Source organism: Vulpes vulpes, chromosome 9, assembly GCF_048418805.1.
Source record: "Vulpes vulpes isolate BD-2025 chromosome 9, VulVul3, whole genome shotgun sequence".
NCBI lineage: Eukaryota > Metazoa > Chordata > Mammalia > Carnivora > Canidae > Vulpes > Vulpes vulpes.
This window is the reverse complement of record NC_132788.1, coordinates 8,406,669-8,621,513: the sequence shown is the minus strand read 5'-3', so window position 1 is coordinate 8,621,513 and position 214,845 is coordinate 8,406,669. Positions and strand designations below refer to the sequence as shown.

Below are 214,845 nucleotides of genomic sequence, written 5' to 3'. Positions count from 1 at the left end.
CCTTAATCCTTATACTTTTTAATTTAGTCTATAGCCTTCTGAGTCTGTGGGGGAAGAACTATCGTTAAAGGAAACCAGCGCCCAGATAGATTAGCCCTACTATAATCATCCACCACAACTTTTTTGCTAGGTTCAGGTCCAAAGGTTACTGATGCCAAAAGGTGGTTCCATTCATTGGTTAATTTCATTGTATCCCCTCCTTTGCAAATTCCTGTTTCCTCAGTATCAGATGATTCTATAAAAGAGATTATCTCATTTCCTAGCTTCTCATTAGCTATGTCCTTCCTGTTCAAGCTCTTAACATTGCTTGCATTTCAGACAGTTATCTCTAACATTTCCCTTAATATATGAAATGTTGATAAAACAGAAGTCTCTCAATGATGTCACTGTCCAAAATTGAGCAGTTCAGGAGAGGTGGTACATTCACTGGCCTCTGGCCAAAGTGGTTAAATTCCTTCCAAACTAGCAGATTGAACTTCAGGGAGCAGTCGGCCCTAGTTCCTGGTAAGCAGTGCAGTTTAGGATTTGTAAATGGGTCTGAAATACTGAGGTTGTAACTCTAAAAAAAATGTAAGCTATGAAGTAAAATGGCCACTTGGATCAGATTATGATGAGACCATAAATTGAAAAAATAGTTAATTTGAGCATTTCTCCATGAAGGGATTCTTGGGTTTTTGGCAGGTCCCACTCCCTCTGACTGCTTTGGAGCTTCAGCCTTCCTCAGAATTGGGTCTCTGGTCTTCTCAGTCAGCCCACTCTTCAAGCAGCCCTATCCATCCCACACCTTCATCCACTTGATGCACACGACTCCCTGATCCACATCCTTTCATCTGAGCTCCTGGCAGGCAGGCACATCCAGCCACTCCCTGGGCATCCCCATTCGGGTGCCTCACAGGTGCTTGAAACAGTATATCCAACGTACATCCAGCCTCCTCTACTTGGAGCTAATGACAATCCCTCCATCTGATAATTTACACCAGAAACTCACGCTTCACCCTTGACTGGATGTTTAGCCTCAAGTATCTCCAGTTCATCTACCCTCCCTTACCCGAACAGGACTGGTTCCTTCTGCTTCCCCAGTGCCCTGCTTTGCCCCCTGCTGTCCTCCTCACACTAATCTTACACTGCCAAGTTGACTTATTTTCCCCCTCATTCATACTGCTTACTTTTATAACCTTAGCACATAGAGCATGATCATAGATTCATTGACTGCCTGTGTTGGGAATGGTGAGAGCCACAACTGAGCACTAACAACAATTGGGACAGAGTCCATGAGCACATCAGAGGTGATTAATTCATTGGAGTGATTGGGGATTATCTGTCTCAGAGCTGCTTTCTCCAGGGATCTATAATTGTCTCTTCTCATTCCTCTTCTGCAGTGACAAAGCATTTCTACTAAGGACCATTTTTCAATCGTTTTATTCTTGGAAAACCCAGGCTTTTCTTTGGGTGTGTAGGGAAGATCGTGTCTGAAATCTATCATTGCCATGAGACAAGAAGAAATGAGCCTGGGCGGGCAGCCCTGGTGGCACAGCGGTTTAGCGCCGCCTGCAGCCCAGGGTGTGATCCTGGAGACCCAGGATCGAGTCCCACATCGGGCTTCCTGCATGGAGCCTGCTTCTCCCTCTGCCTGTGTCTCTGCCTCTTCTCTCTTCGCTCTTTCTGAATGAATGGATAAATAAATCTTTAAAAAAAGAAAGAAATGAGCCTGGGCTCATGAGCCAGGGCAAAGAAGCTTTTGTAGCTTTGTCCCAAACCACTCCCCAACCTCCTTATCTTTATCACAAATGAGACAACACTTCCACTGTCCACAGAAAATTCTTTAGAAGGTGCTTAGCATGATATTTTCTAAAGTTCAAATTCCTTTTCTATTCTCTCCTTTATTACAATTAAAAGCCATAGGGGCCCTTCCAAGCCAAACTGCGTAACAGGAAGATCTTGGGCTCTGGCTTCAGACTGGTTCGTATCCTGATCTTATCCCTTAGTGGTTTTCTTATCTGTACAGAAGAAATAACGTTCACCTCAAGGTTGTTACAGGGATTAAATGATAACGGCTAACTATTACATCCTTACTAGGCACCAGACACTGCTAAGAATCACAACTATTGTACTCATTCCTCACCATCACCCTCGGAGATAGATGCTATTATCTATATTAAACATAGATCTTAAATGTAGATCTATATTAAAGAGCCTAGCACTTTTTTTTTTTAAATTTGATTTGTTCATGAGAGAGAGAGAGAGAGAGAGAGAGAGAGAGAGGCAGAGATACAAGCAGAGGGAGAAGCAGGCTCCATGCAGGGAGCCTGATGTGAGACTCGATCCTGGGACTCCAGGATCACGCCCTGGGCTGAAGGCAGGCGCTAAACTGCTGAGCCACCCAGGGATCCCCTAGAGCCTACTTAAGTAGGCCTTAACTAAATTTTAGTTGAATTAGAACAGTATGGCCTAACCCTTCATTTCACACATGAGGACACTTGTTAACAGTGACATGACCTGTTCAACATCAAGACCCATTTGTATAGTTATGTCTCCAGTTCACCTTTCCACTAAGCTAGTCTCCAGCCTATTAATTTTCTGGCCTTACCTTATTTGATCCAAAGGGGCAACAGACAGATGGCAAATAGCCTTTTTTTTTTTCTTCTGCCTATCCTATACTCAGATTCTGTTCCTAGTTTGTGTCCTCCACATTCTTAAGCTAGTACACCTTTTCAGAAAGGTTGTTTTACTGGCTGGTGTACTTTTGTCAACAAAAGCAATATTTTCTACTTTTAAGTTTTTATTTAAGTGCCAGTTAACATATAGTGTAATATTAGTTTCACGTGTATAATATAGTGATTCAGCATTTCCATACAACACCCAGTTATCAAACAAGATCATTTTTAAATCCGATCACCTCTTTCCCCCCCATTTCCCCACCCAATTCCCCCCTGGTAACCATCAGATTGTTCTTTATAACTAAGAGCCGGTTTCTTGGTTTGTCTTTCTCTTTTCTCCCTTTGTTCATTTGTTTTGTTTCTTAAAATCCACATATAAGTGAGATCATATAGTATTTGTCTTTCTCTGACTTATCTCACTTAGCATAATACTGTAGCTCCATCCATGTCAGTGCAAATAGCAAGATTTTGTTTTTTTATGGCTAAGTAATATTCTATTGTGTGTATACACCACATCTACTTTATGCCTTCATCAGTTGATAGACACTTGGGCTTCCATAATTTGACTGTTGTAGATAGTGCTAGAATGTATGAACATCAAGGTGCTGGTATCCCTTTGAATTCATGTTTTCATTTCTCTGGTTATATACCTAGCAGTGCAATTTCTGGGCCATAGGATACTTCTGTTTTTAACTTTTTGAGGAAACTCCATACTGTTTTCCAGAGTGGCTGCACCAGTTTGCAGTCCCACAAACAGTGCTAGAGGGTTCTTCTTTCTTCACATCCTCACCAACATTTGTTGTTTCCTGTGTTATTAATTTTAGCTATTCTGATAAGTGGGAAGTGATAATTCATTGTAGTTTTTATTTGTATTTCCCTGATGATGAGTGATGTTAAGCATCTTTTCATGTGTCTGTTGGCCATTTGGATGTCTTCCAAAAGCAGTATTTTCTAATACCCAGAGAATCTACCACACAGCCCATTATTGATGGACATTTTCCATCCATTTGCTTGGATCCAGGCAGCAGCTTTGGTGCATGCATTCAGTGTTTTCCAAATCAGTAGGCTATGTATTTATAATAAAATTGCATCCAGGAGATAATTACCTTCAAAGATCTCAGGCATTAACATAGAGCTGGGACTTGGCCAAAAGTTGAACAGAGATAGTTTCCCATCAAGTCACATTCCCATGACCTGGAGTGAGCAGCCTCTGACTCTTGTGCCATTCTCTCGGAAGCCTTGATTCATGTTCTAAAGATTTAAGAGGTTTACAAGCATCAAAAGCTTTCTGCTTATGTTGAGTATAAACCAGCCTGTCTGAAATAAGGGCTGCTGATGCATCCCTAAGCAAAGTCCTTTCTTTGTTCTTGGATTAGAAGATTGTGGGGTGGGAGGAGAGGTTATTCACTTACACCTCACTGCCAGTCCCAGTAATCAGTCTCTCTTCCAGTCAGCTCTCGGGCATGTACACCACAGGGTTAGCAAGGCGATTTGTTTTTCAGTGGTTTGTAGGATGTTTGTTTCCCAGCCAGTCTATAAATAAGCCCCTTCAGGGCAAGCCTCAAAGTATCTCCCAAGGTCCCTGTTACAGTGTTTGATAAATAAAGCGTATTTGTTTCTGATTGAATAATTCTTTCATTATAGGGCGCCTGGGTGGCTCAGTGGTTGAGCATCTGCCTTTGGCTCAGGTCATGATCCTGGGGTCCTGGATCGAGTTCTGCATTGGGTTCCCTACAGGGAGCCTGCTTCTCCCTCCGCCCATGTCTCTGTGTCTCTCATGAATAAATAAAATCTTTAAAAATAATAATTCTTCAATTATAATTGCTTTAGCTTGGGGAGTCTGGTGATTCTAATTTTTCTCCATGGCACTTACACGATTACATGTAAACTTGATGAGGACAAGGGGCTTATTTTTTCTGATTGCTGTATTCTTGCTGCCGAGAGCAGTTCCTAGTTCATTGAAGGCACTCCGTAAGTATTGGATGATTGGATAGACGGACAGATGGTGGCAAACCTGTATTTTTCTCCTATGGGCTAGGCACTATATTCAGCACTTTATTCACCTTGCCATTTTTTAATCCTCACTGCTATATTGTGAGGTAAATATATTACTATCCCCAGGGAATGGGGCCTAGAGAGGATAAGGATACATCATACATTATGAGATGGAACTCAAACCCAGATCTGGGTGACAACAGAGTTTGTCTTTTGTTTTGCTTTTGCTTTTGCTTATATTTTCATCACTATGGCAATGATTCAGTAGATCTGGAGTCCAACTTAGAATCCATCAAGTTTAGCTCAGACTCAGATGACTGTGATACAGGTGGATATGGGACCACATTGAGAAACATTGTCCTGTACAAAGCTGCCCCCCAAGGGGAAGACCAGCATCCCCTTGCCATTTCAAAGGAGTTGGGATATGTGTCCCAGCAGCATAGCCATCAGCAAAAGCCATCCTGAGGAGATGGAAGTCTCCAAGGGTAACGCAGGACCTTGTTATCAATAGAGTGTGAATATACCTAGAGACAGAATGTACTCCCCAAAGGAAAAGTCCTCAGAAACCAAACCAATGGACCAAGTGGCAGAAAGCAGTAATGCTGTCCTGCAATGGTCCCTTGGATGGGTCTCTCTTTGTAGTACAAGTGCTATATAGTACCAGGCCCACTGGCTTCCTATCTCCAGCTCTCCTACACGCACTATTGCAATTGCTATTCACCATCAAAAACGACTTGGGATTTGTCTAACTGGCAGTAGTCCATTTTTATGAGATGCTTCTTGGGGGATCCCTGGGTGGCTCAGAGGTTTGGTGCCTGCCTTCAGCCCAGGGCATGATCCTGGAGCCCCGGGATCGAGTCCCACATCAGGCTCCCTGCATGGAGCCTGCTTCTCCCTCTGCCTGTGTCTCTGCCTCTCTCTCTCTCTGTCTCTCATGAATAAATAAATAAAACCTTAAAAAAAAAGAAAAGAAAAGAAAACGGGAGAAAAAAAAAAAAAAGAGATGCTTCTTGCTCTCTTTCCTAGAGACTTTTGAGATGAGCATATTGAGGAGCCAAGAGGCCACTTACCCTGGGAAATACCCCACTGTGGCCCCCAGCCTGAGACAGTGGCTTGTGGTGACATCGCATGACCTGACAGTATCTAAACAGACAGTGCCTATGAGTAGATGCCATCCAGGCGATCCTGACCCTGGATTCTCCAGGCTGCAGGCCGGACCCACAGTGGCCTGAACACAGGTACCCCAGCCTCTCCTCTCTCGAGTGCTCTCAGGGGCCCTGTGATCATTCAGTGCTCTAGCACCTCAACCAGTGGCCAGGGGGAAAGCAAGAGGATCATGCTCCAGGGTCAGGGGAGGCCGGCAGCACCAGATTTCCCATCACATGCTAGAGCCAGCCTAGCAGAGGCCCAGGACAAAATAATTCCATTTTTCTTAAAATAATTCGATCAACATGTAGTTGAAGCAGTCTCACGGGAAAAATTAGTAAGTTGTTAAACTTCCTTCCATTTATTTTGTGGCTTAGAAATGTTTTTTATTTTTAATGAGGGCAAGGAAAGTGGTGGGTGGAAGCACCACCACCTTTTTAGCGCTTGGAGTCTGTAAAGGTCTAATCCAGGGCCAAATGGGAGCATGTACTTTGTGCTTGGTCCCTTCATATTCTCAAGCCTCTGCTTCAAAATTGTCATGCTCTAGTGGTGGAGCTGATACTAATAAGGAATACAGAGAAGCACTGCATTTGAGAGGAGGCCAGTGTGACCAAACCAAACTGTGGAAATTAAATCTGTAAATAACCAGATTTAGCTCATACTTCTACACCACATGAGAGAAGATCGGAGAAGCCCATTCACTCATTTATCACCCATCTCTAGAGAAGTTCTATAAACTTTGCAGCCCAGCCACCACTTGCATTCCTTCTGGTAACTGGTGCCTTTGTCTTCATTTCTCCTTGAGGCTAGGGCTCAGCCCAGACACCAGGCAGCACCCTCCACCCATGGCCATGGTGACTGGGTCAGGGAAAAAGCCATGACTCACGTCCGGCCAATCGCAGCCAATAAGACCCAGTTCTGGGACATTTGCTCCAGCTACTGGGAACTGCTCTCGCTTCCACTCCTCATGTGACCTGAAGATGATGTAAACCCAGAGAAAGCCAAGCTAAGAAGCGGCTCCAGACTTTGAAGTTCCATGAGCAACAAGTTTTCTTCTTGTGTGTAAGCAAAAAGCAAGCCACTTGGAGTTGAATTTGGGGCATATGACACCAAAAGAGTACTTCAAGAGGAGATATGTTCTTGTCACAGCAGGTTTTAGCTCCTGGGACTGGACTTGGTCAATTCACATTCATATGCTGTCTACTTCCATGGCCTAGAGCCATGGTTTTCAGAGTAGGGGCACAATTGCCCCAAGGAAGGAGGCATTTCACACATTGCTGGGGGCATCTGGGGTTTCCATAATGGTTGGGGAACCCAAGAGGCATTCCTGGTGGGACCATGCCACACTGGATGTCCTGCAGTGTGTGTCTGGGATAAGACTGGTCTTGGTCCAGTTCAGAACTTGACCAAAAACTTCTCATCATTTTGAAAACTCACATCAAAGATGGCCCCACCACCACCAGCAATACTAAGCTGCTAGCGTGGCACACCTGGGCCAGTCACAGTGGCTGCCTTAAGGCCACACCCATCCAACTTTTAATGTCTCCCGGTGTAGCCAACCCAAGTGCTTACATATGGAAATAGATTTTTTATGAATTTCTTCCCTTTGATCTCTTCTTTTTATTACAGTAAGGGCATTATAACAATTATTTTAAAATCATGTGGGTAAGTAGGTTATATTATCTGGAAATTTCATTTTAGGATAGAAAAGAAAGTATTAAAAAAAGCGGGGGGGGGGGAATCCCTGGGTGGTGCAGCAGTTTGGCGCCTGCCTTTGGCCCAGGGCGCGATCCTGGAGACCCGGGATTGAATCCCACGTCGGGCTCCCGGTGCATGGAGCCTGCTTCTCCCTCTGCCTGTGTCTCTGCCTCTCTCTCTCTCTGTGTGTGTGACTATCGTAGAGAAATAAAAATTTAAAAAAAATAAAAAAGGAAAGAAGGTATTACAAAACATGTGATTAAAGAGGGAGTCTGGGAAGATGGAGACTCATCACCCAGGGCAGCTGGGCACCCTCAGCAGGGAACCCCTCTGAGGCCTCCCTGTCTGTTACTCCCAGCAGCCTGGCCTCCGCCGCTGGCTGCATTGGCTGCAGCCTCTACCCTATAAGGACATGTGAGGGCTGAGCAGGCAGAGAAAATGAATGGGCCCTTCTGGCTGGCGCCTGCAGCTCTCACAGCTTCCCAGAAGGAGGGAGTGGGGGCTATGGAGGTTGAGGGGCCATGCAGCCTCCCAAGAGAAGGCCCCTCCCAGAGCTTGGGCTCCACTGTGCCCCTGGCTCTGGGAGCCTCTAATTAGAGGATCCAGAACAAACCAGACTTCAAGTGCAAATAAAGAACACTGCGTGTCTACAGCCCCTGTTACTTACCTCCAGACAGATGCACACACATTTCCAGGACACAGATGGTTCTAGGAAATATGAGTTAGGACAGACCAGAGCCCTAAGGGCTCTTGGGGCCAAGATGGTGGAATGGGGTGGGGGGTTGGGGCAAGGAGGGAAGTCTATCCCTGTCTTGGCTCCTTCCCAAGACCTGTGTTTTGGGTTTGGCGCCATGGTGGACATGCAGAAGTCCTGCTTAGGAAGTTGTGTGGCCGCAGCTGGCCTGGCCTGAGACCTGGCCTTCCAAAGACCTGAACAGCTTAGACTCGAGGGGTTTTGGGGTCCAGACAAAGGCACGCTGCAGAGCAGGGCTGCCATAGTGCACCATCATCCAGGAGCACCCCTGGATTCAGTGGTGGGTTACCCAGCACCCCTACCTTCCCAGAGGGAGGCCACTCCCCAGGCCCCAGCATTCTATTGGGGCACTTCTGAGCTAGCTACAGGGAGAAGGCTGAGAAGGAGCTGCCCCTGCACCTTTTTCTCCAGCTGTTCTCAGAACCAAAAATGCTTATTTCCCAGCCTTTTGGTAGTTCCTCCAAGGAGGGGTCTTCATGGGCAGGCTAAAGGGGAAATAGAGGCACAGGACAGGGTGGTGATTCGTCACAGGTCATCCTGCACCTCCTTACCCAGTCCGACCACGTGTGGAAGCCCAGGTCCAGATCATGTCAAAGTGAGCCTCACTTCCAGAAGTCAGTTGGGCCCTGCTCACTCTCCACCCCCTGCTAAGCACCTCTGAAGATGCTGCTCTTGCAGCTACCAGAGAACTAGGGATCTAGGAGTCTTTGCTGGACCACCTCTAGATATGCCTTGACCTTGGTCAAGACTGACAGGACAGGCAAGGTCAGACTTCCAATTCCATCCTTACAGCTCAGATGCAGAGCTGCCCCCGGACAACGCTCTAGCACCTGCTGTAGGTAGAGTGCAGTGGACAGGCTGTGTGGGCCCACTCACCTCTAGGTGAGCTGGTCTGTGTGACTAGACAGGCAGGGCACACACTGCTGCCCACTGGGCTCCCTGAGAGCCTGGGATGAGGACAGAGACCTTGAACCTATGTCTCCCCCAGAGTCATGCATGGAGAAGGTCAAAGAACATTGTGGGGCCATGTGGACTGGAGTGGGCAGCAGAGACAGAGCTAAGAGACCCCAGAGCCCCACCATCTCCAGGGCAGCCAGGTCCCTGAGCAGCACCAGCCTCTTGATGCTCCCAGCTCCCAGGACAACCCCTCCCCAGATGCCACCCCTGGCACTCGCCCCCTGGATGCTTGACTCCTCCGCTAGTCCTCTCACACCAGAGCGCTCAGCGTAGGAAGTGCTGCTCAGCACATATGTCATCCCGGCAAGTGTCAGCGCTCCTCCTCCTCAGGCTCCAGCAACCAGGCTCTCTCAGTTTTTCACCTTGTCCCTGATTGTAAGGAGAACTCAACGTCCCTTCAAGTCCCCCACCCATGGATCCCCCCTCAGAGAGATGTGTAGATGGCACAAGGGGTTCTGAGGGGCTCCCTCAGAATTAGAGGGAATTAGATTTGAATTAGCATGAATTAGATTTGACCACAGATCTCTGAATGATCAAAGTGACAGTGGCTTCAATAAGGAGAAGGCTCTTTCCCTCAGTTCACCATGTCTGTAGCTAGTTAGTGCAGGGCCGGCCTGGGACACCGCGGCATCAGGGCCCCGAGCTCCTTCTATCTTGTTGCGCCCTGTATTGGGCTGAAGGGTGTCCCCACAACATTCACGCCCACCCAGAACCTCAGAATGTAACCTTAGTTGGAAATAGGATCCTTGCAGTTGTAACTAGTTAAGACAAGATCAAAGTGGAGTATTGGGAGGCCTCAAACCCAGCGGTGTCCCTATAAGAGGAGGAGAGGGCACACAGAGACACAGCCACAGAGGAAGACATGTGATGACGGAGGCAGAGGTGGAGTGAGGGAAGCTTCTACAAGCTGAGGTGCACCAGGGATGGCCGGCAACCACCAGAAGCTAGGAGGAAGGTTCCAGAAGGAACCAGTCAGACTTCTGGCTTCCGGAACTTCCTGAGAGAATGCGCTTCTGAGAGAGAGAATACGTTTCTGTTGTGTTAAGCTGTCCAGTGCGTGCTAATGTGTTATGGTGGCTCCACCAAACTACTACGGCTTCGACGGCTGGACTCCTTTCCCAAGGTCACCTCTGGGTCTCACGTGGTGCCTGCGCTTCAGACGATCCATCTGCATTCCCGCCACAAAGAAGGAGGAAGGAAGAAGAAAACAAAGACACAACTTTCCCCTGACTGACACATCCCAGATGTCAGGCCATCGTTTCTGCCCTCATCCTCTTGGGCTGTAGCTGAAATACCGAGGAGCGTGCGGCCAGCTAAAAATGCTTTTATTGCTGTGGGAAAAGACGAGAAGGGTAATCGGGCACAACACTGCTCATTCCACGACAAACAATCTGCCTCCCTTTGCCTCCAGTGCATGTTTCTGGCCCCCAGATGCCCTGTTGATGAAGCCAGACCACCGTCCTTTCCCGGAGCAGCACCCTGCCCCGCTGGCTCCCTTCCTCCCCGGCTCCAAATGCCCTTCTCTGCCAGGGCACTTCAGGTCAGCCGCAGCTCCCCCTTGACCAGCACAGCCCACACCCACCTCGGTACTCAGACGCAAAGGCCCTGGGGCCAGCCCCCAGATTCCTGGGAAGGTGCACACTGAGACCGGGGGCTCCTGTCTGCTCCTCACCCCACCAGTGTGCTGAAGGACTTATCCAAGTATTTCTTCCAAACCAGTCCAGTGCTCAGCCTACCAGAAAACCTACAGAAAGAAATTTCCTTCGTCTCCGTACAAAGGAGACTGTGTCATCTTTCCAGCCTGGCTGTGGTTCGTTGGATGTCACCACACATGGCCCAGGTGGAAAACCTCCAAATTCAGAACATCTACCCCTCCAGGCCACTAGCCAATAGGCCTGGTGTCCAGAGGGGGTGGATTGAAGGGTCCCTTGGCAGCAGGAGGTCCCCCTCTCACTCTCCATGTGTTTTTCATGTGGTTTCGTTGACTCCTGAGCCAGTCTCCAGGACTACTCAGCAGTCCTGGAGAGCTCTGGCTCCAAGACTTGGACTCTGCCATTAAAAGCCCCTCTCGGAGCTGGGGCCTGCTGTATTCTGTAGGTTGCCAAGTGTCACCTGCAAAATGGAGAGCACAATCTTGACGTGTTAGTCTCGGCTGCTGGGATACGGAGGGGAGCAGCTCCAGAGAGCAGCTGTCCAGGCCCCTACTGTGTGCACCCAGTGTCCTGGCCTCAGCTTCCTAGAGCTACCACTGCCAGCTCTGCCCTGACTCCTTGTTTGGGCCATATTTGCCTGAGCCCAGGGGATGGACAAGGTTCATGTCACTTTTCCTGGACAGCTTTTCAGCCTCTAGGCGCTGCAAATACTCAGGCGGAGGGGTGACTTAACTCTATTTACCAGAAACTTCTGAGCCCAGACAAGATACGTACACACTACACCATACTCCACATCTCTGCCTACTTTGACACCTTCCCCCAGGATCTTGGAAGGCCGTCCTGGGACCTGGCCCAGGGAGTCAGAGACCCAGGCCATTCCCCTGACTTGCTGAATGAGGGAAGAGGAGGGTCACAGAGCCAGAAGCTGGGGCACGTATCTGTGCCCCTCCACCTCTCCTCCTTGCTGGAGAGTTCTCTCTCATGGCCAGGCCCGGAGGCCTGGGATTGAGCCCCCACTCACTGTCCAGCGAGCCTGTGTGAGCCCAGACTCTTCCATGCTAGTAAAGCAACCAGCGTGCACATGCTCAGCAAAGAAGGAGCCTTTACTCTATACTCGCAGAGGTATTTTAGAAAGCCCAGGGCAGCGTGAAGCCACCCTGGGAGGACTGGAATCAGACCCTCAGGGGGCACCCTGCCCTGGGGCTTAGCTCTCTGCAGGCCACCCATTCCAGGCCTGGCCACTGAGGGAACTGACTTCCAGTCGCTCCCACTCAGAGCCACAGGCAGAGCCCAGAGGAGAAGAGCCCCAAGTGCGGAGCTGAAGGTTTTCATCGCTGGAGTCCTGCAGTCCTGCAGTCCTGAAGCCGGCTCCTCCTCTGCCTTGACCTGTGATGTGAGCCAACGAAGTCCCTTTGCCTTAAACTGTTTAATATTTCACTTTTTTTTTTTTTTTGAGTAATTGCTCCACCCTACGTGGGGCTCAAACTCAGGACCCAGAGAGGCGCACGCTGCACCGACCCCGCGGCCCGGCGCCCCCTGGGTAAGCTATTTTGAGAGGTTCCCGGCACCGGATTGGAAGGCGGGTCCCGCCCGCCTTCGGACGGAGGGAGGGAGCCGAGGCAGGAGGGAAAAGTTTGCAAGGGGAGCCGGGCAGCTCGCAGCGAGGCCGGCCTGGCGCGGTGCAGAGGCAGTTCCAGCTTTGCCCCACTCCTTCTCGGGCTGCGCGGGCGGGCGCCCCCCCCCCCCCCCCCCCCCGAGCGCGGGCGATTTCTGGGAACCTCCGCGGCGCTGGCACCGCCGGACTCCGGGGGCCTGGAAGTGACCGCCCGCGGGCGGGGCGGCGGCGGCCCGGCGGGAGCCAGCTTTCCGCCCCGCCCGGCGCAGGTCGGGGGTGGAGGGGACCGCTGCACCCCGCATGCCCCGCCTCGCACCCGCGGGCGCTCTTCGCTCCGCCCCGCCCCCTGCGCCCCCTGCTGGCCACCCCGGGGCGCCCCTCGCCCAGTTCCGCAGGGCAGGACCTCGCGCCGCCCCCTACCCGCAGCTCATTCAGCAAGTGGGGGGGGGGGGGTTCTGAGAATGTGCATTTCTTTTTTTTTTTAATTTTATTTATTCATGAGATATACAGATTGAGAGAGAGAGAGAGAGGCAGAGACACAGGCAGAGGGAGAAGCAGGCTCCATGCAGGGAGCCTGATGCGGGACTCGATCCTGGGACTCCAGGATCACACCCTGAGCTCAAGGCAGGTGCTTAACCACTAAGCCACCCAGGCATCCCTCAATTATATTTTTATTTTTTTTTAAAGATTTTATTTATTTATTCATGAGATATACAGAGAGAGAGAGAGAGAGAGAGAGGCAGAGACACAGGCAGAGGGAGAAGCAGGCCCCATGCCGGGAGCCTGACGTGGGACTCGATCCGGGACTCCAGGATCACACCCTGGGCCGAAGGCAGGCACTAAGCCACTGAGCCACCCAGGGATCCCCTCAATGTGCATTTTTAAGCTTGCTTAGAAGCTGGTTATATTCCTCACTAAAAACCTTAAGTGTCTGTATATCTCTGTATCTATGAACATGACCAGTGGAGAGTCCCACCAGTCTCTTGCAGAAGTATACTTGGTTTGGAAAGATCTCAGGTCCATGAAGCACCTGGCTGGCTCAGTTGGTAGAGTACATGAATTTTGATCTTGGGGTTGTGAATTCAAGCCTCATGTTGGGTACAGAACCTAATTAAAAAAAAAAAAAAAAAAGATTTTTAGTTCCAAATGTGCTCTTCTGGAAGTCCATTTTAAGGCCTGGGTCTTTTTTGGCAACTTCATCCAGGCCACAGAACAATTGGGGGCTGTGATGTGACTCACATCTCCAGGATAAGGTAAAGAAGGATGGCACTTGAGGCCAAGATGGACTCTGAGACTCTGGCCTCCCCCATTTTCAGGCCTCCCCTGCTTTCCTGCTCAATGATAGTTCCCCTGGGGAATGTGTCTTCCCACCCAGGTATGCTCTCTTTTCATGAAATCAAGCAGCCCCTGGGAGACCAAAAGCCAGTGCTTCTACCTCTGCATGGACTCTGAATTGGGAAAACAGATGGATCTGAATCCCTCACACAACATGAGATTTGGACAGTGACCAGAACCCACCTTTCCTGGTAGGACTTTTTTTTTTTTTTTTTTTTTTTTGTCTAGGCAGCATCTTGCAGCAGTCCTTCTTTTGATTTGTGCCTAGTATTCCAGTATGTTCCTCCTCCTACCTGCTGATTAGATCCAGGCCCTGTGCTTCCTCAGAGACATGCTCTTGGTCTGAACTCCTGTAGGAGCTCTAGCGATAAGCTCAGTCCAGCTGGCTGCCAGCTTTGTCTGAGTGGGTCGGCCTTAAGGGCTTTACCCTCTCATCCAACTCATTCTTCTGCGGGATTTTTACAGTGTTCTTTCTGTGTGGTCTCAGCTCTTTGTCCTTCAGTAGAGATAGTGGCCAGACAGTTGCCTGCTACGGCGGCAAGGATGACTTCATTTGAGAGCTGTTTCCCTTTTGGATCTGTTTCTCCAGGCAAGGGCAACAAAAGCAAGAATAAACAGATGGTACTGTGTAAAACTAAAAAGCTTCTGCACAGCAAAGGAAACCATTAACAAGACAAAATGGCAACCTATGGAATGGGAGAAGATACTTACAAACTTGACAAGGGGTGGATATCCAAAATATATAAAGAACTTTTACAAATCAATAACAAAAAGGCAAACAACCCTATTAAAAAATAGGCAGAGAGGTCCGTGGGTGACTCAGTCGGTTAAGTATATGACTCTTGATTTCAGCTCAGGTCATGATCTCAGAGTGGTGAGATCAGGCCCATGTCAGGCTCCACTCTCAGCAGAATCTGCTTGAGGTTCTCTCTCTCTCTCTGTCTCCCTCTGCCTCCACCTCCCGTCCCCACTCATGCTCTCTCTCTCTTTCAAATAAATAAATTTTAAAAATATTTTTAAAAAATGGGCAGAGGACCTGAATAGGATTTTTCCAAAGAAGACATACAGGTGGTTAATAGGCACAGGAAAAGATGTTCAACATCACTCATCATCAGGGAAATGCAAATCAAAGTTATGATGAGATGAGATACTGCCTCATATGTCAAAATGGTTATTATAAAAAAAAACACAAGAAATATCAAGTATTGGCAGGGAGAAAAGGGAACCCAGGTGCATCATTGGTGGGAATGTAAGTTAGTGCAGCCACTGCGGAAAACTCTATGTTGGAGGTTCCCTCCAAAGTTGAAAAAAGAACTGTCATATGACCCAGCAAGTCTACTTTTGTGTATTTATCTGAAGAAAATGCAAACACTAATTTAAAAAGACATATGTACCCCTATGTTTATTGCAGCATTTTTTATAGAAGCAAACTAAGTTTTCATTGACAGATGAAAGGATAAGGAAGTGATAAGGAAGTTATATATAACTTATATATAAGGAAGTTTATATATATATATATATATATAATGGAACATTACTCAGCCATAAAAAGAATGAAATCTTGCTATTTGTGACAACATTGATGGACCTGGAGGGTATTATGCAAAATAAATAACTCAAAGACAAATATTCATGATTTATGATTTCACTCATATGTGGAGTCTAAAAAACAAAATAAATGAAGAAACAAAACAAAACAGAAACAGACTCATAGATACAGAGAACAAACTGGTGGTGGCCAGAGGGGAGGCAGGTGGGGAGATGGGCCAAACAGGTGAAGCATTAAGAGGTACAAAATTCCAGTTATGAAGTAAGTAAGAGGGATATATTGTATAGCACAAAGAATATAGTCAATAATAGTGTAGTAACTTTGGGGCTGCTGGCTGGCTCAGTCAGTAGGGCATGTGACTCTTGATCTCAGGGTCATGAGTTTGAACACATTGGGTGTAGAGATTACTTAAAATTATTTATTTATTTAGTTTTTAGATTTTATTTATTTGCTCATGAGAGACAGAGAGAAAGGCAGAGACACAGGCAGAGGGAGAAGCAAGCTCCCTAAGGGGACCCTGATGTGGGACTCAATCGTACCTAAAATTAAAAAAAAAGTATAATGTAATAACTTTGTATGAGTAACTAGACTTACTGTGGTGAGCATTTTGTAATGTATAAAAATACCAAATCACTATCTTGTATATCAATTATAAATCAATAAAAAATAAAATGTTTGAAACTGAAAAAGAGAGAGAGAGAGAGAGAGAGAGAGAGAACTACATAGCATGCCACAGAGATGCATGGCCTCCCACCACCAAGGTGCTCAAGGACTGAGGCCCAGAGAGGGCTGTTGGCTTCATAAGATTCAGATTTGTCCCTTGAACCTGGAACTCAGCCAGTCCCTTTTATTTCCAGGGAAAGCCTGGTTAGATCCTCTGAAGTATTGTGCATATTCCAAAAATTGAATTTGAGGTTGAGTTTTCCCCAGCAGCAAGATTTTCATAATCCTAAAATCTGAGTGATGGGTTTATGGAGATTTGTGTTTGAAATTTTCATGCTTAAACGTTTTAGAAAGTCATTTTGGGTCCATCTTGTCTCTGGGAAAACTGGACTTGCCAAGCAAAAACCAAAGGGGTGCTTTGGTAAGCCTAAGAGATGGGAAGGTGAGGCAGCTGGTTCAGTGTGCTGCTCTGAACTTATGAATCTACAGAGCAGAGTCAGCTAGGTAGGGCCAAGATGAAGCTTCAGATAGAAGCAGTTTGCGTTTGTGACAAAAGTAATCTTTGTACCTATCATGACATATCAAATGGGTTAAATATACTGAATCTGATATAGAGATTTTTTTTCCAGTTTAATGCTTGTATCCCACAAATGTTCAAGGATTTGAAGGAATGTTTACACTATAACTAAATGATGGCAGTTTATTTACTAACTTTATCTAGAAATATCTACTTGTCCCAGCATCAGCCACAATCACAAAGATGTTACATGTCAGAAACCAACCTAAGTGTTTGACAACTTAAAGTACTGGTAAGAAGCTACCTCTGGATTATAAAATTAACGTAACATTTTAAATTAATAATAAACTCCATTTTTAAAAAAGGTTTTGTTTATTTATTCATGAGACACACACAGAGAGGCACAGACACAGGCAGAGAGAGAAGCAGGCTCCATGCAGGGAGCCCGATGTGGGACTTGATCCCAGGACTCCAGGATCATGCCCTGTGCTGAAGGCAGGCCCTCAACCGCTGAGCCACCCGGGCTGCCCTAAACTCCATTGTTGAAGCTACTTTTAGTTGATATGACATATATTGAAATTATGTCTGCAATAATTCTCTGGGGTGCAAGTGACAGAATCCCAATGTGAATCAACTTAGATAAAAAAAGATGGTTGATTGGAGGGAGGTATGGTTTACACAAAGGACAGAGCTGCTGCAGAAATGAGAGCAGCTCCATGGAACTCAGAATCTGGGCCCAAGGATTTGATACCCCTAACAGGCTCTCTTTGCATCTCTCTGAGTGACCGCTTCATTTTCTTAGGCTTTTTTTAGGTGATAAAGGACATGGTTACAAGGCTGCCCTGGAGTTTCATTTTACAATAATCTGAACATACTTCAACAGAACAATCCCATAAGACTCACTGGCTCAGCCTGAATCACATGCCCATCCTGGGCCAATCACTGTGGTGAGAGAGATAGGGTAAGATTAGTCCATTCTGGGCTGGGTGCCTAGCCCTGTGGTCAGGTTTATCACCAGGAGGCAGAGAGGTGATGGGCAAAGATAATCACCAGCACAATGACCATAATCCTGGCAGTCAGGCAAATGCCCTCAGAAGGCAAAGCAGAGCAGGAACGGTTTTTTTTTTTTTTTTTTTTTTTAGAGAGACGGAACAACTGGGAGGGGCAGAGGAAGGGGGAAGAGGGAGAATCTCAAGCACTGTGCTGAGTGTGGAGCCCAATGTGGGACTTAATATCACCACCTTGAGATCATGCATGACCTAAGCTAAAACCAAGAGTCTGATGCTTAAACGACTGAGCCACCCAGGTGCCCCAGTTGTGGTTTTTATCATAGCTAAGAGCCCAGAGCCCAAAGGCACAAGGGCCTAGATTCAAATCTGGTGCCATGACCACTCCCCAGCTGTGTGAACTCTGAGTTCTTAACCTTGCTGTACTTCATATTATTTACCTTGTCAAAGACAAAACCTGGACAGGTAAGGAGATTGATTTCATTCAGGTTATAGCAATAGGGAGAGCATCCCAGATCAGACATCAACGTGTACATTACCTCAGGTAAAGCACAACATTGTTAATCTATAAAATGCTGAAAATACCCATCTCATAGATGTGATGTGAGTTAAATAATCTATGTAATCACTTAGCACAGTGCTAGGCACATACAGGGTTGTCATATTCAGCAAATAAAAATACAGGACAATATAATGTTCTGTATTTGCCATACAATAAGGTAATATTTGGAATGTCCTTATATTAAAAACTTATGTGAAATTCAAATTTAAATATTCTAGGGACGCCTGGGTGGCTCAGCGGTTGAGCATCTGCTTTCAGCTCAGGGCATGATCTCAGAGTTCTGGAATCGAGTCCCACATGGGGCTCCCTGCATGGAGCCTGCTTCTCCCTCTGCCTATGCCTCTGCCTGTCTCTCTCTCTGTGCCTCTCATGAATAAATAAAATCTTTAAAAAGTAAAAAACACACAAATTTAAACGTTCTATATTTTGTCTGGCAACTTTTGGCACACAGTGAGGTCACAAATGTTAACTTATTATTGGAATCACGGAGATTCATTTTCAATATATATCACAAAGACAGGATTTCTCTTCCTGCTCAATGGCAGCTTTTTTTTTTTTTTTTTTTTGAAGACAATCTCAAGTTCCAGAAGAGTACTGGCAGGGCTAGGAGCTACGGAGATGGTGGCCACAGACCATCTTAGGGCTTCTTCAGGGTAAAGCTCACCTACTTTCTCCATGCCCTCTTCCCTGACTCTGGCCTCGGGTCATCTTTTTGGAAGCACGAAGTGGAAACACAGAGGTTGCCACTCAAGAGCCTCGGTCTCTAAGGTACCGCCTCGAGGTAAGGTGTGGTCTCTAACCACCTCCCCGACCTCCCGCTGAGTTGGGGGGAGGACGGGCAAGTGCTCTTTGAGTTTGACTTGAGCTCCCAAGCACCGCGTGCAAGGAGAGGGAGGATCTGCATTCCTGAATTATTTTTGAAAACCAAAATCTCGGGTGTTTCGGAGAACGAAATTTCTGTAAAATTCCAGGAAACTGCCGAGCTGCACCAGGGTGGACGTCTGAGGCCTTCGGGCAGATTCTGGGCGACATCGCTCGTCCTAAAGTAGCTCTGGGTCGCTCCTGTGAAATGAGAATAACAAAAAAATTAAAATAAATAAATAAATCAATCAATCAATCAATCAATCAATCAATCGAGAATAACAACCGCTAGGCGTGTTTCCACGACCACCAGCCTGTACGCTGGTCTTTTGCCGCCCTCGGCTCATCCCCAGAGCCGGGCACGGCGCCAGGCGCGTCGTTCGGGGAATGAACGAGTGGGAAGTCGCGGCGAGGAAGCCAGGGTCGCCTCCCCCGCCCAGGACGCCGCCCGCAGCCGCCACCGAACCGCAAACCGCAGCTTCACTTCCGCGCGCAGGAAGCGCCGCGGCCCCAGCGCCCGGAGCGCCCGCCTTTCCTCCCAGCATGCTCCGCGCCGGCGCGTCCCGCGATTGGCTGCGCCGCCCCCACGTGACGCTGAGCCGGCGGCGGCGGTTGCCGGGGCGACGGCCCGAGAGGTGGCGGCCGAGCGGGTTCGGCGCGGATGCCCGCGGCGGTGCAGCAGGTAAGCGCGGCGGCAGAAGCGGTCGGGTGGCCCCAGAATCCGCAGCTCCGGGCGGGAAGCAGCAGTGTGGGGGGCCCGAGGGCCGCAGGAAAGCCAGCTTGGCAGCCGCCCCCCGACACCCCCGTGTCTGGTCCGCCGCCCTGGGCCCGAGGCCGCCTCCTGGACCGACGGAAGAGCGGCCCGCGGCTTCCCGCAAGCGGACCCTGATCTGTGCCTCAGTGGGCCAACGTGAGGGGCCGCGTCTCCCCGCGGGGTTACCCGCATCAGCGCCGCCTCCCCAGACTTCATCCCACCTGAGCAAAAGTAGGATGCCAGCGTGCATGCTCGTCCTCCAGGCAAATCCCATAGCCTTCCCCTTCCCCGCCAGCTCGTCGGTCCTAGAGCCCCTCATGTAGAAACGAAGCCGCCACACTGCAACCCCCTAAGAGTGGCTGAAGTTTTCTCTAGTTCCTGCATCAAGTAGTAGAGCAGTGCTTCGCAAACTTGAGTGTGCATAGAAATCATCCCCGGGGGGGCACCTGGGTGGCTCAGTGCTTGAGCATCTGCCTTTGGCCCAGGTCGTGACCCCCGGAGTCCTGGGATCGAGTCCCACGTCGGGCTCCCCGCATGGAGCCTGCTTCTCCCTCTACCTGTGTCTCTGCCTCTCTCATGAATAAAGAAGTATTATCTTAAAAAAAAAAAAATCAGCCGAGCAGCTTGTTTAAAACAGTTTCTGGGCATCATGCCACCCTGGCGTTGAGTAAGATCACGGTGGTTCTAGGAATTTCATTTGCACAAGCATCCCGGGTGATTCCGATTGAGGTGGTGCCCGCATTTGGAGTAATGGTGTGTAGTGGTTATAATTTTTTTTAAAATTTTTTAATTATTTATTTATGATAGTCATATATATAGAGAGAGAGGCAGAGACAAGGCAGAGATAAAGGCAGAGGGAGAAGCAGGCTCCATGCACCGGGAGCCCGACATGGGATTCGATCCTCGGTCTCCAGGATCGCGCCCTGGGCCAAAGGCAGGCGCCAAACCGCTGCGCCACCCAGGGATCCCTGGTCTGTAGTGGTTAATAGCGGTCTGGGTTTAAATTCCGGCTTTGCCCCTTACTGGCTGGATTATTGGGAGCACCAAGGTCTTCTTGAGCCTAAGTTACCTCATCTATAAAAGAATATAAATCATATTCACCTCTCAAGTTTATTGTGAAAATTATATGTGAAGCATTTTGCACGTTGCCTGGCATACAATAAATTCTTAATAAACGGGGCAGCCCGAGTGGCTCAGTGGTTTAGCGCCGCCTTCAGCCCAGGGTGTGACCCTGGAGACCCAGGATCGAGTCTCCCGTTGGGCTCCCTGCGTGGAGCCCGCTTCTCCCTCTGCCTGTGTCTCTGCCCCCCCCCCCCCGCCCCCGTCTCTCATGAATAAATAAATAAAATCTTTAAAAAATCTTAATAAATGAACTTTTATGATATAAAGGTTTAGAGAGAATTCTGATTTCTGAGAATGTCAGAGTAATGGAATACCCAACAGTGGCTCACATTCACTGATAAGGGCAGACTCTTATTCAAATGAAGGTCTTGAAGAACTTCTCCGAGGAAGTGATGTTTATTAAGCACCAGGGTTAGCCACGTGAAAAAAAGAGGAGGAAAATGGTGCAAGCAGAGAGAAGAGTATGTGCAAAGGCCCTGAGGTAGGAAGGAGCTTGAGTTCTCAAAAAACAACAAAGTTTTCTTGTTCTAGGGTCTTCAGAAATGCTGTTCTTTCTGCTTGGACTTGATCTATTTGTAAATATCTTGGGTGTCTATCATGCCTTCCAGGTGGTTAGTTAAATAAACTTACTTATTTATTTAATTGTATTTATTTTAGAGAGAGTGCATGAGTAGGGGGGTGCTTGGGGAGGGGAAGAGGGAGAGGGAGAGTCGAATCTTAAGCACATGCCACAACCAGTGTGGAGCCCGAGGAAGGGCTCAGTTTCACAACCCTCATATCATGACCTGAGCCAAAATCACGTCGGCTTAATCAACTGAACCACTCAGGTACCCCTGGAGGGATCAAATTTAAATCTACCTCCCTGCATTTGTAAACAGCGTAATAAGTGTAGCAGTAGAAGTAAATTTAGAGTTCAGAGAAGAGGAGGAGAATTGCCTTGATAGGGAAGGAAGGGAAGGGGTTCGTGGAAGACCTGAAGGAGGTCAGTTCTGGGTTAAGTTAGCACAATGAGTGAAGTTTGTGGTGGGGCGAGTACATCAAACAGAAGTTTTGGGATTTGTGAAAGAGCATGCTGTAGAGAGGAATGCTGGGGGTTTACCACTGGTGGGCCTCATGTGGGGAAGGGGTAAGGGCAGCAGTGAGAGGGGCAGGGGTGGTGTGGATCCAGAGAAGGGCTGCAGAGATGGTGGTCCTTAACAGCAGGCGGCCTTTCTCCTTCTGTATCTGGCAGGTCTGCAGGTGCCAGAAGGGTAGGTGTCCTCCCTGCTACTTGCAGATCACTGCCTTCCTTCTTCAAAACTCCCAGCTCCACTGAAGTGCATACCCCAGTCTTGACCACTTGCTGCCCCACCTTGAGGCCGACACCTCCTGGGAGTGCAGTTGTCACCCCGCGAAGGCTGTAGCGCCTGGCTGCCTGGCTTGCTGTCTACCTCTCCACCTCCTCTACTTCATTTTTAGGGATTTCACCATCCTGGCTGCTCGCTCCAGTTTCTTCATCTATTAGGCATCTTTTTTGTCCCATTCTCTTTACTCACTCCCACGATCATGAATGTTTTATTACTGGATCACCCCCTAAATCAAGCACCCATTCTACTCTGATCATGCTTTTTATCTTTCAAGCGCCCGTGGATGTGCCTCTGAAGCAGATCTTAGGCCCAGTGCCCTCTTAGGCAGGAGTTTGACCCTGTTGCTTTTTCACTGCCCAACAACCCCCCTGTGCTTCCCCTCCTCTCCCTTTGCTGCTCTATAACTGTTGCACTTGTCTTCTCTTTCCCCTGTCTTCTGGAAAAACCTCACCCTGGCTAGCCTAACTCAGACAGCTGAGAGTGGCTGGAGAGAGTCTACAAAATCATGCAGACTGGTTCCGTTTTGGATTTTAGTCCATGAGTCTTAAGCAGACTCTCAATACCAGAAATCCTGCCACGTGTCCGTAGGCACTTTGGTTCCCGCCTTCTCTTCTTTTTCGGCTGTCACATGCTTCTGACTGTCAGCTCATGACATTGTTTCTTGTTTTCCTCATCTCTGAGTTTGTCTGTTTCTTTGGTCAGTACCCATGTCCTCTGCCCTCCCTCTGTATTTGGGGGGTGGACCATCCCTGCCCTATCTAGGGCCCGGCCCTCCAGTGGGACACTGGATGCGGCAAGGACCTAGCTTCCTTACCCATCTCCCCTCTCTGCCACAATTTTTCCTTCTCTAACTGGGTCATTCCCATCACTTTACAAACCTGCTGCTGTAACATCCTCCACCTTAAAAAACCTCCCATCTCTTTCCAGCCACCACTCCCCCTCCTTTCCTCTCCTTTTTGTGACAGATCTCCCTGTCTGTCCTTTGTTACTTCTCTTGCTCTCTTTAGTCCTTTCGAGGCAGGCACCTCTCATCACTGCTCGTACTTCTGTGTTGCCAAATCCGGACTTCAGTCTTCTGCCTTCGTGTTACTTGACCACAAGTAGTCGCAGTTGATGTGGGGACCACCTTCCTTGGCTTCCAGGTGCTACAGTCTCCTAGTTGTGTCCCACCAACAGGTCACTGCTCTTGCTTCGTCTCTTGCTGGCTGCTTCTCTTTGGTCCCTGAATGGTCCAATGCTCAGGCCTAGGCCTTCTCCTTAGGAGTCCTGTTTGGGATCCTTGTCTCCTGAAATGCCATCTTTATGCTGACAGTTCCCAAATGCTTGCCTCCAGCTCCTGCCTTTCCCTTTACTCTGGACTCACATGCCCCGACCTTCTCAGTACCTAGCTCAGATGCCTCATGGGCCTGGGACACTTGTGACTGGCCCAGCACTCTTGCGCTGGCCTCTCAGATGCATCCCCCCCCCCACCACCACATTTTTCCCACTTCAGCAAACGGCACCTGTCTCAGCCCTAGCATCGCCCTTCACTTTTCCCCCTCACATAATCCACCTCTGGTCCATCAGTGGGTCACACCACCTCCCTTTTGCATTTGGAACCCTAACCCTTCACAGAGTTCCTGTTGCTCGTCCGAACTTCCCTCATCACCAGCTTGGGCTTTGCAGTGGCCTCCCTACCACCGTGTCCCCTCAGGCTCCCCCATGAAGCGGACCCTGCTGTTAAGAACTGTAGATCCGATGGTGGCAGGCCCCTCCTAGTCCCCTCTCCAGGCTTCCTGTCACACTGAAGCTGCTAGCTCACAAAAGGCCTGTCTGACCTGCTCTGGGCCCTCATGGCCTCCATGCCTGGCTTCCCTCACCACACCTCTGTCCCTCAGCACTCCACCGCCTGAGTACTTGCAGCTCCCTCTCCCCCAGACCCAGAAGTGCTCAGGTCCTCGTGTCTCTGCCCATGTGGTCTCAAGGAGGCCTTCACCCATGTCATCTAAAGTGGCCCTATGCCATTCTTCTCCAAACTGTCCCCTTCCTTGCTTTATTTTCCCTGTATCTGATGTTACTTCCAACAGTAAGTTTTTTTTTTTTTTTCCAGTAAGTATTTTTGAGCAACTATAGCATGCCAGGCACTGGCCATGCCAGGGAAATGGAGGTTCCTCCTAAATCTACAGGGAGCACTACTTAATGTAGGGATGTTCAGGCAGGTAGTGGTTAGTGCTGTTGAGAAAAATAATGCTGGACAAAAGACTAGGAGGTGATGGGGCTGACCCCTTACAAAGGGTAGTCAGGGCAAGTCTCTCTGAGGAGGTGACATTTAAGTGACCTGAATGAGATGAGGGTGTCAGGAGGGTGTCTGTAGTAAGTGCAAAGTCCTCGAGAGAGAGAGGACAGGCATGTGCTGTGGACATCCAGTGAGTGCAGCCACATGGCAGCCGCTGTGGCTCAAGTTAACAGAGCAGAGGAGAAAGTGTGGAAGGGAAGGATCACTAGGTAATAGGATAGAAATTCAAGTGGAGACAGAAGGGATGGAAGACTGTGTCCCTGTACCTTGGGGGAGATGAAGCCACAAATGATAGTGAGACAAAGAGAATGAAAAGGAGGAAATTACTACGTTTAATCTCCCTGACTTGTGCTCAAATAAGTCAATGGACTCTAATGGGCAGATCAAATGTAATGTTACAGAATCATGTTCCTGTAACTATAAGAGATCTGATAATTCTCCACTTTTTGCATGTGAAGGAGGCCCCAAGTTTTAGTGACTTGCCCCAGACCAGGTGCCAGTGAATGGGACGGTTAGTATTAGTGCCCAGACCTTTTCATTCCTCTGGTGTGATGGGCAGCCAGTGTGGGTGAAGAGCCTGGGAGTGGGGCACCGGGAGTAGCAGCTTTGGGCACACCTGGGGACAGAAAAAGTAAAAAGTGCTTTTTAAAAAGGTTCGCGAGGGATCCCTGGGTGGCTCAGTGGTTTAGCGCCTGCCTTTGGCCCAGGGCACGATCCTGGAGTCCCAGAATCAAGTCCCACGTCGGGCTCCCTGCATGGAGCCTGCTTCTCCCTCCTCCTGTGTCTCTGCCTCTCTCTCTATCATGAATAAATAAAAAAATAATAAAAAAATAAAAAGGTTCGCGACATATTTTTTTAAGATTTTATTTATTTATTCATGAGAGACACAGAGAGAGGGGCAGAGACACAGGCAGAGGGAGAAGCAGGCTCCATGCAGGGAGCCCGACGTGGGACTCCATCCCGGGATCCCAGGACCACACCCTGGGCCGAAGGCAGGTGGTAAACTGCTGAGCCACCCGGGATCTCCGGTTCGTGATATTTTATCTATTTAAATGTTTGGAAATGTATATAGATGTTGTCCATCCATAAATATAACTTTAAAAAACCTGACTGTGGGGCTCCCGGGTGGCTCAGTCGATTAAGCATCCTACTCTAAGTTTTCGGTCAGGTCATGGTCTCAGGGTCATGAGATTGAATGCCCAGTGTGGAGCCTGCTTGAGATTCTCTCTGTCCCCCTGCCCTCCCCCACTGCCCTCTCTCCGCGCCCCGCCCCCGCACAGCTTGTGTGCACGTGCTCTCTCTCTAAACAAAAAACAAAAACTGACATAATGCATTCTGTTGCATGACCGTATGTATGTTAACACTTGTGTAAATGGACACCACTTCCTCCCCCATTATTGTGAGGGTAAATGATTGTGATCTTTGGAAAACATTAAAGATTTCTTGCAAAAAAGTAGTATCTCATCTTTTTGTGAATGGTTATTATTTTTTTACTTGGAGGTTCTGTTCATTTCTATCAGATTAATTTTAATGCATATCCTTCTTTAAGGTAAACGATTGAACCCTATCAAATTCTGTTTTGTTCTAAAATGCACTTTGTGGTCTTGACTGTTTGAATTACGCATAACATGTTATGGCACATTAGAAAACCAAATAAGAAGAATAATCTTTCCCAGTCTCACTACAATCCTCGATTCTCATTGACACCACCTTCTAGCCATGTTCATATTCATTTTTTTTTTCATATTCATTTTAAGTAGTTGTCAAGGAAGAAGGAATTACTTCGGACATTAGCCTCCATCTTTCCTAGTGCTGCTGTGATAAATTACCATCAGATAAGTGACCTAAAACAACACAAATTTTTTTTTTTAAAGATTTTTATCTATTTATTCATGAGAGACACGGAGAGAGGCAGAGACATAGGCAGAGGGAGAAGCAGCTCCCTCTGGGGAGCCTGATGCAGGACTTGAGCCCAGGATCCCGGGATCATGCCCTGAGCCAAAGGCAGAAGCTCAACCACTGAGCCACCCAGGTGCCCCAAAACAACACAGATTTATTATCTTATAGTTCTGGAGGTCAGAAGTCCAAAATGGGTCTCTCTGAGCTAAAAATCAAGGTGTTCACAGGGCTTGTTCATTTGGGAAGGCTCCAGAGGAGAATCTGTTCCTTGTCTTTCTGAGCTTCTAGAGGCTGTCTGCATTCATTTCTTGGCTTGGGACCCTTCCTCTACCTTTAGGGCAAGCAGTGCAGCCACTCAGATAGTGACCCTCTCGCCTCCTTATAAGGATCCCCGTGATTATGCTGGGTCCACCAGATAATCCTAGATACTCACTCTCCCTATTTTAAGGTCAGCTGATTAGCAACCTTAATTCCACGTGCAACATTAATCCCCTCTTGCCATTCAACTTAACATATTCACAGGTTCTGGGGATTAGGATAGCGGCCATTCAGCCCACCACAGCCACCTTTTTATGATTTCACAGATGGTTGAAATGAAAGCTTTTCTCTTATACTTTTGCCTTGTTCAGATTTCTGCTGTGAGAATTAACAGTAACAGTTCAATATGGGGGATATCCTGGCTCATGAATCAGAATTACTTGGACTTGTGAAAGAGGTATGTTCTACAAAACACAGGTTGCAGAAAAAGAGATCTTGAAAACTTGTGTTTTAAAATACAACAAATTTTATAGTGCCTTATAACGTGTTTTCTATCCTTATCATATAGCATGATACTTTTTAAAAAATTTTCTTAACTCAACTGAAATCTTAAAGCCCCTTGTAAAAATTTCTTTAGAGAAAATTGTAATAGTAACATATGCTCATGGTAAAGATTCAAACAGTGTGGAAGTATGAAAAGTTCATTTCCCTGTTCCACTCCTGCAGTGACCACCATTAGTGGGTTAATCTATTTTTCCAGACTTTTTTTTCCCATGAATATTTAAAATATATTTACACATCTATAGTTTGTTTTACAAAATGGAACAATGCTGCACACATTGTTCCAAAACTTGGCTTTTCTCTATCAATAGTATAGTGTGAATATCTTCCTGTGATCTGCCTCATACTCTTCATGCTTTAGAATTTTCATTGAGTGGCCGTATCTACTTAACTTGTTGCCTGGTGGACATTTAGGTTTCCTACGCTGAAAGCTTTTAAAGGACAGGGCCCACACCTTATGCTTGTTTATATTCTCTACGTAGTTTTTAGCACATAGTTGGTGCTAAAGAAACTGCTGCTGCTGTTTTTTTTAGTCTGTGACTAGACCATTCACGAGGCACTGCGAGCCGTGGCAGTGGAGTGAGGCATCTACCCTGGAAACGCAGCTTTGGAGTTCATTGGTGTGATCGTGAATAAATTCTTAAAGCCATCACTGCAAAGGGTTGGGGACAGGGCCTGGGGACATAGGCCACTCAGAGGAGGTGGAAACCAAAAGATGGGCCTACCACAAACAGAAGGAGGGCGGGAGAGCCTAAGTAGAGTGCATGGTAGGGAAAGCCAGGGAGAGGGTCATCCCGGGATAGGTGGTGAGCATGAGTGCTGTGCTTAAGGATCACCAATGATGGTACCTGTCTCTTAATGTGGCGTGGCTTCTGTCCTTAAGGACAGGAATTCTTTCCAGTGCCTGTTTCAGCAGCAAATTCCCAGAGACCTAGCAGACCCAAAGCCGGCCTTCTGAGGATCACTTCTGCCTTTTCCAGACTGCTGAAAACATCAGTTTATTTCCATTGATAATGAGTCATGCAGCTCACATTTTCTTTCTTTTCTTTTTTTTTTTTCACATTTTCTTTCTGAAAACAAATTTATTTTCTGTAAATAAGCATTTTCTGTGATTGCCTTTCTAGGCTTTTGGTATGTGTGTCAATTAAGTAAATTATAAGCTGGATCCTAAGTTCTCCCAAAGATGACAGTTCATTAACCCCATTATAAATCGGTGATAACACTGAGCCTGTACAATTCCATCAAAGACAGTTGCTTTGTTGATGTTAAAATAGAGAAATGTATATACATTTATGTTCTTTTTTTATAGTACTTAGATTTTGCCGAATTTGAAGACACCTTGAAAACATTTTCAAAAGAATGCAAAATGAAAGGAAAGCCATTATCTAAAACAGCAGGTGGCTCTTTAAAGGACTCCAAATCATTGATCATCCAGGTAACATTTTGCTTTTTTTGATCTCTGTCAATAATCGAGATGTTCCCAACTTGTAAGAAATGCTATTACAGAATATTGGAATTGTTTCTGGTAACTTGGTCAGAGTGACTTTTATTTTATTTGTTTTATTTATTTATTTTTAAAGACTTTATTTATTTATTCATGTGCAACACAGAGAGAGAGACAGAGAGAGAGGCAGAGACAGAGGCAGAGGGAGAAGCAGGCTCCATGCAGGGAGCCCGACGTGGGACTCGATCCCGGGTCTCCAGGAGCACGCCCTGGGCTGCAGGTGGCGCTAAACCGCTGAGCCACCGGGGCTGCCCTTATTTGTTTTATTAATTGATTTATTTTTAAAGTAAGCTCTATGCCCAATGTGGGGCTAGAACTCACAACTCTGAGATCAAGAGTCACATGCTCTACCAACTGTGAGCCAGCCAGGCACCCTCCCAGGCACCCCCAGAGTGACTTTTAGATACTCAGGTGTTTTTGTGTGACTTGGTAATGTCATCCTTTTTTTTTTTTTTTTTAAAGATTTATTTATTTACATTAGAGAGAGGGAGAGTGTGCAAGCAGGGGGAGGGGCAGAGGAAGAGGGAGAGGCAGACTCCCTACTGACCAAGGAGTCTGCCCAGGGGCTCTATCTCACGACCCTGAGACCATGGCCTGAGTTGAAATCAAGAGTCAGATTCAGGGCCGCCCCCGTGGTGCAGAGGTTTAGCGCCGCCTGCAGCCCAGGGTATGATCCTGGAGACCCTGGATCGGGTCCCATGTCGGGCTCTCTGTATGATGCCTGCTTCTCCCTCTGCCTGTGTCTCTGCCTCTCTCTCTCTCTCTCTCTCTCTCTCTCTCTGTCTCTATGAATAAATAAATAAAATCTTAAAAAAAAAAAAAAAAGAGTCAGATTCAACCAACTGAACCACCTAGGTGCCCCAGTAATGTCATCTTTAATCTGAGTACCTTCCCTAGGAAATGTGTTGTGACATAGTATCTTTAACATACATGCATTTCTGTTTATTTTACTTATTTTAATTTTTTATTTTATTTATTTTTCAAGATTTTATTTATTTTTTAAAAAAGATTTTACTTATTTATTTATGAGAGACACACAGAGAGAGAGCGAGGCAGAGACACAGGCAGAGGGAGAAGCAGGCTCTATGCAGGGAGCTTGACATGGGACTCGATTCCAGGTCTCTAGGATCAGGCCCTGGATTGAAGGCGGCACTAAACCACTGAGCCACCCGGGCTACCCAAGATTTTATTTATTTATTCATGAGAGACACAGAGAGAGAGAGGCAGAGACATAGGCAGAGGGAGAAGTAGACTCCCTGCAGGGAGCCTGATACAGGACTTGATCCTGGGACTCCAGGATCAGGACCTGAGCCAAAGGCAGATGCTTAACCAATTGAGCCATCCAGGCATCCCTATTTTATTTATTTTTAAAATTTTTTATTTAAATTCAATTTAGTTAGCATACAGTGTATTATTAGTTTCAAATGTATATACTCTGCATATAACACCCAGGGCTCGTTACATCAAGTGCCCTATTTAAGGTCATTTCTTGGAAAGAAGAAAAAGAGGAAATCATGCAATGCTTAGGAACTGAAACAAATGTGATTTCCATCCTGAGGAGTTTTAGGTTATGAATTCTAGGCACTGGGGACACGGTGGTGAACCAAACCAAAGCTCACCCCTCTAGGCACTTGCATTCTAGTTGGGGGAGGCTGGAGGGGACAGGGAGCAAGAATCTTACTGACAAGGCAGTTTCCAGAAGAGAGAGCCTGAGCAGCTCCAGGAATGCCAGGGGCTGCAGAGGACAGGCATTATACAGTCTTCAACTCTCAGGATTAGAAAGGACCTTAAAAGTCCTCGTTCTATCCATTGTTTGATGCCTCCATCTCATTTGTAACATTCCATGTAAATGACTGATTGAGCTCAACTCCTTCAGTGACAAGAGAGCATACTGCTTCCTGATCAGCGTAGTTGATCACATTCAGCTGTGAGGCAGCGTAGTTCAGCTTTGCGTGATTTTGTTATTTTAATAACTTTATTAGTTTCAATATCTCTATTTCCAAGAAAAATTTGACACTTGCTTTGAGAGTCCGATTGATGAGCTGGGGGTCAGGCTGCAGCCACCATCCATTTGTTCCTGGTCCCCAGCTCCCCTGGCACGGGGCACCATTGAGTGGGGCACTGTTAGAGTGGCCCTTGGGGCTGCATCTCTGCTCAGTGTCCCTCCAGGCCTTGGGCACCTGGACACTGAACTGCCACTGTGTCAGACACAGACTCCTCTGTGGATGCAACAGTGGGCAGCCTGACAGAGCACCTCTGACCCCAGAGCAAATTTTTTAGAACATGAAACCAGAATATAGCCATTATTAGACATGGACACAGAGCTGCTCTTAATCAGAGTAATGCTTGTTCTTCAGCATCTCAGCCTTGCTCCTGGGCACTCAGCACCTAGTTTCTCCTTCAAAATGAAGGAGGGCCACCCGCCTTTACCCTGCAAGGTGGAAGAATATGTGAGCATCTCTTAATTAAAGGTAACATTGAGAGGGATCTAGCAAATTCTCAATAGCTAACTAGCAAAATAGAATCTTCCATGAAACTTCCACATAACCAGGATAAGTTCTGTATCCTGAAACTTCTTTGTGTAGCTATCACTTCCAGAAGTGGCTGCTGTATACTTTTTGCATCAGGTTTGACCACATTTTAGCCCCAGCTGAATGTGAGAATACTTAAATGCCTCTTCAGGTACTTTTTTTTTCTTTTTTTAATTATGATTTAGGGGCACCTGGATGGCTCAGTCTGTTAAGTACCAACTCTTTTTTTTTTTTTTTTTAAGTACCAACTCCTGATTTCAGTCCAGGTCATGGTTTTGGGGTCGTGGGATCAAGCCCTGTGATGGGCTATGTGCTCAGCATGGAATTTGCTTGAGATTCTCTCACTCCCTCTCTTTCTATCCCTCCCCCTGCTTGAACACTCTCTTTCTAAATAAATAAATGAAATCTTTTAAAAAATAGTGATTTAAAAAGCACGTAACAGGGATGCTTTGGTGGCCCAGTCGGTTAAACATCTGTCTTCAGCTCAGGTCATGATCTCAGGGTCCTGGGATTGAGTCCTGGAATGGGCTCCCTGCTCAGCAGGGAGCCGGCTTCTCCCTCTCCCTCTGCCACTCCCCCTGCTTGTGTTCTCTCTCTCTCTCTCTCTCTCTCCTTCTCTCTCAAATAAATAAGTAAATAAATAAAATCTTTAAAAAACTAAAAAACACATAACAAATTTACCATCTTAACTCTATTTAAGTGTGCAATTCAGTAGTGCTAAATATATTTATGTTGTTATGAAACAGATCTCCAGAACTTTTTCATCTTGCAAATCTGAAACTATACCCATTCAACAATACTACCCCTGTATCCCCTCAATCCTAGCTCTTTTTTTTTTTTTAATTTATTTATTCATGAGAGACACAGAGAGAGAGGCAGAGACACAGGGAGAGGGAGAAGCAGGCTCCATGCAGGAAGCCTGATACAGGACTTGATCCTGGGACTCCGGGATCACGCCCTGAGCCAAAGGTGGCACTAAACCGCTAAGCCACCCGGGCTGCCCTCAACCCTAACTCTTAATGATCATCATTCTACCTCTGTTTCTGTGAATTTGACTACTTAAGATACTTCATATTAAGTGGGATCATACAGTATTTTTCTTTTTGTGACTGGCTTATTTTATTTAACATAATGTCCTCAAGGTTTATCCATGTTGTTGCATGTGACAGTGTTTCTTTTTAAAGCTGAAGGATATTTCATTATCTGTCTATACCACATTATGTTTATCCATTCCTCCACCAATGGACATTTGAGTTGCTTCCACCTCTGGCTATTATGAATAGTGCTGCTGTGAATGTAGGTGTACAAATGCCTCTTTGAGATTCTGCTTTCAGTTATTTTGGATATATATTCAGAAGTGCATTACTGGATCATATGGTACTTCTATTTTTAATTTTCTGAGGAAACTTCATACTATTTTCCACAGTGATTGCATTTTACATTTCCTTCAACAATGCACAGGGATTATAAGTTCTCCACATCCTTACCAATACTTGTTGTTTTCTGTTTTGTTTTGTTTTGATAGTAGTCATCCTAATGGATGTGAAGTGATATCTTGTGGCTTGGGTTTGCATTTCTCAGATGTATTCAGGTCTGTTTTTCTATAACTTGAAAGACCTCGAAACTTTCTGATTGCCACAAGCATATGTTTTCTGCTCATTCAATAAGTAGCTGTGCCTACTATGATAGCTCTTCTGAACAAAATACCTGAAACAGCAGCTTAGCAAAATATCGTGTCAGTGGCACTCAACAAATGGAGAATTTCCCTAAGCACAGTTCTGTAAGATGTGTGTGTGTGTGTGTGTGTGTGTTTATAAGTTATTTTTGATAGTGTGTAAATATTCTAATCTTGGTGACTCTGGCTGGGATCATGGTTTATATTAGAGATCACTAATATTTCTGACTATATGAGTTATAACACTGGATTGCTTTGTATGTCGATATTATTTTAAATGCAGTGACTGTTTTCAGGTACAGAATATGAATCATAAGTTAAGATGATTTTTAATTTTTTAATTTTTAATTTTTAAAAAAGATTTTATTTATTCACGAGAGACACACACAGAGAGAGAGAGAGAGAGGCAGAGACACAGGCAGAGGGAGAAGCAGGCTCCATGCAGGGAGCCTGACGTGGGACTCGATCCTGGGTCTCCAGGATCATGCCCTGGGCTGCAGGCGGCACTAAAACGCTGAGCCACCCGGGCTGCCCGTAGGATGGCTTTTAGATGTGATTATAATGATACAGGGAAGGTTTGTGGTCCCAGGTCTACAAATGAAGAATTCAGAACAAACTCTACATGGTCCATTTGAACATGTGGACCCTGCCAAGCCACATAAGAAAATACCTTGACTCGAAGCCTTAAAATACTTAAGACTCTGCACTCAACTCATTCACACAAAGAGCTCTTGGTCACTAGCTTTCTCTGGGGAGAGTGGCTTGCAGGGATGGCAGGGTTTGCTTAGAGTTCAGCAGAGGTGAGCCTGGAGTGGGGTCAGGCCCCAGCAGCACTGCCACTTGGGAAGATCCCCTTCACCTTTGTATCAGTCGGTAATGGGGTTTCTCCTAGTTCTTCCAGAAGTGGCAGTGCTTGACTGTTTGTACTTTATTTGGGCACCTCCCTTCCCATGGTTGTTGACAGGCTGTCCTTTACTTCTTCCAAGGCTGAGGAGCGAAGACCTTCCAGAGTAGGGTAATATTTAGTTGTTCTTGATCACATGGTAGAAAAAATTTCTGTAATAATCACAGTTAAAGATTCTTGACTCCGAGATCATGACCCAAGCCAAAACCAAGAGTTGGTTGACAACTGACTGTGCCACCCAGGCACCTTGAAGATTTTTTTTTTAAGATTTTATGTATTTATTCATGAGAGACACAGAGAGAGAGAGAGAGAGAGGCAGAGACAGAGGCAGAGGGAGAAGCAGGCTCCATGCAGGAAGCCTGATGTGGGACTTGATTCTGGCACCCTGGATCACGACCTGAGTTGAAGGCAGACACTCAACTGCTGAACCACCCAGGCGTTCCCCTGAAGATTCTTTATTAATGAATGTCTTTAAGCATAACCAGACACTACAACTTTGTGCAGTACGTTCCCATTTTATAATATTAACAAGCTTATTTCTAAATAACCTAAAAAAAAGGAGGAAAACTATAAAGACATCTAAAAAAAGTATAAAAGAACAATGACCAATTAGTGGTGATGCATAATGGCGTTGTGTGTGTGTGGGGGGGGGTGTGGATTGGAGGTTCTACAGAAAATCCAGTCCAAGAAAAACTTTTGCAAATGAGCACAAAATATAAGTCTTAGAATCTTGAGCATATGATACAGTAAGGAAAATAATATGGATCACATGGTTTGGGATTGTTAGGATGTTCTGTCCATTTTGCCTTAACACCTAAATCTGCAAAATTTTGCAGCAGGTATTTTCAGTGGGTCACTTATCATTCTTGTTGTGAGGCTGGTGGCATGACAGTTGCCCCCTCCTTTCCCAAGAATTCTCTATTTCAGCGTTTGCATAGTAGGTTTGGAAACTGCCCTGCATAGTCAGGCTCACAGAGCCCTGAGGTTGGAAGAGTACCAGGCCTTTTTGCTCCTTCCTCCATCTCCAGCCTATGTGTCCCTGTTTCTGTAATTGGTGGACATAGACAGTCCTGTATGGGTGTGTTGGGATCTGTAGTCATTTCCCAAGTGCCATCTTGATGGGACATGCTTTAACGACAGGGAGCAAATGGCAGCACCCAACACCCAGGCCTGGGATTGACTGGAGCTGTCACTCCAGGACTCAGCTGGGCGTCAGCAAGCTTCTGTATGTGAGGTAAGTTCTGCTGAGGCCTGGCTGTGCTTTGGGTCTGGCCTGGTTTTTATCGATCACAGGCTGTGGATCAGCAAGTCTACAGGGGGACTTCAGTGTGTTTATGTGCCTTTGAGTTTTCTGGCCTCAAGTCCTTGGCCTATGCTTGGCGCCTTCCACTTCAGAGACTTAAATGTTTTATCTCTTCCTTGTAAAGTCGAGACTTGTTTTTGCCACCAGGGTTGGTTTGCGGGAATCTCAGCCTAAGATACTTGAAGCCATTGAGCTCTATGTTTTTCTGTCTCTTGTCTTGAGAAGGAGACTGAGTTTTCATCACACTGGAACCATGCATGGAGTGTGTGGGGTATGCAGGGTATTGGGTAGACTGTGAGAATTTGGGGTGTTGGGAGAACGGGCATTTATTATGACTGGGGCTCAGGCTGATATCTTCTCCACAGAAGAACCTCATTACTGCATTTGACAATGGAGACCAGAAGGTGTTCTTCAGTTTGTGGGAGGAGCACGTTCCCAGTTCCATCCGAGATCATGACTCCCTTGCCCAGAAGTTGGAATTCTATCTTCATATCCATTTTGCCATCTATCTTCTGAAACACTCCATAGGGAGACCTGTAGGTTCCCTTTGTGATTTGGGTGGGTCTGAATGGTGTGTTCAAGGGGAATGTTAGCTTTGTTTTGTAAATGAGCATTAATTTAGTTTTGTGGCCATTTTATCATATTGTATCCAAGGAGTCTTGTGTTCTGTGCATGATTTTCTGTCTCATTCCCAGAAGTTTATTTTCTCATTTATATGGAAAGTTAATAATTTCTGTACTGAAAGCTATATGGTTTTCCTCAATGCCTCAAATTTTTGAAAACCCAGCAAAATAGTTTCCTTATTTGGCAACTTAACATAAATATATGTACATGTATTAACATAAATACATGTCTAAGAGAACACCCACTGAGACCACATATTAGTCTGTTAGAAGAGAAGTGTAGGCTTAAGCTGTGGAGATGTGCCTGTTTGTGAAGGTCTGTCTGACGGTGGGCTGAACGTAGCCTCTGCAGTCCTTCCACAGAGGTGCAGCAGGCACAGCTGAGAGCACCTGCCGCTGTGGCCGCTGAGCCTCCAGGTGCAGAGCAAATGAGAGAAGGGAACAGGGCCATGTTGACATTTGACCACGTACGTTTCTTTAGTGGCTTCTACTGGCATTAGCTACTGCCCCCAAGCACCGGTTTTCACTTAGTAAGATGTTGGGAGGTGGTGCCTCAGAATAGGTCAGTGGTGGACAGAGCAGCTTCACAGTATGTCATGGTAGCCATTCCTGTTCTTCAAGACAGTGGTCATGAGGAGTGAGATCATGGGGGATTTTCACTTTCTTTTTATTTATTTCTGTTTTCTAATTATTTTATTTTGATGTAAGATTAAAAAAAGTCAATGAACATCATGTATTTTTTAAGCCTGGTGTCCAGAAGAGGGCTTCACATTGTAGATGGGGTGAGATGTGTTGATTAGAAGAGCATACATACACAGGGTGCCCATATCTGGTGCGGCCAGGTAGGGAGGGAGAGTGCCTGATTCCAGGCTGAGCAGCTCAAGTCCTCCGACCTCACTGAGGCACAAGAGGCAATCAAAACCTGAGAGGGGTTGAGTGGCCTCAGATCACACGTGGAACCAGTGAAGCCTGCAAGATCAGTCCTTAGTTAGCTTTGCAAAGAAAGGAGGAATGCTATGGAAGCTTCTGTTTCAAAAAACTGTAAAGGTCCACCTGTTCACCTGTAGACGCTTCTCCTGAGGGAGTCCTGGGAATGCAGGCTCATGTTCATGATCTGTGCCAAGTGGAAACAATGTACATGTCTAGTACTGGGGGAGTTGGTTAAGTGAATTGTGATAGACCCACAGGTGAGATTTTGTCCTGCCAGTAGAAATGATGTTTATGAAGAACTTTAAGGACATGAGGCCATGCCAATTATAAAGTAAAAGGACACAGATCAAACAATTTATCTAGTTCTCTGAAATTCCTGACAAAATTTGGGGTGAAATCAGGGGCGGTGTTAGAATGACTGGAGATAGCGTGCTTGCTCAGCCAGGTGGGGAGGATACCAGGCACGTGGTTGAACTGAAGGAGCCTCGGAGAGAGGGTGGATAGACGGGGGACTGGGCATCCAGCAGGAGACCCCAAGTGAGCATCTTTCCTTCTTTGCAGGACAAAGAGGACCTGGATGAGAGGATTTCTTATTTCAGAACCTACCTGGAGACCAAAGGGGCAGCGTTGAGCCAGACCACAGAGTTTCTCCCTTTCTATGCTCTGCCTTTTGTTCCCAATCCCATGGTACACCCCTCATTTAAAGAGCTCTTCCAGGTGAGTGATGGCCTCTGAATCTTGGATCGGACCCTGGGCGGCATTGCGGTTTCACCTTGTCAATGCTAGTCGTTTCTGAATGATGCTGTGAAAAAAAATGAAAAATTGCTTCTGTTTTCAGATAATTTTCTTTGACTAACTTTGCTTGTGCCATAAAATGTGATTTTTTTGGGTTGTATTAAGACTTGTTAATCCAGGGGCACCTGGGTGGCTCAGTGGTTGAGCATCTACCTTTGGCTCAGGTCATGATCCTGGGGTCCCGGGATCAAATCCTGCATCAGGCTTCCCGCATGGAGCCTGCTTCTCCCTCTGCCTGTGCCTCTGCCTCTCTCTCTCTCTGTCTCTCATGAATAAATAAATAAAGTCTTTTTTTAAAAAAAAAAGACTTGTTAATCCAGACTAATGTAACTATTTTTAAATGTCCTTACTTCTTAAAACCATTCCATGCATACTTTTTCATTATCGAAAGGATAATTTTTATTCAGTTTCATTGAAAATTGGTAGCCTGGGGGCACCTGGGTGGCTCAGTTGGTTATAGGCATCTACCTTTGGCTCAGGTCATGATCTTGGGGTCCTAGGATCAAGCCTGCGTTGGGTTCCCTGATCAGCAGGAAGCCTTGCTTCTCCCTCTGCCTCCCACTCATGTGCGCTTTCTCTCTCTCTCTCTCAAATAAATAAATAAATAAATAAATAAATAAATAAAATCTTATAAACAAAAAAATGGAAGAAAATTGGTAGCCTGAAAAAAAGAAACTAGATTATTTTACAGACTTGCTGGCCATGCACATTTTAATTTGTATTCAGAATCTCACTTGGCATATGTCTGATGATCTGGTTGTGTACTATTATTACTTCTTTCAGACTGCTTGCCTGGAGCTCCTTTAATTGTTACATTTCACCATCATTGACATTTCAGCATACTATTTGTTATCAGTGTTTATCCATTCTGGTAATTTTTGTGGACTTAATAAAATTAAGATGTCCCCTGAGAAGTTTATGAAAATGTGTTTAAAAGACTTAAATAATTGTGATGCAGTGGCTTTTTCTAAAGAAAGATCTCACACTGTTTCCGAGCATGTTTGGAGAGTACTCCTGTGCCACTGAACAACAGATGCACTTCTCTTTCCAGACCCGGTATATCTCTGTCCCCTATTCTGTTATAATTTAGTCAAACACCTGTCAGCACTCCCGAATAGTAGCCACTAAATTGAAGTCTAGGGAGTTGGCTGATTTCATCACAGCAGGTTTGTTGTAGATTAGCCTAAGTTGAATTCTTTTTTTTTTTTTTTTTTTGAAGATTTTATTTATTTATTCATGAGAGACACAGAGAGAGAGAGGCAGAGACACAGGCAGAGGGAGAAGCAGGCTCCATGCAGGGAGCCCGACATGAGACTCGATCCTGGGTCTCCAGGATCATGCCCTGGGCCAAAGGCAGACACTCAGCCGCTGAGCCACCTAGGCATCCCGCCTAAGTTGAATTCTAGGCTTGATTTTTTTTTGTCCATCCAAATTTAGTTTTGCTCCCTTCCTCTCTGAGAAGGTTGAAAATACATCATGGTTAAGGAAGGCGGTGAAACTTGAAAAGAAATGTTGGATTTTCTCATCGTGATGGCTTCTGTTTATGAAGATGATGGCACAGCAGTGTGGCTGCAGCTGAAGTCAGGTGGGGTGCAGATGCCAGGGATGGTCCGACCCAGGTTGCAGCAGGTGACTCACCTGCTCTGGCTTGGCATTCCAAGTCTGCAGAGCTCAGTATTCATGGGGAGTCCTTTTATTCCATTTTTCCCCCTTTTTGCTACTCTACATTATGTCCTTTCAGTGGACATGATAGATACTTGAGTATGTGTGCAAAATAAGATCTAAAGTTCGTGTCTTCCTCCTCTTCCTGACCGTCACAAGGACCATAGAATGCATTCACCTCCTTCATCCCCTTCCCAGCTCACCTGCTGTTCTTGTCAAGTATTCAGTGATATACTGTAATCCCACATGTTATAGATTCTTACTATTTTATGCAATCTGTGTATGTATGGATTTACTCTTCTATGTACCCATAACTGTGCTTGCTGTTCTATCTTGCATTAAGGACCTTCCATCTGTAATCATTTTCTCTTCTGCTTCACATACATCCTTTAGAGCCTCCTGTAGCTGAAGATCTCTTCTTTCTGTCCTCACCCGTCTGAAATGTGTCTGTTGCTTTCTCAGACGGGTCCAAAGTGATAGATTTATACCCATTTTCTTTTCTTTTCTTTTTTTTCTTTTCTTTTCTTTTCTTTTCTTTTCTTTTCTTTTCTTCTTTTCTTTCTTTCTTTCTTTCTTTCTTTCTTTCTTTTTCTTTCTTTCTGTTTCTTTCTCTTTCCTTCTTTCTTTTTAAAGATTTATTTATTTATTTTGAGAGAGCGATCGAGCATACATGCGTGTGTGGGGAGGGGCAGAGGACAGGGAGAGAGAGAGCATCTCAAGGAGACTCCATGCTGAGCTCGGACCCCACAATATGGGCTGGATCTCACAACCCTGAGATCCTGACCTGAGCTGAAACCAAGTTTTGGACGCTCAACCGACTGAGCTGTCCAGGCGTCCCAGACAGCTATTTTGTTTTATGACATTGAAGGTGATGTTATCACCTTACTCCCATTGTTGTTGTTGGAGGTCAGCCATGCGTCTAACCACCGTTCCCATGTAGGTGATCTGTCTTGTTTCTCTGACCTTTGAGGTTGTGTCATTTCACTCTGGTGTGTCTAGGGATAGATTTCTTTTCCTTCCTTTTCTTTTTAAAAAATATTTGATTTATTTATTCATGAGCGACACAGAGAGGCAGAGACATAGACAGAGGGAGAAGCAGCTCCCTGCAGGGAGCCTGATAAGGACTCCATCCAGGACCCAGGGATCACAACCTGAGTCAAAGGCAGACGTTCAACCACTGAGCCACCCAGGTGCCCCTAGATTTCTGTTTATACTAGAGATTTGTTGGGCTTCTGACTGTGACTTCTTGTGTCTTTCAACAACTCTGGAAGATTCTGTTTTCTCTTCATATATTGCCTCTCCCCCATCCTCTTTATTATCTTTTTCTAAATGTCTGATTAAATCTACATTTAATCTACATATCTGATTAAATCTACTTTAGATTTGTTTCTTCTATCTTGTCCATTTTTTTTTAATTTAAAAAATTTGTGATAAAATAAAATTTACCATCTTAACCATCATGAACTATACAGTTAGGTAGAGTCAGGAATGTTCAGTGTTGTGCCCTCCATGTCTCTTGCCATCCTGTATTTTCCATCTTGTGATCTCTGCCTCAGCTGTATTCTGAGTGATTTATTCATACTTATTTTCTAGTTCTCAAGTTCACCTGTCAAACTATGTCTAATCTGTTTTTTAATCTCCTCATTGAATTTATAATTTCATTTATTAGCTTTTGTTAAGGGAAGTTCTTTTTGTTTTTTCATTCAAATTTACTGGGTCAGGGGGATCCCTAGGTGGCTCAGTGGTTTAGCGCTGCCTTCGGCCCAGGGCATGATCCTGGAGACCCGGGATCGAGTCCCATGTTGGGCTCCCTGCATGGAGCCTGCTTTTCCCTCTGCCTGTGTCTCTGCCTCTCTCTCTCTCTCTCTCTCTCTCTCTCTGTGTCCCTCATGAATAAAGAAATAAAATCTTTAAAAAAAAACAAAAACAAATTTACTGGGTCATTTTTATAGTTTCTTATTCTTTGCTCATATTTTCAAGCCTCTTTTAAAATTTCTTTACCATACATTTGTGTTATATTCTTTATCTATTAATTTTAATATCAGGGCCTTTGTAGATTTGATCCTGCTGTGTTTTACTTCTGCTGGTTCTCATTCACGGTGCCTTATACCTTTATTTTTAATTTGTTACTTTGAGTTTTGACAATGAGTTTATTTTTCTTGGGACTTGTGAGAGTTTTTTGAGGCCTGAGTGGAGTTTAGTTCTTTCAGAGAAGATCTGCATTTGCATCTCTCTAGGGCATTACCAGCCCACGATAATTTTAAATTAAATATCTTTGCTCAAGGCTTTGGGAAGCACACAGATAGTGTCAGTTTCAGCTACAGTCTTTAATGGGACTAGTTTGGGTTATGAAGTTTTTATTTTTTAAGATTTTATTTATTTATTCATGAGACAGAGAGAGAGAGAGGCAGAGACACAGGCAGAGGGAGAAGCAGGCTCCATGCAGGGAGCCCGATGTGGGACTCGATCTCAGGACTCCAGTATCACGCCCTGGACTGAAGGCAGGTGCTAAATACGCTAAGCCAGCCTGGGATCCCCGGGTTATGAAGTTTTAAATGAGGTTTTTCCTCTCCTCTACCTAATGTTAAGGTCAAGACAGGTCAGTTTCCTTGCTGTCACCTTCTAGGCAGTGAATTGGTTTGTCTTTGACTTTTCCTGATAGTATAGCCCTTAGGGCTCCCAGTTCTGTGCTAAGGTCTCCTATTAGACTGTTCACTGTGATTAGATCCTGTTGCCTTCTGTCGTCTGCACCACAACAACTCTTAGAGCTTAGGAGGTGTGAGGTCTTCTAGTCTCCAACTTGTCCTTAGAGGAAAAACTGTCATTTTTAGTCTCTGCTTTTCCTTTCTTGGGGATGTGTTTTAAAAGATGGTTAACTTATCCAGCTTTTTTAGTTGTTTTCATTGCTCTTTCAGGTTATCTTTTCTGCTGAGGTGTCAGAAAAGGAAATTTCTTTGTAGAGATAGTAATGAGCTCTTTTCAGCAAAGTGTTTGTCAGTGAATATCTTCTTGCAGAAATGTTTAGATACTTCTCTAGTTGATTACTTCCAGAAAAACTTTTGGGTTCTTAGGTGCCAAGGACCAAGCCAAGCTTAATTAGTGAAAATTGAAAGAAGGAATTCTCGTGGGCTCTGCAAGAGAGAGAGAGGAGGCAGGGGAGTCAAGCATGGAGCTCTCCCCTTCCTCCACAAGAATACCCTGCTTTTTTTTTTCATTTTTAAAAGATTTTATTTATTCATGAGAAACACAGAGAGAGAGGCAGAGACATAGGCAGAGGGAGAAGCAGGCTAATACAGGACTCAATCCCAGGACCCTGGGACTTGACCTGAGCCAAAGACAGATGCCTAACCACTACATTTTTAATGATTATAAACTTAACAAAAGTTTCCAGATAATACCAACTCAATACACAAAAATGATTATATTCTGTATGGCAGCACCATTTACTAAATGTTATCGCTGTGTATACATACATATATACCACATAACAAGAATACCCTGCTTTTATTCATTTCATGTATTAGGGTTCTGGGCAAGGTTTTGCTGTTGGAAAAAAAAGTCAGACAATCACTCATGGAAAGTCCATGTTCCACAAGTGGAGAGACTGTGAGATAAAGAGGGTGAGTGACTTCATGCAGGCAGTACAGCAGGACCAGCCCAGTGCTTCCCCTATCCCATGGGATCTGGGCAGTCATGTGTCTTTCAGACTTGGGAAATGTTCTTGTTCTAAAGCTGAAAGCACAGAAAAATAAGAGCAGTCAAGAAAAATATAAGGGATTCATTGCCCAGAGAGGTTTTATCCCAGTCTTATTCTTGTTATTAGCAGAACATCATAAGGTAAACAGTTAAATTGAAAAATAAATACTTGCTGGTTATACAAAATAGTAATCAGCAACAGCAATTTAACTGGAAGTCTACATGTCCCAAATATTTTGGTTTGTTTTTTAAGATGTCTTCCTTTATATTGGCCAACATAGTAGTCCTTCCCTGCAATTTTTTTTTTTAATATGGCTGAGCGTAGAATCCTTGAGCTGTAGTGTCTCCCAGGGCTGCTGCTAACAAAGGGCCACAGACCAGGTGGCTTAAATAAGAGGAACTTACTGTCTCGTTTAGCTCATGAGCCCAGAGGTCTGAAATCAAGGTGTTGGCAGGGCCATGCTTCCTGCCAAGCCTCTAGGGGAGGATCCTTCCTTGCCTCTTCTGGCTTCTGGTAGCCTCAGGTGTACCTTGGCTTGTGGCAGCATCACTCTAATTCCCCGTCTTTACAGGCCCACCTTCTCTCTGTGTCTGTGTCTAAATTTTGTTTCTTGTAAGGACACCAGTCATGTTGGTTAAGGATCCGCCTTTCTCCAGTATGACCTCATCTTAACTAATTACATCTATAGCAACCCTGTTCCGATGACCTCACATTTCAAGGAGGCTAGGACTTAAGCATATCTTTTTAGGGGACACAATTCAACCCATAACACACACATTATAACTAAAGCTGTCATGCCATGTCAGGGAATTACACATTTATATATTTATATTTATATTTATATTTATATTTTAAAAATATAAGACAGTATTTTTTCCAAAAGCCAGATGATGCACTGAATAGAATGGGTGGAGTGGGAGGTGTGGATAAGGACACAGAACTGGGGAGGGGAATCAGGGAAGAACAGGGGAAGGATGGGGGCCTGTTGGGGTGGGGCAGGACCTAAGAGGTAAGTAGGCAGGAATATTAGAGATCTTGCTGATCTTGCTGATCTTGTTGAGAGACTGCTTGGTTTGGGTGGTAGATATTTTTATATGAAGTCTATGAGGAAAATTGTCCTGTGAAAGATAATTGCTTGTTACTTTTTTTTTTTTTTTTTTTTTTTACTATTGAAGTCTTATTTTTTCCTTTCAATAAGCATTATTTGAGATAAGTAATGTTTTATTAAGGGACAAATCAAACTGAAAGTATATCATAATTCTTGACATGATGGAGTTTTTAAAGCAGATAACAGCTTCTGTCTTTTTTTTTTTTTTCTTATCTAGATGAGGATTATGGAAATGAGTCTTTCTCTTTGGGAAACTTTCAGTAACTTAGTGATAACTATGTATGCCTGCCAGTACCATGTATGCTTCAACGCTGCTGAATTCTTTTTGGCATTCAACCTAATAAGGTTATTTGTTATGCTTGTGTTTAAATCACATGAAATATTCAAATCATGTACAAGATTCTTTTTTCCTTGTTTATGAAAGAACTCTGTTCTTTCCTCCTGCTGTGGTTATTTGAATCTTTTATAAATGAATTGGTCAGATGTCCTAAAACCTATTTTTCACAGCATCACACCACAGGCAAGGCATCTTGCTTTTGATTTCAATAACTGTGTCAGGGTTATTTAAACCAAAGACCACAATTTGACAATGCTGTTGGCATTTAATGATCTAGGGCTTTTATTACTTTTCTTTTTTTATTTCAGGATTCTTGGACTCCAGAATTAAAGTTGAAGTTGGAAAAGTTTCTGGCTTTAATTTTTAAAGCTAGTAACACGCCAAAGCTTTTAACATTATACGTATCCTTTTGAAGCAGATGGAGACCACCTGTGGTGCTGGAGTAGCACCCTGGCTTAGGCTGCCTCATGGATAGAGGATGATTGTTAGTGTTGCCTTCATATTGATGAGATAAATTAAGCATTAATAGGAGGGTGTGTCAAGGTCCAAAAAGAGAATTCCAGGTAGAGGGGACAGGTCATGCAAAAGGACTGAGACAGTATATTTGGGAATTCAGTATTGCTGGAACAGAAGAATAGAGAGAGTCAGAGACTAGGCAAGGCCTGGACAAAAGGGTTTGCGTGAGGTCTTGTAAGTCAGGAGCAGCCTGTGACACATTTTAAGCATTTTAAGCACATTTTAAGCATTTTAATACCGTGCTCTTTACATTAAAAAAAAATCACTCCTTTTTATTTGTGATTTTAAAATTGATCATATTCCTCATAGAAAATTTGGAAAGCACAGAAATGCACTTTCTGTGTATGTATACATACATACACCCAAAAGTATGTAATGTTTAAACAGATACCTGTACATTGTGTATTTTTAAATATTTTTTATCAAATGGAGGGAGCATTTCCCATACCATTAAATATGCTTCAAAAACAATTTTTTGAACTCAAAAGTTTAAACATAGAGTTACCATATGACCCAGGATTCCACTCCTAGCTATATACCCAAGGGAACTGGAACTATATGTCCACACAACAACTTGTACATGAACATTCACAACAGCATTATTCAAAACATCCAGAAAGTGAAAACAACCCAAATGTCCACCAAGAGTTGAATGGAGAGAGATAGGATGCAGCATATCCATAAAATAGGATATTACTTGGGCATGTTAAGGAATGAAGTCCTAACACATGCTGTAACGTGGATGAATGTTGAAGATGTCATGCTGAGTGAAAGAAGCCAGACATGACAGGTTGCTTATGATATCATTTTATTTGAATGAAAGGTCTAGAATGGGCAAATCAGTAGAGATTAATCAGTGGATTAGTTGTTGCCTAGGCCCAGGGAGAGTAGGGAAAATGAGGATGACTCCTAATGGGTATAGAGTTTCTTTTTTGGGGTGACAAGAATGTTCTAGAATTGATTGTAGTGATGGTTGCACAACTCTGAATATACTGAAAACCACTGAAATATAAGATTGAGATGAGTGAGTTATATGTGAATTATATCTCAGTAAGGCTGTTACCAAAAAAAAAAAAAAAAATTAAGAAAACCCAAATCAACCAAGTTAAGTATTTTGCCTTTAGTCATGTGGCCAGATGTGTAGGAGCTGAGATTTAAACTCAGGCAGTCTGGCTCCAGAGTCTATGGTCTGAGCTACTGTGCTTTGCTGTCACCATTCCAACCTCAATTTCCTTAGGATAGAGATTTAAAATTGAGGTGACAATTCACTTCAATGAATACCTTCAATGAAAGGTATGAGTTCAGTTTCCATTTTTAGTAGAACATTTGGCAGCAGTGGAGAAGGTCTTTGGAAGGGGGTCAGGAGGCCACATAGAGGCCTGTTGAAATAGTGTAAGAGTTGCACACATGCCGCAGTAATTGAGCTGGAGAGGAGAGGATTCACTTGAGAGTGAACCATCCAACTACTGAGAAGTCAGTAGTAGTCTCAGCTCTTGATAGCAACATTAAGAAGAGGCTTTTATTGCCCTGAGAAGTCTCTTTTGTACCTTTCTCAGATTGGTCCCACAATGTGAGGGACCCTGAGGGCTTTATCCTCAATGCCTGTTTTCCTCAACTTCTTTCTCATCCCAGAAGGAGAATGGACAAAGTAACAAAGGTAAATCATCCAGATTAACATATTTTTTTTATTTAAAAAAAAAAGGATTTATTTATTTCAGTGGGACTAGGAGGAGGAGGAGAGAGCAAGCAGGTGGAAAGGACAGAAGGAGAGGGAGAGAGAGAAGATCTCCAAGCAGATTCCGACGAGCTAAACGCGGAGCTTGGTGTGGGGCTCAATCTCATAGACCCTGAGATCACAACCTGAGCCGAAACCAAGAGTCAGTCATTTAACGAACTACGCCACCCAGGCACCCCTAGATTAACATTTTTTTTTAAAGATTTTATTTTTTTCTTCATGAGAGACAGAGAGAGAGAGGCAGAGACACAGGCAGAGACAGAAGCAGGCTCCCTGCTGGGAACCTGACGTGGGACTCGATCGCTGGTCTCCAGGATCACGCCCTGGGCTGAAGGCGGCACTAAACCGCCAAGCCACCCAGGCTGCCCTAAATTAACATTTTTTATTTATTTATTTTTTAAAAGGTCTTATTTGTTTATTCATGAGAGACATGGAGAGAGAGGCAGAGACACAGGCAGAGGGAGAAGCAGGCTCCACTCAGGGAGCCTGATGCGGGACTCGATCCCAAGACCCCGGGATCATGCCCTGAGCCAAAGGCAGACGCTCAACAGCTGAGCCACTCAGGCATCCCTAGATTAACATTTTTTAAAGAACAATTTTGCCAACTCAAGTTTTGAGTAGTGAGATAGAGATAGAGGGGATGCCTGGGTGGCTCAGTGGTTTAGCACCTGCCTTCGGCCCAGGGCGTGATCCTAGAGTCCCGGGATCGAGTCTCACGTTGGGCTCCCTGCATGGAGCCTGCTTCTCCCTCTGCCTGTGTCTCTGCCTCTCTCTCTCTCTGTGTCTCTCATGAATAAATAAATAAAATCTTAAAAAAAAAAGAAAGAAACAGAAACAGATGGAGAGAATTGGTGCACTTAGTGAATGAAGGCTCTAAAAGTCTAAATGTTTTTTTTCAAAAATTAAAAACCAAAATAAGTATTTATGAAGCACTTTGCAATCAGATTTGTGACTCCTTGAGGCCCACCCTGAAGAAGGGCTGGCGTTAGCTTTGTCTTGCAGATCAGGTAACCAGCCTGTGGAGCGATGATGGGAATCGAAGCCATGTCCCAAGGGGATGTAACTGCAGCAGCACAGCCAGGGGACACCGTCAGGGTGGGTGGGGCAAGAAGCATTTTAGTATCTTTCACTTTTACCCTGCACTAGTCTATGGTGGTCTAATTTCCGTAGCAATATGGAGCACCCATCTTAGAAGCATTTCTGTTTTTTTTGCATTCAAAGCAGGAATCCCAACATTAAGTTTTTAGAATAAAATTATGGTTTTCCATTATTAACCATTTTCTACCAGAACTGTTCATTTTTCAGTCAGGTGAGAAAAACTTTAGTTACCGTCAAGTCAATTGTGATTCTTTGTCTGAGTTTTGGCTTTGATGCTCTGTTATGAAACCTCTGAAGTGTTAGCCTTCTGTAGATGCTGGTGGCGTAATCCTCAGTCCCCAGCAGGTGGAGTTTTATCACATGAAACAGCGCATTTGCCCTTCCCATGGCAGGGTACTGTTAGAGAGGATCTCAAAAGTTCCTGCCATTGTTTTTCTGTTTTGTTTTGTTTTGTTTTTTTAAGATTTATTTATTTATTCATGAGAGACACACAGAGAGAGAGGCAGAGACACAGACAGAGGGAGAAGCAGGCTCCATGCAGGGAACCCGACGCGGGACTCCAGGATCACACCCTGGGCCGAAGGCAGGCGCTAAACCGCTGAGCCACCCAGGGATCCCCTGTTTTTTGGGGGTGTTTGGTTTTTTTTTTTTAAGAGAGTTAAAGTTTTGTAAAGAATGGAAGCATAAGTAAATTCTTTAGCTCTTTGCTTTCCAGGATGTTGCCAGAGGAGCGATGCTTTAGATTTGACACGCAAGGACAGAGGCAATAGCTTCAGATGCAGAAAGTCTGAATGTTTCTGCCTTGTATAACCTTGCATTTCCCCAGCCCGGCAGTTCTAAGTGTGTGAATGGCTCTGCTGGCTGTCCCACCCCCGTAGCTCAGAGGGACCGGCCCCACTGAGCCTTCATGGGGAAGTATCAGTCCTTGCCTGAACGTGGAGGAGCTGGGCCATAGGTGTGGTTTCATGGGGTCCACGTGGAATGCTCCAAGGGTCACCAGGCTATAGCCTTGGAGCTTGCTGAGGCTACTCTGCCCCCACTATAGTTATGTCTGAGGATAAGTCTGAGCAGATTTCTTCAGCTCCTCAAGTATAATTCTTGGGCCTTGGCTGGGGTAGGTCCTGTGCCAGTGTTCTCATATTCAGAACAGTGGCAATTCTTTTTTTTTTTTTAAAGCAATTTATTTATCCATTTTGAGAGAGAAAGAGCACAGCAGGGGGAAGGATAGAGGCAGAGGGAGAGAATCCTCAAGCAGACCCTGCACTGAGCACCGAGCCCAACATGGGGCTTAATCCCAGCCCCCTGAGATCATGACCTGAGCTGAAACCAAGAGTCATCGCTTGCCCGAATGAGCCATCCAGGCACTCCAGAATTCCCCAATGGGAATTCATAAATTGTGCTAGGCATTTGGGTCCTGCACTGCAATTCCTGGAAATGCACCTTTGTGCTACTATTTCTATTTCTTTTACAGCCTAGTCTAGTGTCTCAGCTCAGTGGCATAAAGCAATAATGTCCACTTATTATTCTTGCCATCATCTTGCATGGTGTGGGGATCATGTGCTCAGGCAGTTCTCCCTCGGTGTCTCGTGGAGGCACATGGAGCCTGGTGGAGCCATCTTCAAGGCTTCCTTGCCCACCTGCACAAGTCTGGTGGCCAGTGCTGAGGCCCTTGACAGGAACACTTATGTGGCCTGGGCTTCCTCATGGCTGGGTTCCAAGGGTGAATGTCCCCACATAGAGCCAGTGGAAGCTGTGTCACCTTTCCTAAGCCAGCCTCTTAAGTAACTCAGTGTCATTTTTGCTACATTGTCTTCATTAGAAGTGATTCTTAAGGCCAACTTACATTCAAAGGAAGGAGAGTGACCTTCTACCTCTTGATAGGAAGGAGTGTCAAAGACGAGGCAGTCATTTTAAAACCACTACCCCACCTGCATCCTTTGAGTCTCAGAAAATCACCTTAGTTTTTGACTGAATCTGTGTAGTCCCTGTTCAGATTCGCTTTTTGAACTTGGTGCTAGCAGAGAGAAAGTGGTGGAAACCTCCCTGATTCTTGAGTCTCAGCCAGCCCTTGTCACCCCAACATACCCTGTGGCTTTTAAGGATAACTTTCTGCTAGGATCCAGTCATGTCTCTGAGAAGTGGCCCAACTTTACAGATAAAATAAATCTAGGAGGGGTAGTACAAAGGGAAGAGCCTGTGTGTTTTTATATATCTTTCCTTTGGATTTCACCAAGGAGACCAAGGAGACCACAGTGTTTGAGCCTTCTGTAGGTTTGATTTTAATTGAGTTTTCTGAGGAAGCCAAGCAGAATGTCTGTGGAACTGAGGCTGGCAGGCACAGCATGTGTCTGTGGCTGAATAAACAACCCTTCCCCCCCTCACCCCCCCGCCCCCCCCCCCGCCCCCAGCAATGCAGAATTGCCATGGAGACCAGAGATTAGCACTGCGGGGCACACTGGTACCAAGGGCTTGGGCCCAGGCCCCGTGTCCTGACAGCCCGATGTCAGCGCTTTGTCCCCTCCTCCCACACTTATGGCTGCAGTGATTACAAAGCACAGACACGCCCCCAATTTAAGTTGATTCTAGACTTAGGTGTTGTTTTGTACATTGAATGTTTGGGCAAATCGTTATTCTGTGTATCTTGATAGGAAGATTTCGTGGATAAGCTAAGATTTCTGTGAGCTTTTAAAGAAGGCAAGAAAAGTGATTGGAGTAAAAAATTCTCTCAAAGGGAATTATATTTTAAAATGGAGTTTAGAAGAAAATTTCAGGTTGAATATACAGTATGTTATTATTTTACCTAGTCATCTAAAAATGGTGTAGAGATAGTATCTTTTAGCATCTCTGTCATTAATTGATTTGACTCCTTCAGAAAATGAGCAACTGACCGTTTTTCTAGAATTCAAAGCCCTAAATGGTATTTTTTAAATGATGACTTATATTCGTAGTTATGCATCATAACTTTCTTCATCCAGTGCTTGTGGATTAGCAAAATAGCAAAGAGCTGATTTATATCTGAATACAAAGAAGAAAGAGTATATTATATTATAAAGTTAAAGAGCTTGATTTTAGATTTTTAGATGTTAGAAAAAGAGTTTTGTATTTTAAAATCTATCATTTTGTCTTGAGCAACAAAGGGGTCTCTAAAATTAAATCTCATCTACTTAAAAAAAAAAAAAAGCAACATACTTAAGGTAGAAATGTGAAGAGAAAGCTTGCGGGCTTGGCCACAGGGAGATCTCTATCACTTTTGTTACCATTTCAATGTATGCTGGAGTGATGGGCAAACTTTCTGTGACCTTCACTGACATTCTTTTAGTTGTATATATCTCTTTGTTTAAAATTTGGGATGTTGGGATGCCTGGGTGGCTCTGCGGTTGAGTGTCTGCCTTTGGCTCAGGGCATGATCCTGTAGTCCTGGGATCGAGTCCCACATTGGGCTCACTGCACGGAGCCTGCTTCTCCCTCTGTCTATGTCTCTGCTTCTGTGTCTCTCAGGAATAAATAAATAAAATCTTTAAAAACAAACAAACAAACTTGAGATGTAGTTCTTTGGATTTTGGTACAAATTATATCAGTTTTGACATATGAAGAGTCAATAAATCATGTCATGTCCCCAGCATGACTGAGACAGTTTCATTAATATAACATGGAATTTCTAATGAGACCTCTCCACTAAAAGTTGAGCTCTTAGGGGGCCTGGGTGGCTCAGTCAATTAAGATTAAGCGGCTGCCTTCCGCTCACGTCATGATCCCAGGGTCCTGGGATGGGGCTCTCTGCTCAGCAGGGAGTCTACTTCTCCCTCTGCTTCTGCCCCTCCCCATGCTCTCTCAAATAAATAAATAAACTCTTTTAAAAATATAAGGAAAGAAAGGTTGAGCTCTTGCACAGCAAGGGATTTTGGCTCAGTTGTCCTTGTCTCATAAAATGTTTGAGAAGGAAAGAAGAGTCAAAATCCTTTTTAACGCTCAGAAATAAAGTTGAGATCTTGGAGCTGAGACCCCAAAAGCTTCCAGTAATGGTCAAGTCCTGTTTGTAGCCAGCTGAGGTGTTTACAAGGTGTGTCTTTATACAGCAGGCTGTTCTGCTAAATGGTGTATTTGAACTGGTGGCAAGTATTCCACCCCAACTGCCCACTTCTCTCCTTCCTGTGGCTGCTGGCAATGAAGCCTCTTTTCCCTCAGGTGTACCATACTTCGAAATTGTCATAAATTCCAATTCTGGGTTCCTGAGGCCGAGGTGCCACCAGTAGTCCCTTACATTTAGTTAATTGTACAGTGAGTTTCTGAGGGGATATGTTCCTTGGTGCAGTCTCCTTTCAAGAGGGACTACTTTGGTGACTTTTATATTGATGATTTCTGAGGTCATTTGCCCCAGTTAATGGGTTTCGGTACTTCATTCATCATCTGGCACTCGATACACATTGAGAAAGTCCATACAGATGCTCTTTAATATTCATTACCACGAAATGAAATTATGAACCATGCTGTAGAATTTTCATCATTGGAATTTCTAGCTATGTAATTTAGAGTTTTGTACATATAAAAAGCTTTAATATTTAGCATGGGGAGCACCCTATGGGGCTCAGTGGTTGAGCTTCTGCCTTTGGCTCAGGTCATGATCCCAGGGTTCTGGGATCGAGTCCTGCATTGACCTCCCTGCTTCTTCCTCTGCCTATGCCTCTGCCTGTTTCTCTGTGGCTCTCATGGATAATAAATAAATAAAATCTTAAAAAAATAATATTTAACATAGGAATATGGTAGTGACTCCTTCTCTCTAATAATATTTAAGAAAAAATTCAATAAATGATTTCCAGAGATGTTCTCCAAAGCTTTAAGTACTGGATATAAGTTCATGCCAGAAGAGTTTTTATTTTATTTATTTATTTTTTAAAGATTATTTATTTATTCATGAGAGACACACAGAGAGAGAGGCAGAGACACAGGCAGAGGGAGAAGCAGGCTCCATGCAGGGAGCCCGATGTGGGACTCCATCCTGGGATTCCAGGATCACGCTCTGGGCCGAAGGCGGTGCCAAACCGCCACCCGAGCTGCCCCCATGCCAGAAGAGTTTTTAAAGTTAACTTTCAATACTGAAATTTGAAGGATGCTAACCAATAATATTAGTTCATTATTATGTGATATTTGGGGTCTTAATAATTAAAATATTTTACTTTTCTACACATAATCATGAAACAGAGGTTTTGAAATCTAATTTGTGCATGATCTTCATGAGGAACTGTCCTGCCGGTACTTAGAGTTCCCCAGATAACTTCACAGGACAAAAAAAAAAAACAAAAAACAAAAACAAAAAAAACAGGAAAAGATGCAAGTGTGGTTCATCCAGTCTGTGGGCTGACTGTAGAAACACTGAGTTTGTTTGTTGTACATAGAACAAACTGAAAGAAATTGTGTGTAGCTCAGTCAAGAAAATAGATTGTGTGAGGAAAACCAATGATGGTTCAGTTGAACTACCAGAGACAAGAAACTGAAAATCAGTGGTCATTAAGCACTTGGTAATTAAATGTGTCAAGTTCAAAAAGGGTGTTGCCTGTGTTCTCCTCTAGGATTTTGATTGATTCTTATCTCACATTTAGATCTTTCATCCATTTTGAGTTTATCTTTGTGTATGGTGCAAGAGAGTGGTCTAGTTTCATTCTTCTGCATGTGGCTGTCCAATTTTCCCAGCACCATTTATTACATGAGACTCCTGGGAAACAAACAAGGGGTAGTGAAAGGGGAGGTGGGGGGGATGGGGTGACTGGGTGACAGGCACTGAGGGAGGCACTTGATAGGATGAGCACTGGGTGTTATGCTATATGTTGGCAAATCAAACTTCTATATATATATATATATATATATTTAAAAAATTAAATGTGTCAAGAAATAGCAGCCAAGTGTTAAACACAAATAATGTCAAGTTCATCATCATAGCAAAATCTTCTGAGAGGAGACAATGATCCTTGCTTGGGAAGAACATCATTTTTTTTTTTAATTTTTATTTATTTATGATAGTCACACACAGAGAGAGAGAGAGAGAGAGAGAGAGAGAGAGAGAGAGAGGCAGAGACCTAGGCAGAGGGAGAAGCAGGCTCCATGCACCGGGAGCCCGACGTGGGACTCGATCCCAGGTCTCCAGGATCGCGCCCTGGGCCAAAGGCAGGCGCCAAACCACTGCGCCACCCAGGGATCCCCGAACATCATTATTTTTTTATGGGGTTTTCTTACTGTTGTTTTGTTTTAATATAAATTGTCTTCCTAGAAACGTCACAGCAGCTCCACCAGCAGCTGGTAGAAGCCGAGCGAAGGTCAATGACATACCTGAAGCGGTACAATAAGATCCAGGCGGACTACCACAATCTCATTGGGGTCACAGCAGAGCTGGTGGATTCTCTGGAGGCCACAGTCAGTGGCAAGATGGTAAGGAAGATTCCCCAGTTGCCTGTGCGTCTGGAGCTAAAGAAGTGTTAAGAGCATGGGGTTTGTTGATAATGGGATTCCTGGCTGCTCCCAGCTAGTGACACCTGCCCCTGTACTTCGCAAAGCCAAGTGCAGAAAGAAGACCACACTGACATTCCACCCCAGTTATGGTGCTGCTTACAGTATTTTATCCATTTTTCCTGACATACTATTGACCACATCTTTATTTCTCTACCTTATTCTTAACATTAGCGAAGAATAAATTGTCTGGCAACGGGAAAAAATAATATGAAGTGGCATAAAAATGAGGGGGAAATAAGCTACTGGTATAAAGGAAGTTACAGATTTTCACATATTGATACAACTACTCTTCTGAACTCTTAATCTGATAGATTCTTTTGATTGATTCTCCTGTATTCTAGATTGGCAGTCATAATATCCTCAAATAATGATATTTTTGTTTTGTTTCATTATTTATAATGACTTTTCTTTTTTTCTTAGCATACTGGCTAAGACTGTGGAACATTGTTGAAAAATATGGTCATGGGCCTCCTTGACTTATTCCTGACTTTAATGAGAATGACTCTAGTGTTTCACTTACTAAAAAATTAGAAATTATAATAAAATTTCTCTGTGGAAATATACATTTTCTTTAAAAATGGGATAATTATAGGTTGACATGCAATTCTAAGAAATAATGCAAAGAGTCTTTGCACACCTTGCACAGTTTCCCCGAATAGTAACATTTTGCATAACTATATAGTACAATATCACACAACCAGAACATTGACATTGACCCAGTCTATTGATCTTATTCTGATTTCTCCAGTTCTTTACTCATGTACATATATTAAGTTCTGTATTATCACAAATGAGAGGTAGTGTATTTAAAATTGTTTTTAGTGGGGTTCCTAGCTGGCTCAGGGGGTAGAGTACATGACTCTTGATCTCAGGGTCGTGGGCTTGAGCCTCATGTTTGGCATAGAGATCGCTTAAATAAAATAATTTTTTTAAATGACTTAAAATATGATTATGAAATAATATGTATTATAGAAAATTTTAGAAATAGAGAACTATGCAAAAATAAAATTACCTGTAATTGTGTTACCTAGTAATAACACTTGTTAACATTCTGTGTTTTTTTCAGTGCTTGAATATACCTGTTTTACAAAAATTGACTCTATTTCACCCAAAATTTTCTAATTTTTTTTCCTTAATATTGAATCGTATATTCTTTTTTTTTTTTTTAAGATTTTGTTTATTTATTCATGAGAGACAGAGAGAGACACACACACACACACACACACACACACACAGGCAGAGGGAGAAGCAGCTCCTCTCAGGGAGCCTGATACAGGACTCGATCCCAGGACTCCAGAATCACAACCTGAGCCGAAGACACTCAGCCACTGAGCCACCCAGGTGCCCCTAACTGGCTTGTTTTTAATGTAAAAAAATACATATTTGTGGTAACAAATTAGAACAAGTCTGAGTAATGTATAGTGAAGAGCAAAAGCCCCTTCCTATACAGTTTGTTAGTGTCCCTTCTTTAATAGCATTCAAGATTAACTTTTCTTGCATATTATTTCCAAACATTTCTATGCATATGCATGTGTCTGCATGCAGCCTACATATACTTGGGATCCTATGACCCACTATTCTTCTGAAACTTGCTATTTTACTCTCAGTATATCTTGGAAATCTTTCCACATGACCATACTACCCTCGTTCTTTTCTAGGCTTATACATTATGCCATTCTAAGGGTGAACCATAATTTTTTAGATCTCTGATGGTGAACATTTAGATTTTTTGTTTGCTAGAACAAAAAAAATGTTGCAATGAACATTCTTGTATATAGTGTATACTTTTGAAAACAAGTAAGGTAAGATCCTAAGAGTGGACTTGCTAGGTCAGAGGTTATAGGCATTAACATTTTGATAGATGTTGACAAATCATTTCTCCCAAGATTTCAAAATTGTTTATCCAAACCCCCCAGGAGTTTACCCATATCAAGGTGTTTATTTCTCCACACACTTGCCAACATCAGACACTATTATATTTTGAACTAATTATACTTTGAACCCTTTCCTGGCTTGGTAAGTAAAACTTGGTGTTCTAAATGTTTCAATTTGCATTTCTTTAATTATGTATGAGGCTGAATATGTTTTCATGTTTGTTGGCCATTTATATTTTGCTTTTTAGTCTACTGATTATGTGTGTCCTTTCCTCTCATTCACCTGTTTGTTTGTTTTTTTCTCATTCACCTGTTTTAAGCAAGAAAGTGACATAATCAAATATGCTTGTTAAAGATATGGTTCTGGTAGCAGTTCCAGAAGTCAAAGGAGGAAACAGTTTGAGGAATAAGAGGTTGATGTAGAGTCTCAGAAGCCACAGAAAACTTTAAAATGCTAGAACTGAACAGTGTCCAATGATTTTTGACATTGAGGTCAGTGGTGGTGGCCTTTGCCATGGGAACTATGGAGTGATGCAGCTGGAAGCCTAACTGTAGCAGGTAGAAAGATCCAGGAAAGGTGAGACAGCAAACAGAGGCAGTTCTCTCAAGGACTTTGGCTGTGACAGAAGAATCCTGAATGGGTGGTCGAAAGGTGAGGACCTAGGGTAGAGGAAGGGGAAGGTGCTTTTTTAATATGAACTATAATTGTGTTTTTATGTTATAGACAATGAAAAGATGTAAAGAAAGGTTAAAAATACAGGATGAGAAAGGAATGTTTACATTTTGATACTATCACAATTCAGAGGAAGCGGATGCAGAATCATGTGAGAAGTGCAGCTCTGAGATGGGGCACTTCTTTGTCTGAGTCACTTCACATAGAGCTGAGTGTCAAGGGATGAGCACAGACATCTGCCATGGATGCACAGCCTTTCACATGTCTGAAGCAGACCAGAAATTTCCAGTGGGTTGATGGAGTCCTCCAAGGAGAGGAAATGGTGCATCTCTTTCTAACTTATTAATCAGTTGAGTAGTCTTCGCATGGGGACAACTGAGTAAGGATGCGGAGAGGGGCCGGTTATATGACCATGTGGGAGTTCACCACATGGAATCATGAGGCTGGGGAAAAGGAGGTTCTCCTCCAGCAATCAGGCATAGAAAAAAAAAAAAAAGGTTGGGTGGGTGAAGAATGGTTAATAGTTACCTCCAGAGATTGATGTATGGGAAAGATGGGACTGGAGAGAGGTTGGGGCACTTGTAAAATTTAAATGTTCATTCTTTGTAGAAAAAGAAAAGATGTAAAATGAAAAGACAACATTCAGAGATTACCACCTGAGATGCTATATACCAGTCCTGAGTTACAGTTGCTTAACAAGAGGGTGAGAAGGCACTAAAAAAAGGCAAGAATTGAACAGCTTTGGTGGGCACAGCAATGCAGCCTCACGCTGGCAGGCATGCAATAAAAAATGCCTCCATCATTCATTCTGTAATGAGCTGGGCTGTGCCAGGCATATGTGTGATCTCATTCACTCTGTCACTGTGAACCACAGAGGCAGACATTGTTTATTTCATTCAGCAGGTCAGAAGGCAAGGGACAAAGCTGTTGGTTTTCTTGAGTCCAGGGCTTGAGGTTAGATTTTCAGATTTTTAAGCCCACTATTCTTTCCACCACACATTGGCTACCCAATTGACTTTATTGCTTGAATTCACACATGCACACACACACACACACACACACAACACAAATGGTTTAAAATCAGTTTATTTTATATGACTGGGAGTATATCTAGTGGAATTACATAATTTAAAACATGAGTCCCCACTATCATACCTGCAGTATGTTAGCAGTTTTTTTTCTGTCAGACTCAATGCTTTAGCTCCCAAAGGTCCTATGTTAAAGCAAAATTCCATCTGCATACCTCCCAGAAAAACTGGTGAGAGCTCTGATAATTTCTGGGGCCCTAATGTCACAGGGGGCATTTTGTGCCTTGCACCAGCCATCCTCGTGTCCTCTTTGCAGATCACCCCGGAGTACCTCCAGAGTGTGTGTGTCCGCCTCTTCAGTGACCAGATGCGGCAGAGCCTGGCGCACAGTGTGGACTTCACGAGACCTGGGACGGTGAGGCTCTGTGCCCTAGGGCTGGGGCTGCCCCCCAAATTTAAAAGTAGCCTAACAAAAAAAAATAAAAGAGCATGGGCAAATAACATTCAGAAGTCTGCATTTCAGCTGGCTTCAGAAGTCTGTAAAGTCCCAGAAGGAAAAGAAAGCTGTTTTTGAACAGTGAGCAGCTGGGAACTGGCATCCTGGGGGTGGTGGGAGAGAGGCGCCAGTTGGAGCTGTTTGGTGCCAAGAGCTGGTAACAATTAGCAAATCAGTAGGAAAGGAAGGAAACTTCATTCTCTTCTTTAAAATAACTGCCATATTGGAAGCTGTACAGTCAAAGGCAGGTGCTCTCTTTTTTCTTTTTTTAACTTTTTACTCAGAATAATTGCAAACTTACAAAGAAATCATAAAAATAGCACAAAGGACACTTGTATACCCTTTATCCAGATTCAGTGACTATTGGCATTTTACTCATGTGTTTACTTTCTCTACACACACACAGACACACACAAACACACACATACACGTCTGTTTTCTGAGCCATTTGAGAATAAATTACATATGTTATGGCCTTTTACTCCAGTGTAGAGTTCATTTCTTAATAGGAGTATTCTCTTATGTAACCATACAGTGATCAACTTCAGTAAGTTTAATATCTTTATGATATTCTTATCTAATTTGGGCATTTTCCAATTTGTCAGTTGAGCCATGTCCTTTATAGTTGTTCCTTCATTTAAAAAAACAGAGCATTTCTCTGTTTGTCTTTCTTACGTTCTCATGATTAGATTCAGGGTTTGCATCCCAGGGCAAAATATTATGTAGGTGATACTGCGTCCTTCTAAGGATAGCTCATCCAAAGGGATGTGGTGTTGAGTTGGGGTTCTTTTTTTTTTTTTAAGATTTTATTTATTTAAAAAAATAAAAAGATTTTATTTATTTGTTCATGAAAGACACACAGAGAGAGGCAGAGACATAGGCAGAGGGAGAAGCAGGCTCCATGTGGGGGAGCCCGATGCAGGACTTGATCCCAGGACCCCGGGATCATGCCCTGAGCTGAAAGCAGACACTCAGCCATTGAGCCACCCAGGTGCCCCTGAGTTGGGGTTCTTAACCAGGGGAGCAAATACACCAGTGTCTCCTAAGGACATTTTCAAAGTTCTTGAACCCATGTCCCTGGAGCTCACCCCAATGTACCACCTGGGTGACAGGCTAAATGGTAGAGCCAAGCATGTTCAGCTCAGAAGGAAGCACCAGGGGATCCTGAGGTACCCCCATAGATCAGAGCCATGGCTTTGATTAAGGGGGAGGGTCTACACATTAATATTAGGATCTTCATCAACAGAGGCCTTTTTTAATATGCAAAAATTTATACCCTACTTCATTCTCAAGTAGGTTTGAAGCAGCTTATGAGAAAACACAAAATATGAGATAAAAATAGAAAATGGAAAGAACAAAATTGTGGTTAGAACTCATAGAAACAGAAAGTAGAGTGTTGGTTCCCTGGGGCTGGGAGGTGGGGGAAGTGGAGATGGTGAAAGGGTGTAATTTCTGGTTATAAGATAAATAAGTTCTGGGGATCGGGGATCTAAGGCATAGCGTGGTGGCTAATATTAACAATATTATATACTTGAAGGTTACTCAGATCTTAAATGCTTTCACCTACCCCCCAAAGGAACTGTGAGGTGATGGACGTGTTAACTAACCTTATTAGGCTATGATCATTTCACAATATATACGTGTGTTAATGCAGCACTTCATACACCTTAAATGTACACAGTGTCCTGTGTCAAGAACATCTCAGTAATGCTGGGGAGAGGGGAAGAAATTGTAGTTAAAGGAAAATGAAGGTAGGACAATACAAGGAAGGCATGGCTAAGCTAGTACCAAACATGCATGTCAGAGCTGCTGTACGTACACCTAAAGAAGGAGGCAGGGACCCGGTTCTGATCTTCATCAGAGCCTATGCTACAGGGACAAGTGAGCAGGTGCATGAATTGCTTCCAGGGAAAGAGAGATGGTTGCATAATGTTTATTATCTAAGTTTTGCTGCGTCTGTCTGAAACATCATGCTACACACACAGCCTAGGAAGCACAGCAGTGAGATAAATGCCCCAGTGCCCACCACACATTCCCCAGACAGACCATTCCTGGGCCACGGACACTCTCTCTGGGCCGTTTAGACTTCCAGTTTCTTTTGTGGATCTTCACAGAAAGGACATAGCAATGTGACGGAAAGCAAATGTCCTTGACCCCATCACCCAGCTGCTCGCAGAAGCATTATAGAGCTGTTGATGGTGGTGGCCTTGCCGCACATGGACACGTGGATAATAGAAGCTGTAGGGTCTGTGCTTTAGAATGTGGCCACCAGGGGATCCCTGGGTGGCGCAGCAGTTTGGCGCCTGCCTTTGGCCCAGGGCGCGATCCTGGAGACCCGGGATCGAATCCCACGTCGGGCTTCCGGTGCATGGAGCCTGCTTCTCCCTCTGCCTGTGTCTCTGCCTCTCTCTCTCTCAATCTCTCTGTGACTATCATAAATAAATTAAAAAAAAAATTAAAAAAAAAAATTAGAATGTGGCCACCATAGTTTTAGCGTGCAGAAATCTTAGGGAATCACCATCCCTAAGGGAAACCCCATCCTATATTGTATATATAAGCATCCTTATATTTCCACTTTCTATTGGCAGAGTGATGCATCCAGCTTATTTACAATGGATATCATGTTAATAAGGAGCAGTTTAAAAGGGAGGGGGGCACAACATATCTGGTATTTTGTCCCATTAGACATTAATGTTTTTTGTTAAGAGGCTAGTGCTACCATCTTTCCCTATTATGGTGGCATTAAGGTACATATTCTAGGCCTTAGAAACCAGAGGAGAGAGGATGAGCTCTGTTTATCTTAGTTCCTAACCATTTTTTTTTCTTGTGAGTCACTGACTTAGGAACAGGCAATAAAAGCTGCGTTAGTCCCATAGATTTCTCTGTAAGAGATAAAAAGTGGATATGAGTTACTGTAACACCGTTGTAAAACTATAACAGAACGTAGTTGATTGGGCATGCCTACGGTCAATGTATGACATTGGATTTATGATGTGTGAAGAGGAAATTAGGGTATAATTTAGTTGGGATATCTAGTGGTTGAACAGTAGGATTTAGGATTTAGAAGGAGAGGAGGGCCGCTTTCCTATTTGCCAGGGGTTTAAAGTCAATGCTAGGTCCAGTTTCCATCAGTTTGAACGCCATCCATCTTGAACGCCATCAGTTTCAAGATAAAAAAATGGGCATAGACCAGTTTCGTTTTCAGTGTGATCCTTTGATCAGCAACTTTCTATTTGGTTGACCTTGAGTGTTTCCATTCATTGTACCCTATAAAGTTGCTGGGCCGGGCCCATCAAAATGCTGCTGGTATCCATAAAGTTTGTATGTTTGATACTGGTTTTTAAAACTGGCTGATAAGAAGAATCTGGCCTTCTGCACCCTCACTGTTGAAAGTTCAGAAGAACTCAGTAAATAACACACTTCTGAGTTCTGAGCCAATTGAAAAATAGGACAAAAGAATAAAGGAAAAAGGAGCTGACAATATTGCCATCAGCTCTGTTGAAACTTATATTGAGGTATGGATTTCATTTGTAGACGAGTGGGTTTCCTACATTTAAATCCTGGGATTAAAGAAATGTGGCCACCCAGTCACGGCCAGCTCTGGCCAAACCCCTCCCCTGACCAGCACCACTAGCAGCCAGGGATGAAGGGCTGCATGCAGGACTGATTCTGCTCCCTGGGAGCACTCGTTCCCTCCCAGGAAACAGGGAGCAGGGCTATGTGTGTCCCGATCTCTCCCAAACCTACAAATTCAGGAATTTACTATCTGGAGCAGGGGAATTATGCTGATACAGGGCCCTGCAGAAGAGATGCCATGAGTGGGGCCTAGTTCATTCCCAGGTAACTGTGTCCAAAACTCCACTCCTCTTAGCAGAGCTGATGATCAAATTTGGATGTTCCCAGAAGGATTAATGGAGATGGGATTGATTTTTTTGAAAAGAGAACTCTTTCAGGTAGACTCTTACAGTTTGATTGCCTGTTGCCACCCTAACCCCTGGTTTGTCATTCTTTAGTCCTTACCAACTCAAGTTCCAAACCATGGGATTTAGTATTTACTGGGATACAAGATAAATCTGATTTTATATTATTGGCAATCGGATAATTGTAAGAAGAGAGGCTTCTCCCTCAGGGCAGAAGAGGTGGGGATTTTTTTGTTTTCTAAGATTGTACAAGTAATACACAAATATTTTCTCACTGGAAAATATGTAAGAGACTAATGGTAAACACAAATCCCTTCTCTCCCTCACATTTACCCCATCTCCTCTCCCTCCAAAGGTAACCCTGTTGACTATTTCACATTCATCCCTCCAGACTTTAAAGATCAGGTAGAATTAAGGTTTTTATTATACACATCACCCTGCAAACTGTCTCTTTGAACTTAGTACATTTTAAAGAGTTTTCTGTGTCCTTCTGGATTTATTCATATTTTCCTTATCTTTTAGAATTTTTTTTAAGATTTTATTTATTTATTCATGAGAGACACAGAGAGGCAGAGACACAGGCAGAGGGAGAAGCAGGCTCTGTGCAGGGAGTCAGACGTGGGACTCCATCTCCGGTCCCCAGGATCACACTCTGGGCCGAAGGCGGCGCTAAACCACTGAGCCATCGGGCTGCCCTATCCTTTAGAATTTTAAGTTAAGAGCAGTATGGTACATTTAACCATTCCTCTAGCAAACCTTTAGGTTGCTTTTCAGTATTTTGCTGTTTCTAATAATCATGCAGCACACATATTTGTATGCTGCAGATAGCATGTGAAAGCACCATGGTCTGTCTGTCTTCTTAGCTCTCTGTTTGTACTGGGCAAGCACAAATGCAGAGAAACCCCAGGAAAGGAGAGCCTGATGGAGGAGAGTGACCATTTTTACCCATGGAGAGCGTCCATCCTAGGGCAGGAGTGGGGAGGAGGCGGGCTGACTGTGATACAAAGTCCAGTGCTGGGACACCTGGGTGGCTCAGTGGTTGAGCATCTGCTTTTGGCTCAGGTCATGATCCCGGAGTCCTGGGATCAAGTCCTGCTTCGGGCTCACCACAGGGAGCCTGCTTCTTGCTCTGCCTGTGTCTCTGCCTGTCTCTCTATGTCTCTCAAGAAAAAAATTAATAAATAAAACCTTAAAAACAAAAAAACAGAGTCCAGTGCTGACTCTAAAAGTGGAAACCCAAACATAGCTCCTTAGGTGATTCCCAAGTCCCACCTAGTGGTACCTGTGGTTTGGGGGTTCATTGGCTGGGGAAGTTTCCATTTAAATGCATCCTTATTTGGGAAAATAATCCATTTGGGAATTAACTCTTTTCAGCAACTCCCAAGTAGACCTCATTGGGAATAAGTTAAAATACTGCCAGGTGTGATTGCATTATATATATTTAAGGCTCAGAACATGTGAACCTTAGAAAGCGTTTACTTCAAAATCAGCCATCTTCCTTAGCAGTAAAAACCTGCAGTGGGCTGGGGCTGATGGTGGCAGCCCTTTCTCGGGATGGCTTCATGCAGTTGCTCAAGAGACTACTGCCGTGGCATTGTTCTGCTGAGGAGGATTCTTCCTAGAGCTTGCTGTTGTGTGGACGGACCATGGCTTTGGCTTGACGTTCAATGCCTTCAGTCCTTACATTGTCCATTATGTCACTTTCTTAAGTCTCGGCAAGAGGCCTACTCTTTGTCTGCCTTGCCACTACATCTCAAGGCAGCCTTTTTGGGCCTCATGCTCCATGTACTGAGGAGGAGTTGCACACCTAGCTTGTCTCTCCCTGTTACACCTGCTACCCCTGCACCCATCATATACCTGAACTTACACTGAGATTTGAGGCTTGACTACCTTTGATCTCAACCAGTTGGTGAGACCATGACTGGCAGAGAGTGACTGTACCGTTAGTTCAGATTTCTCTGCTGACTTCCAGACCCAGACTTATAAGCCTTCTCCCTGTGAATGTCTGATATGCACATCATTTCTATGTCCCAAAACAGGCTACTCTCCTCCTCCAAACAGGTGGTCTCCCATCCTGTACTTCCTGTCTTGGTGAATGATCCTCCAGAGAACACCTGCAAGTCATTTGAGCCTCTTCCCTCCTTGGGGCCCTACATTCAGGCAGCCCTAGGGATCTGAGTGGCTTCCTCCCTCTTGCCCCATGTCTTTGTTCCTTTGTGTTTGTTCAGGCTCTTCCTCTTTCTGTCCTGGCTAAAGCAACATTTTCTAATCGATCTCAGTCTCAAAGCTCTTACCTGTCTGATTTTTCATGCCCATGGGGGAGCAGTGGTGACTTTTCTGGTTGGGTCATGTTCATTTATGCCCTCGAGTTTGGGGAGGGATGGAGGTACATACAGGCATCGGCTACATTATTGTCTTGCTTAATACCTGTCATTACTCTAGGTCTGGAGTACTCAGCTTGAAGTCCACAGCCTTTTGTGATCTAATGCCCATCTGTCTCTCTACGCTCAGCTCTGGTCACAGAAAGCCCAGGAGGCCTCAGCACTTCCCCAGGTGGCCATGTTGTTGTGTACCTTGCCAAGCCCCAGGCTCTCAGGTGCCCACAGGCTACAGGGTGGAGGCAGGGCCACGAGTGGTGCCCTTGGTGGCCCAGGAAGCCCGAGAAGCACATTCAGGAACTCGGTATTCCCCCTCCACTTAACTTAGCTTCAGTTCCAAATGCCATGTGCCCAGGGTTCTATTTCCACCCTCCCCTCCTGAATTTACCCCTGCAGTCTGTGCTATGCAACTACCCCTCCCTGTTACAGACTTGGCTGTAGCAACGTCCCTTCTCTATGTGGTGGGGCTGTTCCTCTGGTTCCCAGTTGCTGTGGCCTCTTCTGTCCCATGGCTAAGGCACATTTCCTCCCACTGTGGTTATTTAACCTCTTCTAGGTCATCTCTCCCCTTGAGCTCGCTTGCCAAGGGGGCCTGCCTTCACTGTTCATCTCTTCTACACAGCACAGGTGGCCACAGAGGTTCAACATTAGTCCCAAGGCCAGGGAGGGAGGCTGATAACAAGTAGGCCTGGTCCTAGGTTTCCAGCCCCAAACAGCACCTTCCATGACCTCAGGATGTGACAGCTGCTGCTCTCTGACCCTCCTGGGCTGCACACACCTGCTGCCTTCCTCTATAGCAGCTTTTTTCCAAATGCAGTGCCTACGGACACTAATCCTAGAGGGGTTCCCCATCTCCAAAACCAACCGCTGATGTATGAAGTTTGAGACATGTCATATTCTGAGATTCACAATACTCAGCAGTGCTAAAGACTCTTGAAGAGTCCAACCCGGTACATCTGCAGATACTTTTGGTCAGGGATACTTTGTCACATGACACCTTAGACCAATTTCTCAAAACACTTTCTGATGTTTCACATATCATAGGCAAAGTTCCTCATTTTGCTATTGGCCCACTCATGTGGACCCTGTTCATCCTTGTCCCCACCCCATGACTACTGGCTTTGGGGAGCAGTAACAGCTGAGGGCCAAGCTCAGGTTTCTTGCCTGTAGCTGAGCAGTGATGGAGGCATTATGCTTCCATTTCACTCTCTGCTCAGGTAGAAATTCACTTCTTGGTATCCAAGCGGTCCAGAGAGCCTTGCCCTGAGCCCAGCACCGTGTAGGTGCTCAATGAATAATTGATGGGTCACTATGTTCATTGTTCTGTCTTCTACTGGCACTTTGAAAGGTTGCCCTGCATTCACTGTGCCTCTCAGGAAAGCACTTGTCCATTTACATGTCCACAGTGAAGCACGTGGCTTCCATAGAGACCTTTGCCTGAGCTCCCAGCATAAAATCTGGGAATCACTCAGTGCTCTATGGGGCCATAGTCAGGGCCTCTTTGGCGGCTCCTTAGCAAGGGGATCCAGTCTGGGGCTGGTCCATCCATGTTCAAAATTCATTGTTAGCTCATGAGAGAAATTTATTTTTATTTATTTATATTTATTTATTTATTTATATTTATTTATTATTTATGCGGGGGAATTATTATTCTGACTGTGACTGATGATTTTGGAACTTCTCCCATCTTTCTCCTCTTGAGTTACTGTTTGCCAGCATGTTGTAGCTCTGTCCACTTTCCCGTACACAGAACAGCACCTGCAGCTGGTAGCAATGACCTTTAGAAGTCTAGTCCAAAGTTGGATGGCTGGGTGACTTAGTCGGTTGAGTGTCTGCCTTGGGTTCAGGCTGTGGTCTTGGGATCCTGGGATTAAGCCCCTTGTCCTGTTCCCTGCTCAGTGGGAAGCCTGCTCCTCCCTCTCCCTCTGCTGCTCCCTGTTTGTGCTTTCTCACTCTTTTTCAAATAAAATCTTAAAAAATAAATAAATAAATAAATAAATAAATAAATAAATAAATAAATAAATAAATCTAGTCCAAAGTAAAGTTTGGCCAAAAGATCGGAGCAACCCTCTGAGTGTTCATATGTTACTATCAACGTTTGACTATTAGTTTGACTACTATTAACTGCCTTCATGCAGTGGGTAGGAAGTGCCTGTTGTGAGTTCTCTATTCTCTGAGCAAATTTATACTCAAGAATCAGGGTTAAAGTCAACATCAAATTCATAACTTAGATTGGAGTTCGGGACTTTTCAGCTCTAGCAGCCCCATCAGGGGAGGGGAGCTCAGCGTGGATAGGCAGAAAAGAAGGGGAAGCGTGCTGACTTTCTGGGTGCTCTCAGAGGGGTCCATACCCCTGGTACTGCTATTGCCACCATTTGCAGATGAGGCACAGAGAGTTATCTGATTACTGATTCTCCCCCACTGAGTTGTAAGCTCTTTGAGAAAGGGGCTTTGCATTGGTCACTCTGGTATCACTGTGCCTCACAGAGACCTGGCAGATAGGAGACAATCAGTAGGTACGTACTGAATGAATGAAAGAGCACACGCTCCTCTCTTTTGAGCATGCTGGCCCATTCTTCCCACAGCTCAGCTCTAGTGTTGTTTTGTTTTTTTTACTTGATTGGATAATAAAAGCTCAGTAATGTTTAATACGCTGCCTCTTCTTATAAAAGGGTTAGTTTTTAGTGTTTTTTAATTAATTTCTTACAGAGTAGATAGAATGATACAAAGTTTAGCAAAACAGAGGCAGTGTTTTAAAAGATCGAAAGGGGCATCTGGCTGGCTCAGTTGGTGGAGCATGGACTTTGGTCTCGGGATTGTAAGTTTGAGCTCCACGTTGGGTGTGGAGATTATTCAGGGTCATGGGATCGAGCCCTGCATTGAGCTTTGAGCTGAGCCGGAAGTCAGCTTGAGATTCTCTCTCTCCATCTGCGCCCCCCCCCCCCCGACCCCCATGCTCTAAAATAAATAAACCTTTTTAAAAAAGATATAATCTTAAAAATAAATAAAATTTTAAAAATAAGTAAATGATAGGAAAAGTTTTTTTAATTGAAAAAAAGGAAGGTGTTGATGAATTTTATTTGTGGATATATGAAGTAGCCAATAACACTAATTTAAAAATATTTTTATTTTATGTTTATATTAGGCTAATATTTTAATATGACTAATACCCTTATTTGACTCATTTGACTTACTATCTTGTAAGTGTTAGATGAGTAATTTAGATACATTTCAAATTTATTTTCTGAACTTCTTGCTATTTAAGCCAATAACAGGAATGGGCATTTCCTCTAATTTTAAAAAAAAGTCAAGGATTAAAAAATATAAGAACATACATGATCATGAGCCATTTAAAAGTACGGTTTGCTGTCTCCAAGGTGGGAATCTGTGTGACCCATAAATACTGCAGATGGAAGCAGTAGAGAATGGAATCATCAACTAGGATCAGTCAAGGATTCTGGAGAGCCCATCTTGGGAAGTCAATCCTCATTCATTCATTCATTCATTCATTAAGTGTTGATCACATGTCTCTGCCCAGGCACTGTACCAGGTGCTGGGTGCATATATTGAGGGTACTACATCTCCACTCATTATGGAACTCAATGTCTGGTGAAGGAGAAAGGCACAGAAATAATTGCAAAATAATCACAATCAATGTGATAATGTGTGGATAATAGCAATCAATGTGTGGATAATGACCATTCAAGAGCTGTGGTGACACACAGCAGACTGAGAACCACTGCCTGCCCCTCCAGGAAGGGTTCCACAGAGGGCTGAGATCTCTTCCTTCTCCTCTCCTTACTTTATTTTCCTGGAGTTCCTTAAAACCTATCCCAAACATATCACTTTACCTGTAAGTAATTCACTATATTTATCTAACAGATAAAGGCTTTACAGAACAGTAACCAAACATAACCACAATGCCAAATACAAGTGACACAGATTCTTAGTATCATATAGTACCAGTGCCGTCCATACTTAGATTTTGCTTATCTTCTCAAGATATTTTTTACAGTTGGTTTGAGTTGGTCTAACCAAGTGTTACAGCATTTGGTTTTTTGTTTCTCAAGTCTATTTTAATACATGTTTAATATGGCATTGTTTGTAGTGACAAAAACAAAACAAACAATAAGTGGAACATTGAATATCCCTAAAGTTGGCAGTGATTTGACCTGTAAGTAGGATTAAAAGCCTCTAAGTGAGGTTAAAAGAGAGTGGGATTGGAGGCGGATTTTTCTATAAACACCACTATAGTGTTTGGCTTGGTACAAAGTGCATATTATTTTTATATTCAAAGAGAAAATCTTAAAAAAGAAAAAAATCAGGATAATAAAGTGATTTTCATTGCTTTTGTTCTCTTGTAACATCTGACTAGGCAGCTTTAAGCGCCCCTGGGAGTTTGGGGAGAGCCCACTCATTTTTTCATGGAGTATTCCTTGGAGCAGAGTTGCAATGAACCAAGAAGGGTGGTGGACAGCTTGGGAAATACTTGAGTAGTGTGTTGCTTAACTTCAGTTTGGACTAATTTTTATTTTATTTTATTTTTATTTTAAATTTTATTTATGTATTTGTTTTAGAGAGAGTGTGCCTTTGAGCCTGGGGTGGGGAGAGGATAGAGCAGAGGGAGAGGGACAAGCAGACTTCACACAGAGCCCAGCACAGGGCTCATCTCAGGACCCTGAGATCAGGGACTGAGCTGAAATCAAGAGTTGGATGCTTAACCAACTGAGCCATGCAGGCAACCCTATTTGGGCTAATTTTTACTTGTTTATTTATTTTAATTTTTTAATTTTTTTTAAAAAAATTATTTGTTTGAGAGAGAGCATGAATGGGGAGAGGGGTAGGAGGGAGAGGGACAGGGAGCCTGATGTGGGGCTCGATACCAGGACCCAGGATCATGACCTGAGCTGAAAGTAGATGCTTAACTGACTGAGCCACCCAGGCACCCCTGTTTGAACTAAATTTTAAATCATATATGATTATGATAAGAGAATACTGCTGGATAAAAAACTTTACAAATCTGTTGATTTTGTGTGAGTACAGTGATTTAAGATTAATGCACTGCTTTTACTGTTTAACACGGTGTCTCTTCTTCTGTTCCCCTCCTCCATCTCCAGGCTTCAACCATGTTAAGAGCCTCCTTGGCACCTGGGTAAGTACTTGCTCTTAGGATTTGTTATGGAGAACAGCTCTAGGTAAAACTAGAATTCAAAGTAACTTTCATAAACACTTAACAGCCTAGCTTAGAGTAGTACCTTTGATTTACTGGAGCTCCACGTGGATATTAAAGGAAAGACCAGTCATTATAAGTGACACTGTTAAACTAGAAGTATCTTTTAGTATTAATTCTATTTATTTTGGAGAGATAGCATCAAAAGGAAAAAAATGTTAAATTGTACCTGTGTGTTCTATTCTCTAGAGATTAATCTTTCATCGTAGGGCAGTCAACAGAGTGTTGCAGTGTCTAAATGTTATGTTCTCTGCTGGCTCACATGTGAGCAGGGCCACAGGGTAGCTTTGTGCATGCCTGAGCATTCCTATCCTAATCAATGAGGTTGTCACCTTTGTGGATGTCTGATGTTCAGGAACTTCATCAGGTAAATATGTTGCAATAACAAGGAAGCTGAGGACCTTCGGCAGAGGCATGAGGACAGGGTGAATTCTGGTGACCCTCTGTGGGGTTCACTGGATGCTGTTAGATTACTCATGGCCTACTTCCTTCCTCAGTCCTGCCGGAGTCTGACACTGACCCATGAGCACAGACTGCCTGGGTTAAAATCCCACCTCTGCTGCCAGCTCTGTGACCTGGGCCACTTATGTAACTTCTCTGTCTCAGCTCCTTCACTTATAAAGACAATAATAACTTTCTTATAGGATTGTTTTGAGGATAAAAATGAGTTAATGTGTCCAAAGCACTTAGGGCAGTGCTGGGGACTTGATAAACTCTCTGAATGTTTGCTAATGTTATTCCCAGGGGTATAAGAGGCAAGGTCCCCTGCCAAGAGTGAGGGGGTGGGTAGTCAGTGAAGGGGCTTCAGAGGACAAAGGAGAAGGTATGACTCAGTCTTTTTGGAAAATGGGAGAGTGGCTGGGCCACAGAAATGTGGGGCTGCTCAGCAGCTCAGCTGGCAGTAAGGTTAGCTGCTCATGTTGCCATTATGGACAAGAAACTATGGCCCACGTTTGATAGCTTTTCTTTCCTCCAGAAGAAGCATCCCAGCTATAGAACAATTTCAGACTTGGCTTTCCAAATGGAGCTCTTTTTTTTTTTTTTTTAAAGATTTTATTTATTTATTCATGAGAGACCCAGAGAGAGAGGCAGAGGCACAGGCAGAGGGAGAAGCAGGCTCCATGCAGGGAGCCCAATGTGGGACTCGATCCCAGGACTCCAGGATCATGCCCTGGGCCAAAGGCAGGCGCCAAACCACTGAGCCACCCAGGCGTCCCAGAACTTTCTTATTTAGAATAAGACCTGGTTTAAATTTTAAATTGAAATAGATTATCTCTCGGGCAGCCCGCATGGCTCAGCGGTTTAGCACCACCTTCAGCCCGGGATGTGATCCCGGGGTTCTGGGATCGAATCCCACATTGGGCTCCCTGCATGGAGCCTGCTTCTTCCTCTGCCTGTGTCTCTGCCTCTCTCTATCTCTCATGAATAAATAAAATCTTAAAAAAATAAATTATTAAATTTTAAATTGAAAAATCTTTTTTTTATTGAAATAATTTCAGAGCTGCAAATATTGTACACAGGATTCCCCTATGCCCTTCACCCAGATGCCTGGTGTTGATATTTTGTGTAAGCCTGGTACAGTTATCAAAATCAGAAAATCAGTGCTGATATCATATCACATAATGTACAGGCCTTCCTCACATTTTCCCAGTTGTTCCATTGTGTCCTTTATCTGGTCCAGCATTCAGTGCAGGATCACATGTTGACATGGTTGTCGTGTCTATGTTTCCTTTTATGTGAAATCATTCTTCAGTCTCTGTCTTTCATGGCCTTGATGCTTTTGAAGAATATTGGCCAGTTATTTGGAATTGGAATTTTTAAGGTATCTGTGTTCGTTTTCAAAAACAGTAGTATCTACTTCAGGGAAATAAGTGTCAAAATAATCAGTGTGCACATGTTTGAGGCACTGCTGTTTAATGTACAGGACAGGTGAACCGCCTCCCAGTAGTGTTTACTGAGATCTCATCTGATGCCCTGTCTCTAGCCTTTTTCCCTGGGCCTTCTGAGAAGATCTCATTTTGTCTTTTAAAAACTAACATTAAGAAAACTAGCATGTAATATTTCTTTATAATGTAAAACATGCTTATTACAGAAAAGTTGAACGCTATAGGCACATATGAAGAAAATTTTCAGTATCCTCACTGCTGCCCCCCAGAGGTCTCACCTCCATCTCTCTTCCGCCCTTTAAAACTAATGACATAAGTGAAATGAGTGAAGGAGACTGGGAGGTACAAATTTCCACTTGTAAAATAAAAACTCCTGGGATGCAGTGGACAGCATGGGAGCTATAGTCAATAGCACTGTATTACAAATTTAAAAGTTGCTGGGAAAGTAAATCTTAAATTGTCCTCCCAAGAAAGAAAACGTGGAAACTTTGTATGGTGACAGAGGGTAAAGAGACTCAGTGCAGTGACCACTTCGCACTGCATACAGGTGTCAAGTCATTATGCTGTACACCTGTGACTAATGTAATATATCTCAGTTACACGTCAATGAAAAACAAAAGAACCTTTCATCATTTTTTTTAAGATTTTATTTTTTAAGGTAATCTGTACCTCCAATATGGGCCTCGAACTCAGAACCCTGAGATCAAGAGTCAAATGCTCTACCCACTGAATCACCTGGGTGCCCCAGGAACCCTTTATCTTGCATCATTTCACCCATGTCCTCGTGAGCCTATTTAGTATTGTACCAGGAGTATTGATCTTAACATTAATATTCCCTGCAGAGTGTCAAAAAAACCAGATTGTTGTTTTGCTTTTGTTTTTCACTTGTTTTATGCTGAAATGACTATAGATTCACAGGAAGTTAAACCCCCAGCACATCAGCGGTGACATCTTCCATGACGAAGAAGTTAACATGGGGACAGCGCTGTTAACTAGACCACAGGCCTTGCTCCCTTTTCATTGATTCTTCCGTGCACTCCAGTTCCCTCCTGTTGAACAAAACAAACTGTGAAGACCAGGCAGTTCAGTGCTGCCCCATGAGGGAGCAGTCCAGTCCACAAACCTGCAATTCCAAACATGAAAGCAAGTCTTCAGTCACTAATCATAACCATATCCCAAACACATACACCACACCACAGTTGTGGGAATACATGTGTGGGGTAGATGCATGAGTGTGGTATGTGTGTGTGTGATGTGAGGTATATATGTGAGGCTGCGTGTGTGTGTGTGTGTGTGAGTTACTAGTTATGTAAGGCATCCCTGGAGGGCTCCACTCAAGTCCTCTTGAGGAGGTTTGTTGTTTTTTTTTTTTTTTTTTTTTTTTTTTTTTTTGTTGTTGTTGTTTTTTTTTTTTAAAGTATTTATTTATTCATGAGAGATACAGAGAGAAAGAGAGAGGCAGAGACACAGGCAGAGGGAGAACCAGGCTCCATGCAGGGAGCCTGATGTGGGACTCGATCCCGGGTCTCCAGGATGACATCCTGAGCTGAAGGCACTAAACCACTGAGCCACTCCCTCTTGAGGAGTGTTTGCAAATTTTCTTCTTGCTACTCTCTCCAGAGTTTGAACCCTCCCTACTTCCTGATACATCCTTTACTGCCCTTGGGGGGATCAACTGTGTACCTCCTCTTCATGGTTTCCTAACCCTGGTCTGCCCTTAGCGTCCCCTCAGTTGGTTCCTCGGACTTAAGAGGGCCAGCAGCTTCAGGTTTTGGGGAAGAGCTCTTGCTGCCTGCTGGTCTTCGGGCTTTGCTCCAGGTTCTAAATAGGACTTTGGCCATGTGGCAAGTTCTGGTGCCTCCAAGGTGATTCCATTCCCGTTGGATGGAGCCCTGGCCCAATGTGAGCACAGTGCTTTCTAAACCTGGTTAGGCATGGGCTCCTGCTTTTGGGAAAGGTGTTAAACAAAATCCCAGTACCTCCAGAAGGAAAGGCACAGCGGAGCTCACTAACACTAGGGGGTGGGCAGCCTGGAAAGCCCTCTCTGTGGAAGCCTGTACTTAGTTCTAGGAGTAGAGAAAACAGCGGAGCTGCTGCTGGTGTCCCAGGACTCAGGAGGTCTAATGGATGTGCCCTTTTGCCCTTTCTCTCTCTTTGAACTTGTGTTGCTGAATAGGAAACTGAAGGATGTCCCATTGCTGCCTTCCTTGGATTATGAGAAGCTGAAGAAGGATTTGATTTTGGGGAGTGACCGCTTGAAAGCCTTCTTGTTGCAGGCTCTGCGCTGGGTACGTACCTTTCCCTTGAAGTTAAGGGAAAAAAAAGGCCATGTTGGTCTTTTTGGCTGGCTACCTTGCTTGTATCTTGTAACCTATCTACAAAATCCTTCTTCGTGCTGCCTGCCAACACCAAGAGCTAAAGTTAAAAAAAAAAGCTTCTAAAGACAGCCCTGGCCTCTTTATAAAAACCCCTGTGTTGCCACTGCCTTCCCTTGGTCGTTTGATATTGTGCCATTTCAAGCCCATCCCTGTGGTCAGTTGTGAGCCACACTCCCAGCCAGCAGGGCTGGTGTGTGATAGCCCAGAGTCATCCCCACATGACAGCTTCATGAAGACATCTGCATTCAGTTGTGACCACGGGGCCACTTGAGCAGATAGCAAGGGTGGGCATGACAAACCAGTCTTTGAGGGAAATCAAACCTCATCTGAATTATTGCTTTTCTTCCAACTCTTCAGACTGGTCCCAGTTAAGCCAGTGGTTCTCAAGATTTTTAGTTCTCAGACCTGTTTACACTCAGAAATTACTGAGAACCATAGAGGCTTTAGTTTATGTGAATTTTATCTACCAATATTTATCTACCAGTATTAGAAATGAAAACTGAGAACATTTTAAATATTAATTCATGTGAGGTATTCATGAAGCTAGAACATACATACCATAAATATATATTTTTTAAGATATAAAAAATAACTATTTTCCAAACAAACTTAGTAAGAAAAGCAACATTGTTTTACATATTGGCAAATTTCTTTAATGTCTGGCCTGATGGAGGACAGCTGGATTCTCATATCTGTTTCCCCATTTGATTTGTCACAGTGTAACACTTTGTATAGCCTCAGGGAAGTTGACCATGGAAAAGATAAACATGGAAAAGATAAATCAGGGCCCCCTGGCTGACTCAATCGATGGAGCATACAACTCTTGATCTCAGGGTCATGAGCTTGAGCCCCATGCTGGGCATAGAGATTACTTAAAAAAAAATAAAATCTTAAAAAACAAGATAAATCATATCTTAGTATTATTATGAAAATAATCATGATCTTGCAGACTCCCTGAAAAGGAGTTGGGGACCCCTAGAATTCCCCAGACTACACTTTGTGATCTGCAGCACTAGGCCAACACTAGTTGGCTCTTTTACTGGATGATCCATTCCAACGTAGCTTGTAATAGTGTCAGAGCCCTTCACGGATCCCTGAATTTCAGGGTATGTTGGCGTCAAAATGCCTTTGAGCAATTTCCCCATCTCTGTAGAAAAAGGTCTCCTTGCTTGCATTTCTGATGGTTGATAGGCTTCCTGGAATATGGTCCCAAGGAATACCCTGGGGATACGTCTCACATCAGCAGAAAGAGTCCTGGGGTCAGTTGGTGATGCCTGCCTCAGTTAACTAGGCTGGGTGGGCAGCATGAGTCATCTCGGGGGACCATCCCAGCCCCGCACCTGGCCTGTCTCTGCTCAGGTTAGCCGACTCATTCTCTGGCTCCCAGTTTGTCCACCCAGCACTTCCTCTCAGCCCATGCTACTGAGCATCTTGGTGAGACAGGCTATTCCTTTGCTGAGTGAATCATGTTGTCACAGAATCACCAGAAAAAATAAACAGGTGTCCAAAAATCTTGTCTGTGTCCCCCTCCAGCTTCTCACGCCTCCACCTCATTCCAGCATCTGGGCCCCAGCTTCAGTGAACTGGACAGAAGGACGGCAGCCCCCACATGTGGCACTTCTTGACACACCCTCTCCCCTCAGGGCTCCTGGCTTAGCCGCTGGGGATCCAGTCTGTCAGCGACACCTTGCCTCTGGAGGCCACCACCTTTCACTCTGGGGGTGGTCTGCTGCTCTTGTCTTCTTGCCATGTTGTTCTTTACACCTCCAGCTCCTCCTCGGCCAGAAGTGGGGCCTGCCATCTCAGGCATCGTTAGTAGGATTTTCCTGGAAAAGCAAGGACATTTGCTCACTTTAGTTATGTCACTTTCTCATAATTCACACCTGTGCATGCTCATATGCACACACACATTTTACACACTTCCCATACAAAATTTTTTTTCTAGCTCTAGGGACATTAAGTAAATTCTTCCTTAACACAAGAGACTTAGGACTTTCAAAATCTATAAAATACAACTTCACCTACTCCTTACACATACACACACACACACACACACACACACACAGTATTGCTGCATCAGGCCCTATCGTATAAAGTCTAATTTTTTTTTAAATTTTTTTTTAATTTTTATTTATTTATGATAGTCACACAGAGAGAGAGAGAGGCAGAGACACAGGCAGAGGGAGAAGCAGGCTCCATGCACCGGGAGCCCGACGTGGGATTCGATCCCGGGTCTCCAGGATCACGCCCCGGGCCAAAGGCAGGCGCCAAACCGCTGCGCCACCCAGGGATCCCCATAAAGTCTAATTTATTGGCAGTGCATTTGCTTCAAGTCTTCCACAACCTGCCTTGTGTCCACGCCCCATTGAGCTCCACCACATGCACCATGTATTTTCATGCCTTCCTGACCCATAACACACTGCTGCTCCCGCCCCCCCACCCCCCACTCCCCACTATGCTCGTATTCCCCTATGCTGGCTAATAGTCTGCTCATCCTTCAGGGGCCAGCTCTTGAGCCCTTTCCTGTGAGAAAACCTCACTAGATGTTGGTGACCGGCCTCTCCCTTATTTGTACACTTACAGTCTGGGCATTTTACCACTTCTCTGGAGATTTCATGTGTGTAAGTTGACTCCTACATCACCCAGTAGGCAGTATGACATCGTAATTTTTTGTTAGTTGACTGGTTGCCTGGGTAACCATTTCCTCCCAACCCCCCACCGCCCAATGGTATATTATTTACTTTGGTTAAATGTGTAGTTACTGCTACTGTCATTTAAAAGATAGTGCTATATGAACATTTTTCTCCATATTAAGATGTGGGTCTATTACTTTTCTTTTTCTTCATTTTAGCGCTTGACCACATCCCATCCTGGAGAGCAGAGGGAGACCGTTCTGGAAGCCTACATTGGCAACGACCTCCTGGATTGTCACAGCCACAGCCAGGTCCGTGAGAAATGGGCCAGAGCCCAGCCACGGCCTTCATGTCAAGGGGATGATCTTATATGGTATTTTCAGCCTAGCAACCGTATATCAGCCTTGACCTTCTGTTAGCTGGTGAGATCTGCTATTTGCCCCAGACATTGGCCCCCTTTTCACCTCTAATAGAGTCCGAAAACAGATTAGAACTGCTTGATTGAACTCTGGCGCTCTTTGCTGTCATCTTTCCTTTTCCCCAAATCCCAACTCTTTCCCTCACTCCACTGCTTAACCATGAGTCCTATAAGTTCAGCATGACTTAATGACAGGCAAGGCAGGTGAGCTAATTCAATTATTTTTCATCTTGGCTCTATTTTTCATCTGATTTAAGATATGTTAACACTATATTTATATACAGCTTTGGACCAGATAGGTGGGAAAAGTATGAGATTTGGAATGAGATTAAGTTTTCAAAACTCAACGCTACTGCCTATGAGCCAGATAACCTTAAGTAAGTTACTGGGTCTCAGGGTGCTTCCCATCTCTGAGAAGGAGCCATTACGTACCTCCTGAGGTTGTGGGGATGATTGTGTTTGGTCACATGTGGGAAGTACTTAACCCAGTGCCCAGCACAGAGTAGCCAATACCTGGTGGTTCCCCTCCCCACTCCTCCCCCGCCTTACCTGTTATCAGTACCAGGCTTTGCTAGACAGGAGGAGCAAGATCTTGAACGTGGCATATATATAGACACTGCATTTCATTATCTCCACTCAATATTTATCTAAAATGATCTTATTTAGATCATTTGCTTCCCTATTCTTAAGCTTCACAGTGTGTACATCGGGTGAAATATCAATACCCCTTAGGATCGCTGATGAAACAGCACCCAGCAGTGACTAATCACATGTTAACTTATCATGCACATAAGCAGTAATGTTCAAGAATTTGGGGTTGCCTGTTTATTCTTTGAAAGTAGTCTTACTGTCCCCATGAGACAGTTGTGTGTTAAGTTTGTAAAATGGTCTCTCAAATTTTTTGCTTATTTCCTTTTACTTTTGTTTCTGCTTATATTTGTCATGGCACAGAAACCGACTTATCAGGCATGAAGCAGCTGAAAAATATATTGTGACTTTGCAAACTCAAATTCAAAGAGTAAATTCTATATTGAATCTTTCTGAAACTATCTTATTTCATTTAATCTGAGATGCATTTTTCTCCCCTATTTTAGGATTCTGGGAAATTGGAGCATATGTAATAGTTGATGGCCTGTTGTAGTTTATTTGGCTTCTTTTCTTTCTTGGTTGTATATATAAAAAATAACGTGTCCTCTAATGAAAGACATCTTCGGTTTTGTGATTTGTCACAATGCTGTGATCTCTGTAGCCACTGAAGACATGTTATTTCTTCCCCATGTCATTATATTTAATTGATGTGATTTATTTTAAGTAAGGAATGAGCTGGAGCTATCTTAAGATGTCAGAGAATCTGAGACTCCTGGGTGGCTCAGTGGTTGAGTGTCTGCCTTGGGCTCAGGGTGTGATCCTGGGGTCCTGGATCGAGTCCTGCATCAGGCTCCCCATAGGGAGTCTGCTTCTCCCTCTGCCTGTGTCTCTGCCTCCCTCTCTATGTCTCTTATGAATAAATATATTAAATCTTTAAAAAAAAAAAAAAAAGGTCAGAGAACCTGCAGAGCAGGAAATCTCCTCGTCCAACATGGATGCCCTGTCACCATGATACCAAGATAAAATGGCTCTTTCAGCCAAGAAATTGAACTGGTTGTTTAGTGAGTTCTCCTAGCTGAGCTGTTCTCAGAGTTTAGCGTGCAACAGTCTTATCACTTGGAAAGCTCATTAAAACACAGATTACTGGGCCCTTGTGCTTTCTGTTTAGTAAATCTGGAATGGGGCCTGAGAATTTGCATTTGCAACAAGTTTTCATGTGATGCTACTGCTGATGGTCCAGAACCACACTTTTGAGCATTACTGTTTTTCCTTCTCTTGTTGGTGGAACATGTCTTGTAGTTAATAGCTTTCAGAGAAAGGATGGGTGAGAAGTAGATTTTTTGAAATTATGTATGTCTGAAAATATCCTTATTTTTTGTACATAATTCTGGGTTGTACATAATTTTCCTTTATTATTTGGAAGACCTTGCTCCATTGCCTTTTAGGTTCCAGAGTTGCTGTTGAGAAGTCCAAACCCATTCTAATTCCTGATCTTTTGTATATGGCCTGGTGTTCTCTCCCTAGAAGCCTGTTGAGTCTTTTCTTTTCTTTTTAATATTTTATTTATTTATTTGAGAGAAAGAGCATGCACAAGCAGGGGGAGGGGGAGAGGGAGAGAGAGAAGCTGACTCCCCACTGAGCAGACAGCCTGACTTTGGAGCTCCATCCCAGGACCTCGAAATCATGACATGAGCTGAGGGCAGGCTCCTAACCCACTGATCCACCTGGGTGCCCCTTGATTCACCATTTTGAGTGCATTGTGAGCCCTTTCCGTCTGACAAGTGCAGTTCTGGGAACTTTCCTTGATTTTATTTTGTTGATAATTTCCTCTCTGTATTCTCGTTTCTCTCTGAATGTCAGACATCTTGAACTGGTTCTCCAATTCTGTCTTTTCTCTCATATTTTCCATATTTTTCTTCTTGCTCTACTTTCTGGGAGATCTCCTTATCTTTATTTTCCAACCTTCCTGTCCAGTTTTTCACTCCCCCTTTTTATGGTAACCTGGTATTTCATGGATACAGTACAGCCTCTTGAGTCTCTGAGCTGCTATGAATGACATGTTTTTGCTTATCTCTGGTCTTCTTCTCCCTGCACAGGCCCGTTTCCTTCAGGTTGCCCTCCCTCCCCCACATTTGTTTTGAACTTATCTCCCATATTGGGAACTTGCCTCAGGTTTCCGGTAGACCATGGTTATCTCATAATGTTCTAAGGGGGCGGGAATGAAAGCTAGTTAGAAATTCTGAGTATGAGGGTAGGGCCTGTCCACGCAGAGCTCCACTGAGGGTGATCCAAGTAGGCTCTTTATTAGGAACCTCTGATGTAGAGGACTCTGGTTCTTTTCTCTTGGGTTGGTCATTTTCCTTTGAGAAGAGTCTTATCTCCTCCCTAGAGGATGAGGATCTGGGAGCCAAGTAGGAGAAGAGGAAGGGGTACTCTCTGTGCAGCGTTCATTCTACCTTCAGGCACTGCTCCCTTTCCCCATTTGGGCGTGGAAGCCCTGCTCACTTGTGCCAGGTATCCCCTCTGTTACAGGATCTGTGTCCCCTTAGCGCCCGTAGTTCTTGGTCACGCCACTTCAAAGAATGGAGAGGTAGATCAGACCAAGAGTAGTGGGCAGCAAAGTCTATTGAGCAGGAGTATAAACCTCCCAGAGAGGGGAGGAGGGCCCAAGTGGGTTGCCCCCAGAGTTTCTAAATTTAAAGGATTTTATGAGCTCTTTTACAGAACTCTCTTAAGCAATCAGGGTGTGCTGAGTCACACCAGTCAGAGCTTTGATCATGTATCTGTCTGCCTATTAGGGTTAATGCCTCTGTGCTGATGGTCTTTTTTTTTGCTGACACTTGGGGGCTTATGTCTTCGCTGCCCCTTGCCCAGGATAGAGACAAATGGTTTGTGGTTAATCGTCTTATTTTAGGACATTTTGCAGAAGTCATTTTTGCAAAGGCTGCAAAACAGAATGCAAGTGTGGTCCTATCTAAGCTGTAAAACAGGATGTTAGTGCTGTTTTAGCCATCCTGCTTCCATATTTTCTTGTTGGGGACCCTGGCCCTGACCACCTACCTGTCCAACTACTAACACATCCAGAGACCTTTTGTGTTACCCTCGCAAGGAAACACCCCCAGACCGATGGTGGGAATACGCAGGAGGACAGTTGTGGAGGAACAACAAGAGTGGAATCCAGCTGCTGCTTTAACAGCTTGTATTCATTCTTTATTTTTTTTTTCCTTTTGAGGATTAAGTGCCGCAAATTGGGTAATTCCTCATTGCCTGTTGCTGCCTTCGAGACTTGGCATTCTTGGTTCTGCTAAGTCTTTTACCACCCTATATTCCTGATTCCAAAATTATGTTGTTACATTTCTTCTGCTGTCTTTCTGTCCTTCAGAATTTAAATCTTTTTTTAAAAAAATCCATTCACTGTAGTTTTACTGTGGTTTGCAGGGAGCAAAATTAGATGCGTCTATTGGACCTATCATTAATCTGGAAAAACATGCGCAACAATAATAGCAAACAGCATTGCCTCCCTTGTGCCAGCCACTGGCTAGGTGCTCAGTATAATTCAGTCTTTCAGTTTAGAAGTCTGAATAACTGATTTTTGTTAACTCTCATAAAAAATCCGTTGGAAATTGAGACTTCCAAATGAAGTGTTGACTTTAGTCTGTTTATTTCACCTCTAATAAATTCGCACAGAGGCAGGGAACAGCAGACCCATAGAGGAGATATATGTTTGGCTGTTTTCTTTAACCTCATCATTTTCCTCTTTGGATGTGTCTCCCCAGAGGACTGTGCTCCAGCTGCTGCATTCAAAGAGCGAGGTAGTACGGCAGTACATGGCCCGGCTCATCAATGCTTTTGCATCCCTGGCAGGAGGTAAATCATTAGCTTTTCTTCAAAGAGAACAGCTAGGTCTTATTTAAGGCATTTTGTTCCTCTGAAAGCAGACATTCTTCTTCAGGTTTCTTAAAGACACTGTATATTTCCTCAAGAGATCCCTGAGCAGTGCATCGAAGGGGTCTTTTGCAAATTGGTTGTTGTCATACTGCTTAGTTTATGTCAGAGCAAATTTTGATGGTTTTAGAGTTTATTCCATAAGCCTTCTTATTTTATTTTAAAGCTTTCTGGTTTTGTTAACAGTACTAGTTAGCTTGTTTTCAAGTATATAACAGGTGATGCATTTTCTATAATTTTTGGCTTAAGGCAAGATAAGGTTAGTGAAATAATCAAAGCTGGTCCCCAAAGCACTGCACCATTTCCTTCAAAAGAGTACAACCTCTTGGGACACTTGGCTGGCCAGGTCGGTGGAATGTGTGACTCTTGATCTCTTGGGATTGTGAGTTTAAGCCCCACAGTGGGTATAGAAATTACTTAAAAATAAAATCTCAAACAAAAAAAAAAGTAGATAACCAAGAAGATCTGAATTCCAAAGATAATACATATCAAAGCTGAATTCAAAATGATTTTATGGAGTATCATTATCTTCTATAAGTTCTACTTTGTTTCAGCTTTTTAAATGTAAATAAAGGGAGTTTTCAAATTATGAATATACGATACTCCAAAAGTTGGTTCACTCATTCATGTGCTTATTCTTCCATCCATTTAGCAGACATTTATTATGAGTGAGGGTGCATGCATTAACATTATCAAGACACACGTCCACAACAGGCTAGTGATAACTCAGGGCTTCTTGTAGGGTCGCAGCTATGGTTCCCAACTCCTCCAAGCCACAGGGTGTGTCTAGAAGGAGCAAGGAGTGTGGCCAGAAAGTACTACTGCTTGGCTGCCTCTATTATAAAGACTAAGGGACCCAAAACATTAGAGATTCCTTATTCTCTTTCTCCTGGTAGATCTGACAAGGCTCCCCACAAAAGCATAGTGATGAATTAGTTTAAATATTTTTTGTTTATTTATTTATTTTAGAGCGAGTGTGTATATATGTGAGCAGGGATGGGGCATAGGGCGAGAGAGAGAGAGAAGCAGACTCTCTCCTAAGTGCAGGGCCCAACTCTGGGCTCGATCTCACAACTTTGAGATCATGACCTGCACTGAAATCAAGAGCCAGAGACGTAACCAGCTGAACCACCCCGGTGCCCCATGATGAATTATGTTTTTATTATAAGTAGAGTGGTTTTCTCTTCATTAGATAGTTGATTGAATAAAACCAACTTTGCAGAAGAAATATGTTTTAAGTTTTTTAGAACCTAAAATTACCCAAGCTCTACATGTGTTACATGCACAGTTTTCCTAGAAAATGGTTTTGGGCAGACCGGGTGGCTCAGCGGTTTAGCGCTGCCTTCAGCCCAGGGCGTGATTCTGGAGACCCGGGATTGAGTCCCACGTCGGGCTCCTTGCATGGAGCCTGCTTCTCCCTCTGCCTGTGTCTCTGCCTCTCTCTCTCTCTCTCTCTCTGTGTCTCTCATGATTAAATAAATAAAATATTAAAAAAAAAAAGAAAGTGGTTTTGGAACATACACTTAACAAGATAAATTCTTTCACTTGTGCATCTCTGGTTATATTACTAGGTCGCCTCTACCTGGCCCAGAGCACAAAGGTGCTGCGGATGCTGGAGGAAAGGCTGAAGGAGGAGGATGAGGACATCGTCACCCGTGAGAACGTTCTCGGGGCCTTGCAGAAGTTCAGCCTCAGGTGCTGACCAGGCAGGAGGTCACAGTGGCTCCTGTGAAACCAAATAGGGCTTCTGTGAGAACCGCTTAGTCCCTGTGGCAGTCCAAGATCCAGATGACATTTTCTGTTAATGTTTTGGAGAGGTTAGGTGATTTTCCAAGATAGAACTAGAAAGCTTATCTTGAATCCTCAACACCCTCCTGCTCCAGCTGCTGCGGAAGGAGGAAGCTCTGTCATGGTCTTCTCATGAACATAGCTGGTGCTGGCCAGAAGCTGGATTGTGTTTCAGGCCACGTGCATGGTATAGAGACGAGCGCATGAATAAAACCTGATAGAGCTCACTGCCTGCAATTGGCTCACTGCCTGTAAATAAATGGCCACAGTGGGTGTGGTGGGTAGCTCTGTGGAAAACAGGGTGGGGGACTCCTGCTTCTTTGTCCACCCTGTGGTTCGTGGTCTCCATCTGGACCATGTCAGGACTTGGATCTTGTATCCACCTAGAGCTTTGTTTTCATTAATAGCTTTATTGAAGTGTATGCTCATAGCACAAAATGCACCCCTTTTAAGTGTGCCGTTCAGTGATTTTTTTAGTAGATTTACAGAGTTGTACAACCATCACCACAAGCTAATTTTAGAACATTTCCATCCCCACACAAAGAAGCCTCATGCCCATTTCCTGTCCTCATTCCAGTCCCAAGTAACCACGGATTTGCTTTTCGTAGTGTGGACATTTTTAGATAAATGGACATTTTTAGATAAATGCAATCATATAATATGTGTTCTGTTGTGACTGGCTTCTCTCGCCCAGCATAGTGTTTCTGAGGTTCATTCAAGTTGTAGCCTGTGTCAGGACTTTGTTCCTTCGTAATGCTGAAGAATGCACCGTTCTATGGATAGACCATGTTTGGTTTATCTGTTCATCAGTTGATGGACATCTGGATTGTTTCTACTTTGGGGCTGTCACAGATAATTGTGTTCTGAACATTTGCCTACAAGTCTTTGTGTGGACCTGGAGTCGGTCCGTGTCTAGGAGTAGAATAGCTGAGTCATATGACATTCTTCCAGCATGTGGGTTCCTTCTGGAGCACCTCACTTTCTCTTTGCCTTACTAAGAATTCTAGTACCTTGAGTCCTCAGCTTTTTCTGACCATCAGTCCTCTTCTGGACATACTTTTCTTCCTGTCCAATGTGGTTAACATTCGATTGACTCTCGATAACCCAAAGCCTGCAAAGTGACTTACTCTAAATGTGCACTTTTAGTGAAGGAAAGTGGTAGGTGTTTGTTTCCTGTTTTTTGCTGAGTCCCTGCCAATGAAAAGTTCTTGTTCTAACTATGTGAACTGTAAATAGTAAATTCCAGAGTTATTTTTCCTCAGATCATATGAACACTTGGTTTCTGTTTATAATTTACCTTGATGTTGACCATATTTGGAAAATTTTTGGAAACTTGGTAACTATAGTAAGATATAATGAAGACATGCTTCCTCCTGGTAATACAGATATTTACTGCCAGTTTTTTCTGTGCTTCAAATAGTAATAAGCTATTCTGTTCTGGAAATATGCTTAATGTTTTCACCATTTGCTAGGGTCTGTGCAATGAATGTAGAAAATAGTTAGGATTACCAAGAGAATGTAGCCTTCATTGTATTTAGTAAATTTAACTGATGAGGTGAGTGTGGTGTTTCAGAAAAGCACAAACTAGCACTTGGCTGGCTTGGTGGGTGGAGCATATGATTCTTGATCTCAGGTTGTGTGAGTCTGAGCCCCATGATGTGTGTAGAGATTACTTAAAAATATAAAATCTTAAAACATATATATATATATATATATATATATATATATATATATATATAGCATAAACAGATACTGTTCTGGGTGGGAGTCCTACCATAACCTGTTGATTAGGAGATGTGAGTGATGGTTCCCCCATGGTCTTTTGATGTTCAAAGAATTCTTCTCTGGTGATATCATCATGCCTAATCTTATCAATTCTTGCAGGGCAGGGAGGAGCAGATAGAGAAGGAGAGAGAATCTTAAATAGACTCCACGCTGTGTGTAGAGCCAGACATGAGGCTTGATCTCACAATCCCGAGATCACGACCTGAGCTGAAATCAAGAGTCAGACACTGCACTGAACTGAGCCACCCAAATCCTCCTAATCTCATCAATTCTTAAAGCTGGCATGAAGACATTCACCATAACACATTTTGATGAGTGTTAGATTTTGTAAGAATTATACCTGGACTTTGATGGAATATAATTCTGTGTAAATTGTATTGCCCACATCATTGAACTATTCGTACTTTACAGAGACCTGAATCAAAATGAAATTGAGCTGGTTTTTGGCTTTTCTTCGTTTTTACACAGCTCAAAAGTGCCTAGCCAGACTAGAGTTTACTAAAAATCTATTTGTCGATGAACGATTTCTATGGCTATCTCCTGGGTGAAGTGAACCAAAAGCTATCAGTAAATATTTATTAAATATTTGAAGTAATTCTCTGCTAACTTTAAATATTGAAAAAGAAACTTTCAAAGTAGAAGGCCTCCTGACTGCCTTATCTCCCTCTAAATCCTTAGGGATACCCGCAAAAGGTAAAGAATTTGTTATTTCAATTGTGTGAGTCTAACAACAAAATATTCTTCAGAGTCTATACCTTCTGCAGTTTGTCTTGTCTTTTTTTCTTAAGATTTATTTATTTATTTGAGAGAGAGCAGAAGGAGAGGGAGAGAGTCCTCAAGCAGACTCCCCACTGAGCACAGAGCCCGATGGGGGTGCTCGATCCCAGGACCCTGAGATCATGGTCTAAGCCTAAATCCAAGAGTTGTATGCTCATCCGACTGAGCCACCCAAGCACCCTATCAATTTGTCTTTTCTGATCAGCATGCACATCACCATGTACTCTTACAGGGAAGGTTTCTTGCCAGATTTGTTAACCTGTAGGCTTTTGCCTCCTAGGCGCCCGCTGCAGACGGCAATGATTCGAGATGGCCTCATCTTCTGGCTGATTGATATTCTGAAGGAACCTGACTGCCTGTCAGACTATACGCTGGAGTACTCGGTGGCTTTGCTCATGAACCTCTGCCTCAGGAGCGCAGGTCTCAGAATCCCCTGTCCCCGTGCCCTCAGGCTTTGGTGTGGGGCAGGGGAAGAAAGCCTGGTCCTCAAGCCTTGATGACCACCCAGCCTGACATGGTTTGCCTTTAGTCTTTCTCATAGAAAACTGAAACAGGGGCAGCCCCGGTGGCACAGCGGTTTGGTGCTGCCTGCAGCCCGGGGTGTGGTCCTGGAGACCTGGAATCGAGTCCCACGTCGGGCTCCCTGTGTGGAGCCTGCTTCTCTCTCTGCCTCTCTCTCTCTCTCTCTGTGTCTCTATGAATAAATAAATAAAATCTTTAACAAAAAAAAAAAAGAAAGAAAGAAAACTGAAACAGAAGTAGAGTGTAAAACATTTCCAACTAGTAATACAGTTGTTGAATCCCTGAAGCCAGATACCATTCTGGCCTTGGAAAGAGCATTTTATATGTATGCAGTGTCTGAATTAAGAGGAAATTAAAACAGTTTACATTTTTCTTCATCTTCATCTTCGAAGTTAGGAAGAATTATGATCCATTCTGTCCAAAGACAGAGAAATATGTTTCCAAAATTCTACAAGGATAAGTAAGTTGGTGGCAGAGCAAAGATGTTAGACTGTGCTCCCTTCTCCTAACCACAGCAGTCTCTCCCACTTCACTCCCTGGAGATGAGATACTCTTGTGCACATCTCATTTGATCAATAAAGGTAGTGATAGCAGCTTTTCTACAGATTTCATCCCATTTAATTGATCTGTTACCTAGACTGGAAGAAGTGTCTTTATTTTATTTATTTTTTTAAGATTATTTATTTATTTATTTCTGAGAATACACAGAGAGGAGAGAGAGAAGCAGAGACACAGGCAGAGGGAGAAGCAGGCGCCATGCAAGGAGCCTGACGTGGGACTCGATCCCGGGTCTCTAGGATCAGGCCCTGGGCCAAAGGTGGCGCTAAACTCCTTGAGCCACCAGGGCTGCCCAAGAAGTGTCTTTAGAAGAGGTGCCAAGTGCAGCCTGTGGCTGATACCAGTCTGAGCAGCCCCAGTTTTGGGAGAAGGTTATATGAATAAATAGCTCAGGGGTATATGTTAGAAGCTTTTTTGCCCTTGGATGCTTTGTAATCTGAACCACTCATGTGCTGTTTACTGAGCAAATGTGATTCTAGTCTTCTCTTAAAAAATAGCATATGCAAAGCAAATATCCTAACTTTAAAACATTTATCAGATTCTAATCAGCTTTTTTTTAATATCATCAATTTATTTGCTGTGATTGTTATGATGTTTGGATTGGCGAAACATCTGTATGATTTTAATGATGATGGTCTGCACACCTGGGAGGCAGAACATAGCTCTCTAATCTATTGTGTTTTTGCTGTCATGAATAGCTCTCTGTTCTCTGCACCATCATTTACTGAGTACCTGGAGTGCACAACCTATACTGAGTTACTTCATTCTGCATCACCTTTTGAAATAGGTATTAATAGTCCTTAAGGAACCCCAGGAGGAGGAAACTGGGGCCCAGATTGGTTAAGTGACTCACCCAGGGTCATGCAGTTCATAAGCAGAGGAGCCAAGATTTGCATTCAGGTCTGCCCGACTTGAAACTGTGTGCTTCAGAGTTTAAACATGTCACATTTTGTTTCGTTGTTTTTTCTCAAGGGAAGAACATGTGTGCCAAGGTGGCAGGCCTGGTGTTGAAAGTTCTTTCGGACCTACTTGGCCATGAGAACCATGAGGTACTGGGCCAGCGCTGCTAGCCTTGGGCTTGGGGGAGGGCTTGTGAGTGAAGTTCATTCCTCCAAATACTGGAACTGGGAAGCTGGAGTTGATCCCCGACTCCTCATTTCCTACTGCCCTGCCTCCACGGGTCTGTGCCAGCTCCCTCCCAGGCCTTCTCCTCCTGTCACCCACCCTTCTTCATTCTTTCCCCACGTCCACTCTCACCATGGTGGTACGTGGCCTGAAAATTTAGTTAACATTTTGTGTTGCATGTATAAATGTATAATTGTGTAAATTGTATTGCACTCTAGATCTTATTCTTTTCTTGCCTTTTCACTATCCTTTTAGAACTTTTCTGTGTTGCTTTGTATACATCTCATTCCTTAACTCTCGCTACTGCAGAACAGCCCATGTTTGCAGCCCTCCCACCCAGATCCCCAGGCCTGTCCACCTCAGTGCCTCCAGCTCTCAGTCGCCACAGCAGGCCTCAGGACACCACCATACTGGCCCCCTAATGGTCCCTGGGGTACAGACATACTCGTCACTGCTGGCTCACCCCGTGTTTCAGTCTCAGGTCGGAGTCCTGCCACTCTGTCCTACAGCATGGCTGTACCCGCTCCTACTCTCCTCCATGGCCTCCCCAACACTGGTGTGATTTTCTGTCATCTAACCTTTGGGCTGTAAGCCCTTTTAAAATAAAGTAGAGGTCTTGATAAACTAACAGAAACTTCTAAACAGTGTATCCTTTCACCGGTTTTCTACAGATGCTTACACAGAAACCATGGCATCACTTTGCACCTGAAGCCAAAGCCCCAACCAAAACCTGATCTCGTTAGCCAGATCAGGTGCAGGGGTATCTTAGCAGGACAGCACTGAGTACTGCTGGGTCAGATTGAGGCACTTAGTATTCCTGCATCCGGTCCCATTTCAAGCAGCTCCCCTTCTGTTCATTTCTCTCACATCTTCCATCCCTCTGGCCCCACCAGCTGAGTGCCCCGGGCTGCTTCAGCAAGTGAAGAGTTGGTGGTTAGTACAGTGTGTGCCATGCTTTTTATATTTTAAAATCAAGAGCTCTTAACTTCTTCTAGACTCTGTTCTCCATTTTATTCAATTAAGGCAGTTGAAGCCTGTGGGAAATATATTCTGTCTCTAATAGTAAATGTTGGTTTCAAGTGTTGGAACCAGTATGTTACAGACTAGACCAGAGGACTTAAATCTTGTTATAATTGTTACAAATATATTTGCCTTGAAGGTGAGCTAGAAAATCTACCTGTACACATGTTAGAACCTAGAAATGCATTCACTACATAAATAAATGCTACATACATCAGTCTTGTGTGAGATAATCATGATCTTGAAGGATGAAACCCAGGAGCCATAAACGGAAAGATGCACATATTTGACTCTGTGAACATTAAATTTCTTTTTATGTAGAAAGAGGAATAAGAGTCAGTGGACAAATGATACCCTGAGAAAAAATTTGCATCACAGGATAAAGGTGTAATACTCTTTATATATGAAGAGCTCCTATTAATTAATAAGTGAAAGAAGAAAAGGATAAAGTACACGTGGGCAGTTTACAGAACAGTAAATCCTGATGACCTGTAGACAAAGGCAAGATGTTTAGTTTTGCCAGTAGTCCAGAAAATTAAAGTAAGAACAACAATAAGATGACTTTTTCTTTACCCATCAGATTGGCAAAAATTAAAGGGTAATAAAGTCCAGTGCTGGGAAAGAACGGTGGGAATGGTCTCTCCTCCATTGCCATGGAAAGTGGAGCATAAAGTGTGCTCCAAAGGGAGCTCTCATTTATCAAGTACCTGCCATATACCATGTCCTGGGTGGCTTGATGTTGGGGTTACCTATGTACATAAAACATGGGCCCAGTTCTTGAAGAGCTCACAACAGGGGAGACTTAAGTATAAATAAAAAATATATACTGAATCCAATGTGGTAGTGGAGGGATATACAGGGAGCAGAGCAGAGTGTGGTGTGTGACAAGGGGCCCCATAAGTACTGTGGGATTGATCTGTACAGTGTAGCCTACATGGTGGCAGGCAGGAAGGAGCAGGGGGACATGATAGTGAGGCCAAACCTTGAAGGGCCATGTGTGCTGTTCCAAGGAGTTAGGACTTTCCAGGTAGACTCTAGAGAAGATTTCCAAGGTAGGAAGAGGGATGATTTGGCCCATGTTGCAGAATTTTGGCAATGATATGATTATTGAACTAAAGAGTGAACATCAAAGACAGAGACCCTTTTGGAGATTCAGTGTCACCCAGGTCACAGACCATATCTGAACAAGGACAGTGACGGTGTGTGTGGGAAAGAAGAGTTCCTATCAAAAGCAGCTTAGCAGCTCATCACTAGAAAGCAAAAGCAAGAGCATTCAATAACGACTCCAGTGGTTCTAGTCTGATGATCAGCATGATATTAGTTAAGCAGTGAAACACAGGAGTGAGCTTTAGGAGCCAATAATGAATTTGGCTTTGAACTCTTAGTTATAGCTGTCACTAGGACATGTGAATGGAGATATCTGTCACACGCATCCTGGAGCTCAGGAAGATGGCACTCACTCTCCTCTATGCCAGGTTATTCTTGAGTAGGGTGTTTGATCGTTGAGTTGTACAGTATTTGAGAACTTGCACATGACTGTTCTTTCTCCCCTTAAAGATACAGCCGTATGTGAATGGAGCTCTGTACAGCATCCTCTCTATTCCATCCATTCGTGAGGAAGCAAGAGCAATGGTAAGAAAATGTGCTTGAGAAATTTATAAGCTTCCATCAGTGCCACGGTTCAGAAGCTATTAGAGCAAGGAGTTCTCAGACTATGCTCTGTGCACCTTGGGCTCCATGGCTTGCACATGTGAACTCCCTGAAATTGTATGCCAAGCACACATTTGCATTTTTCTGGGGAGAGAATCTGTAGCTTTTATCAGATTCTCAAAGGATCCCTAACTCCTAAATCTTAAGAACTTCAGTGTTAGAGGGATACCCGAGTGGCTCAGGCAGTTGAGCATCTGACTCTTGATGTCGGCTCAGGTCATGATCTCAGGGTTGTGAGACTGAGCTCCACATTGGGCTCCACTCTGGGTGTGGGGATTCTCTCTCCCCTCTCCCCTTCGCTCATGCTGTCTCTCTCTCTAACAACAAAAAGAAAAAAACTAATGTTAGAAAGTTCCCAGCAGGCTTATTTTTAGAAAGTTAGAAATATTTTTTAAGATTTTATTTATTTATGAGAGACAGAGACAGAGAGAGGCAGAGACACAGGCAGAGGGAGGAGCAGGCTCCATGCAGGGAGCCCAATGTGGAACTCCATACCGGGACTCCAGGATCATGCCCTGGGCCAAAGGCAGAAGCTAAACCACTGAGACACCCAGGGATCCCCTAGAGACATTTTTTTTAATGGCTTATTTTAATTTGGAAGCTTTTGGGAAAGCCTATGGATTTCATAGTAGAGGGAGCTTAAATGGCGAAATGGAAAAAGCCACCACTGAAATGCACTCCCAGGATTCCCAGAGGGCCTGTGGTACAGTGAGAACTGATGCAGACCAGACACAGCCTGCAGGTGCTCAGCAGCCAAAGGAGGCAGAATCCCTCCTAAAGATGACAAAACTGGTACCTGGTTTGGCTGGCAAAGAGTAAATGCAATATTTAATGTGTTTAGTGTTTGTATTGGGAGTGTAAAACAAGCTCCAGGTGATTAGCATCTTTTGAGACAAGTGTTTCTAGATCTAATCAGCAAAAGCACTGAAGTTTTGTCCTTTTTCCTGTAACATGAAACTAGGTTAACAGTGTACATATTAAATGCTATGATGAAGAGATTAAATATTTCCAGTCAAAAACTGGCCAAGTTCAGTTTGAGACCAATGAAACATGTTTCTCCACTTAATTTTGCTTCCTTAAAAGAATTGCTAAATCTCCTATTAATCATCTAAAATTGTATCAGCAGTTATGCCAGAGATAAAAACTTAATTAGGAGCCCCTCTGTGTGGTCATAGTAAACAATGGAACTTAATTGCCTATTTCTTTAAAAAATAAAATAAAATCTGCTATTTTAATACAGAATGCCAAGGAACTAAACTTGATTAACCTCTGCATTATGGTCATTCCAGTGAGAGGAATTGTCAACCAAAGCAGAAACAAGGAAAAAGACATGTAGGCTGAAGAGAAAGAATGAGCAGAGGTGGTATGGATCAAGTAGCATGAAAGGCAGCATGGAGGAAGGACACCCAGGGCAACGGGCGGAAAAGAGAGGAGGGAACAGCAGTAAAGGGACAGAGCATGGGTGGGGAGGAAAGACTCACAGTTGTAGGATGTGAGAGTGTGACCCTTAGAGATCATCCAGGCCATAGAGAAAAAATATGGAGGAAAGGGACCGTGCCTCAGAGACCTGGGGGAACGATACCCAGAGGTCTCACACTTACGTACCTGGAGTTCAAGGAAAGGAGAATATGGCATAATAAGAACTCTGTGTTTGCAACTGTGTGAAACATTGGTGTGCTTGTGGAAGATGACAAAAATACATACATATATCAGTACCGAATGCTATTGTGGTGGTCTTAAATAATAGTTCCCAAAGTGGAGGAAATAATAAATGAGTGCACTGAGCCTCATTTGAACTTGAAGAGACTGCCAAGGTCTGGGGCAGGGGAGCAGTTCGGTCAGTAGGGCTGCCCTCAGGCCTCCTCCAAAGCCTCCTGCATCTAGGGCTGGAGCAGTTGTCGGCCACAAAGCTCTTTCTTAAAAATTTAAACCCCAGCCAAACACTCTGCCCTGAGCTAGAGCAGACTGCGGCCCTCTTGGCACCCTCTTCCTTGATCCGAGGACCATCCAGAGCTGCCCTTCAGGTTCTCTGTGCGCTTACCTAGCTCTGCCTATCAGTTAATGCTCCTGTTCTCCAATATGCCGTCCTAAGCCTCTCACTCTTCTGAATATTGTTTACTCCCTTGGCTTCAGCTACCAGATCTCTTCTGAGCCACCAAATTCTTCTGAGAATAGCAAGCACAATCTTAACCATTTATTGAGCATGTGTTATGTGCCAGCAGCTAGACTAGATATGACTTTTTTAGGTATAATTTATGAGCAGTGAAATGCACAGGCCTTACGTATACAATTCAGTGCATCTAACAAACATGCATCAACATAACCGGTACCCAATTTACATTCTTTATCTTTTAAAAATTTCCTGTTAACTCGAGTTGCCATCTTTATTTTAGAGTTGAAGTCACAGGCTGGGAGGAACTAAGCAGTTTGACCAAGGTCACACAGTTTCCTGAGGGAGCTCGGATGCAATCCAAACTTAACCCTCTAGGAGGTAATGCTCTGTTCTAGACGATAGGAATTCACCATGTTCAAAACTGCACTTGGCCTGTCTTTGATTCAGATTCAGCTATTGATTCCAAACAAGCCTACATTAAAAGGGAAATATTGGCTCACTCCACTGAAAAGTTCAGGCATAAGATTCAGGCAGAGCTCCATCAGGGTTCACATCACTAGATCCATTTCTCTCTGCTTCCTCTGTTTTGGATTCATTGTGGTGGCAAGAAGCCTCATCAGCTCCTGCCATCCATGCTCATCCACATCTCTCTCCCGCAAAGAGGGAAGAGGGGAAACAGACATCTGTGCTTGAGTCGGTATCTTACCTCTCCATTTCCTTGTCCTTCTGTTAGTCAGTACTGAAAGTTCTGATGCTAGTTGTTTGTAACAAAATAAATAATGCACAGTGTAGTAACTTTGTAATTCTTTTGATAGAAAAAGAATGATAGCTGTTTAAAAAGAGGTTCCACTTACTAACTTCTCTACAGATATGGTTTCACTCTTCATTTTGTGCTTAAATCCGGAAGGAAGAGTATAAAGAAATCAAAAGAAAGAAGTCACCTCCCAAAACAACATACTGCCCAAACTGAAGGGAATACTTACGTATGGAGTAAAATTTTACAATAGTTTCTTTTTCACTTATTATCAGAGTGTAGTTGACATACAGTGTTGTGTTAGTTTCAGATGTACAATATAGTGATTCAGCAAATCTGTACAGGAGCCAGTGCTCATCAAGATAAGTACAGTCACCATCTGTCACCATACAACATTATCACAGCATTATTGACTATATTCCCAAGGCTGTACTTTTTATCTCCATGCTGCTTATTTATTTTCTAACTGGAAGTTCATGCCCCTTCATTTCCCTTCACCTATTTCACCCATCCCCCCTCCACCACCCTCTGGCAATTCCCAGTTCTCTGTACAATAGGTTTTTTTGTTTGCTAAATGTTTTATAATTAGGTCAGATACTCAACCAAGAGTAAAATAATTTAACTGTGAATTGTAAAAAGAACAAACAGAATATGTAGTACTTGGGATGCCTGGGTGGTGCAGTGGTTGAGCATCTATCTGCCTTTGACTCAGGTCATGATCCTGGGGTCCCGGGATCAAGTCCCACATTGGGCTCCCCACAGGGAGCCTGCTTCCCCCTCTGCCTGTGTCTCTGCCTCTCTCTCTCTTTCTTTCATTCATTCATTCACTCACTCACTCATGAATGAATAAATAAATAAATAAATTTAAAAAAATATTTAGAACTGAGCAGAGGAATTTTTATTGTGTATACCCCACCCCCCCAAAAAAAGGTTTTTTTGTGTTCTTTCAGTGAAAGTATTCCACTGGAAACTAATTTCTCTTGTAAACAAACAAACAAAATAACCCTGAAATATTGACTTTTACTCTTTCCAATGCCCCTAGGGAATGGAGGACATCCTTCGCTGCTTCATCAAAGAAGGCAATGCTGAAATGGTCCGCCAGATTGAATTTATCATCAAGCAACTTAATTCAGGTTCGTTCATCTATAATCTATCTTTTGCATCTTTCACATGTGCCAGAAAGATACATGGGCTTGTCATGCCTTGGAATTCATTCAAGAGGTTTTAAGGGAGGCGGGAGATCCAAGTGAACCCACCAACCAAAGTTTGACCAAGTAGTCAAGACCAGTCTGTCCCAAGACCAGCTATCTCTCATCACACGTTAGGCTTATAGTCAACAAAAATAATTCAAAAGCAATCACAAACACCCTGCTCTAACCTTATATTCTCTTTATGTGGGCCTTCCCCTCCTAATTCTTTCACCTCATAAGGCTTCCCTGGGGTCCTAGGGTCGGATAAGGAAAACAAATGCCAGTCTCCCTAGTACCACTACATAAAACATCATTCTCCTGCATGTGTTCATTCCTTCAAGAAAAATTTATATTGCCTACTGGCTCCACAGGAGAATATGATCCTCTTTCTCTCTGGCTTTGTCCATCACATTGGTAATCTACATCCCATAGTAAGCAGGAAAAGAAGGTGCAGGAAACCTTGGATGGGACCAGGATGGATGGGGAGCTCTGGCTCTTCTGTGGACTCCTGACATCTTGGTCCTGATTTATACACATGTCAGAGGCATGAGCACTGCCAGCATCCAGGGCTAAGGTTGTCACTTCTGTCTTTCTACATGCCCTTTCTCGACACTCTGCAGTCCACATCACTATAAGTCCAGGTGCACAGGTCCCACTCAGCACATGAGCAAAGGTGAAAAATGAATCTCCTGATCTCTACTCCCAAGTCAGCAGCTTAAGCAAGGCCAAGAAATAGGTAGTGGCCAGAAGCCATTCACTCAAAGAAGCCTGAGCCACATGTAGCAGTCACCTGAGGAGATTTTTAAATCCCCAGGGCAGCACCCCATGCTAGTAAAACTGGATTCTCTGGGGGAACTCCAGGTGTGAATAGTGTTTAAAACTCCCAGATAATCCCCACATGCAGCCAAAGTGGCATATCCCTGCCTCTGACCTGCGCAGAAATGGAGAGGCAGAGAGAGGACATCAGAGGTTCCTGCTCAACTGGAAGCAGCTGGGAGAGCAGCCAGTGAGGTGGGAAACCCGGCTTCCTTCAGCCTGGGGCCAGTTTCCATATGAGCATCTTCTCCCTTGGCTCTTACAGAGCAAAAATGATTCATCCCAAACTCAGGGGAGCAAGGAATAGAACTTTATTTTCTGCAACATTTTCATTTTTCTTTCTTTCTTTCTTTTTCTTTCTTTCTTTCTTTCTTTCTTTCTTTCTTTCTTTCTTTTCTCTTTCTTTCTTTCTTTCTTTCTTTCTTTCTTTCTTTCTTTCTTTCAAGATTTATTTATTTGAGAGAGAGAGGGAGAGAGAAAGCACATGAGTGGAGGGAGGGAGGGAGAGAGAGAGAGAGAATCTCAAATAGACCCCACCCTTCCACTGAACACAGAGCCTGACACAGGGCTTCATCTCAGGACCCCAAGATCGTGACCTGAGCAGAGATCAAGGGACAGATGCTTAACTGACTGAGCCTATGCAACAGCTTCATTTCTTTTTTCTTTTCTTTATAGATTTTAATTAATTTATTTATTTATTTATTTATTTATTTATTTATAGAGACAGCATGCATGCAGTAAAGAGAAAGAGCAGGTGTTGGGGGGGTGCAGAGGCAGAGGGAGAAGTGGGGCAGTTCTAGACCCACAGGGCTTGGTCCTAGAACCCTGGGGTCATGACCTGGGCCCAACTCTGGGGTCATGATCTGGGCCCAAGGCAGACGCTTGACTGACAGCCACCCAGGTGCCCCTGCAACAGCTTCATTTCTGACTTTGAGCCCAATTGCCCAGCAATTCTGCTGGGCAAGCATATTTACAAAATAACACTAAATAAATACTTAGCCTCAGTTGGGGCTGAGCTTGCTCCTTAACCTTTTTTGAGTAGGCAACAGTTTGGGAAGAGGGGGAATGCAGGACCATTGGTCCCTATCTGTTCCATGCTCATCAGCCATGCTGAGACCTCCCTCTCAGGCCAGGGGTCCTCTACAGCTTTAGGGGCACATTTGGACTGTGAATCTTCTTCAGAGCTAACTCTGTGTTTCAGTCTATTGAGACACACCCACCTCCATTTCCTTGTCAGTCTTCCCTCCTTTATGGGAGCCAAGACACAGAGGGAGGTTCCGTCTTGCATTCTGTCCAAAACCATCTTTCTCTTATTTAAAACTGGTCCTTGAGCCAGCATGCTGAAGAATGTGAAGAGGGAGGGTCAGTTGACATTTACGTGAGGGATATGCTTGCCAAGAAGTTATCATGGGCAGAGCTCAAGCTTTATAACCTTGTGTATCCAGGAAAGGCTTCAGATATACCTGCCTCTCTCAGTACGTTCCTGTTTAAATAAAGAGTGTCAAAAGCATTTCTTTTTTCATCTCAAGCACTTAAGTTATTCTGGATCCATGGGAAAGTGGCAGGTCCCCAGAGCCGATTCCTTAGGAGTCTGCTACTTTGAAACAAAATTAGAAAGTCATTGAATGTTTGGATGGAGGACCAGACATACACACACAAATACCTAAGGATATGTGTCATGAGCATGGACTCAGAATGAATGAATGTACCAGCATGGTGATGAAAGCCAGAGAGGAGAGAGCTGGAGTTTCCACCCAGTCCAGGCTTCATCCTCAAATGGATATTAACAGGAGAGTCTGAATTAGTAGCAGTTTACTGGTTTAAGAGACAAAAATGGCATTGCCACAGTCTTTATTGATTGACTTTCTTGTTTTAGTATATACTTAAAACATGTATATGGGCTTCCATACATTCAAACATATCAGTTCTCTAGCACTATTTTTCTTATAAAGTTTTAAGGTTTCCAAATGGAAAAATTCTAGTATTTTGGGAACCTAACCCCACAGGTGGGGAAGAACTACTCTGGGAAACTTAAGGGAAAGCTGGTGACATGACAAGCAGAGACAACTGGCAACAATAGGGAGGTATGTCCACGATGGTGGCCCCCAGCGAGGGGGGACCAGCAGATCCTAGCCAGGCACTGAAGAGAGGATAGGAGCAGGGCAGAGCCAGCTTCACCAGCTGAGTCCTCAGGGAAGGAAGGGTACTGGCAGCTCCAGGACTAGGTGCTGTCAGTTACTGGAGTGAGGGTGGCTGGTTGTGCTGCAACCCAGGGATCTATGGGAAACAGGGCTGATGGCCCCATCATGCTCTAGAGGAGAAGCTGAGGTTTTTTTGTTTTGGTTTGTTTTGGGGTTTGGTTTTTGTTTTTGTTTTTGTTTGGAGCTGAGGTTTATAAGGTATGTCAGTTCACAGGACTGGATTGTTCGGGGAAGAGGATGAATCCAAGCCAGTGGGCTCGGGGGAAAGGATGTGGCTGGACCAGCCTGGGGCCTCACAAAACATATAAGATTTATTTTTATTTTTATTTTTTAAATATTTTTATTTTTTATTTTATTTTTTTTAAGATTTTTTTTTTAAAAAGTGAGAGAGGGCATTCCATATTTGAAAAAGAAATGCTTGTAATTGATGAATATAGCAGCTACCTCATTCTGAAAGCCACTTGTTTGATAGGCATTTGCTGCAGGTGGCATGGAGTAGTGCTTCTCGTGTGCCAAGAAGCGATAGAAGCCAGGTAACAGAGCTTCAGCTCAAATGCAGGATGACATCATTTCCCCCTGCCTGCAGTGTAGTTTTCTTGACAGCAGTGGGGCCATGATGTGCACGGAAGCGTGCAGGCCCCTCTGAGGTGGGGCCAGATGGTGGTGTCCTACTGGCCTTGATCCAGCCAAGTCAATGGAGTCCTTTCCTTTAAAATGACGGTCGTATCAAGGATGATGGGTGTCCTGGGGTTTCTATTTACTACAGTGCTATCTAGTACCTCTGTCTATAGTACTATCTAGTACTACCATCTACTGTAGTGCCTGTCTAGTACTATTATCTACTACAGTGCTGTCTAGTACTACTCTAGTACAGTGCTAACTAGAGAAAATGCTGAGTATGTTCAGTGGAGAGAGAGGTAACTGTTCAGTAAGGGATCAGGGAAGGCTTCATAGAGGAGAAAGTAAACAAACCTTCTATGTCCCTGGCCCTGGGCCAGGTGGTTTAGTTTTGGTGTGTTGTAAAAATCCCCTCAACCACCCTAGGAAGTAGTTGCTCTGATACCCCTTTCACTGATGAAGAAACAGAGGCTCATTCTTTCTCTGATTCCATTTTGCTATTATCCCTCCTTTATGAACTCTTTTACAATCTAACGGTGCACCACAGGAGCCTTCAGGAACCCAACCTGCCATGGCCCCTACCTCAGTCTCTGTGGAAAAATCATGAGATTTAGAAATAGACTTGAGTTGAATCTCAACTCTGTCACTTATGGGAGTGTGAACATGAACAAGTCCCTTATGCCTCCATTTGCTATTTGCTATAGAATGGGGATAAGAGTCAACAAAATCGTGGTAAGGAATAAATAAATAACATGTGGGACAGTATTCATCATGGTGCCCAGCAATACTCTCTTTCCTCTAAATTCCTCTAAAATTGTATGGTGACTTTTAACTTTTCCCATGCCACTAACACTGCATTCTGGTAAAAACAGGGAAAGAGGTTTAAACTGCTTAGGATGATGTCAGTCTGTGGCTGCACGGGCACCAGAAACCTGAATGTTCTGGTGCCACCTAATCCTCATTAGCCTGTTCACATGTCTCTGCAGCAGCTGAAGGATTTTGTTGGCCAAGTTTCCCTGCTGTATTCGCAGTTATTCATTTATTTTTTTCTTTATAGAAGAGCTACTGGATGGTGTTCTTGAGTCTGACGATGATGAAGATGAAGATGATGAAGTAAGTTGGAGGCTCTTGACACCACATAAAAAACTTGCGTGAAACTATTGCGTCTCTTCCCTGCCTTGAAGAGGTAGTCCAGAAATGGAGATTTCAATCCCTGCTGCCTTATTTCACACAGTTCTGAGAGTTGGCTAGAGCTCAGCTGGGTGGGTGTCTGCTGGTCTCACATGGGATGTCATGTGGCTGCCTTCTGTGTCCAAGTTGGCCTCACATCCTCCATGGCCTCTCCATGTGGCCTCTAATCACTCAGCCGTCTAGCCTACACTTCCTTACCAGTTGGTGGCAAAGCTTCCAGTCTTCTTTTCCAGTCTCAGAAGTATCAGGGCATGTCTTCTGCTGGGTTCTGCTCAGGGCACATCACAAGACTAGCCCAGACTGTGGGGGTGGCAGTTAGACTCCATCAACAGGAGGGCTCCAGGTGGGAGGACTTGTGGGTGGCCACCTCTGAAGACCACCAGCCACACCATGGGTGGATTTGCTACAGCCAGCACACAGGTGCCACGTTTCACAGCACCTGGATTTTATGGGAGGTTCAAAGACAGCAGTTCTTCAACATGAATCTTCTGCTTTGAAGGGGCACGAGCCTCCCCTGGTTGGGAAGATTGGGCACCAAGGCTCCCTGTGAGAATCTCTAAAGTGAAAGGCTTGCTTCAGGACAGACAGAAGCAACTGCTTGACTCCTTTATTTGCATTGTTTTCATACGGGTTTCCTCAGATGTGAAAAATCTGCTTACCTGATATTTTTAAAGCGTGAAGGTTCAGAATGAATGTGGGTGAGTCTCATGAAGTAGTATAGAGAATGGTGACTCACTGGCTGTAGAGGGATTTCTCAGGTGATAAGCTTTTTCCTTGTTTTTCCTTCAGACCTAGAAAAAACATACACATTACCCTCTTCAGTTCTCTGTAGTAATAATTGGTTTGTGTGCCTTCTGGGTTGTGGGGAACAATGACTCCCGAAATGAATGTGGAGGATAGGTTTCCACTTGGAGCTGTGGCCTCTGGGTTTCAAAGGTGTGTAGAAATCAGGATCTTGTCCACTGATGGCACCAGTTGGGGGAGATAGGTCATTCATGAGCCCTCTACAGAAGCCGCCCCCTCTACCCCTGCCCCCACCCACCCATAGCCCTGAGGTCTGCCGGTGACTGTCCCTCCCACAGACAGCCTTCCGCCTGCCACCTTCTTCCTGAGCTGTAGGTGGCACCAGCGGGTGCTCTTGCTGCGTCCACCTTCTCAGGCAAGTGCAGTTCTGGACCTCTGCTGGGGAGCCTGGCCAGCACCTTCTCTAGGCCCCTTCCTTTGGGAAAGTGGGTCCAGAGAGGGGAGGAGACCAGCCTAAGGTCACACAAAGTCGATGGCAGTAAAATCTGCTTTAGAACAGAGATTGGCAGACTTTTCTGTAAAGAGGAAAGTAGTAAATATTGTAGGCCACCCCATCTCTGTTTCAGCCACTCAGATCTGCCACTGTAACGCAAAGGAGCTGCCAGCAATACGTAAATGGATGAATGTGGCTGTGTTCTTGTAAAATTTATTTATGAACACTAAAATTTGAATTTCATTTGATTTCTGTGGGTCACTAAACTTTTTTTTTTTCAAATGTTTAAAGATGTAAAACTTACTCTCAGCTTGCTGGCCTTTCAAAAGCAAGCATCTTGGCCTCTGGGCCATTATTTGCCAGCTGCCAGAGGGAACCCAGCTCCCTGACTCTGTCTTCTCAGGACTGTGGTAAGACACTTGCTCTGTGCCTGGCCCTTCAGTTCTGTTTTAAATTATATTTTAAGTTAATATCTTATTTGATTCCAGTGAGTTTTTGTCATCATGTCCACAAGTTCCCCTCTTGAGATCTATCTTTCCTCCCCTTGTATGTTACCTCTTTAGCCTTTTGTTTGCTTTGGATTTTTTGTTTTGTTCTGTTGCTGTCAACCCCTTTGTATCACAGGGGGAAATTCATTTGATTCAACTGTTCTGTTAACAATGGGAATTCCAACTTTGTGAACTATACCTGTGGAAGCAATTATAGTCTGCTAAAAATGAAGGACGATCAAGATCTTTTATTTATTTATGTACTTTAAGATTTTATTTTTAAGTAGTCTCTATACCCAGTGTGGAGCTCAAACTCACAACCCAGAGATCAAGAGTGACACGCTCCACTAGCTGAGCCAGCCAGGCGCCCCTATAAAGATCTTTTAATTTTCTGGACTTTTGGCTATCTTGTGCAGATTTTTATTTTAAAAGGGTAGTGTTTGAAGATATTGGTTGTGATCATTAGAATTTTCAGAGGATTCTTAGATGGTGTTTAATTGGGAAATTGTAAGGAAAGGACCCGGCATTTGAGGCCAGAACAGGACTTTTTGGGCTGAACTCTGGTGAGCAGGTCCTGGACTCTCCCTCCCTCGTGACCCTGATGGCCTACCACACTGTTAGCAAGGGCAACATGGGAAAGGCTAAGCTGTCTGTGTTATACTCACCCTTCTCCAAGGGCACATATGACTTTTTAAATTGGAGAGAAAAAGGAAAGTGAAAGATGCCTAGACTTGGACTAAAAGAAACTTCCAGAGATCATCTGAGTAAGTCCATCCAAGATGTTGGAATGTGGCTACCACCTCCCAAGTAAAATTATTTTATATGATCATATAAAATGATCATATGTCATTTTGCTTAGCAATGTAAAATATTTTCTTAATTTAATATTTAAACCCAAAACACAGGTGACAGAGCCAGTGTTTTCAGTGACCTGCTCCGTTCTTCTAAAGATAAAATGGCTCTATCAGGGTGTGGCCAGAAGCCAAGGGAAATTATGTTCATTTTGCCCTAAATCAAGTTAATATCTGTGCATTTGTGATTGTGGCCTCTGGTCCTAGTCCCCTGGAAACTCAAGAGAACTCCAGATGCAAAATCTTATTTTTCTAATTTCTAAAAGTATGACAACTTGTCCTGATGTGCTGGACATGTGTGACATATATACATTTACCTACAAAAATTTAAAAATTGCTTTTTTGACTTCCAAGACTGTCTAGGGTACAAAGTCAAATAGGAAAAGGAACTCGCAAAGTTCTGTGAACACTACAATTCAATTTCAGAAAAAAACAAACATAAATACGCATCCTGATGAATAATGTATATGCTTCTATGTACAGGTAGCAGAAAGGCATGGAAAGTTACGCCCTCTTTTTTGACACTAAAAGCTACCTGGAGGTCAGGGGGAGGAAGTGGGGTGGGGGTGCCGTGGAGAGGCCTTGGTCAGCCGTAGAGAGCTGCAGAGTGGCCCGTGAAATGAGAAGTGAGAGGGTGCTGGGCAGAGGGCAGGTGCTGAGCCCTTCTGAAGACTAATGGGGCGAAAGCCAAACTGAGTAGTTGGGGAGCAGGTGGGAAGTGGGATAACAGAGCTGGCGAGTATATGCAGCCCTTCCTACAAATCTGATGTGAGCAAGAGCAAGAGTGCAGATAGATAGCAGCTAAGCAGGGCATTCTCGTTCTCCTGTATTCTGATGGGGGAGAAGCCTAAGCATGTTACAATGCTGCTGGGAAGAATCCAACCGAGAGGCAGAGAGAAAGGGCGGCATCAGAAGGACCAGCATTTTCATTATTTTCACAATTTCTTCCTCTGCTCTCCTGGCCCACAAGCCCTTAGACCCATTTAAACCTCCAAAGACATACAAGCATCATTAGATAAGCTTGGCCAGTACAGACACAAGAACAGGGAGATGACCACTGCAGTGTAAGCATTTGAATGCATCCCACCAGGGACTTGAAACAAATGTATCATCTAATACAATTTATTTTTGTATTAAGCATATGTCATATGTTCCCAAAGAGCTGCCAGTAAATCACAGGCCCCAGGAAACCCTGAGGCCTGGGTTTCTACCGCAAATGGCTTATTTCCTTATGACAGTTTAAGGTGAGGTGTGCAGCTCGTAAGTGGAGAAGAAAGGCCTTCCTGTGCTGTTTGAGAAGACGGGTTTGAAGACAAATATTCTCTCCTCTTAACAAAACAGACTTAAGTGCTAGGTGAGATCAGCCACAGACATTTACTTGCTGGTTGCCACGTAAGTGACAATCAAATGCTCAGCAATTTCCTTCTATAGAGATTTCTCAAATATGAGTCCTTCATTTATTTATTCAACAAATATTTGAGCGCTTTGAAATAACATTTATTCTAGGAAAGAATGACGAAGGGATACAAAAGAAATCTAAAAGAGTTTCTGTGGCTTAAGATACCTCTCAGAGTTTAAAATTTGGATAGGTGAGATAATTGTGATTCTGGTAACAGCGGCTCCCAGTTGTAGCACCACCACGTGCCAGGTACTGTTCTAGTGTTCTAGGTGCCGTACATGTGCTCACTCATTTGCTCATACCAGGCCTGTGAAAGGTACTGTTATTAGTCCTATTTCACAGATGGGGTAACTGAGAAAATACAGCACTTGCTGAGTTCACACAGTTAAGAACCAAGTAAGAAATAACCTTGGAATCAAACCCAGTGGTCTGATTCCCCAGTCCACGCCATTAACCACTGCACGATTTTGTCTCTCATGAGACAGATGTAGACAAACATACAGTTAACCAATAATAGAAAACAAATAATATGATTATAGATTCATGGGTATGATAGAAACGGCAAGTGCTTATATGAATTCCAAGTACAGCAAGAATATTGGAACATACCTGTCTTGACAGGACTTCCCTAGCCTAGGCGAGAGGTAAGAGGACTGGCTTGATGAAGAGAAAGGTGTGGTCAGGAAAGCAGGAGAGATGTCTTCCAGGGGAGAGAGCATAAGCTTATAAGCTTATCCTTTGCTGCTCCCCTGACCCACATCAGTATGTGTATGTGCTTTCATATTTTTCTTGTAAGATACATACACACAATACACACATATGTACACATACCCACGTATGTTTTAATCAATACTGGTTTTACAAAATGAGATAGCATAGATATAGATATAGACACACACATATACATTGTTGCCTTTTTTTCTTGTTAATTTCTGGAAAGCCCTCTAGGTCAGCCAGGGGCCAAATGGATTCTTTTTTAATGCCATACATAGATGTACAGTTTTCCAGATTTTTGCTTTGTCAAACAATGCTGCAGTAAATATCTTTGTAAGTAGATCCTTATTTACTGGTACTTTTATTTAATGGGCTTTTGTTGCTAGGTTGCAAGAAAAGTGTATGTGTGTTTTTAATTGTAATAGGTTTTTTCAGATTGCTCTTCAAAAAGGCTGTACAATTCAGATTGCACTAGCAGAGCAGGGGAGGAAACTTTTCCCTCCATCTCCACAGCCATAGGTGCAACCACTCTTTGTTTTTGCCAATCTCTTGATAAAGTGCTATCTCATTGTTATCTTAATTTTCATCTCCATTGCCTAGTATGAGTGTCTTTTATGTTTCTTTTATTGGATATTTGAATTTGATATGTTGTAATTTCCTATTCATGGCCTTTCCCCATTTTTAAAATTGTGTTTGTCTTTCCATGTCACTTCATTGAATTCTCTGTACATTACAGATATAGACCATTTTTCACCTTCATTGCAAAAAACTGAAAGATGTCTTTTATTCATTTACTTATTTTAATATCTTTTGCCAAAAATCCTAAAAAATTTTTAAAAGCTAAACAAATTGACTCTTTCACAGTTTCTGGGTTTCTATCCTGATTAAGGTTTCCCTGAACATTAAATTTGACGTGTAGTCTCCTAGATTTACTCCTAAGACTTTTTTTTTTATTTAAATTTTAATTGTTAAATATATATTTTTTGTTTTTGTTTGGTTTTTTAAAAGATTTTATTTAGAGAGAGAGAGAGCAAGCACGAGCAGGGGGAGGGTTGGAGGGAGAGAGAGAGAGAGAGTCTCCAGTCTCCAGAAGACTCTTCACTGAGCGCAGAGCCTGACAACAGCACAGGGCTCCATCCATGATCCTGAGATCGTGACCTGAGCCAAGATCAAGCAAGGGTCAGATGCTTAGCCAACTGCACCCCTGTTGTTGGTTTTTTGTTTTTTGTTTTTTTTTCTTAAAGATTTTATTTATTTAATCATGAGAGACAGAGAGAGAGAGAGAGAGAGAGAGAGAGAGAGGCACAGGCACAGGCAGAGGGAGAAGTAGGCTCCATGCAGGGAGCCCGAAATGGGACTCAATCCCAGGTCTCCGGGATCATGCCCTGGGCCAAAGGTGGCGCTAAACCCCTGAGCCACGGGGACTGCCCTGTTTTGTTTTGTTTTATTTTGTTTTTCTTTTTTTTTTTTTTAAATAATAAATTTATTTTTTATTGGTGTTCAATTTGCCAACATACAGAATAACACCCAGTGCTCATCCCATCAAGTGCCCTGAGCCCTCAGTGCCTGCCACCCAGTCACCCCCACCCCCCGCCCTCCTCCCCTTCCACCACCCCTAGTTCGCCTCCCAGAGTTAGGAGTCTTCATGTCCTGTTTTGTTTTAAGTAAACTAACTATACTTCCAGTGTAGGGCTCAAACTCATGACACTGAGATCAAGAGTTTCATGCCCCTCTGAGCCAATTATTAAATATTTTATACATAGAAAAATATATATAATATTTACATAAGGTTTGAAGTTAACTTGGTTTCAGAACATTTTTACACTCTTAAAAATTACTGAAGATTCTAAAGAGCTTTTGCTTATGTGTATTTTGCCTATCAACATTTACTAAATTAGAAAGAACAAAACTGATGAAATGTATTTATTACTTTTTAAAAGACAATAAGCAACCCATTATTTGTTAATACAAGATATTTTTTATAAAAAAAATAATTACTTTCCTAAAAAAAAGTGTTAAGAAGAGTATAGCATTGTATTTTTTATTTGCAGATCTCTTTTATGTCTGAATTAGAAAATAGTTGGATTCTCAAATCCTCTTCTGGATTCCATCTGTTGTAATACATTGTAGTTGAAAGGGGTGGAGTATTTTAATAGCCTTTTTTGGATAGAGATTTTTTTTCTTTGATACTACTTCAAAATTGGACAAGTGATCGTTTATTAAAGGTTAGTTGCAACATAAACACCATATCAACAAATCTTTTTTTATTCTGTTAAAATCTGTTAGTCTCTTTTGTATTTTGTTAATCATATTTTCTGATTGTTCATTGCTACTGCATAGAAATACAATTGATTTTAGTATTTCAATCTTGTATCCCAAAACCTTACTGAACTCATTTATTAACTCTGGAGAGTTTTTGTTTCTTTTGTTTTGTAATGGGTTCCTTAGGATTTTCTGTACACAATGCCATGTTATCTGTGAATACAGATAATTTTATTTCTTCCTTTCCAATCTAGATGTCTTTTATATCCTTTTCTTGCTTAATTACTCTGGCTACAATTTCTAGTACAGTGTTGAATACAAGTGGTTAAGAGTGAACACCTTTGTCATTTTCCTGATTGTAGAGGGAAAGATTTCTGTCTTTTACCATCCAGTGTGATGTTAGCTGTGGGTTCCTCAGAGGCTCATTATCAGGCTGAGACACTGCCATTCTTTCAGAGTTTAAGTATTGGATTTTGCCAGATGTTTTTCCACATTAGTTGAGATGATCGTGTGAGATTTTTTTACTTTCATTCTGTTAATAAAGTGTATGACATTGATTTTCATATTTTAAACCACCCTTGAGTTTCTGAGAAAAATCTTGCTTTATCATGATTTATAATTTTATATGTTACTGGATTTGATTTGCTAGTATTTTGTTGAGAATTTTTGTATGTGTACTCATAATAGACATCAGACTGCAGTGTGACTTCTCTTATGAAATCTTTAGTTTTTTTATTTTCACTTGAAATATAGTTGACATACAATATTATATTAGTTTTAGGTGTATAGCATAGTGATCAACAATTATATACATCTGCTCTAGTTCTATATCAGTATAATACTGTCCTCATAATGTGAGTTAGAACGTGTTCTCCTATTTTTTGGAAGAGTTTGTGAAGGATTTATGTTAATTCTTCTTTAAACATATGTTAGACTTCACCAGTACAACCTTCTGGACCTGGGCTTCTCTTTGCAGGAAGTTTTTTAAATTACTGACTTGATCTCTTCACTTGTTATAAGTCTATCCAAATTTTTAAAATTTCTTCTTGGGTCAGTTTCTATAATCTGTGTCTTTCTGGGAATTTGTCCATTCTATCCAAGACATCTAATTTGTTGATTTGTATACAGTTGTTCATAGTATTACCTTATGGTCCTTTTTCTTTCTGTAAGATCGGAAGCATTCTGCCTTTCATTCCTGATTTTAGTAATTTGAGTCTTGTCTCTTTTGCTTGGTCAGCTCTGTGGACTGAATGGTGTCCTCTCATATTCTTATACTAAAGCCCTTACCTGCAGTGTGGGTGAATTTGGAAACAGGACCTCCAAGGAAGTACTTCAGATTAAAGGAAGCCATAGGGGTGGGCCTCTGATCAGATGGGAATAGTTCCCTTATGAGAAGAGACACAACAGAACATTTTCACCACTATGTGAGAACACAGAGAACATGGCTGCAAGCCAGGAAGAGAGTTATGCTCTTATCAAGAAGCAAAACAGCCCACACTCTGATCTTGAACTTCCCAGCCTCCAGAGCTGTGAGAAATACATTGCTATTGGTTAAGCCACTCAATCTGTGATATTTTGTTATTGCAGCCCAACCTGACTAAGACAGCCAGTCTGACTGAAGGTTTATCCATTTTGTTGATCTTTACAAGAACCAACTTTTCATATTGTTGTTTTGATTTTCTCTGTTGTTTTTCTATTCTCTGCTCTAATCTTTATTATTTCCTTCCTTTTGCTTTTCTTTTCCTGGTTCCTTAAGGTGTAAAGTTAGGTTATTGCCTTGAACGCCTTCTATTTTTCTAATGTAGGCATTAAATACATGCATTAAATATATATACTATAGTGGGCAAGGATGTGGTAGGTTTGCACTGTTGGTAGGAATGCAACATGGTGCAACCAGTGTGGAGAACAGTATGGAGGTTCCTCAAAATCTTAAAAATAGAACTACCATATGATCCAGTAATCACAGTACTGGTTATTTACCCGAAGAATATAGAAACACTAATTTGAAGGGATATATGCACTCCTATGTTTATTGCAGCATTATTCACAATAGCCAAGATATGGAAGCAGCCCAACTGTCCATCAATTGATGAATGGATAAAGAAGATAATGAAATATTACTCAGCCATAAAAAAGAATGGAATCTTGCCATTTACAATGACATGGATGGAGCTAGAAAATGTCATACTAAGTGAAATAAGCCAAAGACAAATACCTTATGATTTCACTCATTATTTGGGATTGAAGAAACAAAACAAATGAGCAAAGAAGAAAAAAAAAAAAAGATAAACCAAGAAACAGACTCTTTTTTTTTTTTTTTTAAAGTTTTAACCCATTTATTCATGAGAGAGACAGAGGGGAAGAGACACAGAGGGAGAAGCAGGCTCCATGCAGGAAGCCTGATGCAGAACTCAATCCTGGGACTCCGAGATCACAGCCTGAGTCAAAGGCAGATAGTCAACCATTGAGCCACCGAGGGATCCCCCAGACTCTTAACTAGAGAGAACAAAGTGATGATTATTAGAAGGGGGTGGGATGGGGGACACGGGTGATGGGAATTAAGGAGTGCACTTGCTGTGATGAGCACTGGGTTATATATGGAATTGTTGAATCAATATATTGTACACCTGAAACTAATATTACAGTGTATGTTAACTAACTGGAATTTAAATAAAAACAAAAGGAGACCTACCTGACAGAGGTGTGTGCCAGGCTCACCTAACATGGACTGTCATAGCCTCAACCAACCCTATAAATTTCCCTTGGAGTCATGATTTTGCAGCATCCCATAGGTTTTGGAAAGTTGCGTTTTAATTTTCATTTATCTCAAAATATTTTCTGCATTTCTTTGTGATTTCTTCTTTAGCCCATTGGCTTATTATGTGTGCTTTCAATAAGCCTTTGAGGACAAGGCTGTTGACAACTGAGCAAGCTCTCAGATCAAATAAATAGAGAAGCCCTGTAAGAGGGGTGTATCCCAGGGTCTTGACAGATAGGTTAAATAATGACAGTTCTCTCAGAATGGGGTTTGGGGAGAGCTCAAAGCCCATCTGCTCCCTTCAGTGACTGCTTGGCTGCTGGTTTTCACTTTGATTGCAGGGCTGGTAATTTTCAATGAGCTAGGGACAGAGAGGAATAGGGAAGTTTAAATGCCACAACATTTGCTGTTCATACTGACAATTAGCCTTATTTTTTCTTGAATAAGTACCCTTCAGATTGTCACAGGCCATTGGTTAATTTCCAGAGTTCTGGAAAATTTGATTTGGACAATTTTTGCCAGTATTTTCCTTGCTTTTATGGAGGAATGGATTTTCAGAAGTCACTTCACCATTCTTGCTGACATCCTATTTTATGCTTTCAGTAGCTCTTTTACCCATGCATGATTTTGTATTTTTGTGCATAAATCATTTGAGAAATAATGGTTTTTCAGCTTTGCAGTTCTTCCATGTATTGCCATATTTCATTATAAAACATCCAAATATTGCATTAGTTAATATCCCCACTGATCTCATCAGAAGAGTCTTTAAGTATTTAAGTATTGGAAAGCTATTAAGCTCACAGAGGCAGGAACAAATTTTTTTTTTTAATTTTTGTTTTCTCTTGAGAGTTCAAATTTTATTATTGATAATAGATACTATCAGTTGTTTTCTTTGACATGACAAGCTCACCTCATTAATTTTTGAGAAAATACCTACTAAACACCCAAGTCTGAAAAACCATAGTTTATCATTCTTTCAATTAAAAATGGTGCTCCTTGAAAAAATTGCCGACTTAGACTTGCAACTCAGATTATCTCACAAATGTTTTTCAAGATGATCATCATGTATATCCCACTTTGTTACACAGAATGGTAAAAAGGCAGACCACAAGAGTCAAGACTTAATCAAATTCCTGCTGCTTCAACAGGACATTTTTTTTTCTTTAGATAGAGTACATGCATACATGAGCTGGGGATGGGGTGGGGGGACAGAGGGAGAGGGAGAGAATCTTAAGCAGGCTCCATGCTCAGCACAGAGCTCAACACGAGGCTCAGTTCCACAACCCTGAGATCATGACCTGAGCTGAACTCAAGAGTTGGATGCTTAGCCTACTAATCCATTCAAGGCGGTCATCATCAAAGACATTCTTAAATGAAACTCTATGCAGCATCTTTCTATCATTGATTTATCTGTCATTTTTTTTTGTCTGTCCATCTATTTATCATCTGCCTATCTATCCATCTACCTATCTGTCTACCTGTAGTGGCAATGGAGAATACAATGACTGCTACTTATGTTTGTTAGCACTGCCTGATTGACACTAGAACACCAGTGGTTTTACCCTTTGTTGCATCTGTACCATCAGTGTAAATATCAGTATAGTTATCACAGGACAAACCATGAAAGTCAATACATTAATATTTCATCTAGCAGCACTTATGTTTTGTTGCCAAGCAACAAAAAAGATCTCTATGCAAACAATCTTTAATGAGTAGTTAACTGTTGATACTGGATGAATACAAGTCAAATAGCAAGTCCAGGTATACTTCTGCAGATGAGATATTAATTAATTCAGGCTTCATGTTTGCAACTTAATCTTTGCTTCAACAAGCTACTGTTTCATTGGAATGTAGCATGCTATAATTTCTTTTGTTAACTTTCCATTCAGCAGGCATTCAGCAGTGTAACCTCTACAAGGCTATTGTGTATGTTTCTTCAACCAAGACAATAATTACCCTTCAGGGTTCCTCAGTGGCTCTGTTTTTCTTAATAATTTGGGTGGGGTGATAATTTTAGACTTACAGAAAAAAATAATACAGAGTCCCCATATACTCATCACACAGCTGCAGAGGCTTTTTAATTCTAATTTGAAAAAAAGTCAAAACAAATGTTCAGTTTTTGACTTTTAAAGAATCATAGCAGGGTGCCTGGGTGGCTCAGGTGGTTAAGCATCTGCCTTTGATTCAGGTAATAATCTCCAGGTCCTGGGATTGAGCCCTACATCAGGCTTCCTACTCAACAGGGAGTCTGCTCTCTCTCTCTTTCTCTCTCTCTCTTTCTCTCTCTCTCTCCCTTTCCCTCTCTCCCTCTGCCCGTCCCCACCACTTACTCTCTTTCTCTCAAATAAATAAAATCTTAAAAAACAACTCATCGCATCTATGTTTAAAATTTTCAAATCCTTTTTCAATTCTCATTGATTAGTCTCAAAATTATACCTCAGCTTAAGTGGCATAATAATATTATCCAAAAAAGTTTTGTTCCATAAAATACAATAAGGCAAACTGTTGACATCTATAAAACTGTGGGAAAGATAGCTTCCTTGTAATTCCGTTTATTTGCAGTCTGCTCAGCTTTTTTGGAATACATCCTTCCCTTCCATGAGTCAGAGAACTTCCTGATAAGTCAGTTTCATTTTTCTCAGCATCTTTTCATCTAAATGGTACAGCTTTGAGCTGAGAAAGGGGATCCTCTGATCTCCCTTTTTAAGCCAATCATCCATCCTTACAAATATAAGAAAGAAATACTATAAACAAGTTATCTTTTATTTTAGAATAAGTGATTTTTATTTATTTGAGAGAGTGCACAAACAAGGAGGAGGGGCAGAGACAGAAGCAGGCTCTCCACTAAACAGGGAGCTCGATGAAGGGCTTGATCCCAGGACCCTGGGATCATGACCTGAACCAAAGGCAGACATTCAACTGACTGAGCCACCCAGACACCCCTAAGGTAACAATTTTAGAGAAAATCTTAGAAAAGTTCTTGAAAAATTATAAAAATACTATTCCAAAATAAAACAGTAAGTGTACTCATAGACTATTTCCACATAGGAGCAAGGAAAGATCTGATTTCAAAATAATGATATATTGAGTGATAATGAAGTTATTGATATAACTTATATCAATGTATATTATGTTATAATAGATGCAACTAAGACAGCTAGCAAAAGCACAAGAGAACAGAGAACACATATTTATACCCTAAGCCTTAGAAGTTTCTAGAAAATCCAAGAATACTCAAATATACATTATATTAGCTATCAGAGTGATGCCATCGCATATCATGTGGCCTCTAGAAAGCTTCACTGTATCATAAGAGAATGAGAGTAAAAAAGGCAAGTATTATTACTATTAAAATAATTATATATTATTTATATTTTATGTATTTTGATGTAGAAGTATATTGTAGTTGTGAATATGGTTTAGACTTAATAGACCCTCTGAGGTCTTAAGGCTTCCAAAGTTTCCCCAGATTACACTTTTAGAACCACTGGTTTACAGGTTTTGTACAGTCTTTATGACTTTAAGTATTACAATTTACTCTGACTTCATAAAATCAGTAAGAGGGTTTTTTCATCTTTTCCTAAGGACTGGAGTTAATTCTGTTTTATTTTATCTTATCAGTTCTTCTGCCCCAACACATTCCTTGTGGCCCAGTGACATATGCACATACTCTCCTGAGGAAATGAAGCTGGTCAGGTACAGGAAGGAAGATGGCTGGTGGGCGGGTCTGCGGTTGACCTCTCCCACCCCCAGATAGCTGCAGTCAACTCAGACCCAGTGATCTCATGTGGTTGACTGTGACACAGAAGAGCTAGACTTTTTCTGTTGTTGTTTTTTTTTCTTTTTCTGTTTTTGAAACCATATTTCTGCAGCATCAATGCAGAAAGCAGAAAATCAGGTCTTGTTCCTTTAAAATAAAAATTCATATAATTTTCAACATAGACCTCAATATGATACTCTCTTTAGATGCATTTTACCAAAACAAGGCCCTGGGTAGAAACATGAGTATCCAAAGAAAGGTGGCAGGCAGTAAAACTGAATCAGTAGCTTTTATAACATCCCTGTATGTTCTGGCATCACTAAGGAATAATTAACATCAAATCACTTTTCAGTTTCTGCAACATTCTACGCGTTTGATAAATGTTAGCTCTCATTATTATTGGCGTGATAATTATGTTCAACAACATCAATATCACCTCAGCCCTCAGCATAACCCCAGGGCCCACCACACCTGGCTATAGAGAACCACATATACTGGTATTTCTTTTTTTTTTTTAATATTTTATTTTTTTATTCATGAGAGAGAGAGAGAGGCAGAAACACAGGCAGAAGGAGAAGCAGGCTCCATGCAGAGAGCCTGATGTGGGACTCGATCCCAGGTCTCCAGGATTGCGCTCTGGCTTGAAGGCGGCGCTAAACCGCTGAGCCACCCATCTGCCCTATATTGGTATTTCTGCACCTGGCATTCCGTCTCTGACTCTGGTGGCAGATGGATGCCATAGAGGAATCCTAGATAAGGATATAGCTTCAGGTGTTTTATTTTTTTGTTTGTTTGTTTTTAAAGATTTTAGTTTTTATTTATTCATGAGAGACCCATAGAGAGAGGCTGAGACACAGGCAGAAGGAGACGGAGGCTCCCTGCGGGGAGCCCGATATGGGACTCAATCCCGGAACCCCAGGATCATGCCCTGAGTCAAAGGCAGATGCTCAACCACTGAGCCACCCAGGTGCCCCTAGCCTCAGGTGTTTTAAAATATAGTGTATTAGTAGAAAATTTGAGGTTCAGTAAGGCTAACAGAAGACAAGTGTCTTTGAAAAGATAGCTTGTAATGTCCACAATAGCCAAACTATGGAAGGAGCCCAGATGTCCATTGATAGAAGAACGGATAAAAAAAGATGCGGTATACACACACACACACACACTGGAATACTATTCAGCTATCAAAAAATGAAATCTTGCCATTTGCAATGACATGGATAAAACTAGAGGATATTATGCTAAGCAAAATAAGTCAATCAGAAAGAATTATCATATGATCTCATTCATATGTGGAATTTACAAAACAAAGCAGAGGATCATAGGGGAAGGGAGGGAAAAATAAGACAAAATCAGAGGGAGACAAACCATAAGAGACTCTAGGAAACATGGTTGATGGATAGGAAGGGGATGCGGGATGGAATAACTGGGTGACTGGCATTAAGGAGGGTGCATGATGATCAATCACTCGACTCTGCCTCTGGAACTAATAATACACTATATGTTAATTGAATTTAAATTTTAAAAAACTAAATTAAAAAAAAAAAAGAAAGTTAACTTTAACAAAGTTACTCACAGTTCCCAAGAGGCAAGGGCAGCTGCAACCTGGGGAGCTATACAAGGGAGCACCAGAGTCAGTCAGGAGGCAGAGGAAGAGAAAGGAAATGTGGCCAAGAACATTTATTATGGTTTCCGCAGGAAGGATCCAGTGAGGCAGGGTAAGCAGGTTTAGGATTGGCTGGTTTGAATAGTTTCACTGGGCTCTGGGGCCTAGGGGCTGTCCCTGGTTGTCTGGCACCTGGTCCTGGGGTGATGAGGGTAGGTGGATTATGGCCCTGAGCATGACAGTCTGATTCAGGAGGTGGTTGGGGTGTGGGCTCTGGATTGGTTAGCTTGCCTTTGAAAGGTGTGCTCGTAAGGGAGCTGTTCACTGTCTCTAGGAATTGGCTAGCCCTGGGAGAGGCAGTCCTCCGAGGGCCAGCAAGGCCCCAGATGTCAGAGCATGCGATAGAGAAACCAGGAGATGTGGTTGATACAGGAGGCTTCCACAGGCCGGCTCCTCTGAACTTCTGGCCCCATCTCCCTGTTCTCCCTGAAATGGGTTCTTTAAGTACAGGAGCTCCAGGGACCTAACATGGTCTCAAACCTTACCCCTTAACCTTTCCCATTTCCATCAACCCACCATTGCTGCCACCCAGGTTCCAGGCTAGGGACAGTTACCACCATCATCATATCTGGTTGTCAGATTCACACTGACCCCCTTAGTATTCACCCCAACTGATAAAGGCCAGAGTCTTTCAAAAAGAATTTTTATTTAAAACCAGAGGAAGAAACTTAGCAAATAAGAGAGGTATGAGAGCCATTAGGGTGCAGAGCTCCATTGCAGAGATGTGGACATCAGGCTGAGGAGTGGTGTAAGCCCAGAACCCAGGCCTGACCCAGCCAAGGATGGGTCACTTTGGGTTGGTATGGGCAGTGCAAGCAGGAGCGTGGGAGACTAAGCTGCAATGGTGCTCTGCGGCCAGGCTACGGGAAATGGAGGACCACTGAATTGTCATATGCCCAGGAGGGGTATGAACAGAGCTGTGCTCCAAGAAGATTCATCTGGCCTCAGTGTTCAAGTTAACTGAAGATCCAGAAAGCTTAGAATTACTTAACAGGCAGTATCTTCTGAGTGGAGCTCACTACCAGGGTGTGTCATCAGGAACTGAAGACTGAGGTGACTTTGGGAGGATGGTGATGCCTTTAACAAAAATGGGACACACAGGCTTGGGGAGGCATATCAATGCAGGGTAAAACTTGACTTCAAACGGAGAGGTACATACCATGATGTAGCTACAACAGAAAGTGATGGGACCTAGAACCACTCAATTTCTACACAGGTTTCCCTCAAGTGACCTTGTATTCCACAGACAAAGGCATACTGTTGAGTGCTTGGGCCATGACCTCCTTTCTCTTCTGCCGCCTTCATATATAATATGTGAGATGGCCAACCCAACTGAAGCCGTATGCATCCAAAGAGCCAAGAGCAAGCCACTCTCCACAAATCACCTCTGATGGCTCACCCGCTGTGGTCAGCTTGCTGGGCATGGTGCAGATACGCTTTTAATTCCTTGTTACCTAATTAGCAGAGAAATGTCTATGTCTGTATTAGTGGCAGGGTCTTTCCATTATTTAACCAAGTCAAGAAAGAAACCAGTGTTTCCCAATTAAGGATTTTGCTTTTTTCTGGTTCTAAATTCGTTTATTTCTATACCACGCCTCCTGTGCGCTCAGACTTTGGCCAGGATGAACCACCCAACAGGCTGACTCATGGCTCCTGCCCTCATTTCCACTCTGGTTTCTATGGAAATAGACATCAGAAGGCTCAAAACAAGGTGAGGGCTCGGAGACACCTCATGATTCTTGGGCTTTCACAAACCCTATTTGTCCAATGTTGTTTCCATGGAAACAGATGCAGAGACGATCAACCAGTGCTCCACAATAGACTTTTTCCTCCTCTTATCTATTTTTTTCAAATAATGAAACCCGTGCATGGCTTTTTCCTATTATCACAGAGTTTTGGAATAGCAGTACATTATCCATAATGAGGCCTGTGTATCTCTAATCGTGACCTATTGGATAAATCCTTGTGCTGAAATACTGCTCCACATTATTCCATTTTATAATTTTTATTCAGTAAATGAACTTGTTTCTACTTACCCCATCAAATCACTATCACTCGACATTCAAGAAACACAAGTGTTTTAGGTCTGGGAATGTGACCAAAGAAGAAATAGTGGCTGATCCTGCCGTTGCTTCTAGCTTCACAATTCTAGGCATCTGTGGCCCAAGTGGTAATTGAGGCCTCTGCTTGCATCACTGTGGCTTGGTCGTAAGGGCTCAGGATCTGTTTGATTCCAGTTGAGTCAGTTGGTATCTAAATTCTATGCTATGTACCACAAATGTTACATAAAATATTGACAATGGTGCTCTGTAAAACATAGAGGCAATTTTCTGGTATAGTGAGTAAAATGAGCAGTGCACCATACTCAATTTCGTAGAATGACAAGAGTTACAGAACTGACAGTCATTATGTGGTTGCTGGGCATGGTGTATTAATGATGTGCTGCTAAGAGGAGTCAAGCAGATGTCAGTCAAATCTTTAAAAGGAAAAGGCAGGCAAGTTCACCTGCAATAGAAAAAAACAGAAACAAAGTGAAAGTCTGTTCTGTGGAAGCCACACTACAGAGAATTAGTTATGCAGTTCATTTAGCAGCCAACCGTGTGCTACTTTTTCTTTTTTAAGATTTTTAAGAAATCTTACACCTGACATGGGGCTCAGACTCACAACCCTGAGATCAAGCGTCACATGCTCCATTGACTGAGCTAGCCAGGCGCCCCTATGTGCTATTTTTTGGCATTTATTTTGATGTTATCTTTCGTGCTTAAGTCATCTTTTTTTTTTTTTTTTTAATCATCTTTTTTTTAACTGCTATTTATTTGCACTGCCTTTTATTCTCCGGTAATAAACTGTAAGTGCTACCAGGGCAGGGACAGTGTCAGCTTGGTTCTCAGGACACCCCCCACCCCTTACCACAATACATGGCACATGCAGGTTCCTGGACAGGGATTCACTGAGTGAGTAAGTGCTCACAGCAGAGATAATTGTGCAAGAGTGCTGATAGTCTCTGGCTGCCGAGGATCCTCCAGAGGAATGTAACCAGGCACCTGCTCCAGGCCCTGGAGAATTTTCACAGAGTACACAAGCCTGTCAGAACCACCCAGCTCATTAGAACCCACATCCCATAGGCCCCCTCAGCATCTGGCTCAATTTTTGAAATCTATCTAAATGGAATCATACAGTATGACACACACTGAGTCTGGCTCCTTTGCTCAATGTTATATGTGTGGGTGCACCAGTTAGGCTTTGCTACCTGATACAAAGCACCCCAAACCTGAGTGGCCTAAAAAAGCCACAGTCTTTTGCTCATAATACTTTGTTGGCTGGGCAGGTCCTCAGCTGGTTTCACTTGGGCTCACTCCCATGGCTGTGTCTGGCTGGAGGTAGTCCCACAGTCTGACAGTTGGTGCTGGCAGAGGGGCCTGTCCTTTACCATGTGGCCTCCCATCCAGTGAGCCTGCCCGGCATCTTCCCAGCCTGCTGTTGCCAAATTCCCAGAGGTCGAAGGCAGACGCCACCAGAGACACACACCCCACCTGCAAGAGGCAGGGTTCGCAAAGCACGTTGCAAAGGGGTGCTTGCTGGAGGGGAGAGCTTCTGTGTGTTGAACAATCCACCATAGTGAGATTCATCTCAGAACAAAGCATTTTAAGATAGCCTTTGTGTACTAAACAAAATAACCTTTTGTGGTTTCACAAAACAACCCTAAAACAAAAGACAATAAACCAAGAAGTTCTTTCCAGATAAGGTTAAGAGTTTTAACTAAATAAATTGACATTTATTACCATTAAAACCTTAACCCCACATGGGAAAATCCAGCCGCCTATAACAGTCTGAATCTCACACTTTTCCAGTCTTGCTGGGGTTCACCTTCGGCTTTTAATTTCAGAAACTTAATTTTTTTCTAACAACCAGAGTGCCATGAGGAGTAAATGAGTATCTGTGTGTAGTCTGGCCAAGTGCCTGGCCCATACCATCTGTGGTCAGGGAGTGGTAGCTCTTCTGTTTTCTCCTGCGTCATCCCAGTTGTTCATGCTCTGGAAACCACACAGAGACGGACTCAGCAAGGCAGATACCCAACCGACTGAGCCACTCATTGTCATCTATTTGAGATCTTTTGTTTTAAGCATATTTATGTGTACCTGTTGTATCATCCCATAGCCTTAACCCTTTTATCATTATGAAATATCCTCCTTATCTCTCTTAGCATTCCTAAACTGTTTTGTCTAATATTAATGTAGCCACTCCAGTTCTCTTATGCATGGTTTACTGGTATATAGCTTTTTCCATTCTTCTACTGCAACCTAGCTGTGTCTTTGAACTTAAAGGGCTTCTCATAGGTCACAGGGATGAAAAGTACAGCATACGGAATGCAGTCACTAATACTGTAATATAGTTATCATGGTGGGCATTTCATAAGGTGTCTAATTGTTGAATCACTGTGTTGTACACCTGAAACTAATATGACATTCTATGTCAACTATACTTCAATCAAAACAATTTTTTCAGGAGTGCCTGACTAGCAGGCAGCTCTTGATCTCGAGGTTGTGAGTTTGAGCTCCATGTTAGATATAGAGATTACTTAAATAAACTTAAGAAAAACTTTTTTGATAATAAAGGACTTCTCAGGGTGCCTGGGTGGCTCCATCAGTCAAGCATCTGCCTTAGGCTCAGATCATGATCCCAGGGTCCTGGGATTGAGCCCCACACTGAGCTCTTTGCTCAGTGAGGAGCCTGCTTCTCCCTCTCCCTCTCCTCTTCTGCTCCTCCCCCTGCTTGTGCATTGCAGTCTCTCTCTGTGTCAAATAAATAAAATTAAAAAAAAATAATAAAATACTTCTCTGTAGACAGGATAGAGCTGGATTCTGCTTCTTTATCCAGTCTGACAATCTCTGCCTTTGATTAGATTGTTGCATCCTTAAACACTTGAACAGTTTTATTGAGGTGTAATTTACAAATCATAAGATTCATCTTTTCTAAGTGTGCAACTCAATGATTTTTAATAAATTTACAGAGTTGCACTACTATCCCCACAATTCAGTTTTAGAACATTTCCATCATCCCCAAGTGTGGAATTTCTCTCCACCTTCCTCCTCCCCCCTAGCCCAAAGCAACTACCAAGTCTTCCTGTGTGTATAGATTTGCCTTTTTGGATCTTTCCCTTTCTTTCTCTTCTAATTATTAATATTATTATTATTAGTAGTAGTAGTAGTAGTAGGTTTTTTGTTTGTTTTTTAGAGAGAGCTGAAGGGAGAGGCAGAGGGTGAGGGAAAGAGAGAGAATCTCAAGCAGGCTCCACACCCAGCAGGCTTGATCTCATGACCCTGAAATCATGATCTGAGCCAAAATCAAGAGTCGGATGCTTAACCAATTGAGCCACCCAGGCGCCCCGGACGTTTCTTATGGTATATAGTCTTGCATCTGGTGGCTTTCATTTAGTATGCTTCTGAGGTTTAACCCTATTATAGAAGGCAGCAGTAATTCATTCCTTTCTGTGGCTGACTAGTATTGAGCTGTATAGAAATACTTCTTTTTAGCCTGTTCACTGGTTGCTTTGCTAGATGTTTTCATTGTTTCCATTTTTTTTTTAGCTATTATAAATAAATGTTCATAGCTGCTATGAACATTTGTGAACAAGTCTTTGTGTTGTCTTATGTTTCCTGGGTCATCTGACAAATTTATGTTGATTTTTTTTTTTTTAAGATTTTATTTATTCATGAGATACACAGAGAGAGAAGAGAGGCAGAGACACAGGCAGCGGGAGAAGCAGGCTTCATGCAGGGAGCCTGACGTGGGACTCGATCCTGGGACTCCAGGATCAGGCCCTGGGCTGAAGGCAGCGCTAAACCACTGAGCCACCCAGGCTGCCTTATGTTGACCTTTTGATGGACTGAACAAACTTCTTCAACACCAAGTGGCTCTGCCCATGTTCATATTCCCACCAGCAGCGTACAAGTGTTTGATTTCTCCACATCAGCCCCAGTATTTGTTATCGTCTGTTATTTTACTTAGAGCCACACTAGTGGCTGTGAACTGATACTACACTGTGTTTTTTAATTTGTATTTTCCAAATAAGTAATGATGTTGAGCATCTTTTCATGTCTCTGCCAGCTGTATCAGCCGGCCAAGGCTGCTGTGACAAAAGTACCACAAACTAGGTGGCTTCAAACAACAGAAATGTGTTGCCTCACAGTTCTGGAGGCTAGGAGTCCAGAGCTAAGGGGTCAGCAGGGCTGTACTCCCCCAGGGCTCTAGGGGAGAATCTATTCAAGGCCTTTCTTTCAGTTCCTGGTTTGGCTGGAAGTCCTGGGCAGTCCTGGCTTGTAGCCGCGTGCCTCCAGGCTCTGCCTCCCCTGTCCTACGGCACTCACACCTACCCTATCTCCACATCGTCCTCTTAAAAGAACACCGGTCATATTGAGTCAAGGACCCCGTCCTACTCCAGGATGACCTCACCTTAACTAATGAAATCTACAACCACCCTATTTCAAATGAAGGTCACCCTCTGAATGTGGTAAGAAGCTGGAACTGGTGTCTTGAATGAAGAATATGCATATTATAGCCTGCTGAATGAAGGGACACGAGCCGCACACAGGCAATCCCTCAGCATCCAAACTCCCACTTTGGGGAGGTGAACCCCACAAGGTTGTTTTGATTGAAGGCACTGTTTTAAGGCACACATACCAAGGAAGTAGAGTCACAAGATTTATTGTTTACAGATTCCATACATTGTTGAGGGGGGAGAGGTGGGAGGGTGGGGTTAGGTTGGACAGTGAGCTGGGGAAGGGCAGTTCTATGTCCCAGGTCATGAGAGGGCAGGGGTAGAGGGCAGGGTGATAAACACCTATTACTTGTAAGGTAGTTGGAGCAGAGGTCACTAACTTTTCTCAGACTTAATTCTAAGTGGTTATTTTTAAAGGTGTCTAGGAAAAGCAAAGCAGGAATTTATTGCAGTAGTCCTAAACTTGCGTCCTTATCTAAATCTCCACACTCTGGGTGTGAGTAGGGCTATTATACTATAAGATGCTTAGGCAGCAATTCAGAAAAACAAACGTTTTTCTCATCACATTGGGGTATTAGGGGTTAAGAACACCACATATCTTTTAGAGATACACAATTCAGCCCATAACACTAGCCATTCGTATGTGATCTTTGGTGAGATATCTGTTGAAACATTTTGCCCATTTTTAAAACCCGATTGTTTCTCTTATTACTGAGTTCTGAGAATTCTTTATATATTCTGGATACAAGTCCTTTTTTTAATACATGATTTGCAAGTATCTTCTCCCAATGTGTGGCTTCTCTTTTCATTTTATTTTTATTTTATTTTTTTATTTTAATTCCAGTATTGTTAACATACAGTGTTAAATTAGTTTCAGGTGTCCTGTCTTTTCCTTTCCTTAATGTCATCTTTAGAAGCACAGAAGTTTTTTACCCTGATAAGGTCAAATTTACCTTTCTTTTTTTAAAAGATTTTGTCTACTTATTTGAGAAAGAGAACACAAAGCAGGGGTGAGGGGCAGAAGGAGAGGGAGAAGCGGACTCCCCACTGAACAGGGGATCCATCTAAGACCCTGGGATCATGACCTGAGCCAAAGGCAGACACTTCACTGAGCCACCCAGGCACCCTGCCTTTCGTTTTGTTTTTGTTTTTTTTTTTTTTCTGTGTTTTTATTGTTGCCCCTAAAGAGTCTTGGCCCTACTCAGAGTTTATCAACTTTGGCGCTGTAGACATTTTGGGAAAGCTAACACTTTGTTGTGGGGCTGTACTGTGTGTTACAAGATGTTGCACAGCATCCTTGGCCTCTCTTCCTTAGATGCTAATAGTATCTACCCCACTCCAGAGTTGTCACAACTAAAAATGTTTCCAAACATTCTAAATGTCCCTTGGGAGGGGACAAAATGACCCTGGTTGAAAACCAGTGGCCTAAACCAACATTGCAAAGATTTTCTCCCGTGTTTCCCTCTATGAGTTTTCTAACTTTGGCTCTTACACTTAGATCTAGGACCATTTTTAGTTCATTTTTATGTTTGGTAAAGATCTAAATTTATCGTTTTGCATATGAATATCCAGTTGGCCCAGTATCATTTGTTTAAAAGATGATGCTTTGACCCATTGAATTACTTTATTAAATTGTACCTCTGTTAAGAAAAAAAAAAAAAAAATCAATTGACCTAAACATGGGCATTTATTTCTGGACTCTCATTTCTGTTCACTTGATGTCTGTCTGTCTTTGTGCCGACACCACATGATTTTAGTTACTGTGGTTCTATAGTAGATTTTGAAATGGGAGTCCTCCAGCTTTGCTCTTTTTCAAAAGTTTTTTAATGTGTTTAATATTCATTCACATTTAATGTAATTACCAATCTACTTGGGTTTAATTCTGCTACTTGCTGTTTTCTATTTACATCATCTTTTTATTCCTCTGTTCTTCTCGCCCTCTTTATGTGTGTTGCCTTTTGTATTAAAGTAATTTTTAGTGTACCGTCTTAGTGACTATTAGCTTTTTTGCTGTAATTGCCTTTTTCCTTTTAAGTTGGTTCTAGGGATTACAATATGCATGTTTTACTTAACACAATCTACTTCTGGTCAATACAGGTCTGTTTCTGGTAAAATAGGAGAACTTTGCACCAGTATGGCTCCATTTCTGTTCCTCTTTTGTGCTCTGTTGCCATATATACTACATCTATATTTATTATCAACACAGTGGTGTAACTCTTTGCTTTAAATAGTCACACATCTTTGAAAGAAATTCCAGGAAAGAATCTATCTGTGTCTCCACCCACATGTTTACCATTTCCAGAGCTCTTCATTCCTTCCTGCTGGTGAAGTTACCATCTAACAGGTTTCCTTTCATCTGACGCTCTGCCTTTAGCATTTCTGGTAGTTCAGGTCTATTAACAAATTCTCTCTGTTTTTAATACCTGGAATTGCCTTTTTTTCACCTTCATTCTAAAGGCTCCATTCATTGGATGTGCATGTCTTGGCCAGCAGGCTTTTCTCTATCACTTTGAATTCGTCATTCTTTGTCTTCTGGCTTCCATGGTTTCTGATGAAAAACCAGCTCTTGATTGTTTTATTGATCATGGTTTCCCTATCCAGAGGGGTTCTTCTTCCCTTGCTACTTGAGATTTTCTCTTTGATTTTGGCTCTAAGCAATTTGATTGTGATGTGTCTGGGTGTGATTTTCTTTGTGTGTCTCTTTGTTAGGGTCCATTGGGTTTCTTGGGTCTATAAGTTACAGTTTTTCATCAAATTTGGGGAGTGTTCAGCCATTATTTATTCAAGTATTCTCTGCCCCTTTCTCTCCTCCCCTCCTAGAAATCCAATGACACATGTATAGGAATTCTTGATATTATCTGACAGATCCCTGAGGCTTTCCTCATTCTTCTTCATTGTTCTTATTTCCTCTCTTTGAGCCAGATGTCTCTGTTGCTCCATCTTCTAGTTAAGTGATTCTTCTGCCATCTTGTATCTGATCTTGAGGCCTTGCACTGTGTTTTCCATTTCAGTTATTATGCTTTTCAGTTCTAGAATTCCATTTGTTTCTTTTTTATAATGCCCATTTCCCAAATTTCCTGGGTTTTTAAACTCATTTTCCCTTTAACTCTTAACCATGCTTTTCTTTAACTCTTTAAGCATTTTTATAAGAGCCGCTTTGGGTTCTTTGTCTGCTAAGTCCAACATCTGAGCCTACTCAAAGATCCTTCTACTGGTGACTTTATTTTTCCTGAGCACTGGCCAGGCTTTTTTCTTTATTTGCCATGTCTAGTAATACCTTTGGTTGAAAACTATGAATTGTATGTAGTATGTTGTGGTGATTCTGGATTATGTTTTGTTCTCCTGATTGTTGTTGTTTTGTTTGTCTTAGTAAATAGTTAACCTGCCTGGTCTCTGGCTACAATCTCTCTCCCCTGTGGTATACAGCCAGTGGTGCCTCTGCTTATTATTACCCCTCCTGGAGGCCTCCCTGCATAGTTTGACTGCCAGTCAGAGATTATGTTTACATACCTCAGTTCAGTAAGATTTCCACCTGCTGCCACTTGAACCGTGTGTAGGTTGAGAAATACATTTAAAAGTATAAAAAAATGTGCAAGTTCCACCTCAAACTTTCCATTTTCTCTGGGCCCCCTGGGGTTTTCTGTCTGGATCTACAGTTTAGCAGGCGGTCAGAGATGCATGGAGATTCTATTACCTCAGTCTTTTTGTGGCTCCCTTATTTCCCGATATCCCCCCTTCCGCTCCTGGCTGCTCTCCTGTGTGCTACCAGGTCCACCTTTAGCTGGTAAAGCTGTGGGTTTTCACTGCCTGAAAATAGATGGGAACTCCCCCAGGCAAGTGGACCATAAATGTGCCATTCTTGCCCAGCTGCAGGAGGGCCTCCCCAGTGAGCAAACACTTCTCGAGTTGTTGCCTGCCATTGGTCACTCTCCAGTGTTCTGAAATGATTGTTTTTAATAAATGTGTCACATTTTGTACTTGATTTTTATAGAAGGGAATTGCCTGACTAACTTGTGTTCCTATTACCAGACATCACCAGGCACTATTCTAGGCCTTGGGGGTAGAACAGTAAGTAAAATAGACACTGTATTGGGAGAAATCAGACCTTAAACAAATAAGCAACTTGAACTATAATATGTCAAATGATGGTGAGTGCCTTGAAGAGCAGGCAAGTGGGACAAGCGCAAGGGAGTGAGCCCCATGACAGTGGGGACAGCAGATGTCTTGTCCCTGAGGTAGAAGCATACTTGGGTGTTCTGGGAGCAAGGAGAAATGGGGAGGGATGTTCAGATCACCCAGGGCTTTGAGAAGAACATTAGCTTTTATTCTGGGAAAAAAGGAAGCTATCAGAAGGGATTTTATGAAAAGGGACACTATCACTCCTCTTGCATTAAGTGCAAAGAGTGCCCACTTAACAGCTTCCCAATGAGAAAGAAAACTGCCCCAGGAATTCAGTCAGTCATTGATGGGACTTGACATTCCTGTACTTGAACTAAGACCAGATAGCCCGTGGGCCTCATGAATTCTGGGCTGAGGAGGCATTTGGCCTTAAAAAACCATCACCCAGCTTAGAACCAGGGGCCCTTGTTGGGGTCCTGACTGTGCCGCATACAAGAGTCGGTTTCTCTAAATGGGCCAATTGCTAAGTGCCCTGAATGAGAGCAGTACTCAACCCAGTGTCTCACTCATGTGATACATAGTAAGTAAATCTGAGTCGCATATAGGCACCAACAAACCCTGAGGTTTGCAAAGTGCCTGCTTGTCCAGGCACACCCCCCCCCGCCGTGCTTTTTAAACTGCTAAGTGACCTGTGATCATTCCTTACCACTCATACTTTGTCATCATCTTCCAGAAACTGTGGCTCATCCTTCTGAAAGTCACTTTCATCTTCCTGTTCATTTCCTTTTCTGCTCCACATCCTCACTTAAGGCTTGTCTCCATGCCCTGCCGATTGCCTGGTCTCTTTCCTTCCCAGCCTGTCTTGCATGTGGCCACCAGACCATCCTCCCCCAGCAGGGCTTGGGGCACGCAGGGACATGAGCACTTAATTTCAAATTGGGGAACATTTTAATCTTTCCAGAAAGTACAGAAAATAATATAACAGCTGTGGCTCTATCCCTTCAGCCTCCATTCCTCCCCACTTCCTCCTTAGAATCAACCGCTGTCCTGTAGCTGGTGTGTAAAGTTTCATAGAAGATTCTATACTTTTATAATACCATTATGTTTCCATAAACAAATACACGATTGTTTTACAGCTTTTAATTTTATTTAAATGGCATAGCACTCTCTGAATCATTTACCAACTTGCTTTTTCCATTTAACATTATGTGTTAAGAGGTTTATTCACACCAGTGCATGCTGCCCTAGCTCATCCATTTAACTGCTATATGGCATTCCACTGTATGCTGTTATCCATTCTCACTCAAGGGACAGCAGGTTGGTCCTATATTTTCCACATTGCAGGGAGGAGCTTCCTCGCATGTGTAAATGATTCAGGTACCCACCTAGACCTGGGCTTGCTGTATCACAGAGTGCACAGAAGGGTCTTATCCTTACTCTAGATCCTGTCCTGCTGCTCTTCAGAGTGGCTGGATTAATTCACAGTTTCCCTTTTATTTTTTAAATTTTTTAAATTCACGATAGACATAGAGAGAGAGAGAGGGACACAGGCAGAGGGAGAAGCAGGCTCCATGCCAGGAGCCCGAAGCAGGACTTGATCCTGGGACTCCAGGATCATGCCCTGGGCCAAAGGCAGGCGCTGAACCGCTGAGCCACCCAAGGATCCTCATACACTTTCCCTTTAAAAAAAAATTGCTGTGCTTTCCATCACCTAATAAAATTAAGTGATTAATGACATTCAAAGCCCCACTCAGTGAGACCCCAATCTACCTTTATCTTTTTTTAAAGATTTTATTTACTTATGTATTTGAGAGGGAGAATGTGTGTAAGTGAGGGAAGGGACAGAGGGAGAGAGAATCTGAAACAGACTCTGTGCTGAGCATGGAGGCTGACCCAGGGCTCAATCTCACAATGGCAAGGTCACAACCTGAATCGAAACCAAGGGTTGGAGCTCACATTGTTAGCTTTATTTCTTCATCCATAAAAATAAGGATAAAATATCATTACGGAACCATTGTCAGATTAGGGAGTCAATGTATGGCACATAATGGACACACACAAAAATGATCATTCCTTTCCTTCCTTTTGTCCAGTTAGTATCTGCTTGCTCCTCCTTCTAAAGAAGGATGCATGTAGAGTAAATCTAATCTAGAAATGCTGGGGAAGGGTTGGGTGTTAAAGCCAAGGCTAGGATGCTATCTTGCTCCCCAATAGACATCTTCTTGGCAAGTCGGTTTATTGTTGCACTGGGGTCTTGGATCAAATTCTTGTCTCATGTCATGTGTGCTGCCCATATCCTCATTCCAAGCCCAAGGTGACATGGGGTTAAGCACAGAAGCCTCTCTCTACTCCTGCAGAGGCCCTGAAAATTGACAACACCTGCTGATTATTGGATAGTGATTGGCTGAACCTAAACCCCAAGAAAGGAGTTCAGGAATCAGACTGCTTGGGTTTGAGTCCTGCCCCACACTTAACCAGCTGTGTGGCCTTGGCTAAGTTGGTTAACCTCTCTAGGCCTCAGTGTCCTTATCTTAAAAAAGTAAGAATATAAATACCCATTTCATCAGGTGGTTGCAAGGATCGAATGACATAATACCTATAAAATGCTAGCACAGATTCAATACATGTTAGCTGCATTGGGAGGGGGGGTTGTTTTGTTTTGTATAAGGTTTTATTTATTTATTTGGGAGAGAGAGAGAGTGTGCACAGGCCCACGCACACACAAGCATTCACGAGCAATAGGGAGAGGCACAGGGAGAGGGTGGAGTAAACTCTCCACTGAGCAGGGATCCCAACATGGGGCTCAATCCCAGGACCCTGAGATCATGACCCGAGCTGAAGGCAAACGCTTAACTGACTGAGTCACCCAGGCACCTGCCTGTTAGCTGGTTTTAATATCATCGTAATCCAGAGTCAGCCTAGACTGGAGCAATCCAGAGTCTTCTAGAGTAGAGGTACATCCCATGTTGTCTGGCTAGAGCTAGAACTGAGACCAGTAAGTGGGTGGCCAGGGTGGGGTTGGGGGTAGAGAGCAAGGAGAAGAGAAGTTGGACACCCTTAGCGGGTAAAGGAAGGGAAGGAAGCTATTGCCAGTGCAAATTCCAGTAACAACAGGCCTATGAGAGTTTCCCTGAAAAACCCAATGAATTCAGATTCCTGCCCTCCTTGAGACTTGACTTTAACTTGAGAAACACAGAGTTTTATTTGTCTTTTTTTTCTTTTAAGATTTATTTATTTACTTATTCAAGAGAGAGAGAGAGAAAGAGGCAACAAGTGGGGAGGAGAGGGAGAAGCAGGCTCCCTGCTGAGCAGATAGCCCAATGCGGGGCTCAATCCCAAAACCCTGGGATTGCAACCCAAGCCAAAGGCAGACACTTAACCAGCTGAGCCACCGAGGTGCCCCAAGTCTTACTTTTCGAATCTTTATCTAGATTCTGTGAGAACATTGAGGTTCCTCTAAGTGTTTAGAGCATTTGTGCTTTATTGAATAATAGTTTTCCCTTATGATATTCTTGCTGACACGTAAGAAAATAACCTTCATTATGTCAGGGGCATGGCTCCCACTTCTCAGGTGGTGGTTTCTTGTTAGCTAGCCCTAATTCTGCTCATTCCCGGTTGAGCCTCACATCCAGGTTTGGTCCCAGGGTCTGTTTGGTCCCCTGAGGCACCCCCACTGTCTCCTGAGCATACTCATAGGAACCCCTATTTAGAAGGAACCACGATTTGGGTTACCGGAGTCCTCTTGTCTGTGTAAGGCATGGTCTCTGGACCCTGCTGTGCTGTTGGCTACTGTCTTTGACTTCTGGTCCTATAAAGCCTCCAAGTCTCTTCTGGTGCTATGTATTCCGTGTTGTAGTAAGCTCACTTTCGACAGAGCAACTGTGCCACCTTCTCCATATTCACTTAGATGTCAGAAAAAGTTGAAGCAAACAGGTTGAGTGGCTAAAGCAATGAATTAAAAGAATTGAGGAAGTAAAGGTTATAAGAGTTTTTTCTGGTTTCTATCATGTGGTTAGTTATGAACCGGGTTGGTTAGACCAGCTGTCATTACCCCTGGACGCATTCTGTGAATGAGGAAGTTGCTGTCTAGAACAACTCAGCATCACGATGAATCCTCCAGGATCCAGGACCTGTCTGCATCCACAGTCCTGGGCACACACTCAGAGCTACAGAAGTGGAAAGGATCCATTCTACTAGCGGGAAATCTGTTGATTATACTGCCTGCCTGGTCACCTCGGTCCACCCTTTCTCTCCCATGTGGAGTGTTTTTCCCTTATTTTTACAAAGAGTGAGTTTTACAATTCAGTGTTCTGAGAATGTGTCTCAAATTTAAACTGCTGGTAGAAGTCTTGTAATTATTTCAAGTGGAAAACACATTTGATACTTTCACTTGTCGTATGTAAAACCACTCGAATACATTCTGCTCTCCACATTATATCTGGAAGAATCTGAGTTTTCAAATGCATTTAGTGGTCAACCTTAGTTTTGTTTTCAGGCCAATTGCTTCGAATCTGGTTTGTCTGGAGTATTATGTATCTAAAGCCTCCAGTTAAGAATCTTGTAGTGTCATAAGATCACCGAGCTGCTGTGGGGAAGCTTCGTACTAGAACATCTAAATTCATCTCAGCTCAAGTGCCTTTTTCAGGAGGCATTCTTAATTTCTGGAAGTAATCAGTTATCACCGAGCTGTTCCTTTAGTAATTTGATACATTCTGCTCAAGCACATAAAGACCAGTAATTTTAGTAAAATTCCTCCCAACAATGGTATTTAAAACCCACCCTTATGAGGCATTTATTGTTGAACCATTTTCTTATCCATCACCTCCCTGCTTCACAAAGTAGATTTCAAAATATGTTTCATTTGGAATTCAGAAGCAGCTGGGGAAAGTTAGCAGGGTGGCTGGTGCTGTTTTCACACGGTGCCTTCTGGCCCCAGGGCGCCACTGTGCTCAGCCACTTGCACTTGAGCGGGGCAAGTAAAATTCTTCCCATCTAAACTGGGGGAAAGTAAGGAAAAGTAGATGCCTCTCTCCCCAATCGACGGCATCAACTCTGATTGTCGCGGAATGCCTCCCACATTCATCCATTTCAGAAAGTTCTTATACGTCCTCAGTTGTTTTAATCCACTTGGCCCCAACTGAAAAAGTAGAGCAAGTGCCCCGCTATCAGCAAGCATCATTTCTGGTAGGCTCTCTGCTTACATTTCCCACCGCATCTAGTGCTTTCCTCTGCCTTCCCAGTCCTCTCTCTGCACATAGTTTCCCAAGTGCTGCTGGAAGCGGATTGAATAGTATTGAATTAAGCTCTCGCTCCTCTTTGTTACATTGCATTTTCCAACTCAACTAGTACAGCTCATTTTACTTTTGCTCTTTACATTTCAGAAGTCCCAACATGCCTCCATTTCCTTTCCACTGATGCTAGTGTTTCTTAGGAAAACCATGACTATGACTTGTCTATGTCTCTCCAGCATATGGCTTTTCAAAATCAGAGAACTTAAGAAATTTCCTGTGTCGGTAAGTCATGATTTCCAACGAGGAAGCAAGAGGATCCCGTCTGCTGGCTGGAGAAACTGAGACCTACTGGCAAGAGTCCTGTTTTTCCAAATTACAGCCTCAGTTCAAAACTTGCTTAACCAAGAACTATCAATTTAATAATGATTTTTCACGTCCATTTTCCTGCCTTTGTGCATTTACACTAACATAATATCCTGAAAGCACCGAGAGTGTCTGTCCACATGCTGCCAGTAGAGAAGCAATGACAGAGGAAGCAAATTCTCCAGGTGGCGGGTAGATGGGGCATAGTTCCCTGGTTCTTTCTCTGGCCCCACATTCCCATACTACACTGCAATTCAAGTTATCTTTCATTAACAGTTGTATATGTTAGAGACCAAATGCAGGAAGTGTCCTGTGTTTTTGGAGGTTAGGGAGGGCCTATCCATTACCAACGAATTTAACTATAAAGTAGTTGTAATAAAAAGGAAAAAAAAATCTTCAACTTGTTTTAACTAAAAAAGAATATTGGGTAAATATTTCAGTGAATCCCTTACTAGTTTTGGAACAAATTAAATCAAGCTTTAACTTGCAGTGAAAAGTATTTGCTAGCGTGTGTACAGGTTGATTTGTGAGTGTCTTACAGAGGTGCTTGTTGTCCAGGGTAAAGAAATATTCTGGCTAGCACTGGCTGAGGTTAGCCATGGACCATTTATTTTTCATCGAAATGGAATGTGGACGTTTGTTTAGTTTCTTAACGTTTTATATTCCACCCTGGCAGGGACGTGGTGTATCACCAATCCCTCCGTGAAACTGTGATTCATAAGCCCATTTCCCGCCTGTGCCTCCAAGGCTTCGGCCCCTGGAAAAGAGTTGAAATACTACCCCGTTGCCCAGAGCTCCCTGCCACTCACTCTTACCACAGAGCCTGCTGCTTTTGTTCACGGAACAGTTGTTTTCCTAAAATAATCCATAATGTACACACTATACTTGATCACTAAGATGTTGGGCTTTAAGTAAACTAAACTCTAAGCCATGGAGGCACTGTAACTCCTCCTAGCTGTCCCAGAGCTGACCTCAGGTAGCTGACCTCAGGTAGGGCCTTGCAGATAGCATTACCTTTAAGGAGCCCCGAGTGAAATTTCAGGATGGTGGGTACACTAGCCCTTGGCCAGCCGAGCTACAGCCTCCGGTGAACAGCAGGAGAAGGCAGCTGCCCTGACTGTGGCGATGAGTCAGGACTAGGGGTTAGATTGCCTTTGAACCTGGTGCACCAGCAGCACAAGAGTGGATCCTCTGTTTGGAATTAGATGGGATGGGAAGGAGAAAGATGAGACGGAGAGTTCTGGAATGCTGCTGCACCCCTGCTCTTCCCTCTTTGGCCTGTTGAGCTCTACCTTAGCCAGATGTGGGGATCCTTGGGCCTCGAAGACAGTCAGTTCAGCCCCAGCCTCCTCAGAAATAGGTTCTCTGCAGGTCCCAAGTGGCTGAATCACAAAGATTTGGGCAGAAGAGGGCTGCTTCCAGCTTTAAGTCTGGACTCCTGGCCTCCAGACCCACCTGTCACTGTGGGCTGGCCACTTCTCTCGGGCTCAGTCCACACCAGACACAATAGGTAAAGTAAAGGGAACCCCCAGCTAAGACACAAAGTGCCATGGAAATCCACGTAAGGTGGGTTCCTCAGTGATCCTGTGATCAGAAGGCACCATGTGATGCTCTTACATGTAAGCTGGCAGAGGAGGATCTGCTCAGCTGCCCGTGCCCCGAAGAAGACAGTCCTGATGGTTAGAGAAGGCTCTGTGCTGGTCTGGGACCTGCCTCTTAGTCTGCCTTTGGAGACCACCTTAAGACAGGTAAATCAGACCCCCTTAAGACATCCCGTCCTGGGTGGCACTGTCTAGTGATGGCAGATGGCATTACCCATCTGTGTGCTAAAGAGAGCTTAGACGGCCTGTCCTCCCTGAAACAGCCCTGCCCAGACGTGGGCCCCACAGGAATGTGAGCCCTCAGATCCCTTGGACACTGACTCATAAATCAAATTCACAGAAGACTGGGGCACCCAGAATGAATAGGGGCAGGGAACACCTATTTGCAGAATAGGGCCTCTCTTCCTGTTGGGAGGTTTAGAGGAGGCAAATGACAGGTTGTTGAGTGGGCAAGGAATCAGGGTAAGGATTGGTTAGGTGATCTCAGGGACCATTGTCACCAGGCCTGAGGCACCCCTACACCCTGAGGGCTGGACCAGCACTTGAACTGCCAGCTTCCTCAGGCCCCTGTCCTCCCCCTTTCTCACTCCCATAGCCAGCCAGCTCCCATCATAGACACAGTCTTTATTTAGTACCTGTCAGGTGAAGGTCTGCTCTGTTTTGGTGTTATCTTTATAATTTAAACCGCAAAGGACAACATATCTCTGAAGTCTTGGCAGGGAGTGGGAAAGAGTACTGCAGGACACCCCCCCACCCCCCGCCATTACCCAGTTCCATCCAGTGATGACATCTTGCAAAACTATAGTATAATATCACAGTCAGGATATTAACATTGAGGATTTCCATTACCACTGGGATATCTTTAATAGCCACACCCACTTCCCCTCCCCCCCATTTCCTCCATAACCCCTGGCAACCACTAATCTGTTCTCCATTTCCACCGTTTTGTCACTTCAAGAATGTCATGTAAATAGAATTGTACAGTTTATAACCATGAGAAATGACCTGTTTCGCACAGCATAATTCACTGGGGAGTCATCCAGGTTTGTGTATCAGTAGTTCCTGGTATGGATGTAGCATGGTTTGTTGAATGGTTCCCCTGTGGAAGGACAGCCGGCATTCCGGGTGTTGAGTTGTGACAAGTAAAGCTGCTGTAAGCATTCATGTACAGATTTTTATATGACGATAAGTTTCCCTCTCTCTGGGATAAATGCCCAAGAGTGTAATCGCTGAGCCACATGTAGTTGTAGGTTTAGCTTTTGAAGAAACTGCCAGACTGTTTTCCACAGTGGCTGTACCAGTTTTGTGTTCTCAGTGTGGGAGTGATCCAGTTACTCTGTTTGTGTACATCTGTTTTGAGGTTCTCAATTCTGGCCCTCTGAAATCCTACCCAGTCTTGAAACCTGTTGCTATATAGTAATTCCTGAAATTGGGTGTATTAATTCTTCCCACCGTATTCTTTTTCAAAATATTCTTAGCTCTTCTAGTCCCTTTGCCCTTTCTACATTTTAGAATAATCTTGTATGTATTTACAGAAAAATCTTGCTGGTATTTGATAGAAATTACATTAAATTCATCTAGCAGTTTGAATAGAATTGACATCTTAACTATGTTGAGTCTTCCAATTCATGAGCAAGATATATCTTTCCATTTATATGATCTTCAGTTTCTTTCATTAGCATTTCATAGCTCTCAGCATGCAAGTCCCATACATGTCTTCCTAGATTGACACCTAAGTATTTTTCATTTTTATTTTTTCTGACCAATTATAAATGATGTATTTTTATTTCAGTGTCTTAATTTAAGCTCATCACTAGTATATAGAAATTGATTTTCATGAATTTACCTTGTATCTCATGTACTCTCTGAACTTTCTTAGTTCTAGGATTTTCGAGGGGTTGATTCCTTGGGATTTTCTATATAGACAATCACGGCAGCTGCAAACAGAGATAGTTCTGTTTCTTCCTCTCTGATCTATATGCTTTTTACTTCCTTTTTTTTTTTCCTCTTGCTTTATTGCTCTGCCTAGAATTTCTAGCACTATGTTGAAAAGAATGGTGAAAGCAGGAATCCTTGCCTTGTTCCCAGTCTTAGGGGGAAAGCATCCAGTCTTTCATCATTAAGTGCAATATTAGCTATTGGTTCTTTATCAAGTACCTCTCTGTTTCTTTTTTTTTTTTTTTTTTTTTTTTTTTTTAGAGTTTTTATCATGAATGTTGTTGAGTTTGGTCTTTTTTTTTTTCATCCATTTATATGATCATGTGACTTTTTTCTTCACAAACCTGTTAATCTTGTAGACTACAATGTTTAAATTTTAGATATTGAACCAGACTTGCATTGACAGAACAAACCCCACTTGCCATGGCATATAATTCTTTTAACATATTGATCTATTGCTCTATTCTATTTGTTAAGATTTTGTTAAGGATTTTTTTTCCCTTTTCTTTTGACTTGATAAGGATTTTTGCATCTTTATTCATGAAGGACTTTGTTTTGTTTTGTTTTTTTGTGGTACTGTCTTTATCTGGTTTTGGTAACATAAAAGCTTTATAAAATGAATTAAGAAGTGTTTCTTCCTGTTTTCTTTCTTTCTTTCTTTTTTTAAAAGATTTCATTTATTTATTAATGAAAGATACAGAGAGAGAGAGAGAGAGAGGCAGAGACACAGGCAGAGAGAGAAGCAGGCTCCATGCAGGGAGCCTGACATGGGACTCTATCCTGGGACTCCAGGATCATGCCCTGGGCCAAAGGCAGGTGCTTAACCACTGAGCCACACAGGCATCCCCTGTTTTGTTTTCTTGAAGACAGAATTGGTGTTACTTTTTTAAAAGCCTGATAGAAATCTTCAGGGAGACCATGTAGGCCTGAAGATTTCTTTTCAGGGAACTTTTAAATTATGAAGCAGGGGATCCCTAGGTGGCTCAGCGGTTTAGCGCCTGTCTTTGGCGATCCTGGAGTCCTGGGATCGAGTCCCGCGTCGGGCTCCCAGCATGGAGCCTGCTTCTCCCTCTGCCTGTGTCTCTGCCTCTCTCTCTCTCTCTCTATGTCTATCATGAATAAATAAATAAATCTTTAAAAATTAAAATAAAATAAATTATGAAGCAATTTCCCTCATAGTCATAATTCTAAGGTTACTTGAATAGTCTTATATCACAGTTTCATATTGACAGGCTTGCGATGATTTGTGGGGTTTTTTTTAAGATTTTATTTATTTAGGGATCCCTGGGTGGCACAGCGGTTTGGCGCCTGCCTTTGGCCCAGGGCGCGATCCTGGAGACCCGGGATCGAATCCCACGTCGGGCTCCCGGTGCATGGAGCCTGCTTCTCCCTCTGCCTGTGTCTCTGCCTCTCTCTCGCTCTCTCGCTCTCTCTGTGACTATCATAAATAAATAAAAAAAAAAATTTAAAAAAAAAAAAAAAAAAAAAAAAAAAGATTTTATTTATTTAACAGAGAGAGAGCTCAAGCAAGGGGAGCAGCAGGCAGAGGGAGAAGAAGCAGGCCCCCCAGTGAGCAAGGAGCCCAATACAAGGCTCAGTCCCAGGACCCCAGAATCATAACCTGAACTGAACGCAGACACTTAGCCAATTGAACCACCCAGGCGCCCCATGATTTGTGTTTTTATCTAAGTTGTCAAACCTATATGTGTAGAGTTATTCATAATAATCCCTTATCTTTTTTTATCTGTAGGATCTGTAGTAATACCTTCTGTTTCATTCCCAACACTGGTAATTTCTGTCTTCTATCTTTTTCTTTGTTGGTCTTGCTTGAGACTTGGCATTTTTATTAATCTTTTCAAAGAATCAGCTTTTTGTTTGACTAATTTTCTCTACTGTTTTCTACTTTCCTTTTCATTGATATCTGCTCTTTATTATTTCCTTCCTTTTGCTTGCTTTCGGTTTGTCTAGTCTTTTTTGTGTTCTGGAGACTTTCTTTTTTTTTTTTTTTTTTCATTTGTTTCAAGAATGTGCATTGCTCATGGAAGCCTTTTTGTGATGACTGCTTTAAAAATCAATGGCAGATAATTCTAGCAACTCTGTTATCTTGATATTGGCATCTACTGATTGTCTCTTTTTGTTTGGTTTGAGAGCTCCCTGACTCCTGGTATGATGAGTGATTTTTTTAAAAGATTTTATTTATTGGGACGCCTGAGTGGCTCAGTGGTTGAGCATCTGGCTTTGGCTCAGGGCGTGATCCTGGAGTCCTGGGATTGAGTCCCACATTGGGCTCCTTACATGGAGCCTGCTTCTCTCTCTACCTATGTCTCTGCCTCTCTCTCTCTGTGTCTCTCATGAATAAAAAAAAAAAAATTTTTTTAATCTTTAAAAAAAAAAGATTTTGTTTATTTGACACAGAGAGAGAGCATACAAGTAGGCAGAGCAGCAAACAGAGGGAGAGGGAGAAGCAGGTTCCTTGCTGAGTAGAGAGCCCAATGTGGGCTCCATTTCAGGTCACCCAGGTGCCCCTGATGAGTGATTTTTTTTTTATTTAAACCCAGATATTTTGAGTATTATAAGACTTTTTATCTAATTTAAACCTGTTTTAGCCAGCTGCTCCTGACCCTGCTCTGGCTGAGGGAGCAGGGGCTCCTTATTACTGCCAGGTGTGAATAAAAGTTCAGGATTTACACTCAGCCTCTGTTGACACCTATTGGTGGGGGTTGAGGAGGAGGAGACTCCTTGTTACTGCAGGGTAGGGATGGGAATTCCCCAGATACCTTCTAGGCCTCCACTAGTATCTCCCTAACCAGAACAGGTAGGAGCACCTCATTAGTGTTGCCCACATTGCCTCCCCTGATGCCACAGGGACATGGTGGGTAGTGGTGAAGCCCTTGATTCTCTCTCTACCAGGCTCCTCTGACACCCTCAGAGCATGGAGAGGGGGATATCTTATTACTGCCAAGTGGAGGCTAGGCTCTCCACATGGTCTCCGCTCTCACCTGGGGATGAGGACCTCATTACTGCCCAGCAGGGATGAAGCTCCCCCTCTCTACTTGCTCTTTTCTCATGCACCCCAGCTGGGGATATAGGGGTGCCTGATGATACCTAATGAGTAGAAGTCTGGCCCCCTCCCTGAGGCCCTTGCTGGTGTGGTTGGGACAGGGCCATGATATTTTCTGTAGTGTTTGGTTATTTTCTAAAACTTCTGTCATGCTAGGCTATCCCTTTCCTGGTCCTTTGACTAGAGGCTTTGGGGGGCGATTTTTTGCCTTCACCATTCACATTGCCAGGTTGCTGGCTTCTTCTGCTCCAAGTGTGGAATCTATAAGAACAAAGGAAACCCAGGGAACTCAGCACCTTTCATTCCTTGCATCTTCAGAGACCTAGCCAGTCTGCCTCCTTCTCTCCATCTTTCAGGGTCTCTTATGTTTATTTTATACATAACATCCAGTGTTTGGGTTGTATTTAGTGGGAGGAATAGTGAAAATTATATCTACTCCATCTTCCCAAAAGCAAAACAGCTCTTCTCTTTTTGAGGAGTCTCCTTACTTACTGGCTGTAAACTACTAGAGAGAACAAGTTTTGTGTGCCCTGGAAGGCATACGTGCATATGAAGATGCTTAATAGGTGTTGGTAGACTGACTTGGCTGTTCACATGGCACCTGGAACTCACAGAGGGAAATTCAGAGAACTAAGAGAGACTGCTGGGTGTCCTGTTGAACCTCTTCACTCTGTGGCCGTGGAAGTGCTCCCTAGGTGCCCAGCTTCCGAAAGAGGAGGCTGGCATCTTCCCTTCCATCTTCATGAAGAGGTTATAAGCAGAGGACAGACTGCCCCCAAAGCCCTTTGACATGCAAACCCACCAGTTGTCAGGGTTGGGCACAGACCTTGTCATTATATGGTAGGTGCCCACTTAGGGAACAGCAGCCTCTTTGAGAATGCATGGCTGGGGGTTCACAGCACTCATCCCATGTGTCCTTTGAAACAGGAGGACCATGACACTATGGAAGCTGATCTGGACAAAGATGAGCTGATCCAGCCCCAGCTTGGAGAGCTCTCAGGCGAGAAGCTTCTGACCACGGAGTACTTGGGAGTAAGTACCACATGAGGGTGCAGGGGAAAAGGGGAAAGGAGAGATGCGCCATTGATGCATTGAGCCTTTGCAGTGACACATAATGGTTTGGTTTGGTCTGCTACAATACCGTGTTTGTGAGAAGCTCTTTGCTGGCCTGTTTGCCTGCAATGGCCCTTAAGTGCACTGTGGTCCCAGCTACCTGCCCCAGGGCTGTGGGTGAACAGGAAAAGATTAGAATATAACCAGAGGGCACATGCCAGGAGCCTTCCTAATGTCTAATGTTGTGCCCATCTTTAGTAGTAATCATCTACATGCCCAGCTTCTGAATTTTTGTGCACCTTATCTAGTAGAGGGGAAGAGGGCAGTCACTACACACAGGTGATGGCTGAAACCATCAAAGCAGGTGTGATTGCTCACTGAAGTGGAGGGCCGGGGGGAGAGGGTGAGGGGCTGAGGCCAGAGGGGAAGACCAGATGTGTCAGGACGGGAAGCAAGAAGAGGAGCCTCTGATAAAGGCAGAAAAGTGGACAATCAGGATTGCAGAGAACCAGGAGATTGTAGCATGCTGACGAACTGAAGGGAGGAGTGGTTCAGAATGGACTGAGTGGTCAGTCCAAGCATCCAAGAGGCCTGTGGAGTCACACGTCCTAGATCAGGCCATAATCTAAGCCCTAAAAACTCCCTGCTGACTCTGATGCCCGGCCAGCTCTGGGCGCCCATGCTTAGCTCCTCTAGCTAAACAGGGAAGGGTATTAGCCAGGAGGGAGCTGCCGATTGGCCAGGAGAGGGTGGCAGTGCCACGGACCCACAGGTTTCTCATGAAACCATGAGCAGAAGGCACGTCAGTGGACAGGGGGAGTGGTGGTATGTGAGGTTTCCGAAGGGAGGAGCAACTGCAAGGGTTTGGGAGCCAGTAGGGACTGGAGCTCCAAGACGGACAGCAGAGTGCACAGCAGCAATGGCCATGGCATCAAGAGGAGCTCCTGGAATTTTGAAGCTGATGGTTGACTGAGTCGGTCACACAGAGTCTGACCTCTCCTCAAATGAGTCAGGTTATTGTTGGAGCAGAAAGCCGGGAGCCAGTCTCTCAACAGTCGGCCAGCAGGGACAGTGACTTTAGAAGGAGAAGGATGTGGATGCAGGTGACATGAGCCGTGTAGGAGTGGCTAGAAGCAGAAAGTGCCTTTCCAGCGCCACCCCCATCCCGGTCCTTCTCATCTCATCCTAGGCACTGGTCTCCCCAGTCACCTGCCCCGGTCATCCTCACTTTTTGAGGAATTTCCAGGGCCCCAGGCCAGAGTACAGAATCTGCTGGTGGAACTTGAGGTTAGAGGCAGCCAGCTGTGGGAGCTTCCTAGGCAAGGATTTGGGATTTTATCCTACATGAGCTGGGAGCATCCTGGAGTTGGGGAGTGACTCTGTTTGACTTGTTTTAATTTATTATTTTTAAAAGATTTTATTTATTTATTCATGAGAGACACAGAGAGAGAGGCAGAGACACAGGCAGAGAGAGAAGCAGGCCCCTCACAGGGAGCCTGACCTGGGACTTGATCCCCAGATCGGGGTCATGCCCTGAGCCAAAGGTGGATGCTCAACCACTGAGCCACCCGGGCATCCCTTGACTTGTTTTAATATACGACCTTCTATTTTCATTCTGGCTGCATAATGGAGAAAAGACTGTAAGGAGGAAAAGTGACAGAAGGGATGACCCAAGGAGGCTGGGCCAGGGTGCCACCTTTACACCCCCCCCCCCTTGCATCTGGCCACCATCAAGGCCAATAGCCTGCCACGGTCCTTAGAATGTCTCAAGGATCAAAGGAGTCTGACTGTGGAGGCTCTGTTTATATTAGGTCAAGTAAGGTTGGAAGTGAGGGAGCCAGGTTCCAAGTTGTTGACGGGAATCTGGAGCCCTGACGAGGCTCTGTTTCCCTTTGGAAGAGTGCTGGCTTTGTCAGGGAAGGACAGGGCTCCATTTGATAGGCTGTGCATTGTTTAAAAGCAAGACTCTCCTGCTTCAGGGGTGGGAGATGAGGAGGACAGAAGAGGCAGTCGGTGGGGCTTCTTTGGAGGATGGAAGCACCAGCCATCAGGCACACAGCCCACAGACACAACCACGCAGGCACATGAGCGTCAGCAAGGATGTCACGCAGCTTGGTGAATAAGAAACCTAAATGCAGCCCCCAGCTGAATGACTCGCGGTACCACGACACAGTCCAATGGTGTGGGTGAAATCTTATGTTGATAGTGGTGAAGATTTCTAACAACACCAAAAAAAAGTCCCAGATGCAGAACATCTGGGACTCCCAGCTTCCTCATGCAGCTTCACTGAGGCACAAAATGGCAGAGCTTGCAGATCGACGGGTCACCGAGTGTCATGGCATCTGGAAATGGTGTCATTTTCTCATAGCATGCAGTTCTAAATCTCCTGAATGTCTATGTACTATCCTAGGATGTACATACTATCCTATGTACTAGGAGAGATTTTGAATCCAACAGGAAAGTTCCCTGCACGTTTGCTTGGTGGAGACATGAGTAATACAAATGACATCCAGAAAGAATTCATTATATAAATGTGAAGACCAAGCGTATTAGCTTCCTAGGGCCAGAGTAATAAATGAGCATAAACCGAATGGCTTAAAACACCAGAAATTTATTCTCTCACAGTTCTGGAGGCCAGAGGTCCAACATCAAGATGTCCACAAAGCCACGTCCCCTCCAAAGGCCCTGCAGGGGAAGCTTTCATGCTCCCCAGCTTCTGAAGGTTCCATGTGTTCCTCAGCTTGTGGCTGCGTCCCTCCTGAACTCTGCCTCCATCTCCATGAGGTCTTCTCCCCCTTTTCTTTCTTTCGTCTCATATAAGGACACTTATCATTGGATCTAAGATAATCTAGAATGATCTTTTCATCTCAGGATCCATAACTTAATCACATTTGCAAAGACTGCTTTTCCAAATGTCACATTCACAGGTTCTTGAGGTTAGAACATGGACATGTCTATCTGGGGCCACTGCCCCTCAGCCCACTGCAACAGGTCACTGTAGGATCTCATAATAGAAGGGATTTTACAGTCTCACTAGAAAACGGTATGTGGAGCAGTAGTCACTGAGGTGGTGTGCACACTCCCAGCATTCCTGTCTTTGTCCGTCATCCATGCTAAAGCTGCCCTCCATCCCCTGGTCTTGATTTGAAGTTGACAGCCAGCCAGCCCCTGTGTTAGGGTCATTGACTTCAACAAGGAGTCTTACTTGCTGTGCTTTGGCTCCAGTGCGAGCAGGGGCTTTCAGTTCACATTGTCGCAACAGTTTATGGCAGACGAGGGAACCTGCTACAGGTAGAAGATTTTTCTCACTGGGGAGTGTGTGCTCAAAAGTCAGGATTCCTACATCCTATTCTGACATCCTCCATAGGTTGTAGGTTTTTCAAAATCCCTTGAAGATACTGACTTTTTGAAACGTTGGATTAGATCATGCAAAATGCTTTTCTTGAACTCGGGGCATTTGCCTAACACATAGCAGAATGCCAAAAAGTTTAAGACCTAGCTGTCACCTTCGAGAAGTTTACAAAAGAAGACACAGAGCAGACAAAGTGTGTCATTGGTGAGGGCTGCAGATAACAGCGAGGGGTGGTGAGTGGGTTGGCAGAGACTGTCCTGCACATCCTGCACAACAGAGCTGCCCAGGGTCTCTCAAAGCCCCAGAACATGGAATGTGGCTTAAAGATAGAATCTGGGACCCACGCCAGACCTCCTTACCATAATCCCAGGAATCGGTTCTTTCTTTCTTTTTTTTTTTTTTAAGGAATCGGTTCTTATACACACCAATGATCTGGAAACTACTGGCTTGGGGTGAGGGTGGAGGTACAGTAGGGGCAGCCCACCAAGGTGTTCGGGGATGGAAGGAAGCCATTACCAGGATTCCTGGACACATAGCACCACCACCCCCAAGCTCGCCTCCAGCTGGGCATTTGTAGCCACACCCACACGAGGCCCCCTTGCTGGTCCTCTTCCTCCCAACTGCAAGCATACAGACCCCGTGCACTGCAGAGCCCTGGCCGCAAGAAATGCTGCAGACCACAGAGAACTCAGAAAGCTGGTGACAAGAGAACAAGTCACTTTTCCTAAGCTTGCATGAGAGTGGTCACATGAAATGTGTTGCTTACTCGTAATTCTGGTAGAAAGCAGCATGCTTCGTTTCTTCCTTAGGCCGTGACCGTCAGCATGTCAAGACGGATGATTTGCCAACTTCTCCTTGCTTGGTTATTTCTGAATTTGTTTGTGTCATCCGTACTATGCTGAATAATCACTTAATTCTTCCTAAAAAGAATGCCCGGATTTAAATAGCTTTGTCACCTTGGTTAAAGGGGTATAGATATTTACCATAGGATCTCAGTTTTTTGTTTTTATTTCACAGTTTAAATGTATCATTAGTTACCCTCAACAACAGCAAGAGGCACGTCTTAAATGAGTTCAGCACATGTCACGGGCCAAGCTTTGTGCTGAGGGCTTCACACACCTGACTCCAGTAAATTTGGTCCTCCCAACAAGCTATGGGGGAAATTCTGATAGTATAGCATTTTCTAGACAGGAGAGCTGAGACTAAGGAAGGTAAGGAATATTCTCAAGTGTATTTGAGCCTGCTTGCCTTTGTTCTTTCCCACTAAGCTGTGCCACCTTCTGGAAAAGCTGTCAGTTTTCCAGTGAATTGCATGCTGTATTTGCAAATTGAGAGAAGTCCCACTGAGTGGCATATTCACAATTTCCATATGGTCTGTGTTAAGCACAGACTCAGTTTGGGGGGCAGGGGGGAGGCTGATTGTAAAAGCTAATTACTCACTTTCCACACTTTCTTCCCCCTGTCCGACAAAGACCCAAATTCACTCAGTTTTCTGGAGATCGCCTGAAGGACTGGTCAGCCCTGCCTCCAGAGAATGTGTGTATGGAGGTGCAAGGGGAGATCTGCATCTTTATTACACACACACACACACACACACACGCACACGCCCTGTGGTCCTGAAACCAGAGTCTGGACCATGGAAACTTTGCCACTTGGGTGGTGGGCACAGCTGGCCAGGGTGCCAAGCTGAGCCCCTTGGAGAAAGACAGAGCTCTGGGCCCCCACCATCCCACTGCCCTGGTGGGAGTATGAGGCACTTGCAGCTGGCTGTGCTTTACTTGCAACAAAAACCAAAATCAGAGAAGGAAGAGCCTTGGTTTACAATTTTTGCTTTAAATTTTTTTTTTTAATGTGTCTCCACTTTGGACCTTTTTATAATCACTTTTCAACCAGTTATCCCTGCTCTGCCTAGTGGTTGAAGGCTCAGTGCCTTCTACAGAGTGAGGAATTGGGTTGGAGTTAAAAATCCATATCCTTGTGTGAAAACAACTGAACAAGCAGGGGGAGTGGGAATCCCAGACTCCTAAATATTCCAAATGCTTTTTCTTTTTTTTTTTTTCAAAGATTTTATTTATTTATTCATGAGAGACACAGAGAGAGAAGCAGAGACACAGGCAGAGGGAGAAGCAGGCTCCATGCAAGGAACCCAATGTGGGACTTGATCCCGGGACTCCAGGATCACGCCCTGGGCCAGGCAGACGTTTAACTGCTGAGCTACCCAGGTGTCCCTCCAAATGCATTTCTTTTTCAATTTGTTTCTTGTATTCTTTTTTTTTTAATGTGTATTTGTTTTTAAGTAATGTCTACACCAAACTTGGTGCTCGAACTCACAATCCCGAGATCAAGCATTACACACTCTACCGACTGAGTCAGTGAGGCACCCCGTGTATTCTTCTTTCTAATTACAAAAGAAATACATGTGTATTACTCGAAAGTCAAAAGAAAACAGCACAAACAACCATAATAACCACGGTTCCCTCTGTTACTCTTCCATTTATCTCTGCGTCGTGTCTTTGCTTTATTAACAGCTAATAGCGGAGAGTCCTGACTTATCAGTCCTGCTGATGATGCTGTGGGACATCAGACCCCAGGCTCTGTCCATTTTTTTTTTTTTTGTCCATGTCTTTCTACACTCTGCCCGTCAATACGAAGGAAAGACCCAGGTTGCATGGGTCCTCTGGCTTATGGGGTTTAGGAGGTCTTTAAATAAAGGAATACAAAGTTAGTTATGGAAGTGAACACCTGATTTAGAATGAGAATGAGAAATCACAATGAAATTCACATTTTAAGAGTTGACAGCGAATCCCTAGGTGGCTCAGGGGAATCCCTGGGTGGCTCAGTGGTTTAACACCTGCCTTCGGCCCGGGGTGATCCTGGAGTCCCAGGATCGAGTCCCACGTCGGGCTCCCTGCTTGGAGGCTGCTTCTCCCTCTGCCTGTGTCTCTGCCTCTGTGTGTGTGTGTGTGTGTGTGTGTGTGTGTGTCTTTCATGAATAAATAAATAAAATCTTAAAAAAAAAAAGAATTGACAGATATCACAAAGAGAAAAATAATGTTTTTATTAGTTAGCTGCTTTGCACACCCCATGGGGGCTTTTTTGTCTACTTTTGTTTCATGCCTTTGATTGCCTCTACATATATGACAATGAGTTCCTAATATTTTCTACAGAGAGAAATGGAAATTAGTCCTTCTTATAACATATTTGATCAAATTTAATCAGATTTTATCAAGATTAGAAAACTTTTTGGCCTCACATTTAGTTTTTGGTGATGCTGGCTACTTTTTTAGGATAGTCACTAAATTTGAGAACACCTTCCTCAAGTTTCTTCCACAAATAAGCCACAAAATTTGGGGATATTTCAAGTTTTCTTGCATATGGATTATTCATAAATACTCCAACAACATAGGGAATTCCTAGAAGCCGTTCCTGCCCCAGAATGGCCAGCAATTGTTTGGCTGTGCACCCAGGTGATTGGGAATCATATGAATACATCCCAGGAAACCCAAATTAAATGTCACCTGGACTCAGCATCCCCTTACCTAAATCCCAAATTGCTTTTGGCTGTTCCAGCATCATGTCACCAACATGAAGGGAAGTGTGACAAGGGAAGTCAGAGTAGGAAGAAACAGCAGAAGGGAAGTCAGAGTGGAAAGAAACAGCAGTATAAAGTGCTTGCAATTAAAATATCTTACTTTTGCAAATGTTACAAAAAATATGCCCACATGAACACATTGCTTGGGCCCCTTCTGGGGCCTTGAAGCTCCGGTTTCGTCAGCTCAATGGTAGTCCTGCCTTGCCTCCATACATCAGTCCTTCATTCCCAGGCATGTTGCCTCGTGGTAATGAGGTGACCCATGCAGCTCCTGGCACAAATCCATGATAAAGTCAGGAGGAAGGCCAAACTGGCAGACCAGCCAAATCTACCTGTCTACAGTGCTTTTCCCCAAAGCTCCAGCTAGCGACCTCCACTCCATTCTTACTGGTCAGGACCAGGTCACAGAACTACTAGTTGCAAGAGAATCTGGGAAAGGGAGTATTCTTAAGTAGAAACATTTCTTTCTTTCTTTTTTTTTAAAGATTGTATTTATTCATGTGAGACACAGAAAGAGAGAGGCAGAGACATAGGCAGAGGGAGAAGCAGGCTCCATGCAGGGAACCCAATATGGGACTCGATCCCAGGACCCCGGGATCATGCCCTGAGCCAAAGGTGGACACTCAACCACTGAGCCACCTAGGGGTCCCAAAGTAGAAACATTTATGTGCCAACAAAATTAGAGCACCATTGGTCAAGAGAGAATGAATATTGGGTAACCAGCAAACAGTATCTGCTCTAGCTTGCATGTAATTTTCTATATGGATGGATGGATGGATGGATGGATGGATGGATGGATGGATGGATGAGTAGCTAGATGGATGGATAGGTGGATGGATCGATGGATGGGTAGGTGGATGGGTGAGTGGGTAGATGGATGGATAGATGGGTAGATAAATGGGTGGACCGATAGAAGATAGTAAGAATACCTATATTTTCTTATAAAAACTCATCCTGCTTTATTAACATGTCATAATTTCTTTATGTGATTCACCAGTCCTTGAAAACTAGTCAATGGGAAATAACATTTTTTTTACCTAAATTGACATGTGTTGACCATCTTTTACTACTGAATAAATTATATTCTGCTAAATCATCCACTGCATTTTTTTAGTAGCAGAACCTTCTTTCAAACCAAACCCCCATCTGTCACACAGATGAAGGCTGAGTCCCTCTGGTTGAGTAAGGTGGCTGCCAGGAACCCTTTCTCTGCTCTCTCCCAGTAGCCCCTGAGGCATTTCTGTGGAACTCAGTATAGTCAGCAGGACTAGATAACCTTTTAGATCTTTCTAGCCTAAAAAGGCTGCTTTGAAACTGAGGGGCCCAGAGAGGAGCCTGGAGACCTCATGGACTCCCATGTGGCTCACCCACAAGCACAGCAGGTTGTAAGATGAGCAGGAAGTGGGCCCTAGGGAAAGCAGCTGCTCTGAGACGCTGGGTGTACCCAGAACAGTGCTGGGTCCTGCACTTTCCCTCCACCAAGGACCTTTCCTCAGGCCTTTGGGTAACAGACCAGACACTTCCAGCCCGCAGGCCAGACTCCGTTTCTTCATCCACTGGAGAGGATGAATACCACCCACCTTAAGTTATTTCTTAAGTCTATAAGGTGTTAAGAAGATGGTACGGCAGGGGCGCCTGGCTGGCTCAGTTGGTAGAATGTGCAACTCTTAATCTCAGGGTTGTAAGTTCGAGCCCCATGTTGGTTGTAGAGATTACTTAAAATCTTTTTTGGGGGATAAAAGGGAAATGGTATGGTTGACAGGGTTTTCCAAAATCTGAAACACTCTCACACGTAAGTGAAGTGTTCTCTGTCTTCTAGGAAGGAGTTGGGAGGGTGAGTGGAGGAGGAGGAGGCAAGAAGCCATATATTCACCTTCTCTCCTTTTCTAGTACCTTAAGACCCCACCTTCTAGGCCTTTTTTGGCAAGACTCAGGTGTTCTGACTGGAATAATGGAGGCAGAAAGAGCAGCATGGGTGTTCCTGGGGTGGGCAAAAGGGGCCTGCTCCCCTGATGAGTAGCACAGCCAATAAATTTGAGTCTCAATACTGGACTGGACGGGGCAACGTGACCACAGGGGAGTCCTAGTAAAAGCAGCAGGTGTGAGAATTGACTGCAGTTAAAACAGACCTTTTTTGCACATCACACAAGAGATATAAAGGGAGTTGGAACTGCATTTTAGTTCTTACCTAGAAGTTTGTGCCATTTCCTCCCCATGCTGAAGGCCTCACACCTTCTTTCTCCTCCCACCCCGCTCCCCTTCACACTGCCTCCCCTCCACCCCCACCTTTACCAGCCTGGGTTTGGGCCCACCCTGTCCACTCACCCAGCTGGCAGCTGTCCCCACAACACAATGGGGCCCCTTTTTTCTTTTCTCTACCTCAAACGCTAGATAAACCCAAATAACCTCTCAGCAAAAATCAAGAAATCAAAGATGTAATTCCAATTTTTAAAAAATTTCTAGTTTGTTTTTGCTGCTGTACATGCCAATTTTTTTAATTTTTATTTCCAAATAACTCTAGATTCATGGGAATTTGGAAGAGTAGCCTAGAGAGTTCCTGTGCACCCTTCCCCCAGTCTCCATAATAGCCCTGTTTCAAATGATTGCAGTGCCCTGTCATATGGGCAGTCCGTCCTGACACAATCCAAACTCCATTCAGATTGCACCAGTTTTACAGTAATTTATTTTTTAAACTGTTTTTCTTAATTGTTAACATAATCTAACCATATTACACAACACTTGGAAAATAAAGGGGAGAAAAAAATCCCCCTTGGTTCTACTATACTGCTTACCACTGTATGCATTGTAGTGTTCATTTCCTTCTGGTCTTTTGTGTACTTCTAGCATAATGGAAAGCATCATTTATATGTAGTATTATAAGCTTTTATTAAATGTTTTAAAGAAACATTTTTCTTCATAACCCAAGTCTTTATCATTGTAAATGACCAGTTAATATTTCAAATGAACATGCCATATCTCACTTAATTATTCCTCTATTACCAGACACTCAGATTATTCCAGTTTTACTGTATAACAATTTTGTAACAAACAACTTTGTTTATTTAATATTTTCCATATTTGGAGTACTTTCACTAGGATTTACACCCAAGGATGTGAACATTTTTATGACTCCTGATATAAAACACCAGATTACTTCCCAGAGTAATTAGAAATGACTTGGCTTCCTGTGGCACTAACATTTTTGACTCCTGCTGGCAGTGGGTGGATCATTGCTTTAATGGTCATGTAATAGTTGAAAGATACCTGTTTTGTGAAGTTGTAGTTTCCAATAACTTGTAAAGTTGATCATTTTTTTCATCATTTATTAACTGGTGATCTTTTCTGTTTATGACTTAGCTATTTGACTTCTTTGCTCAACACAATCTACTGTTTTACTTTTTGATTTGTAAGAGCTGCTTATCTAATGAAAACCTCAACGTTTCATCTGTTAAATAGGTGCAAATATTTCTTCCCGGCTTGTTGTTTACCTGTAGTTTGGGTTTATCTCTAATACATAAGTGGAAATGTTACTTTTTTATGAAACCAAATCTGCTAATTTTTTTTCCTTCTCACTTTCAAAACTCAGTCTTCCCAGAGATGTGATTATTACTGTATTCAACTGTTTTCTTCTCTTTTCCATAGTCTGATTTATTTTTTTACTTTATACTGTCAAATGGTATAATATGCAAGCCCACGGGAAATTTTCCCCCAATTTCTGTTTATGTGAATAATCTGTGTCATGATCCTTACTCATTTATTTGCAAAGCCTTTGATTATGACAGATTAATTTATTACACGCAGGAACTTCTACTTCTAGATCAGCTCACAAGTACACAGTGTCTCCAGCCCTTTCTCCTCTTTCTTTCCACCAGATTATGACGAACACGGGGAAGACGAGGCGGAAGGGCCTGGTCGGTGTGCAGCAGAGTGCCCACGAGCCCCTGCGCCGGCCTGTCACCCCCGGCGGCCACAGGACCGCAGTGTAAGTCCGGGCTAACGGAGGCGGGGATATCTATGCTTAAGCTTTGTTTTAACTGCAGTGTAAGATGCGTGTATTTAAAAACTCAAAATAAAACATTCACACTGGAAAGCATTTACCTCTTCATTGTTTATCTCTTGGGGATTTTTTTGCCGGGAAAGAAGTTGTCTTCTTCACCCTGGCTTTCTTCTTCCGAAAAAAAGAAGTGGTTGGCCTTCAGGATCTCTAGGCATTTCCAGCCTTCGCCCAGGAGAAGCCAACTATTGGCCAATGTAATTTCAAAGGAAAGGACCAGAAGGAGCAGTTGGGCCCACTCAGACAGGACTCTGGTTGCTTTTGTTCTGTGCCCCCGCCCCACCATTGCACCAGGACTTATGTTGGAGTGGGGGGGTCACAGGTCAAGGCACCAAATCAACTTACTTTTAAAAGCAAGTCTGTGCATGTTTAGCAGCCTAGCTTTCTTCATAGCCTTGCTCCTACCCCACTTACAGGAACAAAACTTTAGTGTGGTTACCCAGAAACTCTGATCGACCTGGGGGGCTGGCGGCCTATACCCCTGTGGGCTCTCAGGGGCCCCAGGCCAGGCAGCCCAGCTGTCAAGAGAAAATTGCAGAGAGAAACAGGTACGAGCCAGAGGTTTATAGAAAGCAGGAGAAAAACCTATGTTTATTCATTCAACAAATATTGGCCATAAAATACTTGAAATGAGCGGGACGTATTTTATTTAGTTAACCCACATAGCTGAGCAGTTTGCTTGTTTCCAGTTTTACTCTATAGCAATTTGTAATGAATAACCAGGTGCCTGGGATACAGCCATAAACCAAACACGGAAACGCCTGCCCTCGCGTTGCTCCATGTGTGGCTGTTGGGGATGCTGAGCCAGCACTTGGCACCCAGATCCTGCCAAGTGCTCTTGCCCATGTGGGACTTGACCTATGAGGATTTCCAGGTCCACACCACGGATTGGTGTTCTCTTAGATTTTATTTCAAAATGAGATACCACGTGCTTCATATTTCAAGGTTCTTAATTTAAATTACCAATACGCATTTTTAAAAAGATTTTATTTATTTTTTCATGAGAGACACAGAGAGAGGCAGAGACACAGGCAGAGGGAGAAGCAGGCTCCATGCAGGGAGCCCAGTGTGAGACTTGATCCCAGAACTCTGGGATCACGCCCTGAGCCAAAGGCAGATGCTCAATGGCTGAGCCACCCAGACGTCCCACCAATAAGTATTTATTGCTTAAACTCACTACTGGTATTTTTTTGTAAAGATTTTATTTATTTATTTGTTTGTGAAAGACACAAGACATAGGCAGAGGGAGAAGCAGTTTCCCTGCGGGGAGCCTGATGCCGGACTCAATCCTAGGATCCCAGGATCACTACCAGAGCCAAAGACAGACGCCAACCACTGGGCCACCCAGATGCCCCTCACTACCAGTATTTTTAACTTAGCTTCCAGCTATTAACATTTTGCCACCGTTGCCTCCTCTCTCGGTCTCCTTCTATGTGCATAATATATGATTTACACACATGTACTTTGTTTTGTTGGACTGTTTGAAAGAAGGTTGCAGGCTTGCAACAGGTATCCCCTGCGTAAGAACATCCTGTACTTAACCACATTATCACACCTCAGAAAGTTAACATTCACGTAATATTATAAAGTATATCAGTATTCCCATAATTGCCCCCAAAATGTCATTTATATCAGGTTTTGTGTTTACTTGTTTGATCTAGAATATAGCCAAGTGTTAACTACTAGTAATTCTAGTTTATAAATACATCTTTTTAGGGGCACCTGGGTGGCTTAGTCGGTTGAGCGTCTGCTTCTGGCTCAGCTCATGATCTAGGGGTCCTGGGATGGAGTCCTGCATCAGGCTCCCTGCTCAGCAGGGGGCCTGCTTATCTCTCTCTCTCTCTCTCTAATAAATAAATAAATAAAATGTTTTAAAAAACAAGATTATCTTTTAAAGTTATTGAAACCCAGAGAGGCAACAATGGCATAAGGATATTTAGTTATAAATAATAAAAGGAATCTTTTTTTTAATTATATATTTTTTTAAGATTTATTTATTTACTCATGAGAGATACAGAGAGAAGCAGAGAAGCAGGCTCCATGCAGGGAGCCCGACGTGGGACTCGATCCTGGGTCTCCAGGATTACATCCTGGGCCAAAGACGGTGCTAAACCGCTGAGCCACCCAGGCTGCCCTGGATAAAGGGAATCTAATAAATATAAGATCTAACCACTTGACTCCGTTAATTCTGGGGTCAGGTGTTCTACCTTGTGGAGAGGAAGAAGAGGACATCTTTCCATGCCTGGGGAGCATGGTGACAGTCCCCTGACTCGTGGGACCAGCCCCTGCAAGGAGTGGGAGGATTTCACTGTCCTGACTATGGACCGTCCCACACTGGTGAAACAATTGCTCATCACCAACTGCCTCCCCTGGGCCAATTCTACAAACATATCACTCCTGGGTGCCAGATGGTGTGCTAATTGCCAGGGAAACCAGAATAAATGAGATGTGATTCCTGTCCCCGGCCACCTTGTGGGGGAGAGAAATGATTGATGGACTGTGGTCAATGGACTGTGGTGGATGCAGCATGCTCCCCACGGTTGGCAGAAAGGTAACTTTCAGGATCTTTATTTAGCTTCTTTAAAAAGTTTCTGTGACACCATGAAGCCAACTGGCACTGATAACCTAGCGTCACCAGGAGTGCGAATCAAGAATCCCGGTGATCTTGGAGACACTGACAATATGCACTGCACGCATTCGAGGTACCAGTACTCCTGGAGTCAGTAATCACATTTCTGGGGTTATATGCTGAGAAGTAATCAGATATTCACAGATACATGTACAAGGGTATTTATTGCAGTATTCATTAGAAATAATCTAAATTGGGGCACCTGGGTGACTCAGTTGGTTAAGCATCTTACTCTTGATTTCAGTGTAGGTCATGATCTCAGGGTCGTGAGATCGAGCCCTGTGTCAGGCTCTGCACTTAGCAAGGAGTCTGCTTTACATTCTCTTTCTCTCTCTCTCTCCCTCTGCCCCTCTCTCAAAAAATAAAGAAAAAGTTATTCATTTAAAAAAAGAAAGAATCTAAATGCCCAAAGTAGGAGACTGTTGACATAATTATACATTCACACAAAACAGAACTGAAAGTGATGTTTTAGAATATATATAAGACTAGGGGAGAGCCTCTATATATTAAGTGAAAAGGCAAATTATAAAACAGGATAGATCTAGCCTGCTGGCCACTCACAGTGATCCCAAGTTTATTTATTTATTTTTTAAAGATTTTATTTATTTATTCATGAGAGATGAATAAATCTCAGAGAGAGAGAGAGAGGCAGAGACACAGGCAGAGAGAGAAGCAGGCTCCATAGAGGGAGCCCGACATGGGACTCGATCCTGGGACCCCGGGATCACACCCTGGGCTGAAGGCAGATGCTAAACCGCTAAGCCACCTGGGCTGCCCCCAAGTTTATTTTTTAAAGTATATATTTGCATTTTTCAAAAGTAAAAAGATATCAGACGTTAATGATGGTCGTCGTATCTAGGCATTGGGAGGGCAGGACATTCTTTATAGTCTGTATTTTCCTACTTTTTCATGATAAACACTGGTTTTTTTTAATCAAGAAAAGAAAGGTTGAAAATAAAATGATAGTCACCCTGCACAACTCTGGGTTGTGCCCTCTGTCACCCCAGCCTCCCTCGGCCTGTTTCCTCCGCATCCCTCCCAGCCTCACCCCTCTGTGGCTTCCGGATCCCTCCCCTGCACTCACTGGCCGCACTTGGCACCATCATTTAACACCCCTTTACCCTGTCGTGCTCCACCTTCGCCACCACCACCCACCCCGACTCCACTGCTCTCCTTTCCCCGGCCTCCCGACAGGCCCCCAGATCCCCAGGCCGTCTCCCCAGCTGCCCGGCCCCGGCCCCATCCTCCGCGGCCCCCATGGTCCAGCCATGACTTTGGGTCACCCATGACCTCGCAGTTTCCAACCCTAGAGCACCCTCAGCGTCTTGCGGTTGCCCCTGCTAACCACCCTCCTGGTCACCCCGCCCCCACGTCCTGCTGCCATGTGGGCTTGGTCCCCAACACGCCCCTCTTCCTTCTCAAATGCCCCCATCTCTTGTCCCCCCCCATCCTGCATGTCCTCGGGCTTCCCTACACACTGCAGACACCCAAATCTCAGCCCCAAGCATGAGGGGCTCCCCGCAGCACCCCGTGTCAGCGCTTCCTAGGTGAGCACCAGTGTCTCCCGAGCCCCCGGCCTCGGGAAGTGGCATTGACACCCCCCAAGGCCAGAGCCAGAATCCCACCTCGTGGCCGAGCCCCCTCCTCCCTCTGCTCTCCCCACCCCGGGCCTGCCCTCTGCCCCCCAAGCCATCTCTTCTCCCCACGGTCCCCCTGCCACAGTCCACCCTCCACCACCCTAGAAGGATGTTTCTAGCACATCATCACAGAATGTCATTTCTGCAGCTATTTCCCTTAGGGGTCAAATCTAATCAAACCCTGGCTGACAAGGTCCTTCTCCGTGGACCGCCCCCCACCACCACCTCGAGTCTCGAAGCTCCCCTGGACACCCTGTCCCCTTCCCTTCCAGTCCACAATTTTTGTGACGCCTTAAATCTTTCTGTGATGCATGCAGCATAAGTATATACCTTTTTTTTCCCCTTTGCCTCTCCATCTGCCTTGCTGTTACCTCTGTTGGAAAATTCTCCCTCTTGGCCCAGGCAGGCCTAGTTCAGGGTTCAGGACTAGCCGGATGCCCCCCACACACACACACAGCCTTCCCGGCCCTTCAGGGAGGCTCAGTGTCTCTGTCTTTGCCCCTGGCCCGACCCTCAAGAACAGCCATCTCACAGGCCCCCGCGAGTGCCACATCCTCGCGTGGCGTGTCCCACCAAGCCCTTGCTGGGCAGGCGGCGGGTCTCCTTGGCGAAGGGAAGCAAGTGCTGTGTTGCCGGGCCGCCTGGAGACCCTTCCTCGGGGCCTGTCGTCCGGCCTGAACCGCCTCCATCCGGCCTTCTCCCGGTGCCTTGCTGCCCGGAGCCCCTGTGTCCGGCGCCTGCCCGGGGCTCTGACACCTTGGGGTGCCCAGTGCGAGTCTGCTGGGCCATTGGGGCCCACCAGCCCCTCCTCGGCCCGCACCCGCCTGGCTCTTGCCACCGCCCTGATGGCACGACTGCATTCACCCCTCCGTTAATCTGCTTCACCCTCTGAGGGGAAGGCCAGGAGATGGGTCCCTTAAATTTAATATTTGGTTGAAATGTCATGCTTCCCTGTCCCCCGAGGCCCAGAAGACATCACCGTGTGTTAGAAGGCTGCGAAGCCATGCATCACTGTGAATCTGTAGCAGCTAACAGAGTACGTTCTAGTTTCTGCCAACACCCTTAAAAAGGTTTAATATCTGCAAATACCAGCTTAACAAAAGAATTTCAGGTACTTCCGCTTCCCGTATTTGTGATGCTACGTGGTTGTCAGCAAATACCTCCTGGCCATCTGCATTTATTGCTGTTTTGGGTTTTTTCCTCCAGCCTGGAAGACCACCCCATCTCTCCCCAGATGGCCCAACATGCCAGGAAGGGCAGCGTCCCGTTGCTGACGAGCACCCACCCTCCCGGGTACAAGGGCGGGGAGCCCAGCACCTCAGAGCCTTGCGCCTCCTGTTCAGGTAAGAAGGCTGGCCTCACGGGGGCCAGAGGCCCTGGCGCTGGTGATGCCTAGAATCTAAGGAAGCCGCAGCATGAGAGCCCCAGAAAGGCCTCGGCCTCACCCCTGAGCCCCACCACGGCCCTGCGTCACAGAGGCGCACAGGCCTGCAGCCACAGGGCCGCACCTGAGCACAGGCTTCTCCTCTAAGGCTCCTCCCGGAGCACCGCGTGCACCACTCACGTCCACAAGCCAGTCGGGCAAGATTTCTCCTGGCAGAAATCTGCGTTTATTGGGCAATTTCAAAGTAGTAGTCTCAGAAGGATGTAAATTTGTGACCAAGACTTTGGCGCCCCAAATTCTGGTGCCGAGGCAGTCGACCACCTGTTCGAAGGCTGGTCTGAGCCAGAAATGTGCCGATAGAAGCAGAAAGGGCCACCAGAGCCAAGGCATTCGGAAACATCTAGTCGGGTTCACCGGAGACGGACGGGGGAGAAAAGGATTTTTTAGATGCCAGAAAAAATATATATATGCTTTGAATCAGAAATGTCCAAAGTTGTTTTCTTTTTTTTAATTTGCAAGAGGAAATTAAAAGGATATGAGCAAGCCAGATAAGACTGTAATATCCATTCAGAGAAGAAAAACAACAGAGGAGCAGGTCAGATTCCAGTATGAGAAACATCTGAGAACTTTTATAATCTGTTCACAATTGGATGCCAATGTTTCCAAGCCCCGGTTTCAAAGCAGTAGGCTGGTCACGGAGCCAGAGGAAAGCCAGGTTGTTTGAGAGTCTGGGGGAGGGTCTCCTGGTGATGCACAGCTTTAGGGGTCCTGCCAGCTGGGATCGTGTGTTATTTTACATGTGTTATTGGAGCTGTAAACATGAATATGCCTTCACTAAACGGTGATTAGCACCAGCATTTGTCCAGAGATTTTTGCTGCCAGGGTGGAGGTTGTAGGTGGTCTGACCAGTTTTGCCAATTTGACCTAATGCCATTGAGTTAAAAATTATTTCAAGCTCTAGAGGCCTGGACCTCCAAAACGTGGCATTTAGGGTAATTTATTTATCAGGAACAACCTTGCTTGGCCAAAGTGCCCACCAGGGTGGCCCTCTGTCTTGTGCTGGTTATCAGTACGGTCCTCCTCTAGTTTGGAAAGATTGAGCATGTGTCACGTCTAGGATGGAGGCATTTGAGGTTGCTATTGATGGAGTAGCTGCATGCAGCTGATATTCCTAGAGATGTTGATGTCCCTGTGATTTTTGAGAACAAAGTCAAGGCCCTGGCAAATCCTGGATCCTCACATGACAACAGCGGGCAGCCACCAGGGGACCCAGGGTGGGTGAGCAGTAGAAGTCCCTAAATGCAGTCCCTGGAGCCAGGGCAGCCGCTTGGCCTGGGCCATACTGCCAGGTGTACCCCCTTAGCCCTCAACACTGAGACCATGTTCCACATGTCCCCTCCTCTGACCTGCCCCTCTCAGCTTAGGCCTGCCTGGAGCCCAGGACCCCCACCTCGCCCATCAACTCCCCATCTGCCTCACTGGGCTCCAGAACTAACTGCTCTCACTCCACAGGCCAGAAACCAGCCATAGGAACGACTCTCCCCTGCCCTGCCCTGCCCAGCCTGCTCTCAGCCTCAGGGCAGCACTCCTACTTCTCCCTTGTAATCCTTGACTAAGGGCCTCCTATTGGAGAAGCCAACCCTCTGGGTTAGTGGCTCCCCCTCCATCACTCAGGGAGACTGTAGGGAACATTCCTGGTACAGATTCTGTTCTTCCTTCTACCCTCTTTTAGGCTTGCCCAGCTGCAGCCACCCCAGGACCCATGTCTCTGGACCAGTGTCAGCTCCCCCAGCTGGTCTCATCGCCGCCATCAATCCCTCTTCTGACCCAGCCCCTGCATGAGGATGGATAGCAAGTAGGCTTGGGCTTATGTGCTCAGAATGCACATAACCAGTGTTGAGGCTAGTTCTGAGGCTGCATCTGGGCTTGGCAGGTATAAGAGGGCCCGAGAGGAAGAGGACAGTGGTGGGCCAGGTAGTCAGTCTCCTTGTCTTTTTTTTTTTTTTAAAGATTTTATTTATTTACTTGACAGAGAGCACACACAAGAAGGGGGGAGCAGCAGAGGAAGAGGGAGAAGCAAGCTCCCTGCTGAGCAGGGAGCCCAATGTGGGGCTTCTGGGATCCTGACCTGAGTCGAAGGCAGATACTTAACCAACTGAGCCACCCAGGCACCTGGCCTCGTGGTCTTCTGTGTTTTTCCTTCCCTTCCAGAAGCCTGACCTTACTTCCTCTGGACCCCTCTGTCCGTACAGTCCTGCTTCTGCAGCCCCCTCTCCTGCCTCTGTGCTCCTGCCCACCTGGCCCCCATCCCAGGCCGGCCTCACGAAGCTACTCCTCTGAGGCCCCTCATGCGTGATTTTCGGCTGAGTCTGGCCTCCTGGCCTCACTCATGCCAGGAACTCATGCCCACTACAGACCCAGTGGGAACCCACCACTGCAGCCCCAGCGTCTTTGCTCAGAAAGCTCTTCACACCTCCGCATTCGGTCAAGAGCAAAGGTGAAATCTTGTGGTGAGGAAGCTGGGATCCTCCAACTGCTTGATCAGTTGACCGCAGGCCCAGATGGTACATTCTTCTTAAGCAGAGGGCCTGGGCCCCACAGAGCCAAAAGGAAATAGTTCCCAAAGGAAAAAGCCAAGAATGTGCCTTAGAATTTTGTAAGACACGGGCCTAAGGAAAGTTATTCCCATTCCCCCATCAAACCAGGGCTATCTCGGACATCAAAGTCATGTACTTTGTCAGTGGCCTGGAGTGCAAATGCCTGGTCCTGTCAGAAATGGATCCACAGGGGCACCTGGGTGGCTCAGAGGTTAGGTGTCTGCTTTCGACTCAGGTCATGATCCTGGGGTCCCGGGATCGAATCCCGCATCGGGCTCCCTGCATGGAGCCTGCTTCTCCCTCTGCCTGTGTCTCTGCCTCTCTCTCCATGTCTCTTGAGTAAATAAATTAAAAAAATTTTTTTTTTAATAAAAATTTTTTTAAAAAAAGAAACGGATCCACAAGCAAGGAAACAGTCCTTGGGCTCAGGGAGCACCTGGAGTGTGCACTGTTCTCAGCTTTCAGTGGGCCTGTCTTTCTGTGGTGGGAGCTCAGAAAACCTGCACTGTGACGTTCAGCGGAGGAAGTGGGAAGGGGCATGGGGAGGGGGCTGCTACTTGGTGACAGGACCAGAAAGTCTCAGAGGGTCTCAGGAGAGCACAGCAGAGTTCCTCCCCTCCGGCCAGGGGGCTTTCCCACCACCCCCGACCTGTCCCTTCACCACCCCCCCCCACCTCCCACCCCGGAGGAAGCTCCTGATCTGGAAGGATTGCCTTCCCCTGGGCACCATTCACTGGAATGGGGCTTTCTCTGTGTGTAGCCCAGCACACAACTGTTATTTGCATCATGCACCTACATTCTATCTCCTGGGCCTTACAAGAAGCCTGTTGAGCGGAGAGCACAGACAAGCAGGCCAGTCGTCCACCAGAGAACGGGTCAGAGGAGACTGAATTTTCAGGTCTAGTCCCAGCACCACATGGAGACCATCTGGTGTGGACCATAAATAAAGGCGTCCGTTGGGTTCCATGCCAGAAACAGATTCCCTGTTTGGGTCAAAAGAAGTCAGAGGAAGTCAAAGCTGCAGCCCTCGCTGTGGGTTTGAAGACACGGGCAAAGAAGAACGTTTATATTTAAGATAAAGCAGAGGGCACGTTGCAAAGGCAACAGGGAGGTTTTTAAATGTTGCTGGAAGGAGGGGCGCCTGGGTGGCTGGGTGGTTGGGCGTCTGCCTTTGACCCAGGGTGTGATCCTGGGGTCCTGGGATCAAGTCCCATGTTGGGCTCCCTGCATGGAGCCTGTTTCTCCCTCTGCCTGTGTCTCTGCCTCTCTCTCTGTGTCTCTCAGGAATAAATAAATAAAATCTTAAAGAAAAAAAGAGCTGGAAGGAGCTTGGCTTAATAAAGCAGCAGATCCTGACTCTGTCACAGGATTGCTTTGACGGTGGCATGGACCTCTTGGCTGTAAAACAGGAAGAGAAGTGGGGTCAGAGAAGGAGGGGGTCATGTCATTTGAAGCACAGAATAGGCTGTCAGGAGAGCTCACTGGCAGTGTCATTGGAACTGTCACTTCTCTTTGAAGGTCCTCGGGATGACGCAGGTGTCCTGGGCCTTGACCACGATGTCCGCACAAGTACTGCTGGTTGGGAGCTAGGGCAGCGCTACCCCCGTGGGTGGATTGACAGATTCAGGTCTGAAGGGTCTGGGGCAGCTCAGTGGGGAGAGAGCCCCACCTCTGGGGTTGCTGGATTTGACAAGTAAAAATACAGGACACTCAGGGGCACCTGGGTGGCTCAGTCAGTTAAGCATCCAACTCTTGATCTCAGCTCAGGTCTTGATCTCAGGGTTGTGAGTTCGAGCCCCACGTTGGACATAGAAATGACTTAAATAAATAGAACTTTAAAATTTTTTTTCTTTAAAAAATACAGGACACCCAGCTGAATTTGAATTTCAGATGAACAACTAGTAGTTTCAGTGTGCCTCGTGCTCCTGATCAGTGGTGCCAGGCAGTAGCCCAGGGAGACAATTCCACATTTGCTGGCTTTTCCTTGAGAGGCAGGGGGAGGCCAGAAGCAACAGGACTGAAGGTCTGTGCTTCTCTGTGCTGCGTGTGTTCTGGCCAGAGTGCTCACGCTGCGGCCGCGGGTTCTAAGTACACCAAGCAGCCGCCTGGAACGTTCTCGGGCTGCTCACGTAAACAGGTCCTCATCCAAAGGCTCCAGGGGGCTGTTGGGGGTGACCCTGGGCTTGTGCTCTCCTTGGCTTTCTGGCCCAGCTCAGTAAGGAGCATCCTCAGAGAGGTTCCGGAGCCAGAGGTGACTGAACTGTCTCTCCTCCCCAGCCACCGCGGACATCAAGCCAGGAGAATGGTGGCCAGCAGGACATCAGGGAGAAGCTCGCCTGCCCTCTGCGGGGGTCCCCAGCCAGGCCCCAGGCAGTGGAGAGCCCGGCAGGTAGGGATGGGGAGGTGTCCTGGGAGGGCCCCTCTCGGTCCAGCCTCTGACTGTGATAGCAGAGGAGCGTGTCACCTGGGCCTGAAGCAGCCCACGAGATCCCCGGGGGAATGTGGCCATGGCACTTGTTAACCTCAGAGCCCAAGGGGAGGGACCTGCCACCTGGGAACCCTCAGTTGTCAGACCGGAAGGAGAAGAAACTTCTAAACATACCCAGGGGACTCATTTCGAGAACTGCGAGTTGAGCACGTTTGTGAGCCTGGGTGGTTTGGAGTGACCTGTGAGCAGTCTTAGCTGCTCCTGTCTCCTGTCTTAGCTGTTTGCTTTTGGACAAGATGGGATGGAGGGCAGAAGGATGGAGAACGAGATGAGTGGCATGGCTTGGCTCAGATGTCACCTTCCTGAAATAGAAACTGGATCCTGCACAGAAAGAAAGGTCCTTTCTCTTCCTCTGCACCGAATGCGTACAGACGGGCCTCCCATAGGTCACTCAGGGTCCTTTAGAGTCTAGAAAGTCTGGGTGTCTAGGCCCCTTCTTTCAGATCCGAGGAAGTCTGCTCCGGGAGAGGAGCCTAGCCCTGGTCTCAGCCCCGACCTGACGGCGGGGCACCCCGGCTCCTCCTGGCCACGCAGGGCCCTGCAGCCTGAGTCACTTCAAGACGGAGAAGCCAGCCTCCTGGGCTCCCACACTGGCCTAGAGCCGTGTTTAACGTGACCACACCTTTGGAGTCGCTGAACTGGAGGGATTTTGCTATGGTGACTGCTCAGGCCCCCTGTGTCTCCACCTGTATATAGAATTTTCTATAGACTTGGGAAGTATTGCCACCAACGTGTCTGCGGTGAGCAGGCCGGGACCCCAGCCGTGGGGATGGCTGACCTTGGCCCCCTCAGGAGCTCTTTGAGCAGCAGGGTCTTGCAGAGCTGGGGCGGGAGGGGGGCTACATTCAGACCCCTGAGACCTGAAGCCTCTGCCTCCCTACAGACGTTACCCCTCACGGTGCAGAGGGAGCAGAGGATCCAGCCCATGGCCCCCCCTCCCCTGGCTCAGGCCGGGCTGCCCTCCCACAGGTGGAAGCCACAGAAACGGGAGTTCCTGCTGAGCCCCATGGGCCGAAGGCCTAGCAGAGCCGGCTCCCACAGCGCGAGCAGCAAGGCTGAGAGGGTGCTGCAGCCCCCCCACCCCCACTGGGCAGCACCCCGCCACCTTCCTCACCTGCACCACTAGGCAGAGATTGTGGTAGGCACGCGGTAAAAAGACAGTTGGGGCTCCCAGGGGCAGCGGCACTGTGTGGGGTTGAGCCGAGGACTTGGGGCCTGGACTGGGGTGGGGAGGCCGAGCTTCTGGTCTCCTCCGGCTGAGCCCCTGGCCCGCTGGGGACCCAGGGACCCACCTCCCCCTCCTGGCTGAAGGTGTGGCCCGGGTCAGAAGTGCCCGAGGCCCACAAGCTGGTCCAGGGGCTAGGGGATCCCTCGCTCTCGGGACCCTCCTGAAGCAGGGACACGACATGAGAGGGCTGGGCCCTGGGATCCTGGGGTGCTGCTCCCCGGGCCGGGCCCAGGCACAGCGCACGTCTCAGCCAGGCCACACCGGCCCTCCAGGGCTGGGACCGTTCCTTCTTCCTTCCCGGGAAGGCAGAATTCATTTCTGAGGCTTGCCACCAGGAACAATCGTCTCTCCCCAGGATAAGTGTGTTCATAGTAGGCAGGGGACCCCACTGGCTCTCCTTAGGAACATCCCCCCGGTTACGCCAAGTGGGGCGAGCCAGGGACTCCCCCCAAGCTCCTGTAGGGCACAAATGCCCCCTTGGGGTTAAGTTCAGGGGACTGTCACCTTAATGTCAGTCATGTGCATTCATCTCGTAAATCTGGGAGAAACAGGGGTGAGGGCTGGGGGGGGTTCTGTTTGAGGAAGAGGAGGAAGAAAAGAGGGAGAAGTAGACAGTTGGTTCCCCCCCCACCCGGCTCTTGGCTCCCCCACTGGCTGTGTGACCGCTGCCAGTGACACTGTCCCCCTTCCCCCGGGCTGCTCTTCACGGCTGCCCCACGTCTCAGCCAAGCACCCCTTCCCCCGCCCCCGACCCCAAGGGCCCATTGCACGGGGGCGCAGAGCACCGGGGTCCCTGGGTCTGGGCCCGGCTCCCACTATCCTGAGGGACCAGGGCCAGCGGTGTCCGTGTCCCTCCCTGGCCCCGCGCAGGCTCTCGAAGTCGCTGGTGGATGAGCCGGGAGAAGGGGAGAGACTCCGTGATGACTCAGGCCTGGGGAACATTCGTCCCTCGGCTCGCCCCAGCTCCTCTCTCTCCCTCTCCCTCTGTCTCCGTCCCTAGAGGACAGCCCCCTGCCCCAGAAGACTGCCGGGTGGGCGCCGCCTGACTGCCGGCTTCCCATGGAAGGCTCTGGAGCGGCGGGTCTGGGGAAACGGTAGACCCAGCGATACTCTCATCGCTTGACCCCAGCTAGGAGGTGCCTCAAAGATAGCGAGGCCCCAGCGCAGCTGCACCCACTTCCAGCCGCCGCCTGGCCGTGCAGCTGCCTCCCCGGAAGCCACGAGAAAAAGCTTCAGACCCCGAAGTCCCCCCCGCACCCCCAAGTGTTCCTGTTCTCTTTTCTCTCTGCTCCTTAGAGTCCTTGGCTTTGGGAGCGGGAGTCGGGGGGCGGGGGGAGCACACCGTTAACCCGCCGGCGCATCTGCTGGACGGTGCCCCCCGGGCCAAGGACCCCGGGGAGTGGGCTCCTGGGGTCAGCGCCTTGCCCCTGCGCACACCCGCCGGGCCCAGGCCAGATCAGATCGGAAGCAGTGTCGGGGCGCCTGTCCCGCCGCAGACAGGGTATGACTCTTTGGCAAGTCTCATGGCTTTTAGAAAGTGAAGAAGAGAGAACGTTTACATCCGTCTCCACGGGCGCTTTATCCCCCTCACATCTGTCCCGAAGGGACACGTGGCAGCGCCTGATGACACATAGGTGCCTCCATCTCAAAGTAACTAGACACTAAGAACAAGGACGTCAGGGGAATGAGGCCAGGAGCCCTGCGTGTCCCTGTGCGCACGAGCACACGCACACACACACACTCGCGTGCACGGTTGACAATCTGTGCATTTGCCTGCGTCTGGTGTGTGGTCACCCCACGCCTTGCCCCCTCTGCGCTGTTAGGGCGCAGGTGCAACCTCCGTGGCGGGCCCTGAGGAGCGGAGACCGCTGAGGGGGATCGGACCTTCGTGCCCACAGCGACGCGGGGTCCTCCAACCCGGGAAGGCGCCGCTGTGAGATTATGACTCAGCAGCATTCCAAACGCGAGCAAAGATTAAATATCGCCAGGAGCCTTTGCTGGCTCTTCCCTCCCGCACAATGCTCCCATTGATGAGCCCGGATCACCTCCGTGGGCAGGCCCCGGGAATGGATAATTGTCCATCTCGCGGGCCACCCCCCACTCTCCACGTAGAGTGAAGTTTGCCCAGGGCTCGGCACCACGCTGCCCGTGGCGATTTACGCTCCCGCAGTCACAGGTCGCTGTGTCCTGACTCTCCTGCCCACGCGCTTCTCCTGCCCTGCCCTAATCTGGCCTCATCACCATTTCTTGGCCCCGGCTCCCCGCTGCTCAGACTGCTGGGCTCCCCACTCGAGGGTCCTGGAGGCCGTGCTGAGCCTCCACCTCTGCCTCCCACAGTGTCCCTCCCCCGCAGGGCCTTGAAGCCATCCCCCCCGCAGAGGTCAGTGACAGCGGCCAGCATCCTCAGTCAACACCACCACCTCCCGCAGCAGCGCCCAGTGTGGTTGGCGCCCGGCCAAGCCAAGCGATGGCTCTTTGGTGCCCTGCCAAGGGCGGCCTTCTCCAGTGCCGGAGGAGGGGCCGGAGGGGCCCCCTTGTCTGAGGATGCTCTTCTCACCAGCAACCATACTACTGGGGGCAAACAAGTGCCCTTTGCCCTCGTGCCCTGGGGCAAAGAGGAGGCTAGTGTAAGGCCTGTTAGGGTTCTCCAGAGAAAGAGAACCAACGGGAGGGGAGGTGGGGATGGGCAGGAGGGGTTATTTTAAGGATTTGGCTCACGTGATTGCAGAGGCTGGGCGAGGGTACCCCTACAGGGTAGCCCAGCAGGCCAGAGCCCCAGGGGAGAGTTGCGGTTGGAGTCCAAAGGCCGGGGAGTGGGCTCACAGTTCCTTCCTGCTCAGAGATCAGTCTTTGTCTGCTTGTGCCTTCAACTGACTGGACGCAGCCCACCCAGGCTATAGAGGGCAATCTACTTTGCTCAAAATCCACCTATTTAAGTGTTAATCTCATCCAAAAAAAACACCACAGAAATATCCAGAATAATGTTTGACCAAATATTTAGGCATCCAGCAAAGTTGATACATAAAATGAACGCACACCTAAGAGTTTCCATACCCATTAACAAATTGCTCTCCCAAAGGACGGGGCCCTTTTCTGGTTGCACTGGGGTTGGGGGATTACAGATTCCTGGCCCTGGGACACAGACCTTTTCTCCCTTCACTCCTCGCCAACTCACCTCAGGGTCCCCCATCCCTGAAACCTCATCTTGCTGCCTGGGCTTTAAGGTCCCCTGCAGCAAAGCTGGCCTGCCATCCTGGCCTCCCTGTCCTGCGACCGCGTGATGGACATCCCCGGGTAACCCAGGAAGAGCTGCCAGTGTTCTCCGAGTAGTTTGCACTAATTTCTCTTGGTTGTGCCTTCTTAAAATGTGGTAGGGCTACATTTTAAATGGTCAAGATGATAACTTTTTCTATTGGAATTACTTTTTAAAATTTAAATTCAATTAATTAACATACAATGTATTATTAGTTTCAGAGGTAGAGGTCAGTGGTTCATCAGTCTTATATAACACCCAGTGCTCATGGCATCGCGTGCCCTCCTTTATGTCCATCCCCCAGTAATCCCATCCCCCCACCCACCTCCCCTCCAGTGACCCTCAGTTCATTTCTATGGTTAAGAGTCTCTTGTGGTTTGTCTCCATCTCTGATTTTCTCTTGTTTTACTTCTCCCTCCCTTCCCCTAGGTTCCTCTGTTTTGTCTCATAAATTCCACATATGAGTGAGATCATATGATAATTGTCTTCCTCTAACTTATTTCACTTAGCATAATACCCTCTAGTTCCATCCACGTCATTGCAAATGGCAAGACTTCATTTTTTGATGCTAAGTGGTATTCCATTGTGTGTGTGTATATATATATATATATATATATATATATATATATATATATATCACAGATGGTCATTTTTATATCTATTTTACCACAATTTAAAAATAATCAACGCTATAACAATAATCAAGCAATCCATCAAAGATTTCTTGCCTAAAGTATGGGTAGTTTTTATGTCAGTCTTCTCCTAAATTTGAATTTGAAATTTTTTCCGGTGTTTTTTATTTTTCTAAAGATTAAAGTATTCTCACTGTAAAAAAAGAAAGAAAAAGAAAGAGGGGCCTATGGGAATATAGAAGTGAATCAAATAAATTCTAGTTTCCTCCCAAGTCCCACTCCCCAGAACCAGAACCCCCGTTTATGGGGCCCACAGTTGGCCTCAGGGCACAGCCTCCCTGCAGAATCATCACAGCTGTCCTGTAGATATTTCTCAGGTGGGGAAACTGAGGTTCCTCCATTGTCAGCAAACTTGCTTACATTCAATCACCAGATAAAGAGCAGCAGGGCAGGACGGAGGGTCTGGGCCCTTCCAGGGAGCATACCCCCCTGGCCTCCCCAACCCCTCCCTGCCTATGCTCCCACCCCCGTGTGCACACGTACATGCACACTCTCCCCATTGTTCATCGAGGGGAGCCTCACTCTCCAGGCTCACACAGTGTTTGCTGTGCACCGACCATGTGAAGCCCACAGGCTAAGATACCCACTCAGGAAAGGGAAGACAGATCTGCCACGTACAGAGCATCTGCCAGGCAGGTAGCTGAGCTGATCTGTACGTTAGCTCATTCAGTGATGATGACAGTCTGGGACTCTGGTCTTCAGAGTTATGGTCAGGAAAATGGGTACATAGGTAGCAAGGACCCCAGAAGTCAAGGTAGGAGCAAAGTGTGTACGTGTACACAGCTCTATGATAGCCAGACAGCAAAGGGCTGGGTGGTTTACAGGGGGATCCCCAAACCCAGCAGGGTGGCTGGGAGGTCACAGAGCCAGGGGCCCCCTCCCAGGATTTTTTTTCTAAGAGTTTATTTATTTATTCATGAGAGACACGGAGAGAGAGGCAGAGTCATAGGCAGAGGGAGAAGCAGGCTGCCTGCGGGGAGCCCGATGCAGGACTCCATCCCAGGACTCCGGGATCACGCCCTGAGCAGAAGGCAGAAACTCAACTGAGCCACTCAGGTGCCCCCCACTCCCAGGACTTCTTGTCCAACAGCCCCGAGCTGAGGGTGCTGGCTCCGGGACTCCTCCACCACCTCTCTGTGAGCTCCCTGGGGCTGTGGTCCAGATGGCATCTGGAGGATGTCTGGCTGTAAGATTCCCCTGGGCTCAAATCTTGGCCTCACAACCTGTTTGTCATGTGTGTGACCATGGCAAAGTTCACAAACTTGGGGCCTTAGTTTCTACATCTGAGAAATGGGATTGTGATGCCTGCCAGACTCTCTGGGCCTTCCCTGGCCACTGCACTTAAAACTAGTGTCCTCTCGCTGCTGCAACCGATTACCGCACATGGAGTGACCCGAACACGACAGATGTGTTAGAACCTTACGGTCCTGTAGGTTAGAAGTCCCACACAGCTCTCACCGGGCTGGAGTCCCAGGGTCCCGGGATCAATCCCCGCGTCGGGCTCCCTGCTCAGTGGAGAGCCTGCTTCTCCCTCTGCCCTCCACCTAGTCATGCTCGCTCTCTCTCTCTCTCTCTCTCTCTTGCTCACTCACTCTCAAATAAATAAATAAAATCTTTTACAAAAATAAAAGGTGCCAGGGAGTAGGATGTGGACAGAATGGGGGACCATTCCTCTGCCAGCCACACCTCCCTGGGTTATCCTAACACTTCAATATTCCCCCAAGCTCCCTGTCTCCCTTCGCTTCAGCTCCTCCTTAGCATTTATTTCTTTTTTAATTCTCTTCCTCCTCCCCTGGAGTGTGAGCTCCGAGGGGGCAGGGATGCATGCCTCCAGGCACCGGGCTCTACCCCAGCCCCACCCGAGCCCAGGAAGGACAGGGCCTGCCAGGCACCTTTGCGCTCAGAGGGAAATTCTTTCCTTCCTCCTGCGACTCCTAACCATGCAGTAGCTGTGACCCTAGGTTGCACGTCTTGTTCCAGGGAATTTACATCGGCCTTCACCTGCAAGGCCCGGACCCCCAGCACCCCGGAGATCCTGGACCTGAACCTTCCCAAGGCCAGGGCATCAGCCCTGACCCCTCAGCTCTCTTCCTGTGGCCCCCAGCAGGCCAGCCGCCCCAGCTCCATGATGTCCTCCACGAGGGGCCCACAGAGTAAGTCAGACCAGAGGGAAGAGCATCGTGCTCTCTGCGCCCAGCGGGCTGCAGGGAAATAGGGAAAAGGCCGCGTCCCCTCCCTGCAGGACCAGAGCCGTGGCCGGTGTCCCCTTCTGCCCTAGAGACCAGTTCTTCCCTAATCTTTCTATCTGTGCAACTGCCATGGGCCTCAGAGGCTCAGGCACAACCTGGCAGACAGACTAGCCAGGCAGTGCTCAGAGTTAAGATCCCCCCACTTCTGTGGGACTTGTGTGGTGGGCCCTGAAACCTGGCCCTGGTTCCTGGTGGGAGGCAGCGACGCAGGCAGCCTGGAAATCAAGCAGAAGCACATGCCTTGGAGGGGGTGCCACTAGAGGGACCGAGGCTGGGGTGGGCCCAAGGTGCCCCCCTCCTGCCATTGTGGTTACTGTAAAGACCACTTCCTCCCTCAATCCCCTGCTAGGCTTGGCCAGTTGGCCACGCCCCTCCCCTCCCCAGCTGAGCCTGGACCTTTCTAAGGCGCCTTAACTAAAACTAAGGGAGGGACACCTGGCTGGCAAAGTCAGCGGAGCCCGTGACTCTTGATCTCAAGGCTGTAGGTGGGAGCCCCATGTTGGGTGCAGAGATTGCTTAAAAAATAAGATCTTTAAAAATAAGTAAATGAAAAATAAAGGGAAGCAGGACAAAAGGATGTCAAGCAACAGAAAACCCGTCCCCTACCAGGATGTATGCGTTTCTGCGACTCCTGCCCCCTCGCTTCCTGCCCGAGCCCTGGGCGCTCCGGCCAGCCAAGGCCCCGGGGCTGGCATGTGGCTAATGGGCCGAGGCTGGAAGGCGCCCCGGGCCCCGTCACCTCCAGGGCCCATCTGCCGGGTGCGGAGCCCCAGCCCCGTGTCCCCCCAGCAGCGCAGGTCTAGCAGCTTCCTCAGCCGGGCCCACAGGAAAGCCCGGCTAACCCCGGGAAGGCCTGGCCGAGGGGGGGGGCGGCCCTGCGCCCCCCGCGCCCCCCGCGCCCGCGCGGAGAGAGTTCAGCCTGCAGCAGCCTCGTGTCCTGTGGCCTCGACAAACAACAAAGCTGTTGCCAGCAAAGCTCACGGAGGGCCCCGCGCCGAGCGGCCTGCTTCCTGTGAGGAAAGAGCACGGCCACGTGAGCCGTGCCCCGGCCCGGGGCAGGGGACCCGGGAGGGAAGGTCCTCTGTGTTCTGTTCGCAGGAGCCAATTGAAAGAAGAGCTTGTGTGGGACAGAGGGGACTCTGTGCGGGCGCCGCCGCGGGGCTGGCAGCGCGCTCTGGCTTTTTCTTCTCCAGGCAGCCAGTCGCACAGAAAGTGAGGGTGGCTTCGTCGCCAGTGTCCCCATCCCGTGGCCCGAGGACCCGCCAGCTTCCCCGTCTCGGCCCGCCGGCGGCTGCAGGTGACAGATGTGGAGAGACGTGGTCTGCGAGCCGCCAAGTGGCTTCAGGAACCGAGGCGAGGCCCGGGAGCAGGCCCAGCGCGGCCCCCGCGACGCAGGCCCCTGTCCCCGCGCCTCCGTCCCTGCCCCTCGCACAGGGGACCGCAGCCGAGTGGACGGGGCGAGCCCAGGCCGCGGGCCCCTCGTCTCGGGAGCCCGTGCGAAGGGGCGGGGGCCCTGGCCTCGCTGGAAACCAGCGCTCGTCTCCGTCCAGTTGGGAGAAAACTGAAGGGATTTAGAATAGCAAGGGAGACTCATTCTCCAGCCATATTCCCGAGCAACAAATTTGATATTTTTGTCCTCTTTTGAAATCTGGTAAGAATATGATATAGTCCCGTATATAGCTTGGGACATATGGCCGTTCCTAATCTTCTGCACACGTGTTTTCTTTAAAACCTCATAGCGTTGACCAGTGTGACACCCCCTGCCCCCACCCCCGCCTTTAGACTATACCCACAGTGGTGTCCCTGGCAAAATGACTGGACCCTGCCGGGGAGGACTGTGCTGGCCCCTTGCGGAGGGGTGACACCAGAGCTCATGCCTTAGGACAAAGGTGAGAACTTTGCCTGCAGAGCCAGCAAATGTCACCCAAGCTAGGAGCAAGATCTGACCTCTCCTAAAATATGACTGTTCAAATAAAAGTAATCAATTTTTTTTAATTTTTATTTATTTATTTATTCATGAGAGACACAGAGAGAGAGAGAGAGAGAGAGAGAGAGAGGCAGAGACACAGAGAAGCAGGCTCCATGCAGGGAGTCTGACGTGGGACTCGATCCTGGGACTCCAGGATCAGGCCCTGGACTGAAGGCGGCGCTAAACCGCTGAGCGACTGGGGCTGCCCAGTAATCAATATAGATAGTACGTGGGGGGGGGGGGGGGGGGTATAAAATCACGCAGTATCCCCCAGGCACTCCATCTGCCCTGGCTATGCCCTTAGTGAAGACGTTTCTGGGGTCCAGCTGGACCTACACAGAGGATAAGCATCGGCCTCCTCACTCCTAAGAGAGCAAGCAGAGGAGGCAAACAGAAGGTCAGAGCAGGCAAGTCCCAGGTTATCCCCGAGTTCCCCATAAACTCGTCACCGGCTGGGGTCCTGGCTTCATTTTGCGAGTTCTTGGCAGTGGCTGGAGACCGGGCACGTTAGAGCTCTGCGATTGCGTGACTGGTCCAGAGGCCACATCCAGACTCTGGTGATGTGCGCGCCCTCGGCGCTGCTCGGGAGAAAGCTGTGGAGAGCAAGGCTCTACCCGCCTCTTGGGAATGTCCACCTCAGGGACTGTCCAGCTCCCCCGTGGAGGCATTAAGAGGAAACCCCGCCGTTAATCACGAGTACTATAGGTGAGGACAGACACGGAAAGCAGAGCCTGGGTCCCTGAAATGGGATCGCTGCGCGGTGAGACTTCGGAAAGTGGCTGCGGATGAGCGGCAGGGCAGCGCAATGGAAAAATCCCTCCCGTTCTCCCCAGTAAATCCACTCCCCTTAGATTCCTCAGATGCCACTGACTGGCACGGCCTTTCCCCTGCCTTGGTGTGGGAGCAGCCCCATCTCCAGAAATCCAGAAGAGTCATCGGGATCCCCCCCCCCCCCGGCCTTCTCCACGGTGTAAAGGCAACTGCTGTTTCTCCCTCAGACCCACAGATGAGCTAAAGTCTGGTTTGTAAACGTCTGACAATTTGGGAAAAGAAAAGACAGTCTTTGAGAGATTTGGCATGTACCCAAGTCCGGGAGAAACTACACTGAAGTCAGCAGGTGCAGCCAGGGCGGGTCTCTGGGGAAAGTAAACACCGTCCGGCCTGGGCACCACGCCCTGGGAGACTCCTCTCACCCCCACACACGTCCACAACCCGAGCTGCTGGCTGGCAGGAGCCTTGGTGAGATCCCAGCAACTCCTTCATAAATATCCCAGCCGTCTGCTGGCCTCCCCCGGGCGGCTGGGGTCGGACTCGAACACGACCTGTGAGGGAAAGAATCCAGAATCCAGGACACGAATAAAGCCAGACGGTCTCAAAGGTCACCTGGACGTGTGGTCACACAACTGGCTCCTGGGATGTGCCCCCTGTGTCCCCAGGGAGCCACGGTGGAGACGCTGAGGACATCCTGAGGCTGGTAGGCCTTCAGGAAGATGACCCCAGCGCTCTGGCTGCCCGGCCCCCAAATTTCTCCTGAGTCAAACTGGATCTTGTTCCGGTCCATTCACAGTGCGGTGTAAATGTCTGACAACAGCTTAAATCATGACCCTTGGTGGGAATATAATAGACACAGAGGTTTGGGATCTAATCAGATACCGGGGCTCAATCACTCAGTAGTTTGGGAAGGATTTAGCCCACATCAAAAGCACTAAAATAAAAAACAAATGCACAAATAAGATTAATGCAAAAATTCCGTGATAAAAAAATCAGACTTCTTAATAAAAACAAGCTCTGACCCTGGGGTTCTGTGATCATACCCTTGCTTGCTACATCCTGATCCCAGCTCCAATTCCAACAAAACTTTTTTTTACGGAAAAGGGCAGCCAGGGTGTAAGCCATAGTTTTCTGATTTTTTTTTTAATATTGCATTAAAATATTGTTTATCTTGGTTGCTGAGTTTTGGGGTGCCACCTTACGTTTTGTGTGCAAGGCGAACGCCTCACTTGCCTTACCCTTATCCCTGCCCAGGACCTGGGGCATCCTCCTGGGCCCTCCCCGGTGCCGGTAGCACAGCCTCGTGGCTGGACGGTGGGCCTTCCTGCCCGCCGGACCACCTTCATCTCTCCAGCTACTTTGCGTGGTGCGTTGGGCTAAGGGGTGGTTCACTTTGCACATAACAAACTACCCCCAAACATAGCGACTTGAAACAAGTATTTATTAGCTTTAAAAAATATATATTTATTAGCTTTACAGTTAGCAGCTCGGCGATGGGGCTGGGCTCAGACGGGCAGTTCTGTTGGGTTTGGCTGGACCCTGATGCGTGTCTGCGGTCAGAGGGCAGTAAGGGCCTGGCTCATGCCTGGCAGCCAGCGGCTCGCGGGTCCGAGTTCTGCCCCAGGAGGCCTCTCATCCTGCACCAAGCTCGCCTGGGCTCCTTCCCTGGTGGTCTCCAGGCCCCAACTGCTCTAAGAGACATGAAGCCCAGGCGCTGCTCGAGTTTCTAGCTGCACCGTGTTTCCTCTACTCCCGTCAGCCAAAGCAGGTCACACCACCGAAGCCAAAGTCTGCGTGCAGAGGTGAGGCAGCAGGGAAAGCCAACCAACCCGGGGCACGACCCAGACAACGTGCCACATAGGAGGCATCCAGAACTTACCTCGCGGCTCGGGCCCAGATCTTCCGGGGCTGTTTTTTCCATCTTGATTCAGTTCGGCAAACATCCTGTGGGACTGCTCTGTGTTGGGATGTGGGGTGTTGTGATTCTGTTGAATTTACATTTGTTCCGGGGGGGCCTCCCACAGTGGAGCAGGTGAAGTAGGGAAGGCCGCCACTCACGGGCCCTCACGCCTCGAGAGGCCGCAAGGGGAGCCACGGCAGGCGGCGTGTGAGCAGCAGCTCCCGGGCCGTCTGCCTTTGGTAGGGCCGGTGGGCGGAGTGTTTCTAGGGTCCCTGGGTGAAGGCCGGGCTGGTCAGTCCAAACCAAAAAGAGGAGGGGGCGGTGAGTGGGAGATGAACAGGGGTCCTCTCTAAGGGCCGTACCAGGTGCCCGAGTGAAGCGAGGGGCAGACGTCCAGGAGGAAGGTCGTGAGGTTGAGAAGAAGTCAGGCCTCACACAACCCACATAGAGTGGCCCCTGGTGAAGGCGACAGTGAGGACCAAGGATCTGGCTGGGATCTCAGAGGAGAGGACTTGAGAAGTAAGAACCTGTGGGCAGAATGAGGGGTGAGAGAAAGAAGAGGGGCTGGTGCAGGGGACCCTCTGGGAGGAGGACAGGCGACACGGGCTCCGGGACCCAGGGAGGAAAGGAGGGCGTGCGGGCGGTCACTGCTGTCAGAGCTGGAGGACACGGGGGAGAGGCTGGCTGCTGAGGCCGCCATCCAGAGAGCTGTACCCCGCAGGTGAGGACTGGAGGTCAGCCTGGTGCAGGGGGAGGCCATGAAGACCCCGGGGGCCCGTGGGGAACAACCTGGAGGGGGAAGTGGGGGCAAGATGACAGCCCAAGCTCCCAGAGGGGAGACCGCCACCAAGGCCACGGGGCAGCGATCTTGAGGGGTGCTGGGGAGCAGGGGTTCATCTGGGCAGGAGGCGGTGGTGTTCCGGAGCCAGCATGTGCCCGCTCACAAGAGCTGATAGCTAAGTTAAACATAACCATTAACAAATCTTAAATTTATATATAAACGTACAATTAATAAATTCTATTTTTAAAGGGTAATAAATACTCAAAACATCCCTTCTGAGTTATTTTACTGCGTTGACTATTGCCTATGTCGTAGAGGCTATTTACATGTTGTAGCTCGGTGGGGGAAATAGGACAAAATCCTGGCTCCTGGGCCTCTGTTCCCAACTCTATCTTCAGTGATATCATTCTGATCGCTGGGGACTGGCCGTGCTGGGAATACCTACACCCCAGAAACCAGAAACAGCGCCTCCCAGGGCTTCTCCCCTCCCCCTACCCAGAGAGCTGGTGGTTAAGCATTTGCCAGCACACCAATGGCAGGAGCGTGCAGAGAAGTGCAGCCTGAGGTCGAGATGGAGGGACGCCTGGGTGGCTCAGCGGTTGAGCATCTGCCTTTGGCCCAAGGCGTGATCCTGGAGTCTCAGGATCGAGTCCCACATCGGGCTCCCTGCGTCCCCCTCTGCCTGTGTCTCTGCCTCTCTCTCTCTCTGTGTCTCTCATGAATAAATAAATAAAATCTTAGAAAAAAAAAAAGAATGTTGGATGAACCCAGGACTGTACAGGTAACTGGGAAACAACAGGGTAGGGGGTGCCCCCAAAGGGTGGCATGTGTGCGGGGCAAGTGGCAGCTGCTCCAGAAGCCTCCGTCCACACCTGTTTCGACAGCCTGGGATCCCTGGTGTTGGCCCAACGTGCATCACTTCACTTCCAGGCCCTCACCTCACCTGAAGCAGCCTGGACAGAGCCTTTGCTCCTGGGTGAGGTGATCAGGGAGGGTGGCATCTGGTTACCCTGCGGTGTGCCGCTCAGTATCCTGCCACTCACACTTCCACTACCTGCGCTACCCAGAAGTGAGCCCACCCACCTGCTTAGACACGGCGCGGCTCTGTCTACCAGCCACCAGTGGCCGTCACCACTCCCGGGGAGTGAGACCTCACCGAGGAGACAGCTAGACTCCTAGAACTTTGTGTTCTGGTCAGGGTGGGAGCACTGACAACGCGGAAAAGAGATAAGCAGGGGGCCCTCCTCACACTGGCAGGTCCCTGGGCAGGGCCCGGGCTGGCCTTGAACTCAGGCTTTTCTAGGGAAAAGCCAGGCAGAGAGCCCCAGCGACTTAATAGGTCCAGAAGGGCAGAGCCTTGGGTTTATTGGGAACACTGGGCTTACGAGCAGAAGGCAGGGCATCGAGCCTGGATTCAGTGCCTGAGTCTAAGGCAGGAAGAGCAAAGGCAACAGTGGCTGGGGTGTGAGGTGAGGGACACCAGCACCATTCCCAAAAGCCAGTCTTCGGAGGGCCCACCGGGGGAGCACCGTGATCATAGGGCTTGCAGGGCCTCAGAGGAGCTCCCGGGCCCTGTGGCCTGAGGATCCATTCATGGCCTGGTAGGGGGGTCCCAGCTGGAGCTGGCATTGGGAGTCTCCTGGTGGGTCACTTCGGGGGGAAGCCTGCCCAGAGCATCACCAACAGGCTTACGGGCGGCCCAAGGCAGAGGGGCCAGAGGCAAGGGGAGTACTAGCAATGGGCTCAGGGGACAGTGGGGACAAACCCTGGACAGGGAATCAGTGGCCACAGGCCTCCTGCGAACGGCATGGAGTGGCCAGCAGGTGGAAAAACACAAAAGCCAGGCAAAAGAGGAGTGGGTTTCTGAGCTTCTGTGGGACCGTCCCGAGGGAACACCTGGAAACAGTGAGGGAGGCAGGGACCTGGCTGTCCCTGGCCTGTCCTGGAACCCCAAGGACACCAGCTCCCCCTTCACAGCGAAGGAGGCTGAGCCAGGCTGGGCCAGCCCCTCCTCTGAGGCAGCACCTGGGCAACCAGATGACTGGGTGTTGTCAGGTGGCTGCAGGGGAGGAGGTGAGTGGTGGGGTGGTGCTTTCATCACCCCGACTTCAGGGACAATTTATTACTAGGAAAGGTGTGGAGCTGCAGCAGGTCGGAGGGCCCAGCCCCGAGGCTGCAGAGGCCACATCCTAGGACGCCCGCCACCCCGCCACCCCGCCACCCCGCCACCCAGAGATGGGCTTTAAGGCGCCACCACACCCTGCGGGCCCCATCCATGAGGACCACTGTGCAGGGCCTGGGACTCTGCGACAATCAGCAGGAGTGCTGACCTGGGAGCCCCAGCTGACCTCCCTCCGAGGGGAGCGTAAAGCCCCATCCGCGGCCCACACCCCTCCCGCACCGCGGCCAGGGCCGCCCGGGTCTGGCAGGGCAGGAGGTGGACTTGAGCCTTCAGCCTGAAATAGGAGCCCCTTCCTTCTTGCTGGCGAAGCTGAAATTTTGGTGCCAGCGGCCACGTCCCCATCTGCAGAGAATGGGGTGCCACCCAGGAAGGAGCAGAGGCGACGCTGGCCGGTCGGGCGGCGTCTGGGGTTTCACTTCTCTCCAGCCACACCCTCACCTTTTCTGCTTATCTGAACCAATAAATCCCCACCTTCCCCCCTCCCCCCAGTGACTTTCGAAGTTAGAGGTCAGTAGCCACCGAAAGATTCGAGGGTGAAACAGTGGCCGTCGCTTCCCTTTCGGGTTGTGGGCCACATGGGCCGATATTCCTTCCAAAGCCCCCTTGAACCAGCCGCTGAGCACAGCGTAGCTCCAGCTCCAAACCTGTGTGCGGCGCAGTCACCCCTCCCACCCCACGTACTCCCCAGCACCCCCTGCCAGCAGGAAGCTCAATGCCAGCAGCTCCGCCTCTGGTCCTTCCCGGGAACCCCTGTGTCGCTGGATCCCTTCGGATTCTTGAGCCACGAGCCGAGCCTCACGAAGTTCCAGACCCATCCCTCCTCCTCTCTTGGAGAGAACAACTTTCCACCTTGGTTGTTATTGCAAAATGCTGAGGGGCCCCTCTGTGATGCGTGTGAAATAAGGCTTAGAGGGGACAAGGGAGGTGACCTCGAGATTGAGTCGGGGTGCGGGGGAGTGAGCAGTGGCAGTAGAGGCAGGATACGTGGGCGCTGCCGCAGTGCCCGCAGGTGGTCAGATCCGCCCTGGGCTCTGCTGGGGGCCCTGGCTCCCCCCACAGCCTGGGTCATGAGAGTCGGGGTCCCTGCCAGGATTCTGAGGTCACCACGAGGCAGGAGCACCTGCCGGCCAAACAGATGAGACCAAGAAGTTCAAGGTCATGGTTCACAGTTAAATACAACCTCTCAGAAACTGGCCCAGGCACCAACTATACCACCATCTCTTCCCTACACAGTGGCGAGCCAATAAAAAAAAAATCTTAGGGCCAGAATGGGAGCCCCCGTGCCTGCTGACTAAGTGGGGGCCGGCAGGTGCTGCAATCCGCCCCTCCCGGAACAGCTCTGGCTTCTCCCCCTGCACCCTGGAGCGGGTGCCCCGCGCCCCTGCACCCCCTGCCCTCGCTCAAGCCCTGTTCAGTCAGCTACTGCGCCATCAGATCCAGGACTGGGTTTTCTTTTCTCCTTTGTTGGTTCTCTCTCTCTCTCTTTCTTTTAAGAATTTACTTATTTACTTATCTATTTATTTGACAGAGAGAGCGCGTGCACTAGCAGGCAGAGCCGCAGGCAGAGGCAGAGGGAGAAGCAGGCTCCCCGCGGGGCAGGGCGCCCTATGCAGGACACGATCCGGGACCCCGTGACCATGACCTGAGCCCAAGGCAGACGCTTAACCGACTGAGCCACCCAGGCACACCCCCTTTGGAGGTGGTTCTCTAACGCCTCTAACCAGGGACTCCCCACCTGAAGTGACCAGGTTAAGGAAAGATCCTGGTCCCAGTCTCCAGAATCCTGGGTCCCCTGGCTCTCTGCTCCTTGCCCCTCACCCCATCAGCTCACTGACCTGCTTCCTTCTAGCCCCTCCGCTCCCATCTACCCAGGGCTCCCCTCCAGTCCCCAATCAGATGACAGTTCTCGAAGGGAGGGCCCCAGGGACTGCACAGAGAGACAAGAGGGTCTAAGTAGAGAGGAGGGGGGCCTCCTAGCCTGTGTTCTCCTCCTCTCTGGGTGCCTCTGGCTCCATTAAATCTTGGAAGTCGTCATCCTGTGTAAGGGCAGCCTCAGACTGGGACCACTGTGTTTCAGAACGCTAGCCCACGATGGGGCAAAAGTGCCTTGCCACAAACCCAGAGGGAAGCTTCCAGGCAAAGGAAAAATTATTCCATCGGGGTATCCTTTCCCCATTCTGATGGGAAGAGCAGGACGGAGTAGGAGAATGAGGATGTGGCCTCCCTTGGCCCTGAGACTCCTCTGGAAGTGGACCCACAGGGAACCCAAGGCTGTTCAGATAGATGTCCGCCCATGCGGAATAGGGTGGAAAGGGGGCCCAAGGCCAGCTCTCCCTGTCCCACTGAAAGCTTCCTTGGTCAGGCAGGCCTGGGTGTGGGGATGTCACCTGCCCAAGCAGGCTCACGTCAGGGGGGACAGGGAAGGCAGCGCCACACTCCTGGTTTGCCCCGTCCAGAGACTGCACACGGCCTGGCCTCATCCCTTCCAAAATCCAAAGCTCGCACCCTGAAGACAGCCAGGAGGCTCCGCAGGTGGACAGCTGCCCACAGCCCAGACACCTTTTCGGTTGCAGGTGCCCCTGTGTCTGCACCCAGCTCCCTTGGCAATGCCAGAGTGGTGGAGTGGTGGAGAGGCACCCCAGGGCCTGTCTCGCCCACTCTTCTTTCCTCAACTGCCTCACCTGGTGCCTTGAACTCTGTCTACTTCTCACCTCTCAGCACCAGACAGGATCGTATGGTTCCTTATCCCTGGCCCAGGGATGGCCTTCCACAGTGACCGGAGCAGCCTGGGGTCCCCAGCAGGGCCTGTATCCCCCTGCATCTGGGTGACCACTTTCTGGGCAAAGTTCTGGTTTCTGAGATGCTGCCTTGGGGAGGGGGGAGAGGGAAGCAAGACCAGCAGCCAGGCGATGGAGGGGATGGGGGATGTGGGGACCGAGTGGACCCCAGGCTGAGATTGGGGAGGTCCCACGTCTTCAGGGAAGGCTCTGCAGGCCCCTGGGGCGTCAGGGTGGCCCCCAGGAAACACACAGTCAGGTTCCTCCTGGCTGCAGCTCCTGTCTGCGGTGGCCCTTACCTGCCTAGGCCCCCTTACCTGGCCTTCCCCACCCCCACGCCCATTCCTCCTTGGACCCCTGCTGAGACATTAACTCCCAGGACGATTTTCCTGTCCCCCCTCTGTCCCTGATTCCCAAGATCCTTCAGCATCCCGTCACAGCACAGGCACACTCTGGGGTCCTTGGCCGTGAGCTCCGAGAGGGTAGGGAGGGCCGGGGCTGCTCCCCACAGTGTCCTGTCCCGGCCGGTGCAGGCGTCACCTGGGTACCAGCTTTGGGTCTCAATTCAGGCCTCTGTCCTGACTCCTGGCTGCGGCCACTGCTGGGCGTCCACTGCCTTCCTGCAAACCACAGATACCCTTGGGGAGCCTGTGCAAACCTGATTTCTCGTTCCTTCCAACAGCTTTCCTGAGGTATCACTCGGGGCGCCTGGCTGGCTCAGTCGATAAAGCGTGCAACTCTCCATCTCAGGGCTGTGATTCCAAGCTCCAGGTTGGGCATGGAGCCCACTTTAAAAAAAAAGCAATCAAAAAACAGCAGCTTTCCTGAGATAGCACTATTTACTGAGGTATCACTAAAAGGTACAAGGCGATAAGCTTTGATAGATGTGAGCACCCATAAAACCAACACAGGCAACAGAGTAAGCAACCCAGCACCCCCAACAATCTCCGTGCCCTCTTGTAATCTCCCCCCTGTGCCTCGCCCCCATCGTTAGGCAATTTACGTTTCTGTCATTGCGGATCTGTTTGCATTTTCTAGACTTTTATATATGTATAATATAATCCCACAGTACATATCCCTTTTTGTCTGGCTTCTTTCACTCAGCGTGATTAGTTTGAGATTATCTCTGTGTAACATCTAGTAACTTAGCCCTTTTTATTACTGGGTAGAATTGCATTGGATAGATAGGCCACCCCCGGTGTCTCCTACAAATAAATGCTGTAAACTTTCACGTGTAAGTGTTCACATGGACGTACCTCTCTTTAGGAAATACTTGAGAATGGAATGGCGGGGTCACGGGTAGGTATATGTTTAACTTATTAAGCAACTGTCCAACTGGGGTGGGGGGGCCTGGCTGGCTCAGTCGATTAAGCATCCGACTCCTGATCTCAGCTCAGGTCTTGATCTCACGATCAGGAATTCAAGATCCACTCTGAGCTCCATGCTCTGCATTGGGCTCTACGCTAGGCACAGAGCCTATTTAAAAAAAAAAAAAAAAAGAAACTGTCCAACTGTTGTTCAAAGCTGACGTCCCCCACATACACTCCCACCACCGTGGTACGGGAGTTCTAGCTGCTTCACGTCCTCCGCAACACTCGATACAGCCAGTCTTGCTAATTCAGACAACCTATTCGATGTGTCTCTCCGTGACCCTCGTTCACAGCTCCCCGATGACTGATGTTGAACCTCTTTCATGTGATCGCTTGCCATCTGTAGACCTCCCCTGGCGAGAAGTCCGTTCCAATCTTTTGCTCATTTTTGATTCCGAGTCCTCTATTTTCTAATAATCACATTGCAGAGTTCTCTCTCTGTGCTCGACATGCAAGCTCTTTATCAGAAACCAGCTTTGCAAAAAGTTGCTTCCAGTCTATGGCTTGTCTGTTCAATTCTTTTCCAAATGTCTTTCAAAGAGCAGAAGTTAAGTTTGATGACGTCAACTTATCAATTTTTTCCTTTTATGGACCCTGCTTTTGGTGGTGCAGCTAAGAAATGTTCATTCCCATTTCAGCACCTGGCAGCCAGCCCGTATGCCCTTGTTGCTCAGTCAGTGCTTGTGAAAAGCAGAGCCAGGGAGGGGGAAGGACGGCAGGCTGAGGAGCCTCTACCTAGAGGTAGATTCCAGAAAATGTGGTTCCAGAGAGCTGCTAAGGACCCACTGGGAACAACAAAAAATGTTGATGGTGCCTTGAGATTTTTCTAGAAGGAACTGAGAGGGAGCAACGTGCAGCCAAAGGAGGGCAGCCTGGGGCAGAGAAGCTGGCAACTTAGAGGCTCAGATGCCAATGCCCCCCACCATTCAGTGAAAACCCTCACTCCTTCCTTCCTTCCCTGCCTCCTTTCCTTCTTCCACTCCTTCCCTTTCCTCCTTTCTCCTTCCTTCTTCCTCCTCTTTGTTTCTTTCTCATCTGTCTGTGAGTTAGCTTTACATCACCGTTGAGAACTCCTTGCGTATTTCCTTTGCCTCATTGCTTTCTTTGGGCCTTCCTGTTTTTTCTATCTGGGTAATCTCTGCATGCAATAAAACACTAGCCTTTCGGGATCCCTGGGTGGCGCAGTGGTTTAGCGCCTGCCTTTGGCCCAGGGCGCGATCCTGGAGACCCGGGATCAAATCCCACGTCGGGTTCCCGGTGCATGGAGCCTGCTTCTCCCTCTGCCTGTGTCTCTGCCTCTCTCTCTCTCTCTCTCTGTGTGACTATCATAAATAAATAAAAATTGTTTAAAAAAAAAAAAAACACTAGCCTTTCTGTCCTGTTGCTACAAATCTTCCTCTGAATCATGATTGCCTATGTTTCTTCCCCTCAGCTTTATCGAGATATAATTGACCATGTAAAATTATAAGGTATTTAAAATGTACATCATTGGGGCGCCTGGGTGGCTCAGTCAGTTAAGCATCCAACTCTTGGTTTCAGCTCAGGTCATGATCTCAGGATCATAAGATTGAGCCTCACATTGGGCTCCATGCTGAGCGTAGAGCCTGCTTAAGAGTCTCTCTCTCCCTCTGCCCCCACCCCTCTTCCCAGCTCACTTTCTCTCTCTCTAAATAAAAAATAAATAGACGGGGATCCCTGGGTGGCGCAGCGGTTTGGCGCCTGCCTTTGGCCCAGGGCGCGATCCTGGAGACCCGGGATCGAATCCCACATCGGGCTCCTGGTGCATGGAGCCTGCTTCTCCCTCTGCCTATGTCTCTGCCTCTCTCTCTCTCTCTGTGACTATCATAAATAAATAAAAAATACCTTTAAAAAAAATAAATAAATAAATAGACTGGCTCAGTGGTTGAGCTGGTGTGATCCCGGGTCTGGGGATCGAGTCCCGCTTTGGGCTCCCTGCATGGAGCCTGCTTCTCCCTCTGTCTGTGTCTCTGCCTCTCTGTGTGTGTGTCTCTCATGAATAAATAAAATCTTACAATAAACTAATTAATTAATAATAAATAATGGTGATTTCATATAGATAGACATTGTGAAAAGCTTCCCCTCCATCTAGTGAGTTAACACATCCATCAGCTCACACATTTATCTTTCTTTTGGTGAGAATGTTTAGATTCTACTATCTTAGCAAATTTCAAGTACACACTACAGTGTTACCTACAATCATCACCATGTCATACATTAGATCCTCAGACCTTATTCATCTTGTAGCTCAAAGTTTGTACCCCTTTACCAACCTCTGCCTGTTTCCTCCACTCCCCAGGCCTTGGAAACCACTTTTCTGTTTCTGAGTTTGACTTTTTTTTTTTTTTTTTTAAGAATTCACCTATTAAGTGATACCATACAGTATTTGTCCTTCTCTGTCTGGCTTATTTCACTTAGTACAATACCCTCAAATTCCACCCATGTTGTCACAAGTGGCAGGATGTCCTACTTCATTATGGCTGAATAATATTCCATTGTATACATATACAACATCATCTTTATCCGCTTATCAGCTGATGGACACTTAGGTTGTTTCCATATCTTAGCTATTGTACATAATGCTGTATGAACATGGGCGTGCATCTCTCTCTTTGATATCCTATTTTTATTTCCTTTGTTTTTTTTTTTTCTATTCCTTTGAATATATAACCAGAAGTGGGATTGCTGAATCACATCATAGTTCCATGTTTTATTTTTTTAACTTTCTATTTTATTTATTTATTTATTTATTTATTTATTTATTTATTTATTTATTTATCTCTGTGCCCTACATGGGGCTCAAACTCATGATCCCAAGATCAAGAGTCACATGCTCCACCTACTGAGCCAGCCAGGTGCCCCCATATTATTTTCATAGTAGCTATGCCAATTTACATCCCTACCCAACTGCACAAGGGTTTCCTTTTCTTCAAATCCTCACCAGTACTTGTTATCTCTTGATTTTGATGATAGCCATTCTAACAGGTATGAGGTGGTTTTGATTTTCCCTTCCCTGATGACTAGTGATGTTGACCACCTTTCCATGTACCTGTTGGACATTTGGATGTCTTCATTAGGGAAAGTTGGTGCCAGCCATGTCTTCATTAGGGAAATGTCTATTCAGTTCCTTTGCCCAATTTTTAATCAGATTATTTGCTATTGAGTTGTATGAGTTCTTTATATATTTTGGATATTAACCTCTTATCAGAGATATAATTTGCAAATATTTTCCCCTATTCTGTAGGTTGCCTTTTAAATGTTTGATGGTTTCCTTTGCTGTGTAGAAGCTCTTCAGTAGATGTAGTCCTGATTTGTTTAATTTTGTTTTGTTGCCTTTTCTTTGGAGTTAAGTCCCAAAAAAATCCCCAAAATTTCCCAGACTAATGTTGAGAAGGTTACCCCTTACATTTTCTTCTGGAAGTTTTATGATTTCAGGTTGTAATTCATCCAAGTCTTTAATCCATTTGGGTTTTTTTTTTTTTAAGATTTTATTTATTTATTCATGAGAAACACAGAGAGAGAGAGAGGCAGAGAGGCATAGGCAGAGGGAGAAGCAGGCTCTATGCAGGGAGCCTGACGTGGGACTTGATTCTGAGTCTCCAGGATCAGGCCCTGGGCCGAAGGCGGTGCTAAACCACTTGAGCCACCCGGGCTGCCCTTTTAATCCATTTTGAGTTGACTTTGGGTATAGTGTAAGATGAGGGTCCAGTTTCATTCTTTTGCATATGGATATTTGTCTTCCCCAACACCATTTATTGAAGAGATTATCCTTTCCTCATTGTATATTCTTGGTTCTTTTATTATAAAGTAAATGACCATATGTATGTGGATTTATTTCCGGACTCTCTGTTTTGTTCCATTGAGCTGGGTGTCTGTTTTTATGCCAGTACCATGCTTTTTTGATTACTATCACTTTATGGTGTAGTTTGAAATCAGGAAGGGTGATGCCTTCAGCTTTGACCTTCTTTCTCAAGATTGCTTGGGCATTTCAGGGTCTTTTATAGTTCCATACAAATTTTGGTGTTGTTTTTCCTATTTCTGTGAAAAACATCATTAGAATTTTGATAGTAGAGCCCTTAGGGTGGGGGCAGGGAGGTTAGCCAGTTAAGAATTCTTTCTTTGTTTACTATGGCCTGGTGGGTCTCAGGAACACAAGCACTGTAGGCTTTCAGAGCTAGGTATTTCCATCCTTCAGGTAGAAGTCTTAAAAGCTGGGTGCTAGATATTGGGTCAAACCACTTGGCTCCTCAGGGAGGAGTTGGAGATGTGAGTTCCTTCTTAATTGCGTGTCACTGTGTTGGGGGCCAGGTATATGATGAGAGTGTACCTCAGACCTTCCTACCTTTCCAATGTAGATATTTTGTTATTCTCCTGACGTGTAGGTAATCGCTCAGCTAGTTTCTCAACTTCCTTTAGAGAAGGTTGCTTGTGTGTAGCTGGAGAGTCAGTTCATTCATGGAGAAGGTGAGTTCAGGAGTCTCCTATGTTGCCATCTTGGACCAGAACCACCTCTGTGTCTTTTGACCCTGACAGCCTTTACAAGCTTTCACCAAGCCATGTAGAAAGTATTCAAACAAGTCATTTCTCCCTGGCTCCTATGCATTGGCTTTCTCTTCGTTGACCTCAGCTCTGCTGTGGGGAAGGGAGGGATCCAGCTTGGTAAGGAAGAGGAAGGGGCAGAGCCAGGCCACCCTTCTAGAAGAACTTCCTCAAGCCTGTACAGAATGTGAGGTCCAAAAGGACCTGTCCCTCCCACCCTCTTTGCTGTCCCCAAACTTTTGCTGTGGCGGCGATCTCAAGTCCTAGGTGATGCCTCCTACCCGCCTGTGAGGGCAGGCTACTGGGAGAAACAGTGAAGGAGCAGTTTAACAGTAATGGCATTAGTTAGTTGGAGACAAAAAACACCAACAAAAAATTATTGGCACCTGTAACCAAATCAGGGGAGGCGGTGTCGCACTACTTCTTAGGTCCTACCTTCCCTTCCCTATGCTCTAACAAAATGACCACCAACTTAGTGGCTTGAAACAACTCAGATTTATTCTCTGGAGATCAGAAGCCTGGGTTGGCTCAGCTAATTTCACTGCTCAGAATCTTACAAGGTCAAAATCAAGGTGCCAGCCAGTTGGGCTCTTACTGGGTGGTTCTGGGGGAAAATCTGCTTCTAAGCTCATTCAGACTGGGGGCAGAATGTAGTTCCTTGTGTTTGCGGGACTGAGATCCTCACATCCTTGCTGGCTGTCCGCGGGAGGCTGCCCTTGGCTCCCGGAGACCTTGCTCTGGTCTCTAGGGTACAAATGGCTCCCTGGATTTCAGAGCCAGTGAAGGCATGCCAGATCCCTCTTGAGCCTGGAATCTCCCCGACTTTCCTTTCTGCTCTATCTCTTCTGCTTTCGGCTAAAGAAGGTTCTCTATGTTCAAGGGCTCTTGTGATTAGATTAGGCCCATCTGGGTAGTCCAGGCTACCCATCCTAGTTCAAGGTCTCTAACCTTAGTTACATCTGTATCCTTTTTCCTGTAACCTACCATAGTCACAAATTCTGGGAAATTAGGGCATGGATATCTTTGGGGGGGGGGGTCTATTTTGCTGACCACAAGGCCTCTGATGATTCTGGCCCCATTCAGACTCTGTTTCTGTTTTGCTCTGGTGTTGTTTCATTCTCTCCCACTGCAGAGTGAAGGGGGCATGGGGCACATGTGACACATATGCCCAATATGATGAGTTGCACCCTCAAAATCCCCACGGTCAGAGGGGAAAAGGGTGTCCCTCTCCTAGTTTCACTTTGAAACTCCCCAGGGAAAAGCCCTAGTTGACCCAATGCAGGTCATGGGCCTATTCCTTGGACTGAGCCCACTCTTGGCGCAAGAGGACGCATTGGGGACTGGGACTGGCCCAGCCTGGTTGAGAACCCACCCCAAAACTAAAGAGGGGATGTCCATTACCAAATGAAAGGAAGTGTGCTGGGTATAAAACCCAGAACCACTTCTGTGACCATCATCATGTGGTGCTGATAGGAGGAACCCCTCAGGGTGCTGGCTCGGCTGCCTCATCATGTCCAGTGCAATCCCATGAGGTACATTGTGTTCGTCTCCCCTCTTCACCAAGACTGGGTTCCAGCCCCACCATCCACCAGCAGGCTGACCTCTCTCTCTGGGCCTCAGCTCTTCCCTCAGTAGAATGGGAATGAGAGTGAGCTGTGCCTGGCAGGACTACTTAGGGCAGCTGAAGAGGCAGATGGGAGGGTGTGTGAAGAGTCTTTGTAGGTGTGAGGAGGCCTTTGCCCAGGGCCTGGGAGAGATTTCCGAAGCGGAGCCTCACCGGCCCCCTCCGGCTCTCGGGCCGCAGTGGTCGCAACAGCAGGCCCTACAGCTTCCTGGCAGACACTGGCGGGAGCAGAGCTGCCCAGAGTGCACCTGGCCAGGCTCTGGGCCATGAAAAGGCAGCCATTCAAGGCTGGCTTGGACAGGAGCCGGGTGACGAGAGACAGGGAGCCCTGTGCTCCGGAGAGGAAGGAGCCTCTGCGTGGCCTCCCCGCGGGTCTAGCTGCCAGGCTGGGAGGGCAGGCGGGCTCTGGGGAAGGGGCGGCGCCGGGAGGGAAGACTGAGCTAGTGTTCGAGGCCGAGGGGCTGAAAGGAGGCTGTGTGTGCCCAAGCCGACCGCCTGGCGGGTGGGGACGTGAGTCATCGGTGGCCGGGGAGCGGCAGCCCAGCTGCCCAGGACAAGGGGGCGCAGTGCCCACCCGCGTGTGAATGCGTGTCAGTGTGAATTCTAACGTGTGCGCTGGGGGCGGGGCTGAGGCCCTGCAAAATCTGTCCGGGATGCCCAAGCCTCCCCGGGGCGGGCACACCCTCTCATCCCCTGAATATGACCAAGGCCAGACGGCGTCCCTGCCAGGGTCTCCTCCAGGTGGCCAGCACTGGCCATTCGTTCCCTGGGCTGTTCACCCGAGAGGCGCCAGGGCCCTCCCTGTGCTGCCGGGAAAAGTGGCCCGTGCCCTGCGCTTCCCTGTATCCAGTTTTGTGGGACAGATGGAGGAGAGACAGACAGATGTGATGCCAGCCAAGGGAGGGAGTGTCTAGCCCAAGGGAGGGGATATTCGAGCTGGGTTTTGAAAGATGAACAGGAATTCACTGGATTCAGGAGGCGAGGGAGTGGGGGTGGGAGATGCATTTGAGCAGAAAAGGGCTGGGATCGTGGTACATGGGAGAAGGCCAGGATGGCTGGAATAGGGGTTGGGGGTAGATGCGGATGGTATTGGGGCCTGTGGGCGGTGCCCAGAGGCTCCTGGAGGGAGGGATGGGCACAGACTCGAGGACCTGGGGCCAGATCAAAAGAGGCCAGTCATGGATGGAGTAGGGGACCTGCCTGGTCCTGAGCCAGTTCCTATGGGGCCTGCCAGGTAGGGTTTCAGTGGTAGCAGATGAGGTGGTTAGGGGAGGCCCCTCCCGCCTGGGAGAAACCCGGGGCCTGTGTGTGTATGTGTGTGAAGGTATGTGTCTCTCCAAGTGTGTCTCTGTGTGTGATGAGTACCTGTGTATGTGTGTCTGTGGGTATGTCTAGGTGTGTGAGCACACACGCACCTCTCTAGAAATGTGTATCTCTGCAGGGGCAGGTGTCTGTGTGTCTATGTATCTTTTTTACTGGGTATACATATATCTCGTGTGTCTGCAGATGTGAGCGCTATGTAAGTGTGTCTGAATGTGCATGCTTCTGGGTGAGTGTGTGTGTACGTCTGGCCTGTGTGTATCAGTGCTCTGTGTGTGTGTGTGTATCTAGATGCACGTCCATGTGTGTATGTGAGTTCCTGGGTGCGTGTCGTCTGTATGCCTGTGTTGCTCTGCTAGGAGCATTTGTCTCATTTGTCTGTGTGTGTGAGAGAGAGAAAGAGAGAGAGAACGTGTGTCTATGTGCATGTACCCACCACACCCTGCTGACGGGAGCCTGGGGTGCAGCCCAGCTGGTCTAGGGCCTCTTCACCCCACTGCTCCCAAGCCTGCCCAGATCCTTGTTCCTGGGCATTTCTAAACTCTGGCTTCTTTTTCCAGCCCGGCTCCACCCTCACCTGACTGGCTCCCACACCCCACAGCTGCCCCTGGACCAGCCAGCAGGGGCCCAAGTGAAGAAAAGGAGCCAGAGAGTGGCCAGGCCTCAAAGGAGCTGTGTCCACCTCCACTGGCCAGCCTGGGGGCTCCTCCCATCCAGGAGAGAAGGATTTGTTGAGAAAGTATGTGGGAACATTTCCCACATGGCCACCCACCCCTTCCTTCTTCCTTTTGGGGCTCTGAGTCTTTAAGGGTTTGTTTTGGAGGACAATTTGGAGGACCGAGGGGATTTAACACGAGTGGGAGGACTGGCCCAGCATCACTTCCTCCACTTTTTTGAAAATAGCAGATCCGCCCCCCTCTGGGGTGTTCCTGTAGGGCTGCGAGTCCCAGGGCCTTGTCCCAACCACCACAAGGGACACCCAGGCCTAGCCAGTCATAGTACCTAGGCCCTCAGACCTGAGCACTGGCCCAGGTTTGGCCATGTGACTGAGGCAAGACCAATAAGAGTCCTTTCCCTGAATTTGGGAAATTGGGAGGGGGGAAAAATAACCCTTTCCTCTGGGATCCTCAAGATAGAGTGATAAATGCCAGAGGCCATCTGCACACCTGCTTTTCTCCTACTCTTCATGGAAGGAGCCTGCGGATGTAGAAGAGCCAAGAGATAGGCCGACTGTCCAGGAGCAGTGGGTTGTGGGGAGAGAACAAGAGAGAGGGGTTCCCTGTCATAGGAGCAAATACATTCCCTTTGCTTGAGCTGCTGTGAGTTGGGCTTCTGTCACTCACACCCAGAAGAGCCCTAGATAATCCTTGCCTCAGCCATGGGTGCCCAGGAACGCCCTCGCCTGGCACTGAACACTCCTCGAAGTCTCTCCCTGGCTCCCTCAGACACCACACACAGGCCGGGGCCACCCTTTCCTACTCTTGTCAAACTCACAAACCCACCTATGCTTCCTCAATTGCCACCTGCTTGGCTGGGTAAAGTGAATCCGTCAGCTGTCACCTGCTCTGCCCTGACTTTCCTCCAGAGCTGCCTCCCCATCCTGTCTTCCTTCTGTGTCCCTCCTCTGCCCCCTTGCCCACAGCTGACCCAGATCGCTGGAACTGGAGAGCTTGGCGCCAGTGGACTCCAAACCTGCCCGTACCTCAGAATCATCTGGAAAACTGGAAATAGACAATTTCCCAGGTTCCATCAGATCCTCTGCGGGCAGGCCCTGAAATCATCATTTTAACACACCTTCCCTAGTTTTGGCAACATTGCCCTCTCGGTTGTTGGGACAGTCTTGGCTTGGTCAGCATTTGGCCCCAGAAGGACATCTCGGGGTTCCCCTCAACAGGATGTTTATTGTGTTGCTTATATGGGGACCTTGCAAGGTCTTCTCTGAAGACCTACCTCCATCTTCATCTGAACCCTCTAGTGATCTGAGCTCCTCTTTGGCCCAACCTTCCCTTGGGTGAGGGGACCTCCAGACTCCAGACTGGACCAGTCATGCTTTGAAAACCTTGCCCGCCCTACCCCACTGAACTCCTCCTCCCTTCCTGCAGCCCCGCACCTCTCTGCTAGCTTCTTGGTCTCTTCCTTCTTTCTTTGCACCATGTCCTCCTGACCGGGCAGTTCTTCCCAGGGTGCCCTGCAGGGCGGGTCATTCACTGCGGTGGGTGTGGGTGGCCGCCGAGGACCAGAGGTAGGTGAAGACGGCAGGCCTCACCCCACACCTCCCCCCCAGGTGGTACGTTACAGTGCAATCAGTGCTGCCCCACTTAAAGCAACTACTTCCAAGAGACACAAAACAGATCTCCCACCACTGCCCAAGAGCCTGGGGGAGCCCCACTCTCCAACCTGTGCAGGAAGGCTTCTCTCTGGGTGGATTCAAGGATGGGGTGGCCAAAGACAGGCTAACCCTCTAGTCCGATCATCGTGTGGGGCATCCAGGACCAATTAGAGAAAGTTCTGGATACAGGGTACTGCTCTGTTGGGTTGCTGGACTTTCCAGACGAGGGGAGAGGGGACTGTGCAGCATCTCTTGCCAGGCACACACCTATCTGCAGGGATGCTCTTTTCACTAAAGAGGGACTTCTGACACCCCACGGCCAATTAACAAGTCCTCTGCAGGTGTAGACGGCCACACCAGGAGCACTGGCCACAGCTGCCAGAGTCGTGTAGCTGCCCCGGGGTGTAGGCTTCTCCTCAGGGTCTTTAACATGAATTCCATCCCACGCTCTCAAACACGGCGCTGCTGCACTGAGGTGGTTACAGCCAGGGCGACTCTCCACCCGGGGGCGGTGGCCCCCGCTCCTAGCACCAGCCTCTGAAAGGCGCCCAGGGCTCCTCACACCCGCCTTCAGGTGAGCTGGGGCCCAGGTGGGAGGCTGGCCCAGGGAAAGGCCACACCACGCTTGCAGCAACCCAGCAGCCTCTGGATTCCAACCAGTTCTAGAGGGTTGGTGGGGCAGATAGGAAAGAAAGTGGGAACAGGGATGGAGAGAGGGAAAGGGGAGAGGAACGAGGGAGCAGGGATGGGAAGGAAGAGGAAAGGTGCCAAGGAGGTGTGGAGAAGGCACACCTGAGCCCACACCTGGGCTCCCTCATCCAGGGCAGCACATCCGCCTCAGGGGAAGAAGGGCTACCTGGGGACAGGGACTGCTAAACCACCACTGCTTGGGACACCGGTGACCTACCCAACTGCGCTTCCCAATCTTCCGCCCTCCCTCCAGGCTAGGAAACAGACCGCCCCTACCCACACCCCCACCCTGCCCCCACCCCCACCCCCTGGGATCTGAGGTCCTGCAGCTCCGGGGTGCCTCCGTGGAGGGCAGATTCCATCTGCAGGCTGACCTCCCCCTCCTCGGGGCCTTGCTCAACCACCCTGGCTATGGTTGAGATAAGGAGCAGGAATCGGGCCGCAGGCGCTGGGACAAGTGGAAGGGGCCAGACTCCAGGAGCCTCAGAGTGCTTCCTGATAGGGCCTGGCCCAAGCCACCTGCAGGGGAGCCTGTCCGAGTGACCGGAGTGACCGGAGTGACCGTGAGAACTGAGCAGGGGCTGTCCTAGCTCCCACATCCCCCACCCCCACCCCCCAGCCAGGGACGGAGTATTTAATTTTCATCCATTTCCTCTGTCCCCTGTCCACCGAGGCACAGATCAAATGAATCCATGATGACAAACTGTTTCTCTTGATCGACCAGATTCCACTGGCAAACACTCAGTTGGCGCTTTAGCAGCTTCCCCCATTGCCACCTCCCCCAGCCCCGGTAGGTTCTGGGGCCTTTGGGTTAGGTCAAATAACAATAATAATATCCACAGTAGCCAACGTGTCATAATGCCACCATGTGGGACACACTAGTCTACGCACTTTGCATGCGTCATCCCATGTAACCCTGCACTGGCAGGAAATTGAGGTCTCAAGGGGATAAGCCACCTGCCCCTACTGACAGTCCGGAAGGGCAGAGGCCTGACCCAGCCCCCATCCCTCTATAGTCTCCAACCTGGGCTCCTTCCCCCCTTCTCAGGTGCCCCTCCCAGGCACCTGAGGAAACCCCACAGCTTCCTGGCGAGGGGTCAGAGCTGAGGCCTGGTGGGATGTCCTCAGCCAGACAGCCCAGCCCTCTTTCCAGGCCAGACTTTTAGGGGGAAGTAGGAGAACCCAGCAGCCTGGGCAATGGAGTGAAGTGCCGGGTGCCTTGTGGGACAGGTGGCCAGTGGGGCTGCAGGGGGCCCTTGGGAGCAGGCAGCCAAGCCAAAAGGGGGGACTTTGAGCTGCCAGTCAGACCCTCCTCCTGCTCTGGTGCTTGGGAAGGACCATTAGAAAGAGCCTGACTCGAGGCTTCTTCTCTGGAATTCTGCTTGGGAGAATTTTGACTTTCCCTGATTAGAGCTTATACTATCCTAGCAAATTCTATTTATTATACCTTGGGTTCTTCCTCCCTCCCAAGGGGCCCCTGAGCCTTAGAGAAAGAGTTGAAAGAAGCTCCTCACCTCAGGTTCAGTGTTCTGGGGTCCAGCTCAGCAGGAGCAGCCTCATTAGACTTCCCACCACCAGCCTCTGCCCTCAGGGACCACTTGGCAGGAAAATAACTCCGGGTCACTGCTGTCCTCCAAGGGCTCAGGGCCTGCCTTCTGGAGCCAGGCAGGCCTTCTGGCTTTGTTTACCAACTATGAGTCCTCACCCACTGGGCCTTCCCCCTCTGTTTCCTCCTTTGTAAGGTGGGAATAATAATGGCACATGCCTGTAAGATTAAGTGATTCAAGTGTGAGCCTGGAATCTTGCTTGGTATATTGTAGCCTCTTGGTGAATGTTAGCTGGTATTTATTGGACCGTGAAATGCTTCCATTTCAATTCTCTGGGCATTTTTGAGGTCCTACTGTCAGCTCGGCCATGGGACCTCAACGTGGAACCAGACTGGAACAGACATGTGGACAACAGCCAGACGGGCAGAGATTTTTTTTTTTTTACACCAGGTAGAGGGTTCTGGAAGTCACCTACCACCCCAGCCCCCCGCTGGGCCAGGAACGCCCCTCTGTGTCCTCCCTCTGCTCAAGCCCACTCCCCAGGAACCGCTGGGTCTGGCGCACACACAGATTAATAAACATTGAGGACAAAAAGGGTCTTGAGTGAAATAGTTGTCGATGGCTGAAAAGGAGGAGGTGGGCGGCCCTGCAAATAGGCCTTCCGTCAGTAGTGAGGGCCTCACTCTGGGGCACGGAGGCTTCCAGAGCTGTGACCCCGACACAGGCAGCCCAGCCTGGGGGGGCCCCTTATCCCAAGGCCCTTGCCCCCCCCCCCCCAGGCTCCCTCTTCTCTGCAGACCGGCCCCAGGTAGCTCCCCAGAGGGGAGGAGCAGGGAGGCCTGCCCGGAGGTGGGAAAGGGGCAAGGGAAGCCCCGTGCTCATCTGCCGCCTCCACCACCGAAGGGGGCGAATGGGGCGAGCGGGAGACGGTGGGGACCCGGGGCGCCCCGGTGGGTGGCGCGCAGAGGGGCCACGGCCCCAGGGAGCCCCGCGGGGAGCCGAGTCCGCGGGCACCGGGAGCGACCCTCGCGGGCTGCGGCGGGGCCAGGCCACGGTCCTCGGCCTCGGGGTCCGCCTCCGCGAAATGGGCGGGCGGCGCGGGCGGCGGCGGGGCCGAAGGGGTTAACGCACCTGGGCCGCCGCCGCCCCTCCCGGCCCCTCCTCCGGCCGCGGGGAAGAGGAAAGTGGCGGCGGGGGCGCGGCCCGGCCTTCGCTCCCGCCCGCCCCGTCCGCGTCCCCGTCCCCGCCCGCCGTCCCCGAGCCGCGGCGCCCAGAGCTGCGACCCGCGCGCCCCGCTCCGCCGCCGCCCGGCCCGGGCCGCCATGTCTCTGTGGTGAGCGGGGCCGGCGGGTGCCCCAGGTCGCGGGGCGCGCGGGGGCGGGCGGGGGCGGGATGCGGGCGGGGTGCCGCGCTGGGTGCCGGGGCTGGGTGCCGGGGCTGGGGCTGGGGCTGGGTGCTGGGGGCTGGGGTGCCCGGGGCTGGGTGCCGGGGCTGGGTGCCGGGGGCTGGGGCTGGGTGCCGGGGCTGGGGTGCCCGGGGCTGGGGCTGGGTGCTGGGGCTGGGTGCCGGGGCTGGGTGCCGGGGCTGGGTGCCGGGGGCTGGGGCTGGGTGCCGGGGCTGGGGCTGGGTGCCGGGGCTGGGTGCCGGGGCTGGGGCTGGGTGCCGGGGCTGGGTGCCGGGGGCTGGGTGCCGGGTGCCAGGGCTGGGGCTGGGTGCCGGGGCTGGGTGCCGGGTGCCGGGGCTGGGGCTGGGTGCCGGGGCTGGGTGCCGGGGCTGGGGTGCCGGGGCTGGGTGCCGGGGCTGGGGCTGGGTGCCGGGGCTGGGTGCCGGGGCTGGGTGCCGGGGCTGGGCGCCAGGGCTGGGTGCCGGGGCTGGGGTGCCCGGAACTGGAGTGCCCGGGGCTGGGGCGCCCAGGGGGTGGCCTCAGTTTCCCGGGATGGATGGGCTTGGCGGCGGCGGCGGGATGCCTGGCAGGGTGCGGCGCCCCGAGCAGCCGGTCGGGCAGGACTGCAGGGGGCCCTGGGCCCAGGCTGCCAGGCACCCTGGCCCCACCCCAGGACCCCAGGCTCTGGGGACTCCAGGGCTCTCCGGGAGGCTGGGTCCCGTCGCCCATTCCGAGGGCCTCTTGCGTCCAGGGCAACACCCATCCTCTACCCCCACCCCCGAGGGGCTCTCCTCCTTCCCGGGGAGCTCGAGCCACCACCTCTCCCCCTCGCCCCTCTCCTTCCTCCCCTGAGGGACTTTTGGCCTACAAGTGGAGTGGGACGATGCAAGGGGACCGGCCTGGGGCCCCCACCCCACCCCAACGCATCCCCCTCCCCTGGGGTGACCCCCACGGAACTTCCTCCAGGACCCACCTGTCGAGCTGGGAGGGGAAGGGGTGCTTCGTTGAATCCCCTAGGGCAGGAGACCCTGATCTGGAACATTCTGCTGTTCCCTCGGGAGGGTCAACTCTCGAGTCACCCCCCCCCACACACACACACACACACACACTCCAGCACCTGGCTGACCCAGTCTTCCTCCGACCCTATACACAGGAAACCCTGGGACCCCCATGGGAAAATGTGCTTCGGGGGGCTCAACATCCACTTGCCCTGGGTGCCTGAACCTTCAACCAGCCAGTCTTGAGGGCCACCCCGGGGCTTCTCCAGGGTCCCCAGGGTCCCAGTGGGGTACACTTTAGTCTGTTTCTTCCATTCCTCCTGACCCTGCAGCTCGCTCCTGAGGTCCGGGCTGGCTCCCTCTTGGCCCGGCCCTGTGAGGCCACACTTCTAGCTGCGTGTTCCCCCAAGAGCCCTCGGCCCCTGTGTCTCCTCAAGAGAAACCAGGGCAGGAGGCCTGGCCACCTCCAGAGGGTGAGCTAAGGAGAGAGGGTCCTGGGACAGACACACGTACACACCCGGCCCCAGGCCTGCGAGCACCTCCTGCAAAAGGCTTTAATTTCCGCTTCATAAATGGGTGTGTTAGAGACTCTCTGGCAAGGAGGGTCCCTGGGAATGGATAGAGGGCAGCGGTCATGCTAGGAGATCCCTGCCCCATTCTCCGGCCTCCACCAGCCATGTGGGCAGTTTTGCATTGGGTCAGATGGATGAGGTAGGAGGGGAAAGGACAGGCTTCTTCAGGTCCCACGTTAGAGCCTCTCCCCAATATCCCCCACAGGCGATTGAGCCCCCAGGCTGTAGAGCAAGTGCTATCTCTGCCCCCCACAACAGTTCACCCCAGTGGTTCCCCAGGTTTGCACAGGGAAATGAAAGCAAATGGGGTGGCTTGCTGGGGGGTTGGGAAACCAGCAGAAATCTCCACCAGAGGTCGTCCTTATAGACTCTTGGCATTCCCCCGACTGCATACCCACTGCAAGTTGGCGCTCCGATACCTCGTTATCCTCATTGAGGGGGAAAAAGAAATCACAGTTTGGAGACGTTAAGTGGGACCCACTTAGAGAGTCATTGTGCTTGTAAGTGGCAGAGTCAAGATTTAAACCCCGGCAGCCTGACTGCAGTGCTTGTCCTTGAACTTTGTGCCGCGTGGGTCCCCTGGTCCTGGAAGAGAGAGGTCAGGGTCGGAGAGGAAGCAGGACCCAGCTCTAACCACTCGGGGTGGGGGGGCCCCGGGACTTGTGTCCGTGCCCAGGCCCCACTCGCCCATCTGGGGCTGCGGCTCGGAACAAGGCGACTTCGAGAATCACGGACGACTCATCCTTTCCTCCCCCCTCTCTACCACCCTCCAACCCCTCGCCCCCAGGAAGAAAACCGTCTACAAGAGCGTGTGCCTGTCTCTGGCCCTGCTTGTGGCCGTAACAGTATTCCAGCGTAGCCTGACCCCCAACCAGTTCCTGCAAGAGCCCCCGCCACCCACTCCAGAGCCGCAAAAGGCCCAGAAATCAAGTGGACACCTGGTGAACCCCAACAGCTTCTGGAAGAACCCGAAGGATGTGGTTGCCCCCACGCCCGCGGCCCCGCAAGGGCCCCAGACTTGGGACGTCAGCACCACTAACTGCTCAGCCAACGTCAACCTGACCCACCAGCCCTGGTTCCAAGGCCTGGAGCCCCACTTCCGGCAGTTCCTGACCTACCGTCACTGCCGGTACTTCCCCATGCTGCTGAACCACCCCGAGAAGTGCGGCGGCCACGTCCACCTGCTGGTGGTGGTCAAGTCGATCATCACGCAGCACGACCGCCGCGAGGCCATCCGCCAGACCTGGGGCCGCGAGCAGGAGTCGGTGAGCGGCGGCCGCGGCGCCATCCGCACCCTCTTCCTGCTGGGCACGGCCTCCAAGCAGGAGGAGCGGACCCACTACCAGCAGCTGCTGGCCTACGAGGACCGTCTCTACGGCGACATCCTGCAGTGGGACTTTCTCGACAGCTTCTTCAACCTGACCCTCAAGGAGATCCACTTCCTCAAGTGGTTTGACATCTACTGCCCCAACGTGCAGTTCATCTTCAAGGGCGACGACGACGTCTTCGTCAACCCCACCAACCTGCTGGAGTTCCTGGCTGACTGGCAGCCGCGGGAAGACCTGTTCGTGGGCGACGTCCTGCAGCACGCCCGGCCCATCCGCAAGAAGGACAACAAGTACTACATCCCGGGGGTCCTGTACAGCAAGGCCAGCTACCCCCCATACGCGGGCGGCGGCGGCTTCCTCATGGCCGGCGGCCTGGCCCGGCGCCTGCACCACGCCTGCGACACCCTGGAGCTGTACCCCATCGACGACGTCTTCCTGGGCATGTGCCTGGAGGTGCTGGGTGTGCAGCCCACGGCCCACGAGGGCTTCAAGACTTTCGGCATTTCCCGCAACCGCAACAGCCGCATGAACAAGGAGCCGTGCTTCTTCCGCTCCATGCTCGTCGTGCACAAGCTGCTGCCCGCCGAGCTGCTGGCCATGTGGGGGCTGGTGCACGGCAACCTCACCTGCTCCCGCAAGCTGCAGCTGCTCTGACCCCGGCCAGGCCGCCCGAGAGGCTAGGGCACGTGTCCTTGAGCCCCGGGAGTCAGGGGGCTGGAACGGCAATGCCAGGACATGGACCGTGGTCCCCCCGCGCAGGGAGGTGGAGGGGGTTCGGGCTTTCCGTGCCCCGGGCTGTGATGGGGCGCAGTTAGCCGGAAGGGGGCCTCCCGGTGTGCACATCCCCCAGGAAGTGGAGCTGAGGCCCAGGAACGTTTGCAACTGCCCTGACTGCTGAAGGTCGTCTTGGGAGCGGGGCCGTTGGCCACTGGTAGCCCTCCTAACCTGGGTTCCCTGCTAGGCTCCCGGTGACCTGGGGGGAGGCCCTGGTGGTCTCTGAAGGAACTCTGTACTCAGGTACCCGGCTTAGGCCTGGCCCTGGATGGGTCCGTGGCGGCCCTCTTGTCTTCACAGACAAGATTCTCCTTCCCCCATGAAATGCCTCAGTCTCCCCCCACGGGCCCAGGCAGCCCTTTCAGGAGAAGCTCAACCCTGTGCGGGCTCACAGGCCCCCCCCCCCCCGCAGCCCATGCCCCTGGGTCTCCAGGAGATGGAACCTCAGAAGGCCCTCAGCACCATCCTCACCCCCACACCTGCCTAGAGTTGCTGCTCAGTCTCTGCAACCAGGTGGCTTCCCTCCTGGCTGTGTCCCTACAATGCTCCATCCACCCCTGTCTGGAAGCGCGGCTGGCCGCCCTGACTACCTCAGCAATCCTCAGAACCTCTGGATGGGCTGCGCCCCCTCCCCACCCCACTCCCCCGACACAGGGCCAGAGAGCAGTGCTCAGCCCCACGCAGTCATGGTGCTGCCCGACCCACCGAGGGCCTTCACGCAGCCCCACCGAGGCCTGGCTCCCCGGCCAGAAACCAGCCGGTTTGGCCCTGGAGATGGACATTCCTCTATTACTGTGAAGTTTTTATTTATGGAGGGAGGGAGTGCCAGGCCTCGGGAGATTGGTGGTATTCTCCGTTCCCTACCCTCATTCCAGCAAGAGACCTCCTCCCTCGGCCACTCACCCCCCTCCCGGGACACCCCCTTGCCTGTCACGGCCCCCTCTGGAACCCTGTCCTACCCGCCTGCCCGCTTCTCCAGGGCCTGAGCAGACCAGCATTTGCCCCGGTGAAGGGATGAAGTGAACCTTGTGTGCCACCTCACCCGGGCTCAGGCGTCCTTGGGGATGGGTGCAGAAGGATGCCACCTCATATCCAGGTGGAGTCACCCGGGAAAAGATAGAGGGACCAACTCTGTTTTCTCAATAAAAGGGGGCTGTGTTTTTCTGGTGTGGAACTTCCTGTCACCATGTCCATCAGAGAGAGTCTGGGGCCAGGGTTGCCAGATTTCTGAAGATACTGCTTGTTCCTTGCTCTTGGCTGGTGGGTGCACAACTTCAAGGGGATGCAGGTGCCAGGATCAAAGCAGAGGCCACAAGGGCCGGAGTCCAGACAGCTGCCCCCCAGAAGAGGCGGTATGGGGGAGAAATGTGCCCACTAATGGTGCGTTCCTGTGGGGCCTGCCTGATGTTACAGTGGGTAGGGTCGGGCGGTGTGAAGGGTTCTGGGGGGGGTCCCTGATGTCCCTCCAGTCATCCTGGAAGCATTGATAGGGTTGACAAGAAGCCCTGAAACAGTGGCTTGGGGGGGCAGCCTTGGGGGCCTGGTTCCCAGTGCACGGGGAACCTCGGCCTAAGTGGCTGACCTCAGGGTGGGGAGAACAGCTGTCGAGCCCCAGAAGGGTCACGGGGCCATATAGTGAGCAAGCCAGCTGCTCCCCCTGCGCCCAGCTCGAGGCATCACGGAGTAGGTCAGAGGCCCCCACATGTCCACCCTGGTCCTCTCCTCAGGGGAAGTGAAAGGAATGGCTGGGTCCTCATATAATGCAACATCTGAGAGGGCACAAGGGGGCACGAGACTGCATGGGTGTCCCTCGTGGCCCTGGCTGCCCGGGTCCAAGCCCTCAGAAGGAAAAGGAACCTTGCTGCTCTTCCCCCTCAGCACGGATTGCCCCGTGTCTCCCTCTCTGTGCACCAGCTGTGGGCTTTGAAGGGCCCAGTGCAAAATGAGAACGCAGGGCCCCTGGGTTTAGAAAGTTAAGAATTTCAGGACTGCCCCCACAGAGAATTCAGCCAAGCACACGGTCCTCTGAGCACAGGTCACAGACCCAAGCTGTCAGCCCTGTTTGTTCCTCTCACGCTGGGAAGCCAGAGACTCCAGAAAGCAGAGTAGGGCAGTGGGGCCTCCCGTCTAACCAGAAGAAAAGAGGGCCTCCCTGGTGGGGGGCGGGAGACGGGGTGCGAGGGCCGGTGAGAGAAGGGACTGCCTCCCCGTGAGGGAGACAGGCAAGGCCTGTTCAGCCTTCTGGGTTTCAGGAATGTGTTCAGGCTTGATCCTGAGAGAGCCAAGAGGCAAGGAGCAGGGGACCTGGGTGTGCAGCCCCTTCCTCTGGGTTCACTGGTGTCTCCAGCTGGGCCCCGCGCACTGGGAGCTCTCAGTGGAGACTGCACATTCCTGGCATGGGAACTTCCTCCTCCGTGGGCCCCACGGATGGCCCGATCCCATTTCAGAGCTCAGGGGCCCCGGCCTGGGCTGCCAGAGCCGGCATTCACACTGCAGCGGGAAAGGAGGAAGGTCGGCGAGCCCGCCAGAGGGGAACAGTGTGACAGGCCCCCCAGCCAGAGGGGAACAGTGTGACAGGCCCCCCAGCACAGGGTGGGGAGCAGTCTCCAGCCCTGGGCCTGACGCTCCACTTGTGTCTTAAAGGAGGAGTGGCATCCCTGTGGTAGAAGGGGAAGGAAGGTCAGCCCAGGGTGGGAGCATGTGCAACAGCCCAGAAGCGCCAAACAGCGGGGCATGGGGGAGCGGCCAGGTCCCTGGTGTGGACAGGGCTGGAGCTGGGAGGGACCGGGGGTGTCCTGGTAAAGAAACTCGCCTGGCTAAGGGTGAGGATGCTTTCTGCCGGCACTGAGGACTGCGCACGGCTTCCAGAGCCAGGAACAAGCAAGATCAGATGGGAACCCTAGCAACATGTCCTTGACCCCAGACCCCCTTGTGGGCCACATGGGGAGGCAGCCAGTCCCAGGCTCCAGGAACATCAGGCTGGAAACATGAAACATGGCCCCAAGGCCTGTCCCTGGCTCCTCTGTCCCCTCAGCAGGAACAGGACTTCACCAAAGAAGGGGCTGGTGACTGGGAAAATTGCTGAGACCCTGCCCACCCTCAGCCAGCTTCGAGAAGAACGGCCCAGCTGACCAGCCCTCCGCCAGCTCCTGGCCTGGCTCTGGCCCTTCTGCTCAGCCGGCCCTGGTTTCCTCCATCCGCCTGGGAGTGTGACCTGGCTGCCTCCAAGGAGTGTTGACCTTGGCCCTTCCAAGGTCTGTTACTGACCATTTTGGGAAACAGACACAAAGGCCTTTAAGTCTGACTGTCTTGCTTCCCGCTAACGGTGACGGCAATGACCATTTTATGGAGCCTATTCAGTCTGCCTGACGTTTCACATGTATGTCACTCACGGCACAAGCACAGATATTTTTTCATGTTTCTCATTGGGTGATGGAGTCTGAGTCCCTCCTGTACCCTTACTGGCAGAAGATTGAAGTGGAATATGACATTCCAAAATATGCCTCTTTCGCATAAGAATTATCTTGAGCTGATTATTTTTAAGGAACAGCAGACACAGGAGAAGCTCTGAAACCTGAGTTAGAGGTTACCCTTGTGTAAGGGACATTCAAAGCTGTAAAAGAAATCTCCGTTTGGGGTCTCCCTCTCTCTACCAAGAAGAGGAAGATAGCTCTAAGTCACAAGGAGCATCAGTGCAGAAGGCAGGGCCTTACACTTGTTTGCTCTGCTTTTCCTGGTGACCTCCCATAAGTCACTACCACCCCCGCATCTCACACACACACAGGCAAGTCGCTCCAACATCCTCCTTTAATCTTTCTTTCTTTTTTTTAGATTTTATTTATTAATGAGACACACAGAGAGAAGCAGGGACACAGGCAGAGGGAGAAGCAGCCTCCCTGCAGGGAGCCCGATGCGGGACTCGATCCCGGGTCCTGAGCCAAAGGCAGGCGCTCAACCACTGAGCCACCCAGGCGCCCTCTTTCTTTAATCTTCCGCTGAAGATGGTATTTAGGGCCGTGGCTCTGACCATTTAGTAGAGTGTGACTCCGTGGTCCTGGGGATCTCCCATGCACACAGGAGGTACACATGCCACTAAACTTGTTTGTTTTCTGTCTTTTATCCCAGGGGGATCTCAGAAAAATTATTTTTTTCTCCCCCTTTTGGAGCCCACTCACTCCCAGGTTGTCCAGAACTTCAAGGACCTCCTGAGTCCAAAGGCCAAATGTCCAGCGAGTCTGGAAAGTTGGAGCCGGCCTCTGCCACTGGTGCCTGTCCCTCAACGCGGTGGCGCTGTGGAACGGGAGCCTGCAGGGTCAGGCCCCCGCGTAGACGCTGCCTTCCCTGCACGAGCTGTGGGGGGGACCCCGGGCTGCACACGCTTACCCCCCCCATCACCAGCGCAGCCATCCTTCCCCAAAGAGTGGTAGCAAGTTGGGTGCTGAGTCCTGTGGCTCCCAGTCACGTACACGGTCTGCTCTCAGGCTCTCTGTCCCGGGCAGGCAAACTTCCAGGCCTCTCCTGACAGAAGTGTTTGTCCTCGCCCTGATCCTGGGGAGCAGGCTGCCGAGATGGGTCTCAAAGCCTTTCCTCCTACAAAGGCTCTGAGCTTCCAGTACAACCCCATGACGCTTCCCCTCATCCCTGGCCGCCAGCTCTGCCTTGCCCGGAGGCTTGAGAAGGGGGAGCCATGGGCACCCACTGGGCCTCGTTTCCATAACTATAGGAGACCACTCAAAGAGCCCTAGCCTGAACAAAGAAAGCCTGTTCCCCAGTGACTTGCTCTGTCCACTTAGGCTGAGAAGGAGTGGGCAGGGAAGCTTCTGGAACCCCATTATACCAGCGTCATGTGAAGAAACAGGTTCCCAGGGAAAGGTTCTCACAGCTACTGTGTGACAGGGTGCGCCTGGAGCTTTTTTGGTCTATGCTCCTTAACTCCTCAACCTACTGTCTCCCAAGACCTTCAATCCCTCCTTTTTCCCTTAGTAGTCACCTCCGGGTATATTTGTGGATTTTTTTTTTTCTCCAAAGCCCAAAGAGTAGAAAAATGTTATATCCAAGGAGTGATTTGAAATCGGATATTTTTGGTGTCGGGGGGTAGGGGGGGAGCACAGCAGTATTAGCACCGTGAGGGGAAAAAAACATTTTTTTTTCCAGATAGTTAACTTCAAATATTGTGAAGAAAAACGTGTTTCAAAACTACACTAAGCTTTAAAGCACAACCCCCAAGCTGTGCGCTCCTAGCCCAGGTCATGGTCCTTGAGCTATTTTGTACCTTTTTTTTAATTGCAGGTACTGATGGCTCCTGGAAGCAGGCGTCCCCCAGAGCTTCCATTGACTCCTCTCTCTCCCCCCGTGTGGAAAAACCAGTTTGGCCTCCGTTTGCAATTCAATTCCTTCACTCCAGATAATTTTGTGCTTTTTAACGTCTCCTGGGAACCGGCTGTAGCATCTGCTTGCCCTCAGGTGAATAAAATAAATCTTTATACCTCAAGGTCACTCTTCTATCTGTACGAATTATAAATGTACCTCTTTCTGAGAATTCTTTTAACAATTGCTTTTATATTAAAACGAACACAGGGGATCCCCGGGGGGGCTCAGCGGTTTAGCATCCGCCTTTGGCCCAGGGCGTGATCCTGGAGTCCCAGGGTCGAGTCTCACGTGGGGCTCCCTGCATGGAGCCTGCTTCTTTTTTTTTTTTTTTTTTTTTTAAGATTTTATTTATTTATTCATGATAATCAGAGAGAGAGAGAGAGAGGCAGAGACACAGGCAGAGGGAGAAGCAGGCTCCATGCACCGGGAGCCTGACGTGGGATTCGATCCCGGGTCTCCAGGATCGCGCCCTGGGCCAAAGGCAGGCGCCAAACCGCTGCGCCACTCAGGGATCCCTGGAGCCTGCTTCTGCCTCTCTCTCTCTCTCTCTCTCTCTCTGTGTCTCTCATGAATAAATAAATAAAATCTTAAAAAAAAAAAAAAAAAAAAGAACACACATATTATGGAGCGGAATGCAACTTTTGCATGTACTTCTAATACAAAACTTGCATCTTGGACCACATTTCACCCCTTCCAGGTGAGCCGGGCCGGAGCTCAGCCCCGCAGCTGGTGTGCAAAGCCCCCCAGGGAGCGTTGACAGGTGCTCGAGCCCGGGCCCCAACCCAGGCGGGCCCCTCGCGAAGCTGGGGAGCCTGAAGCTCGGGAGCGGCCGCGAGTCCTGGGGTTTCAAACCGCGGCCCCGGCGACTGGGACGGGCGCCAAGGCGGGGACCTGGGGCGCCAAGGCGGGGACTGACCCTGCAGCGCAGCAGGTGACCTATTAGGAACCTCCTCGGGCTTTGTTTTAATCCGCTGCGGCCCAATCTCACAGGAATGCCCGGAATTCTCGCCGCCGCCCCGAGGCTCTGCAGCTGCCCCCCCGGGGGCTCGTAATCGCGGGGCCGAAAGGAGGTGCTGGAGGGCGCGGGGCTCCGAGGGCGGCCACCCACAGGCCATCCCGGAACCGCCGCGGGCTCTAGTGGGGACGGTCACAGGTCGCCGTCGGGCAGGCAGGGCGCGGAGAGCAGGGCGGTGATGGGGGTGCAACGCGGCGAACCCCGGTTTCCCGCGGGGCGCACCTGCCGGCGGCGGCCGGCTCCGCAGCGGCGGGGCCCCGGCTCCTGCGCGATCGCGGGAGAGGGCGGGGAGCGCCCCCTACTGACCACGTGGGGTATCGTGACCACGGGAGGGGAGGGAGGCTCTGAGCTGGGTTGTTTTTTTTTAAAGCTTTCTTTTCTGTTTATTGGTTTGTTTATCTCTGTATCGACATTTGTATACTATTTTTTTATTTTATTTATTTATTCATGAGAGGCAGAGAGAGAGAGAGAGAGAGAGAGAGAGGCAGATACACAGGCAAAGGGAGAAGCAGGTTCCACGCAGGGAGCCCGACGTGGGACTCGATCCTGAGTCTCCAAGATCACACCCCGGGCTGCAGGCGGCGCTAAACCGCTGCGCCACCGGGGCTGCCCCCTGAGCTGGTTTTTTTTTTTTTTTTTCCTGAGCTGGTTTTGTGGAAATCTGTGACTTGCATTAGCTGAACCCCAACTCCCCCCGCAGTTACCTAAGGGCATGTGAGCCTCACAGATGCTAGAAAGCTCCTCACCAAACTGTTTAACAGGAATTGTTTCCTGGTAGTGGGATTCCCTAGGCTTTATTCTTTTCTCTTGGCTTATCTGTATAAGGCTTTTTTTTTTTTTTTTTTTTTTTTTTTTTAGAGATTTATTTATTTATTCTAGAGAGAGAAAGAGCGAGCAGGGGTAGGGGCACTCACTCACTCAAATAAATAAAATCTAAAAAATAATAAAAATAACTGAGCTAACATTTCAACTCAGAATTTCAGGGAAAGAACTTTAAAATAGACTAAAGCAAAGCCAGAAGAAGGAAATCATAAAGGCATAGTAAAAATGAAAGTTAAAATTGGTGAATATGAAAGCAGTAGAATTGATAAAGAAATTCAAAAGTAGGGCAGCCTGGGTGGCTCAGTGGTTTAGCACTGCCTTCAGCCCAGGGCCTGATCCTGGAGACCTGGGATGGAGTCCCACATCGGGCTCCCTGCATGGGGCCTGCTTCTCCCTCTGCCTGTGTCTCTGCCTCTCTCTCTCTGTGTGTGTCTCTCGTGAATAAATAAATAAAATCTTTAAAAAGAAAAGAAAAGAAACCCCAAAGTAGATTTTTTTTTACAATTTTATTTTTAAGTAATCTCTACAACAAACATGGGGCTTGAACTCACAACCCCGAGATCAAGAGTCACTTGCTCCACCAACTGAGCCAGGCAGGTGCCCCCAAAAGTAGATTCTTTTTTTTTTTTTTAATTTATTTATTCAGAGAGAGAGAGGAAGGAGAAGGGGTCAGAGGCACAGGCAGAGGGAGAAGCAGGCTCCATGCTGGGAGCCCGACGTGGGACTCGATCCAGGGTCTCCAGGATCACGCCCTAGGCTGAAGGCGGCGCTAAACCGCTGTGCCACCGGGGCTGCCCCAAAAATAGATTCTTAAACAAAAAAAGAAAGCATTAGGGGCACCTGAATGGCTTAGTCAATTAAGCGGCTGCCTTTGGCTCAGGTCATGATCCTAGGGTCTTGAGATCAACCCCAGCATCTGGCTCCCTGCTCTGCAGGGAGGCTCCTTCTCTCTCTCCCTCTGCTCCTCCCCACTATTACTCTCCCTCTCTTTCAAATAAATACATAAAATCTTAACAAAAAAAGAAAAAAGAAAAGAAAGCATTAGATCTATGTCAAATTTTTTAAAAAGGAGAGAAAAGACAAATATAATTAGCAAGTTGAGGTATTAATGCAGATTATAATGTAAGATTATAAGAATTACAATTCCCATATGAATATGTGAATAGATTTTTAAATCTTATTGAAAAGTATGGTTCAAATTAAGAAAGATTCAAAAAAAGAAAATCCTTATGTTCCCATAAGTGAGGAAGAATTTGAAAGTATTATCAAAGAATCATCTTCCCAAAGTCTCTGGAGATCCTTTGGGCAGTTAAGATCTTTCAGCCTCCAAAGAAACAACTCACTGCAATCAATATAAGCTGTTGCTGATGTGAACAAGAAAGACAAACTCTCCAGCTCCTTGTATGAAATAAATATAAACTGGGCGCCCAACCCAGCAGAGAGAGCACCCCGCATGGCCCAGGACTCCTGCAGGCTGCACACAGCCAGAACCCCCTCCCAGCTCCAGGCCTTGAGCAACCAGGTACTTGCTCGCCCATATGTCCCTAAATCCCACTGATCAATAGTCCCCTTTGTCCAGGGCAGACCCAGCCTTCACCCTATCTCCAGGACCCACAAGGAGCTTGTGTTCTGGGTAATTCTCACCAAAGCTGGGGTTTTGTTGTGTTGTGTTTTTTTAAGATTTTATTTAGGGGCACCTGGGTGGCTCATTTGGTTAAGCATCTGCCATGATCCCAGAGTCCCAGGATGGAGATCTGTCTTAAATCAGGCTGCCTATGCAGCAGGGAGTCTGCTTCTCTCTCAGCCCTCCTCTTGCTTGTGCGCTCTCTTTTTTCTCACTCTCTCTCTCTCAAATAAATAAGTAAAATATTAAAAAGAAAAGATCCTATTTATTTGAGAGAGAGGGAGCATGAGCAGAGAAGGGGGCAGCAATGGGCAAAGGGAGAGGGAGAAGCAGACTCCCCGCTGAGCGGAGAGCCTCACAAGAGGCTCTGTCCCAGGACTCTGGGATCTCGCCCTGAGCTGAAGGCAGCCACCAACTGACTGAGCCACCCAAGTGCCCCCAAGGCTGGGTTTTGTTTGCTGCCTTCCTCATCACTCTTACTGACTTAGACACAGCTTAACTATTCACCCGCCTGTGCCCACACTGCCCCTGAGTGCCTCTGACTCTCTAGCAACCCATGGGCATTACTGCTCAGCTGTGGACCGGAAGACCCCCTTCGGGACCTTTTGCAAGCTAGGGCTGCCTCTGTTAGTTCTCTGCTAGAGAGATTGGACTAGACAGTGTCCATCCTTCCCCTTAGGGAGACTGTTGCTGCTCCCCCCACCTCTCTCTCCACTCCGCAGCTTTCTCACCAGCACCTCCATATCTGCACCCAACTGAGACACATCTCCCCTTCTCATATCTTGTTCTCTTACCAGGGGAGTGGGTCCCACAGTAAGATCGCTCAAGTCCCTGGGGGAATATGTTTCATTCCGTTTTGCTCCAAAGATTTCCCCTATTCTGGTTGCAGTCACTGGTAACTGACAGAAACTCAACTCCCAACTAGATCAAGAGAAAAAGAACTTTTACTGGATGTAACAAATCTCTGGGCCTTGAGGCATGGCTGGGTCCAGATGCTTCAATGATTGTCTTTCACCTGTTAGCTTTTCTTTTCTCTGAGTTGATTTGATTCTCTAGCAGGCAGCAACAGACTTAGGAGATATTTTTCCAAAAGGAGGGAAAAAAAAAAGAAAAAAGTCAGCAGAAGGAGGTAGGGGTCTCCAAAAAAGAAAGAGGAGATACAGCTTTCATGACTCAAGAGAAGTCACTTTAGATTCCCTGATATTTTCTGAGATTTATGCCCTCCTCGCCCAAACACATTTTCCTAGGAGGTGTCAGAATTGCAAGAAATGCAAAAACCTAAAATAAATAAATGAATGAATGAATGAATAAATAAATAAATAATTTTTTAAAGCAAAAACCTCAGTAGTTAAGGATTTAAAAGGAATGCAAACAACTAACAGTCTCTACCAGGCTGAGCAATAGCCTAACCATACCAGAGACAATACATCAGAGGGAAAACTCCCAGTCCTGTTTCTTTCTTTCTTTTTTTTTTTTTTTTTATTCATTTATGATAGTCACAGAGAGAGAGAGAGAGGCAGAGACATAGGCAGAGGGAGAACCAGGCTCCATGCACCAGGAGCCCGATGTGGGATTCAATCCCGGGTCTCCAGGATCGCGCCCTGGGCCAAAGGCAGGCGCCAAACCGCTGCACCACCCAGGGATCCCCCCAGTCCTGTTTCAAAGGTAGGCAAGGCCCTGCATTCCTTACCCTCTTGGGGGTCCTTATCTTTAAGGACCCCGAGACCCCATCCAGATTATTCCAGATATTGCATCTTAGAACGTGCCCACAGCCCCTTCTTCTTATCCAACTGTGCCTCCTTATAATGTACAAGCTCCCCCCAAGAAGGTACACGTACCTCATTAACATAACACATCGTGTATGGGCATGTTTCCTTAAGATGCATGCACGCCCTTGTGCCCGCCTCCACACACGATGACAACGCTCCCCTTTCTAAATGTTCATCCTAACCCTAAATAAAAGAAATGCATTCACCCCTGCTCAGGGAGTCTCAGCCAGGAAGTTACCCCCATCATCTCCTTATTTGCTGCAAATAGATGTTCCTTTCTGTGGGACAGCTCCACCTAGTGTCCTCCATCTGTACCTCAATGAAGAGTGAGTTCACCATTCAGTTACAAAATGAGTATCTTTCTGATATTTCTGGCAAAAACTCAAGGAGAGAGTCCATTAGGCTCGCATGTATCATATGTCTAAGCCAGAAGCAGTGTTTATGGCGAGGAGAATGGAGTCCGCTCATCAGGACATCACAAGGGGCGGGGGGCAGGGTTATTCCTACTTGATCCATGGCCTAAAGAGGATTACAATGGAAAGGGGCCATCAAGGAAGGATGGACTCCCCAAAGGAGGGGGTTATGAGAAGACAAAAATGATAAACTCAGCCTACAGTGCCCTAGGCTGGGACAGATTAAAGTTGACCCTCACACTCTGCTCAGGGTCTGATGCTTCCCATCCTTGGCCCCAAGATGATCCTGGGCCCTCCACCAAACCCCTTCTTCATGAGATTGTTCTTCTTTCAGACATTTAAAAAAAAGTAATCTCTGTGTCCAACATGGGGCTTGAACTCATGACCCTGAGATCAAGAGTTGCATGCTCTACTAACTGAGCCAACCAGGCATCCCTCCCTTGGGCACTACTGATCCTTCTTGCAAGCAGTCTGGATTCCATTTTCTACCCACCAAAATCCATCGGGATTATTTGTGGCTGATCCCCAGTTTAAATAGAGTTCCCAGAACTTCCCATGGGGCTTTTGGGTCTGTGCAAATCTGGAATTGCGGCTTGGACCCCAGATTTGGAGTGAAGGAGAGAGGAACCCAGGGCAGATAAAAGGAAGCAGGAATTTCCATTATCTTTGCACAAGAAGGGCGCCTGCTTTCCAGAACTGAACCTGTGCAGTGACCAATTGCTACATAATGAATTATATCAAACCTTAACAACCCAGAACAACAAAAAATACCTCAGGAATTTGGGAGTAGATTATTGGGTCCACTGGACACAAAAGTCGTAAATGAAATATTAGGTAATACAGTTTATTTTTTTAAGATTTTATTTATTTATTCATGGGAGACACAGAGAGAGAGACAGAGACACAGGCAGAGGGAGAAGCAAGCTCCATGCAGCAGCCTGATGCAGGACTTGATCCAAGGACCCCGGGATCACACCCTGAGCCAAAGGCAGACACTCAACCACTGAGCCACTGAGGCATCCCGGCAATACAGTTTAGTAGCACATTAAAAATATAGTTCAGGGATCCCTGGGTGGCTCAGCGGTTTAGCGCCTGCCTTCCGCCCAGGGCCTGATCCTGGAGACCCAGAGTCGAGTCCCACATTGGGTTCCCTGCATGGAGCCTGCTTCTCTCTCTGCCTGTGTCTCTGCCTTTCTCTGTGTGTCTCTGTGTGTCTCTCATGAATAAATAAATAAAATCTTTAAAAATATATATATAGTTCAGTGGGCAAAGGGTTTGAATAGATATTTCTCCAAAAAAGATAAACAAAATAAGCACATGAAAAAATATTTAACATCGCTAGTCATTATGGAAATGCAAATTAAAACCACAATGAGATATCACTTAGGTATCTCATTAAGATGGCTATTATCCATCAGGGTGGCTATTAAAAAAAAAAAAGAAGGGGGGATTCCTGGGTGGCTCAGTCAGTTGGGTGTCTGCCTTTGGCTCAGGTCATGATCCTAGGGTTCCGCATCAGACTCCCTGTTCAGTGGGGAGTCTGCTTGTCCCTCTCCCTCTGCCTGCAGCTCCCCTTCTCATGCTCTCCCCCACCCCTGTCAAATAAATAAATAAAATCTTTTTTTAAAAAGATTCTCCCTCTAAAGAGAAAGGAAGAAAGGAAGGAAAGAAGGAAGGAAGGAAAAAAAGAGAGGGGTAAGGGGTGCCTGGCTGGCTCAGTTGGTAAAACGTCCAACTCTTCTTGATCTCAGGATCGTGAATTCAAGCCCCACATTGGGCGTGGGGCCTACTTTTTTTAAAAAGGAAAATAATAAGTGTTGATAAGGATGTGGAGCAATTGGAACTCTCATCCATTGGTGGGAAGGTAAAACGATGTAGCTACTATGGAAAACAGTCTGGTGGTTTCTCAGAAACCATTTTTTAAAAAGATTTTATTTATTTATTCATGAGAGACAGAAAGAGAAAGAGCCAGAGACACAGGCAGAGGGAGAAGCAGGCTTTCCGCAGGAGCCCGATGTGGGACTTGATCCCAGACCCCGGGATCACGCCCTGAGTCAAAGGCAGACGTCCAACCGCTGAGCCACCCAGGCATCCCTCTCAGAAACCATTTGATCCAACAATTTTAATTCTAGATATATACCCAAAAGAACTGAGAGCAGGGACTCAAACAGATATTTATACATGAGTGTTCATGAAGAATTATTCATAATAACCAAAAGGTGGAAGCAGCCCAAATGTCCATCAGTACATGAACTGATAAACAAAGTGTCATCTATCCATACAGTCAAATAAAGGAATGGAATTGTTATAACACGGTACACACGGTACACACTGCAACATGGATGAACCTTGAAAATATTATGCCAAGTGAAAGAAAACAGACATGAACAAATATTGTATGATTCCAATTATATGAGGTACCTAGAGTAGCCAAATTCATAGAGACAGAGTAGAGCAGAGGTTACCATGGGGGTGAGGAGAGGAGGGAGAGAGTGTTTAATGGGCACAGAATTTATATCAGGAATGATGAAAAATGGATGGTGGTGATGGTCACACAATATTGTAAATGCATTTAGTGCCACCAGACCGTACATTTTAAAAAGGAAAAAATGACACATTTGGTGAAATGCATATTTTACCACAATAATAGATAGATGAGAGATAAATAGGTGATAGACAGCTTATCGGTTTTTTTTAAAAGATTTTATTTATTCATGAGAGAGACAGAGAGAGAGGCAGAGACACGGGCAGAGAGAGAAGCAGGCTCCATTCAGGGAGCCCGAGACTCCAGGATCACTCCCTGAACAAAAGGCAGGTGCTCAACCACTGAGCCACTCAGGTGTCCCTAGATTGTCAATTTTTAAAAGAAATAATTCTCAGTATTGACAATAGTGTAGTGAAATGGGCGCCATTATACAGTGCTGGTGGAAATTCATATGTGAACAATATTTTCTGAGGGTCAATTTGAAAAAATATATTGAGAGTTTCTTTTGAAATTAAACATAGCCTTGGTGGCTCAGCAGTTGAGTGTCTGCCTTGGCTCAGGTAGTGATCCCAGGGTCTTGGGATCGAGTCCTGCATTGGGCTCCCTGTAGGGAGCCTGCCTCTCCCTCTGCCTATGTCTCTGCCTCTCTTCTGTGTCTCTTATGAATAAATAAATAAAATCTTTTTAAAAAAGAAATAAAAAAATACACCCATGACACACTCATTCAACTTCTCAGTACTTACCCCAAAAAAATGAAAGCATGTGTCCACCCAAAACTTATACACACTTGTTCATGGAGCTTTACTTGCAGTGGTCAAAAACTGGAAACAACACAGGTGTCGATCAACAGATCCATGGATAAATAAAGTGTGGAATATCCATGCTATGATATAGTGCCCAGAGATAAAAAAAAAAAAAAAGAAAAGGCTACCAAGGCACAGAACAAGAAAATGTGTATATAGTTTAACACTGAGCAGACAATAGTGATCCATCTGGATTTTGTAATGAAAAAGCGTTTGGCAAAATTTAATACCCAGTACTGAGTTAGTAATTTATTACTTTATGTAAGGCAAAATATTCCAGTTTTTTTCCACCTTTGATAGAAATACACAAATAATGGATTTTGTGGAATGAGACCCTGGTATAGGCCTGAGAGTCTGCAGTTATTTTTTGCTTTTTTTAATCACATGATTTATTTTGTTTTAATTTTATTCACTTATTTGAGAGAGAGAGAGAGAGAGAGTGAACCAGAGAGAGAGGGAGCAAGCACAAGCAGAGGAAGGGGTGGAAGAAACAGACTCCCCACTGAGCAGAGAGCCCTATGTGGGACTCCATCCCAGGATCCTGGGATCATGAGCTGAGCTGAAGGCAGATGCTTAACCAACTGAGCCACCCAGGAGTCCAAGAGAGTCAGCAGTTCTAACAAAATCTCTAGCAATACTGACCTGCTCATCAAAGTGTGGTCCACAGATCAGCAGCCTCACCGTCACTAGATACATTTTAATTTGAAAATCAAGGGAAAGAATCAAGCACTTATTCTGACCATTCTGTATGAGCTGTACCTCAGGATAACCAGAGTTTAGGAGAAAAAAAACTCTTTATAGACTTCCAGCTGATTAAAGAGGAATGAATAGGAGAATTAGAATATCATTATTTTGTAACTCATGAAAAAAAAGTGACCGAATATGATCATCATCAGTGACTGTTTCAACTACTATGGAAAAGCTGATGGGGGAGCCTATAATGGGTAGAACAGGCTGGCTAGCAGCAGACACCCCCTGATCAATCTTAACATAAGAGAGACAACCAGACAGAGTGTTTCCCCATGTGATGCCCTAGAAGTATCCATCGAAGCCCTGCTCAGGTTCTGCCTTTAGGACTGCAGCAGGCACTCCCCCAGCTGTCATACCTGGGTCCCTCCCTGGGGGTGTCCACAGGTTGTACTCCCACCCCCAGAGACAGGCCAATGAGAGGGTACAAAAGCCTCACTCATCGCCTCCATCGGGAACAATGTGGGGGTTGTCCCAGCTCCAGAGCTCCCAAGGGTGCTGAGACCTTTGTCTCAGCTCATCCCTGTCCAGCTGCTCCTCTGTCCCCTCCCACGTCCCCCTACTTCCATAGAGGCTCTGAGCCTGAGAGCCCTGCCCAGTAAACCTCCTTCTGCAAATCTCCCTCCCAGAGGCTGGGTCCTGGCTGCCTGTCCTGTGACACCACCTATACTTGCCCCAAAACCTGAACCTCAATCTGATCTGTTCTCTAGAAATACTAGGGGGCAGAGGAACATGGTAAACACCACCACAGGGATGTCATCAGCAAAACCAAGATGTTCATTCTGCAGGGCAAATTACTTGATGTCTTCAAGGAACAAACAGCAAGAAAAATGAAAAGTGAGAAGGAAAATTCACAGATTGAAAGAGACTCCAAAGCCGTGTGTGGCTCCTCTGAATGCAAATTTGATAAGCCAAGTCAGGGGAAAAAAAAAAAAAGAGGGCATAATCAAGGGAAACTGAACACTGAATATTTGATGATATGAAGAGGTTAATGTTTAATTTGTAAGATATGATAACAGCATTACTTTTTTTTTTTTTAAAGAATCATTAACATGGAACAGCAGCAGCCAGGCAGCCCAGCTTCGGGAAAGTTCTGGTGCACCGCTGCCCCCACACACCCAGGAAGCACCTGACACATCCCCACCTCGCTACCACGATGCCCAAAGGGAAGGTCAGCTCCCTCGAGGGGGCAGTGAAGGAGCCCAAGAGGAGGTGGGGGGGTTGTCAGCTACACCTGCTCCTGCAGAAGTGGAAACAAACCCCCAAAAAGGCAGCAGGAAAGGATAAATCTTCAGACAAAAAGTGCAAAGGGGAAAAGGGGAAGCCAAGGGAAAATACCCTGAAGTGGCTAACCAAGAAATAGAAGAAACCTTACCTGCAGAAAACGGAAAACTAAAAATAAGGAGAGTCCAGCCCTGGATGAAGCAGGAGAGAAAGAAGCCAAGTCTGATTATTATCATATACCTTGTCTTAACAGTGGTCCCTGTCTCCCTTCTTGTACAATCCAGAGGAATATTTTTATCAACTATTTTGTAAATGCAAGTTTTTAGTAGCTCTAGCAACATTTTTAAAAATTAATTTTATTTATTTATTTATTTGACAGAAAGGAAGAGAGCACAAGCACAAGCAGGGGGAGTGGGAGAGGGAGAAGCTGGCTCCCCGCTGAGCAGGGGCTCCATCCCTGGACCCTGGGATCATGACCTAAGCCAAAGGCAGACGTTTAACCAACTGAGCCACCCAGGTGCCCCTCTAGAAACATTTTTAAGAAGGAGGGAATCCTACCTCAGCCCATTTTTTAAAGTGTAAATGCTTTTTTTTAAGAGGTGAAATCAGGGGATCCCTGGGTGGCTCAGTGGTTTAGCACCTGCCTTCCAGCCAGGGCGTGATCCGGAGTCCCAGGATCGAGTCCTGAATCAATCTCCCTCTGCCTGTGTCTCTGCCTCTCTCTCTCTGTGTGTCTCTCATGAATAAATAAATAAAATCTTAAAAAAAAATAAAGAGGTGAAATCATTTGCCGGTCGTTTATTTTTGATACAACCAGGATATAGTGGGATATTGAGTTTGGGAGGCTTTGATTGTCTTGGGCATCAGCTCAACATTCCATAGATGGGGTAATTTTTATATCCTGTAATAACAAACCATACTAAATGACAATTTGGAGTCAGTCGTGTATTTAATATATCTTGAACATTTTAAATTACTTCTATCTCCATGTTGGTTTTGGTAGAATCGTTTCCTAAATAAAACCACTCCTGGGGGTACCTGGGTGGCTCAGTCAGTTAAGCATCTGCCTTCCACTCTGGTCATGATCTTGGGGTCCTGGGATGGAGCCCCACATCAGGCTCCCTGCTCAGTGGGGAGTCTACTTCTCCCTTTCTCTCTGCCTGCCATGCCCCCTGCTTGTGCACACTCTCTGTCAAATAAATAAATAAAATATAGAAAGAAAGGAAAAGAAAGAAAGAAAAGAAAAAAGAAGAAAGAAAGAAAGAAAGAAAGAAAGAAAGAAAGAAAGAAAGAGAAAGGAAAGGAAAGAAAAGAAAAGAAAAAAGAAAAGAAAAGAAAAGAAAAGAAAAAAAAGAAAAGAGAAGAAAAGGAAAGAAGAAAAGGAAAAGAAAAAAAGAAAAGGAAAAGAAAAGAAAGAAAAAAAGAAAAGAAAAAAGAAAAGAAAAAAAAGAAAAGAAAAGAAAAAAAAAGAAAAAAAGAAAAGAAAAAAGAAAAGAAAATTAAACCACTCCTAGATCTTGGCTCTCCATGTCAGAATTCTTGTGCACTAAAAAAAAAAAAAAAAAAAAAAAAAAAAAAGAATTCTTGTGCACTCTGTAACGTCTTGGTAATGGTCTCGTTTTAGTACGTAGTGTATATTATATTAAACTGTGAATTGGGATCCCTGGGTGGCGCAGCAGTTTAGAGCCTGCCTTTGGCCCAGGGCGCGATCCTGGAGACCCGGGTTCGACCTGGAGACCCACGTCGGGTTCCCGGTGCATGGAGCCTGCTTCTCCCTCTGCCTATGTCTCTGCCTCTCTCTCTGTGTGACTATCATAAAAAAAAAAAAGAA

At 46.6% G+C, this 214,845-nt stretch overlaps 2 protein-coding genes across 9 annotated transcripts; both read left to right on the top strand.

Moving 5' to 3' along the window:
• Positions 1–19,535: 19,535 nt before the first annotated feature.
• ARMC9 (armadillo repeat containing 9) lies at positions 19,536–169,864 on the top strand. Of its 7 annotated transcripts, XM_072719183.1 has the most exons (26): positions 19,567–19,650; positions 26,994–27,079; positions 28,493–28,618; positions 34,938–35,031; positions 35,466–35,636; positions 37,215–37,370; positions 44,561–44,653; positions 46,401–46,425; positions 53,864–54,021; positions 57,994–58,092; positions 69,589–69,623; positions 73,764–73,875; positions 76,817–76,909; positions 81,381–81,471; positions 83,121–83,244; positions 86,180–86,319; positions 87,952–88,028; positions 90,682–90,756; positions 94,744–94,834; positions 99,584–99,639; positions 138,589–138,693; positions 149,531–149,640; positions 155,185–155,321; positions 160,237–160,348; positions 167,601–167,773; positions 169,063–169,864. In XM_072719183.1, exons 6-26 carry the CDS (start codon positions 37,338–37,340, stop codon positions 169,083–169,085), a joined length of 1,962 nt encoding a protein of 653 aa, XP_072575284.1. In that variant the 5' UTR covers positions 19,567–19,650; positions 26,994–27,079; positions 28,493–28,618; positions 34,938–35,031; positions 35,466–35,636; positions 37,215–37,337; the 3' UTR covers positions 169,086–169,864. The 7 variants fall into 7 exon arrangements, with proteins under 7 accessions (XP_025862054.1, XP_025862051.2, XP_025862056.2 ...); XM_026006269.2 differs by lacking the exon at positions 34,938–35,031 and having other exon boundaries at positions 19,536–19,650; XM_072719182.1 differs by lacking the exon at positions 167,601–167,773.
• Positions 169,865–192,870: 23,006 nt separating this feature from the next.
• On the top strand, positions 192,871–197,916 carry B3GNT7 (UDP-GlcNAc:betaGal beta-1,3-N-acetylglucosaminyltransferase 7). 2 transcript variants are annotated; one of them, XM_072719179.1, is made up of 2 exons: positions 192,871–193,019; positions 195,428–197,916. In XM_072719179.1, the coding sequence occupies exons 1-2, from the start codon at positions 193,009–193,011 to the stop codon at positions 196,620–196,622; spliced, it is 1,206 nt and encodes a 401-aa protein (XP_072575280.1). In that variant the 5' UTR covers positions 192,871–193,008; the 3' UTR covers positions 196,623–197,916. The 2 variants fall into 2 exon arrangements, with proteins under 2 accessions (XP_072575280.1, XP_025862050.1); XM_026006265.2 differs by lacking the exon at positions 192,871–193,019 and adding an exon at positions 194,224–195,140.
• The last annotated feature ends 16,929 nt before the right edge of the window (positions 197,917–214,845 follow it).

What these genes read in the sequence shown, in the direction of transcription:
- ARMC9 (XM_026006266.2), top strand. Translation starts at nt 27,029, where the DNA reads ATGGGGGATATCCTGGCTCATGAATCAGAATTACTTGGACTTGTGAAA. An exon ending in TTTTGCATCCCTGGCAGGAG is followed by an intron (nt 81,472 to 83,120) that starts GTAAATCATTAG and finishes TTATATTACTAG; the next exon opens with GTCGCCTCTACCTGGCCCAG. An exon ending in CATCAAGCAACTTAATTCAG is followed by an intron (nt 94,835 to 99,583) that starts GTTCGTTCATCT and finishes TTTTCTTTATAG; the next exon opens with AAGAGCTACTGGATGGTGTT.
- B3GNT7 (XM_026006265.2), top strand. Translation starts at nt 194,944, where the DNA reads ATGGGGTGGCTTGCTGGGGGGTTGGGAAACCAGCAGAAATCTCCACCA. An exon ending in CTTAGAGAGTCATTGTGCTT is followed by an intron (nt 195,141 to 195,427) that starts GTAAGTGGCAGA and finishes CCTCGCCCCCAG; the next exon opens with GAAGAAAACCGTCTACAAGA.